Here is a 288,358-nt window from a genome sequence, read left to right on the forward strand (position 1 = left end):
ACTAAATGGCAAGAGCAGTTGTATTTGGTGTCGCACCTCAAAAAAAAGTTCACAGACTTCTGACTCGGTTTTAATAAACACTCAAAACTGATGTCTCAGACCTGAAGATATCATGACTTTCAAATCTTGTCAAGCTCCAAAAAGCTTACCTCACAGCTTGTTGTGTTGTCTGTTGTCGTTATAGCACTTACAAGTGATTTGGTGTTATAGGAAACGGTCAGAAGAAGGCGTAACAGACTCATATACAGCGGTGCGTTCTCACAATATCACAATAAAGTATTATGTAATACACACAATACAGTATTTATTGCCCCACATCCCTGTTGCAAAAAATGCATCAATAATCAGCATCTATATTGTACTGATGCTATTTCATTTAAAATGATTTTACTTCGCTCCAACAAATTACAGATGATATACTGTATGCTGGCAACTGGTCTCATTATTCATTCGCAAATGTTTTGAGGAGTTGCAGCATGTTGCCACGAGGGGTCAATGTGACCACATTGAACAATAATTCATGATCGTCTCCTGTTCATGATGGTTATTTTCTGTTTAGATTGAGACTTTTTTTTTAGCCTTTTTTAGACCTTCTCTGTCCAGAAGTTATTTAAAGGATCAAATTTAGGTAAAGAGAAGATTAAATAGTGAATGGGAGGCATCCATTGAAACACTTGTCTCTGGTGTAGATATATAATATGAAAACACACTTATGAAATATATAAATCAGAGATTGTATCAACATGTAGGGGCAAAGTAATCCCAACATTTTATGATGTAATACACTTTTGCAAATATATTGGAATGATTGTGCTGGTTTTGATTATATTGTATATGTGCTACTGTATTTATTGGTGATGTAAGTATTATTCTAATGAGGAAAAAATAGAGTCTGTACAGTTCTTTGATCCCATAATCATTTCTTTATTCACAGCACTCATAAATCTGCATTTCTACAAGCATCATTAATATATATATGGCCTATCACACATAATGACAATCAGCATGTATTCGTATTTAGCCACAGGAGACCACAGATCACAATAACGGCTGGAGAAAATCCCAGAATGAATATACAAATAAAGGATGAATCAGATAAAATACATATGGAAAAAGAGGAAAGTGAGGCAATAATGAAAGATATAAGGACAAAGAAAATTTAAAAGCACTTTTATGAGACACGTTAGTGTTAAATGTTTAAAAATGTCAGGGGAAAAAATAAAACAAAAGTATCTGAATGATTATGATGCTGATTATGATGAGACAATGTGTTTTGGTCATTTGAACGAACTGAACCTTTGATTTCTGTTGCCTGTAAGACAAAGTCGAGGGTGAACCGCTCGTGACACAAATGGGATGGATGACATTGCGGAAGGGCTATTCCTGTATCCTGACCCCTCCCCTTCACAACAGCACACAGGGAGTCAGGAAAAGCGTCTTCATCAACAAGACCGGAGTCAACAGGCGGATCAGAAAGCACCCGAGGTCCGACACCCCGCCGCACGGATGGCCCAGGCGAATATCTCGGTCACGGAGAGCCAGTTCAGGTGTCCCGTGTGCCTGGACATCCTCAAGGACCCGGTGTCCACCCCCTGCGGACACACCTACTGCATGTCGTGCATCAACAACTACTGGGACCAGGCGGATTCGGGCCAGTTCAGCTGCCCCCAGTGCCGGGAGACGTTCAGCCCTCGGCCGGTGCTGCGGAGGAACACGGTGCTCGCCGAGGTCGTCGACAAACTCAAGCTGAGCGAAACGCTCACTGCGCCCGAGCTTTACCTCGGGGGGGTCGGGGACGTGCCGTGCGACTTCTGCCCGGTGGAGAGCAAGCTGAGGGCGGTCAAGTCGTGCCTGGTTTGTTTGGCGTCTTTCTGCGAGCTCCACGTCCTGCCGCACCGGGACGTCGGCACGCTGCGGCGGCACAAGCTGGTGGCCGCGGTGGAGTGTCTGGCGGAGCGGCTGTGCGCGCAGCACCGCCTGGGTCTGGAGCCCGCGGGGGGCGGCTCCGAGGCGGAGGCCACGGTGGAGTGGAGCGGGGACTGCCTGCTGTGCGAGGCGGACCAGGAGGAAGTGCACAATGTGGACGCCCAGAGAGCCAGGAGACAGGTGCAGAGACACAGTTCAGGTTTTGTAATGTAGGGCTGATCGTGTCGGTTCCCAAAGTCTGTCCACTGTCATCGACGCGCAAAATATCTGATCCATAACATGTTCATTTAGAGGATCCCCAGCGACCAGAATAAAGATCTTTAGACGAGATTCTCAAATGTTTGGTCTGTGGAGTCCGTCCAGATACACTGTGTCCCAACAAACCTGCAGTATGTATCATTTATGTGTTGATCCATGTGCATCATCCCAAACTCTTATTTGGGTCGATGCACATGTACATTCAGACTGGACTGACTCATATTCGCCTGTTTCTTCATATGGTTTGAAAAGTTAATCGTGCTGAACCAAAGAAGTTGTTTCAGATTTGTTTTGATCCTGACAAAGTTCGGTCCAGCTGATGAGCTGCTCCTGAGTCAGTTTGACGTTTGTTTACAAGCCCTATAGTTCATGTTTAGTGACCGGGCAGTGTGCATCTGTAATAAACTTTATTTGTAACTGTCGTTTGGATTGAGGAGAACATACTGGAGGATGGATAGTCTCACCCTGACAGACTGACGGCAGCACACTGAGCTGGTTTCATTGTGTCTTTTGTTGTATAACTTGCAACAAAAAGACATTTTTTACATCAACAATCATGAAGTTAATCTTTAACATTCCAGATGGTGCATGCATTATTTTTTGATAATAATTAACTTCCAATATAACTAATAGATACGTAATTTGATAAAACACCTGTGTGCATTACTAAACCACCACAGCTCTCACCTATAATGGGAAACCATTAATCCAAGAGTGTAAATATCAACAGATGTTAGTGCAGTTCTGCAAACAATCAGTGCAGATTATACTAAACACACACCACGTGCATGAAGAATAAATGGCTGACTGTCTCTCTCTGTCTTAACGTCTAATGATCGCCTCTCTGTCTGTCAGGTCCAGCTCCAGGAGTCTCAGAGGGTGATTCAGGAGAGGGCGCGAAGTGGAGAGAGAGAGCTGGAGGAGCTTCAGCAAAGCTTGGAGTCCCTCAAGGTGAGACACAGAGAGAGAGAGAAAGAGAGAGATGAGCACTCTTCTTCTTTGCTAAGCAAGTTTTTGATAGCATACAGGAAGATGTGAGTCCCAAGTGTCAAAACCAGTGCAATCAATTAAAATATTTAATCGCGATTAATCTCATGACTGTTATAGTTAACTCGCAATAAATTAATCGCACATTTTTATCTATTCTAAATGTCCCTTGAATTATCATTTTAATGCTCTTATCAACATGGAAACGTGGATCGGCTTGCTTTGTGCAAATGTTTTTTTATTGAAAACAACAACGTGTAGTGTTTTATTTCACACTAACATTCTCACTTTGAGCAGTCATTCACATTTGAATGAAGCAAAATTTCACACAATTTAACAGTCAATAAACAGATGACAAAAAATAAATACTTGGTTACAAAAAAGCCCCTCAACAACCCTTTTTAAAGGGTCAAAGTGCACATTATCGCTATTATCGATAAACTAGGACTCAGGCTATAGTGCAGTTAAACCATGGCTTAAACTTTCCTTTCTTAAGTTTCCTTTGAACATAATAGCATCCATATGCCTCTGTAGAAAGCCATCCATTGTCGCCTGGTGTTGACAAGGAGGCGGCGGAGAATTCGCATTCGCCGTGTGTTTGGCCATCAGGTGGTATTTCAGACTGGATGTGCTCACACCGACATTACACACAGATAATCTTTGGTCTTGTCAGTCGACCCATCTGGCAATTTTTTGAAACTAAACTTTTCATTCAGAATCTTGTTCGCATCCATTTCGGCGTTTCGCGCTTGACATCCACACAAACCGGTAGCCTACTCTTTTACAGCTAGCGAGCAGGCAAGACACCAAAGACGTGCGTGGGGCGTGCCCATTGTTTTGTTTCCAGTTTACAATCGGATCCTGTAGTCTTCCTAACGTTACTAGCAGTGGCCACAGCTTATAAAAAACTATAAGTTCACTAGGTCACAAAGAGCGTTAATCGCGCGATAAAAGAAATGATGGTGTTAAAATTGATTTGCGTTAACGCGTTAATAACGCGATATTTTTGACAGCACCAGTCAAAACACCTGGAAGCTTCAATAAGAGTGAGATTAAAGAAGTGAATCTTGAATCTTAAAGGCATGAGCAGTTGTTGCATGGTGGATATTTATAGTCGGGTTATTCCACAGTGTTGGTCCATAATAAAAGGAGGCAGCCTGTCCAAACTTTTTGTCTCAACCGATGATACATTTAATGCTGTAGTGTGTGTTGAGCTAATGCAGCGGTTAGAGGTTTTGCATCAATATGTGCTCTGGCTTTTGCAGTATTTCTCAGATGAAAAGCTGCAGTCAGTCTGCGCACTAAGGTTCAGATCATTGTCTGTGAGGACACCTGCCTCACATTTATTCTGCTCTGCCAGAGTCCACTTTGAATTTTGTGTCTTTTACAATCAGCAGCAGCTCTTCATTTAGTGTCACATAGTTATTACACATCTAATCTGTAATATATTTTTAAGGCCTTCTGTCAAACAAATTTGGATGCAGTGTTTTCCATTTAGTGTCGCCGCTCTGGTGCATTAAATCAAGCACTCTTTACCCACAAGTCTGACAATTAGTTCATTTCATGCATACTGTGATTAAGCATTTCCTTCTTCCTGAACATAATGTTTATTTCTAGTAAATCGTGGTGATGTTTTGTCAAAGTTTGCATATTTTGAATGAAAGATTTGCACATTTCAATCAATCTTTTGTAATTACATCAGTCATTTATGCAGCAATTTCTTAGGTTGATTAAGTACAGAATGAGATTGAAGACAGTTTCCTCTCCAACTGCAGCACAGTTTTAAAATCCCAGGTGTGGATTAATAATTCTGATCAATGACTGTGATCTTAACAGTAAGCAAAGTAATTCATGCCAGTCATGCAGACAGTAGTGTGTCATGGTACAGTATGTGCTATGTAAAGCACATGAGATAGAGTTACATAAATAGACTTGACTTAACTGACCAGGCACAATACACACACACACACACACACACACACACACACACACACACACACACACACACACACCCTCCCCTGTAACATCAGGCTCACACACTCGCTTCCCTCTATCTCTCTCACACACAAACGCTCGCCTCACAGGAGCTGTTGTATCAGTTTCCACTGCAAAGCTAATTTCAGTTCCAGTTTCTATGCCGCTCCTTCAGCCTTCCGGGAAAGCCTTTTCGTCAGCCTCCCCCTGAGCATCGTCTCCATCCGTGGCTCCTCCATCTTATTGGAAAACCACAGCATTAGCTCACTAAAACATGAGAGTGGAAGCAGGCTTTTATCAGATGCCGGATGTCAGTTTGGCGTCTTGTCAGATGGCAGAGGTTACATGATGATGTGGATAACCTGCACGGAGGCTTTCTTTGTTGGTTTTCGCTGCATAGAGACAACAGAAACAGAAATTAAGTTAGAGTTACGATGAAATGACAACTTTTCTCACTTAATCTGATGTCCCTGTTTGTAGGTGATGGAGTGGGACATAAAGCATCATCCTAAACCGTAAAGCAATGAGATGATAAGACAAAGTTGAGAAACATGAGTTGATTCGAGGGCTAGAAACGCTCATGTTTTTTGTTTTTTTTTCATGTGTGCTTTGGCAGATGAGGTTGCTTCGTTCCGCTCTTTAGGCGCTCTGTCTGTGTTTGTGTTTCAGGTGTCAGCGTCGGCTGTTTTGGAGGACAGTGAAGCTCTGTTTGCAGACATGGCACTGCGCCTGGAGAAAACCAAGGCAGAGGTGAGGAGCAGCGGTATCAGCTGTAATGTTACCAGGAGTTGTTGCAGCTGGAGTGAGGGTATAAATAGCAGCATTCCTCTTAGAAAGCAGTGCAGTAGTAGTACCGGTAGTAGTAGATTTAGCAGTTGAAGTCAGTTGTCTCAGTAGCTGTAAAAGTAGCACAAGTAATAAACTTCAACACATCTAAAGGGGGTTCGTGGGAGCTGTAGTTGTTAAATGCTAACAATGCTAACAAAAGAGCCATCCTTACATCTCTGGTAAAATATCTTGAGCAAGTCAGACTGGCAGCACTCAGCAACTGAAATCCATATATAGTGACAGAAATGTACAGCACTTTGACCGCAGCACAGTAAAACTCTGCTCTGAAAGGAATCAGTGAACGTCACCCCTCTTTTTGGATTACAACATCTGCTTGTCGTGTCGCAGGTCCGAGCGAGGCTGGAGGCGAAGGAGCGGGCGGTGGTCGGGAGGGCCGAGCGAGACATAGAGACGCTGGAGAAAGACCTGGAGGAGCTGAGGAGGAGAGACGAGGAGATCAGTCAGCTCCTGCAAAGTGAGGACAACGCCCATTTCTTACAGGTGAGGAAGGAGGAAGAGGGAGGGTGTGAGCGGTGCCACCGATGTAGCTGTTTACATTTAGCTCATAATAGTAGGATTTTGAATGCAGGACTTTCACTGGCAAAGGCTTACAAAGTGCTTACATTATGTTATCAGTGCTTCTACATAAGTAAAGGATCTCAATACTTCCATCATTACACATTAGCAACTCATGTATCTGATATTCTCCCCATCTAATGCATCCTGGAGACCATCAGAGCTCACCAGAGTGCTCGCTTAAAACGCCCAGAGAGATGAGTTTGTCGGTGAATGATGGCAGAGGAAGGATGGATGAGGGGAGAATGAGTCAGCAGTGAGCAGTGGAAAAAGACAGCACACGCTTAAGTGCTATTTTCAAATTCAATTGTACAAGGAATTAAGGGAGCAGGGGAGGGCGGCCCGTAGATGCTGCGCCAGGCTGTATTTTCCACTCTCTCTCTTTATCAACCCAGGCGGCTCCTCTGCTATGCGTCCCTCTCTCCGCCGGTCGGCACTCCAGAGCCCTCAGCCTGCCCACAGAGGCCTTCAGCGGCGCCAGGAGAGCGCTGTGCCACCTCCGCAGCCACATGGAGGAGGTCTGCAGGGAGGAGGTGGACAAGATTAGCCGTGCAGGTACAGCAGACGACCCCCAGGCAGGAGTCACGACGGATGACGTGATATGCTAATATGCTAAACAAACACGCAGACACCAACTCATGCTGTGTTTACGTTTCTCTTCCAGTTAATGAGAATTACGTGTCTGGCGGAGATTGTGTAAAAGGTAAGCATAAGAAACACGATACACACACACACACACACACACACACACCCTGTGTGACAGTGTCAGGTCTGAGGTGACCCATTTTTACCAGGCTGCAGGTTTTGACATGACACTTAACACTGCGAGGGACAGCTGGACGTCTTAATTATTCACGCCGAAGAGGACGGGACGATGTCTGATACGACGCGCCGTGGCTCGTGTCCAGCTCCGCTCCGCTCTGATCGGTTCAGTTTAGTTCAATCGGAAGCAATCGCATTCTGTGCAGCCGTTTAAACTTAAATTAGTGTTTCAGTGATGGCCACAGAAACGCTGCTGGAGATCCTGCGTTAGCTATTTACAATAAATGGTGATGTAGCTTAACAAGGCTAGAACTGAAAACATCTGTGTATGAAAACTGTCCGCAGCTCCGCCTGTGGATTTTCCTGACTAACTGAGATATTGCTGCGTTGCTTTGTTTTGTTGTTGTTGATATTGTTGAGCTTTAAAAAACATATCAAATACCATATCCATTGTATTGGGGAGGTGGCAGAAATCTCAGTGCAGAGAACTCCAAACCGCAGCCAACAGTATCTGCAGGGCAGCTGGGGGGTAAGTGGATAAAATAAATTAAACTGACCCTTTAACTCACACACAGCTGATTTTGGCTTCATTAACAGCTGGCTAATTTCGCCAATGCGTCACCTTTATGGGAATAGTTTGGCATTTTGGGAAACACTTTAGATTGATGCCACTCTCATATCTATCGTTCAGTACGAAGCTGGAGCTTTATGGCTAAGCTAAGCTAACTGTTCCCAGGTCCCCAGCTTCATATTGAACAGACAGATGTTAGAGCCACATGCAGTTGCGGAGTGGGACTTATTTCACACCCCCGTGGTTCAGAAAGTAAAAGCCTTTTAGACAGATGGAAATCAAATTTCAAATGAAAATTTTAAAATTCTTAAACTTAAAATTCTACACGTGGTGTCTTTAGTATCTGGTGCTAATGCTGCATGCACACATGCTTTGGTAAGGTTTGCTCATTAACAAGGTGGTGTTACTAACTCGAAAATGAATCTGATTTATTGGATTTCTGGCCTCGTTATCCTTCAGGCTCTTCCCTCTGTGTGGGTGTTACTCTGCTCGTTCCCTCCTCTTTTGCCTGTCATAAATATTTTGTACGTATTTGTGTCATTTCTTTTTAATTCACATCTTGTCTTTCATGTGAAAAACAGTATTAAATAGCAGTTTCTCTTTGTGTCTTTTTCCCTTGTGTCCCTTGTCAGCGGTGCCGGTGTCGTTCCCGCTGTCCTCTTTGTCCCTGCAGCCGGCTGATCAGAGGATGAGGGCAGTTTTCCTCAGGTGTAAGTACCGTGTCTCTCCTCCGCAGACTCTCCACCTCTTCATAAATGTTTTTTCTTTCTCCTTCCCTTCCTCTCTTCATCGCTCCTCCTCTTGTCCTTTTCCATCCTTTTCTCTTCTTGCTTCTCTTTCAGCAGATAATAAGAGTCCTGCTGTGAAATGTGAGAGCCCAGTCTGGGTCCTCATCAATGATGGATGGCAATCATACTGTATTTATGACATCCAGGTCCGTCATTAAGACTAGTGTCGTGTCCCAGCAGAGACAAGCCAGCTGACAGGATGACAGGGCACCATCACCTTGTCAGGCATTAATAATTCATTCGGTCAGAGGAGGATTAAGGCCATATGTGTCGTTTATCTGACCTGTGCCAAAATGTTAACCTAAACGCTTGGAGATGGAATGTCTTTGAGGTCGGGAACTGATGCAACTTCACTGATTTCAGCCAAGTCGAGCAAAAACAACCTTAAGTAGACTGATTACACTTCTGTCTTTAGGTTTAATTGAATGTATGTGGTCATAAAATAAAGTGAGGGATCTCCAAAGTCATTAGGATTCATCTGCTGGGAAACATGAAATTTTACAGTATCCATCCAATAGTTGTGGAGATCCTTCAGTCTGGACCAAAGTGGTGGATTTACAGACAGACCAGCATCACTATCCCTGGAGCCATGGCACAAGTGTGGCTATAAATGATAAAAAAAAATCTATTATTTCTTTTCTTTTGTAACCATTGACATATCTAATTTACAGTTATTCAAAACAAAAGCAGGACATTTTCAAATCTGAGCTGCTGGAACCAGTGACTATGCTAAATATTTGCTTCCTAAATGACCACCGGTTAGTTAGAAAAAGCTGATTATTAGAGTTATTAAAGCTGATTGTGTCAATAATCCCAGGTGCTTCTCCAGGCGCGAGCTCAATGACCAGCTACTCAAAACGAATGTCCTTCCCGGGATGATGAAGAGTGTCTATTCCATGTACTGCAGCAACAAAACATTTTTACATTTCAGGAGTCGGGACACTGGTTGCATCAGTTTCTGCAGATCAGAGCAAAGGTTTTGGTTGCTGGCAGCACTCCAGTAATCTCCGCATGGCTGCTTCTCCAGTCTGGATGTTCACTGTCAGTGTCTCATACAGACTGTCATGGTCGTATTGCATGGGGCTGTAAAAATCTCACTTCCTGTCTCTTTCTTTCTTCTTTCGGTAGTTTCATGTCGTCTGTCCTTGGACCCTGATACAGCCCACCCGACTCTGGTTCTCCTCGAGGGGCCTCAGGGAGCCCACTGTGGCGAAGAACCCCAATCCTACCCCCCTCATCCACAACGCTTTGATTCTGTGGCCCAGGTCCTGTGCAGGGAAGGACAATTTGGTGGCGCCAGCTACTGGGAGGTGGAGTGGAGGGGTGGAGGATGGGTTGACATTGGCGTCACCTATCGAGGTATTGGACGCAAAGGTGGCGGAAAACCCTGCCTGCTCGGGCGCAATGAGAACTCCTGGCGGTTGAGGTGTACGCACGCTGGATACGCCGCCTGGCACGACAACCGCAAGACCACGGTGGCTGCACCGCCCTGCCCCAGAATCGGCGTGTTCTTGGAACGCCAGAAAGGAGCGTTGTCCTTCTACAGCGTGTCGGACACGGTGGTGCTCCTGCACACCTTCCGCTGCCCGTTCTCTCAGCCGCTGTACCCGGCCTTCCGCCTGGACCTGGACTCCACCCTGCTCATCTGCCCTCATGAGGGAGGCAATGGAAACCCAGCCTAATCTCGCCCCCCTCCTCATCCAGGACCCTTCATTTCATCACTGCAGGAAAGGGCTGTTCACTCCGCTCATGAGTATGGTCATTAAAAAATGAAGAGGCTGCTGGTGGAAGAACATCAGGAAGAAGCATCACAGTCAGGAACACTTTTGCTTCTCCAGACGTCTTTTTGCTCTCCCTCTTTGAGCGTCTCATTTTTTTTCTTTTGCATCGTTCCAAAAAATCTCTTTGATTGTAAATACCTGTTTGGATCACTGTCAGGCTGAGCCACAAAGCACATTTGCATTTTTAACAGCGTGCATTATGACTTGTCATAGCAGGAAAAGCACCAGTGTTGCTAATAACACTAACAAAGGCTCTGTTCTGTTGAAGTGTGACAGTACCAGGACGCTGAAACTGAAACCGCCATCGCTCATTTTCTTATTTTCACCTGTGCTCTTCCTGCTGTAACAAGTCAACATGTCTGCTTTGAAACAGGCACATTCAACAAAGATCTTCAGAGCAAAGAGGTGCTGTGATGGATAGAAACATCTGAAAACCGTCCGCTCTTTTATGCTTGAAATCTTTTTTTTAAATATGCTAATCAACAAGAAAAGTATGTATGGGACAATATTTTTTAGCCTGAATCGACTATACAAAGACACTAAAAAGTATTCGCCCCGATTTGTGTTCGACATTGTTTTCTTTGTACTAAAAATGATTTTTAAGTACATTTATGGCATTTTTTTGTACATTGTTCGAGTATCAGAGGGTGGATTTTTTTTATTTGACTCTCGACAACAGGCTAAACATTTAGTACCTGCGACTACTTGAATGCCCACAGCAAGAGATGTTTCTGTATCAGCCTCACTGCCATGTGACATGAGAAACCTCATTCAGATTTTCTTAATGAAAATTTGACCTGCAACAGTGACCTCAGCTTCAGGTTCAGACGCATTAAAGGCCATATTGTAGCAAATGATTTTTTTGAGGCTGTTTGAGGTCATTTGGGTGAGTTTTTTTGTGTCTTTAAAGTAGAATACTGTAAATTAAAGGAATAGTTCGCCAGCAGCTGGTTAGCTTAGCTTGTCTGAGACTTGTTTCCAGTCTCTTTGCTAAGCTATGCTAACCAGCCGCCTGTGGATGCTTTGTATTTACTGTTCGCAGAAAAGCAAAGCTGAATTCCCAAATGTCAAACTGTTCCTTCAAGGCCACATTCACATCGCAGGTCTTCATTCTCCATTTCCAGTTTCTGTCTTTTCCATATCATCATATCATAATATCTGTGTCAGTATATACGTGAATAATATTCAGTAACAATATGTGATTGCATATTTTAAAGTGATGCTTTAAGGGACGCATATACACACATCATCATTTCCATGGTTATCTCCACTTAATATGCTAATACTGTGTCAGGCCACCGTAACCTGGCAGTTGGTGGCCTGTGGTGAACGACTTCAAATATACTTACTGTCATGGCAACCCTGGTTAATTATGTTCATCAGAGAAACGTGCTTTGCATGCTTCCAAATCTAATCCTATTATTATCTCATATCCAGTATCCATATTTAATCAACTCTGGTCTCATTATTACCTCATATCCATTCAGTCAAGGTTAAAATTTGAAAAAATGTCACTTGCTGCAATTTTAAATGGATCACGTTGATGAGAGACATGCCAGATGGGTGTTAAATACGAGGAAACCTATCCGAACAAGGTTTAACCAAGACCACCACTGTTTCCCCTTCAATTGTAGCATTAGGAGCGAGAACGATCCACTTGCAGCGCTGATTGTAACGCGTAATTTGAGATGCGAGTGACCTCTCCTTCCATCTGAGTGGATGCCATACTGTAGCTGCAGGTTTTCTCGGATTATGACGTTGTTTTTCAATGCCTCATCGAAGTTTCGGTTCTGAATGGTGCTATTCCAGAGGATGGTGATCACTTGACCGAGCACTGTGTGAGGCCTTTAAACCAATCACATATTTTAATTCCAAAGACACAACAAAATCACACAAGGGAATCTAATTCAGAACATTTTTTGAGGGCATGTTCAAAAGTAGTCTAAAAAAATCAAGATAAGAGCTTCATTAGTAAGAAAACGTATTACATATATTACCAACTGAAAACCTAACGGGTATTACATATATGCTACACAATACATTAGAAGTTATGATTCCACACAAGCATCTCTGGAAATTAAATTTTTTGAATTTGCCAACCTGATCTTATCAGTCCAAAGTGAGAAACATGTTTTTGCCATGAAGTGCATTATTCCACAAGCTGTAACATGAAGTGAACTGTCCATGCTGGTCTGTAAACTTTTAACTTGTAGCATTTCCTCCACCTGTTTCCTCACTGCACTTCAATTACTGTTCTTTAATGTGACTGTAAAATATGGTGTAATTGTCTGAGTGTTGCTTTTTCCAAGTTGAGTTCATTCCACCTTGACTCAAAATAAATGGATCCATAGAGGTCTGAATTGACAGTCTGAGGCTGTTTTGTGCTGTGAACTGGAAATATTGATGCATGCTAACAGGAATTTAGAGAAGAGTTGTTCCCACGGCTAAATCCTACCTTTGTCACGCACTAAGCTGGAGTCATGGTAGTGTAGAATGTACACAACAATAACTTGTCATTTAATGATTCCCCTTCTTATAAAAATGCATTAACTTGCACCCAAACTTGCATCCTCCTCTCTATGGTGTCCCACAGGGCTCTAGTTTCAGCCCCATTTTATTCTCGCTATATACATATATATACACATCCCATCGACATGCAGATAGTACTCCATTATGATGTCTTTTAAACCCCAATGACCTCAATAGTTTTGGGGAAAACAAGGTGACTCCCCTGCTGGGACCTGAACTGTGGACGCTGCAGTCATGTGACATGCACCTCAATCATTAAGCTAACAGTGCCCTCAGAAGGGAGTGAGGGTGGAGGTAAGTGGAGCATGTGCTAGCTGATTCATCACTTGCCATGAAAATAGCTGATAACAGATTTTGTAATTAGTAATTTAAGTCTTTTATCACATCCTGCTGCTAAATGGTGGGTGCTGTTTCACAGTTGTGAGGATTGTCTGCTTTTATCTGCTTTATAAGTGCTTTATAATAAGTATGGTGGGGGTTTTTTTTTACAGTAGGTAAAGCAAAACAAGAACTTGATGTCACCAATTAACTGGTCAATCATTTAATAAATTAAAACAATAGATCACCTGTCTGCCTGCAGTGTCTGGTTTTACCCTCTTGCCGCCTGAGAGTCTAAACTGAGGGCCTTCATTCACAAATATTTCGGAAGCCTCGTCACGTGACTCCGCGGAATATAAACAGATGTCATATGATTTTCAGTCTGTTTTCCAACATGGCAGCCGGGTTTCGGCAGCTGGCTGTCGCTTTCGTGTTCGTTGTTAGTGGCGTTTTAAGTTTTCCTCTGGGCCAGGAAACCAAACAGGCTGGAGCCTGCGGATACGAGGTCAGTCGCGTGTCCATTTCCGCTGTTTTAAGCGCGTATTTTAGATTTTATGAGACTGTTTTAGGTGCTAAAACAGCAGCAGACAACTTCAGCTGACGACTTTCCACTTTCAGTTTCACTCATCCGCTTTTTTGCCTTTTCTGTGTGTTTGAGGAATGAGGTTACACTGAGAATATAAACTTAATGCCTCTTTATATTCCTTAATATTATGTCTTCACTGACTCGCGCTCCCTGTCCTTGTAGTGACGTTAGTCCAGTAGCTGTAGATGTGTCCTCAGTGTTTATTTGTGTGTGTGTGCAGTCATGTCACGAGACCAAGCCCAACATGCTGAACGTCCACCTGGTCCCTCACACACATGATGATGTCGGCTGGCTCAAGACCGTTGACCAGTACTTCTATGGAGGTCAGTCTGACACACACACACACACACACACACACACACACACACACACACACACACACACACACACACACACACACACCAATGTTGAAATGTAACTAAGTACATCTACTCAGGTACTCCACTTATGCATAAAGCTGAGGTACATGTATGTTATTTGGGTATTTCAATTGTCATCTACTTTGTATCTATACTCCACCACATCTAAGAGGTGAATATTGTACTTTTTACTCCACTACACTTGTCTGACAGCTTTAGTTACTATAGTAACAATTCATACCCCTCCTGTCCAATGAAAACCATGTATCTCCAAATGAGGTGATTTTGAATTGAGTCTTTCTAATAAACTGAAGTATGAAGTGGCCGTTTATGGATGCTACTTCTTCAGATAAATAAGAATAGATAAACAGAATATGACGCGTTGCTGTCGATTTAACTAACCAACAGTGAACAAAGTGGTTCAGATCAGCTCAACCTAAAACATTTACAGCAGTAAAATGCAACATACACATTAATGCAGCAGTGATGTGAATCCACAAACGTCAGATATTGCAGTAAAACAAGACTGTTTTACTGCATAAGGAGTACTTTTACCTTTGATACTTTTTGCATACATCAATACACACACACACACACACACACACACACACACACACACACACACACACACACACACACACACACACACACACACACACACAATCCTGTTTCCATCCATCATTTCTGGGGGCATTACATAGACTTACTGTCCTAAAATGTCATGATTCACGTTATAGTGACTTGTGTTTTGTATGGGTGGCAAGTCCCCACAGTGCGACTGTGTGAGCAGATTTATGTCCTCACAGCATGAGTAACACACGTCCACACAGATACACACACATTTGCTTCCCTCTTTTTTGTTTTTTTAAAGAAAGAGGAAGCAAAATTTTAACAATTTATGTCCCCGGATGGATAAACAGCATGTTGGAAATGTTCCCTTCAGCCCCCTCATCGCCATTTTATGTCCCATCATACGCCTTCTGTCAGTGGTCTTCACCAGCAAACACTGTAATAACAGTTTTACAGTTTCAGTGTGATTCAGTGACTCGCCTCAGCGTCACATGTCTTATTTTTATAGTGAGAGCGACCGCGTGTTCAGCAGTTGACCGTCCTCTGTTCTTGACCTGTGTGTGCTTGTGTAAGCAGAGATCACCTGCGCTGTAGGTGACCAGATAGCGTGTCCTGGGTGTGTGTGTGGGGGTGTTTTGCAATATGTTACTGAGGTGTAAACACATGGTTCTGAGTTTTAAGGCTAGAATAATAGAAAATGTTGCAGTGAAAGCATCTGCACATTTTTCCTTACAGCTTCCTGAAGTTGCAATTCCTACTTTACAAAATAATGTCCCATCTGCATCTGTGTGTAGATCGGAACGACATCCAGCACGCGGGGGTGCAGTACATCCTGGACTCCGTGGTGGACCAGCTGCTGAAGAATCCGGACAGGAGGTTCATCTATGTGGAGACGGCGTTCTTCTACCGTTGGTGGAAACAGCAGAGCGCCAGCACGCAGCAGATAGTCAAACAGCTGGTTAATGAAGGTAGATGAAGTGACGCTGTGTTTTCAAACTGGAAGGGTTTCATTTCATAACTTAACACTCCTCCACTTCCACCTTCCCCCAGGCCGTCTGGAGTTTGTGAACGGCGGCTGGTGTATGAGTGACGAGGCCACCACCCATTACAGCGCCGTCATCGACCAGATGACCATGGGCCTGAGGTTCCTCAATGAGACGTTTGGGCCTTGTGGTCGGCCCCGTGTCGCCTGGCACATCGACCCCTTCGGCCACGCCCGCGAACACGCCTCCATGTTTGCGCAGGTAGCTCATCTTAAAGGAATAGTCCAAGATTTTGGGAAATACTCGTCACAGTGTTGCCTAGCGTTAGATGAGAAGTTGTAGTTTTCCAGGTTTTTATCTTTTTGGTGGAATGAGTCCTGTTGTCATGTGTGGTGCCAGGGAAACTTAATTAACCCAGATACAGCGAGTTAATTAATGAGCTTTAAAGGTGCTGATTTGCAGGTTTTATTACCTTCGGACTGAGCAAGTCTAGCTGTGTCCCCTGCTGGCTGCTGATTCCTCGTCGTTGTACAGACCAGAGGGTGATATCAGTTTTCTCATGTAACTCTCAGTGGAAAGCAAATAAGCGCATGTCTTAAAAATTCCTTAAAGACATACAGTATGCTGCGGATTGTATTGCCGTAGCCGTCGTTGTCAGTTCATAACTTCAAGCGCTCAGCGGTCCCGTTAAACCTCCGTGTCTGAACTTTAGACAAACTGCTTCCTGTGTGTTTTCTTCCAGATGGGGTATGATGGCTTCTTCTTTGGTCGTCTGGACTACCAGGACCGAGCTCGCAGGATGAAGGAGAAGGAGCAGGAGCTTCTGTGGAGGGCCTCTGACAGCCTCGCACCCCCCATGGCTGACCTCTTCACCGGTAACCATACTCTACTTCTCTCCTTCATCTATTCTTTAAATGGGCAGTTGATTCGAATTCTAAATGATAACTAATTACACTCAACAGGTATCCTTCCCAATGGGTACAACCCCCCTGAAGGCTTCTGCTGGGACCAACTCTGTGATGACCCACCAATCAGAGACGACCCTGACCTGGAGGACTATAACGTTGACGATGTGGTGAGGCGCTTCCTCGCCATCGCTAACAGTCAGGTAAGACGCACAGGCACACTCGGATGTGGAAGTGTGCCAAAAAAAGACCGTTGTCCTATATTTGTTACCTCTTCGTCACATTAATTCTCCTCCTCTCTTTCCTCTCTCAGGCAAGGGTGTATAAGACCAACCACATTATCATGACCATGGGCTCAGACTTCCAGTATGAGAATGCTAACCTGTGGTACAAGAACCTGGACAAGCTCATCCACTACGTCAACGGCCAGCAGGCGAATGGCAGCAAAGTCAACGTGCTTTATTCTACCCCGTCCTGTTACCTGCAGGAGCTGCACAGAGCAAACCTCACCTGGTAGTATGAATTTTAGATCAACTTGTTGGGCTAACAATGTCAGACTTTCACCCACAATGATGGCATGATGAGCTGTCTCATCCTCTTCTTTTCAACCCAGGGCTTTGAAGACGGATGATTTCTTCCCTTATGCAGACGACGCTCATGATTTCTGGACCGGCTACTTTACCAGCCGACCAGCGCTGAAGCGTTACGAGAGGATCAGCAACAGCAACCTGCAGGTACTCGAAGTTGACAGCATGAAGTATCACATTCGGGATGTGATCTTAACCAAAATGTCACCAACAAGACATCCCAGACTGTCTAACCTTAGCATGTTAGCATGAGAGGACAATAATTTATTATCACATCTAGCTAACTGTTATGGTGACACACATTGACATGCTAAATTTTATTGTGTCAGCAAATTCACATGGATTTTGTGCAGTTAGCATGATGATATGCTAACCTGCAGCATGTACACTGACATGCTGACATATGTACTATACCGTCTTTAGCATGTTAGCATGCTATGTTGGCATTAATCTTCAAGTGTAATAAATGAGTTCTGTCAGGTTTTGTTTTTTCAGTCTGATTTTCAAAAGATTTCCCCTTCATTTTGACTTTGTAAAGGCACCAGTCAGCAGGATGCATCCTCTGCGACCACAGATACTGTACGAAATGTACTAAATTCTACACTACTCCGTCTGACTCTTGTGAAAAAGTCTGCAAAGTTTTGTAACTGTGTTTTTCGCAGACATGTAACCAGCTGGAGGTACTTGGTGGCCCAGTCTCCAGGAACGGACCCTTTGGACAGGGCGACAGCGAGACCATGAGTGAGATTTGTTTTTTTCTTAAAACTAGTTAGACATCACTGGTGGCATCTGGCTGACATCATTGTCTTTCCCTCCCATTTACACCTCAGTGAGAAAAGATTCAAGACAAATCATTTATGGCTGAATAACTCACCACATATACTCACCTCAAAGTCACAGTGGTCTGAGTATTAAGAAATCTGACTGGCAGACGTTTGTTTGTGCTCTCGTTGTCAGAGAAGTCCATGGCGGTGGCTCAGCACCATGACGCAGTGTCGGGCACAGAGAAGCAACACGTAGCAAACGACTACGCCAGGAGGCTAGCTAACGGCTGGCAACATTGTCAGGTATGTCGAGCTTCACACAGCACTGTCTTGCTCAAAATAATCCCGTATTCAACCCCGATTCCAAGTTGGGACACTGTATAAAACATAAAGAAAACAGTACATTTTTTGAAAACAGTACGAAGACAGTATGTTGAATTATTTACCTCATCAACTACATAGATTTTTGTAAATATATATATATATTTTGTTTCTCTCTCAGGTTTTGGTCAGTAACAGTCTGGCCGCTCTGAGCGGCTCGTCTGCTGATCGGATCTACTGCGACAACCTTAACATCAGTGTGTGTCCTCTGACTGAGTTCAGCAAAAAGGTGACACACACACAAATTAACTCTTAATGAAGCATTAAACCCCTCAAAATTGTTCCGCTGGTTCCACAGCATCACTGTGTTTGGCTCCTCACAGTACAACATTAACACACATATACACATTTACACTGATGCAAACAGATATTTTACATTTCTTTCTGCGTCTTCCATTAAAGCTTTGTAAATAAATACATGAAGCAGCGTTGTTCTCATCTTCCTCTCTCAGTTCTCCGTCAATGTGTACAACCCCCTCGCCCGCCCCGTCACTTGGCCGGTCAGGCTGCCGGTGAATGGAACAGCATACGCCGTGTCAGATGCTAACGGCAAATCTGTGGACTGCCAGGTCAGTGTAAATGGCAAATGGACTGTAGAGCGCTTTTCTGGTCTGACAAGCACTCGAAGCGCTCTGCACCCTTTTACACACATTCATACTGTTAGGCCACCTGCTCATTACAAGCTTTTAACCATTCACACACACTCACACGCCGATGGCACTGCATCAGGAGCAATGTGGAGTTCAGTATCTTGGCCTCCTGAGCCACAGCCAGATCAGTAATGATCACTGTTTGTACTAAAGCGTAAAGCATCTGGCACTTTTTACAGCTGGAAATACAGAATAAAGAAACCAGTTCCTCTGTGCGTCTGTTCCAGGTGGTTCCAGTGTCCGCAGCCACCCGGGACGTGAGGAGAAGCCGAGGCTTCGCCGTCAACGAGCTGGTGTTCCAGGTGCAGGCTCCTCCTCTGGGCTTCACCACCTACTCTGTGTCCCTGCGTCAGGACGGGCCTCCACCTGCCTCCACACAGCACCGCACACCCACAGCCATCCAGAACAAGGTCTTTACCACGGCATTTTCATCCACTGCACCATGGGAAATAAGCGCATAATGCTTTACAGGCAGGAGTGGATCAGATGATTTAGAAATTATTGCGCTGATGAGTTTCCCTTAAAGAAAGAAGTTTATGTCTTTTCTCGGCTTTATAAGCACGACAAAGTGTTTTTGTATTGTGTGTCCACCTTCTCCAGTTCTTACAAGTGACCTTTGACCCCGACACCGGCCTCCTGAGCAGCCTGAGCAACCTGGAGACCAAACAGACCATCAAACTGACGCAGAATTTCTACTGGTTAGTGCCTCTCTGACAGAAATCCACACACCTGCAGGTGACTGATCGTTTCTCCAAGGACAACAGACTTTGGCTCGGCAGCAGACTGTTGCGTGTTTGTTCCAGGTACAACGCCAGTGACGGTAACAACGCGAGGAGTAACCAGCCGTCAGGTGCATACATCTTCAGACCTAACTCCTCCACGCCTTTCATCATCAGCAAAACCGCCAAGACGGAGAGCATTCAGGTAGCATATACACATATTCCTTTATTTAAATCACAAGCCTGAAATCCTTTAAATGTGGGTTTTTATAGACAGTCATTTATCAATAACTGGCTGCTGGTCACATCTGTTTGTAACGAGCCTTGAAAAAAATGCTTTTTTGGCACTCAGTGGTAGTCTTTAGATTTGTTTTTTTTTTTTTTTGACAATAAAATAATTGAAACATTTCACAGTGCAGATATAATAATGATTATTCGTTTATGTTTTATCTTCCCTCCAGACGCCTGCTGTGCAGGAGGTGAGGCAGTGGTTTGCTCCCTGGGTGTCTCAGGTGGTTCGTCTCTACGCTGACAGCAGAGCTCTGGAGCTGGAGTGGACGGTCGGGCCGCTGCCCATTGAGTGAGTGTTTATCACGTATACAGTGAAGCAGTATGTCAGTCTGCGTTTATGTCGGCACGTGTAAATAGAAGTTGTGGTATATCAATTTTTTATTATTTTTTTATTTTTATTTTTTCACTTCATCCCTCACTCCCTCTTTTTGTCCGTCAGTGACGACCTAGGGAAAGAGGTGATCACTCGTCTGGACACCAGCATCAAAACCTCTCAGTACTTCTACACCGATTCCAACGGCAGAGAGGTGCTGCAGAGGAAGTAAGATTTCTTTTTAAATGTCGACGTTAAATTGAGACTGCTCTAGAATAGATTGTCTACCGAGATTGTCAGATTTGTAGTTTAAAGCGACTACAGGGAACTTTCCTTTTGTGTTGATTTGGCGACCCCTGTGGACAAACACGGTAGTGTTTTGTTTTTTTGTCCTTAAGGACAGATTTCCGGCCAACTTGGCATCTTAATCAGTCGGAGCCCATCGCTGGAAACTACTACCCCATCAACTCCCGTGCCTTCATCAAGGTGTGTGTGCCTGTAACTTTTCCTAAAATAATCCACCATTTAGGAGAAGAAGCGACTACTTTTTAGTAAAGAAACAGAATCAGAGTTTTTAACGATGATATTCATGACAGTGTCAATGACAATGGCAGGTTCATCAGTTTATTTAATTTCTGCTTTTCTTGTCACTCCTCATCACCTTACTAACTACTCAGAGTGTGTGTGTGTGTGTGTGTGTGTGTGTGTGTGTGTGTGTGTGTGTGTGTGTGTGTGTGTGTGTGTGTGTGTGTGTGTGTGTGTGTGTTTTTAAGGATGATGAGGACCAGCTCACTGTGGTGACGGATCGCTCTCAAGGAGGCGGCAGCATCCAGAGCGGCTCTCTGGAGATCATGGTGAGACACATACATCCTTAAACCTTGTTTGTTAACCTGGATCAGACCCAACAACCAGGCCGACACACACGCACACACACACAAACAGTCAGTCTCTCCCTCTCATCTCCACCCTCCTCCCCATCAGCTCCACCGCCGGCTGTTGTACGATGACGTTCGCGGCGTTGGCGAGCCTCTCAACGAGTCATCTCACATCTTCCCAGAAGGGCTGGTGGTCCGAGGCCGCCTCCTGCTCTCCCTCGACCGCCCGAGCAGCGCGGCTGACGCACACCGCCCCCTGGCCCAGGAAGTGGTACTGCAGCCGCTGCTGACGTTCACTGATGGAGATCTGCACCCAAACACTCAGCTGGAGGTGAGTGCAGAGGAGCAGTACAACAAATAGACTGCAATACAGATCACAATTTTTTTTAAATATTATGTATATTAGGATTTTTATTAGTGTTTTTTAGACCTCTGTGACACAAATGGTGCAGACAAGCATGACATGAAATGCTAAAAATTAAGAATGAGAAAAAGACCATCTGGCCTGAACGACTGAGCTTACAGCACGTCTGTGGTCTTCTGTGTCTGTGTGTCTGTCTGTAGTTCTCCGGGCTGCAGGCTGCGCTGCCCCCTGCTGTCCACCTGCTCACACTGACACAGTGGGACAAAGACCTGGTGCTGCTGAGACTGGAGCATCAGTTCCAGAGCTGGGAGAGCAAAGTGTACTCACAGCCCGTCACCGTCAACCTGCAGGTCAGACAGTCAGAAGAAAGATTAATGCTGCTTTTATTTTTCTGTTTAAAGCCATTAAAAACATTACAAGATTATTTCGCTTCTTTATGTTTTATGAACCTTTCATAGACACATTTATTGCTTAAATAAAATAAAAGAAAGTACTAAAGTAAATATAACGAAACATAAGTCATTACTCATTTAAAACTGCTAATTCTAACCCCCCCCTCCATCTGTACAGAAGCTGTTTTCCACTCTGGAGGTTCTGGGCGTGTCTGAACTGAACCTGTCAGCCAATCAGTGGAGAGACGAGATGACACGCTTTCATTGGACACCACAGACAGGTACAGGACACCTACATGTGTCATTAACATCACTGCAGTTCCTGATTTGAATCTAAATGAATTTAATACTATTTATTCCTATATGGCTCCTTTCTATTGATTATTATTTATATTTCTTATGCTGTTCTGGCATTTGCATTGAAACTTAAGTATCAGCAATTGTATTTACAAATGTAAAACAATACTCAGCCCTGCTGTTGAGTAGAATAAATGAAAACTTAATTATTCCAGTGTGCTGAGACCATCAGCAGCTGAAAGTATATCGTTTGTCGTAAAGATGTATTTAGAGGAAAAGCTTTTGAATTCAAAAGGGTTTAAGCTTTTGGTGGCACCAGAGGAAGAAAGGTCAGATAGGGTCCCTATAAAACACCAGCATCACGTATAATAACAGTAAATTTTGTGGCAGTCTTGCCCGTAGTTGTTCAGAAACCTCGAGCCCTCGCCCCGACCTTTGCTGTTAGACAAGGAAAAGAGAAATCAATTGACAATCACCGAGAATGAACACCAGGCGGCCAACTGTTGGTGAGTCTGTCTCATCTGTCAGCTCTCTGGCAGGAAGCTGCTGCTGCTGCTGGTGAGCTGCCAGTCACTGATGGACCACTTGGCTGGTGGTTGAGGTTCCAGCTCAGGTTGAACGGTAGACTGAAGAAAGGAGGGCGAATGCTGAACTCCACAGATGCTTTTTAATTCTACCAGGGTGCTAATCACTGCTCCATTACAGTCAACTTAACTGTAAAGACTATTTCCCTGCAGGGACTAATCAAGCAGGCAGTGTAACATAATGAGCCATAAATGCATTGTTATGGTTCAGAGCTTTAATACTAAACTGCAGGGTGTTTCGTGGCTCAACAAGACTGTAAGAGGAGGGAGAACAAGTTTTTCTCATCTTCTATTGCCTTAAGTAAGTTTACCCTGTATGCTTTGTGAGGGGTCTGCCTTTGACCTTTTTACTGCTGGTTTGTTAAAAGCAAAATGAAGCCAGTCTATGGTCTGTTAAAGGACCAGTATGTAGGATTTAGGGATTAGGATTTAATATAATAGTCATTAGTATGTTTTTAATGAGCGTCCGGTATCTTTGAGTGAGCTCCTTTATATATTTATTTCTCTGCCATTTTTTTTACAGTAGCCCAGAATGGACAAACCAAACACTGACTCTAGAGAGCATCTTTCAAGAATATGAAATGTTCTCTTACATGCTCGTGAAGTGAGGGGTATTCAGGTGGTTGCAGTTTCTAGCCTCACCACTAGATGGTACTAAATCCAACACGCTGGATCTTTTTTTTATTTTACCTACTTGTGTATTTTTACACTCATTTCTCAGATGAGAGGCCCCTGCTGAAGAAGTTCGAAGACCCCTCCACCTGGGAGGTGACCTTGAGGCCAATGGAGATCCGAACCTTCCTGCTCAGAGTCAGCCTCAGATAGCCAATTACACGTTTTTCCGTTTTTTTTTACAAGAAGTTACAGATGAAGTAGTGATTCCCTTGGCCTCTGGCTTGTGTTTGATTCAATCAGGCGAGGACAATTTCTACATGTTACTAAATGCATGGACACTTGAAAAAGGATTAAAAGGGTTCATGTTTCGGGCTCGAGTTTGAGTGTGAATGCAGGGGTACGCTGCTCGCCACACGAGATCAAATCAACCCTGTGGCTGCACCAAGACGTATCTTAAGAGGATACCCAGTTTGATTTGTTAATTGCTTGTAACCAGGAAAACAAGTCTTCCTCACTTATGTCCAAACAGAAGAAAAAGATTTTTTATTTGCCACTTTGTGACACCAACGTTTCTCCTTTGAGACAAACACTATTTTCAGGATTTGCTGAAGCTGCCTGTTGCACCGCAGACCCATCAATCCGTCCGCTGGGACATTTTCAGCCCGACCACTGACTTTTTCAGATTTTTAGCTGATTGTTTTTTCTGCACATGCACTTCATACATCACACACACATACGCCCTCAGACCTTTTCTCTCTACAAACAGGTGCCATCTTGTACTGACTGCCTGAAGTGTGCAACCTTTCTACTTCTGCCAATGTGTGTGTATATAGTGTTAAAGTGATTTTATACTGATCATGAAGCAGCTGACAATAAAGTATTATTCTCACTTTGTGTTAACCTGCACTTTAATGTTACAGCTACATATCCACACACACACACACACACACACACACACTCTCATCAAGTCACACTAACATCCCACTGGTTTACAAATGATGACTAACACTCAGCCAAAGCATGTAGACCAAAGAAAACAGAGTAATGTCAGCGTGGGGACTTTATTGGACTGAAACAACACAGATTAAAAAAAAAAATACAAAAAAAAGCATAAAACTGATAATGTTCTGCATGTGCAGTTCCTAAGTATTTGTCCCAGTCCAAATACAACCTGACTGCAGCACATGGGTCTGTGTCAAGGCTGCCATTTAAGTCCAGAAATAAAATAATTAAAAAAAAAAAAAAATTAGGAGAAGACAGGATCAATCCATTTTCTCATTCATCTGCTCCGGGTCGTGGGAGTAGCAGCATTTGTCGCCATAGGTGCATGTTCCCTAAAAAAAAAAAAAAAAAAAAGACAATAATATAAATGAGAAACGTCAGAGAGGCTGATGTGATATTAGTCTAAAGGGAAGTTTTGGCTGCAGCCTGTGAAAGCACTCAGCTCCTCTGGCAGAAAACCAGCAGAGAGCGGCTGATGGAGACGTCTTTCATTTCCCACCCAGGACACGACGCCTTTACAAGCGTAATTAGTATTGAAGTAACTGTCTCCCTTAACTTCTGGGAGACTTCTGTTGCCAGCATTATCATTAAGAACATGATGAGCTGAAACGATCCTCGGCTGCAGGAAACTGCTGGAATAAAAACCAGGTTAATAATCATCTGTCTTGTTTCTGCTGTGCTGTGCTTGACGATGAAATGTCAGAGCATTCTTAAACGTGCTCATTTATCTGTTTTGGTCTCCAGCAGCTCCACCAAAACTACCTGCTAAATGCTCCACTATGTATGCTTTAGGACGTATTTTGCAATATTACAATGCTGACGAGAGCAGAGAAACTGAAACAAAACCACAAAGCTGCCCCCGTAAAGCCAAACTGATGAGCTGAAAAACCCTAAAACGCTTAATTGAGCTCCTCTGCATGTTCATCACTATGAGCAATATGACCCATTGTTCGTGATTCATGCAGCTTAAAAGTCATTACGACTTGCATTATTTTAGGCCTTTAAAGGAGTTTAGAAGCAAATCAGTAAAGGACTTCGGTGTCATTAGCGTTAAGACGGCATGTCTTCAGGCATCAGCACAGTTATATCCTCCAGCACAAACGTGACAGGATCATTTCAGATATACAGCCGCAGACAAATGTGTCTTCAGCTGCTGTTTTAGGAAAACAAATGGATCCGGATGGTCTTTTCTGCGAGAAAACAGCTTTTCTCAGACGGTTGCTATTTCCAAGATAAGAGCCGTCGTCACACGGGAAGGGATGTGTCTAATATTTAGCAGGAGCTGCTGTGAATAAACAACGACTTCTGCCAACAGGAGCCTCATCAGGAGAAAACCAAAGGGAAAAAAGACATCCAGGTGCCTTCCAGACTTTTTGGCTGACAGGTAATGTTTAGTGAGTGCAGTAATGAGCAATTAGCTTTAACTTAACCGCGAGTCTACGCGTTCGAGATGTGCGACTCCTCCGTATGACAAATAACTGAGTCATGCATGACGATGAGGCTGATCCCAGCACAGCTTACAGGCTCCGTCCTGCCTGGATCTGAACTGACCTGCCTGAACTTCTTGCAGGGGAAGTCCTTAAGCTGGGAAGAGTCTGTGATCTGGTTCTTTCTCTTGTTCTGGCACTTCTTCCTTTTGTCCTGCAGGTCAGTAGAAATACCACCTCTGAAGCAGACAAAGAGAGAGAAAGCAGAGAATGAAGTGGAGAAGGGGAGGAAGGAGATTGAAAGGGAAGAAAAGGTAGAAAAGACAAATAAGGGAAGGGAGGGAGGAGATAAGGACAGAGAAGCAGGGATACGAGGAGCAAATCAAAGTGGAAGGAGAATAACACTGGCTGTGTGTGTGTGTGTGTGTGTGTGTGTGTGTGTGTGTCCTGGGAGCATGGAGGCTGTGTTAGTTACCCGGCTTTGGCACGAGCTTTGGGTCCCCAGAACATGTGAGGATTCTCCTGAAACCGGGTCAGGTGGCGTTTACGGGACTGGGGGTTGGCGTCCTCCCTCACGGTGAAACAGGCTTCTAGACTACAAACACACACACACACACACACACACACACACACACACACACACACACACACACACACACACACACACACACACACACACACACACACACACACACACACACACACACACACACACACACACACACACACACACACACACACACACGAGCAAAAAGATGTTTACAAAGGGAATTCTCGGAGTCTCTGCGCTTAATAATACAATAGTGTCTCAGTAAGTATCGATCATTTGATTGGTTGGAGTAGGACGTGGTCTCACCTGGGCTCAGTGGAGAGGATCTTGAAGGCGGGGCTAGTCTCTGACAGCTTCTCCCTCTTCACAGGATTGGCCTTCTCCTGTGTGAAAACAGTGCACGATGTGATCCAGGAGACCAGTTTCAAGGGATTCTGGGAATTCTAGCATGCCATCAGCATCTGACTTGTGCAAATACAAGACTGGGAGGTTCAGTTTTATGGAATCTTTTTGGCGAATCAGTAATGTTTACCCAGCAGCGCATGATGTCCCAGAGGGCTGCAGGAGGGGCGTCCGTCTTAATGGCGTTCTTACAGGCGTGAGAGAGGGAGACTCTGTGACCAGCGTGAAGGAGAGCAGACCTGCAGAGAGAGATTATTTTACAAATGTTTCTTAAAGGCAAGACAGAGCTGCTCTGAGGGGAGAAAACACACTTTCTGTGATGTCAACATTAAACATTAAGTAAAAGAGTGAAGCCTGGAAAAACAAATCTATAGAACAAGTTCTGTGCATGTGAACCTCAGCTATTCATAAAAGGACCTATAGTTTCATTACAACACTGTGTGCTGGACTGAGTGTGTGTTTACCTAAACTGGAGCAGAGGTGGAGTATTGCTGTGTATCGTGCTGCTCAGACTGTCCACAGTGTAATAAAGAGGAACGTCTTCCAGCTCCTGAAACAAACAGCACATCGACATCATACATTCAGTGTGTTTTCCACATGTGTGTGTAGTTACCTGATGCCACCGACCGCACCCACATCACAATACCACACAGCGATAACAAGCCCTGAAAGGAGAGCCTATATACATGAATACCTCAGTCACCATGCTGAGCATGCCCTCAATGCGTTTGGACGTCCCAAACCGGGACGGGTTCCCCGACACAGCAGACAAAACCCTCTGGACAAATGCCAAGTCGTGGATGGGCTCTGCCCACAGAGGACCACCCAGCTGCACAGAGGACAGACACAGGCTTCAGCTGGAGCGTGTAAGTGTGTTTGCACAGTAACAACTACATAAAGACAAGCAGAGCTTTAGACGCTGGTGACACCTGAGAATAAAAGGCATCCAGTGTAAAAAAATATGAAATTAGATGTAAATGCTGAGAATAAATTTAGACACTCACTACGTTTACATGCAGTCAAGTAACCCTTTCATAACCGGAATATCAGCAATAACCCGGTTGCGCACGGCCATGTAAACACCAATAACCCTTTTGAAAAAACGGAATATTTTCATATTCCGGCTTTTAAAAACCTGAATATCGTTAGCCTAATAGCATAATTGCCTAAGTCATATTTTAAGGTTTTTGGGCGATAAGGCAGGATGAAGCAGCAGTGTCAGGAGAGTAGAGTTAGGCAGATATCTCAATTTGGCCAAAAAATGACTTAGGCAATTATGCTATGAGGCTAACGATATGACCCCTGGGTTGCTCCTTTTCTAACCCCAATATCTGGTCATGTACACGCCTATCGGAATATCCCCATCGAACGGAACATTAATTTGTGTTCTGCGCATGTTCTATTCGCAAGGAATCTTGGTCTTTTGAGTTCAGGTAGCATGGATATGGATGGCACAGCTCCGGCTCCATTTCCTGTTTCTTCACGTTCTCGCCTTCCATGAATGAAGAAAGTGAGACAGAACAGTGTCAAGCACTGGTGGCGGGTCAGCACCAGCCCCGGTCTGTTCGTTATCCACTGTGCTGCTGTTGTTGTTTTTGGTTACAGGAAGAAGAAGCTGAAATGACGCGCAATGCGTCATGATGTTCTCCGTGCGTCGACACGTTGTCCGGTCGTCGCTGTTTTGATCAGGATATCCCAATTGATTACCCCTGTTTGCTCACACATGTAAACAGGTTATTCCGAATGTTTCAGAAACCGGAATATTGACCATAACCTGAATACTGACTGCATGTAAACGTAGTGACTGAAGCTTCATCATGTAAAATAAGAACCATGAAAATCAACAATAAAAGCAAACACAGGCAAGTTCTATGTGCAGAACTGATGATGATGATGGTGATGATGATGATGATGATGATGATGATGTCTAACCTGATGTCTCTGTCCACAGTGCTCACACTCTGATCCGACTGGGGGTCCAGTGGCAGGAGAATACTTCATACTGAAATCACAGCAGGTTCATCTTTACTACACACACGCGCGCTTATGTTCGTGCGCTCTGCTGGCGAGCGCGTTCACATTTTCATTTCCCATGAACAGTTGCACAGTGTGGACTGTCTTACTGCTTTCCGTTGCTGGTTCTCCTGCCCATCCTCTGCAAGTGGAAGGAGCCGCAGCCGACACAGTTGTAGACCAGAGCCTGTTTGCTGCAACACAAGAAACCGAATACAAGCTTTAAACACTGTTTGTGTGTTTAACCACAGAAGTAACCAGTTCAGTGTGTGTGTGTGTGTGTGTGTGTGTGTAAGTGGAGCTGTTCATGTGGATATAGGCATGTTAAGAGTACATCTAAGCTATAAATACACTTTCCTTTGGCTTCATATTCTCTTCAACATCAAAACATGATCAACATTCAATTTCCAGATGTGTCAATATTTCTAATACTTTTCATTTCCTTTTTTTTTTTATCTCGCCGAGTTCTATTGTTGCCATTATTTTTAGCATTTGTCGCTGCAGTGACCCACTTTCAGTTCATCCAGCTTTCATCATATATCAGCTTTTATTAGAAGACAGCACAGTATATACTATACAGCTGACGTTGGATGCTTACATACACCTGAGCCAAATACATTTAAAGTAGCTTTTCACAACATTTCAAGCAATGTCTCCTGTCTTTAGTCAGTGACATGCCAGATTAATAGTTCAGAGGATGACTTTTGTTTCATCACATGCCCGGTGGGTCAGTAGTTTACATACTCGTAGTATCTGGTAGCATTACCTTCAAAAGGTTTAACTTGGCTCAGATGTTTCAGGTTGCCTTCCACAAGCGTCTCTACATAAGCTGCAGTCCTCCGGACAGAACTGCTGTGTCTGAGTCAGGTCTGTAGGCCTTCTTGCTCGCACACGCTTTCTCAATTCTGCCCTCAAATTCTCTACTGGATTGAGGTCAGGGCTTTGTGACGGACTATCCAATACCGCCACTTTGTTCTCCTTAAGCCATTTTGCCACAGCTTTGGACGTTGGCTCACTGTCCACTTGGAGGACCCATTTAGGAACAAGCTTTAACTTCCTGACTGACGTTGATGTTGCTTCTATAGATCTATATATCTACTGCCACCCCGGTGCTTCAGGGTGGGGATGGCGTTTACTCGGCTTGCAAGCCCCCCCCCCCAAACGTTTCCCATGTGCAGTTCCCAACCAAAGTCTGGCGTTTTTATGGCGGTTTTGTAGCAGCGGCTTCTTCTTTGCGAAGCAGCCATCAGGTCGATGTAGGACTCGTTTTGCTGTGGATGTGGATACTTCTGTTCCTCTTTCCCCTTGAGTACTTTTGTTTGTACAGATGAACAAGGTTCCTTCAGGTGAACCAGACTTGTGGAGGTCCACAAACATTTTTTTTCTTTTTCAGATCTAGGCTGATTTCTTACGATTTTCCGATGATGTCAAGCAAAGACGCGCTGAGTTTGAAGATAGGCCTTAAAATACATCCACGGGTACGCCTCCAACTCATTCAAATGACATCAGTCAGCCAATCAGAAGCTTCTAAAGCCATGACATGATTTTCTGGCGTTTCCAAACTGTTTAAAGGCACAGTCAACTTGCCGTATGTAAACTTCTGTTCCGCTGGAATTGTGATTAGAAGAGATCTATTGAAAGAAAATACTTCTGTGATGCACGAAGTAGATGTCCTAACCAACTTGCCAAAACTATAGTTCGCTGACATAAAATCTGTGCAGTGGTTAAAAAGTAGTGTGGGTAAACTGTGCGTGCGTGCGTGCGTGCGTGCGTGCGTGCGTGCGTGCGTGCGTGCGTGCGTGCGTGCGTGTGCGAGCACCTGGCCGAGTTTTTGACTGTGGCCTGTCCCGTGAAGACACGGACAAAGACCCTGATGTAGAAGTCGACGCTGATGGACAGCAGGGGCTGGATGTATCGCTGGTACACCCCGGCCCTCTGGTCCAAACTGTGGAGGATGATACGAAGAGCCTGCAGGGGAAAAAGGAAGAGAGAATCACATGAAAGTAATTAATCACACAGACAAAAACCATGTTGAGTATTTGTGTCATCAGCCTGAAACTATCTCATTTTTTATTCATGTAGCGATTATCACCAACACCTTTAGTATCAGCTGACATGAAACTTTTACTTGTGAAGAAAAGCCATGCAGACCTTTTTAATCTGGTACAAATAAAGGTCTTTATACGTGTGTTTACAAGTTACTGTCACTGCATATTTCCTCCTTCCAGCTATGACGGTACGTTCTCAACAAGAACGAAAACAAAAATGCTGTTTCACATTAAAAGTGTTCACCTGCTGAAACCACAGGGTGGCTTTTACTGTGAAGGAGTTGCAGGAAACTATGCATGTGGCACCGCAGCTGGCGCCAGCCTCAGATAGAAATGACCGGTTGTTTTTGCGATTTTCTGATCATAAGTTTTAAATATTTGAGAGAGTAATGGAACCAGAGGGTGCAGCCACAGTGAGCTGCAGCGGGAAACTGCACACCTCCCACTCCTCATCAAGGTGAACCACTCGACGGTGCCCTGCTGCTCGTGCTGCGCACAGTGTGAAATCAGACCAGGGCTGCTCGTTGCATGATGTAAAAGGGGCGAGTCTTTATGAAAACCGCTAGTTTGTTTGGCTGCAATGCAAACAGATACAGCAGTTGTATTTCTGACAAAGTAGCTGCTGAATTGTGGGAAAATAAAGCACACCTACTGTTACCGCCAAGTCAACCAGGCCCGACTTTTATTACATGATTTTAACTTTAAAGACGCCAGGAGCAACACAGTGTCATCATCAGTTTGGAAGATTTTCTTCCTTGTGTTTCTGTCCTTGTGAATATATCAGTACAAGTGCAGACACACACACACACTACACGCACACACAAAACTCCAGTTCATCAACTTGGAGCCTCAGGCCAGAATCCATTACATGTTTCTGTTGGAGCCGAGCGCTTACTGTGTTACTCAGGATCAAGACCATGTGAGCGCCAACACGGTGACATGTCTGTGCATGCAGTCGATGTGCATTTTGTATGTGTGTGTGTGTGTGTGTGTGTGTGTGTGTGTGTGTGTGTGTGTGTGTTTGTATGAGTGTGTGTATGCCCTCACCATCTCGTGACAGTATTTGGCTTTGATGGAGACTGAGCCGTATTTGCTGTAGCAGGTCTCTCCACTGTTTCCTGCCATGACTGCCATGTCTGTACATGTTATACACAGCAGACCTGAGAGAGAGAGAGAGAGAGAGAGAGAGAGAGAGAGAGAGAGAGAGAGAGAGAGAGAGAGAGAGAGAGAGAGAGAGAGAGAGCAAGTGAGTCAGCAAAGGTGACAAAAGAGAAAGAAATACAAAAGAGTTAAAGATACAGTAAAGTAACTGTTGGTCTTTGGTTTAACCTCCAGGCTGCCTCACATGGGTGGAGATTTTTCAAATCAGGTCAGTCTCCTATTGGCTGTCAAGTCTAAACGTGGCTCATTGTTCCGCCCTATAAAGCAGATTCACTGTGAGGCTCAGATGGGATAAAACCAAACAAGACTTATTTCACAAACAACATCTGACATACCTCTGATCCAGCTGTCAAGCTGATTTTATGCCATTATTTTGAAATGTCGTGAAAAATAAAATGCGATTTGGGTGCATTTCCTTCGCAGGGTGAAAGCGAATGAAAGTGTCTGAATGATAACCCAATCCATGAGAGACAAGGTGAGGAAAACACTTTCAGTGATGGCTTATTATTGAGCAGAGCAGCGTTATTTGAAACATGCTTTCATCTGAGAAAGAAAAGCAATGCAACTGATATTTTTTTAATCCATCACAGCCGCCAAGACGAGACAGCAGGCCCAACATCTGTGGACGCCACAGAGGTCGAATCTTACACGTGGGATCTTTTTTTTTACTGGCATCAGTAAACTGCACAGGAGCAAACTCCCATCTATCAACTCAGCTGTTCAGAGATCATTTTTTAATAATTTCTACCACAGAACCAATCTGCTGATGGGGAGTCCTTGGACCGAGCACAAAACGCCATCTTTAAACTCAGCCATCACCAACACTCTGATTCAGGCTGTGCATAGTAAAAACAGTTCATCCTGTGCAGCTACAGCGAAGCTCGGCCATTTCTGCACACACTTCATTTCCGATGATTGTGATGAAATGTGATCTGACATCAGCTGTCCAAATTCACAAAATGATGATTAGAAAAATGCTTGGATGGAAACACTGGAAATACTGCGAAACAGTGGTTTGCTATCAAGCTAAATCATACTCAAGGCAGCCCCAGAGGACGCAGAATGAAAAGCAGAGGAGGCAGAGAAAGCAGTCAGGGGATGAGTGACAGACCGAACTACCGACCTCCCTCACTGACGGCCTGCACAGCGGCATCCAAGAAGCAAGCAGGGCTACCGTAGGGGTCCAGATCGATCACATCATAGCGGTCCTTCTTCCCTCGCATCTCATACATCAGCATACTGGAGACGAATAAGAAAGAAAGGAGTGAAAAGAAACATTAGACAACACCACATCCATGACCAATGAAAGAAAAGAGAGAAAATATTCTAAAAATGGAGCAGGGAGGGATGGAGGACACAGAGGAGAGGAGAAAGAAAGACGAGTCGAAGCAAGTTAAAGAAGAAGAGCAGATGAGTTCAGAGAAGAAAGCGGAGAAGCGACTGAAGAGGATAGAAGAAGAGAGGCATGAAGACAAGCAAGCCAAGGAGAAGAGAGGAGCGCAACGTGACTGAGAGGAAAGGGCCGAAAGAGTTCACAAAAGAAGAAAAGCAAAGAGACAGGAATGGAGGAGATGAGAAGAGGAGCAGAGGAATGAATAGAACAAGAGGTCGAAGGTGAAGCCTGGAGAGGAATGAAGATGAGAGAAGCGCTGGATAAATACAAGGGGAGGAGGAACGAACGGACAGCAAATCAGTGAAGCAGATGAATAACAGGGGCAGAGGCAGACCAGCAGCAAACAGGCATATCCCTGAACGTGCTGAGTAATCATACTTGGCATCCCTGCAGCTGGCCTGGAGCAGGTGGCTGACTCCGTTGTACTGGGCATTCCTGGCGATCAGCGCCGCGGCCTTGGCGGAGAAGTCGTTGGCGGTGATGCTCCGCAGGCCCGGGACCTCCAGAGCGAAACGCACCGAGCGCAGACCAGACGCCGCCAGACCCTCCAGCACGCGTAGGCCACTCTGAGACGGAGGGTCGAGGAAACAACCTTAAAGCTGCGTGAAGTGATTGTTTTTTTTGGCCACTTGGGGGCAGCAGAAACAAGCATGTTCACTCCTTCTTGCTCTGTTTTGGTCTCAACTAACTCGTGAAAAATGAAGTGGCTCCTTAGTGACTGAAAGCTCCATAATATTCACTGGGTAGTCAATAATTTTGTTAGTCTGCCGTTTGGTACTGACACCACTAGTTTGTTGGAAGTTTTTTTTTTTTACTGAAAACTGCTGCCTGCTTCATCTGGATGACAGCGCTGAGAGTGAAGCAATACACTAACGTTATGCGCTGTAATGCTAAACCAAAGAGCTGAGAGCTGAGGAGTGAAAGGAGCGACTCCTTTCACATATGTTGCCATTTGATTCACATTATATTTACAAAAATATTAATAATATAGAAGCTATGCAGTTGTAGTTACACATTAGAAGCTGCAGATATTCCACTAAGCAACTCATTTTTCCATCTAATCACTGGCAGGATGTCTCATCTTTGACTAGAATTGCCAGACGGCTCGACGTCTTCCGCACCTCGTCAGTAAACAATAGGCTAAAGCTCGGGTCTTTACTGACATCTCATGTTCTTATTTCAACATGATGAAATCCTTCAAACTTTCAAAAACTGATCTAATTACCTCTCTCTACCACTTGGGGCCAGCAGAGTGTGAAATTACCTGCTGCAGCATTAACATAAGTCATTTGATGGAGGCCTTATCCAAACAGCTTTACGCTGGCATCAGTGTGTATATTTTTAGGATGGGAAACCCCACGGGGACCCAAACCACCGACCCTGACGGTGTTAGTACTTTGCTCTAAGCTACAGAACCACACTCAGGGCCTCAGAGCATGTGTCAAAAAAGAGCATTTCCCACTTTTTCTGCCTTGATCTATCGGTCATTCTTTATGTTTGTTCTCTCTCCCTGGTGATTTTAACCTTTTGACTTCTTACTAGTGTTTGCTGTGTCATATTGTGCCAGTATGTTGTACTGGGAAAATGTACACATTGCGCCTTAGTGACTGTACCATCTATTTTTTAAGAGTAACTACACGAAGAAAAAAATTACAGCAGAATTGGAGAAAAAGAAATATGTATTTATAGCAAGTGAATAAATGAACATCAGACAAAATTGTATTTAAACTGGATAAGTTGCCCACTTTGTGTATTTCTTAACAGATAATTTCTGTTAATAACCTCATGGGGAATTCTTGCGGGAGGATAACTGAAGTAATAAAATCTGCGACTTCACAATTACACGGTAAAATCAGTCCCACGCACCTCACATTTCTCCCCCACTGCTGCCGTTACAGGTGGCTCCTCTGCTCCGTTTGTCTCCTCCGTCTGTGCATCGGCCTCGTTTGTCTCCTCTGACAGAGAGACCACCACCCTCTCTTTCTCTCCAGGCACCACCAGCTTCACCCCGCGCTGAGCCAGCAGATCTCTGGCAAATTCTGTGATCACAGCACATCTGGAAAGGAAGAATTATTGCTTATATACAGTATAAACATGTGCTTTATATATCATGAAGGGGTAAATAACAGAGCTTACTAAATATTCATGACTACTGGCTGGCCCAAAATCAAAAGGAGAAATGCTGTTTAATAATGAGGGGAAAATAACTCCCTGGATTAAATCTGAGGTTGATTCATGCCTTTATTATGAGACTTTTTATGTTATTAAAGCGATACTATGGAATTTTTGCACCATTGCTCATTTAAATACACTCAGAGATTTTGCCACGTTAGACTTAAGATGATCGGGTGTGACCAGTAGCTCATGGTGGCTAATGCCAGCTAACGTTCAGACACTTTGGATTTACAGAATACTGCTGAGCAACTGGCATCTCTACCTCTGCTGCTGTTGATTGATGATCGGCTCAAACATATCTTCACTGCACTGAATCATCATATTGAATTAATCTGAGGAGCCTGTGGTGTGAAGTATTTATGCGTCTTCGGGGAAAAGGCCAAAGCAGCCAGTATTTATGCTTACGTCAAATCTCTGTTAAACTCCTGGACTGGGTTGTAAAACACCTCATTAGCACTGGGAAACAAGATGGCCGCCTTGCCCTCCTTGACCACCGTCTCCCCTGGTAACAGTCCCGCAGGAAGCGTCTTCTCCTTGTCAGCTGCTGTGTCAGCGGGTGCCAGGCTCGTACCTTCTGTGGGTGTGGGAGGAGGTTTGGTGGTGGGACTCTCAGGGTCCTGTGCAGGTTTCAGGGGCTCCATGGATTGGGGTCTCCCGCTGGCGGCAGCAGCGCCGCCCAGGATCCACCGAAACGTCTGTCTTGCAGAATGGGTGCACAACCGATGCAGATGATGGGAGGTGATGAAGGTGATGAGGCGAGGTGTCCCGACCAACATCAAGGTACAACCTCTGTAACAGGACAAATAACATGTTTGAATGCGGCAAAATGAACTCAGTCTGATATTTTGCAGCTGAAGAAAAAACATGTCACTACTGGTGGACAAACAGCATGATGACCACCCCGTATGTAAGCTTCCTCACAGGTATATTTGGCATTTCTGCACTGCAATTTGAACATGAGGCTACTTATAAGACGACACATGCACCAACAAGGACAGACTGACTGTGGCTGACTGAACATCGCATAATCTGAGTGGCCTCTTCAGTTTAACAGGACAGCAATTGAAGATGATGTTCAGCATGGGTTCATGTGTTGATTGCTTTTTCAAATTGACCCAATGGACATTTTAATTCATGCATGAAATAATCACATTTAAAACTGACCATTACCATCGCTCCTGACCCCCAGGTGTCATTTTTAAGTTGCGTTAAACAGTCCAAAGCCCTAAATTACTTTAATAACACCGAGAAGAGCAGGAAATCCGCACATTGGAGAAGCTGGAACCAGTGAATCCACTGTAAGACTAGTAATAAAGTAAGACCTTTATAAATGAGCTTCAGCTCTACTTTCAGTAGCTTTAGCTTTGTGCCTTTCAGTAAAACACTGATCTTACGTGTTAACGCCCATTACTGGAAACTGTAGCAGGGCTGCAACTGAGAATACCCATCAGAAATTTCAAGGTCTCAATATCATGACTTCAAATTGCTTAATTTGCAAACAGCAGCGCAAAATATTAAAATATTCAGTTTAGAAAACGGAGAAAATCCGCAAGTCCTCTCATAGGAGAGATAATATTTGGCATTTACCTTCAGTGCCCTTTAGCTTCCTGCCTTTCAATACAACAGTTATTTGTCATGTCTATACGGCTGCCATTACAGCTGTGGAGTGAAAATGTTTGTTAATTTGGCTAAACCGGTTAAATGAACGCAAACTTCCGCTATTAAACAAGCCAGAGCATGATGCATAATATTACTGCATACCAGCAGTTGTTAGCTGGTTTGCTAGCTTAGCTAAACCTTGAAAACTTCGTATTTACCTGTGACAACCCCTTCAGGCGGACACCGCTTACCTGATTTGTCAGGGGTTTGACTGTGTGAGCGATACAGGTGGTCGTGCGGTCACTGTTTCCTCGCTGCTAAAGTGTAAACTCGGTTTAACGTTCTCTGTCACGTTAGCACATGGAGGCAGCCATGTTTGGAGCGTCTCTACGGAAACCCGCGCGGCCCAGAAAGCGCAGCGACGGCGCTGTCCGCCCCTCCGGCAGAGACGAGTAATGTCAGGGAAACGGTGTAATGTAAGGACAAGAGGGAGAGGGTCGATCAGTCAGCCGCTGCACACAGTGGCCTACTTTCCCCCGCAGTGAACATGTGAGGAGGCTGGAAAACACATCAGTCTGCTTTCATGAATAATCTAATTTAATCTCACCGTGCCTGAAGTTAGCGATGCATTCTGATGAAAAGGCTAAACATAGCCTATGGATTAACCAAAATATCCCAGACCTATGATGTGAGGAGATAAAAACTGCCTTGGAGAAAAGAAGGTCAGTGCAGGTCAGTGCTGAGCTGCTTACGTGAACAGTAAAGTGAATTCAGGTCGTTATGACATGATGAGTGTAAAGCTGCATATCAAATAAAACAGATTGCGTTTCTTACAGTTTCCATTTTAGATTGAGTGCTGTCATACACAGACGAAGTGTATAGAAAAGAGGACTCTGCCGTTATTTGATATTAATTCTATTCCCTAATGTGGAAAAATAAACAAAGATTTAGGATATTTTCATGTTACTCTGCATTTTTTGGCTTTTGGTTTGTCATCAAACAGCAGCTACATTTTATTATCACTGCAGTGAGCGAGGCTGGATTACCAGAGCAGCAGAGCACACAGAAGCTGCAGGTTTACTGTGTTTTACTGGTTTGTCAAATGCGCTTCACCATAAGCACATTATCACATTATCCTGTTTCATTACCTGTTCTTAAAGCCACATCTGGAAGAGAGCCAATGAGTCCAATTCATTGATTCATTATTGCAGAGTTCACATTCTTAATATTTTTAATCAAATTACTTAACAGCAAATCTGGGCTCAGGTAGTATTTCAGCATTGGAAAACTGTGCACATTGCACACAACAAATGGGGTCTCAGGGCCCCACTGTCAGTGCGATCTTATGCCAGTGATGTAAAGAAACTAAGTACAGTAGATTTACTCATGTATTGTGCTTAGGTACTTTATGCTTTACTTTATTATATTCATTTTATGCAACTTTCTACATCTATTCCTTCTATTTAATACACAAGTATTATATACAGCCTTCTTCATGCTGAACAATGCGATGTAGTTTTAGTTGCTAATTTGCACATTCATATTTTACACATAAAACACATTATCATCTTTAAAAACTATGATGTATTGTTAGCTATTAAAGTACCCTCAAGTAAACTATGTCAGACAATTTTTAAAAGTTCAAATTAGCTTTAACTTGATCTGATACATTAAAATGATGCTGACAATAAATAGCAATGAAGCTAACTCAACAGCAAAACTTGCCTTCAAAGTTTTACTTTTGGTATTTCAACATTTTGCTTATTATGACTAATTCTGTCCTTCACAGGCCTCCTTATGTACAATGAAACTCAACAGCAATTCTAAACTTAGAAATCAACTTAGAAACCAATATTTGTAGGCTCAGTGTGTTTAATTCAGGCCAGCCAAATGATCCTAATGTTCATTCCTGAAACAGCATTTGGACTTTCATGTTAAAAAATAATTGAATATTTATCTGAATAAAATAAAATAAAATAAAATCCGAAAAAAATGAAAATAATTTAAAGGAGAGACATTTTATTGTGGAAAAAAATATTTGACGGTGGTGGTGTTAGTGTTGGGGGTGGATTCATGACTTTCAGTATTCAGTATTTGTAAAATCCTAGCTGCAGCTCTGCTTGTAATTGAATGTTTTCACACCTCCACTCCCCCACCACTGCCTCACAAATGGGCCTGTGTCTGTGATAAATGCATGACCTACATTGACATGCAGTATACGTTCAAACATTTCACACTTGCTGTCATATCATCCGCCATCAGCCGTTTATTTTGCGATTTGCCCGAGTTCTTATAAAATAGGACATGGATGACTGTGGATGAGGGGAAAAATTGCCTCTACTGTACGCACACGAGCCTGAACATCTGGATGGGGGCGCTGTGACAATAAATGCCCAGAGAGCGTGGCGCTATACATCTGACACAGGAGAATTATAGAGTTAATAGTATTTGGCATGACAGGGAGAGAGAGCGGGGAGCGCAGTGCCGTGCCTGAATGCAGTCTCATCCTGTTTAGTATTCACTGTGCGCAGCGCCTGGAGGCCCCGGAGGGCTCACCTGCCCGGAGTCTAGACGCACTATCACACACATCAAGACAGCGGGATCGAACCGGCGGCCCCCTGCGCGGTGTCCGTCAGGAGAGACTCGGTTCCACCACCCAAGGGAGAAGACACTCCGGTGAGTGAGTGGGTTGAGTGGGTGGACTGGTGGGTGGGGCTCAGACAGTCGGGTCGGCTGGGGACGCTGCCTGTCTACCTGCCTGCAGCGGCGCGTCGGCTCAAACCTGCGATCCGTTACTCCTTCAAATGTAATCCCATTACTTCTGAGACCTGTTTTTGCTATTTTACTCGTTCCATTAGATTTCCCCGCCAAAAAGATCAGGTGTAGCCTCTCACAGGCTAGATCCAAAACAAAAAATAATACGGGATAGTATGAAATGAAATGAAAATACATGCAATACAAATTCAAAAGGACAAAAACAGGCCAAACAGCATTGCTTTTGGCAATCTCGCCATTATTTTGACTGGATAAAAATCGCAGTATTTCCACGTGTATTAGAGTCAACTTTTCTGTCATTACTCATCCAAATGATTGTGCGTGTGCCAAGTTATTTTTAGTGATGCTGAGGAAAACAAATTAAATGCGGAGGTGAGCCTATAGTTTGCCTCCAGCCATACTATTTAAGGGCTTTGGTGACAAAAGTAAGGATTTAAGAAGGTCTGTTATGATAACCACGCAGGTAAACTCACCTTTTAGTTCGGCTTACATTATGACACTGACAAAGATTCATTTGGTCTGACTGTGTCACCGCGCATGTGCATCACTGCATTGTTTAAATTAAAAAAAAAAAATAGTTTTAAAGGTTTGAGAATAACCATGATAAATTACATTTAGACTATATGGATGAGAAGCAGTCCAGTTCTCCCACCTAATTTAACACAGACACTGTTGTTATCTGAGATTACAGTACATGAGGTGTTAATTCGTTGCAGAACCGGCGAAAGTGACGAGCCTCCTCACGAGGGTCCTTCTACCTGTCTGTCTAGTCGATCGGCAGCTCTGCGATCCGTCTGCAAACCCTGGGAGAGTTAAAAAAAAAAAAGAAAAAAAGAAAAATCCAAAAAAATCCCCGCTCTTCTCCCCTGCGTCCCCCTCCTCGATAGCTCTGCGCTCCTCTCCTCGCCTGCATGTGTGGGTGCGTGCGTGCCCCCCGCGCGCGCACGTGTAAGTATGTACGTGTATGCATGAATTGTGTGCGTGCTCCGGCTGCTGGTTCACAGCATACAGTCACAATGAATGGCTGCCTGTAGCGAGGCGGAGGGAGACACTAGACTGCTTATTCCGCGCTGGTCCTCCATTGAAACACTTTCCAGCGGAATACAGCCGAGGGGGTGAGTTGAGCGCGGCGGGTCACCGAGGACAACGGTTCGAGCTCGGCCGGCGAGACGGGTCGGTCAGTTGTCCCGAGCCCCGAGTCCCGAACTGTATGTGTGTGCGTGGGGGTGCCTTCTTCATTTCGGATGGGTGAATTTGGATGGTGGGGTGGTGTATGGTCTGCGGCGGTGCGCTAAAGTGGGGGTTAAGCTATTGTTGTTTTTTTTTTTTTAGGGGATGGGGTGGTAAAGTTGTGCTAGCTACTATGGGGGATGGGCTCATGGGGACAGACCAAACTTTAACCACTTCACCGGCTTCACTCACTCGTCGCCGCGGGCTGTCCCCCCTTTCCCTCGGTGAGTGACTTGATGAGTCCTCCGCTCCTCTTTCTCCCGCATTCCTGAACTTTCTGAAAAAGTACTTGGTGTTTGGGGAGGGGGTGCAGTCTTTCTTCTTAAGACGCTGCGTTTGAAAACCGCAGGCAGTCGTTGATTCGCCCAGTATCATGGTGTCCTGTCGGTAAACGGGTTAAGATTTTACAGCCAACCCCCTACTTTCCTTTCCCCTCCTCTCCTCTCTCCTCTCGCCATGCCGGATCCATCCGTCTGTCTCGCCCACAGTTGCAGCGCATTTGTGTCCCGGGATGACCTGTTGATGTCGGCTAAAGATGGAGTGCCTGTATCGCCCTCCGCTGTAGACCCCTTTCTCCTCTGGTATAAAAAAAACCGTTAAAACAGAAAGATTCCGCCAAGTGAACGTGGCCCGTGTGGCTTCTGGAGTTCCGCTTTTGGTGGAGATTTAATAAATAATTTATTCGCTGTGATATATCATAAGCGACATTTTGGAGGGGAACAACGCGTGTCTGTCCCGTATCGGTAGCTGCCGTTCGGCCTGAGGAGGAGGAGGAGGAGGAGGGAGCTCGGTCTAAACGGACATCACACCGTGCTGGCACGGAAAGAGGGGAGACGGGGAAAGCGCTGAACTGCTGAATATTTTATCCCCTCGACTATTTTTGTGGCAGATTTCGTGTCCCCGGTTCCTCGGACGGTAAACGTGTGTGCGCCGGGGGGAGTTGAAACCGGGGTTGGCATACAAAATAAAGAAGAGGAGCTCTCTTTTTGTCCCCTTTTCCGCTTGCTCCCTCCCTCCGCTGAACGCACGCACACACCGGCCCGGGCCAGCCGAGGACTCCCAAATCCTACCGGGCATCGAGGCTGGCACACGGCGGGGCACCGAGAGCTCTCTGCCCGGTCTGACTGCCCTGCTGCCCCGCTGACGGCGGGCTCTTTCTCTCTTGAGGCGTTTACCGGCGAGACGTCGACTCGGCTAGACTTTCATGTGAGATTAATTGATGTATAATTGATGTGTATAAATAACATTTCGGTTTTGAAGTTTCAGCTCTAGTGGTGCTCAAGGGAGGCTACACTATAGCCACATTTTGGTGCCTTTCTACCCACGAGTGTGAATGCAAATAGAGCGTTTTCAGCCTGAGATGTCTGTAAACTAAAGGCCATACAAGGCTGGGTTTTTTTTACATGTGATTTGAAGGCATGTTGGCGAATTAAATGTATAGGTGAAGTGTTTTACTCATGCCAGTGTTAGCCTTAGCATAGCTTGCTACTTGCTAACAGGCCACCTTTAACCTCCCTAAACCAGGAAACTGAATATGATTAGACAGTGACTGATGTTGATATGTCAGGCTTTAGTTGAGATTGAGTTAAATAGTTGCTTGGATTGATTGTATGCCAGCAAGATGACTGCAGTGATCAAGTTACTTTTTTTTTTTTTTTTTTTTGGTCTTTGGGTGTTAGCTGGAGCATGTGGTTAGTGTGGATAAAGTAAACCAGAGTTTGTGACACTGGAGATTAATTGTAGAAGTTGTAGAGGACACACACTCAGACGCACACACACAGTTTAGCATGAAGTCAGAGCATATAATGGGGCACGTGGGGACTGCAGGGCAAGGGTCAAGTGGTGTGAATTAACTCCCCTTGATGTTTCCTGGAAGTTGTTGTGACCTCTCTGACCTGCGAGGAGGAAAAGGTGGCTGGTAGGATGTCCTTGGATGACGTCTCAATGCTCCACAGTGCGTTTGAGTCAGATCAGGGAAGCAGTTCACTCCTTTGAAAGAGAAAGTGTGCTTTTAGGCTACCACAATACACAGTTTCACAAATGCTTGTGCCTGCATGCGCATGTCAGCATCGCCTTTGCATTTTCCCTGCTGCTACTTTATGTTTCTACCTTTAATTGAGGGAAGATCTTCATCACACAAATGCTTTGTCTTAGTAACCGCCTGCTTATTATTCATATGATTGCACATATTTACACCTGGAAACAACCACGGGCATCCACTATATGCCGCTTGGAAGCTCCACCGGGACACCTGTCGGTTCAGTTGTTCGCGCAAGGCCACAGGAAGTGCACATGTGAGGCAGCAGTCAGTGTACATCACACATTTTTAGTACTTTGAGTTTTCCCAACCAGTCCCACGCGCAAAACCAACAACTTTTAATCTTAACCGTGCAGCTCTATCAGCACACTTAGGTACCGTAACCTCTTTTGATTAGCCAGAAAACCCACATTACCATTAAGATCATGATTTACTAATTAAAGTGGGAGTAATGTATGTAAACAAATCCTGGATAAGATCCAGAAATATCACTCTGATCAATAAAGATGAATAATAATCATGTTAATGTAATGCATATTGATTTCTTTCAAGGCATGATAATGTCAAGGCACAATGGCCAGCAAGCGCTGATTTGGTTATGTCAGTTGATTATAATGAAATAAGTAGTAGAGAGCGAAAGTGTAATTTATACACTCAGGCGCTAATAGTTTTGTTGTTGTTTTGATATTATGGGAAAGTTATTCAGATCAAATTGCACAGAACGCTCCCAATCCAATAAGCAGTCTGCAATCTTAATTGTTTTTGTCCAGAATATGGCAGCCCAATTAATTCAGCATAATAATATTATAATGGCAGTTTACACAATTAATACACATATTAATATTGCTTGCTGGCTGTTTAAAAACACCAGAGATGCTGATAATCAATGTTGTTGTTTTAACCATAACTGTGAAGGCGCTAATAGGATTTTCATCTCGGAACATTTGAAAATAAAATGAAAACACTTTCGATGAAATGTGCAGCACAGGGGTTGTAAATAGTCATGCTTCACTCTTTCTCTTAGCCCACTGCCCTACATACTATGCCCATATCTATCAAAATTAATTAGTTGCCGTAAACATGAAAATTAATTATGATGAAATGCTGATGGCCCTCTGTTCTCAGAGCTGCCCTTATGTGGGCGTTAGGCGGTTGCTCAGGACTGCCTGTAGTGCACTTCTTTCAACTAGGAAAGGTTTGCCGAGCGTGGATGCTGCAGCTCCCCGCTTCACATTCACGCCCGGAAGTTTCCCTTTACAACCACCATCTTTCTTTTTCTTTTTTTTTTTTTAATAGAAATTGTTTGGATTTTTTTCTTCCTTTTTATTAGACAGCGCAAGCAGACAGGAAACAGGCGAGTATGACATGCAAGACATGAATCAAACCAGCAATGTTGCGAAGGGCACACGGTAACCATTTGGCTGCCATTGTGCTCCATGCAACCGCTATCTTTTATTATTGGCTAAGGAGCAGCTGCACTGAAGGAGAATAATTTTTCCCATGTGCCACCCCTGCCCAACGTGTTAGTGATTAAATGCTTTTTAGTGTAAATTTTCACTTGAAGATCCTGCTCAGGAACATGTGGATGGTAGCTGTTGGAGGAGCGGAGAGCCATCCCCTCTGGGGTTTTCCTTTTGCCAGTGATTGGTGCAGGGATTTGAACTTGCACATTCGTAGATGTAGATGATGGACACATTTTTGTCCTGCGGCCATATCCAATATCAGTTTCAGTAGGCTTTGTTGGCGAAGTTTTTTTTTTATATATTATGTGAAGACAATTGAGCTGTGTGGGCTTTGTTTACATTTTCCAGCAGTGGAGGCAAGCATCCTATTCAAGCTAAAATTCGAGTTGGTTGTTGGCTGGTGCAGACTGTCATGAGTCCCTCGTGTAGTAAAAGCAGGCTGAAGGCGGCTGCCTCTAACAGTGTGGCCCAGAGTGAGAAGTTGTCCAATTTCTCCGAGTGACATTCACAAAAGCCAATCAGTGAGGTTTAACGAAACTAACACCCTGCAATGCTCAGCTTGTCAGCGCTGTTTTCAGTCCTCTCATGTTAAGTTGCTTTGCAGTTTCCTATGAAGGGATAAATTTCGGCGCCTGTAATCCCTGATCACTCTGCATTTACTTTGCTAAGGCTGAACACCCACATATAGTGCTGAGCGGTACAGCAGTATTTATTACTCAGCATTTGTCATTGCGCCTTTTTTTGCTTTTTTTTGTGTGTATGGCTTGTTATACGCTATTTTGTTGCTGCGCATATCAATTACGACATCAGATTTCCTCCATGTTGGTTTGTGAAAATTGAGATTGGAGTGGAAACTTGCAGTTGTATTCGGATTTGCTGTTGTCATGCAGTCCGGTGTGATGGATGGATGGTTTTACACCTTTTTTAGGTGAGCTGTTTTTTCTAAATGCTCCAGCAGCGCCCACACTTAAAACAAAGGGGGCGCACGTGTGTTATTCAAGAACCAATTAACAGTTTTTTGCTTGAGCGATTACACATATGCAGTTATTTTATCTGTAGTTGATGTAGATCAGGGCTGGCCAAAGTGGAGCCTGCGAGCCAAAGTAGGCCCACTGTGAGGGTTCATTTGGCCCTTTTAGATGTTTCTATTGATTAAGAAAAGCAAAAAAAATAAATAAAAAAATTTAATAGCTGTGTTATTTTTCATTAGGTAAAAATGCTCTTATGAATATGTACGATACTGAATTATTAATTAATTTTCTTAATCTGAGCATGGCGGAGAGAGTGACTGTGCAGGAAATCAGTCAGTTAAGGGAATTTGGGATCATAGGTGTTTGCTTTTGGCCCGTGGCCCCCCCATTAAGTTTCAGTTTTGTCCCTTCAAGGGAAAAGTCAGGGCACTCCTGATGTAAATGAATATTAATACTGTGGTGCACAGCGCTGAAATCATTAGTTGATTAATTTATTATTCATTGCACTGTCATGAAATGACAAGACTATGTTTTGCAAACATAATGACGAAGTTGAATTAGTCCGTTAACTGATAATCAGGGATGCAATTCTTAATCAGTTGTTTAAAGTAATTTATTGAATATGTCAAAAAATTTGTAGGCTCCACTCTAGCTGCTCCATTACGAGGATTTTTCTTTCTACCTCATATAATTACAAACTTTTAATGGTTGTGAAGGCAAAACAAGCACTTGGAACGTGACAGCGTGGGCTCTTGGAACATGCATTGGGCATTGTGTGTAGCATAAGCAATCAGTCATAAAATAATAGATGTACTACTTGATAATGGAAGTCATCAGCTGCAGCCTGAGTGGTGCTGCAGTGAGGGAACTTTCTGTGTGTGCAGCAGCTGATGATTGTGTCTTTTTCTGCAGAGCAGAGCTTGAAGGATGAACAATCTTTAACACGTTTACTGAGGAATAGTTTGACAAATGCTGGTTTATATATATTTTGCATACGACCTCTTAGCGGCGCGTTCACAGTCTCCCATGGACCACGGCTCGATGAACGTTTTCTAATTATCATGAAGTTTGAAGAGTTTCCGTTCAGTCGAGCAGATGGCAAAGAGTCAGTCAGCTTGAAACGTGGAGTTTGTGCTGACCTTCCCTCTCTGTGACCTTTTGCTCTTTGGCTGCTGCATCAATGTATGTTCTCCCCAGCAGTCACAGAGAGCTGGAGGTCGAGGAACTGCTGTTCTTGTTTCACATTTGACCATAATTGTATATACTGTAATTTTCTGTTGTGAATCTATTCTGTGCACACGACACCTATTGCATGTACTCGGAGAGGGATGCCTCCTCTGATGCTTCTTCCATGTTTTTGGGGGGGTTTTTCCTCATTCGAATCGAGGGTCGAAGACAGAGAGTGTTTTGTGCTGTACAGATTATAAAGCCCCTTGAGGGAAATTATGATTTGTGATATTGGGCTGTATAAATTAAATTGAACAGACTTGATTTGCTCTTTGGGCTGCTAGGTCTCGCCTGCAAGTCTTCCTCCCAGCGGAGGAACAAGGCTAATCACGATCATATTGTTTCCTGCTGGTGGTTTGTTTTGGGTTGTAGCCAGGCCAGGAGCTCAACATCATCTCCTCAGAACCAGCTACTGTCCACATACTTGTGTGTAGCCACAAAGGTTGTACACCATTAGTCACTTAGAGGTCATGATCTTATATTGAAATGTATTTGTTCAGTGGACCAATGACTCACCTTTTTGTTCTCATCTGAGTACTTCTCTGTATGTATTGTGCCTTTATAAACAAAAATAAAGGGTCCACTCAGAAGCGATGCCCTCAATCTTAAGCAAAAATTGACTTTAGAGATAGATTCCCTGTTTATTTTATTGTCCCAAGTTTGACAGTTCCTCCACTTTGATCACAGGCTCCTTTGTTGGATGGTGACGAAGACGAGTGAAGTAGATGAGTTATGTAAGCGAGTGTGTTTTGACTGAGGAGGAGCGTGGAGAAAATAACAAAGTAGGCCAAAAACCACCAAACAGTTTATTAACTGTGAATTAGATGTAATGAAACAAGGTTAAAAAAAGAGAAAGATAGCTTATATAACCATCGCTGGTGGCCCAAAAGTCTCTTTCATTTGAAAGATAGAGTTTTGAATTAAAGTTGTTTACCAAATAGTTAATTCATTAATCATCATACACTTTACTAACCCTCTTTCTTTATTTTAAGTCTCTTTCCTCCCTCGTCATTTATTTCTTGTTTGCCGTTTGCACATCTTGTCGTCCTGCTTTGCTCTCGTCTCATCACTCCTTTATTTATTCTGCCCCTCTGTCCCGCTGCCTCATCTCGGCCTCTCTTCCTCGTCACTTCTCTGCTTTCTCTCCCTTTGGCCATTCCTCACACTCCTCCTCACCTTCCCCGCGATCATCTACGTCCCCACCATCCCTTCATCTGTACCCCCACCCACCCTGATATCTCCGTCTTCTGTCCTACATCTCATCCACTGACGTAAATCCTGTTCCATCTCCTCTAACCTCTGCCTTTCTGTTTTCTGCAGACCCTGTGGTGCTGGGCAGAGCGTTATGGCTCAGACGCTGCAGATGGCGATCCCTAACTTTGGCAACAACATCTTGGAGTGTCTGAATGAGCAGCGGCTGCAGGGCCTCTACTGTGATGTCTCCGTGGTCGTCAAGGGACACGCCTTCAAGGTCCCAAACTGTTTTTTTTTTTTTTTTTAAACGTTACCTGTTCAAGGAATGACAGCTGATAGTCAGAGTTGTGTAAAAGTTCACATGGGGGCTGCGCAGTGGGACCATAGTCCTCTGTAATTGATGACTTAACAGCTGCACTGGAGTAATTAGCGGCTAAGGGATTTGCCTGAAGAACTACATTTTTTCTGGGACGTTGACCTGTTGTTCGTCTTACCTGCCAAGTGAGCTCATAGACAAACAAGATACAGGAGTGGCCAAAGTATAATTGGATTCAAAACTGTAAAAGAAAGCCAAGTTTACATTATTTCAGGTCAGTTTTTGCTGATATGTCTCTTGCCAGACCGAGCAGTTTCTGTTTTTCGGTTTAAATTTTTTCAGTTTTTCAGTGGCCCTGTAATACTGGTCGTGAGTGCTGCTGTAAGGCGTAATTAGTTCCTCGGTCGGGGGTATTGCCAAGATTTTGGTCAAAATCAATAGGCAAGACAGGAAAATATGGCCCAGGTCAAAAACTGCCAGACTGCTGCTTTAAATAATTTCTAATAGATTTTCTGAGCTCCCTCTGGCCACCTCTCTCACCCGGGGAATAAATCTTTGGCTTTGCAACTGTTCAATACAATTTGTAAGGCCACAATTAGAAACTTGGCTTTCTTTCAGAAGTTGCTGCAAACGTAATGGGAAATGACTCTTTTACAGTTAGATGGTTTTGGAAAACAAATGTTCTTTTTTTCCAATTGCAGTTCAAAATAGATTTCACCGACGGTAACTGTAAACATGGCTGAGATGCAGCCGGTCGTCTACTTCATTCGTGTCATTTGGGTTCTCTGCATCCTTACAGAAGAAGAAGAAGAAGAAGACATCCTTTATTAGTCACACACACAACATGCAGAGTTAGGGAGGGAAACGGCACACGCCATGCTTCTTGAGAAATTCTTCTCCGCATTTGACCCACCCTTGGTCAGTCCTTCCTCCGCGGCAGACCAGGAGCGGTGGGCTACCAGCCGACCGGCGCCCAGGGACCCAGTTTCTTTTGCCACCATTGGTCAGGTGGTGATCTTTTTGCATGTTTTTAGTAGGGTTTTTTTTTTTCTTTTTAAGGAGGAAACCCCAGGTGAACACAGGGAGACTGCACTCACAAGCAAGCTCAAACCAGATCAGCCACTTTTTGGATATAAATCATGATATGCACATTGCACAGATTTCAGTATATTTTTGACTTACCTTTCTCTGCTGTTTACCCCTCAGGCCCACCGTGCGGTGCTAGCAGCCAGCAGCTCCTACTTCCGGGATCTGTTCAACGCCGGCGGGAAGAGCTCGGTGGTGGAGCTCCCCCCGGCCGTGCAGCCGCAGAGCTTCCAGCAGATCCTGGCCTTCTGCTACACGGGACGCCTCAGCATGAACGTTGGAGACCAGTTCCTGCTCATGTACACCGCTGGCTTCCTCCAGATCCAGCAGATCATGGAGAAAGGCACAGAGTTTTTCCTCAAGGTAAACTGCCAATGAAGCATTCATAAGCAATGATTCAGTTGTTCTTTAAAGTTGAGTGCAGGTGTTTTTCTATAGCCTTTTTTAAGAGCTGCCACCGTATGTGTGTGTGTGCGCACGTGTATGAGAGAGGCATTAGGCGTGATGTTGTCATGGGGTTGTCTACGGTTGTAGACACGTTCTTGTGACAAAAGAATAATTGAAACATCGTACTGACACTACAGGATCCCTCTATAGTAGCAGATGATCTGATTAGATTTGAGTGCCTTGCTGCATAAATCTGCATATTAATGAGTAGAAACTGATTTCCTTTTAAAGTACCCCTTAACACCTCCAGACACAGAGTTAATATGGCAATAGATACGTGTTACGTGATGTATGTTAAGAGAAATTGCAGTGTTTGCTACTGCAGGATGTGTTAAATGGCTTGCTGGGCTTGAAATGCAGGTTGTCAGACATGGTGGTGTTTTGTAGAGTTTGGCAACTCCACAGGCCACTTTGGCAAGCTCCCAAGGAATATTGTGAACTTATGTTTGATACTAACCAGAATTACCACCTCCCGGTTGTATGCCACTGAGCAATTTCCAGTGAGAAACACGCTGTCTTCAGTTAGAGACTGTTTGTACAGAGGAGTACAAAGGACTGATAGAGAGCTTCATCACATGGTGCAACGACAATCACCCGAAGCTCAATATCAGCAGAACCAATGAGCCTGCTGTATGTCTGTTAGTGTCTAAGTTCATTGAGAGAGACAATAAACAGAGTCAAATTCCCTTCATGTGCTCACATGCTTGGCCAATAAATCCGATTCAGAGCACAAAGTTGTTGTCAGTGTTGGCAACATGACCTGAAATGATGCAATAATGACCGGATAAGTGTTTTTGCAGAACATTATGATGTCACCTTTGGCCTGTCGGATAAAAAAAAAAAAAATGTCACATCATCATTTTATCCCAAGTGGGAATTGAGACATTGCATTCACACACCTAGAACCAGTAACCATAATGCCCGATCACGGCTATCGCTGGCAAGGAAATGTCCAAAAGAAGGAATGCTTGTCCTCTATATTACCTGACAAAAAGCAGATGTGATTTGCAAACTTTTCCGATACCGTATTTGAGCAAAATGAACTGGATCAAAGGATTCTTGATATACTGTAGCTTTTATTGGTTCAGCTACAGAATGTCAGGAAATGATCAGAAACACACAAGCTCCCAGAGCCAGAGGGTTTTGTTTGGATCAGCAGTCTGAAACTGATCATAAAAGTAAATGAGATTATGAAAATGACCAGATACTTGACGCCAGGTTTTGGTTTTCCATACATGATGCATTTCAGTTGATACTCAGCCCTGATAAAGATGGGGGACATTTTTAACCTGTGCTAACATGAAATAGTGGCACGATATATGTGTGTGTGTGTGTGTGTGTGTGTGTGTGTGTGTGTGTGTGTGTGTGTGTGTGTGTGTGTGTGTGTGTGTGTGTGTGTGTGTGTGTGTAATCACGGGTAATGATATCAATGAAATGAAACTTATCTTTCTTTGTGTCACCACACCTCCAGGTCTCATCTCCAAGCTGTGATTCCCAGGGTCTCCACACCGAGGAGACCCCAAGCTCTGAGCCCCAGAGCCCCGTCACTCAAACGGTGGGAGGCGGCACAGTTGGCGTTGTTGCCACGGCTGCAGGAAGACCCAGCTCTTGTCTCACGCCCCTGCCCCTGGTGTCCAAGGTGAAGACGGAACAGACAGCCTCCACACCTCAGCCCACCCCGCAGCCGCAGCAGGTAGGCAGCCTCCGACGACCTCAAAACAAGCAAAGTGTCGCATTGATGAGGAAATTAACCGCGGCAAGGCGTTTTCTGTTGGTGAATTGTCTGAAGTGGTCTGAAAGCATAATGAACCATCATTCTGCGTCATTTCAAACAAGGCATGGTGAGTAGGTGGATCTTTGAGTTTGAGATTTGAAAAGGCTTTGATAGGCTTTCAAGGAAAGCTCACTCCCAGTAGCCAGTCGCTTGTTGTAACGGCCCCTGAAAAGCTTTTTTTTTTAAATAAAAAAAACACCATATATGCATATTTTTTGACAAATCATACTCTGAAGGTTGTTTCTGAAATAAATCATAAGGAGTTCTGAAAGTTTTTCAGGCGGAGACATCACTTATTGTCGAGGTCAGAGGTCGTCATTGAAATTGAATGCAGTCAACCACTTAATGAGCGTCAAAGAGCCGTAATATTGAGAGACGAGTGCGGTTTGTTTCATCATGTTACCATCCATATTAATTAGTTGTGGGTGATAAAGGAGCCCAAAGTGTAGTAAACGGTTTGTCTCACATCATTTACCGTCATATGACAGCAACTTAATACGCGTACTTTATCGTGTTTTCTTTTTGATTCCTCTCACTTACTTTTCAATCGATATGAAATTATACAAAGGATGGACGATTGGAAGTCTTTACAAATAATCTGCCGAGTCATTCTAGTTAAAATACAGGTAAAAGAGAAAGTGGATTGTAATTTAATTAGAAGAAAGCGTCTGCTCAAAAGTGGTCAGGCGCTAATCTGCATAGCAGTGTGTTTGCTACAGTCATGGCTTTCCGCAGAGGGAGGGGCCGCACTGGGGGAGCAGTGTGATCTTCACATATAGTTTGGCATTTAGACAGTCACGTAACGCAAATACGCATCAGATGTACAGATTTGTCTGTAGATGGCTGAGTCGTTGAAACCTGTCGCCAGATTTGTCTGATTAAGCTTGAAATGTTGGTAAAACATGATCAAGGCAGCGTGTTGGTGACACCGATCTGTGTGCTTTTCTGCACAGTCAGCATTTGAGACTGTATTTTTGATTTGCTCTCAGTTACAGATTTGTAGAACAGAATCATTTAAGATGTCGCTGGAAATGTCAGCAACTAGTGAAGTGTATGGATTTATTTGCCAAAGACTAATGGAGCTAACGTTTGGCACTTAGCGGTGAGCATTGAGCCTCAGTCCTCTTTTGGTGTTTACTGGTACATGACTATAGCGACGAGCTGTTAGATACTAAAAGTTGGCCATTGAAGGTCTGTTCTTTTTTGTTTAATTAAAATTTAATTCATTAAATAGATTTTGGTGTACTTGATGAAGGTTCTTGTTAGTTTTTTGTTAATTATCTCGTTTCTCTCTCCCTCAGCAGGAGGGCTCTCCTTACTCGGTGGTCTGCACCCCTGTGGCCAAGCGGCTGTGGGAGGGGGGCAACCGTGACGGAGGAGGAGGGTCTGGAGGGGGCGGGGGAGGTGGGATGAGGAAGGCTGCACGCTACTCTTCCTCCTCCTCGTCCTCCTCCTCCTCCAACAACACTACCCAGGACGCCTCCGGGCGCGGACTTGCAGCCAACGCGGCCATGGTGGGCGGCGGCGCCACTTCAGTGGGAGCCGCCGGACTCAACAGTAACCACAACAACAACAACAACAACAACGGCGGGACCCCTGAAGGCACCAGCCCGGGCACACTGAGCATGTACACCAGCGACTCTCCAATTAGTTACCACGACGACGAGGAAGAGGACGATATAGCGGATGACAGCGCCGAAGAGCAGTACAGACAGATCTGCAACATGTACACCATGTACAGCATGCTGAACGCTGGAGCAGCAGGTAAGCTCCGACAGCGCGAGTTCATTTCAAGGTCCCCGCGTTTTCATGTAACTCTCCAGCTTCTGCCTTCTGATCTGCATCTCCTGCTATAGTGTGTTTATAAGCAACAGTCGCACAAGGTTTGTTTATCCGAACTTCTCCGGAGTGGAGGATGTTGAGGAGAATGAAATGTTCTCAACATTGAAACCGCTGAAAAGTTGTAGGTCCCGCCTTGAGCTTATGAATTGTTTATAGTTTATTTAATCAAAAAGGACTCTCAGACGGTTGTTTGAATTACAAAGCCGAAACACTGACAGTTAAACAAACTGGAGTTTGTTCAAAATACATGAGAAGTGTGCATAATTACCCTGTAAGTCTGAGGTCCAGGTTTGTTCAGGTCCTCCTCTGGAGCCACACGAATCTCCAGTGAACTGAATCATCTGAGGCTTTGGTATCAAGTGCACTTACGTTCTGTAATTCTGGCTGGCTAAAGTATGAATAAAAGCACTTTTGGAGGATGATGATTTTAATGCATGAATGGAGTCAAACAAGCAGCCAATGGAAAGTGGAGTGCGATCGCCTCTGTCACAGTCCTCTCAACACACACTTTGGAGTGAATTATCTTGCTTTATATCATGGTTAAAATTAGCTCGGAGAGGGGTTTTTTTGGTTGAATGTTTTGAGAAAAACAACATGAAACAAAGTCAACAGGGCTTTGGGTTAAGGGACTGTGGGTTCCATCTTTTTACAGCACTTAAACCATTTCGCTTCTGCGTATTAACAGACGAAATCAATTTGGCATCAGCATGAATTCATAACAATAATTCCATTTTGTTCTGAAGTGCAATATGTGTGCCTTTAAATGTTAATGTGCACATATGCATAGCATATGAGGAAAGAGCTGATGGCTGATATTCCCTCCTCAGTGGTTGGGGAGCGGGTGGAGGCTCTTCCGGACTTGGCCCCAGACTCAGGCGGCGGGCGGGGCGGCAGAGGGGCGCGATCCCGGCAGGACCTGGCGTCGCTGCCCGCCGAGCTCATCAGCCAGATCGGGAACCGCTGCCACCCGAAGCTGTACGAGGAGGGCGACCCGGCGGAGAAGCTGGAGCTGGTGAGCGGCACGTCCGTTTTCATCTCCCGCGCTCAGCTCATGAACTGCCACGTCAGCGCCGGCACCCGCCACAAAGTGCTGCTCAGACGCCTGCTGGCTGCATTCTTTGACAGGTGAGTGTTCGACAGGTTTCACCTGCAAAGATGGACACTGTATTGTACAAGCTGCAGTGAATGATAGACTGCAGACTAAAAGTCAGTCCGCTTTTGGCATGGACTCAATTTTTCCTATCGATCGACTCAGGTTTGGAAATTTGGATTTTGTGTGTGTCAGTATTCATCACAGCAGGCCTTAAAACGGCTGCCTACGACTTCTTTATGTGTCTCATATCTCTTGTTTTCTTTGTTTTTCTTCAGGAGCACTCTGGCTAACAGCTGTGGAACTGGCATCCGCTCTTCAACCAACGACCCCAGTCGTAAACCCCTGGACAACAGAGTGCTGCACGCCGTCAAATGTGAGTCACACACACACACACACACACACACACACACACACACACACATTGTGTTTTTGATACTGTGAGCTATCTCCTGGAGCTGCTAATCTTCCCATTACAGCTTTGAAATGTCCATTTACGATTCTTTTTCTTCCTTTTCGCCTTTGGCGTATGATCTGTTTCTTTCTTCAGCTTCCTGTCTCTCCCTTCCTCATCTCTTGCCTTTTCTTGCAGTTTACTGCCAGAACTTTGCACCGAGCTTCAAGGAGAGCGAGATGAACGCCATAGCGGCCGACATGTGCACCAACGCCCGCCGCGTCGTCCGCAAGAGCTGGATCCCCAAGCTTAAACTGCTGATGGCTGACAGCGACGCCTACTCCGCCTTCCTGGCCGACAGTGTGAAGATGGAGGCGGATGCGCTGGGGGCGGAGCAAGGCTTTGATCCCGCCTCCCTGGAGGCCGTGGCGGCAGCAGCGACGGCGGCTGGCAACAATAACGAAGTGGGAGGTGGAGCCACGCCAGCAGACACCCTCCAGGCGGCGGGAGGAGACGGCAGCACTTTGTTTTGAGTGAGTGAACGGACAGATAGATGAATGGACAGATGGACAGATGATGAGGGAGGGATGGCATTTCTCTGGGGCGATGAGTAGAGAACGTTGGCCACTGTGGTCGTGATGGTAGTTGTCGCTCTTCTCCTAGCCGCCACGTGTTTGGGGATCTGTTTCTTCTTTTCCGCCTCTTTCGGTCACTTCCTTCCTACGTTTGTCCACGTTTCTGTCTCTTTCTCAGCGGCCCAGAATGCCTCTCTTCGGGTTGTTCCTCCTTCCTTTTCTGATTGAAAGGTAGCAGAGGGATGAGGTTGACTAATAGCCCCCCCCACCACCACCACCACCACCTCTTCATTCCTCTGCAACCTTTCAGCACCTGATTGTTACAGCCTTTATTTTTTATGTTTTTAAAAGTGTGTACTGTCACTACGGCCCTATTCGTACCATAATCAATCACAGACATTCCCTGGGGAGGGGCGGGGGGCGGGGGGTGGGACGGGAGGGTAGTCCTGTTTGGAGAAAGAGACGCTTCCTTCCCCAAACTCCGGTAACACTGTTTTGATATTGAATGTATGCACGGAGAAGCATCCAGACCGCAGTGTTGTAAGTCATTGGAGGTGGACTGAGCTTGTACAGAGCCCTGTTTTTTATTTGTTTGTTTGTTTTTGTTTTGCTTTATTTCGTCTGGATTGCCAGATGAAAGCTTCTCTGAAAGCACGGGGTTGATGAGGTCAGGGGTTGAAATGAATATTAATATGTATATTGGCATGGTTTATGATCTCCCTGACCCAGCCGACCCTGTTGTTTAATCCCTGCTGGGCATGCTGGGAAACTGACCGACCGACTCGTAGAGAAACGCTGGTGAGGTCTGACTGATAGTGAGGTGGCAAATGGGAAAAAATAAGGTTTGCTTGGCTTAAAACCTTTACCCCCCAACCTCCCCCACTTTTTGACCCTACGGTGTAAAAAAAAAAAAAAAATCAGTTTTACTTTTTCGCGTTTAAATTCTTAATTTTTCCTTTTTGTGTGTGATTTTTGCCAAGCCTCCCGAGGAAGAGGAAACTTGTTACTGACGACTGTCAAAGAGTTTGCGTGTGATAAATGCACTGTGTTATTTCCTGCGGTATGAGTACAATCGAACTACGTTTTTGTACGTATCAGAAAGAGAAGAGGGGTGGTTTTATTTAAAAAAAAACAATGCAAAAAAAAAAAAGGAGAAAAATACAAGTTTCAATCCAATTTATATATCTGTCTATCACCCGTTTTTTTTAAAAACTGACGGAAAGTCAAGAAAACGAGTCTCTGCCTTTGAGCTTAGGAACGATCTGTGTGTGTGTGTGACTGTGCGTGTGTGAAGATACAGCAGTGGCGTTCTTTTGTTTTCAGCTCGCGTTTAAATTGTTTCCCTACAAATATTCGCAGCCATGCCACTTAGCAGCACAAGTTTCCTCGGGCTCTGCTGCCTGGATGCGTGCTCGCCTGGCATGGACAAAGGTGCTAATTCAGGCATTGGTACATTGCAAGGAATACAGCTCTGTGGGCATGTGTAGGTGTGTGTTTGTACGGCCGCACGGTTTGTGTGTGCGCTGCAGCAGAGACGAGAGCGGGAGGCCAGACGGTGTGTTTTCACACACGCTTGGTCGATTCATTCACCCATCACTGCGGTGAGCACACATACACGCTAATACGCATTTGGGCGCTGTCAGCCGCATCAGCTACAGTACACCAGAGCAACGCAGGAATTAAAGGGGAATTACAGCAAAGCAGACGTGAGGCTGCTGCTCAGCACATGTAAGAATCCACCTTAAGTTTGTTTTTGGGTTTAATGAGCGCACAGTCGATGTGGTGGAAAAGGTAGACTTCGACTGCACTGGCTGGAAGTTGGTTTGTCGGTAAAGTTGTTGGCTTTATGTGAGGTAGAGTTACACAAAGAAAGCTGCTAAATAATGGAAATCACAGAAGAATGTTGGCATAGAAACAACCCTGAAAGTCATATTGCAGTCATATCGGCCTTTTATACTTGTGTGGCTGAATGGGAGCTTTCAGAAAAAAGAATACAGAAGAAGAAATTTCTTCCCTTTAGAAAAATTGACCTCCACAAGCAGCTAAATACACTCATCAGCTAAAGCGCGGAGAAGGCTTTTTCCCTCTTGTTCAGTTTAGGCTGAATGCAGGGGCTCCAATTGAACTTTCTGATCCAGTGCCACTGATATTGTAGTGTCAGTTTGACCTCCCTCTCGCGGTTTTTATCATAAAATCAATCCCAGACAATCAATATAAAGTCAATCTTTCTTATGAAAGACCTGACACCTGTGTCTTTTCAGCACCGGGGAACGAGAGGCCTGCAGCTAACTGTAAATGCACGTACTCGCTTTCATGCGTTAAACCGATCTGATCAATGCCAAAACCATGCGCAGCCCATGAGCTTATATCTCAGAGTACAACACAGCAGGGGAAGTTAGGAATAGCTTCTCACTGTATTCAACATAATCTGCGGCAGGTTCAAATTTACAATCCCTTTTTTTTAAGGTTAATATTAATTTTAAGTACGTCCGGGCCACAGAGGGTGGTTTATTGCCTCACACCAAAGTGTCAAGAAATCAGAGTTACAGGACTGCACACGCCATGCAAGTGAAATTCTCTCTCCGCGTTTAACCCATCCTTGGTCCGTCTTCCTCCGCGGCAGACCAGGAGCGGTGGGCTGCCAACCGACCGCCACCCGGGGATCGCTTCGTCACCATTGGTCAGGTGGTGATCTTCTTGCATGTTTTTAGTGGGGGTATATTTTATGGAGGATACCCCAAGTGAACACGGGGAGAGCATGCAAACTAACTAACCACACAGAAAGGCCCCTTTCCTCAAGCAGCAGGCACCGAAGGCACCCACAGCGAGAATCGAACCCGGGACCTTCTCGCTGTGATGCCACCGTGCCACTGTGCCACAGACCAGAGCAGTGCAAGGCCAGCTCAAGATGGCGACTGTTGTAAATGACAAATTTAAGATTTAATCTCATTTAAAAACAGTTTTCAAAGTTTTGTGCTGGGACATTCATAATGGTAGAAATTAGTCTTGATGTCAGCCATATCGGTTATGTTACAGCTGATAGGTCAGTTGATTTGTTTTAGGTAAATTAAGATGCTAATAGTAATCCATCATAACTTAATTACCTTAGTTTATTAAGAAATCGATAACATACCAACAGCTGCTTTGGTTTTAAGCAAGGACATTAACAAAGGGTTGAACTTTATTGGAAAGTTTGCTCCTTTCTTGGTTCCTGCTCTTTTGTGCGATGGAAACATTCATGTGTTTTGGTGAAAGAGAATATGAAGTGGCACTGGGTGATGGAAAGTTTCACAGGAGCCCTGCGTGCTGAGTTTTGTGTGTGACAGCATTTTGGCAAAAATGATCAGATTAGAAACAGACTTTGTTCCTGGAATCTGTCAAAGGCAGACCCTTATTCTGCATCCTGATATGATGATATTATGGCGACTCACCTCCAGATTACAGCTTTGCTACGTAGGCCAGGGAACACCAGCCAAATTCATTCTGCCTCGGGTGTGTTGTCCTGAAGTCCATCTGTTTGCTTTGCTCGATTTGGCTAAAACTGTGATAACTGCTGGTCACGCCGAGTGTGTTTGCTCAGCAGATTCTCCGAGAAAACCCTTTAAATGAAACGTGTGGGGGGTCAGCAGTTTGCCTTCAGTGCCAAAGGTGCCATTGTGGTTTCAAAGGGAACGCGTTGAGTGTTTCATTTCAAAGATAATCCAGCTGTTACCTCCGCATTTATAGCATATAATTCCCCCTGTGTTTATGTGCCATTTCCTGTGTGTTCAATTTGAATATCTGCCTGGATTAGCAAACCAAATTTATTGATGCATCAGGCACCCACAGCTATGAAGCTGTGTTTTTTAAGTGTGATAATCTTGAGGGCGAACACTTTAAAACCAAGTCAAAAAAAAGTTGTTTTTCAGTGCGTATTTGGCCTGTTTTGGTGTTTTTTCCTCTAAACGAGAAGAGACCTCCAGCACCTTATTGCCAGTGTGGCGTCAGACATGGGCAGAGGCCGCTGTGGTGAACTGTTTAATGTCACTGTCACAGCTTTATGTTGATGTTTGGATCAGCGCGCACACACACACGCACACGCACACAGACAGACCTTCAAAGTGAAGGGTCCGTCGTTAAAACGTCTCTTAGGCGAAACACAGAAACAGCGCTGCACGTCGAAACACCCCGGAGAAGAACCAAAAACAGCCTTTGAGGCGTCATCGAACCTGTCTTGAACTGAACCAGTTTTGTAGACCAGTGTTATAAAAAAAAAAGTCTGCTTTTTACAGCCTGGCTTTTGAGGAAAGATGTTTACGTGACTGTTAGTTTTTTTTTATATATTTACATGTATATCAAGTTTTTTATTATTTCTTTTAAACACGGCTATCAGTCAAAGAACCCTTGGTCCTGAGACGAGCGCCAAAAGGTCCTACAGTCAGGAGGTGGAAGGTAACTGGGGGTGTCCTCTTTTTTTTTTTTTCTTTTTTTTTTTTATATATATACTCCCCAACCTGCCCCACCCTCTATTCTGGAGCACATGGTACGATCCATGGAGACTTAACCAAGTTCTGTAAACTGAGGACAGAGACGAGGAGAAGCAAGAGATAAAGAAAAAAGTGACAGGGACTGGGGTCGTGCAGAGAGGAGGGGGGAGACAGAGGAGACAGTTTGCACATTTCTGTTTTGTTTTCCTTTTTAAAAAAATCTTTTTATTCCAATGCTTTGTTTAAAACCGCCGCCTTAAACGAGAAAAACATTCAGAGGGAGATAGAGAGGGAAGAAGAGGACAGTCTGCCTCCCTAGAGAGGAGGGATGAGTGGGGGGTGGAGGGGGGGAGTGGAGGATGGCTGGGACGCTCGGATGATTTGGTGTGAATGCATGCATGCACACTGGTGTGTGTTTCTGTGGGTGTGTGTAGTTAGTTGCAGGGTGGGTTTGGGAGCTGTTTGTAAAGGCTTTGTGTGTGTTCATCTGTGGGCGAAAATAATGCGTGGGTGTGTTTTTAATGTTTGTGTGTGCGTGTGCGTGCGTGTGCATATTAATGTATGTATGCAGTTTTTTTTTTTTCCTTCCCGCTCGCTTCCCTCCATCTCCATTTATGGCATGTTAATGTCTGCCTCCTCACTCGAAAGAGCCTTTGACTGTGTGTGTGGATGTGTGTTGCGTGTGTGTGTAATGCGCATGCCTATGCCAGGCTGGGTCTGCGTCTCGATCTATGTGCTGCATACGTGTGTGTCTGGCTTCATGTGGCGACTGCGCATGTCTGTCACTGTGTGTGGGTGGTTTGGGTGCTCAGCTCTGCAAGGTCTGTATATGTATGTGTGTATGTCTGTGTGTGTGTGCGTGAGTGTGTGAGTGCGAGTGGGTGGGTGGTTTGTGCGCAGAGGTTGAGATGAGTGGCTGTTTGTTTTTGTCTGCCTCCTCTGCCTTACACACACACACACACACACACACACACACACACACACATCTGCAGAGTCACATATCTATATCCACAGCACACTCCATATATCGGTGCCATATCAGAGCTGCAGCCATGTTGCACCTCTCGGCTGCTGCTCCCGGATTTTTCCAAAAATCACTTCAGTGTAAAACAGACGAAGCGGATCATCAGCACTTTTATCGCCTCTTCTTTTCAAATTTTTGTCCTCCAGTTTCCCTCCCTAAATATCCCATCGCTGCCTGGTTAAACGCCCCGCACTCTTGATGGGACAGCAGCAGCCAGGACGCACACACAGCCCCCCCCCACCCCACCCCCCACCCCCCGTCTCTTCATTTCTCTCCTCAGTTCTCCTTTTCCTCTCTCCCTCTCTGTCCTCGCCTGCCTCTCTGTTTTCTATTTTCTTTGTTTACATCTCTTCTGCCCTGCCTCCTCTTTATATATACATTTCTCTCTGTCCCTCGCTGTCCCCGTATGTCTCTCTCCCTCTCTCTCTCTCCATCACACACACACAGTAAAGAGCTAAATAGTGTCGGTCCCTTGTTGCTTCATTACGTAAACCATCATTTTCCATCCACCGCTGCTTCATTTCTGTGCCGACTCCATTTTCTTTATAGAATGCAAATCCCTGCCAAACTCTCACCCGTATATCTGTATCCCTGTGTGTGTGTGTGTGTGTGTGTGTGTGTGTGTGTGACTGTGAGTGTTTGCTGTCTGCAACAACAACAGATGGGGCTTCCAAATATGTTGCTGTGTGTGTGTGTGTGTGTGTGTGTGTGTGTGTGTGTGTGTGTGTGTGTGTGTGTGTGTGTGTGTGTGTGTGTGTGTGTGTGTGTGTGTGTGTGTGTGTGTGTGTGTGTGTGTGTGTGTGTGTGTGTGTGTGTGTGTGTGTGTGTGTGTGTGTGTGTGTGTGTGTGTGCATACATGTGAGCTATTTGAATGCAAATAAGTGGGTGTAGGTACATCTGACCAAGCACATCAGTGCTTGGTGTGTGTGGGTGTGTGTGCGTGTGTGTGCGTGCGTGTGTGCTGCCCGCCCCTCCTCTCATGGGACACTGTGGTCCAGTTGTGATTTTTTTGTTGCACCTTTAATAATCAGACTATAGCTGAGGAAGGTCTGGCTGTCCCTGCACTCCCCTGGCAGCTACGATGGACCGATCAGAACGTCCACGCGAGAGACGCAGCCAATCACGATGCAAATATCAACCATACTGTTGGACCAAGTGACCAAGTGGGGTTAAAAAATAATTACAATCATCCTAGACTTGAGCAGAGAGGGGAGGAGGAGGAGGAGGAGGAGGAGGAGGAGGAGGCGGAGGTGGTGGTGCTGTTCTTCCTGAGGAGGAGATGTTTGTTAAGAATCTCCCAGGACAGATGAGGCATTGCGGCAGTCTGCCGTCACATGAGCGAAGCCACAATCCAGACAAAGAGAAAAGAGTGAGAGGAGGAGAGGAGGCTAATGACAGAGGGGGGGAGGAGGGGGAGGAGGAGGAGGTGATCGTCTCTCTCTGGCCCTGTGCCACCAAGATAAATACCTGGGTTCTTGTTTATTTATGTAGCGTGGCATTTCGCAGAGGGGTGGGGTCGTGGGCTGAATGAATAAACGGTAGACTTGTCTAAATCCCTCAAAACGACTCCGGCAAGGCGAGCACCCACTTACTGGACGATGACAGGGATCCAGACATCGAATGAAAGCTTCCAGAACTTTAGTTAAGGTTTGTCCAGAGAACAAGGAAAAACAAGCTTTGATCTCTTTCTCCCCACAAAGTTCAAATTGCACTAAATATCTGTACAAGGGTGGAGAAAATGTCCTTTATGTCCAGAAACTCATTTGGCTGAATGTTTTGCCCCGTTGTCCCTTTGAAGCACTGCGATATGATAATGTGAAGACATTTTTTGCTGCCACCGTCGAGGTGATTCTGGCCTCATCGGCAGTCAGTTTGCCCGGCTTTTGTCAGCGTGTGTTACGTTGAACAGCAGGCAAATCTTCATGCCAGCAAAGACGATGGATTTCTGAATGCGTTGTGTGGATATACGTCATATTCAGCAGCTCAGCGGTTCCCAACCTGTCGTGCTCGTGACCACCGACTCGCCACAACATTTAGATACACAATCACAAGTTGCTTGTTCACTCGAACCATAATGTTCTCTATTGTTTCATTTGAATACTAACAGTAATTAAATAATTTGATTAGTTTATAAAAAAAATTAATTGGATTGTGCTAATTGAAAATGGCTGGATCCAGCGTTTGTTGTCGTTCCACATGTAAATATTTACCTGTTTTTTTCTATGATAATAAACTGAATATCATCAGGTTTTTGGTTTTTGGACCACAGAATTGTGGTGGCATTTTATATACCAAACAATTTGTCGAGGAAGTATGAAAATAAGCAGTAGAGTCAGTTAATATCCCAAATTTTTACCCCTTAAATCCATCTCACAGTCACATGTAGGGGGAGCCACAGGTTGGAAACCGCTGTCGTGTCAGACCCCCGTGTTGTTTAGCTGTCTAAACGTGGGCTTTAATCTTCTAACACAGGCAGGAAATCAAGATTGAGGTTGAAAGTTTTGTACGTTTGAAACGTAACTTTTGTCCCTGTGCAAGATTTTTGAAAAGAAAAGAATGCAGAAGTCATGATTAAAGAGAGTCAAGTCAGATCCAACGAGCTTCTTGTCCAAGTTTCCGCCGTCTGCCGGTGCTTGGCCTGCTCTCCTGGGGCCTCGGGTTGTCGGCTGGGTGCACGGGGGGCTCCGAGCGGTTTTAACATCCAGAGTTTTGAAGATGAATTTTAGAGAAATTCGGCGTACTTCAAACGAGCGCAGCAAAAGGGATATTTCCTTTTAATATCTGTGTCTGTTTAGTTTCCTCTTTGATTAGGAGGAAGCGTTAGGAGCCGGTAGCGGAGTGCTACTGAGGAAGGAGAGAGAGGTTTTCCTAAAGAAGTGTTGGAACACTCCTCTGCCCTGCAAAGAGCAAAGCTGAACCATGAAAATGAGCAGTGCCCAGAACCGCGGGCTGTATATCAAAGTATCTTTTTTATGAAATATAAACCCCAACTGTGACCTCTGACCTGTCAGGTCACGGGTCGCGGCTTGTTGCCTCTTTGTAGGGCAGCTATATCTGAGCACAGTTTTACGTCTAAAGGTTGAGCGGGGCCAGAGCGGGCGTTTTTACGAAGCGATACAAGTGTGGTCGCGTTTCTAAAAGAGCTTTGTACACATTTCAGAAACTTTCTTTGCGTTTTAAACATTTCCGTTTCATTTTCTGTTGCTACCGTATTTTTGTTTTCTACATTTGAGCTAGTGTACTGTAGTCCTCGAGTTGTTTTAAGACAGATGCTACTAATAATTCAACATTAACACCTGTACGTAGAGTTGCCAAGTTGTGTAAAAAAAAAAAAAAAAAAAGAAAAGACAAAAGGAGAAAGTGGGGACATGGTTAGCTGTAAAATAGTTTAGAGAAAGAGAACCACATATTTTTGCATTGCGATTGTTGTATGACTGAGGTGCTGCGGGCGGGAGGGTTGAGGGTTGGGCTTTTAATGCTGGACCAGATGTTTGGTTTTCACTGTACTGCAGCTGTTGTCGGGGCAGCATCAGGCACTGCAGAGAGCAGACGGACGGACCGACTGATAGACGGATGGACAGTCGAGGCAAACAAAACAATGCTGGGCTCACATCATTTTAAGGCTACTAGTCTGAATGTCTGTTTAGAAAAATCTCTTCATGGATAAAATCTTACTCTCCATCGTCTTGTGATGATATAAAGACACGTCTTAGCTGAGCTTGCATAAACTTCCATTCAATATTGACCCAAAGTAAGTTTACTTGACCTGGTTTCCGAACCAGCTTTTCCACAAAGAATAAGCTACTGCTGCTTGAATGTGTTTTTTCTATAGACGCCACCTGGTGGCTAAATGCAGCTACTGCGGCGCAGAGACGGGGGGGGCCTCAGCGCCCGCTGAAACTGCCGGCGCCACCAGAGGGCGCAATCCCAAGAAGCAGTGATCCTACACAAGCTACGATTGTAATGAAAGAGTCTCGATCACTGTATTCATCCGAGCACCTTAACAGCAGACCGCCGGAGGCTCTGCTGCTCATTTTACAAATCTGACACAAGACACAAACCCGCCAAAATGTCCACCGCATGTGGGCCGAGATGCCAAATAAAGTTGTCAGCAGATTGAAAGTTGCTGGCGGGACTTCCAAAAGAAAAGAGCTCTGCAGCTGTTTTCGCGCTTCGACTCGTCCATCCACAACTTTGTCCGTCCTTCGCTCCTGATGTCCGTCTCGGCTGCCGGTCCACAGAGAGGAACCAAAGTGACGAGGTGAGAGTGGAATAATCTTTAAAAAAAAAAAAAAAGCACCTTTGGGCGAGTGCTCAACTGTCCCGGAGAGCCAAAGCCCTCTGCACCTTTCTGAGCACGCTCACTGTGTCACTTCCTGTCTGTGGTTTGGATGCAGGTGTCAGGAGTGGGAATCTTGTTGATTTGGGGGGTGGGGTGGGGATTGAGATGTAATGTGAGGGTTCTTTTTGTAAGTTCCTTATTTTTGTTGTTTTTATCTTTTTGTACTATTATTCCCTTTTTTATTTCGTATGTTTTCTCTTCTCTCTCTTTATGACATTTGTTGTTTACTGTAAAAAATGATGATGTTGATGTGCCCATCGACCTGTCTCCCCCCACGTGGAAAGTGGGAGCATAGACTGTGCAAACTCTCCTCTGAATGGGGGTGGGGAGAGTTCAGGTGGGGAGGGGTAACTGGTGAAGTTTAGACAGGGTTCCCGCACAGATCTGGACATTTGGATGAAGAAAACTGATCATTTCTCGGTCTTTTTAGAAGAATCCCAGAATAATCACGGAGAGCAGTGAGCTCACTCAGCAAGCGTCTGATGGATGGTTCAAACAAGCACATATTATTCAGCATGACAATAAGTCAGAAATAAATAATAATCAATGATAATCAGGCAGATGTTCATGTCTAGTTTCAAAATCAATGAAGGAAACAAAGACGGACGACTTTGATGTCCTTTAAACTATGGACTCCATCAGGCGGCTTGCGAGGCTCGTGCTGTCACATGTTTTGCATGGAAAGTTGTGTGATCTGGTTGAAGGTTGTATTGGCCCTTTTCTTAAAGATTGAATCCAGTAAAAATGTAAAGGAAAAATCCACCCTCAAACACTCAAACACTGGTGTTAGAAATCATGTATTCAACAGTGAACATCGAGTCCTGCTGTCTCCCTTAAAGCTGCATTAGCTTCCAATTAGCATCCAACACTGCAAACAGAGAAATATTATTCACTTGGTCTCATGGGCACTTGATGACTATCAGTCAGTATTCACTCCTTACAGCTCTGTTTTGGTCTCCACCAACTCTTCACCAGCTAATCACTCACTTTGTCTGCTGTTGGATGCCGGACAGACGGCATACAGCGAGTTTAAGTTAGCTTTTTCAATAGATGACGCCGGCTAAAGAGTCAAACCAGTTGAGCTGCTGGCTGTAAACAACCAAAACGCTTAGCTGAAAGATGCCAAAATGCAGAATGTAGAAATGAAGCAAAGACTTCTTCCTGAATCCACCACAGAAGAAGCAAAGACCAACAACTATATGAACTGTAGCCTCCCTAAACCAGACTGCAAGGCAGCCACACGTTGGAAATGCATTCAGAAGGTGATTGAGAGGTGAATACACAGTGAGACTTGATGGCAGACTAACGTTTAGAAGCCGAGGGTGGGTTTTTCCTGTGTAGGGACCCTGCTGAAAATCTGGAGGAATGTCGCAAGTTGTGTCGTTAAATGTGTAAAAACTGGCTAAACTTGAGAACAGAGGAGCGAGGAAAGCGGATGCGGGACTTTTTAAGAATCAAGATTGTGATCCCGAGGTGTATCCTCGCCGTTCATCACTCCCTCTCCATCCCTTCCTCTCCCCTCCAGCGCCTTCCTCCTCATCTTCCTCAGCGCTGCGGCCTGACCTCATCGACCCTCGCCCGATCTTTTCCTCTCGCGCTCCTCAAGCTCCGCGAGTCTCTTTTCCTGCTGTGTGCAGGTCTGTAGTCTTCTATCCAGAAACATTTACTCCGCTCTTTCCCAAATCCCCACACACCAGAGACAACACTCACACACACATATATATATATATATATATACTGTATATGTATAAATGAATACAAAACGGTCAAACCTCTGAGATACAGAAGCTCACACACACACACCTGCAGACTCTCAGGATGTGTTGCAGGACGTGTGTGTGCGTGTCTTCGTGTCACTGATGCAGTTTTAAAAAAAGTACCAGTTTACCTCGGGAGCTCTCAGCCATAGCAGACCTTAATCCCCACAGATATCTCAGCGCTGCGAGCAGCTTCTGAACTGCTGTGGCTGCCGTTACAAAGCAGGTACATTTTTGTTTTTCAGGAACAAACCCGAGAGCCTCAGCAGAGCGCACTCGGACCATTTGAATGCATACAGCGCAGGGTTTTTACAGAAACGGGACACAAGTCGAGAGTCCATGTCAACACAGTCTTACCTCAGAATCATACTACAGAACAGGGGGGGCCGGGCTTATCTATGATCACAGCAGCCGTGAATGACTATTTTTTATTCCTTCTCTTCCTTGTCTCTGGTGTTGTTGGGTGAAAATACTCTGCAGAACTCTTTCTTTTTCTCGTTTTTCCACTATAAATATATAAATATATAAACTGTACATTATGACATAGAAGCACTATCGAAGTTTGATTGTTAGATGTGCACTCGCAGCATGAGGTATTATTCTTTATTATTCTTCATAACCCAGAAAAATGAAAAAGTGAAACAAGAGCTTTTGGAAGTAAACAACAAAGGATTAAAAAAAAGTAAAAACAATGCAGTAGCGTCTACTGATGTCAAAGAAAATACCCAACCTCGCCCTGCCACACACACACGAGCCCCCCAGACCTTTACCTCGGCCCTGCCGTGTTACCCTGCCCCCCCCCAACCCCCATCCAACCGACGGCCCTGACGCCCCCTCGCGCCACCCCCCGCCCTGCCCTGTGTACATGCCAGTGTTTCCCCCATGTGTTCCAAGTGCCAATAACTTTGTGAATTCCTAACTGTGACCCAGTAATAAAGATAATTGCACATTAACTACTGTAAAGAGAAAAAGAAACCAGACTGATTAAAAATGAGGAAAAAATCTGAATATCTTAATAAAAGGTTTTTAACAAACAGGATTGACCTTACGACTGTGTCGGGTCCTTATTTGCCTTTTCTGAGGTCATCCAGAACGCCCTCCAGTGTGAGTGGATCATGTTTTAGCTGATAGTTTAACACCTTTAAAGTGACAGGAACGGTGGCCATTATAGAACAATGACATTGAATTTCCTAACATGCTAATATACAAATACCCTGCTCAGAGGGTATTTTAATGCTAAGAAAATTAACATAAATGGAGCCGAAGAATAAACGTAAGCAGCATAAAGCTAAACCCAGTCTTATTTTATGCTACTAAATTGGCAGTGGCCCTAGAATTTGCATTTACCGCCAGTCATTTGTTTAAAGCCAAAAAGGGGCGGGGCATGCTATGCTAGCAGCTCAGTGACGCTGTACATAGTCACAGCAGTGCTTTGAGCTAAATGCTAAGCCCGGTATGCTAACATGCTTACGATGTCGTAGCCAAAATGCTGATGTTAAGCATGTGTAATGTTAACCATTTTCACCATCTTAGTTTAGCATGTTAGCATGCTAACATTTGCTAACAATACAAAGTCCAGCTGAGGTTGATGGGAGTGGGTCACTTGTTCAGCAGGTATTTGATAATAAACCAGCCTACTGAACATATTTTAATTTTGACTGGATAGTGGTGTTTGATGGAAAGTCAAGTGGACCACAAATGTGAACCTCATGGTGGCGCTAGAGGAAAGGTCAGAGGATCACCAAGCCAAGTACGACTCATCCTCTGGGGACCATGGAGCTCCTGCTCAGGTATGATGCATTTTCCACTTATGTTAAAACCGGTGCAATGTTTATTTGTTACACGTTAAAACAGAGTTAACAGTTAAGTAAAAAACAGTCACAAAGCCAGAAAATGTGTCACTGACTCAGTCTTCCTCTTAGTGTTTTCTTAGTACTATGTCTAATCAATTCTCCTTTTCCTTTCCGAGAGAATGACTGTGCTGTTTCCTTCAAAGCCACATGATTTCGCTTTAAAGGGCCCAGCTGGTGGTTTTCTGGAAACATCCACTCAAGAACTATTTCTGCTTTTTCAGCTACGTTTGAGATCAATCATGCAAAGTTAAACTATCATGTTTAGATAATGTGATTAAATGATTAAAAAAACAGATCTTGGTGGATAATTAGTACCAGTGTTTCTTTTCCGGTCTGATGATCTTCAGCAAAAGCCAAAGTGAATCTGGTGAGAAAATTCAGCGTGAGCGATTCTGATTCAGCTGCTGAACAGCAGCATTTTGTTAGAAGAATCTGCTGAATTCACATGATCAGTTAGCAACATCAGTGTTTACTCACCGTTTGTATTTCTGGGTGGCATTTTCCTGACAGTGTAGCTTGTAAACGTCTCTCTACTTTCAAAATCCAGATGTCAGAGTTTCCTTGAATGCACCCAAAAAGACTCGTTTTGAGAAATATTTGCACGTGTTGCCGCTAATAGACCACCTGACTCAGATCTGAAAGCTTAATTTCATACTGTGTTAAAATGAACCCAAAGGAAAAACAGAATATTTCAAAACCCTTGATTGGCTTTTTAAAATGTCCAGAAATAAATATGAACTGTCACCAAGGCAAAGACATTACTGTTTTCAGGAGTTTTTCTAAGGTGGCTCTCCGTGACTAAACCCCCGAGATGGGAGGCCGACCTGTACAGGTAAGAGCAGCCATTACTGTGTATTTTTGGACTGTGTGTTGGTGGAAAACTTCTGAAACAGGTTTTAGAGGACAGCGTGACACTACAACTCTAAAATACAGAATTATGACACCTGAATCTGAGAGCAGATCATCATGTGAAATGCTGTTAAAATGTCCTGGCTGGTGGCTGTTAAATTCAAAAACAGGCTGCTTTAGTGTCCTCATGCACTGAAACACCTTAAGTTTCAGGTCAAAGTCCATGCTGTGTGACAGGGCTGCAGCTTAGTTCATATTTGTTATTACTGATTATTGCCTTTTTAGTCTATGAAATATCATAAATTAAAAAAATACCCACCATCAGTTCTTCAAATTGCTCGTTTTATTCAACAAACAGCCCAAAATCTAAATATATCCAACTAAAATGACTGCATGTGAAACAGTGGAACGCAACATTTGACAAGCTGGATGCAGCCGTTGTTCATTAATTAATTGTCAGTCCATCAGTTAATCGATAAATCTGTAGCATAGAAGTTCAAATTCCGGGCGAAGAGTGAGAATTAGTCGGAATCTGAACGACAGCCGATGCATCGGTGCGACTCTGTCTTTCGGACCTCCGGCTGCTGCCTGCTCATTTTCACGGCTCCTCACGGTTCGTGAAGCCACCAGGGGCTCGCGCTCGGCTCATTACAGCTAAAGTAAATGTAATTTCACATGATGCTTCCGCTCTCAGAATAGTATGTGACGATGTTTCCATTTTGAGGAGCGCCTCTCGATTAAAACTCACTCCTGGAACGTGCAATTTGGTGAAAGCTTTTAGCTAAAGTACAAATCACAGAGCTGAACTCACAGCGGGGGATCCGAGCCGCTGTACAGGCCTGAACATAGATTTATTTATGCTTAAAAACCTCTTTTGGATAAATTTTTTAAAAACACACACGATTAAAAAATAACCACAGCCGCTTCATGTCAAACAAAGTTTAATGAAACTTAAAACCTCACTGAACAATTTCAGAAGCCAGTCAGAAAACACTCATAGTCAGTTCACTTTGTGGAGATGAAATGTTTTGTTTTTGTCGAAGCAGCTGCTGCCACGCAACCTTCATTCTTCGTGTAGTGTGTGGAAGTAAATGCTTGAACTATGCACCACAGCAGAGCAGCGAAATGAAACGCAGTCCGTCATGTGGCGTCAGGAACACTGCAGACACATGCTGTTTGGTATTAAAGGAAACAATGGCAGCCAGTGACGAATACAACTGTGCACATTCAGATCCAAAGTTAATTCATGTCCCGTTCAAGTCCCCCAAAAATAAGTTTGGTTACATTCAAAAGAAAAACGGCCCACCAAACGCTGCTGGTGGCTGCTTTAACAGAATAAAACAAATTCCTGTCATTGGCACTTTAAGTTAGTTTTTAACCAATCAGAGGTCAGTTCTTCATATCCATCTTAAATACAGAGGAGCTGCTTCATTTTACCACAACTGACACAAAATGATGATGAGGCCTTTTTTTTTTTTTTGTTGAAGTAGCGAGTCATGATGAAGGCAGGTGAAGCTGAGTCACAATAAATTTTAGAGTCTGAGATTATATCTGACTGACAATATGTTTAATATCACCGGACGTCGCTTCCTCTCACTGCCTTGATGTGGAACAATCAGCCTATCTCCATTTTGGACAAAACAAAGACTAGAAAGCCTCACAGAGTCCTTCTTTAAACCCAGATCTGGAAACACGCCAGAAAAGACTGAGCTCGCTGTAATGCTCTTGCATACAGATGTGGTGTAACAGTATCGTGTTGTAAAATCAGACGCAGTCAAATCCAAACAGAACAGCTTCAAAAAAAAAAAAAAAAGGTTTTACTGTTTTACGGTAACTTCAAACCTCTGGAGTGTGAGCGACAGGAGCAGAAAACACACGAGTGCTTCAGTTATGCTTGCAGCCATTTTCCAAGTATTCTCTTAATTTTCCCCATTGAGGAACTTATGGAATGAGGGCTTGAATACGTAAAAGCACATGTGAACTACTGAGAGAATAAGATGAACAGAGCTCTGGCAGGGAGGAAACTCGGTGCAGAGCGACGTCCCTGAACCCCGCCTGCATTCAAGCCTGGGCATCTGACCCCTGACTCCTTTGGTACAAACAAAGGGGAAATACTTCAGGAGAAATCTCATGTGACCCCCCCACTTAAATTTAAAATTTTCTATGCAACTGAGTGACGAAAGCAAAAGAAATCTGCATCACAGCAGATGGATTAAAAAATAAGATTGAATCTGGATAAAGCCTTTGTACAGAAATCACGTCCGTTCACACCAAATTTAAAGCGTAATAGTACATTTATACAGCAGTGCAACACACCCTAGCGTGGGCAGTGTTACCTGACATGACACAAAGAAATAACATGACCCACAGCCTCCAGCAGAGGGAGCTGTCAGCCTAAATCTGGGCTGTGTGCTGAGACATCTTGCCCAGCAACTGTTCTTCCTCTCATTAGCTAAAGCTTTTCAATAAAACAGGCAAACCCATTCGCTCTGAGCCAAGGCTGTCTCTCATCACCCAGTGAGACTAACACAGCTTCAGCCAATCGCGTGCTCGACCGCCTGCAGGGGCGCGAAGGCGGCTGGCTGCAGACCTCACTTCACCTCACAGAGACAGATCACAATCAGGGCAGGATATAAAGCGTTTTGTCCGCTGGCCATCGAGCCGGGAAGCCGTGCCTTTCTGACAGAGTGGGCAGCGGAGCAAAAAGCAGCGTCTGGTATCGGGGATGGGCGGCCTCGTGTCAGGCTTACGATGAGTCTGCATGTTTGTTTGTTTTGGCCACAGACAGCACAGCAGCTGATTTCAGAGGTGACTAACGCATCAGAGCCAGGAAGGAAGGGTTAATCAGTGAAATCAGCTGCTGTCCTGCTGCTCATTCTCCTGGTTTCACTGATGACTTGGTGTTACATTCCCACCCTGACTCACATGTAGGCACAGAAACATACTGCACATTTCACCATATAAAAATAGATTTAAGGCAACACTGAAAACCCCTGCCAACCCCCCCTCCCCCCCATCTCCTCCCTCCCATGCTGCTCCTGTAAGATTAAAACACAAATAACTGCATGTTTCTTGATTTTACAGTTAATAAATCCAGATTTATCAATGTCCCAAAACTACTTTTTGGCTGTTGAATCAGCTTTCATCAGCAAACTGAAATGAATACGCTGCAGTAGCTGTTCTCAGTCACTGGCCCTTCACTCCTTCTATAAAACACTTTTTTGGACCGTTTCCTCTCAAAACAGGTCAAGTTCGTGGTTCATCGCAGAGTGCAGCGTCATTCAAAAGTTATTCATGATGATGGAAACTGAAGTATACAAACGCTTCCTGCTTCCTAATGTTACTGCCACTGAGCAGTTAATGGGTGTGAATTTCAAACCCTGATGTACACGAGGGTAACTCAACTTTTTGCTGATCAGTGTTTTTAACCTGACAGCAGCAGCAGCCTCCAGTCCCAACCCTCCCATTCAGTACCGTTATTTCCAAAAACAAGCAAAATTCACCAGTATGAAATACTTAATACCGCTGGGGTTTCTCCGAGTGTTGAGCTCCTCCGCTGACGGACGCCAGCGGGGGTTTGTTTCTTCCACTTGAATCGTTAAAAGCAGAGGGGAGAAGAATTTCATCCTGACTTCTCTCTGCAGGCCACCGGTTGCTCCTCAGCGTGAAGAAAGGGAGGGGAAGGAGGAGAGACGCGTCCCTCGTCCTGTATCTGTCCACCTGTCCATAGTCGGGAGGTCACTTCTATCAGAGCGCGAAGAAGAGGATGAGGACCACGATCATGATGGCGACCAGCACGCCGATGGCACACCACTGTCTGCGACCTGAAGAACACACACGTCTTTAGACTCAGGCTGAGACTGACTTCCGTTGTTTTTCTTGCCGGCACTGACTACGATTACATGCACACTAATACTCTGAATTAAGTCTCATTCTGAGTGGAGCATTTTCCGATAAAGATATGTGGGATACGCTGATATTATTCAGATTTCAGGAGTATTCTTTGGACGCGGGCACAGCACAGTCTACGACACGCAGCCTCCTTCCTGTTTACAGTCAGCTCTGCTTGTTGTCTAGCCAACAGTTTTCAAGGCTGGGGTAAAGGTGCAGGCGCTACGAAAAGCCCACATTTCTTTCCAGAAGGAGAAACAAACCTACTTTAAAACATTATGAAAGACTTGTATATATGCACGGCTGCACGTGAACAGGAATATTAGAAAACTCATTTTCATTATCCACATAAGACTGCTTAGTAGGAATACTGTATTTTAGTGCAAAAACCGGAACATGTTGTGCATGTTAGCAGTCGCTTTCACTATCAGCTGTTTTCAGCCGGCTATGACATGTGACCACACAGATCTTTGAAAGTATTTAAGGAATTGTTCAACATTTTGGGAAAGGCACCTATTTGCCTTCCTGTGATCCTTTGCTGGTTTTCGAATGTTTCGAAAGAGCCGAGCTAGCTCTTGCCCCTTGCTTTGTGTCAAGCTAAGCTAACCAGCTGCTGGCTCGAGCTGCATGTTTAGCGCACACACGAGAGTAGCGTCAACGTTTTCACTTAATAGCAAAAAGTGGAAGTGTCTTATTTCATACAAATAAAATGTCCGACATCTTGTGATTGCAGACGTGTTGCGTTTCATTACACATTTTGGATTTTCTGTGTAATTATACTGTGAAATTCTGCACTCAATGTTCAGCTGACGCTTGTGCGATTGTAAAGATTTCAATAAAACAATTTGCATCGACACTTTTAAGAGCTTTTATCGACGTGTTTGGGTTGCAAGCAGCTGGCTGCTAGTGAATAAACATTACAAGCAGCAGTGGGTGCAAAAATGTACCTCTGTGCGTGTGTGTACACTTACTGCTGGTCATGTGAGACACCTTCTCCAGCTTCTTTAGAACCGAGTCCATGCGGGACGATGTCTGATCCATCTCGTCTCCAAAATCCCCCAACATGCTGAGCAACAAGAGGAGCACACGGTCACTTCAACCACACGAAGCACCACAAAAACTTGAGGACACATCAGTCAGATCACCAAGTCAGATTCCACGTTCTCCAAACTTTTTTAGCCACTAAAACCGTTTATTAAGATCAAGCCACAGTGTCCTTGGCCATGATGAGGGGAAGAATGAACCGTGGGCTGGGCGTCTGAGTGATGAAGAAAACAATACTGCACTTCTGAAGGATTGCTGACACCCTTGGAGGCCACAGCGTTTTTGCATCCCACAATAGTAAAGTGTGAGTTGAGAGAGACTTGCTGACATTTTTGCTGCCACATGCGCAGTTTGTCCTCAGGGTGGAGCTAGAGTTCACTGAAACTGAACTGCTTTAAAGACGGTGAGGTCTGCAGGCAGCGACGCTGAGAAAATGAACATTCATTTTGGTGTGAATCTGCTGGGACATACTGGGATTTAACTGATGGTGGCCATATAGTTTGTGTATGTTGTTAACTGTGTTTCTTATTATGATGATTTCCTGCATTTCCCAGAATTCCTTCTGGCAATGGCAAAGACTGTCCTGCTTTCAGTGAATGTGGCCTGTGTGACACGGGCTGATAAGATGCACTTTGATGGTTGTTTTCCTTATCAATTTATCTGCCACTTACTTTCTTGAATAATCAAATTATCACTTTTTAATCACAAATTATCAAATTTTCACAACCACAATTTCCTGAAGCCAAAAGCGACGTCTTCAAACTGCTTGTTTTGTCCGACTAACGGTCCAAGCTGAAGATAGTCAGTTTACGGTCATGTGAGATAGCGAAAGCATCAAATCCTAACAAATGAAAGGCTGAACACCAGAAAAAATGATCAACTGAATGACTAATTGAATAGAAACAGTTCCCTTTACTGTCTCGTGACTAATCGATGAGTCGACCGATTGTTCCAGTTCTGTGGCACCAAAACCTGAACGAAGCGCGTTTACTGTTGATGTTTCAGGTCACTGACAACAAAAGACACATAGTCCGTCACACGGGCTGAAACTAGAATGAGAAAATAAAAGGTGACTTCACACTTCTTAAAGGTCAGAGAGAAGAAGAGGATTCAGTTTCAGCTGTCTGTCTCTCGCTGTGCAGCTTGATGCTGGTGTGTGTGTGATTACTCACACAGCCTGCTCGTCCAGCTCGTCCCCGATGCGTCCCGACATGTCTTTGAGGACTCTGATGCTGCCTGACACCAACTCCAGCTGCTCGTCCTGCTCCTGCATGATCAGCTACACACACGTACACATTAAGTTACTCTTCTTCCTCACGTTCTGTTTATTTCCCAGCTGAACATGCGTGTAATTCGTCTGTTTTTGCATTGCTGACACAACAAAGCTGTAATGTGCCTAAACGAGTGCCTCCCACATGTGCTGTTGGGTGAGCTGATGAAACCCCACGAGAGCAGAAAGACGCTGCTCTTCGATCATTAAATCAAAGGTGCGAAGGAGCGCGCGCCGTTTTCCATTCACGTCCTCCTAAAACCGCAACCCGACACAGGATGCGTGAAGAAATTCAGCACCACAGGAAATCGAAACCACCAGCTCATCCTCCGACACTGAAAATAACCTTTACGCACTGATTTAATCCTCTCTCGTTTCACTCACAGCGTGACGCTTTGTAAAGCAGATCTGGACTACCTCATCTTTCTAAATGGGCTGCAGCAGGGATACTACGCTCCGCGCTCATTTATTATTCTCGTCATGTGATCCTTTGATTCGATCTGTCTCCTCCTCTGTTAACGTAACCTAATGAAAACAACAATCACAGTGTTTTCAAGCTTCGGCCTGACGGTTCGGATGTTCTCATATTGTTTCTATGAAATCTCATATGCGTAACTGCAAATAAAGTCACATTATCGTGTGAAACAAATCCTTATTTGCTGCCGCATGACTTAAATAAAGGAGAGAATATAAAGCCTTCCTCCTTTTCACTGCTTTGTTCGCCTCTTCCTGTCACCTTTACCCCTTAATCAAACCCTACTTTATTCTCTTCTACCTGCTGTTGTTCCTGTTGCTCCTCGATGTATCTGGAGTTTGCAGACACCATGTGAGCCTCCAGTCCCGTTGACCTGTTCTGGCCTGAGGACGTCAGCAAAGCCTGGACAAAGACACACACAAGACACGGGGAAAGAGTGTGTATATTGTATTCTAGTAGCTGCAAAAGTCGGCCTGTAGCTGGAACTATGTGACTTCTGACAGTTTGCTGGAGCGTTACAGCTGCTACTGGCTGCGACACTCGGCAAATCACAAGCTGCTGCAAGAGTTTGTTTTCTGCATCAGATGGAAATGTGTCAGAGCGACCTGTCAACATATCAGCTGAAGCGTGAAAAAGTTAAATTGAGAGATGCCTGAATCAGGCAAGCTGTGAAAAACTATGAGCTGACGTAAAACAACAAATAAAAGTTCTTGAAAACACGGACGACGGGCGGCACTTCAGCAGACTTCTGTAAATGACTGGTGACTACAGTTACTCTGTCAAGTTACAACGAAAAGTATGTGTACGTGCTAACATTAGCATGCTAACACACTGGCATTACTGTACAATGCAAATATAACAAAAGTAAAAGTGTCTGATCGAAGTATGGCCAAGTGTGACAGCATAATGCTGCTCTTGAGATGTCCTAAAATGGCCACCGTACAGACCCTTTTGATTACGTTGTCTCTACAGTTTTCATCCATCAGCCTCACGGGAACCCTGGACCTGTCTCGTTCATGTGCGTGGGGAACCAACAGGAAGCCAGCTGGCTCAGTCAGCATCAGTTTCCCAACATGCACGCTGTCTGGGGGCTGGAGACTCGACAGTTTGCTCTATGGGCCCGAAAAGGAATGAACTGGAATGAATGTGGCACCATCTTCAAACCCAGTATCCAGTCCTGCCACTAAGCTAGGCTACTGTTTGCCATGCTAATACGAAACCATCTGATAAGTAACGTGTGGAAACATTTCCAATTTGACCCCAAAAACTTGGTGATCATGAACTAAAGAAAGGCTTTGGCTGACCGGTGCAGGATTAGGCTTTGAGGATTGTGTTCGAAATAATTCGAACTTCACGACTGTGTTTGTATGGAGACCACATTAAGCAACAAAGCTTTCGAGAAGTCTGGACTTTCCTGAGGTTAGGGGGATGCCCGATCCAGATTTGAACCAGAGATATCGCTGTTATGTCTTTAGTGTCTTCAACGCCATTTTGATAATGGTGCCATAAACATTATATTGGCCAACATTGCAGATGACGTACTTGTGTTATTAATTTAGACCAAAGTCCAAGATGCACAAGAGGTTGTTCACGCTAGCTTTTGAACCTGGAAACCTGTGAGAGTTGCAGAACTCAGACCAAATAACACATAATTGATTACATATTAGCCATAAAGTGTATGTATTGTGTATGTACTCAGTATGTGTGCAAACATCCACAAACCTCTCTGTTCTTCTTCTCTGCCTGAGCCACAGAAGAAGGGCTGGACAGCTGAACCTTCATCTCCTGCACACACACACGCAAAGAAAACCATTTACAACTCACACTCCACAATGTTTCACAATGGTAGCAAGAATCACTTTAAAGGCCCGGCTCGGTGCAGACGGCTTCATTAATGAGATTTTCTGCCGCTGTTCCAGAATAGCCGGCTGGCAAATCAAAATGTCAGAGGGTCTTTTGTTCCCTCTCAGTAACGCTCTTTTCTTCGGCTCCGATGACTCAGTCCTCTTCAGGTCTATTTAAGGATGGTACCTTTGCCTGCAAGACTCGTGTTGGAAAGTGACTCATACTTTCCATCGTGCCAACAACGTGGACATTGAATGAATTCAGCCAAAACAGCGGCGGCGCAGGTAAACAAGCTGACAGGTATTGATCGATAATCAAACATACGTCTCTAGTGAAAACACAGTGAAAACACATAAGTTACGCTGTTCTTCAGTTGTGCGAGCTGCTGCTGTGACTGATGTTTGACTTTGTCTGACCTGCACAGTCTGTGCGCTATATTAGAAACACTTATGTCACCGAAACACAACAGAGACAACGCTTGTATAACTGTCTCTCTTCCAACGTGACCCCTCATAACCACTGGTGACATCTTTCAAGAAAAAAAACATACACACTCTGCACGGAGATAAAACTCACACAGCGGTGAAATGTCAGATGATCGGACAGCAGTTAATTGCTTTAGTTTGTATTTTTCTCACGCAGCATCAACACATTACGACTATGTTTTGCACACAATAGCTGTCGTCCTCGTCCAACATGGAGGAAACCCCACCACTCACAACATCGCTCCCTCAGTCACGATTCCTCATTTAATATACTCAGTTTACACTTCAGTGTGCATCGAATAGATTCCTGCAGCTGTTAGTTTTCACATCTATAAAAGAAAAATCAGACAGCATGTCAACTGATATTTGCTATATTTAACTTAAACTAATAAGCTATAAACATATTTTTGTAAGGATGCCTTAAAGTTGTTTAGTAAAAGGATTTGGACCATGATTAGATTAGATTAAATTAGATTAGCCTTATTTGTCCCCTTAGGAGAAATCGGTCTTGATGCAGCGTCCCACACGTTCAATCAAACTACAGGAAACACGCAGCATCGCCCCCGGATCGATAAACACCTACAGGGCATCGCTCTGAGCGCTACCATTTCACTATGACAGAATACATCTGTGCTTTCCGCTGGACCAACTATCGAACGGCTGCGCTGTTTCTCCATCGGCCAAACGAATCTTTGACATTTCTGTGCTACACTGTTTATCTGCAGACATCAATAAATTAATAACATCAATCCACCTGATTCATCAGTCTTCACTTCATCATATACCTGAAAAGGCATCTACTTCACAAATGTTCATGTAACACAATGATACACAAAGAACAAGCAAAGACTTTAACTTTGACATCCCAAGATGGCAAAAACAACGTGCCAGAAAAAACAGGTAAAAACAACTCAGATCTGTTTACCTGGACAGATTTCCTGGTTCGCTCCACGAAGTCTCTCCTCTCCTGAAGTTCATTGTCACCCAGTTTGAACTTCCCCGGGTTCGACTCCACAATATCTGAGCCAGTTAAGGACCCAACAGACACGCCAACCCGTCTGATGACCTTCCATGCAGTTACTGTTAAAACTGCAGAACTCCAAGACCTTTTAATGCATTCATTACCAACAGCTAATACCACTGAAGAAGACAAACATGTTTGAAAAGGAAAATATTCACAAAGAGTAGAGAAAGTTTATCAGGAAATTGTCACGGTGACTCTGAATTTCCCCACAATGCAATCTGATTCGTCTCTTTATCTGTCATTTAGTCACAGGGAAAGAGCATTTTAATGTTGTCTTCTTACACAATCTAATACATGTCCAGTTGAAAGATGTCACAGCAGAATATATAAAATAAACTAATATGTGTTATAAACACGGCAACAATAATTTAACAAAACTCTGGTGAACTGTCTTAAACTATTAACGTTAAAGCCAATTTCATGTCTCTCCTGTCCCACAAATGCAGCATCCTCTGATTTACAGCATAATAACCACAGTCATGAGTCTGGATAAGTGGAAAGATAAAGGGAGCAGAGGGAGACACAAAGCATCTGTTTGTTTTAAAAATACTGACAGTCATGTGAAGATACGGGCTGTGAGGATGAGGGCAAGAGAGTTTTCTTGTTTAGAGGATACTGATGGTCTCACTGAGGTCCTCCAGGTCCCAGTCTATGGCTCTTAGACAGTTCCTCAGTTCATTGGTACTCCAATCCAGTTCGTCGCGACTTACCTGAAAGCACAGAAACCAGCAGACTCTTTCTAACTACAGATATGGTGTAAATATTCTACACAACCTCCATGCCAGCAGATTTCAGGCACAATTTTGTTTTCACAATTTCGTGCTTGCAAATAGAATTACCACCACGCTGGTGTATTCAGTCAAGCAGCAGCTGACGTCCATGTCTGTCCCGATTAACGGACTGAAGACTTTGAGGGAATTTAATAATAAAAGTATTCAGTGTATTTTTGCTGAAATTGAAGTTATTAAATTACTGACACAAATGAATCCAGTGAATAATTTCCAGTGAGAAACGTGCTGTCTTCACTTAGAGACTATTTGTTCAGAGGAGTACAGAGGACTGATGGAGAGCTTCATCACATGGTGTGATGATGAGCTCAGTCTCCGCAGAACCATTGAGCGTGTGTGCGCTTCAAATATGGATGTTGCTGCAAAGAATCGACAAACCGTAAAAGGTGGACGCCCAACATTAGCGCCACTGATTCACTTTCTGTGCTTTCCTGTACTTGCAATGATGGATTCTTTACATAGGTTTTAGCAAAGATTACATTTTAAAAACTGATTTTAAAATAATGCTAGTATTTCCAGTCTTTTTGTACACCCAACAGTTTATCAAACGGATCGTTAAAGGAAATCAACAAAGACTTGTTTCAATTACTATGAGCACGTACTGTATAACGAGCAAATAAAAGATCTACACCACTTCCACAATGAATACATCACATTAGGAAAGCACAGCAAACAAATAGCACACAAGCAAATTAAGAAATACATTAATTAAGTTTTTTTTCAGAAAAAATGAGCAAATACAGAAATGCCGCATGTTGCACAGCCAATCTGTGTGTTACTGCGTTGAACCAGCTGGAAAAAGAAATCTTCCTCTGAGACAATTAAGTCTAAAGTCAACAGAACAAAACAAATGAGTTACAACAAAATATACATCTTGAAGGACATTACAAACTGATGAACACGCTAATAATTAGTATCAGGGAAATGCGTCACATATAACAAATATCCTTAAGATTATAATAATTATACAATCAGATTTTAATTTTCAAAAACTAAAATAAAGACTACTCTGACGAGCTGTGTTCATCAGTTTTAAAGTGTCCCCCACAAATCTTTGTTGTGTTGTGTCCAATTTCCAACGCTTCTGTATTTGCAGCGTGTTTATTTGTGCCACCTGTGTGCTGTTAAATTGGTGAATAGGTGCGTGTCATTTATTTGCAGTGTAAGTTTGATGTGTGTGCTGAACTGTCTTGACCACCTGGGCTTTAGATCCTACTCTCTGGTTTGGGGTGTGTTAATGTGTCTTCAGTCAGTCAGGATTGTGTGTCCGCCTACATGACTCTGAGGGGCTCGTAGTTTCAGGACAGTGATTTCTGTATTGACACTGTCGACATGGAGGACTGCTCACCTGTGTCCCATCCTGCAACAGTTCCTCCCATCTATGAAACAGGCCACGAGCACGAGTCAGGGCCTTCTGCACCTCCCTGATCACACACAAACAAACAAACAAACACACACACACACACACACACACACACACACACACACACACACACACACACACACACACACACACACACACACACACACAATCATCATCATCATCGTCAACAGCAGCAGCAGCACAGAATCTGAAAGCTAGCTGTCTTCGCCTTTGAGACACCTGGTTGTTTCCCAGCTAACACGTTACGCCCCTCGTTTAACCAAAACAAACACAGATTTCACATCCTTCTCTAACTTCGCAGCGCCTTGCAAACTGCCTGACAGCAGAGTCCCAAAGCTGCCCAGGTGTTTACCATGAAAGGCAGACGAAACAAACACCAATGTCAGAGATTACTCAGTGCGGAACCGACTCTTGTTAGACTGAACAAACACGAACACACTGATTAGCTCAGCGCAGCTGGTAACGATGTGGCTAGTTAGCTACAGCTAGCCTTCTAGCTAACTTCGCTAATGAAACTTTGTCCTTGAGTAAAACACCAACACACTGGCGAGTTCAGCTTTCAGCGTGTACTTTCTTGAATTAGTTTGAGATAACGCCGAGTTTTATGTGTTATTTTGTTAATTTCTTACCCTTTCACAACGAAAAATGGGTCCTCTATCGACATGATGCTTACTTCCGCTTCACTATTTGCGCATGCGCATGACTCAATCGGTCTCCAATGACAGTTGGAAGTTTGTGTCGCCTGTGCTTATTCAGACGTTTCAATTAAACACGGTTATGGTTATTTATGGCACTCACGTGTACCAAAACCATCCACTGTATTGTTTAGCAGTGCACAATTTATTTCACATCCCAGCTTGTACATTTTGGAAAAAAACAAAACAAAACAAAACATAACTCCTTCGTCAGTAGTAAAGATATTTCTGTTTGATCCCGGGTTGAAGCTTGTTAAAGTGAAGGTTTCAGCATGACAAAAGACGGAGGAAAATTTGGCTGGAAGTTGGAGGAATGGACTTGTTAGAGAGCAGTTACCGCCACACATCTGTATAAAATTAGTTGCCGTGGTAACTCCTATGCAATGGCCGCCTGCGTTGGCAGTAAATTACAGGATTTTATATACAAGCAGAAAGCAATGAACTGTACTTAACTCTTTGTATACACGTTGCATGAAATTTTCCAAAGCAAAAAAAATAAATAAATGAATACAATTTGTGACCGAGCCCTCCTAGATGCCCCTATGGTAGATAGAAAACATGATGAAATGTCCTCCGCAGAGACCCAGTGTGCAAGAAAACATGATGGATCGTCCTCTGGGGAGACCGTCCAGAGGACAAAACGCCATGCAGTGTCATATGATGCTCGACAAGGTATTACAAAGGCCTAATCTAGCAGTTATACTTTAAATATGAGTCACATTACAAAACAATTTCAATCTCAACCAGGGTTTGGAATTATTGTGATGCATTCAAGGACCGTGAATGCATCACGACTTTCTGCTGGGCACCCTCAGAGCAGACATAGCCTACAAACTCCTTCACAGTTCAAACTTGATCCTTTTGTCAATCAAAGGAAATGGAAATCTGACAGAGGCTGGTGCATCTTCTAGATGACACACAGCTCCCATTAAAAATTAACTAGTCAATGATCCACATGAATGGACAAAGTGGATCAATGTTAAAAAAAAAAAAAAAAAAAAAAAGTGTGCTCAGCAAATCCTCCAGCAGTGTTTGTTCTGCTTCCTGTCACACCCATTTGTCTGTATTCCTGTGGGCTTTTTCTCTCAATCCCACCCTGTCCTGTCCAACTCCTTCCTTCCTGTCTTCATCCTGTTTCCTCCCCTCTTCTCCTCCCTCACTACACTCCCTCCCTCACTCCCTTCCTGTCCTGTGAAAATTCACAGCCATTTTCGTGGAATCGTCACTCTTAACACACACACGCACACACACACACACACACACACACACACACACACACGCACACACACACACACACACACACACACACACACACACACACACACACACACACACACACACACACACACACTTGTGTGAAAGGTACTATACAAATAAAGTTTATTATTATTACTTTTTGACACCAATTTTTGCTTGTTTCCTCAGTCAGATGAGATCAGGTCAAGACGTCCAGGAGCCCTGAAAGCCTCACATTCACTCTGCCTGTTGGTTTGTGGTCATTTGATTAGAATAAAAACACCTTGTGAATATGCACTATTTAATCACAATATTATCTTATATCATAAGATATTAAGGCAGCATTATCTTTGTACTTCAGTTGTTATTGTACCTACATGGTACACAATTCTTATCAAGTTTTGTTGAATCAAAGTGCCACAAACTAATCTGACAAAGGGCAAACTGGACTCAGGCGATATTCTATCGTAACAGTATCTCTGGCAACATGTAGTTTTGATAAAACTACCATCTGCTGTTTGTACAAGACGGGCATGTGAAGTTGACATGCAACAGTATCCCAGTTTCTACTGGACTATTCCAGCATGTCCAGGTTTCTCAAAACAAGGACTTATCCAGGTTCCTGAAACAAGAATGAAAAATACAGATACATGAAGAATATACAGTACAAATAACTGACCATAAGTGGAATACTATGTCAAACATGTAAACACACTCACACATTCCGCAGCCAATCCAAACAGATGCCTCACAGAGCAAAACGGAGTGTAAAAGACAAGCAGACGCTGCCAATCGTCCCAGCAAATGATCTCTGCATCAAATACACTGATGTCTCAAACTGAATGCGGCGACTGTAGCCCGTGACAGACAGCTCTCTGAAAATACGGAGGGGGGTTACACAGCTTCAAAGCATTCATTATCCAAGAGTGTAGTTCATCATCTATTGAAAAAGTGTCTCACTCTGTCACTTTGCATTGCATATGCAGCACAGATGTTTCTGCACCGTCGTCAGGATGAAAAATAATGAATTAAATATTGATTTTTTTGAGTCTATACAGGCCACCATGAACTCTAAAAGTCCTTATTAACTATTAGACCAAGGCCATGGAAAAGTCTTGATTCTGATTGGCTGGAAGGTGCAACTACACATTTGACACACGTTTGCATGCAGTTCTAAATGAATGCACCAGTATTTATACAGACATGTGGAAACAGAGTGCAGGCTGGTCATCTAATGGATCCCATTCATTCCAGTCATGGAATGCAAACAAACAGTGGGACATGATAACAAATAGGTCAAGTCAATTTTATTGATATAGTCCAAAATCTCAAATCTGCCTTAAAGCACTGCAGTCGACCAGCAAACGGCAGCCTTTATTTATTCAGCATCCATAGATACTTGACGACAGAAAACATTAAGGCATTTTTTTTAAAACTCCAAATCTATTTTTATGACTCACAAAGTTATTTTCCACTTGCTGCATTTGATTTATCTGTACCGCTCGTCTACTGTCCAGCTCAGCGGAATGCAGATCTGCCTCAGTGGAAAGTTCGAGTCATTTTAAAGCACAGTGATGTAGCAGGAAAATCTCTGCTGGAACCAAACAAAGTCTGAAATGAACCGAGTCGCTCTGGCATAACAAAAGCAACTGGCTGAGAGACATCAAGCAGGAAGAAACAGTCAGAGAAATGCTGAATCTATAAATAGACACCCTGACCCATTCCCTTACGATGCCTTCAAGTGCTCTTCGTAAGGATGACCTACTTTCACCTTTGGCAGCCGGCAATGTGACTTTCTGCAAAGAATTCAAGAGAATAATGAAATGTAGGTTGTTGTAAAAGTAGTTGCTTTTTGTTTTGCTGCTTTTTTAGTGCAGACGTTCGTTAAGCTGCTGTGCAGAAGGAAGAGGACACACGTCACGATATTCACTGATAGTGAGTGACGCCAGGATGCAACTAAAAACCATAACAAACATCAGACTGTGCGTCAAACATCTGCAGCACAATTAAACAGGCCCTGCCACATTACCACCACTTGTCTACACACACGCTCGAGTGTCATCGAAAATGTTTTAAATACTACAACAAACCCTTTAAAATCTTAAAGCCTGTTAAATTGTACAAAGTTAAAACTGACAGCTGTCTTTTAAAATGGTGTTGAAAAGCATTTTTCCTGTGATTCCAGGCACCCACTGGTTTCCAGTTATGTCTATAGCATGTGATTATCTATTAGCAGACTTTGGAAACTTGCTTCAGTTGTGTAATCCATTTTTAGTGAATGTCAAATCTGCATTTTTTTTTGTCAGAGTTTAATTATCAGAAAGGTAATATGACAACTGTCTCAGCAAATGTAGGCTAATTTATACACAGAGCGACATCATCAGTCATTTGGAGTTTTCTGCTGATTATTCTCTTGATTAATTGATTCATAATTTGGTCTCTAAAATACCAGAAATAGTGGGAAATGGCCATTATACAACACTGACTCCAAAAATGTTGAAGTCTGTGTAAAACAGATAAAAATGGATTCACTCATTTACAAATGAACTGTATTCACTGACACTAGTTTTACAAAGTCTGCCTGAGCCCATGTAGTAATATCATTTTTACAGGTTTATGAGAGGTTGATGAGAGCAGTGAGACTGGACCAAAGCAGTGAAGTTGTGCGCTGTAAAAGCAAACCAATGCGCTGAAAGAAACTAAAACGCTCTGCAGCGCTGCAGTCAGGTGATCATTTTCTGTGTGCTTATCACTGAGCTACAGCATTCACATCACACATGGTAATCTGATCCATTGACAATGTAGAAATATTGATTAGAGCAGCTTTAAACTGCAGAACAATCATGTAATATTGAAAACAAATAACTGCGTTTACTGTGATTGATCACACATCTCGAGCAAATCTGAAGAATCTGTTGGTTTTCAACCTTATAGAAATGAATGGAAACCAATGGCCACCTGCAACTGTGAGAGAAAAAAGAAAAATCTAAAAATGCACAGCCCGCACTGAAGAAAGACGTGTGATTTGTAGCTTAGAAGCTAAAACTTGCAAACACACTAGTAACGTCCTTAAAAATCAAAACACACTTCCAAACAACACAGTAGTAACGTCCACAGGCTGCCAGAAGCCGTTAATAAAACTCTTCATTTTAACCATTATGCAAGCTTAATTGTGGCAACAGTCTCCATGCTTTCTGCCCCTGAAAGTTCATATTTTGGCAACTAGGTCATTTCCCAGTCCTACCAACCAGTGTTTATACTGTAGAGGGAAATACTGCAGGGCTTTGAAAAGGCAGGCCCCACCCTATGGTCTGCACACACACACACACACACACACACACACACACACACACACTTCACCGCCCATTTGGCCTCAGGCAGATGCAGTGTGAGTATAATCACACATAACAGTGTCACCATAGCGACCGGTCGGGTACAGACCTGAAGTGAAGTCATGTTTGGTTGTTTTCTTTGCTTAAGAAGCGCTGGGCTTATAGAACCACATCCACTGTGAGTCTGAACGGCGAGCTGGGTTTAGTGACTTTGGTCTAAAAGTTGCAATGCATACTTGCAGCAGTGGATAAAGTGTAGACTGTGACTGTGGACATGAGGGTTCAGCATGAACTCCCCTTTGTATCCTTTCAAGTAGCATGTATGGTTTGACTGTGTGCTCTCTCACAGCCAAAATGACATTTTTGATAAAAGCTTGAGTATCTGAAATTCGTTGTCAGATAAAACCAAATCCATTATTAAATGGATTTGGCCATTTAATAAACATATTTTTGTGAGAATTGAATGCATTGCAATTCAACTTTATGTATTAAAACATGCAATTAAGGGTAAGACTTCCTTAAAGTGTCCTATATCATACACTCACTTGCCACTTTTTTAGATACAACACTGATTCCAAAAAGCTGCACTGGATCACATTTTTAGATGCTGTAAGATTTTAAGATTTTGGGCAGGAGGTAACTTTTTTTTGCTCAACACAATTGTCATTGTATACATAGATTTTTTTTAATGTTTACACACCACTGAAGACTGCCGCTGACAGATGAGTTGTTACATCTTGGCATAATTGCTGTTAAGACATTTGGTACCCATTATAGTGTTAGTGTCTCTGCTGCCATGTTCACGTCATGTGGGGAGGAAGAGTAGCGATGGGAAAGGTTTCCATGGACACAGTTTGCATGTTTTTACAGCATCAGACAACTTGGGGTGGTGACTGCCAGTGTTACTGATAACAAGTGTAATTAGCACTCTGAATGAACGGCTGTCCAGCACTGAAGTGCAGTTTTTTGATTTTAACACAAAGTCAGATATGTCTGAATTTTGCGGAGATGAGGAATTCATGTCTCATGTTCCCACTTTGACATTGTCACGAGTAAAAAGAAATACAGATGTGGTTCTTTCCAACCTTCCATGTGTTGCATAGGTGATGTGCATATTGGTGCATAGATGTAGCTGACAAAGAGATAAAGGTAAGTAGGGGGAATCTATTCTATTTTTATTTTGCCTTTTAACATCTTGCCCAGGACAACAGAGGAAAATTTGGCTGAACTATTAGTTGTTGTCTTTTTTTTAATGAACAATGAGCATCAAGGAACACTGTTCGTGTTAAGAAAAAAAAGCTTAAATCAGTAGCAGATAAATCCATGCTTGCACTGGACCAGTGCGCAAAAATGGAAGAATGTACAAAACTAATTGCGCAATCATTATTTTCATGATTGTGCTTCTATTCTTAATGCAGTCACGATAATTTGTATTTCAAATATTTCAAACTATTAAAAGACAGATGTATGGCTGCAGAATGTGTCGCTTCTTTGGGCGTTAACGTAAGAAGTTTATATTTCCAACAGCACATGAACGCATCATCACGGTGCTCGGGGCTGACAGCCTCCTGCCGTTTGACCTCAGCCGAGCCGCTGCTCAGAATGTACACCGGTGACAGCTCCATATATGGCGCAGAGATGACGCCATCACCGCTGTGCCCGGGTGCACGCGTGGGGGAGGGGGGGCTGCGGTTGCGCGTTCGCGTCATGGCTTTTCCACTGTGCGCGTCCCCACGGGGCTTTACTACCGGATGGACCATATATGGAGGCTGAGAGTGCGAGTGAGTGACGTGTGTGTGTGTGTGTGTGTGTGTGTGTGTGTGTGTGTGTGTGTGTGTGTGTGTGTGTGTGTGAGAGAGAGAGAGAGAGAGAGAGAGAGAGAGAGAGAGAGCAGAAACTCCCGAGGAATTAGAGACACGTCTCTTTCTCCCACGTAAATTCTTCGAACTGCACGCTGCGTTTTTTACCAGAATGTAAACACTGACTGACGTGACCTCACTCTTACTGAACTTTCTGTACTTTTTTCTCCTTCTAATATTTAAAATCGACAAGACTTCCTCAAACGCTGCGCAGCAAATCAGCCCAACGCTTCCTCTTCCTCTCCGAAATGTGGAGTCATTTTATAGAATCTTTCAAATGAAACGTATCCCGATAAAATAAAATTTATCATCCTAAAGACTCATTAGAAAATTGTGAATAGGATCATTATTTTGTGGTAAATTAAATGCTGGAACTTGACTTCATCTCAACAGGTTATCTCTATAAATACAAACACTTTTGATTGTTTTAGTTCAGCTAATAACAGCACGTGTAGCCACACATGCATTTTCCGTGAAACAACATCTCTGACAGAATAAAATGTTCTATAAATAATGTTTTGCCTGCTTGCTTGCTTATACTAATCTTGATTTTAGTTTAATTTCACGGTATTAAGATAAAAAAAAGACATTTGCAGTAATTTGTGCAGAATGTAAGACGTTTGTTGAAACACATTTAAGCCATATAACGAAAAAAAATAAAACATCTTCCTTTACATTTATAAGGAAGCAAACAAAAAGGTTGAAACTGAGGGAGATGCAATGATAAAATGAAACCTTTGGGTGGCGAATCTACTAAATTAGACATTTATCAAATGATCTTCGGCAGAGATAAATGATTTGCAGCAGAGAGAAATGTAAGAGATCAGCTGTGAGAAAAACCGGTAGACGGAACAGATGGTGTGTGTGTGTGTGTGTGTGTGTGTGTGTGTGTGTGTGTGTGTGTGTGTGTGTGTGTGTGTGTGTGTGTGTGTGTGTGTGTTCGTTGCAGCTACAGCAGGTGTGGGCGGCGCCTGTTTGTCACTTACTGAGGAATGAAGTCCACGTTACGTCAAAGAGGAAATAAAACGCCACCCTGCTACTCGCACACTCTCATTTCTCAGAGTTCAACAACTGGTGAACGTCGGAGGAAAGATCACAAAAGATTACAAACTAGAAACCAAAGTCTAACTCGGGACAGATAAAGCTCGTCTGCCTGTTGAGCCTTTGGTGGAAGTGCCAAAATAACCGTGCGTAATTACGCATTAACAACACACACAATGAGTGCCACAACCGCCATGGAAGTCAACGCCGAAGCCAGACGGATCCTGGCCGTGTCGATAAGCAAGCTGTACGCCTCCAGGACCCAGAGGGGCGGACTGAGACTACACCGGAGCCTCCTGCTCTCCATGGTCATGAGGTCTGCCCGGGACATCTATCACTCCTCCCGGGAGAGCGAGGGGCCAAGCGGCGCGCAGGCAGCACCGGAGGAACCGATGGACACTAGCTCCAACCCGGGAGAACAAACCGGGCTGCCCGAGCCTGCCCAGCCGGAGCCCCAGCCGGCACTGAACTCAGCCGAGCCGGCCTCCGAGGAGCCGGACAGCGCGGATGAAGAGAGTGATAGTGACATCACTGAGGACAAAGAGAACCTGAGCCCGGCGAGGCAGTCCAGGAAACGCCGGGGCAAGGCGTCGGCGGCGCCTGACTTCCTTCCCAGCAAGAGGGCGAGGCTGGAGCCCGGGGAGGAGAGGTATGCGGCCCCGCTGGGCAGCTGTCGCGCCGGTGCCGGGGAGTCCCTGACCGCCTTGTCTCTAAATCGGGTTATACCTGCCTTCTGAACAGATGGAGGGAGAAAATAGCCTCCAATGGGACTTTGGAGTGATTCTCAACTCCTCGTTAACCTATAAGGGCGGTTTGATCCCTGGGTGCACCAAGGAGCTGACCTACATCGGCGGTCCCGGGACAAAGGGATTATGGCCATGGTGCGAGCTCTCCGGTCGATCAGAGCGTGCCTGCCGGGCTGGTAAAGCCCCCACAGAGATCACCGAGCAGGGAAGAGAAGCTGAACCGGGCCGGAGGGGCTGGAAAGTTTGAGGAAGAAACCGAAGGGGAACTGGCTGCGTTGCTTTTTGTTTCCCGGTGATTCACCTTCAGCAAAATGAGTCCAAACAAGTGACTGCTGCTGACTCAAAGTGTGTGTATGTGTGAATCAGCAGAGAGTGATCTGAGTCAGTCAGAGAAGAAGTGAAGTGGTAAATGACTGACCACAGAGCAACACACACACACACACACACACACACACGCACACACACACAGACACAGGACTTCAGGGAATTTCCTGCCTTTGTGGTGGGTTATCAGACTCAAACACTGAAAGAGGAAGGACAGTTGAGGCAGACTCGCTGCCGCACACACGTTCAACTGCTGCTGTGGACTTTGATAAATCGATACTACTGCTTGGGGACTGTCCTGCATACTGTGTTCACATGGTGCTTTGAAAGAAAAAACAAAAAAAACAGGCTGTCCTTAACATGGTGTTGGAAGCCCAGTTATCGAAAACTCTGTGTTTTTGTGTCACTGAAATGTTCTTGTTCACGTCTGACCTGTGAAGAAATGACCTTACCTCACATTCTAAGCTGCTTTTTTATTTGTCTGAACGAATAAATGGTGTAAATATTTGTAATAAACATGTTGAAATGAACCTCAGGTGCCTTGCTCCCTTTGTTCTGAAGTGATTTAAGGTTTAGGTGATGTTTAGAGTTGCTGAGCTGCACACACATCCTCCTTACCGCCTCCGCACTCGCATCTTATTTCAAAATTAAAGGGAAATTAGTCTGTATGAGGCCACAGTTCACAGGGTCAATCCTTTGTTACAGGGAGGCGGTTGGTACAGCCCAGCGCCAGTCTGGCTCGCTGCTGTTAATCTCATGCTTACAGTAAGACACACACACGCATTCAAACAAACAAACACGCACACGAACAGCTTCCAGGGTCGTACCATTTCCCGTGGATTATGACAGAATTCTGAATCACATCCTTCCTTCCCAACATGACCTGACACCGATTCAAGGAAGGATAATAAAGGAGTTACGCAACGTCACCACAGCAGGGGCCAAACACAGCTGCTGAATAAAACAGAGAGCAGCAGGTAGTGTTTATAGCCCGCGGGCCTCTTCATCAGCAGCCACGTCGCTGGGAGGTAGCTACACCCTGAAACTCCAGCATGGTGGAGATCTGGTTGTACTGGTTGCTCATGGTTTCACCCAGTCACCATCATCATCCTCGCTTCTTTCCAACTTCATGAAGCGGCATCTGAGTCAAGAGGAGGAAGAAGGAGTAAAAAATGGAAGATGATGATGATGATTTCAGCCTAATAAGATCTAAAATGGATTCAGAATCAGAATCAGAATCAGCATTCCTTTATTGATCCCCGAGGGGAAATTGTTTTTTGTACAGTGCTCCACACAAAACAGAATTACAGATTAGAATAAAAAAGAGACAAAGAACAAGAAGGAATAATATATATATAAAGGCAATATTAAGAAACAGAATATTAATACTAAAGATATATGTAAATAAGAAATATACAACACAAAATATGCAACACAATGAAATGTACAGTAATAAAATAAGTAATATACTGATATTGCTTTTATTATATATTACTTATTATTATATTCTATTGTTTCCTTAAAGGATGATTTGCGATGATGTAGTTTTGATCATCGCTTCTGTTTCTAATAACATTGAACTCACCAAACTAACAGCTGGGAACTGTGAAGATGTCTCATAAGGCAAGAAATGAGTGATCACACAACCAGCCGGGTCGTAAACAAGCCCGGTCAAGTTTGGTTACACGTCGCAAAAGAAAGTGAATTGTCCTTTAATGTGATGTATTTCCTGTTGACAAGACCAGGCGGTGAGGAGTCAGTGGGTCAACAGGTATGAGGAGGAAGGGCGATTTGGTTTGACAGTTTTACAGCATGAGGTCACCAGTGAAAATGAGCAAAGTTCCTTTCAGTTCAGTGATCATGTGACATTTTCTAGGTTTTGCAGACCACAAGTGCTACGAAACACGAGGAGGAGGATGAAGAGGAGCGCAGAAAAAGTCGGCGATGACGACACAAGAAGGAGATAAGAAGCAAACGCTTCATTCTTTATGCTGGAAATACGAGTTTGGCAATACAATCTCAACTCAAGGTCCTTACTGGCCATCGCGGACAAGAAGCCCTACAGAAAGATAACAAGCAGCGAGCTTGTGTGTCAACAGAGCGTCTCCATGGCGAAGGCCGTCCAATGATCAGACTGTGATACAGCTGACATCACTGGAAAAAGCTACGTCAGTGGACCTTGAGTTGGGGTTGTTTCGTGAAGTCATCGTCATCCTTGTGTTTGAACTAACCGACCTTTAATCATTTGGAGTTGACTTCATTGATGTGTTTTGTTTCTAGTTTTGTGTCCGATGCTTCTGGAATTTTGCAAACATCAACATGCAACACACCAGTATCTTCATCATCGCGAGGCCAAGATGATGTGTTCAAGTGTCTTCTTTGTTTGAGCATCATCTACAGGGATGTGCGACAAAGACAGGCAGGAACCAGAGTGTTTGTCATTTTCTCTGCTGTTTTGATTTCAGCTCTAGCTCGTCATCATCACCATCAAATTTTCTCCTCCTCCTACTAATAATCTTCATCTTTTCCTACCACTTTGTCATCCTTTGTACGCTCCCTCGTCTGAGAAAGTCAACACGTGATGCTTCATGACAAGGCAACAACAAAGTCATTTTTTCTTTTTACTCTCAGATTCTTCACGGGGGATTCCGGCCGCCACGCCGGGAACCACCGACACAAACCGCTTCATGTTTTCATTATGACTCGTTCATGAACGCTGTTTTCGTGCATCAGGGGCTCAGCAGCTGCATTATCACACTGCGAGTGTTAATGCCATCTAATATCCACACGGCATATGAATGTACACATGAACCCCCAGATGGGAGTTTTATCACAGTGACCCTGATCTGTCCGTACGTCATTAGCTTAGCATGAAAAAATCTGGGTCATATGGGGGGTGATGCTTTCATTTTGAAATTCTTCGCTATAAATCCTTCTTTACGCAGCAATAATTATTCAGATAGAGAGGATTGCTGACTGTAACAGTGTTTATCATTTTGCAAAACAAAGACTTAAGTCACGCACTGTTCTTTGAAAGGCATCATAATTGGTTTTGATAACAAAGACAAAGCCCCGATATGCAAATTAGTCAGTGAAATGACATATTAGGTGTAACATTTCACTGTGGGTTTGATGGTTGGAGAGGAGGAGGTGAGAAAAGATGTGAGAACTGAGACAAAACAGGATTTGAAGTTGCCACAGGAAGCTGAATGAGAAGGAGGCGTGGTCTCCTCAGGCATAATAACTCCATTTTGAGCTTTGTTTTGCCAATATGTCACATTAATCAGACGCGTCTTTCACTGCTGAGCAGCTGAGAGTTTGAGCAGAGGCGGGAAAGTGAGTTTTGAATGGCAGAAATCTCTCCTTCACTGAGTCATCAGCATCGATCACCAGCTTTCTCATATTCAGGTCATTCTGTGGTGTGAAGATGTAAAAATCTTAAGCGCCGTCCTGTTCAAACGGCACCCTGTTTTGTTTTCAGTGCTTCTGTGAACCTCAGGTGTGTCACGTTAACGCTCTCCACGGTTTGGATCGATCACATCCACGACCACTCAGAGGAGATTCAAAGCGACGCTTCAGTGGCTGTTTGTCTGAGACCTGCAAGCTGCCCACAGACGGGCACAAAATGTTCCACACAGCCACTTAAACAAGAATACAAATGTCCTTGGGCAGAACATGCGCTCGAATCAAACCCCACGACAAACAGCTTTTTGAGAGAGACTCGCTCCGGCTCCAGTATGCTACACATGAAACAGCATTTGCAGCTCACATTTGCATCAAAGTGCACGCTCGTGCTTTTACTGTTATGTTGAAAAAGGCGTTAATGGAGCCAGAGGCGCGCATCTTCCTTTCAAGGACACTGATGGTGTGATTGTTTTGTTCTTTTCATTTCAGTGTTCTGCAGCCTTATTAAGAAAATCTGCCGCACAACGTGGTCTCTATTTAACAGCAGCAAGGCAGCAAGTCGGACACGATGTCAAGCACCACCGATTCTCTGTTCTGTGTAACTGTCTGCTCCTTGTCACTCGGTGTGTGAACGGACTGTTAGAGAGAGAATGCAGCTATTACTGCTTTGCTGCGACTGTCCTTGTACTATTGTATGCAAGAATGATGTTTTTAGCTATTTTGACCTTTACACGGCCAAGACTAAGACGGCCACACTGTGAGGCTGTACTTATCGAGGCAGCGGTGCTTTGAGCTATTGTGCTCACAGTGACAACGCTAACATGTTGATGTAAAGGGTAAAAATGGTGATATTCTATATTCTTACGTATTGTTAAAAGACTAAAACTGAAAATCTTCATCTCTCACCACTCTCATCTGAAGGCGTATATCTAAAATCGAGGTATAAATGTATAGTTTAATGCCCTATTTCCTAAGACAGCTGGGTGTTTTTTTGCAACTGTAATTCAATCAGCAGTAAATGAGTGTATTTGTTATTTTCGCTTTTTTCAGGCTTTAGTGAGTATTTTCTGCAGCATGACGGTGAATGTGGGCCTATGTGGTTCATGGTAATGAAGGTCACACAGTGCAACAATGTGGCCCATTGATGTGTTTTTAATAGTTTCAGGACGACAATGGAGCTCTTCAGCACAGGGGAAGAAGATATATCAGGTTCTGGATACACACATAATATGCGTTTGTAAAATCAGTTGGTCTTTTGATTGGATTTTTTTGGCAATAAGAAAAATATTCACCAGCCTTGTAACATACCTCTAACATTTCCTGCTTCACACACCTGTTATTCTCAATAAAAATATCCCGTTGCCACAGCAGCTGAGCAAACCGCAGACGATGGATTCCCTGGACCAATCCTGCACTGTGGCGGCCATATATGTGAAAGTCTGATTAAGATGCAGAGTGCAGAGGCCAGACAGTCACAGTGACGTGGAGCTCTAACAGCTCGGAGCTAAAAAAAGAACAGCCCAGGAAATGTCTTCACACAGGATGCATGCATGCATCGACCGGCGCGCTCCTGCCTGTGATGGCAGGAGATACACGGTGACCAATCAGAGCGAGGGAGCCATGTGCAGATGTGTGGGGGCTGAGACGGGGTGTTTGATGATGTATCTCATGGAGTATACCTCTATTTTGATGACGCTCTTGTGGTTTGGTTACATTTGTGGGTGACACATTATCATGAATACTGGTAAGGGGTTGATCTATCTATCTATCTATCTATCTATCTATCTATCTATCTATCTATCTATCTATCTATCTATCTATCTATCTATCTATCTATCTATCTATCTATCTATCTATCTATCTAAGCATAATTTGAAATACTGTAATCTACTATAAATCTTAATATATGAATGGAATAATCATTTTCACCGCAGCCACAAATGCACAATTTAGAAAGAAAGTTGGAAAATTTCAAATTTCTGTCAAATATAACCACATTTTAAATATTCTGCTGCTTATTTTAGGATAAATAAGGGAGAGATGGGAAATAGCAGATGAAAGGACAGTTCTGTGAGGATGAGGAGGAGATTACTACTGTTCAAATGAATGCAGGAAACAAACAGATGTCATGTTCCCTCATGTTTTCTACATGGTTTCCCTCCGTTTCAGGTGCGATTCAATCAAGTCATCTCACTCATGCCTCTTCTTCTGCAGTGGTTTAATGGCACCTGGCAACTGGACAATCAGCCCCGCCGGCTGTTTATCTCGATGCACCCGACCCCTAACATTCACATAATGGCAATGGATGGATGCTAATACACTAATATACTAATCTTGCCTACATTTGAATGGACCTGGCTTGTGATGGGAGATCTTGAAGCAATGGCAGGACAGCCATCATTTGTGACGACGGATGAGTGCTGAAATATTAGTTTTTCTCAGTCGCTTTGGTACATTTCTCGAATCATCCTCGACATTTGCGAAACAATAAGTGCATTTCTCAAAACAAGTCGTACAAATAGCAAAACACCATGGATTACCTGCAAAAGGCAGTTACCCGCTCAAAATCCTTAGTTCATCTCTCAAAAGTAAATATCTGTGTCAATGAACATGTCAGTGCCGTCAGAATGACGAGTCATTCTGTCAGTGTGTACAGATAAGACAGTCAAATTGCTTAGTCATGCTGTCAGTATAACAGTGCACTCTGGAGGGACGTTCTGATGTAAACTATGGCTAAAGTTTGATGACAATTATTGTAAATTGTGAGTTACACCTCAGTGTATGTGGGAGATTGATTGGACAAGATTCATATTTACGATTTTACTGTTTGCACTGTCATTTGTAGACAGACCATGTCATTGTGATACAGAAAGGAGAAGACAGCACTGCATAGCGCAAAGAAAAAAACTAAAAAACAAAAGTAGAAATGTGAACATAGGACAATCTCCTGTACATGCAGTGCTGTAGGAATTACAGTGCAGTCTTCCTATACGTCCTGACGTTCCACAAATTTCCCTCCATTAAAGAAAGTCAAGATTCACCTGGGTGCAATTTACCAATTCAGGACAGATTTAGAAAAGAAGTCTAATGGAAATAGAAATATGCTTGACATATTATGACAACTCGTTCAACCATTTTACATGTAAAGACTGAACAGGAGGATGAACTAATGCCTAAATGTTGTCGGGGGTGAGACTATTCAGCAGAGACCATTATAATGCATTTTGATCAACATGACATAAGCAATTGATAATGTAGGAAACAGCTGAAGAAACTGCCTTTTTGATGTGCACAAGTGACACAATGTTGTGAAGACTGAACAAATTGTTTTGAGAATTTCAATTCTGATCTGAGAAATGTACCAAAGTGACTGAGAGTTGTTGGGATGAGTAAAAACTAAAAGATCCTCCAAAAATACCGCCATACACCCCCCTCATAATTTTCATGTAGTCCCTAAGTGATGGGCATAAATGTACTGACTGTAATACATGTGATTATCATTTTACATATTAATTCAAGGGCTGCACAGTGGCGCAGCAGGTAGTGCACGTGCCTCACAGCAACAAGGTTGCTGGTTCGATTCCCGGGTCAGGCCTTTCTGTGTGAAGTTTGCATGTTCTTCCCGTGCATGCGTGGGTTCTCTCCAGGCGCTCCGGCTTCCTCCCACAGACACAAACATGCTCATTAGGTTAATTGGTGACTGTAAAATTGCCCCTAGGTGTGAGTGTGAATGCGATCGACTGGCGACCGGCCTCTCGCCCGTTGACGGCTGGGATAGGCTCCAGCACCCCCCGCAACCGTGGTGGGATGCTGGATACGTGGTGTAGAAAATGGATGGATGGATGGATATTAATTTAAGGACTAAAAATCTCTGACAAAAACTAAATACAGGAACTTCAAATGGAAAAAGCTCAGAATCAATATTAACCTGCAGCAAACCACATGGATCAAAATGAAACGTGTGTTTCTGTGAACGTCTGTTGAAATTTGGTTAGAAAGTGGCTTCAATGTTTCTTTGGGAAGGAAGAGGAAATAATGTGTTGCATAAATGTATATGTGTGTATATGTGTGTGTATGCGTGTGTAATCGTTTGAGGATCACATGTCAAGAGGCTGTGAGCACATGACCTCATGCCTCTCACGGCGCCAATTGTGCAACTGAGATGTTTCACCACAGCAGAGGACTGACTAACTGTGAATGTGAAAGAGTAACGAGAATGCCTGCCTGTGTGTTTGTGGGGGCGTGTGTGTGTATCTCTGTGTATGTGTGTGTGTGTGTCTGGCAGCAGCAGCAGAGCTGGCAGAGACAGGAAGTGATGCGTTGATGCAGGCGGGCGACAGAATGTGTAGGAGGAGTCTATTTTAAGACTCAGCTGCAGGAGAACAGAGCACTCCAATACATCTGGCCTTGTGTGTGTGTATGTGTGCGCGCGTGTGTGTGTGTGCCTGCTGCAGCAGGCAGGCTAATGGCCAGAGGCGATGTTGTTAGTGTTTTTAAATGTACATAAAGCCCACAGATGGTTGCATCTTTTCACAAAAATCAAATCAGAATGTAATCCTCCTTGTATTTTAAGGCTATTTAAGTGTCAGGTGGATGCCACCCAGAGCGTGTGTGTGTGTGTGGAGATGGCAGACAGACAGGCAGACAGACGAGTGGACGGACAGACAGACAGACAGACAGACAGACAGACAGACAGACAGACAGACAGACAGACAGACAGACAGACAGACAGACAGACAGACAGACAGACAGACAGAGAGGAGGAAGGACAGATGTGAGGGCTGCAGGAAGAGCAGCAGGCGTTCAAAGAGAGGAAGGGAAAAAATAGAAGGATGCAATAAAACGTGACTACAAGGGTGGGGGTGGGGGTGGGGGTGGGGGTGGGGTGGGGGGGCGGGGGGTGGGACACAGCAAATGTTTGTGTGTGTGTGTGTGTGTGTGTGTGAGTTCCACAGCCCACATCAGTGACGTAGAGCCAGACGTAGACAGAGAGGACGAGGAGGAGGAGGAGGAGAAGGAAGGCAGTCTCAGGACGCTCAGTGAGGGGGCGTTTGATTTCCACATGTTTTAAATTCTTAAACAGAGAGAGAGAGAAGCAGCCGGCGCGCTTTGCAAAGTGGGCTCACCTGCGATGAGTCGGCTTCCTCTGAGGGTCTTCATCTGTCTGTGGGGTCCAGCTGACTCATTCACGACAGGTCGGACTGAGGGAGAAACAAGTGTTTCTCAAAGACGACAACAAAGCGACCCCTGCCTGCGTCCATCTCCACTCTGACGAACAGTCCCCTAAAGGAAATCAAGCATCCCTCAGATTTTTAGGATATCTGAAATGCTTTTGCTTCCAAGATCAGGAACCAGTTTTAAAGATGCCAGTTTCAAAAAAGCAACTCCAAGGCCTCATCGTGGTGGATAGAAGTCGTTAGGCCACTGCTGTTAAATTATTCTAGACTCCAAATAATTCATATCACACGTTTTTCTTCTCTTAATTTGATATAAACACTCTTTCTCAGATTTTATTAGAAAATGTTTGCACTCATTTGGCTGGTATTTTTATGGAGAATAACACAAAATAAAACTATTTATAATCCATTAAATTTACAGTTGCAGTCAATAAGTGTGTTATTTTTCATTACATTTAATGGAATAATCCACCAAAAAGAGAGGACTTAATCCTGTCAACCATAATTAGTGAAACTGTATTATATTGTACTTGTGTCACACTCGATCACATTTAACAGCAGAATGTATGAATCTATTGCATGAAATTGCCATTAATTGAGTTTTCCTTTGATCACATTAGTGTAACATAATCCTGTTATATGTGACTGGCTGCTCTTTGCCACTGATGTGTGAATTAACTGTTGCGACTATACTGAATAACAGATGCTGATAAAATAATACTGTCATTGTTCTTGCTGTGTGTCAGGAAGCTGTCTAAGCTGTCAGAAATAAAATCTGTATTTTATGTAGTGATGGGAGAAGTCCTGCAATGGAAACTATTCTCAAGTCAAAGTCCAAACAGTATTTGAATGTTGTAGGCGATGCAGGTGCTGCTGCTGAGCGCCTCATATCCTGCTCATTAATCTGTACAAATGAATCATATTTTGTGATTTTATTATGAAATCACACGGCTGGATTCACCTGTCAGGAAGCCACAGGGCAAAACTGTGCCGTTGACCTCCACGTCGCCTCCAACCGTTTGTACTTTGTACATCACCAAAGCTGTTTCCTGCTGACTAACGCAGCCTCTGAAATGTGATGGGAACAAGTAGAAATCTGCACAAAATGGAAATACTGTCTCAAAGTGTACTTGTAGTTGAATCAGTACTAACTTGCCACCAGTAGAATTCTGGGTACTTGCAGGAGAAGGCTGCTGATGTTTTATAGTGTTTTACTGTCAACAAATCCGGTGAAAAATCTAGACCAACACCATCCTGATACTTCAATTAAAAGCTACTGCAACTGTCGTATCCTTATAACTTGGTCTGTCCTTCTGTTTAATTAGCTGCTGATATCCCAGCTCATAGTAGCAGTAGTAGTAATATACCTTACTGTATTAGAAATTTAAGTATAGAAAATTCATTACAAATACACCTGCACTTTTTGCACTTAATCTAAAGTATGTTTGACATATACTTTTAAAAATGTACTTCCAAGTTCTACTTTGATGTATTAAAAATGGATATACTAATTCTGCAGTACTTAAAGTAGTATTTCAAAGTTCTTATTAAAAAGTGTACTTCATTGTAAGTGTTATAAATCGTACTAATGTACAAAATTACAAATACATTTAATAGTAATAAAGTGTACTTATGAAAAGTATACGTATGTTCAAGTCATTTGTAATACACTATTTGCATGCTTGTACTTTCATTTCACTTGACTGAGTATATTTAAGTATGTTTCAAACACATTAGTGATGCAGTACAATTGTACTGCATGTGTGTTTTGAACGCTCATGAGTCATGACTTGAATCAGGACACTGGTGTACTTCAGTTCACTTAAAGTTTGTAAAAGTTATGCCAATTTAGCAACTACTTACACTTCAAGTATACTCAAGCAATACTCAAATGGTACTCAAAGGACTACTTGAGCATGCTGAAGTATACTTGAAGGCACAAATGTAGCACCAAGTGTCCTTAGTACGTTCTCCAGTAAGCATAATTTGATATTCTTTCTTCCAGGATATGACATAAAAATCAAAATATCAAACAGAGTATTTATTATCCTTCGACTGTTTGACTGCTGATACTGAAATTAATGTGTAAGAATGTAAACCCTCATAAAGAGACTTAACTTAATTGCACTGCATCTAACAAACCTCTTGTGATTAGCATTGTTTTTCTGCTCCGGCTGTGACTGATTAAAAGTGACATGTGTTTGCAGAGTATTGTGTTGATCTCATCCACCTGACCTCTCCTGTGGACCTTAGTTTGACATTTTGGGAAATGCGCTGATTTGCTTTCATACCAAGAGTTAGAGAAAAAACACTCATGTCTGTCGATCCAACATGAAGCAGGTGCCAGGAGACAGTTAGCTTAGCTTAGCATAAAAACTGGAAACATCAGTTTTTATGCTAAGCTACAAAAAAGCTACAAAAAAAACACCTCTAAATCTCACTTAAAAACAGGTTATATCTTGTTTGATCTGCACACAAAGCGAACAAATAAAGTTGTCTTGTCATCACGTTGATTTCAGTCTTCTCATCTATCTCCAGTTTTGCACCTGGAATTGGACCATGAAAGTGTCGCGACTGGATGCAGGATCAATGAAGCAGACGGGAGGATGGGTAGAATGCATTCTCTCTGGTTTATTCAGGTTCTTTAGGAAGAGTTCTGTTTGAAATTACAAAATGCACTGGTAGAAACAGCAGAGATAGACAGAGAAAGAAACAGAGGGAGAGAAAGAGATGGTCAGAGAAAGAGAGAAAGAGAGAGGGAGAGAGAAAGAAGGGATTTCATAGCCGGAATAAACGGGAATAACATCACCAGATTCAGGTTCAGGCAGCTCTTTACTCTCAAAGGGATTGTTTTTCATCAAGGAAAAGTTTTGTGTTCCTTCTCCCCCTTTTTAAAATCATTTTTTCTTTTTTTTGTAATGTTAGTTAAAGTGTTATCTATCCTTGTTCCCCCACGGTTTCCCCCCGTGAAATAACTGGCAAATATAACAAACAAACATTCTTTGATTTCATCACCAAAGTCATTTCCATTATTATTATTTTTTTTTAATCAGGATGATTTTTTTTTTTTTTTTTTTTCATTTTTGTCCTTTTTTTGGTCAGGTTTTTTGGAATTTTTTGTTTTTAAAAATAGAAGAAAAAAGAAACACATTGCTCTTAAAAACATCTATCTATATATATTTTTACATATATATACTTTTTTCTTTATATTTATTTTTTTTAATTCCTGAAGTTGACTTGTTACCCCACATAGTGGCATGCACATTGCACATGCAAATCTGTAATTAAATACTTCTCTTTTATCTTTAATTGCCATGTATGTTTATTTTTTCTCTTTTTTTCCCCAACTTGCTGAGTGAATCCTGTATGGTTTTCTACTGTGGCACTGGTTCGGTTTCTACTGGGTCGAGTGTCCGATGGTCTGCGTGGTGATGAGATGGATGGTTGGCCGTTGCTTCAGAGAGGTTCCCCACTGAATCTCTGTGCCAACAAACCTTTTATCCCTCTGGTATTTAGACACTTGGACGTGATATTTAACCCTTTGTAGCCAGTTTTTATCATTGGATGGTAGCAGACTCAGCATTATTTTTTCCTGGGGGAGAGCTTTGTTGAACTTTATGTTCCCAACACGTATATCTATCTATATCTATCCTGCAAAGGAATATAAAGGTGATATTGAGATATTACTAAATCCAAAGTGAAAATCAAGTAGGTTTTAAGTGGAAACCAGTGTGAATACCAGAGAAGAAGAAATGTCCCCCATCTTTGGTTGAAGTTTACAGGATTGGAATCAATTCCAGTTGACAGCTTAATCTTTACATCTGTCAAACGATAGGCGAGCAGACTTTTGTCCAGTGAAGGAGCTACTGGTTCATTTTGGCCTGTTCAAACCTAAAACAATCAAGTACAAAAAAACCCCCACGTCAATAAAATGTGTCACTGTCCCCTGTTTGGCTGAAGGACCCCAATCATGAGAATCGTCAACACTGTGCTACAAAGGGTTAAAAGATTCTGCTTATTTCTCCGATCATCTGGCACCTTGAGATATTTTTTTTGGGGGGAGGTCGCCCTCCAGTGTCCGGGATGCTAACGTCGAGACACGAGGACGGATCCTCTAGAAGCAACATGTCTCCACTGAACTGATGGTGATGGAAACAAATGGAGAGAGAAACTGAGAGAGAGAGAGATGGATGGGAACAGAGAGAGGGACCTTGAGGGTTGCTACGGCGACAGCAGGAGACAAATCTGTCTCTGAGGAATCACTTTACTGTAAATCAGCACAGAGACGTTCGGGGCCCAGCAAGTGTCAGGAATGAAAGTTTTGATAAAATGGACAAAATTCAAGGTCATTCCTCGTATTAAGAAGTCCTGCCTTCAAACTGATGTAGCACGGAGCACCCAGAGTGTTAGCATCAGGCTAGCACCTGCGCTTCAGTGCAGAGGCAGAGGTGTGTCCAGGAGGGGGCCCTGGGCACCCCTGCAATCAGACTGGCCTCCCAAAGTGCCACCCCATTATCCTAAAGTATGATTGGCTATCTGCCCAGTCAGAGAGTCAGAGTCAAAACATTGTTTTGTTTTTTTGAGGATTTAAAGAATAAAGTTTGGAATGTTTAAAGTGCATTTGCACAGTGCCAACTGTAACGTTAGCAATGGAAGAAGATATGAAAAATGGTAAATTAATGCTATTCCGACATCTGGACACGCTACTGTATAGAGCTGCACACAAATTACTGAACATATTCAATAACATATTTCGTGTGTTAGTAAATGAGTCAAATCACACAAATTTGTGATGCTACGTTGTTTCAGTGCTCCGTGTTCACTCTGTCCAGCACCAAAGAGCAAAAAAAGTCAGCAACTGGCTTGTGAACATGTAGTGCAGCCAAAGAACCAGATATTTTCTTCAGAGTTGGCGCAGACCAAATCAGAGCTAAAAGGAGCGTGAATAATGGACTTAATTCATCGTGTGGACACAAACACGACACAAATTAATGCTAATGTTGCTCTGTGCTAACCATTAGCTAACACTTCATCCATAAGCATAAGGTGATCATATATCAGGGTTTTTTTTAAGTAATTTGTGAGTAAAAATGAATGAATTGTGGATTCATGTGCAGAATTCATCAAGAAATTCACCCTGAAAACCTGCTGGACTCCATAAAGAACCGAGGACAGAGACATACAGCACAACACACACTGTGCAGACAGCCGTTCAGACAAAACACACCCACACATGCACCACGCATGAACTCATTCAACCCATGTGGCACACAGATGTACAGTACACCTTTCATAATGAGTCATAATGGAGAAAGCTCAATCCCACCACCCTGTGTTTAGGAATGGTACTACAGCAGGAATGAAAGAGAAAGAAAGATGAACTCAATGTGAAGATGCTGAGAAGGAAGAAGAATGAAAGCCAAAACTAGTGAACATCAAAACACAATGAGTTTTTCAGAAAGTTTATGGATTATATACACAAGAATTACAGAGCCAAAATATACAATAGATGGCATGGGAGAGGTGACAGAAATGACATGATTATCTACTGACCCTCCTCCACCCTCCACCTCCACCCTCACCCGTCCAGGCTCTAAATGATCCCAGAGGAAGGACAGAAGTGGGTGGGTGGGGGGGGGGGGGGGGGATGAGGATGGTGATGAGGACTTTAAAATCTTAGGTGTGTGCACTGCGATTGTCTCAGAGGGAGAAATCATCGTGTCCTGTACAGTGTAAGGCACTGAGGATTACCTACTGTAGCTGATGGTGTCAGGACATGTGCACACACACACGCACACACACACACACACACACACACACACGATAATACACTGACATGCAAGTTCACTCACTTACAGTACCATCTTCCTCTTACGCACACAAACAGTGCTGAAACTATGAGCTATTAATTGATTAACTGACTGACAGAAAATAACAAAATAACTAAATTGATAATCGATTGTTAAGTCAAATGGACAACTTAAATATTGTGACCAAAAAAGCCAAACGTTCTCTGATTCCAGGAGGATTTATGATTTTTCTTTGACTGATATCAATGGAAATTAAATATGTTTGGATTTTTGATTACTCAGCATAAATTTATAAAAGATTCATTGGATTCTTTGGCCCTCAGACCTTCTGAAGCTTATTGTTATTTACTTAGGGGACGCTGCACATGAATGAACATTAATGTAGTGTCATAGTAATACAGCAACATAGACCTTCTCTGCAGCATTTTCATTACTTGTAATTTGTCGTCCCCTGCACTTTACTCACTTGTACTTTTCTTATTTTGTTCATTTCTTTCCAGTTTGACTTATTTTACATCACAAAAATACTGTTTATACTGACAATCTTGGATATTAAAACTCCTTTGGGAAGAATTAAGCTCTATCTCATCTTCTCTTAAACAGATATTTTAAGACCATCTCTGTAAATGTGCAGCGCCTAATTTGCCCCCACAGTCCTAAAACAACTAAAACTATTAAAACAATGTGAAAACAATTTTCTTGATTAATCATAAAAGTAAACTGGCAGATTGCCTGATAAAGAAAATAATCAGTTTCAGCTCTAAACACACCGTCACACACGTACACTCTCACACACACGCAGACACACACAGTAAATGTCTCCCTGTCGCAGCAGTAGCCCCGCCCCCCTCAAAGTGGGACCAAGCGTGGGCGGAATGACGGTGACAAAATGGCTTCTGAGCATGAGGATGAGCCCGAAAAGTGGTCCAGTGCCATTGTGAAATTGTGTGTTAACACCACTACGACCTCTGCTGCTGCCGCCCCCCCTCCCCAAAACGCCACCCAAACAGGACCCCTGCATCGTTAAAATCTCTCTCATCGCCTTTTGACCCTCCCGCCCCTCCCTCCCCGCCTCGCTCTTGACCCCCTACACACACACGCATGCACACAACTAGTGCTGTACAAAGGGGAGACCACGGCGTGGCTTCAGCTACATAAGCACAACTTTTGGCAGCACTACTGTACATTAAAACCCACCGCGTAGTTTTTTTAAAGAGCCCTTTTTCGTGTTTTAGTCGACACGTTGCCTCACGACTGACCCACTGACACAATTTCACAGCCGACTGAGTGGATGGGTTGGTGCGTTTGTTAGTTTTCCCTTCGTCCCATAACGAAGAAGAAAATAAAAAAATGATTAGTCAGAGGTTCAGACCGATGGGAGACAGAAGCCGGAGGTGAAGACGCAGGAAGCAGGCGTGGCGAGAAGCGATGACTGAGCGAAAACCTTGCAATCCCCCCAACTCCGTTCAAAAAAGTCAGCGAAACAACAACGAAAAGAGGCAAAGATCAGATGTTCACTTGTTTTTTTTTCCCTAAGAATGAGATTTGCTCTCGGAAAAGCACACACACACACACACACACACACACACACACACACACACACACACACACACACACACACAACATGCTTTCACACAAGGGCAGTGTTGTGTGTCGGCCATTTTGGATCCGCTGTTACAATTCTGGACAAGCGAGTGGTGTCGTGGAGCCAAAATGAAGGTGTTTTTTTCCCCTGCCTGTCTGTCAACACGCTTGGCGTCGAGCGTTGGTGCATCTGCAGGCTGATGGGGGGGTGAGGAGTCAGAGTGTGTGATGTGGGTTCGTGGAGGGGGTGTGTGTGTGTGTGTCAGCATTACAGCGTCTGATGCCATGCCAGGTAAAACCATACAACAACTCAATCCGAGGCCTGCTTGTTTTGTAGCTGACTCTTCCCTACGTGGTCTAACTATCTAGCTACCTAACTCTAGAGGGACCTGAGAAGTAAGCAAACCGCTTTGCACCTCTGTAAACCTCTCACTACACCGCCTGAAACTGGACCCACGACACATCTGGGATGGACACAAAATGCCTAACAGGGAGGTGAAGCCAAGAGGGCTAGCTTGCTAGCAGCATCCGGTATGTCATCGATGAATCTTTTAAAGTCAAAACCCACGAAGCTCTGATTGGATCTGTGTGGATTTCCTTTGATTTTTGGCAACTTTTACTGCTTGAATGGGAGTTTTAAGCGATGAAGCCCACACCGGATGTGATATTGATTTGGCTACTTCAAGTCTAGCCTCTTGGTTATTTCCCCACCGTGGCCCAGTCTCTAAATAACCGCTCTCCCTGTTTCTATGCTAGCATGGGAGCCGGTGGGACTCGACTTTTAAGGCGTAGTGTGGTTGATCTCAACTACTACAGAGGCTGAGGGAGGGGGGCAGATGGGAGAGGCTAGGGGCGAGGAAACTGGGGGGGGGGGGGGGGGGGGGGGTGTGACTCTGATACAGAAGGCACTGTGGCTCTGTAGGGGGTATTTGGGAAGCGTCCCCACATGCCGTAACCTCTCTTAATGGGAGGTGAGGGCAGAGGGGTTTCAGGTTTGTGCCCCTCGACTCCCGCCAAACAAATAAACAATCGACAGAAACAACCCCCCCCCCCCCAATCTCCATCTTCACTACGCTACGCTCAACTATGAGGCCTGGAGGCAACACGTTTCGGGAGAGGAGAGAAAGATGGCGAGGGGAAATCATCTGGAGGAGGGGAGGGAAAAAGACAGCGACGTGAAAGAAAGGGGTTTCGCTGTGGGTGCGATGTCAAGTGACGTGTGCAAACTTGGTGTCGATCTTCACATTTTCTCAGATCCACGTGTTCCTGTTTCGTTAATCTGTTTTACAGTACCACAGCGTTGCAGTTTCTCCTCCGAAATAATACTATGAGGATGCTCATGAGGTCTGCATAGAGTCAAAACACGTGGACTGGGGTTTGTTTTCTGGCTTCTGCAGCTGCGAAGAAAACAGTGCGCGTTTTCAAGAGTAGCTAGATCGTCGACCGTGTCATAAGCATGAACGGTATGCAAAATAAATAATTATCTGAAACTCTAATTATACTCTGTCTGTTATCTATAACTACATCTACTGTATTATATCTAGATTTATATGTAGTTTATCATCTATATTTATCTATACTTTATCATCTTGTCCTAGAGTTATTGAATATTCAATAATTGTTGTCCCTCATAACAATAAGGATGAAGTTATTATTCCTAAGTGTCTCTGTCCTGTGATGCCTTTAGTGTCTTCAGTGTCGCTCTGTGGCATGCTGAAAGAACAGATGTCAAAGCAAATGGACAGAAAAAGAAAAAGATGAGGAGAGAGAGAGAGAGAGAGAGGTTGGTGGATACTGAAGCGGGTTTTGGCAGAGGAGGTTTCAGCTTTGCTACAACCTCGTGTGATTGGATTGGTGATTTGGTGACTGTTCTCTGGTTATCCAGACCTGAGAGAAGGGGCTGGAGGGGAGGTCAGCATTGGCACAGACAGGCAGACAGAAGGATGGGCCGACAAACGGACAGATATGGCGTCTCCGAGGCTACATCCACGTTTCCTGATGAGGACTGGACTCCATCTGGGCCTATATATCTTACAAAGATACAAGAGGCAGGTATAAGCGGAGGTTTCAGTCCAGGTCTAGAAACCAGGATGTGGCCTGGAGGCTGTCCTTTGGAGGGGGAAGGCAGGGAGGATGTGCGCTGATAACTGCCCCCTGGTGGCAAAGAAAGAGAACAACACCACCTAATACTGACACCAACACTGTACCACCAATACTGTGCTGTCACTGCCGGCAACCGATCTCAATACAAAACTACAGAGCCCGACAGAGGGAAAAGATTTAAATTCATAGTTTTTTTGGCTGCAGGTGGAAGAATTCAACCACCGTAGAACTTTGACTTCAGTAATACAGGGTTGTCTGAAACCTCTGCAGTGTAAAAGGCAGACAGACTCTTCCACATGCTCAATGATCTGGTCTACCCGTGCCTCTGAGCATGAATTCTTGATCTTTGGGTTGGCTTGAAAAGAGTACTGACCCGATGAATCCTTGCAGGACCTCTACCTCCACCATTCTGAAGAGAGAGTGTATCTTAAGAGTTGCGTTACAACACGCAACGCTGCTAAGTGAATGTTCCCAAGCCGTCATTGCCCCGAAACGTTGCAGGAAGGCATCAGGAACCCGGTAAACGTCATTGAACGGGGGGGATAAAAACAGAACGGATGTAAACAAAATGGACATAGCATACTTAAATTCCAAGTAACATGACAACAAATCTACAGCAACAATTCTATCAGTCAATCGATCAATCATCAGTATCATCACCATCATTGTCATCGTCATTTTGCATTGACATTGATATCATTATTCATAAGACTATCATCATTAACAATAATAAATCAAGTGTGGTAGAAGTCCGCTTCTCTCCACTCTTTCTCCCTCTTGTTTCTCAAGCGCAACAGGAAACTACAAAGTGATCCTGCAGCGTTTCCTGTCTTTTAATAGGTTGTAGAAATGCAGCTTTTGAACCTCGTCGGCACAAAACTGAGACAAACGAAACAGCCGACTGTCAAAACCTGTTTTTGGGTGAAAAGTCAACGGAAATTACATTTGAGATGTAAGAGAGAGAGAGAGAGAAAGAGAGAGAGAGAGAGAGTCTGAAAGAAGAGAACTTCTTTTGTAAACCTAAATGCAAAGTTTCCTATAAAGCCCCCAGGTCCCACCCACACCAGTTAAGATTTCCTCTCTAGTATGTATTTAATCAATCATGCAGGTTTCCATCAAATTTTGGACTCCGTAAAAGATCAAAGGAGGCTGAGCGAATGCAACAGAAGAACCAAGCTCCAATGTCCGAAGAAGAACAAGAAGGAGAAGTAATCGATAGAAGAAATACTGAAGAAATTAGTCTTTTTCCCCATCCCTCCTTTCCTCTCCTCCGCCCCATTCAACCGTGTGATGTCATTTCCTGTCAGGTCATCCCTCGCCTTGCGCTGGGTCGTGTAACTGAGAGGAAGGGGCTTGACGAAGTGTCCTACTCCCTTCTCAAGTTACCTGAGCTCACCCCCACCCCATGGAGCAACTGAAAGGTGCCCCGCCCCCCTCCACTGCCGCCACCGCCAGACAGGAAGTGATGTCACACCAGTTCCGTCAGCATTAAGTGAGTCTTTAACAGTAAACAGAGATGATAAAACTCATCAAATATCAGCCAGCACTGTGATTGGCTGGTTTTTGCAGTATAGGCGGAGCTTCCTGGTTCTGTCCCTTGGAAAGGAAAAAGGTTAAAGATAAAGTGGTTGTTCTCCCTTTTTTTCTTTTCATTGTTTGTCATGTAAAGTTTCATTTTGTTCTTCATTGTTCAAGTTTGATTTTCTGGAGGCATAGCTTGGCATGTAAGGGTTAGGGGGTCCTGGCTTTTTGTTAATTTATTTTTCTTTAAACATATCAGTTCAAGGAGCAGAGTCCAAGCGGTGGACTCTGTGTCCCAGCTCATTTTCAGGCTTTTACATTAGCACACTGGCCAGCAACAGATAGCGCACATCTGATGAGACTAACCAACCACACGACAGTCAGGGAGAAGTGCTCTTAGGCCTTGTAAAACGTGATCATTCATGGCCATTTTACATGCTCCTCTGTTGCTTTTCTGTTCCCACGCCTCCCTCTTCCTCCTGCAGCCTGGCCTTGCTGGTCAAGCAGTGAATTCTGTAGTGTAGTTCTGAGGCCGAGAGAGGCAGAGGCAAACCTGCCCTGGTTGGTCTCTTTTTCAATTCATCCATGTGCTGCTCTGTCACTGATTTCAGTCTTACACAAAATTTGTAAAAGGCTATTTGCAGCACCTTCACCCCCACCCCCACGGCCCTTTCACTACCTCTGCTTTATTAAAAGTCTACATATCCAAGGCCAGAGCACCGGAGGCTGCTATTCTTCTTCTCCTCTCCTGCCCTTATATCCCTCGCTCCCTGTGGTTGCTAGCACCAGTCATCCTCGTCCGTCTCACTATAAGGTTCATGCAGGCCCTTGCGGGGGCCTCGGGCATGGGGGGGACGGTGGTGCGGGTGGGGGGGCACTCCAGGTGGCCCCCGCCGGTGTGGAGAAGGTGAGGATGAGCGGTAGCCATTGGGAACCCTACGAGGATGCGGGTGCGGGGGCGGAGGGGGCCCGTGGCGGGCAGTCCTAGGTGAGCGTGGGTGTGGGTGTGGATTTCCCCCATGTGGGTGTGGGTTGCCATGAGAGAGGCTTTGCTCGTAGGCAGGGGGCTCATGGTGCCGCTCATACTCGTAGTCGCGCTCGTAGAAGGGCCCGTCGCCCTCCAGGCTGTCCCCAGGCGGAGGCCCGCTCCAGCGGCCTCGGTGAGGGGACCTAGGTGAGCCGTGGAGGGGTGAGCGCGGGGACTGGTGCCTCGGAGAGCGTGGTGAACCGTGCCGGGATGAGGAGCCCCCGTGGTGAGGAGAAGCGTGGCGTGACGGGGGCCGGTGGTGGTAACCCCTGTCGTGGTCTGGTGGGGAGAAGTGTCTGGGGGAGGGTGAGCGCAGGCGGCCCGGAACTGGGGGACCGTAGCTGGGCTTTCGGACAGCGGGGGAGTAGGTGACATGTGGACGGGGGACAGCAGGGGTCTGGGGCAGCTGGCGACGGCCTCTCCGCGGAGTGCTGGTCCCCGAGGTGGAGGGGACTGGGCTGCCGCTCACCGAACTACTGCCCTACAGCAAAATGTAAACAAGGAAAATCAAAACGCACCACAACAACAACAACAACAGAGACCAGAATAGAGCAGAGCGGTGGTGAATCGATAGACAGACAGACAGACAGACATATAGATAGATAGATAGATAGATAGATAGATAGATAGATAGATAGATAGATAGATAGATAGATAGATAGATAGATAGATAGATAGATAGATAGATAGATAGATAGATAGATAGATAGAGATAACACCATTGAAAATCATTCAAAAACATAGTGATGAGGCAAAAAATTGACACCAAGAAGCCACATGTCACATCGAAGAAAAATGGACAGAGAGAGAAACAGTGATAAAGAAAAAAGCGTAACACAAAGAAGAGAGATTGAAGTCCATAAGTAGGTGTACGACGTTGTGTGAACTCTTACTGGATAAACGAACAGTTTGCGGTGGGTGCAAAAAGCAAGAGCTTAGGATCACTTCATAAGTTTTTTAATAAAAAAAGAGATATACTAGGATTCAAGCAATAAAAATCGAGATCTACTCTAACAGAAACACAGCTCATTGGTTCTGCACTGAAGTATCTATAATGACAGTACAGAACATCCTCAAGGCTATTAAGGCTTTTATCCAACCTGTATTGAGTAAAAAGCTTTACCTAGAGCTTTTTACACATATGGAAATTAACAGGAAAGACGAGGAGAGAAAAAGTTGGAGTACTGGGAAACTGTCCTGAATATTTCCCTCGGAATTAATCTCGGTGTCTTTGGAGCCCACCTGTCTGTGTCCTCGTCCATCAGGCCCCTCGCTGGGTGAGCGGGACCAGTGGCGGTCGTGGGGATGCCTGTGGGGGTAGTCATGGCGGTCAGGGCCATAACGCTCCTTGTCCATGGAGCTGTGGTGGTGATGATGGTGATGGTGGTGACGACGGTCCTTGGTCCGGCCGCGGTCCCGCTCGCGCTCCTTGGGCGGAAGGTCGCCTGACTGCGTGGTGGTGCTGAGGTCTGTGCCCAGGCCTAGCAAGGAGATGTCTCAGTTTACATTTGGAAATAGATCATTATCTGTCAGCATGTCAGTTACCCGAGGTGACAACACACACATTAAGATCACAACATGTCTCACAAGTTATTGTACTTGGTAGAAGATTTTCATTTGGCAGAGGCAAGTCAAAAGTGATTTTAACGAAAAGAAGTTAAAAAAAATTAAAGTACCAGCTTTAAAACGAAATAAAAATGAAATGCCTATCCATGCAAAAATCCACTCTACCTGTGCACTGAAATGTAGAGCAAAGAAAACGAATTTAAAACACCATCACCAGGACCGAGTCCAGGAAGGAGAGGAGAGTCTCCTCTATCAGATTAGAGAGCCCTCCAATTATAAAGGGGATTTAGTTTAACCGTGCCCGCCTTGTTGCATTAGTTTTACAGCTGAAGCTGGCAATTTGCACTCGCAATTAGTGATGAAGTGGGCTATCTGCTTGCACAATGGTCTTTTCAAGGACTTCTTTGTGCCAAGACTTGACTCACATAAAATTTAGTGACTATGATGACATCTCTGCTCTCTTTGCTCCATCAATGCACACATACTCCTACTGCTACTAAGCTCATACGCTTCCATTACAGACACTACAGCACTGTTACATCATCATTACATGTCTGCAGAAGGCCTGCTGAGTCCTTTCTTTTCTTTAAGGGCTAGCATCTCTTGACAGTCAAATGCTTTCTATTGAAGGCTTCGGGAAAGAACTTAACAGGAACTTGCGCTGCAGACATGGCTCATGGGAAAACATTAGAAACAAACTAAAATGCTTGCACAAAAATATTTGCTGTGTCTGAAATTCCACACTAACACGCTGTTTAGTACACTAAAACATTGTGTGTCTTGAAAATTTTGTATGAAACCAACGTTATGTGATGTGCATAGCATTACGGGGGAAATATTACAGTATGCAAGCATTGGACACTACGTCGGCAGAAATATCCCACAATGCAATGCAGTAGCGATGACAACAGCAGCAGCATGAAGGACAAGGACAGCCGCCGAGGCAGTTTTACGTGTAAGTAAAGTTTAATTTAGCTAGACTTGATATCTTTTTACGCGCCTCCAACCAGCAATGAGGCTCTCATGAAGTGACATGACAGGTGCTGATGTTAAATGCTAACATTTAGCATTTTAAGAGTGAGTGTGCATGCTCTCAGTGTTAATACTAGTACAGCTGAGCCATGCTACGTATGTTATAAATTTAAAACATGTGACATTAACATGCCACATACTAATACAAAATCTAGCATGCTAACACGCTACCACTAATGTAGAATGTTTAGCATTAGCAGGGCGTAGTTTGAGTGTTGCATCATGTCATTTGACGTGCTAATTTTAACACTAGCACGTAAACATGTGCACAGCTAGCAAGCACAGTTAGTTTTTAAAGGATCATGTCAGGGATGAAAGTGCTGAACAGCTCTAAGTTTTGATGTTCATAGCAATCCATAAAATACTGTAGTTGTTCCAACTGCCCTATAGCTACACCACGTATCTGGTCAATAGCTACGCCAATAACGGCTGCTGGTCTTGCAGCAGGGTTCAGTTAACTGAACCCTGGAGATACATTATGGCATTGAGAGCTGTCGACTTTTTGACGTGCAGAGGTCAGAGGTCAGGTAGCTATGAGTGACTCACCCGTGTCTGCATCGGTGTATCTGGTCAGGGAGCGCTGTGAGGCACGGTGACTCCTGTCCCGGTGTCTGCGTCCTCCTCCGTGTCTCCCCTCCTCAGACACCACCCTCTCCAGGGAGTAGTCGTCCAGCCTCACGCCCCGGCCCGTGCGCCCGTGGACCAGGCTGGAGGTGGAGCGACGCATTGGACTGGTGTCCGTGATGGTCTGAGAGGACGGAGGACAGAGCAGAGGAGGAAATACGGAAAGAGAGGGAGAACATAAGGTAGGAGAGGATGTGGTAAGGTGAGGAGAAAAGAGATTAAAAAAAATAGAGGGGGAGAGAGAAAGAAGGAGAAAAGTAGTGAGATTTAATGAATCCTGACTGGAGCTCATCCTCAGCTGTGAGAAGGACGACACTGTCAACACTTAATAAGCTGATTGTAGTGAGTGTATGACACGACTACAGACCTGCACATGGTGGAGTGTCTATCAGACTGTGCATGTATGTGTGTATAATTATGTCCCTATTGCATGACAATATCTGACATGGGTCAAACACCAGTGCCAAGTTAGTCTTGATTTAGGAGGGTGACGGTAAACCCCACCAGCATGTTGTTTCGATACTATGAACACTTTGACTCTTGTGTTGTCCTGTGTGGCAACCTGCACCCATCTGATCTGAAACAACACACTAAAATGACCTGGGACGACTATCTGACCCATCTTGAATCTTATCACATTATCGGCGTCCATCTAGCTTGATCTTTAGCACCTGAAAGCCCCAACCTACTAAGCCTTTGACAAGCACATTTAATACCATGCTTCTTCACTAAAACATGGAAGAACGAAACAGACAGAAAGATAAACAGGGAACTGACAGGAAGAGAAGGAAGGGGCAGAGAGACAGAGAGCAAGCATGAGGGAAGGCCATAGAAACCATGCCTCACATGCACAAGGCAGAGGAACCTTCTGGACTTCTCCAAATGGCAGCCACATTTCATTCAGATCACACTCCGGTTGGAAAGTCACTTTTTTTTTTCCTCCTCCATTTCAAAGATGAACATCACATGTTTGACGCTGGTTGGAAGAGTGCTGACTGGACAAACACCTGGGCATCACTGTTGCTTTTCAGTTTTTCTTTTGGAAATATTGAAATTAATGATTAAAAAAAAAAGAAAAGAATGCCAATGTAAAAAATAAAGTTACATGAACTTCAACAGCAGACAAAACTTTTATTCACAACTGGATGCCAAAGAAGCAAAACCAACAATAAGCATATACTGCTGCATTACTGCTCCTATAGAAGCTTTTAATAGCTGATAGAAGAATTAAATGTCTGATTTGGAGAGACGCATCTGGCTTCATGTTAACTCATACATAATACTGTTTCATTAAAATCCACTTTCTACTTGAACGCATTGAGATATTTGTAGTCGTCATCACAAAAATGCCACATTTATAGAATATACTGTTGTCCAAAGACTGCTTCTCTTGGTGATTTCAGTCAGTTTCCCGGACATGAATGAAATATGGTCGCCAGGTGGACAAGGTAAACCACAGCGCCTGGTCAAAATGCTCTGCAAGAAACCAACAGGAAAATCCAGCAGGATTGATTACTGTGGAAAATGTAAATGTAAATGTTTGCTGTTTTCTTGGTGACATCTGAGCAGAGAGGTACTCACTGTCGCGTCTTCCTGTCCTGTACTGTGTATGTGTACGTATAGAAAGTCTACTGCACAGAAGTCGTGTCCTTGCTCAAATATTATCCATTTTTATCGTGTTTGTTGTCATGTTTTTGCAACAAGACTCTTCAGATATCATGTCAGGTAAACAGCAAATCATATAAAGAAACTGGCTCCAGTCAAAGTCTCTATAATGTACTCTGGAACCAGCCCTGTGTGGTTTTCTTGCTGGGGTCAATATCAGGCTTTTTCGACCAGGACAGGACCCTGCTGACACTCTGAACACCCCAGAAAGCTTCACATCACCATGATGATAAAGCACACATCAGTCTGCAGGCAGCAGGCCGGACAAAGGCTCAGACGAACACGAGACGATTCGCGATCTCGAGAGGAGCCGCGCCACACGCAGACAGCAGTCTGAACACTGTCTGAGCAGCTTGACTCAAGCCATGCATGCCCACTGGGTAGCCGGCAGCACAGGACTACACGTGCGCACACTCTCAATATGCTTACACACACACACACACACACACTTGAAAAGGATGTTACTTTCCACATTTTCTCCTTTGGGATGACACATTATGACGTCATTATCAGTGCTTGCTGCAAGCCTCCCTGATCCACGTGTTGCAGCTACAGATGTAAGAACATTTCACGTCACTAAATTTGGTCTGAATAATCAATGACTAAGATTTTTCTCTTAAAAAAAGTAAATACAGTTAATTTTTTTTTTCAGAATGCTCCTGTCTGTTGTCTTTTGCATTGTTTGGGCACTAGAGAGAACAATGCTAACACGTTTTAGCGTCAGTCGTCACGCTTGCTGCTGAGCTCACTGTTGTTACAATGTTTTCAGTCTGCTGTGTGAGCCCCACATAGCATTTCAGCCTATTTCTTCCATTTTATTTAAAAATAAAATGTATTGCATAGCTAATCCAAATGAACTGTTGGCTGAATTCATTTTTGCATTAAAACTCCCAATTGTAAGAAATCATGCAGTGACATCATTCAGCTTAAGACAGAAGTGCTAAACATGACACAGCTGCTTTGTGAGCGCCACACTCTGACTGTGCTCAACTCCACCTTTCAGCAACACTTTCCCTCATTAATACACCTCCTCCATCACATCCACAGCAAGACTCGGCTCTGCCACGTCATGCATGACTAACGACATGCCGGCACGCCGCCAATCCCCGTGTACAGGCCAACAGCTGCATCAGGCCAGTCCATGCTTTCATCATACTCTGTTGACCCGGTCTGCAGCAATGCAACAGACTAAAACACACATGTAACACACACAGAGGAGCGCACACACGCACACGCGCGCGCTGTATACAAGCAGAACTCGAGGGAACTCGTCACAGAGAACAAACAATGGAGAGCAGAGTGACCTCAACATGAGCAGACACGGGAGAGAGAAAGAAAGAGGGAAAAAGAAAGAAAGCGAGAGACTCTAAGAAAAGCTGACAGGGCAGATAGAAGAAGGGACATGTGATCAAAGCAGATCTGAATAGTGACAATTAGGTCACAGTTGATTTGAAGAGCGTGGAGTACCAGGTGGGTGGGATTCACTGCATCAACACAACTCCGATGGTGTCTCCTTTAAGTTAGACAAAAGACTGACTTCTAAGACTAAACAGACTAAACAAACCATGAAAAGAATTGTGCAATACGTGCGACAAGACACCCTCGTACATGTCATGTACATGTCAACAGCACTCCTGCGATTGCCATTTCAGCCTCTAAAATCAGATCTGCTGTTGATTTCCGCTTAAACTGGGTCTTTGTTTACCGAGCACATTAAATGCGAGAAAGAACGGAGTGTGAGCTGCTGCATGCAGGCGCTCTGTGTGCATCGCTCGTGTGTGCTGTGCATGTACACGGGAAAAGAGGACTAAAGAGAGAAAAACCTGAGCTCACTGGAATGATCACTGAAGGTGTGTGCATTTTACAGACAGAGAACCGACTGACGGGTGCGGAAATTCATTCAACCCCTCAAGACTGGGCTGCATTTATGTTACTGAATAGTGTCTGAGAACCTAATTATTACTACCTGACCTGTCCTTCTGCAGGTAAAACCACCCATATGGCATCTCATGTGGGGTAAAACAACCAGCAAACTACATTTTGGTGCAGATCCAGTTTGAAAAATGATAGAGAGACGAAAGAATCGAGAGGGAACGGGAGAGAGAGAGAGAGAGAGAGAGAGAGAGAGAGAGAGAGAGAGAGAGAGATAGATAGAGGTAGAGATTTACATACACTGAGGTTATTTCCACGAGGCCTGTGTCTCCTCCGCTGCAGAGCAGGCAAACACAGAGATGATACGTAGAGCAGAGCAGTGTAGCACACACACACACACATAAACACACACGCACGCACGCGCACAGAGCATGGGCCCGACATAGCATAGCCGCCAGGACCGAAAGAGAGAAAGAGACAGAAAGAAATAGACAAACAAAGAGAAAGAAGGAATGGGAAACGATGACAGAGATATGAGGAGGGAAGGGAGGGTGATGAGAGTGTATTGAGGAGACGATAGAAAGAGAGATGTAGGACATGTATATAAGGGAAGGAGACGATGAAAGGTACAAAGAAAAAGAGTAACAAGGTGAAAAGGAGGAAAAAACAAACAAAAATAAGTGATTAAAGGGAGGACAGAGAGAGGACAGCGAGAGGACCCAGTTCATTTAAAGAAGGCCAGTGCATAACAGCGAGGTGGGTGAGCCAGTGAGCGAGAGAGGACAGAGGACAATATAAGATGCATGTGAAAACACACACACACACACACACACACACACACACACACACACACACACACACACACACACACACACACACACACACACACACACACACGCACACGCACAAACACAAACACACACACACTTACCGAAACAGCATGAGCTCTCTGTAAGGCAGAGCAGTGTTAGAAGGCAGTAAGTAACAGTGTACGGATACACACACATATATACACTGTACACACACACATACACGCACACTTTCTACACTCCCACAGCAGTCTACCTTTATGTATGTTGAGTTGCTGTCCAATTGTATTAACAGATCTAATTATTTCAAAGCATCACCTAATTATAGTCTAACTAAGACTTGTACTGTACGTTCCAGCACTATTAGCAGAGTAATTAGTTAAATATAAGGAGCATTAAAGAGAGCTGATCGCTCGTTCTCCATTTGAAAAGACAAGCATGCAAAGAGTGCATTCATAGCTAAACTTGTTGTGCTGGCAGCACACTGCATTTAAAATGAACCAATAAGTGCAGTGCACAGTACATTATAGAGCCTAAATAACATCATAATATTCAATAATCCCTTGCACATCGTTAACTGTCCACACTAACAAGAGCTACAGATTTTACACTCACTTGTCAACCGCACCCATCTTATAAACTAGAAACTTGAAACGCTAAGACAAATTGTCGTACCTACTCTGCTCCCTTCACACACCTCAGTCACATTCCTCTTAAACGCTCTGCGACCTCATCCTCTAAATGTTCATACAGAAACACTCCATGGAGTAACCAGCATACCAAAGTGAGAGCAACGTGACTGGATGCAGTGACGTGTCGGAGTATGGCGATGCTCGGGTGCATGGACGTGTGAGTGCGTGTGCAACTGCAGCCAGAGGCTTCGCTTGTTCGACGTGGAAATATGAACGGAGGTTTGAACGCAATGTATCTTTAAAACGGGATCGTGAAAAGTGTGCAAGTTTATTACTGGACAAGACATAAAGTGAGCACAAACCCAACACAGGGACTGATCTGTGAGCAGAGTTTTCTCACTATTATGAATTTGAACTGAGAACAGATTGACATCCAGCAGACAGTGGACAGGCGATGTCTCCACGCATCGATAAATGAGTTTATCACTGTAGCGCAGATATAATAACCAGTGAGGACAGAAATTTACTAGACCAGATTTCAAAGTCGCTGTGCAAGAAATCAGGATTTCACACTCAAAATTCAGTTTGCAAGCGTCTGTCCCTCCCTGATTTAAAAAAAATGTTCTATTCTAAGCTTGCAGTTGATAAATATCTGCAAAAAGGTTAAAATCTAAGCACAGAATCATCCACAGTAATGCTTAGACACCCCTCTCTGTCTCACACACATCCAAGAAGTGTCAGTTTCGGTGATGCAGCTGCTGAGATCATTGTAGCTTAAAATGATTTCCAAACAAAAAGAACTGACAACCTGCAGCTTATGCACCTGCCCTCCACGTGGTTGTATTGTTCGAAATGATTTTTATGCTGCAGCGATGCTTGTGCGTCATCAGTGTGTTTCTCATTTTCATTGTTGAAGAGAGACATTAACTCTGGCCACAGTTTACACAGGACAGACACACCAAGGATTTAATGGAAATGGAACAGGGAACAGGATGTGCTTTGAGCAGATATTCTACACCGATGGCTCTTCTAGATATATATTTGTATACATATCTAGAACACTTATCCAGCCCTCCGACCAATTTTGCTTGCTGCTCCAATGTTAGCATGCACCTTGGCCGTACTGCTCAGCGGCGGGTCGGCTGCTGGATGAGTGGAGGGTTGTAGTGAGGGAGGAGGGGGTGGAGGGATGGCGGCAGGACGGGAAGACAAACGGGGAGACCAGACAGACGGAGGTGAATTTACAAAAGTCTCACTGCTTCTTTGCATCCTGTCAAACATTTTGTAGGAAGTGAACCATGTTTCCCACATTTTATCAAACATGTTAAAAGAAATTTGGACTAAATATTAAAGTTGAATAAAAATGATTCTCTTCTCTGTTTCGATGCAAGGAGAGACTTTCTGAATTCACTTCAGCTGTCCTCGCCGCTAACAGCCATAGTAACAGAGAATGTTGATGGCGATGATGGTGCGGATGGTGGGATGAAGGTGCTCACTTGGTTGTCTGCCGAGAGGCGGGGCATGGAGAGGGTCCGCCCATGCCCTTCCATTGGGTGATAGGGCTCAGTGTCGGAGTACCCGTCCCGCCCCATCTCCCTCATCTCTACCGTCTGTAAAACACAACGAGAGGGGGCGTGACCACTGTCTGCTGAGGGAGGGGACGCTGACAGCTCATCGACTAATCGAGGGAAGCGCTGACTGAGGTGGGAAGGACATGAAATAAATTCACTGAAAATTTATCATGTTGCTTTTTTATTATTTATGCAACGTGTTGTTGCATAAACTTACTGTTGGAACCTTTGCTGAAGCATTCAGAAGAGGTGGGTATTGATCAGTTTTTTAATCCCATAGCCTAACACTCAATTACTCGGATTAATGAATATTACTGATCTGAATCTGACTTCTGCATAAACGCTCATTCTGGACTGTGGGACAAAACCACTGGGACTTTTCTGGGATAAACCCAAGGATCCAAATCTTGGGCAGGAAAATATCTCAAAAGCTCTTTCCAAAGAGTTCATGGGACAATTCCAAATCCATTCACATCTTAGTATATTAGTCATGGCATTAAAGAGAGAGATGAGGGGCTGGGGAGTGGGGACGTCCCAACAGACAAGTGAAAGTAAGGAGGCAGTGAGGAGGAGAAGGTGTACATCACAAAACACATCCACCACCTCCAAGCCAGTGACTCAAGAGGAGGTCGAAGAGTGACCAGAAAAAAAAAAAAGAATAGGAAGATGAAGAATAAGAGAATACGGGAGATGAGAGCTTCGAGCAGGAAGATGAAGAAAGAGACATATTTGCAAAAAGAGTTCAAAGGACAGAGAGGCTCCACAGTGCTGCACGCTGGAGTCAGAGCAGCAACATCCAGCATTCAGAGAGCGGAAAGATTTCGACTCCGAACTAATTTATGAGAGGCTGCTAAGAAAGTGGATGATTGAGTGGATTATACGACTAATAGCTTTTAATCTTTGCACAACAAGGACACCCGAGGTGGAGCTCTTAAATTCCTTTTCAGCTGTGTCAAATCACTTCATATCAGAGATAGCACACTGGATTTATGTCTGGCAATGTCTCACATTTTTTGTCATGAAATGCCCTTCCACCTTTTCAGGTTAGATATGAATCAGACAAGATCGCTTGAGATAAAACACTTACCCGAAGAAGAAGAAAATCAGGGGATGGTAGAAAGTCTGCGCTTTTGCATTTAAGTCCTGACTCTTCAGAGAGCTCAGAGGTTTATATTATTCAAAATTCTACTAAAGGATGAGGTGGTTGAAACTCGGCAAAATCCAATCCATAAATAAATATTATGGTAAGAAGTGTCAATAAGTTCCGCAAGAATGAGAATTTAGATGAAAAACTTGCAGTTGTGGATCATTCACAGGCGGAGATTTTTATTGTTTACTAACGCATCAGTAAATTCATATCAGCTTTTGTAACGGTGTCATAAGTGTGATGATTACAGACGTTTTCAGTATAAGCACTGCAGCAGCAGGAATCCTGAGGAATGTGTCTCACCAGCCGCTTTATCTCCTACTAAAAATAAAATACCTGCTGAACACAAGATTTTATTGATTATTGATTATACCCTGCATTCTTCCTACTGGCCAGCAGGGTGCGACTTCACTGGCTGCAAAAACAAGTTGATTGCATGTGAGCTTATGAGAAAATGACCGTACCTCTCACATGACTTGTTACCTCAGTAAAGAGTTTTCTAATGAGTTTATGATCTCAATCGCTAGTTTCAAGTCATCTTTCTAAATTATTGACCCTTTCACACAGTGTTTTCGGTTCATGAAAGTTAATTTTAACGCTTAAGTCACCTACAAATGTCTTCAGTCAGTGTTCGGTCGTACTAAAAGATACTCTAAGGAGTCGGCTGTTCATTTTTTCCAGTAAGTACACTTTGTTTTAAGCCTTTTTTAGCATCCCAATTAATATCAAAATTTACGTGAATTACAGATGTACCTTGCTAATCAAGCTAGCAAGTGCTACCTGAGACCTTAGCTCCACCCTCTCGTCCAAATATGGTCACGTATGGCTCCAAAAAAACCAAGATGGTGATGGCCAAATTGCCAAATTCCAAACAGTAGTCCACAAACCATTGAGTGACGCCACGGTGGCTACGTCCACCTCTTTTACACACTCTATGGCTTAAATCAGTGTGTCGCTATGGTGATAACGTGCATTTGCGCTTATCATACCTGCGGGTTGTGACGGCTGTCGTGAAGATCGTCGGGGTAGGGTCTGTCGGGGCTCCAGTTACCCGTCCTTTGGAACATTTCCTGGGCTTTGGTTGTCACCCACGACTGGCTGTCAGTCATGCCACCCTCGGGAGGTCTGGCACCCACACATGCACATAAGTCAGGCGATTAAAAAACAGCTCTGAACTGAAGAGAATCACAGCTGACGAGCAGTCATACGGTACCTTTGACAAATCATGTAGCTGATTTAATGAAAAAACCTAAACACTGTTTCCTTGAGTATTGTTAAATCTATCGTATTTCATATTTTAATAAAGCCTGCTAAGTCTGTATGATTAGCAGAGCATAAAACGTAACACTTGGCCTTGAGGGTGGTGCCACAAGAAACATGTTGTAAGCTCAATTTAAAAAAAAAAAAGGTTTATTCTCTGTAAAGCAGGCATTTCAGGACATCTGGACCTTTCACCAGTCTTGCCTGCACTTTGTAACCCTGCTCAAAGCTAATGTTAGCTAATTCTAACAGGCTAACTTTAGCATTACGATTGCTAGCATACTACAGTATGTTACTACAGACCAAATGACCATTCCTGAAGACAAAACACTCTTAATTTCTTATGATCCTATCGACTGAGACCACAGAATTTCAAACAGTTCACACATATACATACTTTGTCACGCCCTCATACATGCACAAACACAGGCAGGGACTTTTTCGCTCAATTTTACCCCGATAAATGGTACAAAATCCAATGCTCATACAAAACTGAGGACAACAGAAAGGCAGACACACACACACACTCTGACACACAAGGTAAAAGACATAATTAAACATGGTCAAAGAAACCTGAAGCAAGAAAACATACAGCCTAAATACATCACACAGATGTATGTATTGTGGTGTACTGTATCGTCTGTATGCCATTTTACCTGCAGTTCACTCAAATTTTCACTCTGATGTGAACTTTAAATAAACATTTTCATTTAATTTGAACAAAAAAATCCCCCTGAGCTTGTTTCATTTTACGTGATCCCACCTCTGTTGTCATTGTACACTAGAGTGTCATGTTAAATACCTCCCCCTTTTTTTTTTGCATTGCATCATGTTCAGTTTATTGCCAAATGTTCACAAAGTGACGACTACACAAGAACCTTCAGCTTCAGCTAGTGGACGAGCACCACACAACCCCTCTGCATACAGAACTAAAACAATTAGTATTGTATTACACTCTGCAACTGAGGTCTGGAGGTTGAGCTAGTGCAAATCAGACTTTAAGTAAACTGTGATTATTGTGTGTATGTACAGTGCATATACTACATATCATACCTAGATATACTTTGGAACATGTATGTGTGGGCAGGTATTCATGTCTCCTGCTGTCTCATCTGTTTCAATGCACTCATCTTGTCACTCACATGCTGTTGAGGTTGTCCGGCTGGGTGCTGGGGAGGCCGTTCAGGCCTTGGCCCCCCTGGCCATCCGTGCCCCCTCCTTCAGAGGGCGGCTCCATGCGCTGAAACATTAATGGCGTTCGATTCTGTGTGAGATACACGACATGGCCTGCAGGCTGGCATCAGGCACACTCAGGGGGCAGACACAGGACACAAACACAGGATGCACTCGCAGCATGCACCCACACGGGGGCGCCATCGGCAAGCACATGGCTGTGGGTATCCAAGGTAAAGTTCCCTGCCAGACTACTGATTTGGGATCTGCTAACCACAGTGAATGAAGTGTTAAAGGAAGACTGTGGGGTTGATTATCTGACTTTTTCCTTGACATCAGTTTGGGTTGATGTTCAGGGAGGGAAAGCTGATCACAGATCTGTGTTAGAGGGAAACTTCTACCTTAGGCATTTGAGGTAAGATTGCTCTTAAGTCATTGGTCTTGGACCAGATTACCACATACATGAAACTTATCATCAAACAAGACATTTTACTCAAAAGCAACCATTTGACAATCTGCGTGATCGTTCATCTGCCATTTTTTGAGTAATATGCCATTTTGTAGGATGTAGACGTCTGATCCTGAACTGGCAACTTCTGCTTTCATCAGGTCAGAGGCCAGGCAGGTTTCCTCCCAGGGGATCCTGGGTAATGGAGTCCTCTCAGGAGTGGCTTAAAGGCGATAGTTCATGACTGCTACAGCCTGTGTCATGTCCCTTCACAGCCTGGAAGCTAAGGGCTGAATGCTAAATGAGTGCAGATGGATCTCGGCCTGTTCAGAACAGATAAACGTCCAAGCCTCCTCTGACACATCAGGCTGATCTGCTGGACAGGAAGCTCATCTGGCTACTGATACTGATAGTTTGACAAGTCAAACAGGTCTTAAGAAAGACTGGTTATTTGGCTGGTGAAGGTGGTAATAGAGGCTTTGCAGTTGCTTCCTGAATCTGTAATAACAAATGTATCTATTGTTCTCATAGAGGTGCAGATATCTGCCAAGCAATGATCTGATATGGAAGATTTATTTCCAAATGTGGGTTTATGCAACACTAAACATGTTGCAGCTTCAGAAGAGTTTGCTTAAAGTGGAATTATGCTTCTGCAAAGATGCATTTACATGTCTCTGCAGATCTGTGCAAGGCAGCTACATTTTGCTGTCTTGTGCTCCAAAGAAGATGATCCCTGATCCAACTTCCTGTGGCTAAAATTACATCTCAAATCTGTGCAAGTATAAGAGAGAGCCACACAAAAAAATTAACTTTCCACTGAGTAAGTCAGAACAAGTTATTGCCAACTTGCCAACTGTTATGAGTGTATGATAAAATTCCTGGTCACATAAGCTCAGAAATTCATCGCGACCATTGACGTCAGTTCAATTTGTCTGTTCAGACGTTCGGTTGACAATCAGAAATTCACACCTATCCTTGCTCAAGTGCTGTCGTCCTCCAATTTGGCTGCCATAGGGTACATTACGTCAACTGCAAGCCTTCTATTTCCTCTCTTCAACATGTGACACAAAGGATCAGACGGAGAAGCACAGCATTAAACTGCTGCCTTTTAGAGCCTGACGGTTTGTCTAATCCTGTCCAGTCATCATCCTCTGTGCCATGGAGGCAAATGGCTCAAGTTCGTCTCTGTACGGTCTTGTTTGACACTGGCTAGTTCCAGTGATGCATCCTGAGAAAATTCAAGGTACAAACATTTAGATGGATTATGGCGAAAACATGAACACCAAACACCTAACACAGACACTGGCTTCAATGGAGTGTGTTTCAGCAGTGGTATATGTATCAATGAATGGTTCCAGGATAGACTGATTACATACGGAGCCACCGGTCACAGGAACCTCCACTCAACATCCCACCCACCACCACAGCAGACAAACAGGCAAACAGACACCTTTATGAACACATAGACTGGAGATAATGGGTCTTGGTTAGAGCAACTTGGTGACAATCGACGTGGATTGACCCAACAGTGAGAGCTTGATAAGCCAAGGTCTCATCTCTTCCTGGAGGGATAAAGGGAGCGCATCAGAAGGACAGAGACAGCAGGGAGGACAGGAACGAGGAATTACAGACAGCAGACTGAAGAAACAGGAGAATGACAGACAGCACACAAAGAGGAAAATCGGAGACCCAACAACAAACACTGAAGAGGACAGTTGAGACGGGATGAGGCACGAGCAATGCACAGGAGGAGGAGGAGGAGGAACGAGGGAGGAGGCAGACAAGCACAAGAAATGAAGAGTTAAAGAAAAAATCCACCCTCTGGTTCTATTTCCTTATGCATCTACTACAATTCTGCGATACTGCAACATTTTGTACTTTTTATTAACATATATAGATATATTGGTTACAATTGGTTTCATTACTTTAAATCAGCTATCTAATCTATAAACACTGTCAACGTCTTTTATTCGATACACAACATGATATTGCTGCATTGTATTATGATTGGTCGAGGGTCCTTTTGATGGAGAAATCTGGATATTTGATTCTGAGAGGTGATGTTTTAGAAAGAAATATTCTGCTATAAAACTCCATTGGAGATGAACTGTAAATATCTCAGCATTTATAGCGTTATGTTTGTGTTATGTTTTTCGATGGATTCTCCCTTTAAAATGATGAGACATTAAAAAATCTGAGACCACATTGGAAGAGAGGAAGAATGAAGTGAAATACTGACAGACACACAGACTGGTTAAGGGCCATGTGTACTGCTGATGTTGAGAGAGCCTGTGTGGACCTGTCCATTTAGTCCAATGGGACGGCTGCATTCAGGAACATACCAACACACACTGCTGTTGCAGTTTGAAAGAGAAGAGACTAACATACTCTCCATTCACCAATGCACTCCTTTGCTCCTCAAAAGATGAATCACATCTCAGGAAATATGTCTCTGTAACCATAGACGAGGCTAGCCCCATTCCATGCGCAAATTTGGACTTTTTTGAAACATATGAAATTTATGATCAAGCGCTGAAGCAACTGGATGACTTGCTGGAGTGAACAGGAGGTATTACATGAGTGGAAAGATGTTTGGACAGGTCCACAGCATGGACTGAGAATACAGAGACAGCGGGAGCGAGTGCATCTCAAAGGCATTCATCGACAGGAGGGGTAGAGCACTGGCAGGGAACAAAAGGTAAGGCCATGTGGTATCATCATCATCATCATTGTTCACAACATTGCCAACAATAAAAACCATAGTTGTAAATTGGTAAACCTTTGCAATACCTAATTGCCCTCACCACATTCTAACAGCCCATGGTGAAAAGACAAAGAAAACTTGAAGCAGCTGGCAAGGGGAAGGTTGCTAACGATCTAGATACCTCTGTTCGCAAGCATGGTGAGAGGAAAAAGGCTGGCCAAGGGAGCAACAAGGTGCTGGAAAAAGGACGCAGGTTTTCAGTTGCATGCTAATAAAGGGTTCAGCGCAGGCGGAGAGGGAGGCAGGGAGTTTGGAAGTGTTTTTTTATAGGATTTAAATGTATAAGACATGATTCTTATGCTTTTAAATCCATATTTGGCAGAAGACAGGCAGAATTTAATCCAAGGGCGAGTGGAAGTGGTATCAAAAAAGAGGGCCAAGGGGAGAGAAGAAGAGAGAAGGAAAAGGGAATGAAGGTCTTTCTGCATTAGGGGAATTTCTCTGGGATGGAGTCTACCTGTTCCTCTCGCAGGGCCTGCAGCTTTTTCGTCTTGCTCTGCCGGTAGTATTCCATGATCATCATGGCGGCGTAGATTTTGCCCACCGTCAAGTCTGTGGCTGCTGAAAAAATGACAAGTTACCCTGCAAGATTAGACCCGAGTGGGATGGGACCCTGAGCCGTGGGGGGAATGGGAGTGGGTGACAAAACACATTCAACACAAACCACTGACAGAGAAATTCACAAGAACATGCAGAGTACACCAGCAGATGGGACAACTCTGCTTCGTGCTCGGCTATGGAGGGACAGACCTGAGCTTCAAAATCAAGATGTTTAATAAAATGTTCGGGGCTTGGGCTTGTGTGCACCCTCAGAGTCACAAATCTCATTCTCAATGGGTAATGCACCTTTGAACATATGGCTCATTAATGCCATTGATAATACTGTTTTTATCCTAATCTTGATATATAAAGCTGAGCTCTAAAGCTGAGCTCTAAGAATCTAAAAGGCTCAGGTAGCAAACACTTTAATAACCTAATGACATTATTTACACTTACATGTATAAGATGTCAAGAAAGGAAAAGGGTCTGTTTTTTTGCCGAAGATGTATTTCTGAGCACTCCAAGTGCAGCAAGCACGTTTTACTTATCTCCTCGATAACTGCCAAACTTGAGTACTGCGATAAGGCATTTAAACTGAGCAATATAGCGGGACAAATAACACTTTGTATGACACTCAGTGAAACAGGGACAATTATGCTCTTATATTGTGATTGGTAACCACTGTGTAAACATTCACAGTGAAGCCTCAACTGAAACAGAACTGAGCTCACTCACTGGTGTCCAACAGACAAATACAATATTACAACACTGTACAATCATTAACACAACAAAGGCAAAAGTCTTTTCACAGGCAGATGCTGTACCTACACATTATAACATTCTCTCATTACTTTGCTGTCAACTAACTGTCGAACCTTAATGTTTCAGTTTCAGACATAATACTAAGACTAAGGACTAGGTAGCCACACCACTAAGAAACCCTGTGACACCTCAGCGAAATGATCCCGCGGAAAACAGGAGCTCAATTTTTTTCTAAAAACTCTGGACATGTATCCCCAGAGTTTGGATGGAAAACATTTAAAATCAGAAAAATACTGAGCTTTGTTTTGTGGAGCTAACTCTTTTACTGAATGAGTGGTGCCCTTTTCAAAGTGGTATAGCTACAAGTCGGATATTAATGTCTTATAAGATATGACCACCCATATCTTATTTTTTCTTATTATATCACTGGGCATTAAGACATGACAGTGCATATCTTAAACCTTATAAGCTGCCATGCGTTTAGCCAAACAACTTGCAGGTATGCTAAACATGCATCATTATACTAGTCTGTATTCATGTTAGCATTAAAATAGCTTAAATAATCCTCTACACATATTTACGTGAAAACAGTCATTCATTGCAATCATTTCAATGAACTGGTTAGCCTAGATCTATTTAAGTAGTTTATTTGCCGCTCAGTTCTTCCTGTAGTGAAAAGACTTCTATAGAGGATCTTCTATAGCAGGCACCCCCTGATACCAGGACTAACTGAATGGGTGGAAAGATCAGCAGTGCAGATGTGTGTGACTGTGTTCATTCTCATGTGTTCTACGTGTCTGTGTCCACATGTGTCCTGGTGTGCCTACAATACATGTATGGCACAGTGGGATGCATATCTGTAAACACAAATAATGCAGGGACAACTTGAGCCAATTAGTAACTAGATGCATCGTCCATCTAAATTTGAAAGCCACAATCTGACCATTCGTGGAATAATCTCTTTGCTTAGCAACAATTGGAGACTGGCATGTTGCTGTTAGCCTCATCCCTCAAGTATTTTTGTTTATTGTCTGTCTGCATTTTTTTTTGATCTAAATAAACTAAAAGTGACAGAAGGCTTAGTACGCAATTGGCGAAACAAGAGGACGGGGAGCCTGGCTGCCAACTAAGTGTCCTGCGATGCTGGGCGGGGACGAGGGATGCACCTGCAGGAAGCATGCTGAGCTTGCTGGGGTTCAGGTGGGAATGTTGGTAACCAAGGCCATCAGCGCATGTTGTGGCCTGTTAGTACCTCGTACAGCCTTAAGACATTGTGACAATTAATTTTCCTCCGCCTAAAAAACAAATTGCTGTGTTGATTGGTGGACAGACAGTGAGGGGTCATTTCTTTTTTGCTACAATAGCGCATCTACTGTTAGCTTGGGGTATTGAGCAATGAGTTTCTGAGTTAGCAATAGATAATAAATCCCCTGCAGACCATGAAGCTCGATAATCAGTTTTAGTGAAATCTGTTAAGTAGTAATATGTATCGATGTATGTGTATATGTGTGCAGTATGTGTGTTTTTGCTGTGGTGGCCTGATCAGGAGATGCGAAGCAGTGAATGAAACTGGCTGGTGGAAGCTGTCCTCTTGGTGAGTTGGTGATCGGACACACATATACCACTATGCTCACTTTTCCTGCAACTTACCCTTGTGTGGTGTAACAAGCAGGTCCAGTGTCTTCTGTGATAAGTTTGGCCAAATAGCCATCATCTCCTTTCTGAGCTCTGCGTCCATCTGGTGCTTGTCTGCACCGCCTGGGTGGCGCAGTGACCCAGAGTGCCCACACACATACACATCAAACATTTGTACACACAGACAGCACACAGGCATACACCATACATATGCAAACACCCCACAGGCATGAACACAAGGCAAAGAAGGTACAGACCCAAAGGTAGGCCAAAAAATGTATTTAGCCATTCACACGTGTACACATTCACCCAAAACAAGAAAGTATTTTGTTAGTGTCAGACTTGGTGGAGTTTTGTCGCATTTGCTACAGTAATCTAAAGTTGCTGAAGAGAAACAGACAGAAATTGAGAGGTGAAAAGTCATATTTGTGAATTACCCAGGAATACCCAAGACTGTCAGACAGGAAGGTAACTGAGATGAACAGTAAATGGATTAGAGTACTTTAGGGCCATACCCTTGGCAATCTTTATATCCAGTGCTGTCCTGATCAGAGCCATGAGGGTGGAGTTAAAATGCACCGTGTTGTCATCAGCAACTGGTAGATCCATACGCAGCAGCCTCTGTGGAGAGCCAGTCAGGATGAGAGCATGAGAAAGGTACGTGTCCTTGCTAAAGTGTGGTGTGCCTGAACCTCCAGGAAGGGGACGGGGTGGGGGATTGGGGGCGGGGTTGAGAGAGCTCCATAGACAACAGCCAATTAGAGTTGGACTGAATTCGTCCAGGTTTCATTTCATGTCCTTTGAGATGGATTAGATTTGAGGCAAGGATGACTAGGTGTCACTATATCTCTTTCAGATACGGATAGGATTTATTGAAGTCAGTAAATTTCAAGTTGAGGCAAGTCCTCTGATAAATGTGTGTTATATCAAGTGGCTGTTGAGCGTCATGTGTTAAGTCTGCTGCACATTTTATTAGTGCATACATTTCCAATCCAAGAGCATTTGCTTTGGACGGAAACTTGATCAGGTAAGTCGCTGTGTCTCCTGTTTTTCCAATGATACTCTATGAGACAGCACAGCTATCCAATGAGGGCCATCTGCTGCTAAGCAACTGTGAGAGCCGAGAACCACAAGGAAGAACAATCGGAGCCTAAATGGCCTCCGACCCAACCTGTGCCCATGTTCCCTAAATGTGTGAATGCGATGGTGCATTTACACATCTCTGTTGTTACACACATATAGATATATATATATAACAGTACACATACATCAACCCCCGCCCCCACCTGAAACCCACTCCAACCCCAACAACCCTACCCACCCACTTACACACAATTATTTGCACAGACTGCAATTAAGAGCGCTTAATTGGAGTCCTTTGGAGACAAAATAGGTTGACTGGAGAACAATAACAGTATCACTGGAGTAATTCAGTATTTCAGGAGACTGCTGTTGTTTTTTATTTAACTAAGGCATCTTCTATAGAGCTCCCCCTACCTGTAAGGAGGTTCCCTGTCTTTACATGTCTATACCAGGTAAAACCAATGGAGAAACCTGCGGATAGAACGAAACAAGCTGGTCCAGCTGGGGCCGCTTGCCGTTCTTATCCAAGCCAGTTGGCATCCATCAGATTTACCTACGAACATGAGCGTTGGGCACTAAAGATGGCAAGCACGGCAGTACGATGGCGGTGGGGTTGTGTACGTGCTCGTGTTCCTGAGTGTGTGCGAGTGTCGGGCATGCCCAAAGCCATGTGTGCGGCAGGCGGAGGGCATCGGCCAACATCCACAGCGCTCGGCAGGCAGCAGGCAGACAGGCAGGCTCAATGTCGCCCATAGCCATGCGACAGAGAGTGCGAGGATTGCATGCAACACCACACAACACCCCCCTAGAAAACTCTCACAAAGTCGGACACGCAGCATGCAACATGCCTTAACTTCACTCCCATTATCTAAGCCCCAACTTTTCCCGCCTACCACCCCTCCCCAACTTCCCTCAAAAACCCACTTTCACAATACAAGCAGCCGTGCATCCGCGCAAAGAGAGTATCCTCAATCCAACTGGATTGATCCTACTGATTGACTGATTCATTTCATAGCTTTATTTTCGCTCTGTACATTTTTACATAAATGGTTCCCCTATCTAAAGTCAAATTGGACAGCGATTTCATATCAAGTCAAGATCTCTCTCAATGCCAAACGGGTGCAGTGTCTTAAGGGGTTGTCAGAGTTAGAGAGGATTAGAGTTGTGGCATTCCCTGAAAGAAGAAAAAAAATAATAAAGAAGATCAAAAAGAGATGATTGACGTTTCTGTTTTGTTTTGGACCAACCAGACTTTATAGTAGTAGTACTGTAAGGTAAGGTGAGGGGAGGGGGGTCTATCAAAGGGGACACATGGTAGGGACAGCAGTTAGTGGAGTTAAACTAGACGGCTCTAAGCCTGGTCATGAGATGTAGTTACAGATAAAAAGGGAAGGGCGAGAATGGAGGAGGGAAAGGAGGATCGTGAAAACACTGAAAGAGTAAAAGAGGAATCAAGAGAACGTGGGTCAATTGGAATTAACAGAGAGAAGAACAGTGTGTGTGTGTGGGTGTGGGGGTGTGTGTGTGTGCAGATAGCAAGGAAAGAGAAGAAAGAGGCTGAAAATTACAGAACAAGACAATAGATAAAGACGAGGACTAAAAACAACACTGACATAAGTTTCCTGAGAAGAGGTCAGTTCAAAACCAAGGTGTTGTAACGATACACATTTATCAAAACTACTTTTTTCCAGTAAGGGTGAGGCCTAGTGTCCACCAAAGGGGAGATCAAAAGCTTTGGATTAACAGTGATCAGTGTCAAAGTGGTTCAAGATGTCTAACCTTTGCCTCTCTGCTCTGACAAAAAACCAGGAGGACTGTCTGATCTCAAAAATGTCCTTTATAATGGACCTTTTCCTGTGAAACTGTGTCAATGAATACTGGAAGGCTTTGATGGCTGAAGTATGTGATGGGGACCACTGCCAATACAGGTTGACATTCTGAAGAAAAAGAAGAAGAAAGGACAGAGAAGACAGGCAAGGTAGAGACAGAGTGGGTTCGATGGACAGAGGGATGTCATGAAGGAATGAAGGAGGATGCCGATTGCTGACAGACAAGTGGAAGTAGAGGTGTAAGGACAGAAGGATGGCAGAGAGAGAAAGTGGACAGGTAGGAAAAAAGAGAGAACAAAAATGAAAAAAAAAGAAGCATCAGACAAAACAGTGAAGAGGAGCAAAAGGAGGAGAAAAGAAGAAAGAGAAAAGGGACAGGGGTGAGCGGAGTGCTGACACCCAGACTGAAGAAAGGTTTAGCACAGTGGAGAGCTTGTATTACTTGATTGAATTCATCCTGTTCACTCACCAAACATAATGAGCAGCAGGCTTATGTACAGGTGCCAGTCGAAGGAATATTTTCACTTTGTATTTTTGTCTTTATGCAGGAAACGTCACGAGCAAGTTAGCAAAGTTATGAGAGACAATTCCATCTAAATAAGAGTCTGTAACAAACCTCAGTACTTCTTTGGTATCTGTCCATAGAATATGAGTATTTAGGTATTGAAGGTGGCATTAGATGTCCAGTCTGATTGTCTGATCAGATAATTCCTGATTCAAATAAAAATATAATATAATTCTGGTAATAATAGTTCCAATTAAAAAAGCTTTTCTGGGTGCAATGATGTTATCTTAGGCAGATTAGCTTTACAGCTCATGCACACACTTCACACTGTTAAATGGCAGTGACAGGATGTTGCTACTTTTCAGATCGTCTTGGCACCACAAACATCATCTGCAAGATTATGGGAACACTTCGCTGAAGCACCAAATCATTTTTTCAGCACTATGTCTGGATGTCAATAAGAGGGAGAAAGACAGAGAAGATAGACAGAGTGTGACTCCACGGAGGATGAGAGAAAGAGTGGACAACAAGACAGACAGCGGGATGCTGAAATACTCGACCCGAATCTTTACCCTGGTGGTCTGAGGCACCAAGAGAAGCCAAAGACTTTGAAGTTTGCTTGGGTGTAAAAAAAAAAAAAATCTTGAAAAAAGACAAAGAAAACTAGAAGGGCCAGAACTTTTCCTACTCATTTTATTGTGCATTGTTATCATTTGTATGTGTACAGTTTGCATGTGTGTGGTAATGTGGGTGTGTGCACTATAGTGCCATCCACAGGAATAAGAGACGCAGAGGACTGAAGACAGACACCCTTGCCGGTCCTTCTGTACCCGCATCGTAAGCAAATAGTTGCACTGTGTGAATACAACCCTGGTGAAATCCTTCGTTTGTACGCTGGCCTCTACACTACAGATTTTTACATGAACTTTTTATGAAACAATACTGTGTATTTTTCATGTTTTAATTACCACAATTACCACAGTAATTACCACAAGCAACTGGTTGTCCTGGGGTCCTTGTCATCAGGATGTTATTTTTAAAAAATCGTGCAAATAATCATACCTTTAACACATAATGAGAAAATGTGGCCAGATAATATTTTTCATTTATACAATTTCTATTATATTTTTGCCTAAAATCTTTTGTTCATCTCTTAAAAGCATCAGTTTAACAAAACACTCTAAAATCAGGGGTATTATGCAAGCTTATTTAAGATACAGTAAAATATACAAACATCAATTTAAAGACTATCAAAGGAACTTTTCTTAGAGTCTAAGTTCCTTTATTTGTTATGGAAAAGGGCAGATTCTTTGTCAGATCTGTGGTCTATGTCTGCCTGGTCTGTGGGTGTGTTCCTGGGTGTGCATGCGTCCGTGCAGGTTGCAGAAGGACTAGCAAAGCCTCCTCCGTTCCCTTACTCCTGCGGCCTGACGGGAGGGAATAAAAGAAAGAGGATTGACTACCACTCCACTATCACTTCACTTCACTGCACGACAGAAGCCCATCCCTCCATCCCCGCGGTCGGAGAGAGAGAAGAGAGGACAGCGCCACTACCACCACAACCACCACTAACAGACAATGAGGAGAACACCGCTGGGAGGAGGCACAGAGGGAAGGAGGGAGGTGGAGAGGAGGAGAAGGAGGAAGGGGACTGGGAGGTTTCAGCAGAGGAGAGAGAAGAGGCTCTCCTCCCCAGCGATGGGGAGGTTTAAGGACGGAGATGGGAGGGGAAAAAGTAGGGAAGAAAGGAATGATGGGAGAAGGGAGGGACAGAAGGAGGTGGTGGTTGAGGGGGGTGGAGGGGTAAGGTGGGGGGCGAGTCTACCTTATAGGCGACCCGGGCGGGACACCTCTTCCCGAGGCCTAGCGGCGGACACATGTGTCTTAGCATCTGATACATGTCTGTGTAACTGATCCGGCCGCTGGGGTGGCCACAAACACAAACACACACACACACACATGCGCGCACACACACATACGCACGCACACACATCACATGCATTCAGACATCCATGCGCCAACACACGCACACACACACACACACACGACAGACAGAACAAACGTAGACGGACGACGTGAAAACAAAAAAAGGAAAACAATGAGGGGCAGGGGCAGAGGGAGGACGAAGGGGGGGGGACGTACAGAGGTGTGTTTGGAGGAGGAGACATGAGGAGAAAAAAGAGAGAAACCAATAAAGGAAAGGAAGAGGGAGGGAAACAAATACACAGAGGTTATTGTTTTGATCGCTGTGGATATGTGGTTGCTGTGGTGAGAGACAGAGAGAAAGAGGAGAAAGAGAGAGAACGAGGGGGTGTGTTACGAGGCTTCTAGTCTGGTATATCATAAAGTTACGGGAGAGGAGAGGAGGGAGAAAGGTTGGGGAAGCAGGGGAGGGTTGGAGGAGGAGGAGGAGGTGTTATTTAGTTTAGTTAGTTGTTGTTGAGATACCGTTCTATGCGAGGTGAAAAGGGGATTTGGGATTATTTTGATCGTTGCCCTCTTTCGCCGCTCGGATAGAACTGGCAGCGGGGCTTCTAGCAGGCAAAGAAAAGCGCCGCTGCAGAGATCGGAGTGAGTCACAATGACAAGTCAATGCAGTCCGTTACTGAGGCTGCGTGTCCACCAGGAAGCTCTGCGCCACAGCTGCGCCCCCAGATGTTCATGGGAGCCCCCCCCCCCCCCGATGAAGACAGGAAGGGTTTTGACAGTCCAACAGTGCTAAAAGCTAGCTCTTGGCTTTTAGGAGGTCTGCTCACCCTCATCACAAAAATATGTTTCATCACTGACCTCTTGTGGTATCCGGCTATGCAGTTTGGTTTTATGTGTATAGGATTTGAAATGTATGACTTTGATGATTTCTGCCTTCACCTCAATTACAACGGAGGTGAATGGAATTTAGTTTATGGTGCCCACTGCATTGAAACAGTGTCCCCGTTACTAAGGCTAATCAATAAACCTCACTGTGAACAGAATCAGTGCGACCATGTACTACTGCTAAAGCCACAGAAGGGCCTCGAGCTGTTTATATATATATAAATACTACTATATAAATATACATGGTATACTGTGACATTTACCAGAAAGGTGCTTTAGCTCCTCACAAGCATAGCAAACGTGGGTACTGATACAGACCAAAGTCTCCAAATCTCTGCACATTCAACTCAAACTAGGCGCATAGCGAGATATCACGAGGGGTAAGATGTCAAATATGTCTTTTTTTTATGATCTGGGTGAACTGACCCTTTAACCTTTGCTTACATTGAAGCCAAAGACAGCAGCAGCTTAACTGATCCCAAGAGCATCTGTCGACACAGGAAGCTATCAAGGTACCTGGTGGACACAAGACCGTTTTATGTCCAGAGTCCCTGCCCCAAACCACACACACACCCTGCCCCTTTCCTTCTTTCCCCATACACCAGAGCCACAAACAGAGCAGGTTTGGCCATATTATTACTGTATTTAAGGTAACAGTGAGTATAAGCTGTTACCATAAGGCCCATTACATTCTCCACTCAAGATGTGCCAACACAAGCATGTGGGATACACGAGCTCTCTGCTTACATACTGTTTGCATCGCACAGGGGAAGGACTGGAGTATTTACCGCAGAAATGGTCATAGAGAACGAATATGTGTGGTTTTATTGTACACAAAAGAGTATCTTAAAAAGACACTGTAAGCTACAGCAGATCCCTGTGAGCTGAGAATGCAAGAAGACATATTCTATACTTGATTTTGTTTGTTTGTACAGAAAATAACCTTCACTGGTGTTTGCATGCTTTAATATCTTGATTTTGCTGCAATTTTGTGCTTAAAATATTTTTTTGTGCAAGGGACACTGTATACATTGCCCCTTGCATTGTTGTGTGGATTTTTAATGAAGAGCTTGTAACAGGCCTAGCAGTCATTCAGGTAACTTGAACCCTTAAAGCCACTATATGTAGGACAAAATCAGCCATCACAATAAAGTTCTACAATCGCATAAAATATCTACACAAAGTGGCTTTAAGTTTTTTAATCAAATATCACAGACTAATGCTCAGCACAGTGGTTCACAAACATGTGCCATGAAGGCACAAGAATCTGCAGGTTTTCGTTCCAATCAACCACAACAGCAGCTGGTATCAGCTGGATCACGTTCATCAGCAGATTCGCTGTGCGAGCGACGTAATCAAAGCCTGCAGACTCCTGAGCCTCGACGGCACGAGGCTGGAAAACGCTGGCCGCGCTAATCGCTACGAAGGTTAGCGTGGTGACTATTCAGACCAAGCCCTCTCTGCATATGTCTCTGTACTACAGTAACCCTACCTCACCCAAACCCAAACCCAAACCCCAACTCAAACAAGAACAATGCACATCGCTCGACCATTTTCTGCCCAGGCGAAATTAGACAGCAAGCAGAAATAAAAGACAATGGCTGACTGGAGTCTAGACTCTAGTGTTTACGTACATAATACTGAAGTAAAAGTGAACACATCCGTATCATTTTCCCAGCGTTCAGTCAGAAGACAATAGCGAGTGCAGTGCACCACCTCATGCGTCACACACCACTACTGGTGTGTGTGTGTGTGTGTGAGTGTGTACAAGAGTGTGTGTGTGCATTTCTGCATTGTCCCAAACATTCTCATTGTCATGTCAGAATGCATATACAACAGAAACCCCCCCCCAAAAAATGATTCAATGGTGAAATGGGATTAAAACAACTGAATAATGCAAACCCAAAAAATCAAACCAAATGAAATACAAAGTTGAAGTAGGAAAGAACTTGTTTTAAAAGTGATAAAGAGCGACATTCATTCCAGTCTCTTAAAGGCGAGCAGGTTGCGTTTAAGTTTGTGCTTTAGGGGTTTGGTCCAAACCTTGCAGGCCACCCTATGGGGGCATTTCTTGCCAAGGCCGAGGGGAGGGGAGATAACTCGCAATAAACTGTACATATCCTTATAATGTATGCGCCCGCTGCAAGAAAAATACAAGGAGGGGAGGTTAGGTGAGGGAACACACAGAATACAGAGAGAGAAAGAAATAGAGAGAGTGGAGAAAGAAAGTAGAGATAAGATGAGAAAGAAGAGCAAAGCGAGACAGAAGAGGAGAGAGCATTTATTTACACTGAGAAATAGAGGTGTACTCTCCAGCATGCCCACACACTCATTACAGAGGGGAGAAGAGGAAGAGGAGAGGGTTACATTCATCGCAGCTGTGCACAAACTGTGCAATTTGAGAAAAAAGGCAGAAAAGTTAAGAAAGACAGGGAGAAAGCTGGATAAGTCTTTGCTCAGACGGGCCAGCTTTAACTGAGCCACTGCTAACATCATGTATGATGCGGATCGTCACTTGATGTGGATCCTGTTTCATCGTAACACTCCTTGGATGAGACACCAGTCTTTGCTCCGTTTGGAGATGGGAAAGAAAGTCAGGGGTTAAGAGTAACTTTACATTCAGCACAAGAATGTTGGCCTAATGTTTGCTAGATTGGTTTTATGTCACACATCAGCACTTTGTGTCTTCTTTAAACAATACAGTTTGCATGTCTGTGTATTTGCTTCTTCTCGTGTGCATTTCTGCCTTTGTATTTTGTATGATCTCTACAGCATGTGTGTATGAGTGTGCGCGTGTGGGTGTGTGTGTGTGATTCACTCACCAGGCGGCAGGGTCGTACTCGGCCCATATCCTTACGTACTCGTCCAGGTGATGCGGCCCCAGGATAGAAGAGTCTCTGGTTAAGTACTCAAAGTTGTCCATGATGACGGCCACAAACAGATTCAGCATCTGGAATTTAATAAGGTTTAATAATCAAACACTGACAAAAATCAGGGATCATGGATTTCAGATGGAAGACTGATGTTAGTTTGGGCTTGGAGAATAGTTTCTGTGATATTATTGAGAAACATCTGGTATTATTGACTTCCGGTTTTCATGTACGGCCATTGGTTGTGATGTAACAACCTACAAAAATGGGCCGTTTTCAAGCAAAGAGCAATTCACATTTTGATGAACTGAACTGGTTAACGTGACATTCTGTGTGTTCTCATCTCACCAGGAAAGAGCAGAGGAAGATGAAGGAGACAAAGTAGGTGTAGGCGAAGGTGCTGCCACATTCGGGTCCTGTGTTCCCTGAAGCCGGGTCACATTCCTTACCACCCAGGCAAGCCAACATGATCTCATGCCACGCCTCGCCCGTAGCGCTCCTGCATGAGGGGAAACACGCAAACACGAAAGAGTGAGCACACACCCTAAGACATCTGAAAATGTTCAACCTGCAGTCACGTTGGCAGTGAATGTTGAGTGTGTGATGAAATGAAAAGCAGTACCCCTGTGGGTGAGCAGGGGTGTGTGAGGACATTTTGATATATTTGTGAAAGAGAAGCTGAAAGAATCACCTGAAGAGCAGCATGAGGGCCATGATGAAGGTCCTGAAGTTATTGTGCTCGTTGATGGCGCCCTCTCGCTCCTCGTCTAGGGACAGATTCCCAAACAACTGCACGCATGAACCGAGGGAAAAGAAGAAGAAGAAGAAGAAGAAGAAGAAGAAGAAGAAGAAGAAGAAGAAGAAGAAAAGAAACCATTAATGTAGATTTACTGCTCTGATGTAATGTTGAAACAATGCAATGACAACAGCAGCTGCAGTACTAATTCAAAATGTTAATCTACATGTGATTATTTATCAGCACATTTACTCAATCACTGTAATTACATGTCATTTTGACGCAGTATTTGTGCCTTTATATTTACGCTGATCTACTGCTTCCTGTATTTCAGAAGTCAATATTATACTTTTACTTCACTGCATGTAGTTAAATACGAAATATTACACTTTCCTCCTCTGGTAGCTACATTTTGAAAATGTTGCACACACATTGATACATCAGTACAGTCACAATAATCCAGCTTTACAATATAAAATCTATCACAGACAGGAGCAGTTGTTCTTCTACAAGAAGTACTGCTAGTTTGGATATTGTCAGGACATTTTGGTCATAATACTTCTGTACTGTTAATAGCATTTTTAATTGCTGAATACTGGACTTTTATCTGTTATGGAGTATTTTCATATTGTAGTATGGTTTGTTTTTTTAGTAAAGGATGTAAATATTTCTTCCGTCTTTGGATTATATATACCGTAATTTCCGGACTATTGAGCGCACCTGAATATAAGCCGCACCAACTAAATTTAGAAAGAAAAAAAGATGTGTACATATATAGGCCGCACTTGTCTATGAGCCGCAGATGCCCACATTGTAACATGAGATATTTACACAGAAAAATGGTACACAGTAAGATTTTTTTTAAATTTTCAATTACTGTAAATTAATGTTTTTTCCAAACAGTGTCTGTAACACAGCAGTAAAATGACAGCAAACATGCAGTAACACGGCAGTAAAATGACTGTAAAAGTGCAGTAACACAGCTGGTTAAAAAACATAACCAGCCTAGCAGCCGTAGCCTGTTAGCCTACCAGAAAACACAATCAAACTAGCGTCTTCCTCGGTGGATTATCTCTTCCACCCGTCTATCTTGCTCTTGCGTTTCCTGCTAGACCGCCCCCTGGAGGCCGTTAGCCCGTGAAAATCTATGGGTTAGCCGCTTCGCTGTTTAAGCCGCAGGGTTCAAAGCGTGTGAAAAAAGTAGCGGCTTATAGTCCGGAAATTGCAGTGCTGTTCACACATCGTTATACATCAGCCGTGCAACTAGCCCGAAACATCGCGTAGCAATCCAAACACATCAAATTCACATGGGCAGATAGGTAGTACTCACCTGCATGCCAATGATGGCATAGATGAAGAAGAGCATGGCAATGAGCAGGCACACATATGGCAGAGCCTAGGAGAGAAGATGAAGAGAGAGGAAGTATTTGTAAGAGCTATCACATTATTCTGACATGAACATGATGTGTGCATCTGGAAATATGCGAATACTTTGAAGGACTGGACGAAGGTCCACAGCAGGATGCGGATGGTCTCTCCCTGCCTGAGCAGCTTGATGAGACGAGCTGCTCTGAACAGCCTCAGGAAGCTCAAGTTGATGAAGTTATTCTACAGCACAGAGGGAGAACACAGTCAGCCTCACCAAACACACGACACCTGCACAACCTCCCTCTACCAAACGCAAAAGCCCAAAAACAACAGCGGAAGAAAGAGAGGCCAAAGAGAGAGGGGAAGGAATCAAAACCCAACAAAACATAACCAACTGCAAACATAACGGCTCTGTGTAGATACAAGTACAAATGAGAGAAAGACAGAGAAAAAAGGTCAAAAGGCAAAGAAAAGACAAAAAGAAGGAAAAAAGAGAGGAAATAAGGAAAATCATAATCCAAAGAGTCTAAAGGTCATCATCCAATCTGGTACAGCAGAACGCTTTTTTATTTTTAAGAGAACCAAATGCACTGATCTCTGGGGGGCAAGCAGGCCACACAAGATGGAGCACAGAGCACTGTGCCTGTCAACCACACACACACACACACACACACACACACACACACACACACACACACACACACACACACACACACACACACACACACACACACACACACACACACACACACACACACACACACACTGGCCCAAAGAGCGTGGCTAAGGGTTATCTGTGACACTTTTTCTTCAGTCCAAATCTGATCTCATCTCAGCAGCCATGGTGTATCTGAGGTGGATAAACCTGGTGCATTTTCACACGTGGGTTGAAGCTTGGCTATTTTTTTTTTTTTAATGTCTGGAGAGTTATGGAGTTAAGATCAGAAAACTGGTTTCAGATCGACCACAAAACAGTGTTCGCTTTGAGCATGCACTACTGCTGTTCCTAAATGTTATCCATTTACAACGTTGCATTAACGTCGTATCTCATGGGGTGCGACGTGAATCTTTGTGAAGAAATCTGGACAAATTGCTGCTGGATTGCCACGAGTGACATACCTCCTGGCTGGTCCTGATAGTTGTTGCATGGTTTTGCGACTAAAGCACCAGCACAAAAAACATGAAGGAGAGTATATACTATCCTTGACGTTTGCTAGTCTTGCTAAACGCTCAGCTGGTGTGACAAATAGTGTTGTTGGGAATACCTGCTGTAAAATCTATCGATGGTCTGTGTGTGAAAACAATCCTGCAGTAACGACTCCCCGTGCTAGAGGACTGACGAAACAAACCTGAGTACAAGCTATCTACGCCATGTGTGAAAATGCCCTTAAACAATAAGACGCTATGGTCTCGGCATGGCCTCAGCCCAATTAATTGCGGATTTCTGTTGGTGTTTCTTCACAGTGTCACAGAGAGAATAATGTAATGTGCAATGGCCAGACTCCCTGGTGAGGCCCTGGCATTGTGTGGTTGACAGGCAAGGCAGGAAGAGGAGCATGAGGAGGGAGAGGAGGGGGAGGGAGAAGGAGGGAGTAGCGAGCAGCCTCAGTGCAGGCATGGTTTGGCATGGCAGCATACTTTTTGAGGAAAGAACTGGCCTACATGCAGACCAGCAGGGGCCAGTGGGGCCGAGCATAACGTTAACTGATTCACACATTCACTTATTGAGTTGCATGAAGAGTTCGAGATTTTTTTTGTTTTTTTCCAATTTGCATCAGATTGTGATAGAAGATCAACACGACCAAATACTTGCTGCTAATTTATCACGAGAGCACAAATATGCAAACCTTCCTACTGTTGCAAAGGCTATGAATAGAATATAAAATATTCTTAACTTGTTTAATTAAATGTGATCTGTGAGGCGACGGGCACTAACTCACAAAGATGCAGTGGGTAAATGGCAACATCATCAAACTACACACTGAACCAGATTCAGCCTACTGAATAAAAACTGTCCCCAGCAGCCTGTATAACAGGTTAGCAGCTAAAATTTGCATTTCAAATTCTTCAATCTAGCTGGAAAATTAAGTAACATGTTGGAGATATTTGGGATGAATTAAGTGCTGTTACCAGGAAGCTTTTTCTTGACAAATATTTTCAAAAGTTTTGTCGTAAAGTTACATAAAAATATGTTACATTAATAATTAATTCTCTATGTCATCACATACAAAGAGTTTTAAAGGTCATCATCCAGGAAGCGCATGCACTGGGGTCAAGGGTTAAGACTGGTCAAGGGGCAGCAGGTGACTGAGGGTCAGGAATGGGTCAGGGGTACGCATGACCAATGAGGATGCAGCAGAAAGCTTTGAGAGATAAATTACAAACCAACCAGATTCTACATGTGCGAAGATGTAGAAAGATGAATGGGGAGGGAGGTGTTTTTTTGTTTTTTTTGTGGTAAGTTGTAGTACATTGTGAGTGGGTGAGAGACATTTTTTTTGGGGGGGGGGGGGTTGGTCGTGTGTTTTATTGGGCAGGGGCATGGGGCGAAACGCACACCATCACCATCATTATCATCATCATCATCATCACAGCACCACCACCACATGTCATGGCGCAGCACGGATGGAGAACACGATGAAGGATTTCATAGTGCATTTTGATTGGATGGATTTTATCAGAGGAGGAGGGAGTGGGAGGGGCGTAGGGAGCCAACAAAGTAGAGAGGTTTAAAGAAAGCATGTAAAGAGATAGAAGAGGAAGACAGAATCATTACGGGTATCATTAAAAAGGCACTGAAACACAACTTCAAGTCAACAACAACAGCAACAACAACAGGTATGAGCGATTTGAGATACAGGGCGTTCAGCCCCTCCTGATGCCGGCTCTATTATGCTGCAAAGTCTTCACGCTGACACATTCATTCTGTCATTTTGATTCCCTGATTTCTGTCTGTATCAGTCCATCCTCAGTTTTTGTTATATGTTGGATTCATAGAGTTTGTTTGGAAGTCAGTTGCGAACTGCTTTTCCTGTACTTACATGACGGAGACTGAGACTGTGGAACTATGTGGTTCCCTTAAGTCAGAAACAATTTAAAGTCTAGAGACCAAAGGCTTGGCTCAGCTTCGTTCTTATGTGCACAGCCTTCTTTTCTTCTCATTTAATTTGTTCCCTGTCTTTCTGCTGTCAGTCAGTAGAGAAACTGCTCTTAGGAGGTTGATTTTTCTTCAGTTTCGCCAGTTTGGTTAACCTAAACTAAACAGTCCACAGGGTGATTATGCAACCAAGCAACCTGTCAGTGTCAACATCTGAATACCAGCCAATGCCAACGCTAGATTGCACTTGATGAGTGAGCTTGTGCAAAGATCAGATGTGCTCTAACTGCAGGTTAGTCGCTACAAGCCGACAGAGAATCAATCAGATGTCTGAAATGATCAGCTCACTGTTTACAACAGTGCTGGTGTCAATTAATGTCTGTTCAGACAGCTGAGATGCAAATTTAGCACCTCCAGTGCGGCCAGAGGATGTCTTTAATGGTCTGAAAACACAGTTGTTTTGCAGTAATTATAACACTTACTGCTAATAAAGTCAGAGTGAATGAGACTCCAAAGAGAGATTTTGAAGGCACAATCCAAATCGCTGTTTGGTGTCAGGTCAAAAATACAGAGCAGCCGGACAACAGAGAGGGGCTGAAATTGCTTTTGAATTCCACAGTTACTGAGCCTGATAATGGCATTAAGCTCATATGTACAATACAGGACACAGACATGCTGATCGGCATACAAACAAAATCACAGTTAACAGTGAGATTAACATGAATGTTCTGACACACAACAGTTAATTTAAAGGCAAAATCTCTGATTAATTGCGATTTGATCCCAAACATCAGAGTCCACATGTCTTCTCCAGTTACACACGGGCTGTAATCTGAATGTAGACTTTCTAATCATTTGCTGTCACCAATCCAGGACCGGCCAATCAAATGTGTGACAGGTTTCAGTCCAAAAAACATCGAACATATTTATTCATCTTCCTATTTCTACACGGATTTTAGAATGAAACCTGCCATAGATTGATGAACAGACGGCATACAGACACACAGACCTCTGGGTATTTGCAAGGTTAATGTTGGCCCCTCTGTTAATCTCTTCAGCATCAGAAATCAATCTGTCTGCTCCACTTACAGTCTGACAGACAGATTAAATTCAGCAGATGTAATACAAGGAAAGAAAAATGTACAACAGCTGTGTTTGTTAAGAGTTTGGGAAATGTACCTATTTGCTTTCTTCAAGAGATGAATTAAATAATCAATACCACCCTCATGTCTGTACGGTAAATATGACTGCTACTGTACTATTGCAGCTGTGAGCAAAGCTTAGCATAAAGAGTGGAAACAGGGGAAAACTCTTGACCTGGCTTTGTTTAAAAGTGACAAAATCCACCTACCAGCAACTCTAAAGCTCACTAATTACCACATTATATCTTGTATGTTTAATCCAAAGCGTAAAAACAACATGTTGCAGCTTGTGCGGGACTCTTTCTCGACCAGGAGCAATGACGTCCTACAGTCTTGTTCTCAGGCAGCCAGCGAAGACTTCAGGAAGTTGCTGTTCAAGGTCTGGATGGATTCTGTTCATTTTGGACAGAGCCAGGCAAACCATTTCCCTGTTCTGCGTGTTCATGCTTTCATTAAGGCGTGTGAGGTGGTATTGCAGCATTTTGAAGGTTGAAAAGCAAAAAGAACCACACAGTGGTTCACTGTATGACTCCAGTAGTATGGTGTTCAAGTTTAGCGCATCAATTACATCAGGAGACTCATCTAAATAAATCTAAAATGTAGATTTACTAAGAACAGACAAAGGAAAGCAAAAGAAAACCAAGATCTACCTAGTCTAGACATTGACAACGAGGCTGATTTCCCCCACTGAGTCCACTGAACCAGTTCCATGTGACAAATCATCAGCTTATGTTCAGCTGAAGCCAACAAGTGTCATCTCGTTAACAGTTAACAGCACTCACCCCTAGTTCTGTCACTAATATGTCAGTGATGCTTCCAAGGACGGAGACAAAATCAAAGATGTTCCAGGCATCTCTGAAGTAATTCTGCCGGGAGAGAGAGAAGAGCGAGAGACGTTAACCCAATGAGAGGACAGAGACAGTAACAACAGCCAATGGCATCCTCTCAGATCTGCAGCCAGGAGGCAGCAAGGGACGCGCCCCTGGCCAATGGTGGTGTTGTTACCGCGGAGACAGGCTGGGAGGAGGCTGGTAGCGTGACTGCTGTGCAACGCGGTGTGCTCTGGGATTTTCAGGGACAGGAAGAACATGCTCTAGATCTGTCTACCGAAATAACCGGCTTTATAAATGAATAATAGGATGAAACACTGAAGCATATAGACTGGGTCAACCTAGATAAGGAATACGTGCATGTGCGTGTATATATGTGTGTAGGTGCTGCGTGTTTGTGGAGGTGCTTTTCAGTCTTACCAGAGGGCCAAAAGCAATGATCTTGAGAACTGATTCCATGAAGAAGAAGGTGGTGAACACAATGTTGAGGTTCTTCAGGACGTCATCGTATGTTTCTGAGGCACCGTCAAACTAGAGACACACACACAAAAAAGAGGATGAGAACTGTACATGTGTGTAAAGTGCAGACTACGTCAACACCCTTTTAGTGACAGAACTTACATAAAAAAAAAACTTGCTATATTGAGATATAAAAGTTACATGATGATTGAGGGAATTAGTTATACATACAGCCTTTTTTAATAATTATAGAAACTTTGTATGATGAGAACGGTTTGGAAAATTTAGTATGTGGCTACCTGTTCAAGAGATCAATCTTTAATTTAAACATACATTAATCAGTTTTTGTCATAACTCCACAAGCTAAGACAGACATCACATATTACATATAGCCTTTTTAAGCTATTATGGCTAAAGCGTTAGCAATCTATTCACAGGCCCAGTTGTCACAAAACAACTTTACAATTCATTTAAAATGTGGAACTAATGTGTTTCTGATGACCAGATGAATGCAAATCCAATATTAAGTCTCTTTTTAGCTCTGTTTTGGTCTCCACCAAATGCTTCATAATGTTCAGCAGCTCGAGAGGGTAGTGTACAGTGTGCTTATATGAATGCTTTTGCTGAAAACAGGCTCAACGAGAGTGAACTAAAGTAGCAAATTTGCGAGCGATAAAGCCAAAACAATGAGCTCAAAGACACAAAACTGTTCTGTGAATCTGCGTTTGTGTAAATGCTTGTACCTTCATCATGAGGACGATGGTGTTGAGCGCAATTAGAGCCATGATGCTGTACTCGAAGGGCGGAGACACCACAAACTGCCACATGCGATACTGGAAGCTCAGTTTATTCTTTGGCATGTGGCGAGTCAGAGGCCTGGCGTTGATGGCAAAATCTATACAAGCTCTCTGTAAAGGAAAGGAAAGGACAGGACAGGAAAGAAGTGTTACAGTTAGTTTTGTCTTTTAACTCTTTAAGACGCTTTCAAAATAAATCCTAAACATCTGAAAAATCAGAAACCTCTCCTCACCTCATTCTTTTCTAAGCTATAGTCCTCCATCATCTTATCCCCCTGTTCCTGGAAGGTGATGATGATGAGAGCCACAAAGATGTTTACGAAGAAGAAGGGGAAGACAACGAAGTACACCACGTAAAAGATGGACATTTCCATCCTGTAACCTGGGCTAGGGCCCTGATTCTCATAGGTGGAGTCCACTGAGTGCTTTAACACCCTGTGACGGGAAGAGAGAATTGAAATAAAAAATGAAAATGAGTTATAGGTTCAAGGAAGTTCGTGGTCACATCAACTTTAACGTATGCATTAGTATTCTATGTGTTTTTATGTGACTATTTAATAATGAGAAATTCCACTAAAAGTGATGTGTTAATCTGTGTTAATTGTCTAATGCTGTGTCATGCAATATATAAAAATTCCCCATTAAGGTTAACTATTGACAGGAAATATGTCATTAATCCACAGCCTGCTTGTTTCAGCTTCACATTTATGGCTTACAGTTTAAAACCCATTCAATTACAACATGTAGGTAGACACATTTAGACAGCTCCAGTAACGACAAGTTGTGGGTAGGGTCTCGAATTGGAGCACCTATTATGTTAAGAGCTGTGTGTGTGAGTTTGTCTTAACTGGGAACAAAAGCCAATCGGAAAACTGCTGATTTTTAGGCCAGTGGCTGGGGTTAGTCTGCATGTATGTCTGTGTAAAAGTGACTGACATCTGTATGTGTGTGCGTGTGTGCTTGTGTGTCTGTGTGTGTGTGTGTGTGTGTGTGTGTGTGTGTGTGTGTGTGTGTGCGGCACTCACTGCGGCCACCCCTCTCCAGTGGAGACAGTGAAGAGGGTGAGCAGGGCCCAAGCCACGTTGTCGTAGTGGAAATCGTACTTCTTCCACTCCCGCTTCTGTGCTTTAACCTCCTCTCTATCATACACCAAGTACTCGCCCCTGAAGGAACACACGCAGGGTTCATTACGAAAACACAACAACGGCGTCAGTAAGTAAAAACACCCACAAACGGATGTGCAGAAAAGCACCAGGATTACCACATGTCCAGCATCTCTATCATCTATCCCGGAGAGTGACTGGTTCTCATTGAACTCTATTCAGTAACAGCAAACACCTCTAGGTGGCAGTATCTGCACAACTGACACAACTGGGACTTGGTGATTTTTTTTTCTCATTAACTAAAGTTCAAATACACACAATCATTTTCCATATGGCACATCAATGTATCTCACAGTATCCGTGAGACTAAATGAGCACCAGTTTGGTACTTTGAGAGTACTTTGCCAAAAGACAGTACTGTGTGTAGCATAAGTACAAAGAATACAGAATTTTTTTTGTATGTTTTGTATTATACACTGTGCGTTTGTCTCTCTGAACCGACCTGCAGTCACGCTCAAACTCTTTCGATTCGTCCGTGCAGTAAAAAAATCGGCCTTTGAAAAGCTGCACAGCCACCACCGCGAAGATGAACATGAAGAGCATGTAGACGATCAAGATGTTCAGCACGTTCTTCAGAGAGTTGACCACACAGTCAAACACAGCCTGCGAGGCAGAGATGGAGATGTTAACGAACACGTGTTCAAAGGATGACTCACCAGCGTGACCACACAGAGAAGGCAACGGTGAGATAACCTTCGACTTCTTATATCACAAAATACTAAATCCTGAAGTATTCTCATAGCATTCATGCAACCCTCAATGATCTTCATCCTGATAGTGATCAATGAGTATTTGGAACACGTACGTATGTAAATCATTCCATTCTGTTTTTGTCCTGTTTTTTTAGCATCATGGTTGTGTAACAAAAGCCATGAAAATAAAAGTGTGAGATATCCTGCAAGCTGTGTCGCACTTCAGGGGCTGCAGCTTTTAAGGAACTGAATGAAACACAGAGGACTGTAAGAGATACACGTGTCGTGTCCTGGAAATTCTTGCAAAAGAAGTCTTTATTTCTGTGCCCAATTCATGTCAGCCTTTGAAATGAGGCTGGCCTTGTTTACCTGATTGTAGAAAACAAAACCTCATGAATGCAGCCCCTGAACAGAGATGCACCAACAGATCTGCTGAGCTCCCACCTTTAACTTGGGGAGGCGTTTGATGGTCTTCAGAGGACGCAGCACCCTCAGCACACGAAGGGACTTGATGGTACTGATGTCTTTGCCCTTGCTGCTCCCCCTAGAGTTCGGCCAAAGAACAACAGCGTCAGAGGAGAGAGCAGAACGGAGGAATGAAGAGATGGAACAATCATAAAGGGCTCTTACTGCACCCTCAGCTATTATCATCAGCTGTTTTTAAACAGGGGGTGAGTTGATGATGATGGGTAAGTCCTCAAAGTTGAATTTATCTGAAGTGAAAGCAACGCATATGACACTTGCAGGACTCTCGCATGAAGAAACATTACATTAGTGTGGACAATCAAAGCTCTCAGAGTCTCTTCTTCTGCAGAAAATAGAAACTTTGAAGTGCACGTCAAACATGAAACCGATGGGAGGGAATGCGATCAGTCGCCCGACCGTTTGGTTTCATGGACATCAAGAAGAAGCAGCATCATCATTTACTATAATCTTCACCATTATACGACAGACATTCACTCATTCCATATCAACAGGCAGCTCCCGGCAGAGTGCCCAGCCAAACCTCTTTCTTTCTTTTTCAGTGAAACGCTGTTAGGTTCTTCGGAAGAAATGGGAGTTCTAGATGTGGACACATGAAGTGTGAACTTTAAGTAGTACATGGCTAGGATTATGTTGATATAATCCTGAATTTGGAAACACTAAATGAACAGATTCTCACAGGTTTCACATAGCTTCCTTTCATTGAATCCTCATTTTCGAAAATGTCTTTGTGTCTTTCCTTTGTCAGGACTGCAACCTGAATCGAAGGAGACAAGTACAGGAAACGGAGGCTATGCGAGACTCTTGGGACATGTGATGTCGCTTGCAGAACACGACATCACATGTCATAACACAAACAAACACGTTTCATCAATAGCGAGCCATGAGAGCGACCGGAGGACACGATTTAGGGCCAAAAGACAAACTCCCTCGTTCGTGTGTTTTAATGCGCTTGCTTCCTCCCCAAAACCCATAACGGAACATTCGGCTCATGATTTGTACGCCCATAAACCAATATCAGTGAGGAAAAATAGGGGTGTCAAGGGAGTAAATAGCCGAGTTGATCTTTACTGTAAGTGGATGGGCCATTTTCAAAAACACAAGGCAAGAGGCGCCTGGACGCCTGCCAAGCCTGAGCAGAGGAGAGGTCGTCCATCAAGGCTCGATCTTTAACTATGAACTCAGTTCCCGTGGCAGAAAACGTAAGACAATTCAATTCAAGGCTGATTGATTGAGTCTGAGTCTTGGAAGTTCTACATGTATGCGCATGGGGGTTTGTGTGTGTGTGTGTGTGTGTGTGTGTCTGTGTCTGTGTGTGCGCGAGAGTGAGACTCAATCAATAATCAATAGGCCTTCCTGCTTTGAAGTTGAGTAGGACTGAGGCCGCTCTATCTGAGCAGCTTGAGAGTATTAGAGTAAAGCCCAGGAAGGCCATAGGTGTTAACAATTAAAAACATCCCTACTCACACAGACGAGAACTCCCACATGCACGCACACACTGGCATAATAATAAAGGCTATGGCTCTTGGAGTCTCCTGACTGATCTGTGTGTGCATAGTGCACTGTTTCATACAGTCAATTCTGTTTAAAATATGTTTGACTGACATGTGGTGTTGCTGTTCCTGTGGTACTGAAAGGTGGCTGTCCTTCACTGAGCACAACAGCTGTGGAAAGCTTGGATTCACGTCTGCAACGGATGCCAACACTGGAGGCTTTCATGGTGGAAAAAAGTCCACAGACACCTCTCAAACCGCTCCAGCTCCATTACACTGTCTGCTGTTCATGCATAGATTCAGCATGTCCAAATACACTGTATCATGTCCCTTTGTTCTTATACAACCCTGATACACCAAAATATGGCAAAATACACATCGTATGTCTCAGTACTCATGCATGAAGTGCACGCTCCTCCTTCATTTCGGTGACACCTGTGTGTCCGGACAGCAGGTGTGCAGATGGCTCTGGCCAAGAAACACAAAGCTGAATTTGGTTGAACGACTAATGCATCATCATGAGGCAGCACGCTGTTTTGCTGGCCAATCAAATATGTACAAGTGTACATTTTAGTGCAGTATTTTACAGTCTTTACAACCTCACAGTTCTCATTCTCAGCTCATTATTTAGAGACATAAGCTTGCCTGAACGCTAATTTTCATTGGCAGTAATGGGGGAATACCATTAACCTTGATATTATAATAATAATATGAATCCATCTGCAGTTTATTTGCATCTGATAAGTCTTCAAACTCACACACATTACGTTAACTGAACATCCTGGACTGCATTTCATCTTCTTGCTGGTACGTGTGAAAACCACCATAGGCACCTGCTCAGAAGCTTGACAGCATCACGGGATGCAAGCAGTATCGCAGCCTTATTTTGCTGAAAATTAGTGAACGTACTGAGTTTAAGAACAGATGGTTTTTGTAATCCTTTGGATGATATAAATCCAAGCTGACCACAGCTCTGGCCTGTGTGAAGGACTAAACGAAAGACGTCTTCACAGCCACCTTTAAAGCCTGCAGGGCATGACTGTTTGATAACCAAGACAGACTGTGTGGACAAGCACTTTGATGCCACTGCTCAGAAAATATAACGTACTGTGGAAACCATCCCTTTAAATCAAACGCATCAACAAAACTATTTTTGTTTTTGGATGGTTTTCTGTGAAGAATAAGACAAAGTACGATACGGCGAGAATGGGTTTGGACGACCAGAAGAACAAAGAAAGAAAGAGTGAGAAGCCAATTTGATCCGGTGGTGGAGAGCAGGGGACAGACCGGAGGAGGAGGAGGAGGAGGAGGAGGAGGACAGAGGAAGAACTTTACCGGGTGGTGCTCCTGTGGAGTTTCACCGAAGGTGGAGACAGCGAGAGTCAGTGACAGCGAGAGAAAGAAAGACAGAGACAGAAGAAGAGGAAGAAGAGGAGGAAGGGAAGGAAGGAGGGAAAAACACATAGAGAGACAGACAGACACACAGAGACAAACATTGATAGAAAGAGACCGACAAAGACACACACAAGACAAGAGAGAGGGGTTTGGTAGAAACAGGAAAAAATACATCCATATGAGAGACAGACAGAGAAGGAAGGACAGCAAGATGGCCATATCAGCTTAAAAAGCCCACCCACTTCCACACCTACAGTATACACACTCAGCTACACACATCACTCCCTCTTATTCAACCCCCTCCCACACCCATCTTTTGTCTCCATGACAACTGGATGGGATGTCTATATACCTGTTTTCTAAATTTGTTAGTAGGTAAGGTTGAGCTCTCAGTTGGATTATTTTCTACTGCCCTGTTACATTAATTTATTTCTGCCAGACCCCAGAAATCGCTAAAGAAACAGTCTTAGCTGTGATTAATGTAACCTGGAAACAGGATTCTTCACATTTTATCCCAGTTCAGTAAATCATCTGAAATCACCTGAACTGATCACTGTGCCTCATTCCTTCCCCTTGCATTACAATATTTAAGGATCAGAACTGCACTTAACAATCATCTTTGTAAAACCTCCAAATAATAATTCTATAATAAGAGCACTTAAGTGAATCGGGCCCCTGGCCGAGACTCTGGATGTTCAAACCCTCCTTCCCTCCCGGCTGTCTTCTGCTGCGGCCTGCTGTGCTACCAGCTCTATGAGGAATTACCTTCACGGTTGGAAGAGGAAACTCGATTGCTGCATCCATTTACACCGATTCTTATCTTATCACACCATAATGATCAATTAGACCAGGCCTGCAGCTCAAATTGCCCTCATTAGATCTGCAATCATCTAGTGGGGATTTTATCAAAGCTCTTTTGCATGCACATCTGCACAGGGGAAGAAAAAGGCTGGTTCCAGGTTTTCTTGACATGTCAGAGCACATAGGCACACACTCAGGACATCCATCATGAGTAGAGACTCAAGAAACCAGGACTTGTGTGTATTGTTCCATACACACACACCATCAATGGAAAGAAAAGGCATTCTCACAGAGTACTGCGACTGCATGCAGTTCTCAGTCAGTGTTTCATTCTGCATTTATTTGGTGAATGAAAGGTGCCAGAAGCGCAACTGTTGTGTTTAAAACCCATAAAAACATGAAGCCATTGCACTCTGACCATGCTAAAACTCCTCTCCGTACAATGGTTCTGTGATGGACCTGCTTTAAAACAACGTCATGCGTCAAAGTGACATTTTATAGGCATGTGTTATGCCTTCGCCCCTTAAGCAAAACAGTACTGTAGCTCAGCCCTGGAGCAGATGGTGGGAGTGAGGAGGCAAAGGAGGAGAGATGGTGAAGGAGAGAGGGTGAGGAGAATAGGCGAACGTGAGTGCGCTAATGGTGGTAGAGCATCCTAAAAGGGAACGGAAAGGCAATTAAGAGAGTGAGAGGGTGAGGGACGGTACGAGAGGTGATAAGGGAAGGTGACCAGTGAAGGAGGGGAGGAGGCATCTTATTTCAGCAGGGAGTCATGCTGTGGAGGGGCAGCAGTGGAGTGATTTTCAACCGGTTTTGTTTTTGTTGCTCTCTGCAGGTGCTGCTTGGCCAACCCAACTGCCAGAATGAATATTGGCGTTGTACGTTTCTGTAAATGCATATGTTGAAATTCTAAGTTTCCTTATGTCCAAACTTTCTGTTTCTTTGTTCTTTAAGTCCTCATTAGGTATAGGCACGTAAACCACTTGGTTAGGCTCAAGAACAGATCATGTTGTGGCTTGAAAAACCCAGCCGAAACCACAGTGGAACAGTAATCTGCTGCTCAGTGGTCGTCTGGCCCAGCTGTCAGACCACCATCCCCTCGCCTCCTTCTGGGAAGCCCAGCTTATATATATGTGCCTGTCATCTGAACTATGTCACTTAAACTCCTACTGTAGAAACACTGACATTATAAATGTGAAATTTTGCATATCTGTGATTTGCAGAAATGTACAATGCCACCATTTTACTCTGGTAACTGGTCTGGCTTGGCTTTTTAGCCGAAGTGATTTTTAACTTTGACTGAACAATTTGACTTTTTGCTGCGTATTGATGGAGTTCATGATCCCGTCCACCATCATTAAATATTTGTCTTTCTGAGAACCAGTGGTTGATGCTCCTATGATGCACTTAATTTGCGATTCCGCTGTATGTGAAACTGTCTGATCACGTTTCGATTAAACTTTTTTTAATGTTTGTACTGGATGATTATTTATTCTTGTTCCTAGTTATTGATACTAGTAGTTGGTAGATCTGATTCTATATGGACAGTGATAGTGGAAGTTCACCACTCTTGAACTCAGAAATGTTCAACCAAAGTGTTTTATCACTTTAAATTCGTAGCACCCGCGTATTGAAAGCTGTGCATTTAAAAAAAAACTTCTATGTGCACCTTCCCCATCCTGCTTGATTTACCTTCGCTGTTGTTGATTTCCTTGCTCTCACTGTATTCAGACTGTGAGTAACCACATTGCTTATTTACACGTAGGACATACACCAATGGCCGTACATGCTGCGGTTGGATAAAGCTATAGGTGCTGACAGCTTTTCTGATTATCAAGGAAACATGTCAACCACTGTTAGCACTAGCTGAGGATTCTTGTTGCTGGCAGTGTGAACACACAGTGACAATGACATTCAAGACTCTAACTTGTATTTGCTGTTTAAAGGGGAGACGATGTGTGTTCAGACTCAGTGCAAAGTGAAGTCATTAACACCATTGGCTGTGGTGTGGTGTGAGATGTCTTTTTATATGAGATGGAAGTGAATTGTTTTTCAAAGCATTGTGGGAGGTGGCAAAAGAGATTATCCTGCAATGTGAGAAAACAAAGAGGTGGAAAGCTGAAAATGATTTAATTTGGCCAGTGCTCAAATTGCACAAGGGCTGCCTCGGTCCACAATGACAAGCAAGAAGTGGCAGGGATGGTGCTGCACAAATTTTAACACTTCCATAAGTTTTCATAGTACCACTGGACAGATTTTAGCTGTCCCTTGTGAGCAACATATGCACCTCAGACTGAGACTGATCACAAATTTATAAGGAGTCCCAGATTTTTCTGTGATTTTCCAATAATTTTTTTTCTCCTTGTCTCTGCACATTTAAGTGAAGCCAATCAATTCTGGGAAAAGTGTGTTTTTCTTCTCTAGGTAAAGGGTATGGATAGTCAATATTCAATATTTTTCTTATTACAAAAAAAAAGAAGAAAAAAATCTAATTAAAAGACCAAATCAGCAATGAATTGCACTAACATGTTCCCTCATTACAAAGAAGGCACTTTGTAGGCACTTGATTCAGACGAGGAAGTAGTCCCAAAAAATGAAATACAGAGTTGATCTCACAAACACTGTCCTGCTGCTGTACAGTAAAAGCTCACTTGTTCAATGAAAGTATATTAATTTGCATCAAATGCACTGTTTCCTCCTGCTTGAGTAAGCAGCGTCCAGCTTGTTTTACAAATTACTTTGCTAAAACAAAACACAATATTTGTTTTAGTCTTTTCATGAAATTTGTTGACATTAAGAAAAAGTACACCAAAATAATTTCAACTTGCACATCTTGACTCCCACGCCACCTCAAGCAAATCTGCTTCCATTAGTGTCACTTATACATTTCCATTCATTTATTACGCAATGACACCACCTCTAGAAGTTGCTTTGCATTCAATCCGAACACACTTTGACAGTAGCTCTAAGAGTCATATTTAATCGGATCACAGCCTTTGCCTGTGACTGACTCTGAACATCATTCACGTAGTTCTGAGTGATGCCGTCTGTTGCATCACAGGTTGTGTTCAGGTTCATGCAGTCACCAAGGCAGACATGCACTGAGCATCCACAGAGCTGAGGAGGATGCACACATAAGCTTCTTTCTCCCTCATTCACACTTTTGTTTTTTTTTGCACAAAAACACATATTCAGCCCCTCCAGTTGCAAATATCATACATATTTAATAGATATGTATTTATCTATATATCACCTCAGCATAAAAACAAATCATTCCACCACCACACCCTGCCCGGCATGCCTCCCTCCTTCCCTCTCACGTTCAGTCTGACTTCCCCATGCAGAGGAAGATGTGTCAAATACCTGAGATTCCGGGTACGTTAACATGGTCAGAACGACGGGTGAGTATGTGTGTTTGTGTTGGAGTGTGTGTGGATAAAAGAGGGAGAGGGGGACGAGGCGGTGAGCCCTGGTGGAGTTCCTCCCTGTGGCGAACAGATAGCCTGGGCACTTAAAGGGTTAAAGGTGTCTGGGGTGCCCTCACCCCCACGGACTGACCGACAGGAAACTTCAGCCCGAAGGATGGGGGGAGGATGAAAAGGAGGGATGCCAGAGTGTGGTTGGGTTGGAGGCAGGATGTTGGCTTTAATGGTTGTTGGAGAAGTGGGGTTGAAAGATATGCGTGAGATGGACTTTGGAGGAACAGCACGATGAATTAGAGATTATAGGGGCTATTTTCAGACAAGGGTGGAGGCTGGGGTTGGGTGGGGATAACAGCAAGCTGGGAGCAATGAGTGACACTTGTTCCTAACATACAGCACACAAATTTAGCATGCTAACAAGCTAAACTAAGACTATGGACCTGCAATCGCTTATACAACATACCTGCAAAAATTAATATGTTCACCTAGTCATTGTGAGCAAGTTAGCATGCTCGAGTTAGCATGTAGCTCAGAGCACTGTTGTAGCTTAGTACAGCCTCATCGTGCCTCCAGCTTGGCTGGTGACCTTTAGTCTTACATTTTTCTGAAGGATCCTTCAGTTTTATGAAGATAAGGGGTGTCTGGCAGGTACAATTGGACTGACCATGAGGTATAAATTTTGCATGAACAGCTTGGATGTGGGGTAAGTTCACAAAACGTGATTTTTGAAGCAAGTACAACTACGATTTCAGATTATTGAAGTGTAAAGGTGGTTTGGAAAGGTTTAATAAGAGCACAGCAAGGGATTCAATATTTCCTTGTTCTCGTACTCTCTTTGCTGTATGTTAGGAATAAGAAATGAGTTGGGGGGTGAGGTTAGGAAAATGGGTAAGCACGCAAAAATAACAATAGACATGAGGAGGGGCTCTTATGAAGGAGGGGCTTGAAAGGTATCTGGAGGGTATGTGAGGGGATCAGCAGGAACCAAAGCTGTGGAGGGCCTGGAGGGAGTGTTGGTAAGTAAAGGTTTGAAGGATCAAAGTCAGGGCTTTAGATGCAAGAAAAGAGGAAGGGATGACTCACGGCCTGGTTGGTGGAAATATCAGAGCGGCATGGATTGGCAAATAGGGGACACAAGGGAACAGGAGCAAGGAAGATTGGGAAAGAAAATGTTGAGAAGGAGCAGGTGATGCTTTATATTTTATAAGTTCAGACAGAAAAGGGGAATGATGTTTGGAGTGGTTTTTGAGGTGATTATTTCAGGCAAGGTTTAGGGTTTGTGGGGTGAAAGGTGGGTTAAGAGTGTGTAGCTACACTCTAAAAACAAATTTCACTTCAAGACTTTTATGGTTCCTCTTTTGAAACTACAGAAGAATTATCCAAAATTTATGATGTTTGCAAAACTTCTGTGATAATCATTCCGAAGGAGTACCTCAGGGAGGTTTCCCAAAGATTGCTGCATCAAGGAAAAGCAAAATGTTAAGAGGAGCCCTTTTCCTTTTTAGAGTGTAGGTCAGAGGTTGGTGATGATCATCCAGAACATTAGGAAAGGACTTTAGTTAAGGATCATGGGTGGTTGTCCAGATGAAGGTGGCGATGAAACGTAGAGAAAGACCTGCTGATTCGATACCACTTGTGATGATGACGAATGAAGAAATAGAGATGTAAATGGAGGAAGGGTAGACTGCAGGAGGGAGATAAACAGACAATGACAAGACTACAGACATAAGTTTGAGGAAGAAAGAGAAGACCAAAACAGTCAGAAAACAAAGAAAAGAACAAGGAGAGAGAAGGTAGAAAGGGACAAAGATAACAGGGAAAAGAGATGAGAAAACAGGAGAGTTGAAAGGAAGGAGATAAAGAGAAAAAGGCAGATTAAAGGAGAAACAAGGCCAGAGTGAGAGGAAGACAGAAAGAGTAGATAAAAAAGACACTGACAGGTGCTGATGAGTTCTTAAGTACAGCAGGCTGAGAAAATAGAGAGAGATCAGCATTGCCTGGTGTATCGGACGCACAAGGCTTGGCGACAAGGGTCTTTCTGTGGATGGTGTGTGTGTGTGTGGTTGGGGGTGATGAAGATGATGAAGAGGAGGGTGGGGGGGACACTTACGTGAAGGCGAAGGCCACCAGAGCACCACTAACCACTATAAAGTCCAGAATGTTCCACAAGTCGCGGAAGTAGGAGCCCTGGTGGAGAAACAAGCCCAGCACCACCATCTGGAAGACATGGAGCAAACTCAGTACAACACACAAATACATACACAGACACACATTTAGTAGCTGAAACAACACACTCATACACAAGACAGTGCATTTACAAGGGCACAAACACAGTACACACAACCGTATTAAGACAGAATTTGAACAAAATAGAAAAAGAAGTAAGAAATAAACACCATCACACAAAGGCAAATACAATTTCAATTCACACTTTCTCTCTCACACACACACAGAGTGATACTTTGTTACCTTGATCAACATTTCAAACGTGAAGACGCCTGTGAAAACGTAGTCAAAATAGCGCAGCACCTGCAGAGCAACACAACACCATGAGATACAATGATCACAACAGAAACAGAGAGAGGCCAAAAGATGAATCAGTGGGGACGAAAAAGAAGAAACAGCAGAAGAGAAAAAAACACATCCTAATCCTAATTCTAATCTTAATCCTGTTTTTGTTTCCTATTTTCAGACATCAGTCATTTCACAGTGTCTATTTGTCATATCCAATTTTGCTTTTCAGTGTCTCGCTCTGATTGATATTAGAAGAGAATAAGGATTATTTACCTTTTTTTTGTTTTTAACCTACCTACCTACAGTCCCTAATCATCTCTTATGATCACTGACTGCTACAACACACAAGTGCTTCTGCATTGTTTGGAAGATGGCTACTTTTGACGAAAAGGACAGTCACAGTGCCATTTTACCACATTAGTAAGTGGAATTAAGTACACTCAGAAAACCTGCATTCCTGTGTTGTGCTGATGTAGGGCCAATTGTAGTTCAACTGACTCTGGAGATCAATAAACCATATTCAGACAGCGGCCACTGTCCTCTGATGTCAAGATCAGGGTTTGAAGCTCAAATGGTGTTATCAAAAGGATAATGGCAGAGGGGCCATAGAAACATTATTCAAGAAAACAACATATTTTACAACCCAGTGGCTAACGTTTGACAAAAGCTAATGTTAGCATGTTGTCTAACGGTAATGGGTTATTAAGCATGTTGTTTTACCTTGTAATATGTTTAAGCTTAAATACATCCAGTGCATTTTACTATTTCAGGATTAATTTATATCTTTCCTATCGTATCACTTCACGCTAATGAACGCTAATGTTAGCTCGGAAGCGGTTGAATGTTAACATTAGCCGATGTTGTTGTTCCTTAAAAAATGTTTAAGGTTGATTACACACACTGGGTTTTACTTACCTATAAATGTGTCCAAGATGTGTGCTGATATTTCAGAATCAATGTACACTTTTTCCATCCTATCATGTAACACTTTCAAACAGTTATGTTAGCTAGGTAGTGGTTGAATGCTAACATTAGCTACTCTCTAACAGTAGCTAATGGGTTATCAAATATGTTGTTTTACCTTGAAATATGGCCAGATGTCCATCTGGATTTTCACTATCCATTGTCTTTTCAGTTGCTCATCATTTGTCAGATTCCCTACGTTTATACCACTCGCAAACTATGACATTAGCCTTTTGATAAAAGCATTTGAGCGTCCCATCTAGAGCGTGACATGAAAAGGAAATGGCTGCCATGTGAATGTCATCGCAGAGAAGCATCCTGCACTCAACCTTATTCCAAAACATTTTTCTTGCAAAGGTTGCTCAGAGGTTGACCCAAAACAGCTGGTTTTCATATATCATCCAGCATGATGCCAAAGACCTGCCAAATGATGCCATCTGTGATGCTATTTAAAAAATAAAAATAAAAGAACACTGAAAATTACACATTACACAAATTACACAAAAAACATGTTCCAATATCGTCTATAAGTGGTGCTGTTACCTAAAACTTAATACTTTGTCTGTATAATTGGCAGTTTCAGCACACACTTTTATTGTAAAGATGATATCTTGAACACTTTTGAATATGCTGGTGTACAACTATACCAGGATCCTTTCCAGCCTTGGTGCAAGACTATCATCATCATTGTTATTAACTCCTTCGCAAGCATAATCCTAACCTAAACAAATGTTACTTAATTTTGCTTTAACTCTGCAGTCATGAAAATTAGCCACCGTGTCTTCATTTTGTCTTCATTTTCACATCTTTATATCCTTGGGAAACATGTTTCTAAAAGGATGTAGCCACATACATATTCACAGCAGGACAGAAAGACACAAACACACACAGTGCATGATGTCTCACATTATTTCGTGGTGAGTCAGGCCAGACAGGGTCCTCTGCAGCGAGGGCGATGCTGCTCATAGCGATGACAGACAGGATGCTGAACTCAAAATACTTCAGAGTCAGGATGTAGTGACAGCACTTCCGAAACCTGGTGCAAACACACGGACGCATACACATGTTGACACAAAAAAGCACACAAAACAAACTGTTTAAACATTTCTAGGCCCAGAGAGGAAAAAAACGTTCATATTCAACAACTTCTGTGTCCTCAAAAAGGACATAGTACAGTGTTTTATGACAGTGTTTGACCAAGGATTTACACACGCAAACACACACACAAATACTCACGGGTTGGTTGTGGACATTATGAAGCAGGAGCTGTATGGGGGCATGGGTTTGGGGCCGTCTTCATCTCCTTCCTCGTCCTCCTCCTTCTTCTCCTCACTCTTCTTCTGGTCGGTGTTGGCGTTCTTGTTCACTGAGCAAAACAAAGAGGGAAGACAGAGGAGGGGGAATGGACAGACAGAAAGAAAGAGGTCAGCTTCAACATAGCGAGACAGTAAACACGTTACACATCCGTTTCAGGCACTGTTTAAAGAATGACACTGAATTTACACCAGTGACAGCCATATATGTCAGGGTTTCAATGGAGACAGGCCTTGATCTCAAATGGCCAAACCTCTGCCTAAAATGGTGTAGGTCTAGAGAGATTTCAGCCAATTCTCTATGATGTCAGCTGACTTTCATAGTCTATATACCTGTTTACACCCTCATTTACACATGACTGATGCCCTGGATGCTCACCTTGCAGGATGGCATTTGTGGAGGGGTAGGGGTAGACAGGTGGCATGTCTATCTTTGTGTACTCGGGTTTGGCCATGCTGGTCAGGATCAGGCTGTCCATGCTGTGGAGCAGGGTGTGGGTGTCGGCATCGCGACAATTCAGCAGATTGTTGACGTGGTCAGGATGGTCGGGATGATCTGGTGGGAGGGTGTAAGGGTGCTCGTGGGCACTGGCCAGCTTGCTGTTGTTGCGGAAATTGTCCAGGTCCTCGTTGTACTGCTGTATGGGTCGTGTTGTGGAGAGGCTGGGACAGGTGCTGTGGTGCTCCCTGACGAAGGAGGTGAGGAAGGAAGAAGGGGTGGAGATGAAGGAGGAATCAGAGACAGAAGGAATAGAAAAAAGGATAGGACAGTAGGTATTTGCTGTATTTTCTAGTGTTATGTTTTGGCCAGCATGTAAATACTGCCCCCTCAACATTGTGTGCTGGCATAGTGTAGCCTGTTGTTATTTGTAGCAGAGCAGTGTCACATTGTTTTTGTTACTGTCATCTGTCTACATCTGACTGTCTAGCCTACATCACAGTAATTACTGAAGCAAGCTCAATACAAGTCATTTTATGACAACCATCACCTCTGTGGTATTCAAATTAAATTTGGGCATCCAACTGTACCATACATGTAGCCTGATCCCAGCAGAAGATTTAGGTGCAACCAGTTTGTGATGAGCTACCAGCTGAGCTGCCAATCACACATACTGCTAAAGAGTCTTAGTCTGGAAAGTTACTGAAAGAGAAAGACTGTCAGGTCGCTTCCTGACTTCTTGGACAGAGACAAACTTAACTGGCTTTTAATTCTTGTCAGGTTGTAATTTGAGACATTCATTCGGAGAAAATAAACCCTTCCTTCACTCACTTTCTGGTGCGATGCCCTCTGCTCCTCTCCTGGTTGCCATGGCGATGCCGTCTGATTTTCCGTCCCTCCCCTTCCACGCCTTTCTCCCCCTCTCCTTCCGTCCCCCTGGATCTATGTCTCCTGCCTTCCTCCCCCTCCTTGGCTGCCCTGCGGTGCTGTCTGGACCTCCTGTGTTCATTGTTCCCCTCTCCCCCCTCACTATGGTGGGGAGACACACTGTGAGTCTCCCTGCCTTCCCTGTTCCTGTGTCTGTGACCGCGGTGGCTCCTGTGGCTGTGCCTGTCCTCCCCCTGCTGGCCGTCCACGTTGCCCAAAGACGTGCAACTGAAGCCGTGCTCCATGCGGGTCTGGCCTATCCCCCCACTGTCTGGAACAATGGCTTTCTGATGATGGTGGTGGTGGTGATAGTGGGCGGCTCTGCGGTAGTGGTCGATGTCTTGGCGCCGGTACTCCTGGTCCAGAGGCAGCTCACCAGGTTGGGTCTTGTTGGTGTTGTTGTTGCGGTTGTCCTGCGGGTTGACCACCAGCGGTCGATCCAGGTGGGTCTTCATATCACCACGTCCTTTCCGTGGGTAAGACACCTGGGTTGGGGTAATGAGGCAGCAGATTGGATGAGTGGGTGCTGCTAAAAAGTTAGATATATTTAAAAGGATTCCACCCAAAGTACAAAAAGACTTATTTTCCTACTTAGCCCAAATGTTTTCAAGCCATGCAAGATGGTTTTGGTTTGACTTGTTCAAGTTTTGAGGTGATGACCTCTTAAGCTTCTGCTGAGACCCCAGCGGAATTGAAGGAAATTTAATTTGTGGTGCTTAATTTAAGACCAATTTAAGAGTTCACGGTGTCTTCTGTGCATTATCTACAAATGAAAAGCCACTGACTTCCACTCTAAAGGGGTGGCAGCAAAAATTTCAGACTTGGCGCCTGAGCACATAAAACTGAACTTATTTGCACGGCTTGGATAAAATGACCTTGTAAGGCTAGATCACAGCCATAACTTTAATCATAACTTGAAACTTTTATATAATATAAAAATGTTCAAGCATTCATATCTGGAATAGATTCTTTCTTTGATTGGTTGAAAATGTTGTAATGCTTTCTCTGCATTTAAAAATATGAGACGGAGCCATAGGGCTATAGATTTGGATGTTTCTTGTAAGCAATTTTTGCCATAATTTACCCTAAAGTAAATTCATTCACAGTCATTTAGTAACTGTCACATGTACTGGATATACAGCTGTTGTTGTTGTTTTGTTTTTAAATAAAGGAAACAACTCTTATTTCCTCATTGACTTTCATGGATATTTGTATCTGTAACGGTCTTCAAGAAGCAGAGGCTCATCAAACTCAAAATACATCATAGTTGCATTTACATGGTTTTAAGTTGCAGTAGCAGTTTGCTTCAAAGCTGGCACAAAGGACGCAAAATAGACCAGCTGTGATCTTCATTCAGGCCGTTTATACCCAATTTAAATCTCAGTTTTCCCAGAATATTTCCAGAATTTGCAGCACTTGTACAATCCCCCTGCCCCGGTCCCTTCCCTGAGCCACAGACATACACGGTTCGGCAAACAGTCCACTATATTTGGCTCCACATGAACAATTTGAAATCAAAATTGTCATGAATCTGTCCAGAACCACAAAATAGCAAACAGATCCAGCTGTGAGCACAGTTTGCCGAGCCATATTCAGTCGACTCCTGATCATCTTTTAAAAAAAATCTTTTCTGAAGTGCATTACTCTTCAGCCCGCTCCAGTTTTGAGTCCGCTGCCATCTTTGGGTACAGCTCTGGATTTCTCTGCATGCCCCACTTTAATAATGCATTGCTCCCAAGCACGCAGCTTCAAGCCGTCCCATATAGCAGCGGCTAGCGCAATAACACAGACTTAAAGGGACATTACACCCTGGAATCAAAACATCCGTGAAGTGCAGCATGACCCAGAACACACAGTGATAAAAAGCAGGTCAGGCTTTGTGTTAGTCCAGACTTTCCACAATATACCAAAACACATAGCATACAGATGGGGCGACATTTAATGTAATTAAAGATTAATTTAGCACCAGGCTGGAATGCAGTGTTGTACTATGCTAAATCATCAATGGTAATGTCACTACAAGTCAACATCACTGCAGCACTGTGAGAAGTCGGAGATCAGCAACAAGACTTCCAGCTGATGTTAAATAACCGTGTTGAAAAGTTTTTCCTTATGATTCACAAAAACATAGCAAAGCTGTGATAACATGGCAGGCAGCCAGGTTTTAGTATCTGAACAATCTCTTTAAACAAAAGCAGAGAAATGCCAATCAATGATGGGTTGCCTGCCATATTGACCAGGAGCTTTGTCACAGAGAAACTTCAATGTAACTGTCAAGCTCAAATGTTCCTGATCGAAAATGGATGTTTAGGCAAACTTTGTGAAGGATGATGGACGGGGAGGATGAACTTCATCTCAGGATTCATCTACATCTAAACTTCAGGAAAACACAGAAAAAAGTCCATGCTGTCCTTAAAATGTTGGAGCATGCAACACACTGGGGATTTATCTTTTTGGGGAAAGATGCTTCGGTTATTTTTGATGTCATTTTACACAATTATGTGTTGATATTTAATATCAGATGTTCTGATCATCCAAGATGTGTTCATTCGCTGGTGAAGTGAAATGATTTAGAGTGACGCAGTGACTCAGGTCTCGAGCTCCGACTGAACATGGGTGATAATGTCCCTTTAAGTGGCATCACATCACTCTGCACACATTACAACAAATATTAACCATATATATCAGGAGTAGACTGCATATATATGTGTATATGTGTGTCTCCTGTCAGGGAGGGGCTCACCTCCTCTCCCTCCCCCCCCACCTTCCAGTCCTCCTGCTCAAGCTCGTTGTAGAGCGCTTCGCGGCTCGTCATCAGGTTCTGTCGGCGGATCTCGCTCGTTCTCTGCTCCCACACTGACTTGTTGCCCTTGATGTGGTTCTTCTGCTGCTCTTTCCTGTCGGGAGGTGTGAGTGAAGGGGCCATTGGAGGGAGGGGGGATAGCGGTGATGGTGAAGAGGGTAAGGAAGACAGGAGAAAGAGGGGAGAGAATTATAGATTTTTGGATGGACCTGTATGATTCCTGTGGGAAATTAACAGTAAGTACAGTACACCTTAAAAAGGAGAAGAGAGAACTTGAGTATAACAATGAATAAAGCAAATGAGGCAATAAAAGAATACTCAAGATGCAATTTCAATTTCATTTTATATTTGAGGACTATGAATTAACATGTTCTCTTTGAAAACAGCAGTGCCAGCTCTTGTGTTTCACAGTAACTTTAAGACAGTGTTGCATTTTGGGTTGTTTGTATCCGTTATGTTGTTAGCCTACTGCGTTTCTATCATGCCTTAAGAGGGCTGGACACAGCGCCCCCACTCAGCTCTGCAGTCCTTGTTCCTGCAAACATGGTCAATTATTCCTCTATTATGAATTTTTAAACAACTGAGCGTGACGTCATACAAATGTAAAGACTGTGGGCCTATGGGGAGAAACACTGATGAGCAGCAAAACATGGAAGCAAACCACGAAGTGAGAAAACTTTTGACTTCTGTGATGGGAGGGCAACTATCGGTCAAGTGATTGGGGGCCTGCTAGAACTCTGCTAGAGTTAGCCCACCCTGAAAGTGTCCAATAAACCCAGTTTAACCCCCTGTTGGTTCATGCATAATGGAGGAGATCAAATCAGAAAGAGCACACACTGGTGCAAAGCATCTTTTGACATCTTAAGCACAGACTGGGGAGTCTGTCAAGGAGACAAGAGGACATACACCATCTCAGAGTGGTTTAGATGATGTCAAGTCCAAAAAATAATGTGACAACGGGAAATGTTAACCAATGTTTTACTGTGAGCAAGAACACAGTGAAGGATTGTCACCATGTTGTGTGACTGTGTCAGAGCTGTTCATCTAAAAGGCTTTAAGAAAACACAGTTGAATCAAAGCGTTTTTTCTTCAGCTGATTCCAAACAAAGACATACATGTGTGAAATGTGTGGAAACATGAACAGAAATGCAAAATCCCTGAGCTGTGATCCAGGTTGATTTACTCGTGTTGTGCTCTGTGAATGAAAGGAAGCGTCTGAGCTAATTTCCAGGCTTTAAAACACACATTTAAATTCCACAACGAGAACTCATCCACACCCATTTTACAGTAAATGACTGACAACTTAGTGTCTAATTGACAAGTATAACTGCAACACAAAGCCACCAGCTTCTAGTCACACCATCAAAAGCTCAAGCATAGAGTCCGGCGACTTCTAAAGGAGCAGCAGGGTTTTTGTGAGCATCATTTTGATGTGTCCTATTGTCAGCGATTCTGCTGCCAGGAGCAGATTTTACAGACTGCCCGCCTCTCGCTCTTCTTCACTTCACAAAGCCCCGAATCTGTTCCTTTCACTCTCAGAACAATCGCTTAATCATGTTTTAGAGGATGAGAACGGAGAGTGTGATGGTGGGTGTTTGTGCGTGTGAGTGTGTGCATCACGTGTACATGAATGCCTGCCAATCACAAATAGCCAATTTGAGAGAGAAACAGCGATTTGTCTGTGTGTGCAGTTTTACAAAAAGACTGAGGAAGAGAGACTTTTGTTCAGAAGAGTGTGTGCCTGTGTGCACGTGTATGTGCATGAAATTATTCTGTTTAGCTGTGTATGCAGGTGCATGTATGGATTTGTGTGTACAGTGTGTCAGTGAGTGTGTGTGTACTCACGCAGCAATAGACAGATTGGCTGCTGATAGCGGGCTGACCTCTGCCACTTCCTTAGCCTTCTGCATGGCTGTCTTCTGATTGGCTGCTTCCTCTTGTTCCTCCTCATCCTGTTGGAGAAGAAGCGAATCATCTCAGTCACTTGATCTTAGTTTAAACAGGCCAAAGGATATTTTGTACTCAATCAAATATAGCTAATTAAGTTTTTGGATGCAATTTGTGGTTATTATCTATCTTTCTGGTATTTTCAGCGTTTTCCACATCCAGGATCTGCAACTATAAGTTAAAAGAAAAACTCATCGTTTTTTTCTAAAGTTACACTATGTTTCCTTTTTACTTATTTTTCTTTAAAAAAGAAAAAGCAGCATGTATTTTTTCTGGTTTGATCCTGCACCTTGGTGAGCTCCTGGGCGTTGGCCAGATTGTCCACAGCGATGGCCAAGAAGACGTTAAGCAGAGTGTCTGTGGTGGCAGAAGTCAAGGAGAAATATAGATGCCAGGACAACTCGAGAGGAAGCTGACGGGATAAAGATAGAGCGCAGAGGGAAAGAGAGATGCAGGAAAGTTGTACAAGCTCATGCATATGGGAAAAAAAATCAGCATATGTGTTTAGTATATTTACTAGTGCTGTCAAAAATATTGTGTTATTAACGCGTTAACGCAAATAAATTTTAACGGCGTAATTTTTTCTATCGTGCGATTAACGCTCTTTGTGACCTAGTGAACTTGTAGTTTTTTCTAAGCTGTGGCCACTGCTATTAACGTTACAAAAACTACAGGATCTGATTGTAAACGGGAAACAAACAATAGGCACGCCCCACGCACGTGTTTGGTCTTGCCTGCTCGCTAGCTGTTAAAAAAAAAAAAGGCTACCACTTTGTGTGGATGTCCAGCGCGAAACACCGAATTAAATTGAATGCGAACAAGACTCTGAATGTAAGGTTCAGTTTCAAAAAATTGCCAGGTGGGTCGACTGACAAGAACAAACTTACTGCAGCCATAGCCAAGTAATGTTCATTCTCTCTGGAGAGAAACAAGAGGCTAAGTTGATAAAAAAAAAACAAAAAACATTTGCACAAAGCAAGCCTATCCACTTTTCCATGTCAATAAGAGTATTAAAATGATAATTAATGGGACATTTAGAATAGATAAAATGTGCGATTAATTTGCGATTAATCGCAAGTTAACTATGACATTCATGCGATTAATCGCGATTAAATATTTTAACCGATTGACAGCACTAATATTTACACATGAATATTGTACATTTGTATATATGTATATGTGAGCGTCAAGGGAGGATACAGTTGCCAAAGAGTGTGAGGACAATGAAGAAGATGGAGAAGACCATCCCTTTGTCGTTCACTCCTCCCTGGGACTCGATGCCATCGTACATCACCATGTTCCAGTCCTCTCCTGTCAGGATCTGCACAGAGGCAACAAGCACTCAGACAGATTGTCTTACTAAAAAGATGGCCAAGGATCGAATCTTACTGACCTAACGGAAAACTACATGAACCTTTATCTGTGTGTGTGTGTTAAAGTAAATCCTTGTTATGCAATATGGTGCACAATACCACTGATGTTTGTGCAACGAATGATGCATAAAGACAAAAATAAATCATAATATATTGAAAAAATATTGAAATAAAAGGAACTAAATGCATCTGGGGTGATGAAGCAGCCAAAATTTGTCATTTTAAAATATCCAAATAAGCCCAGAGACACCTCTCACACACTGATGCATGATCACCAACATACTGTTCACACACACACGCACACACAGAGCTGGTCTCTGAGTCACTCAGCGAAAATAAAGCAACACAAATGGCTCTTCACAAAAGCTGCCTGTCTATCTGAGTAGAGAGGACACAGAAACATGGAGACTGCAGTCAGAACTGAACAAGTCATCTGACAAACTGATGACATGACAACAATGGACGTCATTAAATTCCACTCTCGAAAAGGGCTTCAGCCGTCCTGAACGTGCACATGAGTGTGTGTGAGTGTGCTCACAGTCCTGTTTGGAAACAGCAGTAAATATAATACCGCTCACTGGTATCTACTTTGCAAAGGGGCAGGTTTTTCAAAGCACACTGTAGAATTTATTTAGCGAAATGCACCAAGTCTTATTCACATAAACAGACAAGGAAATTGACTTTTATGGGAGAGCTCAGATTTAATTTACTTGTTTATTTTTTAATGCAGAATGATGATGTAAAAGCTTCTCTTTCCTACCTGAAACACTGTCATGATCGCTGCTGCAAATGTGTCAAAGTTAGTCGGAGGGGTTCCATCTTCAAAGTTGAATCTGGGAAAAAGCAAAATATGAAGATAAAAATGAAATACCATGACAAGCACGTCCACAAAGAGCCAGAAGCATGAAGTGAAGACAGAGACGTGAGCTCGTTTTTAGGTTTGTGATACTGACTGTCCTCCAAACAGCTGCATCCCCAACAAGGCAAAGACCACAATGAAGAGGAAGAGGAGGAAGAGCAAACTGATGATGGACTTCATGGAGTTTAGCAGAGAAACCACCAGGTTTCGAAGAGGAGCCCAGTACCTGAGGAGGAAGAGAAGGAGGAGATTAATGAAAGAGAGGGCAAAAATAGGTAAGAGGAAAGAAAGAGATGAAGGAAACACAAAGAAAAAGAAATGAAAGGAGGGAAGAGGAGAGGACAGAGGGCAGGGATAGAGGAGAGGAAGATGACAGAAAAATGTGATTTTCATACTTCTCTGCAATAAAAAGAGCAATAAAACTCTAAATCGTGCTGAATTTTCTAAACAATGCCCAATGCATTGAAATACTAGCTCATCTTCAAATCATAAAACATATTTTATGAGGGATTCCTGTTAGTATTCACTTTTTCCCCTCATTATTTCAGACTTTCGCCACAGTAAAGGTTAATTTATAGTCGGCTATAATGTTGATTAGCCCCATCCTCTCTTATAAGTAGATCCAGAGTAACAACAACAACAACTTGTTGTCTAACTGAATGGAGAATTGAGCCTTAAATGCTGGTATCAGCCCCCTGAAATATACAGATACATGATTTCATTAAGTAACCCCACTGAGGGGGAAGGACAGAGCAATGTGTGTGAAGCAAATCCAACTAAAATCCCCCCTGAAGGGAGCGTCAAAGAGCCAAAACCCATCATCATCCTCACTATCATCATTGTCTCCTTTGTGTACGAGTGAGCTGATGGACATGCATCCATACTGTATGTTAGTGTGTGTGTGTGTGCGTGTGTGTGAGAGAGAAATGGACTCACTTGGTGACTTTGAAGATGCGGAGCAGTCGCAGAGCTCGCAGCACACTGATCCCAAAGGATGTTCCTGGTTTGATGGTGGCCCACACCACCTCGAAGATACTGCCCACGATAACCTGCACATCAGAAAAGAAAAGCTTTATTGCCAGGTACGATTTTACACGTACGAGGAATTTGCTTTGGTGAGGTTGGTGCATCTATTAGAAAGAAGCTATTAAAAAAGTAAAAATATAACAGTAAGTAAAAAATATAATAATATAAATATAAATAGAAATATAAATAGAAATAGAATATATATGTATACACACACACACACACACATACACACACACACACATATATATACACACACACACATATATATATACATACACACACACAATCTGTTGTGAGACATTAAAGAGCTAAAACAGGAACAAAACTACATATAAGCTAAATTAGCAAAGTATTTTGTCGATACAAAAAGGGAATTTTATATACAAGCAAAACAAGCTCCCCATTTTACCAGCTTGTAGCCAGATCCTAAGAAGACGATTTGAATCCAACTCTGTTCAGAGACGCTTCAAACTTCCAGATCAAGACAGCTTTGACAGCAGCAGCTGATGCATGAGAGCGTCCTGCAGCCACCTCTTACATGGCGTCACTCTACAATGTACTGTATGTCAGCGTGTGCCGTAATATGAAGTAAGCCGCCAATAAGCCTCTGCAGCTACGCTAGCATGACAAATGAATGTGCAGTTATTGCACATGTATCAAAGACAAATGCGACGCTGAATCGGCTCATTGTTCATTTGTCGCATGGCAACATGGGAAAAATCTATTTCTCAAATCTGTTGGTTTTAAATGGAGTGTTGGATTTGTCATCAAAACCTGATACTTACGAGCATAATTTGCTTTTTCACTCAGTTGCAGTGTGTGTGTGTGTGTGTGCGTGTGTGTGTGTGTGTGTGTGTGTGTGTGTGTGTGTGTGTGTGTGTGTGTGTGAGAGTGCGTGAGTGTGTGTGTGTGTGCGTGTGTGTGTGTGTGTGTGTGTGTGTGTGTGTGTGTGTGTGTGTGTGTGTGTGTGTGTGTGTGTGTGTGTGTGCGTGTGCGTGTGTGTGTGAGAGTGTGTGAGTGTGTGAATGTGTGTGCACTCACCACACAGTCAAAGCAGTTGAATGAGGAGTGGAAGTAGGGCTGGATGCCCAGACCATACATCTTGATCAGCATCTCAGACATGAACAAAGCGAGGAAGATAAACTCTGCATAGACTGGAGGGAGGAAGGAGGAAGAGATGGACAGAAGGGAGAGAGGGGAGGGCAGGAAAGAGGAGACAGAGGCAGAGAGCGGGTTAAATAGGGGACGGAAGACGGTAAAAATGACAGAGGGTGAGGTCACGGAGAGAGATGAAGAGTGGATTGAAAAAAGGAGAGAAGTGAGGAAAAAAGACAGAACGTGAAGGAAGAAGAGGAAAACAAAAGAGAAAGAAGGGAAAGAGAGAGATGAGTGGAAGTCAATAGTGGTGCGAGTCCAGCGGTGTATGACAGTCTGGTGATGAATGGACTCCATCAGCCGCTACAGCTTCATATGCTAATGACACTGGACACCGGCCAGGGCCAACGAGCTGACTCGACCCAGAGCCTCGTGTGTGTGTGTGTGTGTGTGTGTGTGTGTGTGTGTGTGTGTATGTGTGTGTGTGTGTGTGTGTGTGTGTGTGTGTGTGTGTGTGTGTGTGTGTGTGTGTGTGTGTGTGTGTGTCCACACATGTCAACAGCAAGCCTGCATCTAGATTAAAGATAAAGAATGTGTGAAATATATCAAAGAATATCACTGATGCAGGTGAGACAAAGTTCACATTAAATTTACTGGATTTTATTTAAAGGGCATTCAAAGTAACAATAGCTGTTCCTCATACTTGAAGCCTTTAGTGTATTTTGTTGCAGGGGTCATATTATCAAGCTGCGATCACCAGCTATCGACAGAATGAAACAAAAAAATCTTCTTCCAAAGGACGATGTAGGAGAAGGTGATGATGGACCAGATCCTAGTTAGTAGATACAACATGTTTCTGCTATTTAAAAGAGTTAAAATTGTAAATGCGCTGTTTGCATGTGTGGGAAGAAACAGCCGACTTGAAGTGTAAAAAGATGATTCAGGTTGGGACGCGGTGTGCGTGCACAGCAGCGGTGATTAACCTGAAAGGTCTTCTGAGACGCAACTGAAGAAATAACCTTCAGATGTAGACGTGGAGATGATTGGTAACATAAAGGTACGGTCATATCTGCCTTCAGTCCAACAAAACTGAGCCAAAGTTAGGATGTGATGTCACAGGTCTGAATCGCAGTCTTGAATCTGTCGGTCACATTGGCTTTAACAGAAGTAAGAGAGACAGAGCACATAGAGACTGGTGTGTTTGCTTGACCACAGCTTAGATTAAGATCTGATCATCCATCCATCCATTTTCTATGCCGCTTATCCCTTTCGGGGTTGCGGGGGTGCTGGAGTCTATCCCAGCTGTCAGCGGGCGAGAGGCGGGTACACCCTGGACCGGTCGCCAGTCGATCGCAGGGCACTAACACACAACCATTCACACTCACACTCACACCTAGGGGCAATTTTACAGTCACCAATTAACCTAATGAGCATGTTTTTGGTCTGTGGGAGGAAGCCAGAGCGCAGAAAGGCCTGACCCGGGGATCGAACCGGCAACCTTCTTGCTGTGAGGCACGCGCACTACCTGCTGCGCAACCGTGCAGCCCAAGATCTGATCAACTTTTTTCTATTCAAAAGATAAACCTGTATATTGTCTATTTATATATTGCTTGAAACTCCCTCTGTACTCTTAGAAATAACTGCCATACTCAAAATGTACAAAGCTCTATTGGAAGATTTATTTCTAATACTCTTCAATACCACAAAATCATTAAATTAAATCCCACCTCACACTCTGATATTCATGCAACCATTGGCTGTTGAATGAACGGTGTTCCTACATTGTTGCAGCCTTACAGGTTGTGCCTGACCAGAGAGCAACTTTTAGGGTGCGAAGAACAACAAGCTAAAAACCAAAACTTGAGCCACGTCCCACATGTCGAAAACTACGCAAAGCTTTTGAATTTCTCAGAGGATTCCTGTAAAAGTTCCTGTAGCTGGGGGTGCAGTGCAGTCTGGAGTGTGTGCGGATGTGCACTGAGTGCTCCATGTGTGTATTTACTCACAGAGGAAGTCGGAGAGCAGCTCAGGCTGGTTGTAATGCACCGCAGCCACACACATGGTGTTGAGGCCCACCAGGCAGAGCACCGTCCAATAGAAAGCCTGTGTCTTCACTATCTTGCGGATGAAGAATCGCATTCGTCGCTCCTTCTTGCTGTAATTGGAGCCCTCCTTACCGCTCTTTATACTGGAGCGGGCGAAACCTGGGGGGAGGCAGGGAGACATGACAGTCCATAGTTGAGTTTGACTGATTAAATTTTTTTTCCTCTTCTTTTTATAGACCCATCACCACTCCCACTTTAGAGGACATCAGGCTCTTCATTAACATAAGATGACATGAGTCTTTTTTAGCTCTTTTACATCCTCCACCCTCCCATCAGCTCATAATTTCTGCTCTTTTGCCCGCCGGCAGCAGGAAGTGTCACCTCAACATTTATCCTTTAACTGGCCTCGTGATGTAGAAGTTATGGCACTTCCCTAAATTACAATTCTGACCTGAGACAACCAAAAGACGTTGCATTTTGTTGTTCCTCGCTGCAGAAGTCCTTACATTCAATAGTGCTGCAGTTTGCCTGGAAAAGAACAGAAACTTCCCACCTGAACACATGACCTGGAGTAAACACTCCGGAGCTGAAATGACTGGTGTGGAGGATGCTTTGAAAAACCTTTTCATCCTCACACATCCATCCCTCTGTTTTTCTTACCTACTGCATCTCCCATGTTGTCCTCTCCCTCCTCAGGGTTCAGCAGCTCTGTCTTGTTGTTTTTGGTTTTGATGGTTGGCCTACGCCTCGAACCTAGCATGAGAAATAAAGATTGTTCCTTCATCTGTCTGTCTCTCAAATGTTACCGTCTTACCCTTCCCACAGTCTGTCACTTGTAGGTGTATTGTGCGAAATCTCACATTTACACATTTGACTGAGCAATTCCGAAGTTGCTTAGTCATATATTGTCAAACATAACAGTAGCTTAAAGATGTTTTAGCAGCACAGCGTCTGGCTTCCTTATTTCTCCTCGAGGAAGAAAAACTGAATACATGCATCACAGTATATTTGTACAAATCTTCTCATGAAACCAGCTCGGTGTGGACTCTGTCTTTATACAATTTAAAAAGACAGAAGGTCAGTTACCATCAAAGTTCCCTGTGGCGTCGTCCTCAGCCAAAATCACCTCCTCTGCACAAGAAAAGGAGAAAGGAAGAAGTTACCACACTGCATCAGGATTTAGTTGGTTTTCCCACATGCATTATGTCTACACATGGGAGCGAGCAGTGTGTGTCAGTGTGTACCAGTGGCTGAGTGTGTTAGTCAGTGTGCACTGACCTGCTTTGCAGATCCACTCCAGGTATCCGTTGAGCTCTCTCTCAATCTGCTGCTGTCGCCTCAGCTTGAGGAACTCGCTCCTGTTCTCTACTCGCTCTCTCTCTTTGGCAAATTCACTGTGGACACAGTTGTCATTTTTTTTTTCTATTTCAATACAAGATCTAACTTCTGCAAAGCACACAGGAGTCTACAGAAAAAAGAACGAGGAGGACATTTTAACCAAGCGAGAGTGACTGTCCGCAGACACACAGGAGACCATACCCTGAGAGTACACCCAGCACCAGGTTGAGCATGAAGAAGGAGCCGATGATGATGAGGGGGATGTAGTACATCCAGTTCCAGGCACTGCCCTCCACATCATTACTCTGCAAGAGCAAAACAGAGCGAGACACAGACAGATGTGTTTTTAATGATAATCTGATATATAACAATGTGCATGTTCTGTTATTCTGCTTAGCACTGATGGAAAAGGCCAAACAAATCTTCCACTTTTAACCCACCTTAGCTCTTATTATGAAAAGATCCTCGACTGTGTCTGTTCTAATATTATATCTCCACCAGATACTGACAACATTTCTGAATCCAGCTTCGGCGAGGGTTGACTCCGTCAGTGTTTTAGCTCTAAATAGTCCCTGTACCAAGTTAAAGGAGCCCTGTGAAGCTTTCTTTAAACAAACTCCTGCTTACATTAAGTGTTTCTCACCAAAACACATTATATGCATCCTAGAGTTTCCTTTTTTTAATAAATTAAACTGTGCATTATTTACATCCATGTTTTCTTGCAAGCAGTCTTCTTCTTTGCTGCACATGACAGTGTTTGTTGGCACCTTACCACCACCACCGTGCAGCAGAACAGCATGAAACCATCAACACAACATGACTTGTGCTGCCCACATTCTTGCCCAATTACTTGCGTGCCCACACCTAAAAACACTGCTCCACTTGCACTGCTACTGGAGGAAATCCACATCCACACAATACCTTTAAGAGTCATCTGTTCCTCTAAATGATTTACACAGTCTTTCACTATGTAATTGTGTCAGTTTTAAGTGGTTGCAGCACACCTTTGATGTGACTTCTGAAACATAGACTGTTATTTGTGAGTTGGTTTGAATTTTGGTCTCAGCTGTAACTCAAGAGATCTCAACTTTAATCAAACTACTATAATGCAGCTGACTAACTGAAGGAACAAAGATGGACTGGAGGATGTTAACAACTTTCTCTGCGCTGCACGCGAACCAAGGAGGGCTGAAGTATGTATGTTATGCTGCCTCGGGAGTGACCCATTTTCTTAAACTTCACTTGAACTAAACTTTAAAGCCTGAAAGCCTGACCTGGATGCAGAGACGCTACATTTGCGTGCAGAAACAAGACACACGCCATGTGCGGTGTTACGTTGCACAAATGGCTTTCACAAACACTCATGGCACTGAGATGTCTAGTGAGCAAATTAAAGGCAACAAAACTGATGGACGCTGTGTAATGCCTAAATGGAAGTATCAGCTGACTATTGTCTGCTTTCGGACCACTGTGTGCATTTGTTAGGTTTTATACTGCATGGCACAGCGCAAGCAGCCCGTTCTCTATTAAACTTTCATTGGTTTCCTCCTGACTGCCTGTGTGAAAGTGGAAGTCAGCCTCCATCCATCAGAAAAGATGTTAAATATAGAGCGAGACGGACCAGAATAGAGAGTAGAAGAGAAGGAGGCGGAGAGAGAAGGAGAGCGACTCCGAAGGCAAGAAAAGGACAGATGAGAAGATGGATAAAGGAAGCCAGACGGAGAATGATAAAGAGAGTGGGGGATGGAAAATGGCTTTTGGATAAATAAATGGTGTTTTGAATCAAATCTCAAACTACTTTATGCCTCATTTGGTTGAATGAAATTCAAACCAGCCACGAACCTCCACACCCACCCGCCCCCACGAGTCCTTCGGTGTGCTAAAAAACGTACAGTACAAACCTAATACAGAGCGCAGAGTACAGATGGAACATCACTTCTATCATAACTGTGAGAAAGGTGACAAGATTTGTGGGCTATGAGGGTAAATACTCTATTGGCATAGAAAACATAAATACGACCAATATCTACAATATGTATGGAATTTTTGTGAGTAAAAAATTATGCGCAAGGCTGTGTTCAGACCAACAATAACACTGCTTAAAAAACACAGCTGTCTCATTCATTTCAATGAGACTACTGCGTTGGCACAGTGTGGGGTCCTGATGCTGAGGGATGAAAAAACAGGGTCAAAACTGACTCAAATTTTGCTCAAAGACATCATCTAGCAGTGCATGGTGGTCAATTAAATATATGTGAGTGCACACTTGCATACTTTGAAACTTGAATGGTGTAAGGGGGAAGACCTACTAAACCACCCACAGTGTAATGCAAATTTAACACCCATTTATTGTTTATGGGACTGGAAATGAGAAGTATTTTGGGTGAACTGGCAATGTGGAATTGACACAAGAGAAGGCAGGAATGAAAAATGAAAAATGTTTGCAATTAAATGTTAAGTTTGGCTCACTGGACGGGCTAACTTACGTAGTAGAGCATGTCTGTCCATCCCTCCATGGTGATGCACTGGAAGACGGTGAGCACGGCGAACAGGATGTTGTCGAACTGGGTGATGCCATAGTTTGGTCCAAGCCAGCCACCTCTACACACCGTGCCGTTAGGACACAACCTGGACGGCAGCTGTTCGCCACATGGTAATTCATCCACTACCTCTCCTGATCAAAGAGAGACAGAAAAAGAGAATGAGTTGATTTTGGATCAGAAAGCAAACTTTTAACAATCGTGCGTTACCTATCCAAGAAGCTGTTAGTGTAGACAAACTCACTACCTTTCTTACAGTGGACATTTTGACTCATTCAACAGAGGTGCAATCAATGACATTAATAAAGGCTGCATTTCACACACATGTGTCAGTCCCATGGCCCTGGTATTGTGCATGGGGGGGCTCAATAGGCTATTTATATAGCAGGCATTTGATGATACAGAAGGAGGAAAAGCACAAGTGGTACTAATAACATTAATGATCGCTGTGTAGCCCAGTTAGTGTGAAAGTGCGCCAGCATGAACAGCTAATATTATTAGCTACACCTGTGCTTTTCCTGACAAGTCAAAAGGTCTGCGGCTAAAAAGGCTTTTTGGACTTTAATGTACAACAAAGGCAAACTGTAACAACCAATTTGCAAATGAATAAAGTAACCAGAAATAACTCAGAGATAGCCTGAAGACTTTGAGCTTTAACCAGATGATTTCTTTTAAACCAATATTTGGGCACATGGCTCTTACTTTATTTTACGTCCATGTGGCAGATGGCAACAATTTCACATTGTCATCTTTTTCTTACGTGTGACTTCATCGAAGCAGGTAGTGTGGAATTTTCCCATGTAGAACTCCAAGCCAATGATGGCGAACATGAGGATGGCCACGAACAACAGCAGGCCAATCTGCAGCAGGGGAATCATAGCCTTCATAATGGACTTGAGTACCACCTGCAGGCCTGGAGGACACAGTGCACAAAAACAATCAACAATGCATCTGGTTTGACTGGTCTGATCCTACAAACCAAGAAAGAAAGGTGATCAATGTGAATATTTGCTGCTGTTACTCTGGTTTTATAAAAACACGTGTTATAATTTGTCAAATTTGCCAAATTGTGGATGAAAATGCAGTAGGTAGTAAACAGTAGTATCAAACTATTTACAATATATGATGGAGGATGCAATTACTGTAGCTAAAGCATACATGGCAGTGTGGACACACTTACTAGGAATCCCAGACACTAGTTTCAGTGGTCGTAGCACTCTGACGGCTCGTAGTGTCCTCAGGTCAAGCTGAGATCCCACTGACGACAAAATGCTGCAGAAACAGCAAAAGAGAGGCAGATGGAGACATCAGTACAAACATCAGTTTAACTGGTTATGTCAAAATCATCTACTTTGCTAAAACATGCTTGTCGGCCTGTGTTGTTCGATTTACAGCAGCAACATTATTGCCTAACTCACTTCTTCAACGCAAAATACCAAGACTACTGACACATCACTGACATTGGCATGTTTAGTCTGTTGAGCAAAATAAATGAATGTGTTCACGGCAACATTGCTTAAAGCAGGTAACCTTGTATAGTTCATTTCGAGACTCACACCTGAAAAAAACACCTACTGGGATATGGACTGTATATGAGAAAAAACAAAACTATCCACAGAGAATCAACTGAGCCCAATAGATCCATGTAGCACCAGCCAGTTAACTAGGGTGAGTGTTTAGCTGATGACAAGATATACTTTGAGACTTTTTAGATACTTACTGGAGTTAAAAAGGAGAAACATAAAGATTGGCATGTCTAATATAAGATGATAAAAAAAGCTTTCCATGGACAGTGTTTTAGACAAAATATTTTTTACTGTATACCTGAATTTTATGAGTTGTTTGTTTGTTGCAGGCACTGAAGGTATCTTCTGTTGTGATCTTAAAAAATGGTTTGCATCAATCAAATCACAGGAATCTTAGTTTTCCAACAATGTATGGCATGAGCATAAACTTAAACGTAACAGTTGTGTACATAGATGGATGGACTCAACACGCCAAAGACCCACAGGCGGGTCACTGGAGTCTTAAGGGGAAATGTCCAGCAGAATGTGCAATCAGCCTTTTTCATATCTTTTCAGAACTTTGTAAAAAATTCTTAAACCTAAAATACATTTTCAATTTCTTATAAAAGAGGCGTACTCTGCTGCCTGGCAAACTGCACTTTTAGGCTTCTGCACGTGTTTGCTGAATACCTATTGGTTTAGAAAATCTGCCCCTCAGAATAGACGGCTGCCCCTTAAATCAAACATCCCTCATAGTCCTATAGGATTTGTGGATTCAAACCATGAAAAGTGAGAAAGCAGGAGAAGGCACAATTTGACAGCTTATAGCAAAGTTATATAACAGTAAGACTTAAAGGAAATCCAGAAAAATGACCAAGAAACAGATTCTTGGAAAAAAAAGTGTTATTTTTGTTCTATCCTCTGTCGTCTTCAGCCCCACACCCCTCGTCAATCTCTCTCCAGGTTGGTTGCTAATTCCAGTAAGAGGTCATTTATTAACAGACACGGTGCCGGCAGCCAAGCCCCTCATTCCCTCAATGGCTTTTTAACTGCCACAGCTAAAGGCCATGCTACAGACCTGAAAAAAATGGGCCTCAGCAAAATAAGCAAACAGTCTCAGGTCCAGTGAAGATCCAACAGGACACACATAAAGATTATAGTCTAATATAGTCTCTATGTGAATGAGAGCACACAACAGGGTGCATCTACATATGAGCTACAGGTGGAGCTTAATTTTAAAATCTACTTTTGTTCATATGTAATCTAAATCGTGTTTTTGTTACACAACATGGTGCACAACATTTCCTGCACATTTTGTGTGTAGAAGCTGATATTACATCGATTTTGTTCACATCCTAATTTTTTCCTCATGTATTGCGAACACTCTTGCCCACTGTAGCTGGGATAGGCTCCAGCCCCCCGCAACCCCGAAAGGGATAGGCGGTATAGATGATGGATGGATGTATTGCGAACACTAACCATGTTTTTGCATTTCTAATATTAACTTACCATTAAAGCTTCAGACACATTTTCACTTTCAGAAAGTTGGATCTGTGCACGGGTGAGTGGACGGATGACACGAAAGAGCAAAGGGTCTGTTTTGATATCTTGAATCTAAATTCTGATGTTTTCTGCCTTCCCGCCTCTCTGTTATCATTTTCTCTCTTTGCTCTCTGTTTATTTTTGCCCCATTTCGCTGCTTCTCTTTTCTCCTATACATCTCATTCGAAAGCGAATGTAGAGCTTCAATATTCATCCGTGCGAGACGCCAACCATCCGCTTCTGCCAGACAACCCAAACCTCCAGGATGCAGTCACCCCTGGCAACGGCTGAACCTGCTCACAGTGTACTGAGGTGGCCAGTAGAGGGAGCAGCTACTGTGTTACTGGTTGTGATGGGATGGAGGGGGAGGGGTATAGAGGGGTGTTAGGAGAGAGGGAAACAGTGGAACAACATGTTGAGTGCAGAGGAGAAACAGGTAAGAGGTAAATGGAAGGAGAGGAAGAAAATAAGTGAGAAGCAGAAAAGCAAAAAAATGGCAAGAGAAATAGAAAATAAATAAGGGCGTGGAATGAATTCTAACTATTATGAATACATATCTTCTGATTTTAGAAATGTAATATTATCACAGTCTTTGCTTCTGGCTTGTGAGGCACCAAAATTGAATGAGAGACAAAAAGCATTAATCAAAGGTGCACTTCCAAATTCATAATCTTGAAATGCCCCATTTTTACCACACCATCAATTAGCCAAACTCTTAAAGATAAGGCAATAAAAGCTGTCAAACCATAAAGGAAATGATGATTTTAAGTCAGTGTTGGAGAAAAACTTAAGAAACTTTCCATACAAGGGAAAAGAAAAGATTTGGCTAATTATGGCAGCCACGTCAATTTTAAACACATATGTCAAATCCATTGTTCTTGCTGAATAATAAGCAGAATGAGACAGAAATGGACAGGCTAAAGTATGTGGATTAAAGAAACACTCATGAGGCTGATGACTCAGCTCGCTTCATTAATGTTAGCGTTCTTCTGTTGATTAGGCTGCAATAGATACAAACTGCCTTTTTCCAACTACTTGTACTCATGTTAGGCTTTAACTATGTTTTTAGTGAAGTCTGGCATTCAAAATGTTTACTAGCTTTTTCTGCTAATGCTAACTGATGGTGCAGCGGGCACAGTTGAACCCGGGTCGCATCAGAAGATGCATACTTGTATCTCAAGCTATTAGCGTTTGTGATAAACAGTAAAGTATTTGTCGCCGTCATGAGAGAAAAGCACCTGTGCTTTTCAAGTTTTCAGTTAAAATGCTAATTATTGCTTTGAACTGCCTCCCACGATTAAACTCTTTTCGCTGTCATTTAGCTGCTGTTCAACATTTACACTGTTTGACCAACACTTAATAAATCATTCCTGTAAATGACAGAGATTCTATAAACACATATGGGAGATCTGTTAGACTATTAGACACTTGAGATGAGAGTCCCTGAAGGAACAGAGACCGAGAGGGAAGAGATGGGACATCCCTGGAGAGACAGAGTGAGAGAAAGAGTGAGCAGGTTGAAAGAGAGTGATAGTCCTGTGTGTCAAACGTGTGAGATTCAACTGCTGAGAGAGAGAAACCCTGAGAGAGGCAGACAGAAAGAGAGAGAGAGAGAGAGAGAGAGAGAGAGAGAGAGAGAGAGAGAGAGAGAGAGAGAGAGAGAGAGACTCCAGGGAGAAAGAGAGGGAGAGTTTCATCTGCGGAGGGAGATGAAGGTGTTTGGACAGTGATGACAGAGGCTCTCACTGCTGGGAAACACCTAACAATCAACCTGTAAAGTGCACACACACACACACACACACACACACACACACACACACACACACACACACACACACACACACACACACACACACACACACACACACACACACACACACAATTTAAAGAGTGCTAACAGTGTGTTCACTTTTCCTGTGCTGTAACTGAACTCTTGTTTCTTGAATTCTGTGTTGCACATCGAGCAGTAATGCACGGTGATGCGTCTGAATACTTCAAAATAATGGACAAGGATGTCAAACAGTGAGTCACTCGTTGTGTCCATCATGTTCTATATCAGGACATATCATACAATATTATACCCCTTATCCTTTGACCACACATTGTCCAATCTGTGGGAGGCATATAAAGAAAAATGATATGAAAATTTACATGTAATATATGAATTAATTAATAAGGCAACTTTTTGGTAATCAGGGTAATTTTGAAGGAAAGACCCAAAATAAAAATAAGAGCATGCAACTTGAAACCTGTGGAAATGTGGGGTCTTTCAAAGCAATTTGGTAGCTTCACAATGTTATTAAAACAGTTATTAAATAGAACATGAAGCATATAGCATATACTATATAGCATAAAACCTACATGTAATTAATCCTGCTATAATATTAATGATTAGGCCTACTCCACCCTCTGTTTCTCCCAGTCTTACTGTTTATTTATTCATTTTGTTGTAGACAATATGCCCCTTAAATCTCCAAATTTCTCCCACTTCACTGTTGAAGAAGATCAGCTCAGTCGAAAACCACCAGACAGATGTACAAACGCTGAGGTTTGTGATGTCCTTTCGTCTTGGTCTCCACAGAGGGACACATGCATGATGATGATGATGAGGAGGATGATGATGATTGATGGCCCCGGTGCTGAACGTCTCGGAGGTCACTCGCCACCTTCCCTTTTGCCTGGTCTCTCCCCGCTCATGGCATTGCCATGGCAACCGGCGATTCCTCTCTTCGCCGAGTCTCCACGGTTACCGACCTGCTCTCATTCATAAGCGTTGCCAGGGCAACGCAGCCCCGGCTCATTGATGGAATCTCGGTGCTGCCGCAGCAACGGGGATGGGAAGTGGGTCTCCTAACAATTGATTTTCAGCCCCTTCAAACCCCACCACCCACACACACACACACACACACACACACACACCCACGCACACACACACACCACACACACACACACACACACACACACACACACACACACACACACACACACACACACACACACCCACACACCCACACATGTTATCCTTACCTACCCCCTCACATCATTTCTAACAGCAGCTCCTGTGCAGCTGCAAGCATACAGTATGTGCACACAAGCGTAACATCCCTTGCAAGCAGATACACACACACCCACTGACCAAACAAGTGCAAGTGCATCCGTTCACAGCATACAAACACGTACACTCACATCAAATACATGTGTATGTTCTCATAATGCACACATACGCACAGTGTAGGATATGATGACAGTGACGAATGCAGCACAGCCCAGGTAGTATGGATGACCCACTTTCTCTGTCCCTGCTGGTGTGTTGAACACTGAAATATTTGTGTCTGTCAATATGTACACAGACACATCACAAATCCAACACACAGGACACCTCCAAACAATAGAACCAGATATACACAAAGCGTCTGATTCCAACCTGTTCTTATTCCCAGAATGTCAAAAACCGAGGCTTTGTCATGCCCCTCGGCGTCTCATACAGACACACACGGTTCCCTTTAATGTCTGCATGAGACTCAAGGCTTTCAACTAACTCCAGTGTAAACTCATCTGCAGCAATATCAGATGCACAGAGCAACTGCGTCCAACACCTTTTCATACTAGCGATGCTCAACTCCAATGGACTGTGATTGGTCACATCGGTCTAACTGTTAATAACATTTAACTATTTATTGAATAGAGCTGAAATGCAGGCATCACTTCCATATACTGAACTAACCCTACCCTAACGTTCCACTTAGACTTAACTAATTACTCAGAAGAAGACAAGATCACAAAACCCATTTTTTACCATGTTTACAATGACTTCCTGTGTTTTGTTGATTTTAAAATTTTACTTTAAAGGTTACATTTCTGGCATATATGAATTAATATTTACTGATAATGAAACTTAAAACATACATGATTTCATAAGCACACACACACACACTGCAGTGTGTATGTGCCTGTATGAGTGTGTTGTATGTGTGATATCACAGTGTGCCTTCTTTGGCAAAAATAGTAAAACTACACACTCACAACATGCAAGAGACTGGGACAAGTTCCAGTGAGTGACATGTGCATGAGCTGTATGTGCTGTATGGGTATATTTGTGTGCATTATGTGTGTGTGTGTGTGTGTGTGTGTGTGTGTGTGTGTGTGTGTGTGTGTGTGTGTGTGTGTGTGTGCACATGGTTTATGTGTGTATTGGGTGGAAATAGTGTGGGAGTGCCATGTGTCATCACAGTGTGAGCTCCTGTCCCTTTAGTGTCTCCCACTGAGCCCTAACCCCCCCCCCCCCCCCCCCACACACACACATTACACACACACACACACTCACACACACACACACACACACACATACACGATGGACAATGTCCCAGTGTGACACAGCACACACAGCAAAGGAATTTGAACAATATGTTCATAAAAGAAATAAACAAATGGCATCTAGTTTCATCATCGCCATTATGATCAGTGTTATTCAGATGTCAGTAACTGAGGCGTCATAAATCAATGTGAATGACAGGTTCCCTCAGCCGTCAGTTGACACGTATTGACTCCTGGTCTGTTAGTTTCTTAAAATTTTATTTTTTGAACCTGTTAAAAGTATGTCAGAGTCATGAGCTGAAAACAGTAGAGTATAAGTTGTGTGCACCCATCTATGTCACGATGAAGAAAAAGTTCAACAACATCTAAATGCTGTCCCTTAATGTTATTTTCCAAATGTCCTTCAGAATTTTTGGGACATTTTGGACCCTTTAAGACGAACCAATGTCTAGTTCTGACTCCTCTGTCATCAGTTGCATTTGTCTACCTGTTCGGACCAATTAAACTTATTTTCTTACTTGTTTTATTTCAGTATTCTATCAGCAAGACAACATTGTTTGTCTGTGCCCCCCCCAAACCGTCACACAGTTAAAAATAAATCAGCTTTGTGATGTGATGATGCTCTAAGTGAGCTTTGGTTAGGTTTGGGCACAAAAACGACTTTGAGGACCTTCGTTGTCATGCTCACAATAATAAACGTCAGTCTCTAAAAAACAGAAGATTCTCCTTTGATTCCATTTTGGTTTCGAACGGGTTTCGAACGGGTCTGTGGAGCAAAACTGTAGGCTACATTCTGGCCTTTCTAAAAGTATTTAAGTACCGGACAGTAATAGTTTACTTTCTGCCCTTTCTACAAATGTTTGCGGCGCAGCGTGGATACAGTCAGGGCAGTAAACCCTTCACAGGAAAAATCAAGGAGAGAAAACAAAATGATTTTGCTCTCCAATCCTCTCACAGCAGCCCTGCTCTCCCTCTGTCCATAGTTACGGAACATTAAGCAGCACTTTACGACTGTTATGTCACCGCTCACCCCCGATCTCCAACACCAAGGTGGTACAACCCAATCACTTTCCCTGATTGGGAGAGCCCACTTGCTAAATGCACAGGGGTGTCAGGAGAGAAATGGGTGTTGGACTGGAGGTATTTATTGTAATGGCTCCATCACCTCAGGGGTTGGGAATCAGACCCCTCCCTCTTACTTCATCAAAGACACAGTTTTACTTTCCATCCAAACATCCCTTTCATTTCATTGCTCTCTGCCTTTTTTCAGTCCTCTCTCCGTCTCCTGGTTGCTGAAGCTTTCATTGGCAGAGGCAGGATGGAAGCACTCTCATTCTGACCACATTCTCCATCCTCATCCCCCCTTCCTCTTCCTTTCCTTCTCTTCATTTTCTCGCTCGCGCATTATTGCTGATCTCAGCAGAGTACTAACACTCAGCTGATGGACTCTTCCTCTACCTCCACCCTCAACCAAACGCCCTCATTTTCCCTTCATTCCGTTCTTTCTCCACCTTTCCTTCCCTCTCTCCCTCTCTCTGTGCCTTCTTTTAATTCAACTTCATATATGATCAGGTGGAGGAAGGATGGGGAGAAGTGACGGTGGAACAGTCTCACCCTTCCTTCTCTCTCCTCTGTGTCTTCACTCCATCCATCCACCCTTCTGTCTTGTAATCACATATATGTTTTATTAACCTTTATTTATCTGGGGGAAGGTTTGCTGAGTGCATACTTTTGTGCAAACACCCTCTTGTCAGTGGAGGGTTTCACGGCACCTTGAACGGTGAATTTAAACAAGTCATGTGGAAAGTGTCATTTTTTAAACTGTGGAGCGATCAGTGGAAAGTATCTTTTTTATGAAAAGAAGAATTTGTTATTGAATTTGCTGTCATTTACCACCTGTCAAAAAGTGCATGTGGTAAAAGCGAAAGCAGAGCGAAAGCAGTTCGATCTGCTTTTACTTTGTACGGGTGGATGTTCCCATCTACTGTACGAGTTCAAACCAGTAACCTAATTCTCTGGTAATGTGGCCATTTGTCAGTCTTGGTCCATCTTTCTATCTATCCTTGTCCCTTAATTATATCAATACTCATCTTTTCCCTCTCTCCTGTTCACCAACGTCATTCTTTCCTGTGTCTATAATCCTCTTCCAGTTTTTCCATTCACCTCTCTCCCTTGTTCTCTCTCTTTCTGCCGGGCCGCCTGATTGGCCCACCTGTCCCTCCGTCTCCTGCCAGCATGACTCTTGGACCTCACAAGGGCAGGACGTCTGGACTTTGCGTCCTTGTTTGTGTGCATCTTTTCTTTCAGTGTGTTGGTGGGTGCGTGCATGCAACATGTCATGTGGTTGAATGTTTGTGCGTTATGTATGTGTGGTTTTCTGCCTTCTCTAATCAACCTCGCTGTGAGCTCCAGCAGATAGTCGGCTAAACCAAAAGGTTCTGGTACATCATGTAAGTGACTTGTTGGTGAAGAAACTATCTGGCAGTTAGAGAGCCAGATGCTTTTCTCATTAGCGGTGGAGACCAAAAAGTATATGAATATTCAACTTAGATTCATCAGGTGGTTACTCCAATCAGCAATAAATTGATTTGTGTATCAGTGGTGAAATGATCGCTACCCAGACCAGACCCCAAAAAATGGCTGTGCAAGCCATCTGTGCAAGCAGCTTATTACGATCCATATTCATTTTCATTAAGTGGCAACCTCTAGTGGCCCCAATAATTATTAGCAAAGAAGGAAGTCAGGCGATGTAGCATAAAGCATAAAGTTGTGTCAAACAAACACAGGACTTTAACTGCGGGGATTTACGGGTCGAAAATGTGGTTTTTCATGCAGTGCAGGAGACCATTGTTAGTATCTGGTGTGAAGCTAAAAGTCAGCGTTGACTTGTCCAAACTTACATCACATGTTTAGCGTCGTGTGAATTTACTTTCATACATCACTTAAGTTTGTACGTAACTTAAGTTACATGACAATCATAGTTATTTTAAGCCAAACCATAATTGTTTCCTAAACCTAACTGAGTAGTTTTGGTGCCTAAACATAATTAAACTGTGACAAAATTAAATTAGTTACTAGATGTAACTTCAGCTCTATGACTATGTGCATCTGATGCTGGTACTCTCTAATGGTCATAAAAAAGATTTTGGAAGCCACTGGTGGTCTGGTCTGTTCTGTTGCGTAGGTATGAGGACGTGTTGCTCAAACACAAAAGATTTAAACCCGTGTACAGATTTCTGTCGACCAAATAAAAATGTTTGCAATATGTTTACAACGCAAACAGTTCAACCATGGGTATGGCCGCCACATGGGGTGTTGCATCACCCAAAAGGTAAAATGTATTGATGGCCTGAAAGCGCAAACCTTATTGTGGTATCATTTTTTTCCTTCACTGCCAGAGGGGTCAGAGGTCAGAGTCAGATAAAAGCTGCAGAGCTGCCGAGCTGGAGCTGGTAGAGATTAAGTGTCTTGCTAAAGGACACTTCAGCAGCGCAGATGCTTGTCAACATTGTGGGTGTGATGATGAACTGGTGTAATGCCTAACTTTATCACCCTCCTGCCTCCACATTGTGTGTCTGTAGGTGTGTGTTTGTGTCTGTGACTCTATTTCTTTTCACAAGGGTGTGTGGGTGTGCACAAAGCACCACACACTGAAGGAGGCTTTTAGCAAAAATGGTTTTGTTTAAAAGGACATGTCACCAACTTCATTGCATACTTTTTGTTTTGAAACAGCAGGTTGATCCGTCACAATGGAGGGCAGAGGTTTTCCCCCAACCACGAACTGATCTCCTCAACGTAAACCAGACCCACCCAACACCTGACAAACTGCTAGACAATTGTTAATATAGACATTAATTGAGCAGGTCTTCAGAACTTCATGACAAAATATGTAATTTAACCACTTTCTGATTCGCCACCACTTAAGGTTTGTTTCGGTTTAGGCACAAAAACTACTTGTTTAATGTGAAAAGATCATGATTTGGGTGAGAACTACCTTGTTAAGTTTAGGGGACAGTAGCAGTCATGGTTGAAAGAAACCATGAAAGAAAAAAGTTAACTGTTGGGAGGAAACTGAGACTTGACGTCGGCTGATCCAACACCTCAAATGCTTCCCTGTGTCACATTGACGTGCTATAACAATATCTGGCTAATTCCACCTAATTCCATAAGGGTCGTTGTAGGCATTTGAACAAATAACCAGGGGTGTTGTTGTCTTTGTGAGGACAGTCATCTCTCTGAAACTACCCTATGGTTTAAACTGACTACAAACAAACCACAAACTGGGTGTTGATTTAATATTACACTTGTCTTGATTCAGTAACACTTTCTCTGATGCTTGGTCAGGACCCCTTGGAGTCACTTTTTAAGGCACTGGGTATCACATTACTGTCATTTTTCAACATGCACAACTCCGCTTTCAAGTGAGCAATAATAAGTATGCAACGTCTGGTTGGTGATATTCGGTTAGCAGCATCTGTTTAGACTTTCAAAATAAAGCTGGCTGAGAACAAAACTAAACATGTGGTCAGCGTTGTGAAACTGAAAACTACTTGGTAAGGGTTAAGGAAAAGGTCATGGATTGGCTTATAATACGAACATTAATTACATATATTACTTAAGTACATATGTTACATTACTTCATTTAAAAAAGAAATCTACATTCACTTTCGGTTTCACATGGGATATGAACCCTGGTATCCTGGTTAATAGTCCTGTACTTTTCTTGCTCTTTATACTACGTCATTTGACGCGTTGGGAGAGAGACCAGGCTGTAGAGGTCTATCGGACTACCCTTCACGAAAAATGATGCAATTAAATGAAAGGGGTACCTTGTGCCTTACAAAGTGACGTCAAGAGGTCCTCACCAAGCGTCCGAGCTGGGAACGGGCTGAATACAGAAATGAATGCACTTGATAGAGGACACACCGCTAACCTCCAAATTCCTTTATCTATTGCTTTTTAGCTCACTGACTATTATCAAAGGGCTGTTCCGAGAGAACAGCTCTTAGCACACTGATTATTATGAAACATACGGCCGATACAATGCATGTGCAACCAAACACCCTTTACCTCATATGTGTGTTCATATGCAGCAGATAGCCCGCAGAGCACAGAGTTGGAGGGTATAGGAAAACGTATAGGAGAGTGATGAGCCTGTAAATGACTGCAGAGCAATAATGATAATGGAAGTGATGGCAAAGGGACAATTTTCAGCCAGGTACTCTCTCTCTCTCTCTCTCTCTCTCTCTCTCTCTCTCTCTCTCTCTCTCTCTCTCTCTCTCTGTGTGACCTCATTCTTCTCTCCCTCCTGGACTTCATTTCATCGCTCAATGTTCATACAGTATTTTTTCAGAGGAGGTGCTATACTTACTGTAACACCTGCGTGTACCAGTTCTCAATGTTAAATTAAATTTTGATTTGCTGTTGGCGAGTGACCTGATGTTTCATTCCCAGGCTTAATGTGTTTCGTCTTGAGCTACTTTTTAACCGCTTGAGTCGATACAGCCGGATAAACATCTTTATGAGGGCCTGTTTCATTTAATCTGTCGCGTTTCTGACGCAAAACTCAGCTGTGAGTCGTCCCAGCAGTGACTCAGAGGCTCGTGTGTTGAGTTCTGATGTCATTTGGTATCTTTGCCAGATACACTTGTGACTCAGTATGCCATCTTTTTTCCCTGACACGAGGCAAGATGTTTTTCTAAGCCCCTTGGGATTTCTTTGTCTCATGTGTGCAGTTTGTTCATTCTCTCCATGCAGAGACAGAAAAAAAAAAAAAAAAGACAATTTTCAGTCTTTCAGTCTGTATGCATGTAAGCTAAATCCAGTTTAAACAGACAGTAGGCCTGTTTCTGTCCATCTCGGCGCCCTAGGTCAGACATCCACTGTCAAACTTCAGTTTAAATTGCTTCATAGCCAAATAACTGAATGATGTTTGAGGTGAATTCCACTTGGTTCACTTCTGTGTCATCATCAACACGCAGCCTGTCAATGTTTAGGGATATTTACATTGCACATTTCTCTGTCTCCTAATAAATGTAGAAGGAAATAGTGTCCTTAATGTGTATGAAAATATAAATTAAGGAAAAGTATATGTACAATGTACATTATGGACAAATATTACTTAAAAACAATATAACTTTGGCACACAAATTGAGCAAGGGCACTTGTCAACCTGAAGAACCTGATGATTGTTAGAGAAGTCTTTGAGGATTATGAAAATACTTTCAAAACAGCAGTAAGTGTTGTCAAACCACCGGAGTCTCAAAAGATATACTTGTGGTAGAATATTCCTTTAAGAGCATCGGTGTGGTTTTTGCTGCTCATCAGGTCAAAGCGGTAATTAGCTGCACATGTTAATGACCTCAAAGAGCGAGACAGACCCACCGACCCTATATAGTACTTTATACATGTAAAATGAGAGAGGTCTATTTTTGAACGCTGTCTCTGTAAACATCCATTAGAAGAGTCGCGGGGACGTCTATGGTGTCCTCTCATTGACTGACTGGCCCAGAGTCTACCGTAGATGATTAGATTACTGTGTGACGTCACAGCAAAGCATTGAAAATCAATGGACTGTCATCCCTGCATACTAAACACACTAGTCACTGTGTGTGTGTGTTCCCTATCCTCTTCTCCCTTTTCCTGCTCTCTCATTAATTCTTGTCCTCATCAAGTATCTCCATCTCTCTCTCCCATGTGTTTGCCAAAAATGAAGTCAGCACACATACATGCACACTTCACAACACAGTGGCAGAAGCCTTCTCAGTCACGACTCGCGCAGCACAGGCACACACTCTCCCAGAAACCAAGAGAGGAGAGAGGAAGCGAGAAAGAGACAGACTGACACTATTAACACTTTAAATCAAACTAAGAGTCTGAAGCTTTTGTAGCAGGTTCCTGATGCTGCAGTGTTTGTTACATACCACACTACGTTACGTGTTGGACCAGACAGTGATGGTTTACATAGACCTGGAGGTTTATCGGCAGTGCGGCAAAAAAATGTAGTCTGTCCTGAAGGTGGCACTACAGGAAAGGTCACGGGGTCGTTAAAATCGTAGGGGATTATCACATCGGGATCGTGAATGTGCTCTGCAGATTTAATGTGAATGGGCTTTGATCTGTTGGCATCCTCCGTGTAAAATGTAAATGTTGGGAAAAGGGCACCAAAAACAGGAAGAGGAGGCGGTTCATTCTCTGGGGACCGTGAGTACCCACCGCAAAACGGTTGAAATACCACCAATTTTATTGCTAAATAAGGGAATTCTGACCTGCGGTGCACACGGATGCATTAATAGATTCGGCTATAGCGTGGCTGTTGGGCCTGGCTGTCAAACTGTCCCAGTGGCTGACCACAGTACTGCAAGAAAATAAATCCTTCATCCCTGTGGCGGAAAAATCATTTTTCCACTGACTTCCAATAAAAAGGTGATATCTGTAAAACTGCTGGTGGGAAACCTTAAAAGTTAATTGCTTATCATTGTACAAAATGATGATTTTTTATGTCAATTTGGGCCACACAATGTGGAAGCAAACCAGGAAGAGAACAAACAATTTTGGTGTATACATCAGATGAGCAACTTTCACTGAAATGAATGCACGTCCTCTTGGAGTCTAGGATTTGATATATTCAATGGAAGTCAATGGGAAATCTGGCAAAGCAGTGAGTTTTCCTGCATTGCAAAAGAGGTGCAACCAAATCAGGTCTGAACCCTAAAAGGACCTTTGGAGAAGTTTCCAAATATGTACAAGAACACAGCGAGAAAACATAGTAAATATATTCCAGCTTCTTGCAGCCTGTGTTCATACCGGGACCGCATTTGATTTAATATATTCTATATGAATATACATGGACATTTGAAATATGACCGTAATTGTTGATATAAGCCATGCATAGCTAATAGTGTGTGTACACATACAGTATCTAAATACTGAAGTACAGTACGTGTGTGTATGTGTGTGTGTGTGTGTGTGTGCGTGTTATATAGGCTGTGCTGAGTGATTGATCATAGAGAGCAGGGGAAAGCAGGTTACTGCAGCGCTCGCATTCACACACACACACGCACACACACACACAGACACAGACACACACGCACAGCTTCCCTCTTTGAGCGTGCTCCTTTCGGCGTTTGCTCTTTCTCATCTCCCTCTCTCTCCCTTCCCCCCTTCTTCTATCTCCGTCTTTGCCTTCCCTCCTCCTCCCATCGCTCCTCCAAACCTCCCTTAGGTCTCTCTCCGTACCTCACTCTCACCTCCCCCGTCCCTACACCCCTCACTCTCCCTCCTTCCTGTGGTCTTCCTCCTCGAGCTCTACCTCCTCTGTGCTCTCCATCCCTCTCACGCCTTCTTGTATTCCCTCTCTCTCTCTCTCTCTCTCTGTCCTGTTATCCAGAGCCCAGGGGAACGGAGAGACACCATCACGTGTCCTCTTCTTCCACCTCCTCCTCCTTTTTCCTCCCTCTGTTATCTAGCTGCAGTAGTACAGCTCCACTCTACTGCTGCTATGGCAAAGGGAGGTTTCATTTCTCACAGGACTCTATCTATCTATCTATCTATCTATCTATCTATCTATCTATCTATCTATCTATCTATCTATCTATCTATCTATCTATCTATCTATCTATCTATCTATCTATCTACAGTACAAGTCTCTGGAACTCCATCATTTGGTGTTTTTCGACGATGGTGGTGGAAAGTGTTGTCGACCACATTGCTCCAACATTTCCCATATATGTTCGGTTGAGTAAAAACCAGATGCCTATGGAGGCCAATGCATTTTGACTCTCATTATCTTAATTTTGCTTTCTACCTGCAACGTTGCACAATGCTGTGAGAACTGCTGCAAGTGTTGAGGATAGCTAGGAGATATAATAATTCAGGCCTGGTGCCAGGGTGACGTGAGAGGGCTGTTAAAAATTGTGAGGGGGCAATTTTTTCGTAACATGAAATTAATTAACTATGCAATAGCTTACGATAGCGCAGCCCTTACACACACAGAAAACAGTGTCGTCCAATGTTCTGAACCAACAGCGAAGCCATCATCACTTGTATCTCGGCCCATAATTTTGCTGTTTTTGCTATTTTTCTGTAGATACGTAAAGCTGAAAAGACAGGGGGGGTAAATGCCCATTTCACGTTTACAGCTTTTAAGTCTGCCAAAATACTTTTAAGATGACTATTCTAACTATTTTTACTTGTTTTAAAGAGCTTAGTGAAATTTTCCTGTTGTGTTGGCAGATGATTTTGCTTATTTTAAGCAGTATTTTCCCCATTTCATTGCTTTTTTCTTGTTTCTGACACCTGAGTTTTTGCACTGTAGTAAATAAAATGTGTATATCTGGATAAGGAAAAAAAACAATCTACTTCTCACAAAATCACTGCTTGGTGAGTATGACGTGAATGTTGCTGTAGAAATATAAAATATACTGAATTTATTTCACCCACCCCCACTGGTTTTTATTAGGTTTTGACTGGTCTTGCTGGATACAGCGTTCCTTTCCTTCCTGTGAAAGCTGCGTATGCTGGAAAGGTTTTTCAGGTGTCTGCAGGCTGTTCAGTCTAAGCCCAGAGAGCCTGCCCACTCGTGACTTCCTATTGGCTCTGAACACTCATAAATGGCATGAAATCGTTTTCTATTAGAGCTCCTCTAGACTTTCCAAATTTTACTGGACTGTATCGATTAAATTCAGATATAAAGAGTTATTACGATGTATTTCTAATGCTCAGAAATATGTGTTCACCATTTTACTGCTGTTCTTTTGATTGTGTACAAGATAAGGTCATTTTGGGCCAGTGTGCTTCACATGCACAGAGTGCGGCCACTCGCCAACCCCCAGATCCCAGCGCTGTTCCTGGGGCTTGTTTTGTTTGAGACAAAGCTCCTTGTATTCACTCAGAAAACGAAGCTGAACTAGTTTTTTTTTTTTAAGTTTGGATGCAAGAGGGTCCAACTGCAGCACTGGAGAAACTCAATTAAACATTTTTTTTCCCCGAGGTCGGCAATGACCCTTCGAGCTCAACGTTAGGTGAGCTTTTGTATACATTAATTTAAGTGGTGTTAATGTACTTTTATGGAAGCAGCAGGAGTCAACAGGGACCCCCTCAGAGCTCTGTTAGCTCTGTTCTGCACGTGCACTTCTCATGGGAAACTACAGGAACACAGAGGTGGTGAAAACGCTGCTGCATGTGAACACGCTGTTAGCGCTGGCTATATTTCCTGCATGCTTCTATAACACCGTGGTAAGCAGTTAACATCTCGTGAAGATCAGTGAAAATATGAAGGGACTGAAGCCGCACGACGGCGGAGCTAACAAGTCATTTCCTGCTTAAGGGAATTAAAACACACAGATTTCCAGCTTTGTTTGTGCATATTACTCTAATAATGTACATTTAAATGGAAAAGAGAAAGGGGGGGAGAGAGAGAGAGAGAGAGAGAGAGAGAGAGAGAGAGAGAGAGAGAGCTCTGCTGCCACTCTTTCAGCTATCGCCATAACAACAAACCAGCTCCCCCATCTCTCGGAGAAGTGACATTTCACTTTGCCCTGGTTGCTGGTCCCTGCAGTGCTGCTCTGATCCAGCCTGTGTGTGTGTGTGTGTGTGTGTGTGTGTGTGTGTGTGTGTGTGTGTGTGTGTGTGTCCTCATTAAAGGAGGATAGCGTCGGAGGGGGAGTGGTCCTGATCACACACGCACACCTTGTTAAACCAGACCTCTGCTGTGTCTGTGTGAGTGTGTTTGAGATCGGGAAAGAGAGGAAGTCACGTTACCTTAAGATGCATAGACAGACACACACACACACACACACACACACACACACACACACACACACACACACACACACACACACACACACACTCTCTCTCTCAACAATTCAATGTAAAAACAAAGATTTCTTATCTTTATGTTTTTTGTAATATTGTTGATCAATGCTAATAAAACACACTTACTGAATTGAACTGGATTCACTGAAATGACTGGTGCTTGTGTGTGTGTGTGTGTGTGTGTGTGTGTGTGTGTGTGTGTGTGTGGGCATCCTGTATATGTCTGCATTTCAGTCTTTTCACACACACTATATCTTGTTACCATCTCCACCCATCCCCCTTCTCTCGCTCAGGCAGCCATATTTAGATCACACAACAAACACCGACAGTTACACCACCTGCCTGCGCACACACTCAGACTCAAAATTAAGTAGTTATTGAGTAGGTAATACTCATTATTTTCAATATGTGCAGCTTTTCATTACATAAAAACCCAGATTTTTTTAATGGATCTGTTTCACCCAGATTTTATGATCTCATACATTGCATGTTATCTTCTGTTTCCTGCTGCCAGATGTCTCTGTTTGGCACAGGTTAACGCAGACGAGTCCTCTCGTGGAGAAGACAACTCACATTATGCTTTTTGTACGGCAAGTGAAGGAATAAATGGGGAAAAAAAAGGCAAAAAATACGAGCTGCTGGCTGTTTGTGTGAGAGACAGATACTGAATTATTTTAGCATTATTCTTTTTTTATCTGATTGCCACTTGCAGAGAGCTTCTCAATATTATTTATGGTTTATATTTTTTGGCAAATAAAGAATGAAAATAAAAGGCAACAGGTGGATGTGAGAATGTGAGTAACAGAACGGATATTTCATGTTTTCAAGGTAATAAGAAAGAAAGAAATATGCCAAACAGGCAGTTTTAACTTGGAAATACAGGAAATAAGTTTTTGGTTCCCCTTATTAACTCTGATCCTTTATACTCAATGGGTTTAAATGCACTGGTTTAAACTGGAAAGGGCCCTCCATCTCCACTGAAGGATGAAGAGAAACACGTTTGAACCCCTTTCTGTGTCATGGAAAGAGGGACTGTAGCAGAGCAAAAGTTCACTCCTGTACCCGAAATCATTCAGTCAAGAGTCTGAGAGGAAATTTAACGGAAAGCCTCGACCTGATTAGCCCACCTCCCGAGCTGGAGGGGAGCAGGCGGCCATGGAAACACATCCTACACATTCAGCATCCAGAGGGAGGTACACACCAGGCACCATGTGGACAACAATAAGCAAAAACATATGGTGTAAGATCGCTGTCAAAAAGACGTGTCCATAATTAAAGTTTCGTATTTGTAAAGTTAACAATTTGTGTGTCATAAAAGTTGTTTTACACAAAATTCTGCTGTCATATACGTGAGTCTGTGAAATTGGGTCCGGGTTACGATTGTTTTTATATGAGTATGAGTCTAAAAGCTGTGAGTGCAAAGTCTTGAGAATACAACTCATATTTCTACGACTACGAAGTTTTCTCTGTGAATACGAATTCAAGTTTACGGGTACGACTCGAAAAGTGCTGAAATGGCGTCACTGAGGTCACAGTCAAGTCGCAGGGGAAAGTAATCGATCGGCGATTCCTTCAACTGCGCATGCCCCAGACGCAAACATGCAGGGCAACGCCGCCATCCCCGGAGAGACTTCACAGGTAACGTCAATAATAACGTGCTTAGCTGTTATTGATTTCATAAAATCCAAAAACCATTTTATACAATATACATTTCTTGGACTTACATATTTATTGCTTTAGCTCGCAAGCTAAAGATATTTACATGCTGGTGAAGCTAGCTTTGCACTCACAGCTTTTAGATTCATACTAATTTAAAAACAATCGTAACCCGAACCCAATTTCACACACTCACATATATGACAGCAGAATTTTGTGTAAAACAACTTATATGACACACAAATTGTTAACTTTACAAATACGAAACTTTAATTATGGACATGGTGTTTTTGACAGCTATCTTACGCCATAAAAACAGGGAAATAAAACTAAAACGTCAAGTAAAATTAATACGGATGAACTTAAATAACACATACAAAAAAAATAAAATACTACACTTCCTGCAGGAGGAAAAAAAACAACTAGAAAAAATCCAAAATAAAATTGAAATAAAACTAACATTTAGCGTCAAGTTGTAAGAGATGAAACTGTGGACTCACCCGGTGAGCACGACCACGAAATCCATGACGTTCCAGCCGTTCCTCAGGTAGGAGCCCTTATGTAACGCAAAACCCAGAGCCAGGATCTTGATCCCCGACTCAAAGCAGAAGATGGCTATGAAGTAGGGCTCCGTCTCCTCCTGCAGGGGGGGGACGAGGCGGCGGGTTAGAGGAGAGCAGAGGAGGGTTGAAAGAGAGAAAACGGGAGAAGGGATGAAAAGAGGAGTCGGGGGTAGATGAGGCGAGGAGAGAAGGGGGTCAGCGGCAGGCAGACTGTGGGTCATGCTGTGTTCACACAGAGATTTATTGATTAAAAATGTTACTTATTTAAGAAACATTAATTGATTTTATGATAATAATGTCTGTCTGCTGTCAGTTTGCTTAACATGTGACACGAAATTGGCAGTTTTGTGTTGTAAAAGTTCAGCATCAGACTGGATTGTGCCTGCACGTCTCTGCGTTCTGTGCGTCTACTGTGAGTCACTTCTCTCTGCGTTTGCAAGCCTTGTGTATATTTCTATACAGGCACATTCTCCCTCTTGTATACTGATGTGTGTGTGTGTGTGTGTGTGTGTGTGTGTGTGTGTGTGTGTGTGTGTGTGTGTGTTCGGTGTTACCAGTCGTTCAGACAGAGGCGTCTTGTCACCATCAGGAAGATGCTGTTCCAGAGCCAGGACGATGCAGTTTGCAATGATGGTGGTGAGGATCATCCATTCAAACGGAGTGCAGCTGGAGTTAAGGCCAAGATCACACACACACAAACGCACACACACCTCATATACATGGACGTTCATTCGCACTGGAGAGATCAAACAACTGCTGTGAGTTAAGACATCCTGATGGCCAGGTATCAGTCTGACCTGTGACATTTTCCTCTCTCTCTCTCCATATATTCCTTAAGCTCTCTAATGCCAAACAGTCCGATAAAGGTGAATTTGCCTTAAAAAAAATGGCTGCTTCTTCATCCAAGAGTTATGACATTTTCAAAATTACATTAAATGATTTGTCCGGCATTCTTTCAGAACCCAAAAGTCCATTTGATTCTCTTCTATTAAAATCCAAAAGGCAATAGATGGATAGATGAGTTCAGTTACAAATTCATCTCGACAGACACGAAAGATAGAAAATCTGTTGGTCTAATGTGTTTTTCCATCTCTCGTTTTCCTGCAGAGAACATTGTGACTCATCTGTTTGTTTGAAGGTCTTTGTAAATACACTTAACTCTACTTGAACTTTACAGTAGCTGACTTTTGATTTTACGCTGTGCGTGAAACCTCGTTGTCTTTCGCACGCACGCCACTGTTTCATGTGGTGATTCATTCAAGTTTTCAGACTTTCCTAAGAGACGGACGAGCGAACGGGCTCGAGGAAAGGCTGGTCAACGTGAGCCTGGAAATCCAAAGTGCAACGATGACTGACATCATTTAATTTAAACTGGAAACGGTCAGTTTATCAAAGCTTTACGTAGGGGAAAAAAAAAATCCGACACACGCGCACACACACACACACACACACACACACACCTACACACACACACACACACACACGCGCACACACATACACACAGAGGCTGACTCACGGAGGTCGCCTGGTGGAGCAGCCAGCTTTTCACTAAGCTCCATCCAGTCAAGTGCGTTTGTATGTGTTGTGGTGTGTGTGTGTGTGTGTGTGTGTCCATGCCTGAATAATGGCCGCTGGAGGGGCTAAGATGACTGGATACATCCAGACAGATCAAGCCTGTGCCTAATTGGCCAGTCATTATCCTGTTAGCCTGTATGTGTGTGTCTGTCTCCGTGTGTGTGTGTGTGTGTGTGTGTGTGTGTGTGTGTGTGTGTGTGTGTGTGTGTGTCTATTGTCGTGTTTACCAGATGCAACGTTGACATTGACACTATGGCCGGAGGACGGCTTCCGTGCGTGTGTGTGTGTGAGGGATAAGAGACCGCTGCTTGATGTGAGAGGATCAGACAGGTCGGTCTGAAGAGCACACACTAACGAGACGACGCTGAACTACACTGCACACACCGGCTGGCAGACACAACGCACACACCGCTGCGACCTGTGGAAGACGCAGCGGTGGAGACGCATCGTACCTCGATGTCGTTCAGGAGGAAAACTTTAAAGTCAGAACACATATTCAGCCACATTTTTCAGCCGGTCGTCGTCTTCTTCTTTAACATCTGGTGGACACTGCAAAGCCAGCGCATTGCTAACGTGCTGCTGTCCTGCGGGCAGACTCGTTGTGACCAGTGTGCAGTTCTTCGATGTTACTCTGCATGCAGAGGTGGAAATGTTGTTAACCTGCCGTTTTGATCTGATTTAATTCACACTGGTTTTTTTTTCCACTACACATAAGCAGGATATGAACAACTCGCTGGATTTTGCGGTAAATCAATTTACAGTAACCTTATGCAGCCCACAGATACTGTGTGTGTGTGTGTGTGTGTGTGTGTGTGTGTGTGTGTCTTCAGACTACATGCTAGTCTGCTGCACCATCTATTATTCAACAGACACACACTCTGCTGGCCTAACAACCTGCTGAAAGCAGGAGGTAACACTCCTCTGTGTGTGTGTGTGTGTGTGTGTGTGTGTGTGTGTGTGTGTGTGTGTGTGTGTGTGTGTGTGTGTGTGTGTGTGTGTGTGTGTGCGTGAGTGTGTGTGTGGGAGTGTGAGTGCCTCTCTCTCTGGTTTCCTCCCATCTCCTCACCTCCCTGCAGTCTCTCTCGATATCTGTCCAGATCTTTTGCTCTCTCTCTCTCTCGCTCTCTCTCTCTCTCTCTCTCTCTCTCTCTCTCTCTCTCTCTCTCTCTCTCTCTCTCCCCTCTCTGCCCCCCCCCCCTTTTGTCCTCTCTCTGTTTTGTTATTCTTCCTGTTTCTATTTTGTCTTCTGCTTCTCCTGATTTGTCCTTTCTTCCATCACACTTGTTGTCTGGGTTGGACCTGTTTCGTCTTTACTGGACAGAGCAGCTTCAGAGAGACAGGAAAGCAGGGACAGAGACAGGAAGACGTGCAGCAAAGGTCTATGGGTTGGAATAGGACCTTGGCTGCTGCTGAGGACTCAGCCTCTGGAGGTGGGACGCCGGCGTCTTTCTGAATCTTCTTTATTTATAACCCACCTGGCCTCCTCCATTTCTTTCTCCTGCTAACTGCAAACTGTAAGTCCCCCCTTCCTTCTACCTGGACTCCTTTTCTCCTTCCATCCTTCACTTACCTCCTCCAGATTTCACCTTGTGATCTTTTCTGCACACTTTCTGTCTCCCACTTCACCCTCTTCCTTCTTTTTGAAGAGGGGGAGAAGGATTATGAGAATCGGAAGCAATTAGGGAGTAGAATTTTTTGGCAAAGGCATTATTGGTGAGCACTGCAAAAATGTGTGTGTGTTCCTCTCTCGTTAATTAAAATGGCTTTCTGATGGCCAGAAACAGGCCCTGCCCTGCCAAATAAACTGACCTCACATCACGCACGCACGCATGCACGCACAGTCTCTCTCCTCCTTTCATTCTTTATCTCTTCTTTCCACTGCAGGCGGCTACTCAAAGCTAGCAATTAGACACACACACACACACACACACACACACACACACACACACACACACACACACACACACACAAGCATGTATGCAAACACATGAACATATACAAAAGCACGCACACACACACACACACACACACACACACACACACACACACACACACACACACAAGCATGTATGCAAACACATGAACATATACAAAAGCACGCACACACACACACACACACACACACACACACACACACACACACACACACACACACACACACACACAATGCAAGCAGACATTATTACACTAACTAATGCATTGATATATGCAGGTAATGCTTTGGTCCACACATACACACACACAGAAAGGAAATACCCACATCAGCAATACTTTCTTGCTCCATTTCCTATTATTGTGTACACACACACACACACACACACACACACACACACACACACACACACACACTATGATTTTGCCAGCAAGTGTATTAACTTATTACAGAGAGAGAGAGAGAGAGAGAGAGAGAGAGAGAGAGAGAGAGAGAGAGAGAGAGAGAGAGAGAGATGATTGGGATTTGTGCATATGCTCCATTTTTCAGGCAACATTTCAAAATGGCTTCATATCACAAGGAGCAAGTGAGCAAATACATGCAATATTTTGTGATTATGATGCACTGACCTTTTAAGCGTTAAGGCCTTGTAAAAGTAAAACCACACTAACACTGACTCAAACAATCTGCAGTCCCGGGAATTTGCGATGAGCGACGTCCGAGCGGGAACGCTTTGTATGGAAGTTTCCTTTATGTCTTTAAGTGTCCAACAGCCGCACTGCTGTGGTACTGGTCTTGTACTTCTCCGTAAACTTTAATACATTATTACCCAAAATTGTTACCTTATGACTGCTTCCTCTTACTTAATACAACAAACTTTACGCTATCATCCTTTTTCTATGACCTTATTCAGTACACCTTACGCCTGTGCCTGCCTACAGTACATTCCTGCATCCCCATGCCTGTACAATCATAAACAGCACAATTACACCTACATAACATTACACTGAATCATCATCACTCTTATCTGTAAATGCAGTAAAACCTCTGCTGCTGCACCTAAGATCCTGTATGTATAAATCAGATTAATGTAAAGATTTTGCTGGAAAAATGGAAATGAGAAAAATCGTGCCTTGGGACGGTTAGAAGGGCGGGATCGGCTCAGTTGGCTGGCACATATGTTAGCTTGTTAGCTTGAGAGCTACAGTATATCTCAGTGACGTGCGGTCAGGGGAGGCAGTGCTTCACCTGTTAAAATATAATGAAATAAAAAACTTGCTGTGGCTTATAAATTCATTAAGAGGAGGAAATTCGGACTTAAGCTCATGACTGTTCTAGAAATTTGTTTTCTGTATGATTTCAACATTTCAATGGTCAAAATCGCTAAATTTCAATTACGTGTGAGAAGTGCGAGGTGAGGCAGCGATGACCTGTGCTTCACTTCTGACGGCGCTCTGCCACACACACTGACTGACGCAGGCATTTGGCGCATGCCCATTGCTGTTTCTCTTAATATCGGCCATAAACGCGCAGTGAAAATGCTCCAGGTGAGGCAGAAAGTACCGTGCCGCACTGATAGGTGGCAGTGTTGAGCTCCATCGGCGCAATGCACGTCGCTGTGTGCTCTCCTACGCAGAGGGCGATAGTGAGTATATATGGCATTGCCTATTTAGCTAGCCTATTTTAGCCATGGGGAGTGGCACGCAAAGCGTTTCCAAACCTAATAAACACTTGTGAGGTGCATTCACTGGCATCAGAATAAAATGACTTCACGCACTCGCTGCTTCAAAACAGGACCAAGCATCTTAAGCCTTCATACTTTATTATTGTACAGCACTTCCCCAGTTTCTCCATAAGGCATGGTACTTGTACCTGTCAGAAAACTCTCTTTTTAAAATCATTTTCATTCAAATTTCAATATACTTATTCATTTTTCTGCCAGTATTGCCGCTCTAAAAAGTCAACACATAGTAACTTCCCACCTCCACGCCAATACAGCGACCTGTCCCAGCACTCCCAGCTTAACACTGTGTGTGTTTACCCACTGGGGTGAAAAATTTCTTCCACGGCGACATAAATTATCCACCTGTTAAAAGTTCCTCCTCCGTCGATACAATACAAGCCCAAACCTTCACAAAGCTACCCACACCTATTTAAATATGCCTCAGTCTAAGTCATCCCGTGAAAAATGTCCTTGTGTACCCGTTTGCTTGTCTCTCTCTGTGTGTGTATATGCAGGCTGTGTGTGTGTGTGTTCACCCGAGTGTGTTTGTGTGTGTTTTCAGCTGATGAGGCATTTTGGCGTGGCGCTGAGGCTGTGCTTTAGGGGAGCCGAGCCTGATGAGGGGGAGATTTTAAATCACACCAAATGAAGCTTTATCAAATAAATGAAACTGTGTAGCACTCGACTCAGCAAGAGTCAGTTCCTTTATGGGAGTGACGCAAGCGCTCCCTCTCTCTCCCTCTCCCTCCCTCTCTCCCTCCATCCTCCTTCACAAACATGCAGAGCTGAGAAATAGCAGGAAACAGGTATATACGCAGTACAAATCTTAATTCCAATTAGGGTTTAAATGCATTATGTACATTCAAAGTGTGTTGAGACTGAATGCAAAGTGAATATCAGAGCGGACACAAATGCATAAGGTCAGTGTAGAAAGGCAGGTTCAGTGCCAGATGAGGCAAAGACGCAGCCCTGTGTGTTAACTGTCTGCACCCAGTCTAATTATTCTACTTGTGCTGCCATCTACATGCATGTAGCAGATGCTGAATGCTTTAGTGCAATGTTACATCACAGATGGGTGTGGTCACAAGTACAACACCACCACACCTGACTGTAGCCACCTGTGATCTGGGGTGTGGCAAAGTGCAACAGACCAATAGAGATCACAGCAGATACTGTTCGTCCATACGAGATCCGGAGTGGAGTCTCTCTGCTCAAACACTTCAGCGAATGTCCGTGGAAAAGTGCCCAACCTGTTGTTAGACTCTCTATAGCTGCTTATTTTGCACAAAACAATATTTTTGCCAAAGAATCCAAGCAGTGATGAGCATTGTTCTGACAGAGCTGACCCCATTTATTAATGGGGTTGGGTGGCACGGTGGCAGTTTGCATGTTCTCCCCATGCTCACCCGGGGTTTCCTCCTTAAATAACCCCCACTTAAAACACCCAAGAAGATCACCACCTGACCAACGGTGATGACAAAGGATGGGTCCCCGTGCGCCGCTGTCGGCTGGCAGCCCACCGCTCCTGGTCTGCTGTGGAGGAACGACCAAGATGGGTCAAATGCGGAGAATTAATTTAACAGCAAGCATGACGTGTTCATGTAGTTTGCATGTAATGTGTGATAAATAAAGTACAGTTTCTTCTTCTTCTTCTTCTTCTTCTTCTTCTTCTTCTTCTTCTTCTAACATGCATAATCTTCAGTAATCAACAGTACGGAACAGCACAGAAGGAGGAGACCGTGGAGCTGGAGGAAGCTGTGGCAGCTAACAGCATGTGCATGAGCGTAATCAGCTCAGTGTCAAACGTCGGGCTGTAATGTCCGTGCTGTACACCGGCATTAATATGATTGGAAGTTTTGGGCCACGCAGCTGCGAGCGAGCCAATGATTGTGATCAGCCAATCAGCCAATCAGCTGATATAAGTGCGACTCCGCTGCTCTGCCTGAACTAACGCAGTGCTTCATTTTTTTTTTATATTTTCATGGTGCATCCTGCAGCTTCTGCAGCTGCACATGCCTAAACTTTCATCTTCTCCTCGCCTTCCTATCTGTTCATCCCTCCCTCTGCCTCCTCCTCCTCTCTGGTCTCTCAGGTTGAATACTCCTCATTCTCTCTCTCTCTTTCAGACCCTAAAATCACTGAGAATCACTCTTTCTTCTCTGCTCTTATTCAGCCATCTTACCGTCTCTCCATCCACTCCTCCTCTACCTCCACTTCCCCTCCTCCTTCCCATCCTGCTCCACTCTTTTCCTCCATGAACCGCTATATATAGACATGTGAAAGATAAAAGGGTGCGTCTCTCTCTCTCTTTCCCCTGACCCCAGCTCTTTTTGATTTGTGGAAGAAGCTTGTTTTTTTTTTTGCCGAATATCTGCTGTGCCTCTTCGCAGGCTGGTAATGAGAACTGCATAGATTCTCTCTCTCTCCCTCTGTAGCGCACGCACACACGCACGCACGCACGCACACACATACACACACGACAGTCCATCACTCTCTCCTTTCTTACTGGGCTGAGCTGAGCCATTGTATCCACCATTTCCAAACTGAATGGAAACCACACACAAACACACCCCGACTGACAATCAAAGTCAAACACACACATGCATGTGTGAGTCCACAAGCAAAGAACACAGAACACACACACACGCACACACGCACACACACGGTAACACTTGCAGCATCTTTCATGATGCAACTCAACGAAAGAGTCGAGTCTCTAGGGTGTGACAGCTGTACACACACACACACACACACACACACACACACACACAGGGGTTTTCAGCCCTTTCGAACTCAATGCCCATTTCTGATTTCCAAGAATGAGAAAAGCAACATAACATTAACAAAAACAGGAGAACAAATAAACTGGGCTTTAAATATGTGTTATTTAGATTTTTTTTAATCCTAATCTAACCATTTGGCAGTACCACTGCCTCTGCAGCCCACTAGATGAGGCCCTCCATTGGGTCTAGATCAAGGCTTCAGCTGGACTTCACCTGGAATCCAGTAGAGAAGAAACTGAAGTCATCCTGGACCAGTTTTCTCCTCTTTAGTTCACTTTCATTCACCGGCAACAAGGACAAAACCAGAAACTAGATTATTTTAGATTAGATTAGATCAGATTGGATTTTACCCATGGGAGTTGGGTCATTTGGGCAGCAGAGAAATGTCGAATATTGTAAAAAAGATAAGACAAATGTATAAAATCAGAAATGACTAAAGTAGGAGAATTGCTGGAGCCTGAGGACCAAGAATGTCACTGCCATTGACGGCTTCACTGTAACTGTGGTGCATGTGACAAACAAAGAACTTGAATACACAGGGATTGAAAAATGAGAAAATGTGAAAATACATATAAGAATGTGAAATGTGTAACAAAAGACACAAGTCTATCAAAAAATTTAAAAATGTCAAAAAAAGTTCACGTGGGATAAAATTAAAAGCTAATTTCCCTTTTTTTGAGTGACATGAAGCTCTGAGCAGTCGCTGATTTTAACTCTGGCAGGTAACTCTGCTCGAGCAGCTTCTTTTGTAGGTCAGCCATCATCTGGAGTCCTGTTCTATTTTAACAATCTCGCTGTCTTCTGAATTATTAAATGCGGTGGCTGGTAAATTTACCGGCTGCAGAGGACAAAAAGTTTCATTTCTTATTTTGACTTTTTTGGTCGACTTGCTTTCTCTCAAATTTGCGATATCCTCAGTCACTTTTCCCATTTCGTGTTCTTGTCACAAAAAAATGGCTTTGAGGCATTTCAGCTTGTCCGCTAAAATCGGGAAGCAGCAACATCGTCGGTGGCAGAGTTGCGGCGGTTTTAACTATGCACCACTGAAGCTGGAGCGTTCGGTTGCAACTGAGTGAAGGTTAAGAAGCTACCAAAAATAAGAAATCAACAACCAGTAATAAAGGTGGAAAACATGACCTCTACTTGATATAATCGTTAATACAACCCTGAAAGAAGTACGCTTCATTTACTGGAATTTTTGAATATCATTGTTGAATCCAACAAATTTTTAAAATCCATCTTCCATCTTTCCTTCAAAATAAAAATCTCAGGCAGCATTTCAAAGCCGTTAGTCTCTAATCCAGCCAAAGGCATCACATCTCAATCTCTCTCTTAATCTTCCCTCCCTCTCTTTCTCATGCTATCCTAAGTTAAGACCTCCTTCTCTTTCCTCTTACTCTTGTGCCAGAAGACACTCTCTACTGTTCTTTTCCATCCTCCCTTCCTTTCCATCCGTTGTTCCCCTTCCTTCTCTCTCACTCCCTCCATCACACAGTCTTAACTCAGCCAGGCGGACGGCTGCAGCATCAGCATCTCCTCACCGGGATGGGAAGAAGTGAGAGGAAGAGTGGAGGGAATTTAATAGAGTGAGTGAAAGACAAATGTAAAGGTAGAAATGAGAAGACGGGATGAGAGAAAAGAAAAGGATGGGATGAAGTTGTAGAAGTGATGGAGGGAGACGAGAAGGGAGGGGAGAAAGGGAGGAAGAGTGCAGAAAAAGAGGAAGAAGGTGATGGGAGGTGGGCAATAAAAGGTAAAGCATCAAGTGAATATGGAAAAAAGGAGGAGTAACGAATGAGCAAAGAAGGAATGATGGATGAAGAGACAGATGTAACAAAGGATATACAGAGGGAAGAGAGAAAGAACGAGGGAGTAATGGACATGAGGAGGAAATAAAGATGAGAGATGCAGGAAGACACTGAGAAAAAGGTTGAAATGGGGATGTAAAGAGGTAGAGATGGAGGGAGCGATGGGGTGGAGGAGAGGAGGGGAGGATGAGGGGACGGAGGGAAGAGGAGATGGAGGGAAAGATAGACAGCGAGAAGGAGGGAGAGGAGGGAGAATTGCAGTATTTTTATCATTCTGAGTGAGTGGGCTCCATAAAAGTAGGTTACTGTCAGCAGACAAGGAGAGGCTCAGACACACACACACACACACACACACACACACACACACACACACACACACACACACACACACACACACGCACGCACACACACGGCTACATGTACCATCTCCATTTTAGTTCTGCTGAAGCAGCTGCAGTGTGCGTGTGCATATATATGCGTGTGCATGCGTGTGTATGTGCGAGAGAGAGCCTTGAGCATGCTCAGTGAGCCACCAGCTAAACTGCTGCTGGTTCCAACATGAAAATACCAAGCGGATCGTCTAAATGGCAGCAGTGGATGTTTCAGCAGGAAAAACGGGAGCAGGGAACATCTCTGCCCTCGAAGGCTTGTGGGGATGCAGCGATCAGACACTCTGGACTTATGAAACAGGTCCCTGCCTGCTACATACTGAACACTGGTTCAGTCTCGCATGGTGTAAAAAGTGGAACGAGACGTGATGCTCATGTAGGGTTGAAGTGTTAATGAATGGAGTTTAGCTGGAGAGTCTAAATGTATTCTTTATTGGATTTTGGTCTATAGAGGTGAAATTGGTTTTAGTTCCAACTCCTCATATGTCTGCTAAACTTTGGTGGATGATAGTACTGAAAAAAAAGCCTTTGCTCTTCTTCTTTCTAAAGGAGTAACACTAAAAAAAATGAGGTATGAGAGCGATTAATAAAACTCATCCCTGCTCAAACTTACTGAATGATTAGACGAGTTGAGATTAAGATGCATATTCATCCTTTCAGCTACAGCTCCAGTTCATGTCTCATGTAAGATTCAAGGTAAAATTAAATTCCTGACCAAATCCACATTGTCACCTCATGCACAAACACTGTACTGATGCACACACATACACACAGTGCATGGGAACATGTTCAGGCCTACAGGTCAACCCGGCAGAGACAAAGTCAATGAGGTGGGATGGAATGTCAATGGAGATGCAGTTGGAGGAATAAGCATCCAACACAGTCTCACACACACACACACACACACACACACACACACACACACACACACACACACACACAAAGGTCTGATGTGTGAAGAGGTGGGCTAACTAACATCCCACAGCGTCCTGCTAGCTCAGCAGCCGTAAAACTGTCAAGAGAACTGATGACCGAGTATTCCGTCTTCTCTCTCTCCCTCTCATACACACACACACACACACACACACACACACACACACACACACACACACACACACACACACAACATTCACCTTAGCCACAAATCTCTGAACATCCCCTCCTCCCCTGTCACTTGCTGAACACACGTACACACACAAATATGCACTTACACATACTCCCACATTTCATGTAAACTCTGCAGAAGATGATGAACTCTGAGGACTTGTGTGCATGTTAACAACAAGAATTCAACTGAGTACATAAAAACCTGAAATTGGAAGGACGCCCACAATCTTTAGCAGCGGTTTCTGATACAAAAGTGTTTGAAGAACCGTAGATGCAGATTTACGGCGAAAGTATTGTAGCGTTGAGTAAAGCATGAGGGGGATTTGATCAGCTCTATCATTAAAGGTACTTTCAGACAGAGAGCAGTTCCCATGGCCTCCATTATTTTAAATGTGAACACACTGACAGCCGTGCCGCCACCGTCAGCAGCAAAGGGGGCGTGGCCACTGCTGTCCGCATTCAGACGTTATGATGGTTGACTAAAGAAACTACAGCGACTACAGGAGTTCAGAGCAATCATAGCTTAGTTTAGTCTCTGTAAGTATTCAAAGCTTAATGAAATGAACTGAAACCAGGTGGCTTAAGGAAACAAGTGGCCACCATCACTGAAACTAACATGGAAGTAACTGTAGTTCCACTCTTGATCACTAGAGGGTGGCTCCTTAAAAACATCAACTTTATTGATATCCATTTAAAATTACCAGACTCTCTCGGGTCTCAATGGGTAACTTCACTTCCTCTAATACACTACATGATATGTCTAAAGTGCATAATTGATTCTCAGGACGTTCAGCCATGGATGTTATCACTTCCCATCTCACTACTTGTCCAGGTTTTACTTTTCAGGATAGCGATGAAAACAGCCCAATCATTCATGGTAATGTAGTCCACAACTTGCATCCAATGAACCCTAACCCTAACCCCTAACCCCTAACCCTAACCCTAACCCTTTCCTCTGTGTCCCATTTCACACCCAGAAAGTTAAAACAGGCTGTCACTCATTGTAAGGCGGGTTTTTGCAGAATCGTCCAATATGGACGTTCTGTTGTTCAGAAACCTATATGGAATCTGACAGACGCAATATCTGTGTTTGCGCATGGATGTCATCTTCAGACCTTCAGGCTGCGCTCTACAGCATGTCTATGTAGCATGTAGAATACGAAGTGAACAATACAGTTAAACCATACAAGCCATTTCCTTTTTTTGGGATCAGGTCAGTTGTTGGATTATAGGAGTCCATATAACCACAGTCAGGGTGGGGATGTGTCGCTCTTTGCTCTGCAGCTTTGGGTGATAAATTGTATTTCTCCAGAACAATCCTGCCTGCAAGCACTTTCACTTGATCCGAAGTCAATCCAGCTACACATGTAAACTGCAGCCTGTTGGAGGATCCATGTGTATCTGATGCGGCGATCAATACGATCCAGTTGCACTCAGCTGTCTGAGGCAGACGGAGGTTACACAACGCGGGTACATGTTACTAGTAGTACTACTACTACTGCTGTTATTAGTTTGATTTCACACATTCCCAGTCACTTTTCTTGTATGCTGCTTTGTTGAATCACACATCCATCACATGATGTCTTTTTCTTTTGCTTCCTCTCCTCCGTAGGTCTTTCTGCCCCTCCTTATTCACTCCACATATTTCCTTAAATACAAGCAAATTGCTGTGATATGCCAGAAGCTTATACTGTATCCTGTATATTGTACTGCCTGCATCTTTGAGCTTGTATATAGATAATGAGTATATGCATTTGTGTGTGTGTGTGTGTGTGTGTGCGCGCGCGCGAGGTGATTGGTTGATAAATGATGAATGTCCAGGAAATGAGGAGTTCAGCAGCGAGGAGAAGCAAACACATGACATCAGCAGCTTCTACATTAGTCACCAAATCACATCTGCAGAACGGAGCACTATCCCATTATTTAGTACACTCACACACAAGCACACGCTCACACACCTGCACACGTACAGTACCTACACACGCAAGCAAGCGTACATATGAAGACACACACTAAAACAGCACATACGTGTACAGCTGGAAACAAACACAGGGAACCATAGCTACAGAGTACTAAATATGTATATGCGTGTGTGTGTGTGTGTGTGTGTGTGTGTGTGTGTGTGTGTGTGTGTTAGGGGGTGTATTGTAAGACAAGGCTGGTTGTGCCCGTGCTGCTGTGGTGACTCATCAACCCAGTGAATCACACAGATATCTGATTTAGAAACAGACTGCATCCACCTGACTGCTGCTTCCACCGGCAAACACACACACGCACAGATATACAACACACACATATATGCACACCTACACAGACACATTTATGCACACTCACAATCAGACGTGTAAAAAATACACCCACAGACACTGAACCACACACACTGATGAAGACAGATATTCGATGTTTACTAGACTGTAATCATCTTTGTTCTACATTTAATATTCAGTACCTTCACACAAATGGTAAAATTTTTGTGGCTTAAAAAACCCCCAACATCTTTATTCCAAGCTTTTAAACAGCGATCATCCAGTTAGAGGACATTCAAACACTAGTGAAACCAAAACTAACGGTCCTCTTATGTTAGTATCCCTTTAAGATCATCACAACTATTTAAAGGCAAGGAGAACAAACTGTACCTATCAGACCTTGGTGTGAAATAACATTTCATTGTACGTTTTACAAGCTGGTGTCAATTAGACAGTGAGGAAGAGCAGGCTGTGACTTATATCTACTATTTAACCTCGTCAGCTGTAACTCTGGTATGTCTCTTTGTACAAGCTCGATTCAAGCTCTGTGTTAAATTCTAGTCAACATCCCTCAGTCTCAGAAGATTCCAGATATCCAAATATCTGAAAATAGGGAGATGTACGTAAAAAGATTTGTGACATATTCATTTAAGGTTACATGTACAGCCAAATAAGATGTATTACTTCCTGTAAAATCCAAAATTTAAAGGTGTCGGTTTTAGTCTCTTTAGGATCATCTTCATCTTCTCTGTGTGGTTGAGTCTTATGGCTCTCGCCAAGCCTTTGTACAAATTACCAGTTCTATCAAGCAAACAAATAAGCATAAGAAGTCACTGAGAGGCTGGTGAAGAAAGTCAAATGTCTGTTTTGAGTTTTTCTGGGGCCTACAGGAGTCAAAAAATCACCTGACGCAACTTTTAGCACCTTAGCCTAAATGTATCCATTATCACTAAGCTTGCTATCTTTGATTAGAAAACAGGGATATGTATCTTTTGCTTCAGCAAAAACTATTCCAGAATAGGTGAAGGTATGCGAACTATAAAGTCAAACTCAAAAATGGAAATTTAAGATTATATTAAAAATATTTAGATGAACATATTCACCATTATCTAGCTGCTTATTAACCTGCATATACATAGCATTTTGGCTCTTAATTAGTCATTGTAAGCACTTCCTACTGTGTTATTCTGGGGGTTAGGATTATTAAGGGCTAGGATTAGATCGTTTAGATCATAACTCATGTGCTATAATTTCCTTACTTACTGTCAATAAGCAGTAATTAGGAGGTTATTGTGTTATTATTATGTTAATGACTTAGGAGTCACAGAATCTACAGAGCTCTAATTTTTGTCACTATAATATCAAACTATTGAAAGATTCCTCATTTGCTGTCTCAGTTTCATTTAGTTTGTGATCTGGTGAACTGTTTGCTTGCGATGGCGCCTGTTTATGTCATCTGGTGGGTGTTCTACTGTGTTTTTATATTGTATTGCTATTGTAAATCCTTTCCGCAAACAAAATCCCTCTGAGGATTTGACCATGTTAAAACTGAGCTGAATTGTGCCTGCAGATAAAGTCGGAGAGCCTTAAAAACCTTTAATAAGGAGACGACAGCCGGTTATTCTGCCTCCTTGTCCTCCTTTAACACTAAATCCGTATTACACTGTGGATAAGTCTGCAGCAGAAAAGAAGCCTAACTTTAGCTCGCTCACTGTCCCCGATGATTTTGAGTTCAGCTTCAAGGGATTTCGCAGCGAACTGATCTCCACGCAAAACCTTTCAATTACCAGGTGAGCTCAAAGTGAGGAATACCTGTCTGCCTCTGTGGAAGCGTTTCAGAGGAGGAGACGCGTGCAGGGATGTGTGGTTCAAATAATTAGCCCAATACCAGAATCCCCTGTCGCCAAATAGTTAATTAAAAGCTCGCCCAGTGTGTCTATATGAGTGTGTGTGTGTCCAGAGGATTAAAGGCTGTAATTATAATTATGTCCTCTCCTCTCTGTCTCTTTTTTCCACCTTCTCCTAACACATACTCTCTTGGTAATTTTACATACACACAGATTTCTCTCCACACACACACACACACACACACACACACACACACTCCCCACTCTGGACCACCATGGTCGAAATCAGCGGCGGTTTTCTTCCAATTCTTCATGCCAGATTCTAAATAGTCACATTAACAGAAGGCGAGGTCTCCCTGTCACTGCAATGAGTCAAGTTTTCTGTCTGCAGCTTGAACTGCTCACGTTCAGAGCTGGCTATCTTAGAAAGACTGAAAAATGGAAAATTTATTATTGGTAGAATAGACAATAAAGACGTGTTGACGATCAATGAGCGTGATGTCAATTTAGCACATAGTGAGGTCTATACTGTGTTTTTGGGGCTGAAATTCAGAGTTGTTATGTGAAAAAATTTTGAATTCTTGGATTTGCTCAAATGTTGAACAAATGTGCCAAAGTGTCTTTTTTCCAAGCTTGATCTGAAAGAAGAAAACAGACTAAATGGCTTCAGAATAATCTATTTTTCAAGCTTATTCCTCTTCTGGGGGAAAAAGTTAATGGAATTATTGAGGAAAACATTTTCTTGAGAAGCATCTGGTTTAAGTTTGAGTGATCAGGAATATATTTAAGTGTTATAGATGAGTGAAATACACAGTTACTGTTAGAGTACACTACTCATACCCCTGATACCGTCACAATACGATAAGCCAGGTTTTGTTTGCTTTGTTTGAATTACTGTCAGGTAAAACACTAACTTTGGGATTTTGATAGAAAACAGTAATGTCCTGTATAGAAAAATGTCTTCGCCCCGTCATGACTTCAGTGTGTAAGAGGTGTCCCCAGTCAGATCTGTCAACCTCTCCATCAGTCTGCTGCACCATCCCGGGCCACTCAGCAGCTCTGTGATTGGAGGAGCCCAGGGAGACTTCCTGACATTGACGTCTCGTCCTCTCTGATTCAAACAGACGACCTTTGACCCTGAGATCTGAGGCCGTATTGACGTCGCGACCCTGGCTAATGTAGCAAGCCTGCTGATAGACTGAGATAAGAGTCTGTGTGCTGACACGGCTGAGACAATCCAGTCCGTTAGACTGATGCTGCGAAGTTCAATTAGGCAGCGCTAACAAAATCCTCACACGGAATATATTTACGTGGAATATAATGAGAGAATAATGGTGACATTAAATAGAGTTGCGGTTTGGAAGACTTCTTAATTTTGTCCAAACACTCTTATGCTGCAGGTTGTCTTGCATTTTTAGTTTGTTGGTGATTTTCAGAACTTTTAGACGCAAAGCAAATAGATTATTTTGGTTCGTGTGATGCAGAATCAAGTGCAGAGTTGGCGTGGTGCAGTTGCAGGTGCAAAGCCCACTTGACACCTATCGCATTCGATATTTGTAAGAGTGTCGAGTGGCCAAACTGTAACTGATAAATCAGGACTTAAGTTACGTGACGTCCTTTGAAAATGACTCTTTGAAATCTACGTTTCGCTAAAAGCAGTAAGCGTCATTGCATTCAAAATTGATCATTTAATCGTGAAACAAAGCACAAAGGAGATTAGCTGTGAGCTGACTGACTGTTGTTTAACTGACATCTTGCTTTGTGTTGAGGCTGGAGAGGGCGAGGTCAGACGGACATTTGTTGGACTGCTCCTTCTCCTCCAGGACGACTGCAGAGGTCAGCAGTCCGGGTCAGGGGGGAGGCGCTGACAAACAGCTGCTGATGCTGACTACACCTCCTCATCCTCCCCCTCTTTTTTCTCTTTCAGGCTCCCTCTCACTTCTGACCAGACAGATAAAATACAGAACAACCCTCATGCCACCAATTCACACAAGTGAATTTAGTCACTATGAGGGGATGTGGGAACAGCTTTTAATCACAGTAGCTTATAGCTGCTATTTAAGACCAGTTTATATTTCTAGTTCTGGTCGACATAAATACTATATTCTTACATTCGTGTTCATGATGATGAGTGCAAAATATTCAGAGACAGCAGATATGCCACCCCAAGATACTAAAACTCACCATTAAATTCAAAATTAATTCATTTTTTTAATGTTTGCATCTCCTGAAGACACCAATTTAATAAGAGTTCAATCAAGCAATCATGTGGTCCATAAAATGTCAATTTCAGTTTTGTCCACAACACAAAGGTTGTGCTTAAGTTTGTTTCAAATTATGAAAGTTGGTTTGTTAATTTTCTGTTGATTGACTGAGTGATTAATCGACTAATTGCTTCAGCTCTGAAAGGCATATTAGGCCGATTCCATGAATAATTAAGGTCTGTAAAAATAATACAATTTCAGGTTTTACAGTTGTGGTCAGAGAGAAACACTGGCCAGTATTCAACTAAAAGCCTAAATTAGCCCTCTGTATTGATAAACCATTCTATTGGTCTAACCCCGTCACACAGCATACAGTCCACCCTGAAAGCCCTCCCTGCCCTTTACCTAATTAAAGTGTCATGTCACTTATCCATCTGTCCCCCTCCCTCGTCCCTCTCCTCTGTCACACCACGACTCTCCTCCTCTCAGTTATCCACTCATCCACCTCAGCATCTTTGCCTCGGGGCCCGCTGACTGACAGCTGTGAGTGACCCCGGGGCCCACCCTCTCGGAGTGACAGGACCAATCCCCTGGCTTGGCCAAGTGACACACTAACGTGGCAGACCTGCCAGGTTGACGGGCAGGCTGCTGATGCTGCAGTGTCCCTCTCAGCTCGACTGGACGCTCGGCTGGCAGAGCGTTTAGTTTGCACACCGCTGACCAAACGGCTGCTCCGAAAGGTTAATGAGAAGAGGGGCTTTTCCTCAGTTTCACCACTTGTGCAGTAAGACATCAGGGCCTCTAACGCTGCAAGGAGATTATATTTAACTGCTTATCTGTGTATTTGTAAGATCTCGGTGTGATATTCAAGCACCATTAAGGGATTCCATTCAAGACATTTTCATGGATTTTACTTCCACTTTTTACGTATCCTAAAAGCACAATAAAATGTTCCCTGCGCCAAACTGCTTCAGCCTTCAATACCAAAAACATTCAAAAGAGTTTAGCTAATTCGAGTGTTAACAAGACCTGTTTTCACTTACAAGTCTCATCTGACCTGAGAGCATTCGACCCTGAATCCCTGCCAGCTGTTCAGTAACCAAATCAAATGACTTTAGAAAGGGATTCATCAGTCCTGTCGCTGCAGACCTGACTCCACCCACTGGTGACGAACTGGAGACGATCAAAGAGATTTTCACCTGACACAAACATGGCGCGTACCATGCGCCTTCTGCCTCGTGACTGTACTGTGTGCATCAGCATGTGTGGCACAGTTCATGGTGAGGAGAAAGACAGAGCACAGGAACGGGGTGACGCTCTGTTGCTGCAACTTCAAAGGGCTCAAGTGTTAAAATCTGCGCAACTCAGCAAGAAAAGTGATTCTGACAATCACCAGTAGATGAAATTAAACCCCGTCGGCTTTTAAACTGCCATCATTGGCTGCATCAACAGCAGTGCGACTTGTGCTTATTTTGATGCACATCCATTAGGACCTTCCATTATTTGTTGACCCTGTAGGGTTGATATGATCTGGTTTTACTTTCAATCCTGGTCATGATAAAATCTTGGTTTTAAAAACCCTCTTCCTACCATAACATAACTTAACCTCTACACACTTGGACTTATTTATTTAACTTAAAATTTGGACGCTGTGACAAAATGAAATGCGGGTGCAGCACAGATAGATTAGTTAGTTTAGGTAATGGGCACACAATCACACTCCTACTCCACTACTTTGCCACAGCAAGGAATGCTGGGTAATGGAAGGAATAGCCTATAGCAGCTGCAGACTCTACTGCAAAACAAAACCAAGCTTCAAATTAGCTTTTGATATACACCCGCTCGCCAAGCTCTCACACACACACACACACACACACACACACACACACACACACACACACACACACACACACAAACAGGAACGCACACACAAGAGCGGCAATCACACCTACACACAGTTGCCCACACGGGCTGTAGTGCAGACACACACGCATTCACATGCCTGCACTTGGCCCTGTTTCTGGGGAGAGGCGCCCTGGGCTGCAGGGGGGAGGAAACCAGCCCAGATCAAACACACACCGAGCCTGTCGCTACTCTTTCATTCCTCCCTCTCTCCCTCCTTTCTCCTCCACTGCATATCCCTCTCTTTCCCTCCGCACATCTCTGTTCCTGCCTCCCTCTCTCTGTCTCTCCCTGCTCCGATCTGCCTTCCACACTGCAGTCGACAGCAGCCAGAGTAAAATGGAGGGGGAGGGAGGTGGTGGAGGAGGGCCGTGAGGAGAGCAAAACAGAAGAGAGCTGAGAGGGGTGTAAGAAGAGGAAGAGATGGAGGAGGAGGAGGAGAAGGGGAGAGCGGATAGTCAGGAAGAGCTGGAGAGGAAAAGAAGAGATAAATGAGGGGAAGATGAGCAGCTGAGAGCATCGATAGCCCTTTTTTTTTGTAATGTTCTCGCTCTCTACGTCTTCTCCTCCTGTCCTTACTCAACCCTACACACCCCTCACATCACAAACACGCACCACTCCTCTCCTTATCCATCTGAAGCCTCGAATAATGTTCTATTGCAGCTCAATTACAATAATTACGATCATTAAGGTGATCATTTCCCGACACCACCATTCATTACTTTGGCAAAATAACTATTAGAAGCAGACTGGCGGGAATGGAGGGGAGGATGGCCCTCGTCTTCCTCGCTGCACCAGAAATGAATTCTCCCAAGTTCTTTAAATCCTGTCAGCATTGTAACTGTAAGGTTGCTGCTTCAAATCCCCCACTGATGGGTTTGTAAGTTTCATTTTGCTTTGGAACAGAGTTGCACTAATTCTGAAACTTGTGTTATTATGGCATCGACAAACAGCCTTTTCATTATCAAACTTCCATTGATCCACCAGCTAAATCACTTAGACATGACGACAATCAAGAGGTCGCTTGTTAAGAAAACAGGCTGTTTCTCTAACATTTAAGCAACGCAAATACATTTCACGCTCGAAGCACTGACTGAAGAAAACGTTGAAAGTTGTTTCACTGCAATGAGCTGTAACCCGGCTACTGAGAGAGAACGCGAAGAGCTCTTTTTGGATTTGGAATAACCACTTCAAGTCACAATGATAGACTGTTCAGCGTCTGCAGTCTTTGGCTGAACTGTGGAGGGCTTCAAAATTATAGAGCTGCTCTGCTGTGACTCCTGAACTGTTGATGACGCCATGCGTCCAGCTTGAAGGACAGGCTGTACTCTGCCCATATGTACGACATGACTGGAACACAGTGGGCAGACTTTTTAGGACATCATGTGCTTTTCTCCTCATTTCATAACACCTTGTCTATCTCCACTACAGACCACCCCGGATGTAAATGGATATAAATAAAATTCACGGTTTGTCCAACGGGAAGCTTTTGCACGTTCCAGCAGGACGCTGTGCTGAATTACCAAAGCAATATCTGAGCATCATTTCTGACAGCTTAACACAGATTTGAGTGTAAATATAAAATGAATGATGCATTCTGACTAAGAAGAAGATGACTAAGACATCTTTTGGACACCTGAGATGCAGACAAGTGAGCAGGAGATGAGACGATCGACAAATATGGAAAGCCACCCACATACAGAAACAATGCCTACTAATAACATCTATTTTCTGATGTGTGAGTTCAGACATTGTGCAGGTGCACCGAAGAAATGCTGAACATTCAGAAAACGCAAGAATGCACAAACTGAGCTGACCACCCCTGGTTTGGAAATGGGTGAGTCTGGAATGAGAAGGCATCTGGTTCATCAGGGCTGAGAAGAAACCATCCAGGTTGGTAAAACGGGGGTGTTGGTTTAGAGAGCCTCAGTCTCCTGTGTGCGAGTGTGTGTGAAACCCCCTCCCCGCGTTGGTATTTAGATATCAATCCTGCCTCAAAGGTTGGTTTCTTCTGTGTCGCTCTGTGTCTGTGTGTGTGTGCGTGTGTGTGTGCGTGTGAGTGTGTGGGTGTGTGCACTTGTGTGTGTAATGAAGCCCAGTTTCATGCGCATGCATGCTGTGAGTGGGGAAAATGTAAATGTGCTTGTGGCATGTTTTTGTGTGTGTGTTTGTATGTTTGCAAGCCTCTGTGTGTGTGTGTGTGTGTGTGTGTGTGTGTGTGTGTGTGTGTGTGTGTGTGTGTGTGTCTGCATCAGTCTGTCCCATTCTCCCCATTCTACTTCTCGCTCACTCTCCATCAATAGAATAAAAAAAAGAGAAAACGCCACCACTGTGCTTTTCAGCAAAAGCATCTCAGTACCACACACACACACACACACACACACACACACACACACACATACACACAGGCTGGCTAAAGGCCAATCAATAATTCACATAGTGCAGATTGAATGTAGATCAGTGACTCAACATGGGGGGGAAACACTATGGCTCTCCACCTCTATCGCTCTCGAATTCTCCTCCTTTCTCCACATCTCTGACTTTTTCTTTCTATCCAGCTCTGTCCTTCTCTCTTCGCTGCTCTCCCCCTTCCTCTACTTTTCTCCACCTCTAACCATCCCAGTTCCAAGTTGATTGTTTTCACCAGTTAAAACTTCACGGGGGCCAAATTACATCAGCTGTAGCTAATAAAATATATACTCTCTAAGTAACTTGACTAAAAGGCCGAAGTGAAACATGGCGGCCGTCGACTTAAAGCCTTCCTCTGCCAAGTTGTTTGTCTTATTTTGTTGTTGTGAGGAGTGAACTGTGTGTTTTTGCAGCTCACAAAACCGATTTCTGCCAAATCAGCCGCCGTTTGAAGCCAGTTTGGTCATCTTGTTTAAATAAACTTTATTGGACTTGTCAGTGGACAGAAGTGATGGATGGTTCTGATCAGTTCATGGTTCTGATCGGTCCACTGATCCCACAGCGCCAGCACAGAGTTCGACCGTGCAGAAAGAGAGATTAAAACACGTGGCGTGAGTTTGCGGTGTCTGCCAATCAAACTCATTGTTTATATCACATCAGTGCTTCGCCCTCGAATCCCTCTTTCTCATCTTGCCTTCACCTCTTCTCCTTTAAACACTCTTTCCTTTCTGCTCTCCACTCTCGTTCTCTTCCTGTCGCTGCCTTTCTCTTTTCTTGCCCTCTTTCTTCCTCTTCTTGATTCATCTCTCCGCTTTGCTCCACCGCATCTCTGCTTTTCTACACTTCTTTATGTGTTTCTTCTTCACCTCTCTCCTAATCCCTCTATCTGAGTCTAATTCTCTCCCACTGTCGGTTTGATCCACTTTCTCCTCTTCATCTTCACCTTTCTTTCGCTTCCTCTCTCCACCTGTCTCTCCCTCCATCCCTCTCGCACTTTAACCATCATATTACATTTTAAGGTCTGTCCGTCTCCATCTTCTAAACCCCTTTGCCTTCTCCACCGCCTCCACAAAAACACTTTCTTCTTGCACTTTCAGAGAAAACACACAGCCTCTCTTGTGAAATTATATCCCAAAACTTAGTTTGAGGTTTTCTTTCTATTAATTTCTCCAGTGATTTTTCCCTGTTATGGTCTCTTCAAACACACACTTGCACATAATATTCACACACACACACACACACACACACACATACAGTGGCGGCAGGCTACACTCAGAGTTGAGGGGAGGACAGTAGGGGCATCACATTTCACCCCAGTGAGATCCAGACAAACACACTCACACATGGGGAACTGGCTGTGAGGATCACGTATCTGGAGTAGAGCTCTGTCAAAACAACCATTACTATGGTGCTTGTCTGTCAGGGTGTTGAAGGGACAGAAAGATGCATCTGCAGTACACATCCACACAGACGGATGGATGCAAGTGTGTGTGTGTTTTCAAAATGAGGGTTGAGAGTTGGTATCAAATCATTCTAAGTCAGAAGGATAAAGTCTCTAAAGTCAGGAGTCACTGATAGTAAAGTTGAAGCTGAGTTGGAAGTCTTTTTGGTTTTGTCTCAAGCGTGCGTGTGTGTGTGTGTGTAAGATATACTGAAAAAGACAGCACAGGTCTTAAAATGTGTTTGAAGAAGTGTCTGTAACATGATGGCGTCAGCAATATCAGTAAGTCAACCATGACTTTCTTTTTACCTCACCAAACTTTTTTAAATGGAAAATGCACTGAGCTTACGTAAACTAAGCGATTTGTTTTAACCTAAACCACGATCCTTCCCTCAAGCTAATCAAGTAGTTTTGGTGCCTAAACCAAAATGTTGCTCAGCGAGCTTAATTTTTCTATATGTGAAACTGGATGTTGCATATTCATCATTGCTAACCTGCTAGAATGAGTACCAGTTCTTTTCACGCCTAGACGAAGCAAAACGTGACAGTGGAACGAGTGGCACCAGATTGTATTATGGTAAATGAGACGCAGGGAGAGAGAGAGAGAGAGAGAGAGAGAGAGAGGGAGAGAGAGAGAGAGAGAGAGAGAGAGAGAGAGAGAGAGAGAGAGAGAGAGATTGCACACTGGAGCGTGAATGTCCCAAATGGTGCTTTTTCTGCCAACCACTGGGCTGCACTGTGTGTGTGTGTGTGTGTGTGTGCGTGCGTGCGTGCGTGTGTGTGTGTGTGTGTGCATGTTGGGATGCAGGCAAGCCCCCTGAGGTAAGTGATCCTGCTGAACAGGTGTTACAGTATCACCTGCCCCCACCCACCCACCCACCCGTGCGCACACACACACACACACACACACACACACACACACACACACACACACACACACACACACACACACACACACACACACACTGGTGGCTTGCCCTCATCCGTCTGGCCTGGAGCAAGCAGATCCGTTCAGATCAGTTATGGCTGACAGTGTGTGTGTGTGTGTGTGTGTGTGTGTGTGTGTGTGTGTGTGTGTGTGTGTGTGTGTGTTGACTTCCTCATATCTGATTATCTGGAACTCATATGCATCACTCCTTCATAGTAACACAACAGCATTTACTGTAAACCTCACACACAAAGTCTCTCACACACGTAAGAGTCGCACACACATGCATGGACGCACGCACGCACGCACGCACGCACATGCATGTAGATCACTGGTTTCAGCTATTACACATCATTAGATTTCACTGTAAATTTAAATCTCTAGATTTTGGACCATTTATGGTTTATGTTTGGACCATTTTGTTCACTCAAATTGTTAATGCAACTGCCATGTTGATAATCTCAGAATCAGATTTAGGCAAAATTGCACATTCCACAATTACCAACTGACCCACTGGCGGTACTCAGTGAGAGGTTATATTCTTCCCCAGAGTGGGCGGGGGCTGCGGCTGGGAGTAGGGGGTCTTTCTTTAATCTCTTCTCTCTCTCTCTCTCTCTCTCTCTCCTGCTGCCAGATACTGTCTACCTCTCTCTGCTTTTCATTCCCTCACATGATACCAGGCAGCATGGCCAGAACCCAGCTGGGAAAGTGTGAAACCCACACAGACAATGAACGCCCAGGACAGATGGTCAGAGAGAGAGAGAGAGAGAGAGAGAGAGAGAGACATACAGCATGTACTGATGCTATCACTTTGGTATTATATGCCGCTTTGACCAAAAAGACGGGTGAATTTCTATCGTGTCAATAAAGCAGATTTGGAGTAAACTAAGTAAAATGCAGAATTGTTGTGTTTCAGCTCATTCCCGGAGCCCCCGCTGGCTTATCTGAGTGACCAGCTAACGTTACTGTACGGCAGCTGCATTTGACAGAGCCACAAAACAGCCTTGGCACCTTAATCAATCGCTTGTTTCTCTGTCATACTGAATCCAAAATGCTTCTACACATTACCCTAACACGGTTGGGTGTCCTGATTCAACATGGCACATGAGTTTTCTTAATTTTGCATGAGTGCAGAAAATAATATCCTACTTTACTGACAACAGGGCAACAGGGCATGCAATGGGATGGACAGATATGCTTATAAAATATGAATTTTGAAATTATTTTTGGAGACTTGGTGGGGCACAATACTATAATCGCATTACCATCCGTGTTTTACGTGCATTGAAATGTCAGATATTCAGAAAATAAAATGAAATATTGCTTAAAAATAAACTAAAATAAAAATGATGCTCGGCTGAGGTGGAAAACTTGGTGCTTCCATAAAAAGAAAATGCGACAAAGTGCAAAGAAAAAACTGTGACTGGCCAAAAAAAATCAGGTATGTGGACCAACTGCAACGTCTCTCACGTTAATACAGGAAACTGGCTGTCTTCTTCTGCAGTGGTTTAGTGGCATCCGGCTGGAGAATCAGCGCCCTCAAATGTCTAACACTGAATGTTTGCAGAACAGTAATGAATGGAAACATATACGAATTCACTTCAGGTGATTTTCCCGAAATTCGGTTAAAATTTGGCTTTCACCTGTCTGTATTATGGACTTGCATCGCATTTTTATTCCATTTTTTCCATTTTATTCACTGCGCTTTGATAAACAATGCTGCCACTACAGTATCTAAATGGAATTAAATTCAGAGTGGCAGAAGAGAAAAGACAAAACGGAAGAAGAGAAGAGAGATGGAGAGAGAAGATGGAGGACAGAACATTTAAAGCAGAGTTGCAGGGGAAAGAGTGCAGCGGAGAAGAGGAGATGAAAGGAGTGTAGAGAGAGAGAGACAGAGAGAGAGAGGGAATGGGGAAGTACAGGCGGAGGGAGGGGAGGGAGGTATAATGAAGTCCTCTGGGCCTCTGGTGGAAGAAGCCACAGCGCCTGCCAGCCAACACAGGCTGGCTCTGTACAGATGGCGGCATGCTGGGATATGCTCAATTCGCTTTCAAATCAGGAAGTGGATGTCCTTTAAATGTGAAAATGTTTTGCAATAAAAATGCCTCATATTAAGCACAAAACAGTCAAGAATCCTGGTTTAATGCTGATGTTTCTGAGGCTGCTTCCACATCCTGGATGTTTGGACAGGACACTTAAATAAACGTGCTTATCGCTTTTTCTGTTTGACCAAGTGAGGACGATGCCAACTCAGATGGCATCAAATAACGGCCTCGAGAGTTCTGAAAATTAGAGTTCCTGTTAACCAAAAGAGATCTATGATGCTGTTAGTTACAAGAACCTGTTAATACTGGAGAAAACGCAGCGATTAACGCTGCAGGTCTGATGCCCAGCAGCTGCTTATGCTGATAAGAATCATAATGCCACTCTGATCACATTTCTTTCATCAACTAACTGATGAAGAAGCTTTTGTATTGAGCGTATTTGTGTTACTGCCGGTCTGAAATACTTATGAATATTCAGCCACCAACTCCAAACCCGTTGCTGAGGTTTGACTGGTTGCACATTGAAATCCTACCCGTTATAAGTGCATCATGCAGTGGGTTGGGTGTAGTCTTGTGTAGCCAGATCGCAGCGCTGTGTCGGCTCTGGAGAAAGGTCTGCCTGCACCCATCATCCTTCTGATACTGGGAGGAAACGCTTCGGCTTTTTTGCATTTCTTTAAACCAATCGCAATCGTCTTGGGTGGCACGAGGTCCACGATGCAGCGACGGTGCAAACTAGCGTCAGGGGATTTTGTTCTGGTGCGACATTTGCACGTGGGGAGGCGGGACCTGCCATTCAAATGGCTAAATCACTGCAGTCCCAGCTCCTAGCTTGTTTAGGTTTGTCCCTTTAGCGACCAGCTTAGGGTAACTGGCCACAGTCTACATCCGATGAGTCAGACCAGATTGGGTGTGACAAAATTTAACATAATCTGCAGAAAAACCAAAACATTTTTGGCAGAACCTTTATCTGGCAACACACAGCAGTCCCTACACTTCCCATAAAGCCTTGTTTTCAAACGTGCTCTGGTCACTGGCTTCAACTGGAGGAAGACTATTAGGTGACATTTGAATATCTTACATCATAATTCAAAGAAAATGCCTCAATTCTCTTTCTTTGTCGACTTTAATATTAGTTGCATTGTCTGTCCTGGCATCAGGAACAAGATCTAAACCAGATTATAGGATATTATACATACTAAAAGGAAGGGACAACAAACCAGTAAATAAAATAAATTGAAATTAATAAATCGTGAAGGATTTGTCTGGTTATACTCTTTTGTTGTCAGTTTTGATTCAAATAATTCAAATCTGATGTAGACATTCAATCTATTGCCATTTCTGTAGCAGAATTTCAGTGACCAACATGTAAACACACATCAGCATGACCACAAACGACACACACACACGACCAACGTGCCTCTCACATCATATGAGCCGTTACATGGCTCGACACCTGCTGATGAACAGCATCAGACGACCTGAGATCAGTCGCTGCTGTTTGCCTTGGTGCTCTCTCAGTCAATATGACGGATGCTTCTTCTGTTTTTATGCCTTCGATATTTGGAACAATCTCCTCCATCAGTTCAATCATAGCTTGAAGAAATGGCTTAAAGCACATTTTTATGGAAGTTTCAAGGATAATCTCTTCCTTCTTCTTTGACCTTACCTGCATCTCAGCTGTCTTTTATTCTTGTAATCGTGGCGTCGTATTAAGTCAAACTCTGGGCGTAAAAGCTCATTTACAGTTAAAGTGGCTGAACTGACTGATGCCCCTTTGCTGACTTAGGGATTCTCACGAGCTCTGTCGTACTGTGCGATCACCTTAAAAGACCCAAAGCGAGGCCCCTCACCCTCTCTGCCTCTCTCACGAAGCAGCCGCAGTCACCGAACGATCCTCTGCATCAGCGCCGCCGACACAAACTGACTGCTGGTTTAAGCAAAGACCTTAAGTAAAGTGCAATAAAATAACATTTTTTTTTTGGTGAAGTCCCTCATCTCCTGATTTCCTACATTTCCCAGAATGCCTGGCAAACGCCTCCAGGGAAGGCTGTTAAACTGAGCTGTTTGCAATGCAGCTAGACAAAGTGATAATGAAGTCGGTCGTGACAGTCAGCATCAAAGAGCTTTTCGAGTCAGGAGAAATCAAGTGTCGCCTTTTCTTTCAAAAAAACACAGCATGTCGTGTGGCTGAACTGTTCTCTGGATTCATGAAGCTGCTGCTCGTGAAGAAAGCTCACTGTGCCTCTTCAAAGGTTCATCCCATTGTGTTTAATAAACAGCCATCTAAAATGGCAGAACATGACACAGTAGGTGCCAAAACCTGATTAAAGGACGACCAACAAAGTGAGCAACTGTCCCCGTGCCTCAGACCTCTAGGGGCTCCCAAAGCCCCAGTGGGCTTGTGGCAGTTTCATTAATTGCACATTTGTTCAGGAATAGACACCATTCAAGCACTAGTTCAGCTGAAAGCACAAACACTTTAAGGCAGGTCCACAGAGTTTTGAAGCCTCGTCTTGTTGAGGGGCCATGCGTGCATCAGAATGTACTTTTAAACTCTTATGTGACTTAGTTGACGTGGCGTTAACCTCAAGTCTGTTACTACATTGTTTTAATCAAAGTAGCACAAACTAAGCTGGGATCAGGTTCTCAATCTAAAAAAGCTCGACCATCCTGGTGGAGCAGTGTCCAAAACAAACCACGTCCCTGCGCAACAACATCCCTGGATCAAGTTGTACCAAAAAAACTACAGCTACAATGATTAGTTGATTAATCAATTAATCAATAATTACTCTTCTGAATGTTATTAGTCCTCTATGATAGTAAACTGATGTATGGGTTGTGGACCAATGGCTGCAGTTAACAAGATATTTGAAAATGTGACCGTCGGCTCTGGAAGCATGTAATGGGCATTTTTCACAATTTGTTGACATTTTACACCAAGCAATTAATCAAACACTTAAGAAAATAATTGGTAGGCTAATCAATAATGAAAATAGTAATTTGTTACAGTCTTAGTGTTCATTTTGCTGCGTGTGCTGTACTTGACAGCTCACAGGAAAAGTGACGGCGCCACTGAGGGACCCGCCTCATACGTGATCCGGAGGGAAGTTCATCCCGCCATGTGCTGTGAAACTCTACTGCAGCCGCTGAAAATACCTTATTGCGACGTCACACCATCTACATCCCTAAAAACTATGGCATCCGGGGTATCCTGGTGGCAAACAGGTTTAAGAAGATAATGGTGTAATTATAACGTGCCCTGCTTCAGCTCTGTTCATCTGATTAAGGCAAAAGGCCCCAAAAGCGCTAAAAACTCCATCACTGAGCGTCAAAATAAGCCAGAGCACAGCGCATTTAGCACGTTTCCATCTTCTAATCAAGGAGATAGTGACTCGAGGCCAGTCCGCATAATTATTCCAGGTTCTAACAGCAGTAGACCGACCTGTCCTGACAATTACAGCTTTTTCCACTGCTGTCCTGCAGGACGAGCCACAGGCCGCCCCTATACGGTCAGTAGTAATTAGAGCGGGAGAGAGTCATTTCCTCTCCCTTCTGGTTGCATGGTGCTTAAGCCTTCATAATGCTGACATCAGCACTCAGCTCTGACTACAACCATAGCCTCAACACACACACACACACACACACACACACACACACACACACACACACACACACACACACACACACACACACACACACACACACACACACAGGTCACTAACAGGTTCGAGCTAAATGCTGTATTCAAGACGCATCTTAATCACCAGCAGCATCAACATGGTTGTGATTGCTGGTGTCATGACAACTGGCATCATCGTCAGCATCATCTTTCATTCCATCAATGGCAGCTCTATCAGATGAGCCTGAGGCCAGCAGGGCTGGACACAGTAGTGAGAGTGAAGTGAAATCATGTATTCTGTTATGTACCAATCAACAGCACACTGCAACACACAGCGCACACATACCACACACCTGAAAAAAAGGACACCATGTAACATCTCACAACGTTAAAAGACACACCGCCACACACTGCAAATCACCACAACGACCACAGCTTCCATCCTGCAGGTGTTGGCTGATTCAACACCAAACCGCTCCACACCACGCTGGGCCACACCTCGCCAACCACTCCAGCAAACGCACCACAACCCAGTACCTTGGCAGTCAGCTCGGCTTCGCTTATGAAAGGATATGGCCATTCGGTGATCTTTTTGGCGTACTTCCTCACCACGTTGTCTTCGCTGAAGAGGAAGAGGGAGCGGTTGACCGTTAGGCAGCTCTGCCGGACGGGTATGGGGTTGTACAGGGCCATGGTCCGGGCTCTCTGGGCCATCGACTGCTTGTACATCCGCTGCGCTCCGGGGGGCCCCCCTTGCCTACTGCCGCCGCGGCCGGGCCCCCCTTGTCCGCCGGCACCCCCGCCACCACCGCCACCACCACCTCCTCCTCCTCCTCCATACCTGTTGGGTAGCTCGTCTCCAAAACGCGCCATTCTGCAGACACCAAACGCCAGAGGTTAGGAAGGAGCCGGGGGTGAACCTCAGAGTGACACCTCCACATGCCACCACCCCATCAGCCTCGGCTCCAAACACACATGCAGAATGGAGTTGGGTTCGGTTCCTCCTCTGGCTTATCTCTCTGTCCCTTTCTCCTGCTATCTATCTGTGTCTCCTTCCCAGATCTTCAGCGCCGAGAAGATACCTCCATTTGTGTGTGGAGAGTGAGGGAGGGAGGGAGAGAGGGAGGAGGAGGAGGAGAAGAGGGGAGGGAGAGGAGGGGAGAGGGAAAGCGCACGGTGTCTCTGATCGTGTGTTTGGAATATGAATGGGAAACAGCGAAGTGTTTATGTAATTTCTGGCAAATCAGTTCTCTGACAGGAAAAAAAAAAAACACGACTGGTTTTATTGGAGGGTGAGAAAAGTGTCAGAAATTTTAGATCTTGTCAGAGCATCAGCGTTTTCTCTCCGTCGAAAAAGGAAGGCATCCTGTTTTTCTTTTTTTTTGGTTGGGAAAAACCTCTCCAAGAGTGAGCCGGTTCTTGCATCTCAATAGGCAAACGGATCGATCACCTTAAATACATGCGATAAGGATGCATAGCTGTGCGTTTACATAAATATTGCAATCATCTCCACGAAGTGCTGGAGACTGCGTCTTTTTCGCTCTCAACAGTCTAGTGCATCTTGACAGGATCTGCAGTTGTCTTTTTTCCCCCCTCCCCAGGTCCCCCCTTTTTTTTTTACTGCGAGATAAAAATAGAAATAGATAAGAGTAAAATCTTCAATAATTCATTTATTCTTGTGCCATATATCCGCAATGTTTGATGTGGCACGGCAGATATCCCCGCTGCCACCTCTCACTGCCACCACGCCACTCGGGTTACACGCAAACGCCAACCGAGGGGGGCTTCCCCAAAATCCGAGCCTGGTGACATTTGTTGATATTTGGTGATGGACGGTGCGGCATCCCCCCTCCTCCTCCTCCTCCTCCCCCTCCTCCTCCTCACCAAGGCGTCGGTCACTGATTTTGGGCGTGATTGCGCGCACTTGGAGACGAAAATACACCGGTCCTCAATCTACCAATTTATATCTTCCCCCCGAAAAATAAAACGAGGTGATGAAGTTAAAAGAAAAAAATAATGTCCACAACAATCATCTATAATCCAGGTTTTGCGGAACATGAATCCCGGACGAGTAGGATCCGGAGGAGCAGAAAAAGACCACTGGGGGAGGCAGCATCATCACCATCATCAATACTTGCTCGGAAAATACGACGGCGGCGGTGCGTTGTAGCAGCGGCTCGCATCTTCTCCTCCGCCACCGGGCAGAAACCTTGCACCATCCCCGCCCAGCAGCATCGCCCCCGAGACTCCCCGAACCAGAGAGAGGTGGCCAGCCCCGCAGAGCTACAGCAAGTCCAGTGTCTCTTCTCTCTCTCTAGCTCTCTCTCCCTATCCCTCCCCCTCTCTGTTTTTTTTTTTTTTTCCTCCCTCGACCCCCCAGGGGGACGTGAACCAACGCGCAGTCGGTCCGGAGGCTGTATATTCCCGTGGAGATCAGCCTTGGAAACGAAAAAACCCAACGAGCGAAGCGCCTCTCGGGCTCTCCTGCGTTCAGTCAGCCGCTGGGGTTGAGCCGCGCGCTGAGCATCTGATCAGTCTACGGGAACCGAGCGCCGCGCGCAGATCCGTGGCCAAGCCTAGCAGCGCACGACGCACAGCGCCTCCCCGGAGCCTCCCCCACTCCAACCCACTCCCCATAACGCACGACGGAGATGCATGGGCGTCAGTTGGGTATGGCAAGGTGCGGCAGCTCGCCTTACCTACAGCCCGAGCGACTCTCATCCTGTAAGTGTTATAAAGAATAAACAGCAGCCAAAGAACGTAAAATCCAAAAGCTCTCTTGACTAGCATTACCTGTGAGCTGATTTGGCGATATACCTCCACTACTTTTTCATGCCTTCACTTATTCATTTGCAGATTTTAAAATGATAGTAGACGCGAGATCTGGACCTCCCATCGCTCATGGGTTCAGTGGATTGAGGCCCCTTGAGGAGATGCCGCTCACGGCTTTCTCTCATGGTGGCCAAGTGTCAAAAGCACCAACAGCACAGTCCAATTCGCCCCGATCACTGTTTACTCAAACCCACCAGGCCAAGCAGAAGGCTTTGCCATGAGCGGGGTGGGTGGAGGGAGGGAGGGAGGAGGTGGTGCTGGGAATATACAAGGAAATGTAAGTGAGTGTGGATTACTGCATGGGTAGGACAATGATTCAGGGCCCACTTTTGGGGATCCCTCCCAGCAAAAGCAGAGCTGGGTTATTTGAGTTTCTCTTGGAGAGCGTCTACAGCTGATTATTTTCCACCAGGAGTTCCATTGTCCCTTCTTTCATGCCCCATCTGACAGTATAGACAGTTATGTAATCCTGTACCAAGCCAAATCTAACAATCTAATTCCACTCAAAAGGGATTCCTTGGGAGAGCATAAGAAAAAGTGCCTCGTGCTTTGCTTGACCATTTGATTTTGAGCTTATTGTTGACTTCCGAAAAGGTTTTATAGGTCAGTTTTTTTTTTTTTTGTAGAATTGCTGCCAATAAACTAAGTTGGACCAACATTTCATCTGCACAGCCAGCAGGAGAGTTGGGAGAGTTTTGGAGTGCCGCACTGTTATTTTATACGTACTGTTATTTTTAGGACAATTTAAAAGAGGTTTTATCTCCCTTCATTCCTCCCTTCTCCTCCAAGCCGTCTGTCATTCTGGCCCTGGCATCTGAGTCGTCTTTGATGCAATTCAGCAAGCTGTTTGCCTGGGCTAAACCGACCAAGCTGTCACCTCTCCAGAACAGGAAAACGAAGGTGGCAGCGGAGATGGAAGGGACTGGGGGGGGGGGGAGTCACACAGACAGAGGCCAGAGGATCCATTTCAAACTGATTCTTTAAGATATTTTTATTCATAGTTATATAATTAAAATGGGAACAAGTGAGTTAAAGGATATTAAAAAACACCAGCTTTGGTCACTTTCGTGCTTTGGCGCTGTCCTTGGTCCTGAAACAACTCCTGACACATCTCCAAGGCCCTTCGGTGCTGTCCAGAGTGCTGAAACAAGAGTACAAAGCTCTGCACACCACCTGCATGCCTTTGGAAGAGAGTACCTTCAATTGGTTAGTTGCTGTACCCCCGGCCATCTGTTAAATGCTGCGAAGTGTTTGCGAGTTCTGCTCACTGTTTGTCTCCTCTGTCAACTACTTTGGCAGGTAACCGCCCGTCATTTGGAGGTCTGATTCTGTTCGAAAAACCAGTTGGTGGGATATTCAAAGTGGGCCATATGGTGGGTTTTGGGATGGATCTGAAGGCAAACTGTAGACTATGTGCAAGTCAACAAAGTCTCACAAAACTTCATGAAAGGGGATAACCTGGTGGTGTGCAATGTATCGCAGTACTGTGGCTATTTTCTCCCCCTGTGTTTCCTTCTCGTCAAAGTCAGGGTCAAATGAAATAGGTTAGCTTTTTCAAACTGCACTGTATGTAATCTCAAGATCACTTTCTGTCTCACAGAAAGGAGTGTGACAGTGGACGTAATTTTATTTCTACACAACAAATCTAAGGCTCAGCATCTGCATTTTTTTTTAAAAATGAAGGAGTCTTGAACCCTAACCCCATCCCTGTGGTCACCGGAAAAACACAAAACATATCTTGGTCATAAATAAAGTGATTCACATGAATCCCATTTACGCTGTCGAATCCGTTATTTTGGATTTTTCCTTGTTGGCCTGAAACATAGCAGTTTCTGAGGACAGGAGATGAGCTGTTTTTGCAGTAATCTGTCACTTCCAAGCTCTGACCGGGCTCTGCTGCTACCCCGAGGTCACACGCTGTGTATGACCCACCTGCTGTCGTGGTCTCAGAGCGACGCTATTATTTACAAGATGCCTTTTCAATGTCACAACGTGTGCGCATCACTGGATTCGCTCGTCATCTGATTCCCGTAGACTAGTGGCGACTAACGGGCACGATAAAAGCCCGTTCCCGCTGACAGTATGGCAGAGAGAGAGAAAGTGAGTGTCGGGAAGAGGAGGGTGGTGGTGGTGGTGGTGGGGAGATGGTGAGGTGGGGGTGGTGCTGTTGCTGGTGGACAAGCCTGCCCGTGATCTGTGCGATCACGGGAAACCACGCGGTGGTCGGATGCCAGAGATGACAGGCTGCCCCCGTCACTTATTGATAATGAGGACGGATGGACACGTTTCGCTCTCTCCTTCCTTTTCTCTCTCTCTCTCTCTCTCTCACTGGCATCCCTCTGTTATCGCTGCTGCTGCTGCTGCATGCCCATGCAGATTTCCCAGGCTCTCTCCCTGCGAGTGTGTGTGTGGGTGTGTGTGTGTGTGTGTGTGTGTGTGTGTGCTACTGCTGCTGCTGAGGGAGTCGTGCTGAGGCCCTGATGCGCAGCATTGTCATTCAGGGAGCGTTCACACAGGCAACCCCCGCAGGAAGCCCTGGCACCTCCCCCTTGAAACGACACCCCCCCCCAACACACACACACACTCCTTACCCCCTCCTCCTCACCCCCTCCCTTTCTGCTCTCTGATCTCTCTCAGCAGGCCAAAGCTTCAGAGCTGTCTGAGAGGTGGAGAACGAGAGCAGAGAGAGAGACAACACAGCAGGATTAGGGCGAATTCACGCTCAATGTAAAAAAAATTGAAATAGACATTATGATTCACTTAGAACTGGTAATGTCAATTTAAAGAGTTTTATTTCAAAGTTAGATTTACTTTTGAGCAGAAATATTGGCAATTTCTCCACACAGAGTACTTCAGAAAATAATTGTGTTTTCTAACTGATAGGAAACTTAAAGCGACAGTAAACACCATTCATGATTGCACTGATTTGAACTTGAGGACGAAGCGGTTTCCTCAAACGCAGCCTCGGATTTTCCTCTAACCGGTGGGGATTCTGATAGATTCGGTTCCACAGAAAAGATCTCCTCCATCTTTTTCTGAAGTGGAGCTGAGTGCCAGGTGGCTGCTGCCAGCAGCTCGTTCTCCTCATCGACTGCTGCGGCTGCCGTTTGTCAAATGGCACTTTTATTTTTACTCCCTAATGGCTGCGACTTCCAATAAATGCAGCTGAAATTTAAGTAAGTAAAATGTGAAGTACACGTGAAAAAATACAATTGCTTGAATGGATTTAAAGCTTGAATGTCCGAACAGAAGAACTGAAATGATAATCCAGAAGTTGTGTGGAGCTGCAGACAGGGGGTATTGATTCTCAGTGGGATTAACTACACATTCGTATCATAGGGAGTGATTTGTTTCATTGTTCACATCTTTTAAAAGGAGATATTTATCCGACTATCTCAGATGTTGAATGCTTTGGAAAGTGTCGCTTCAGTCTTCACATCATCATCACATTATTGATCATCATGATGCTTTTGTCTCTCTGGACCTCCATCGAGAGTATTAAACAATTCTTACCGCTCTGCGAGAAATAGCAGAAATATTTCTTATGGAGCTTTTAATTAATAAAGAGTGCGGAGTCCATCATGCTTAAGCCTCGGAGACGTCTCAGTGTTTAACAGAAAGCATGTGTTAACACATTGAGGATGGGGATTATGAAAGCAGCAAAGGTCTCCCAGAATGATGCTGCAAAGCTGAATTGTGGGAAGTGTAGCATCCAGTGTTACTGGAGCTTGAGCCACACAAGACACTTGATTTAAATCCATCTCTCACAGTCTCCCAACTTTATGGAATATTAAATTGTAATACTTATATAAAAACACAAATCACGTATAGCAGGAGCTAGCATATATGTTTTGTGACAAACAGTAAACACCAAACTGTTCCCTGTGCAAATTAAAACAATCACGTTTTAAACACTGATGTGTATCGTTATACACATCAATATGACCAAATATATATGACCAAATGAACAAATATACTATGCTAGCTTTTGTCGTATTACCTACAAGTGACATCCTGGTTTTCCTCCCTTGCAGGCACCCAATTTAAGTTGGAAAGGAAGAGTTGGGTCATCAAGAGGTTGTAGAAAGTTGGCCTTGTTTCAGATATCGTCTACTACACAGCTGAGATTCTCTTAATCAAGACAGCGAATCTCTAATGACACCAGCTGTAGGAGAATATTGTGGTTCTTAATGCATCGCTTTGAGAAAACAAGGGTGTGCTGGTGATGGGGAAAAAACAAAGAAAGAAAAAAGAAACAGGCTGCGTGATCAGCACATCCCTGCCCTGGATACAGAAAGGTTTGAAAAATGAAGGAACATTTCTGGAAAAAAAAAAGGAACACAAAGCGACACTGCTGAATCCAACAGGGCTCCTTCAGACAAAAGAAGTGGAGGAGTAGAAAACAAATGGACCTGAAGGTGTAAAAAGTATTATTATTATTAGAACTGCAATTTACTCCAACGGACCCAATGTCACCGCTACTTCAGCTGCTGCAAGTATTACCCACTACTATTACTGCTGCTGCTAGGAACACTGCTGCTGCCACTGCTGGACACAAGATAGGCCTGCAGCTGCACTGCAAAACCGTTAACATATGCTTTAGTTTAACAAAGTTTCATGCAACCCTAAATGCATTTTGAAACAGGCTGCCGACAGACAAAGCACAGAGAAATATTGCTCTCATCCAGCTCTATTGATGGCAGTAATACCTGTACACTACAACAGTTACTAAGCTATAACTCAACAACACAAGCTGTGGTCACTTAAAAATCAAATCTCTTTCTTCATGCAACTGTGCAGTGAGTGAAGCGAAATTAATATTTCTGCTCTGTAACACAAATCCTCTCATCACACCCACCCACACAGAAAGCTTTAAAGTTACAAGCAAACTGAAAGTACTTTGTCTTCGCTCAAAACATTTATTTCCTGTTACAATGGTGTCAGTTTCTTGTACCTGTTATATTTGTGTGCTGTATGGTGATATGTGTGTTATACTCGTGTATGGCACAGTGATATGTGTGTGTTGTATTTGTGTATGGTATGGTGAATTAACAAGGTTAAAAAAACATCCAGTCATGATAAGTTAACATGTTTAAACAGCCATGATTGCTGCAATGCCATAAGGACCAAGACTGTTTTAAATGCTGCTTTAGTGCTCACGACTAACACGCAACTTCATGTTAATTCCGCAAGTGAAATGGTTTCATGCATTCTTCTTGGCGTCACTTTAGTTCGAGACTTGAGCCTGGCAATATATTTGGAACAAACTCAAATTTGGTGTGTTCCCACCAAACTGCCGCAAAATGTGACACTTCCTGCGAAAATATGCTCACGGTGATCCGAATCAGAATCAGAATCAGAATGAGAAATCCTTTATTGACCCCCGAGGGGAAATTGTTTTTGTTGCAGCGCTCCTTACGAGGATAGAATTAGAATAAAATTAGAAAAGAAGAAAAGAGAAAGAACTATATATATATAAAAAAGAACTATAAAAAACAAGATACTTATATTGAGAAAAAAAAATACACACACACACACACACATATATATATACACACATACACACACACACACACACACATATATATATATATATATAAACAAGATATACCACAAAATATACAACAGAATATAAAACGATATTTTATATATATATATATATATATATATATATATATATATACACACACACACACACACACACACATACATACATATATATACACACACACACACACACACACACACACACACACACACACATATATATATACTGAGAAAAAACAAACACTGAGCACTGAGCAGCATAAAGCTAACATGCAAGCATTTTAATGAATGTTTGAAGACAAGCTCTTACGCTTATAGGTTCGGATTTATCTACAGCAGGTATATCATTAGACATGGAAGGCACACCTTAAATTATATGTTTAAATCCTCTACTGGAAGATGGTGACAGAAAAACTAGCTGAAGAAGAGAACAAGTTGGGTGTTGTGTTAATTTGTATGTGTGTTTAATGTGTGCCTATGTCCTAAGCTGTCAGACTAGGAGGAAGTCTGTAAAGTGGGTGGGAGTTATTAGTAAGACCAATACTATGATCACATGACCGATGGTGAACTATGTGATGGTGTCTTGATGAGCAGGGACTGAGCTGACTGATCGTGACAGCCTGCAGCCGCAGGAGTCTGCGTCCTGGTTACAAATCTGACATTTTATCGTTGAGAACACAACACACACACACACACTTGCACACACGCGCGCGCACACATACACACACACGGCTTCAAAAAGCAGTGTGGCTGCGTTGCACTGGACTCCGTGTGGTGGATGAGAACAGGCAGGATTTATGTAACATTTGGTCACATGATGCTTCTTTGTGTGTGCGCGTGTGCACGTGTGTGTGTGCTGGGTATATTCAGAAAACTCTGCTCTCAGTGCTCATGATCATTACATGAAGTGTGTGTGTGCATGTGTGTGTGCCAGAGGGAAAGAATAGCGGCGGTGCTGTGGGGGGGTTATGCAGACAGGCAGAGATATAGCAAGCTGATGTAGCGTCCAAGCTAATTAGAGGATTGCTCTTTTTTTGGCTCCTTCTCACGCCGACTCAACCTGTATTAATTGATTGGCTGGTTAATGGAAGTGGAGAGGAGGAACACGGGAGGGAGGAAGAGGAGGAGGAGGAGGAGGAAGAAGAGGAGTGTGCTGGTCTCAGCTAATGGGCCCGGCTCTGCTGTGTGGAGTAAGCATTCTAGCCAAAGAATCAGCACTATGGGATGGATAGAAAGAAAGAGAGGAGGGATGGAGGGAGAGGAGAGAACAGCAGAATGAAAAGCAAGATCAGAGACGGAGAGAAACTTGTAACGTGGAAAAAGACTACATGAGTAAAATGGACAAAAGGCTGAATGAAAAGTAGAAAAAGACAACATCATCTGCCTGTAAACACCACAGCAAAGGGGCCAGGAAGGCATCAAAGGTCATTGACCAGGAGTCAGTGGAGGGCAAAAGAATGATGAAGAGGGGCATTCACACCTCACACAAGAGACATTTTGATCCACCTGATACTGTATGCATCCATCCACAGATGGAGACATTGTGATGGAGGAGAAAGCTCTACTAACTGAAAAGTGGAGAAGTGGATCTTAAGCTTTTTTGGGGGAGGGGGAGAGGGGTACTATTTCTAAGGTCAAGAATGACTTTTATACAATGTCAGTTCTTGAAAATGATATCAGTGCTAACAGCTTTTACAGTACAGTACAGTACCGCCGCAGTGAGTCAACAGTTTGTGATGCCAAAAATGTCAGCCATCCAAGTAGATGCCAGAAGTGAAGGCTGGGATATCGTCCAAACTAGTTTATTCAATGTGTCTCTGACCACGTATGAAGAGAGTGCTTCTGAACGGCAGAGTGAAAGGCCGGCCTTCATAGAGAGGCCAGGATAATCATTCAGATGGGGATCTTTGCTCAGAGGCATTCACAGTGGCTGTGGGGGGAGGTAAAGCGGGTCCTGATCGATAGCGGTTCGATCCCCAGCTCCTCCTGCCCACATGTTGAAGTGGCCATTGGCAAGACGCTGACCCCGATGCACGGCCGCCCCACCGCCATCCGAATGGGTGAATGAGAGGCTAAGTGGAAAACGCTTTGTCCGTACAAAAGAGCTACAACACGACCATCATGTTGCTCTCGTGTGACGAATGAAAACACAGAGCTTGAGAGGGGAGTTAAAAAAAAGTATACGGATACTTAACTTTGAGCATCACTACAGAGACCACAGACTCATTTATTATTATATTTCCTCCTGTTTTCTGATGATCCCATGAGAATCAGGCAAATCCATCAGGCAAAAGTTAGCAAATAGCGAATGAGTTTAGGTGTCCAATACTTTGAAGAGGAGAGCAGAAAAGGATCAGAAGTGCCAAAATGTGCCCGATATGATGATGCTTTAATCATAGAACTCGGTCCAAAACTCCTAAGTGCTTACATTTTGTGTTACTGCTCTATGCGGAAAGCTGATTTATTGAGTAACGAAAAAGCTCAAACTTACACAAAAGCTTACAACTGAGCAGCCAGCTTTTGTATATTACTACACCTCACATGCTGACATTATACAGTTTTCACTAAAAGATGCAATAACAGTCTATATCAAACTATTCCATTATCAGAAATAGTTATGCAGACAGACAAGCATTATTTCACTCAGGAGCAAAAATTCAGAGTAGTGTGAAGCTTTCTTGCCTAAAATCACCAGTAAATACAAATAAAACCCCTTACAGGACAATCCATGATCCCAAATCTTCTGGGAGAAAACCCAGAATGCTCATCTCACTGCAGCACAATATGTGGCAACCTGCCAGAGTCTGAGGGACAGCCAACGGAAAGGCAAGTCAAGCACGTCAAGCCCATATGTCTCAGGATGTCTAATACCCACCGAGGGGCTGTAATAGCCATCCAGCTGGATAAATGTTAAATTTACAGGAGAATCAACTCAAATAAGACTGGTAAGTATGCTCTGTTTGGTTAACCCTTTCACTGTGGCCATGGTGTTATTTCTAGAGAGGTCATTTTAAAATAGTCATGTTAAAAATGACTCTGGAGCCAGAAAAGAGGTGTGCTGGAGAATGAGCTGATGGCATAGAGCGATCTGCGTCCAGAAACATTTAGAAAAACATAAAAGACAAGAAAATTCGAAACAGAAAATGAACATTTTTCCTAAAAAATCCTCTGATGGTGCCATTTTAACAGACCTGCAGTTTGACGTCAGTCTTCCTAAAGCTCTTCATGCTATTATTATTGTCACTATGCTTGCTTTAGATGATGTGTAGCTAAAGGAAACATCACGATTAGTCATTTCAAAGAGGCTGCGGTGTGGGAACCGCTGCCCCTGACTGTGAGTGAATTATGACTCCCAACACTCTGGACTGATTAAAGAGCAGCCGGGACGACGCTAAGATCAACAGTTTTCTTCCATGAATGCATCTTTTGTTCGAAATAAGCTCTGCGTTTGGGTGAAATGGAAATTTTTGTATTTTTTTTAAGTGTTAAGTATTCCATTAGGGAGCAGACGAGAGAAGAGCTTTGCTGCAAAGCTCGTTGAATATTTCTAAAAGAAAACTAAAATCTCTTCACTTTAACCTTTAACTGATCACCTGATACAGGTGTGAAACTTTTTCTTTTCAACTGCTGTATTTTACTTGATTTAATGCAATCTATGCAATATATTTTTACCTATATTATTATTCTGTGGTTTTATGCATTGTCTATTTTTATTTATCTTATTCTATCTTACTTTTGCGACCATTATCATGTGGGTTTTATTCTCCATCTTATTTTACATCCATTTTTTATCAGTTTTTCTGTCCATTCTGTCTCTTCTACGTCAAGCGCTCACCTGATGCATGCGATTTCTGCAATTCCTGCATCAAACGTGCCATGCAAATAAAGTTTCTTATAATTATTGCACTGTAGATATGATGATGAAGGGCTGCGAGGAGAAGGAAGGAGCAGGATGAAAAGGTAGATGGATGAAATTGGATAACCAAAGCGGGTCAGCTGAGCGTCCAGCTTGAATTAAGCATCTTAACACTGACTAATCGTCCACATTGACACCATCCAGTCCGAGAGATTCTACTACACAACGAGGTAGTTGAGATTTATCTTTAAAAACATGAACAATAATAAATAGATCAGGCTGCCTTATCAATATATTCCACGACATTATCTGGATGTTCAGATGCTCTACCCTGAAACCAGCCATCAGCTTCTTCCTGTGTCCCAGTTCCAGTGTTTCTCAGACATGTAATTAGTTTCCAAACACTCCTGATAATGTGTCACTGCGTAACCGTGTGTGATGAATACGTTAAACCAATTAAACAATTAACAGCAGACTCATGGCCGCAGATGCAGCGTTCCTCCTGTGATGAAGTAGGACAGCGTAATGATGATTCCAGCAGTATTTGGTGCAATTTTTCTTGCCTTGACATCAAAGTGTACCCGTAGCTCTGTGTGAGTCCCAGTTTGCCCAGCACAGAAGTGTGCTGGGCAAATTTAAGAGGCTGCTGTCAGAGGAGGGTCTGTGGAGCCCCAACCCGTTTTTCTGAAACCAAGGAGGCCACATACAAGGAGTAATCACGTCATCACTGGCTAACTCGCAGCATTTTTGAGGCTGAAGAATTAGCACATTATTTTTAATTCCTGGAAAAAACAATCCTTTTGCACATTTTTTAGAGGCAAAAAAGCTTCAAATCACTGCAAATACAGTAGACATTTACCTCCCGAGGAGCGTGTTGTGTGTTTTTTTTCTTATTCTGGCTAATTAGACTTGCTCAGGTTGAATTTATGCTGGATTCACCAAACTTCATGAACTAATGAGAATGATCAAGGTGTTTCTCTCAATGGGACAAACCAATAGGATGGCCAGACAGGCGTCAATCAAGCACAGTCTGCGCGTGCCCACACAATCCTAAAACAAGGATCTGATCAGGGAACGTAAACCGTGTGGGTCGTCCACGGGTGTGTGGGCCTGTGTGCACACTACTACTGCGTGCACACTTGGTCAAATTTAAACCGGGATGAGCACGCAGCAGAGTCATAACTTCTGAAGGAAAAGTGGGAGACTGCGCCTACCTGCGCCCAGCAGCCTGTGTCATCCACCTCCCAGCCCTGCCAGGCCTGAAGGTTCTGTGGCCTTTCTCTGCATTGTTCACATTTCTACAGGAAGTCTGGGGGCGGCTGGAGAAAAGGCCAGAGACGCCCGACCGACCTTGCTCGTGACTTAAGATGAAGAGGAGGACTACAACATATTCAAACTGACTTTTTTTCAGCTCCTTTTCTCAATTTTTGGACTTCTTGAAGTTATGTGTGTTGCCCAAAACTTAAGTCATAATTATTCCGGAGCTGTTACGAGTCTTAATGCCTTGCTACCTGAGGAAGTCACCCGCAAAGGACAATTCATAAAAACTTTAAAAAGAATTGAATTAAACCTTGTTTCCATGACCCTCAGACTGTCACATCCCCACGCCTCTTCAATATTACCATATTGAAAAGTGGGAAAACTTGAGCAATGAGCAAACACCAGCAACCCAAGAACCATGGACGATTCTGTGAACTCTCTTGAACAACAACAACATTCAAATCTTCACCAATCTTCCATCTTGCCTTTTTAAACATGTCAAACTTTGACAACATTCAAGTTTTTGATCAACTGAACATGATGATTTCAGGGGTTTTAGGACAGACATTTTATAGAAAATCAGCTCTCATATATCATCGTAATTTGTACAGTGCAAATTGGTGACAAAGACCCAAGAGTGGATGCACAAAACCAGGGTCTACCAGTGTTCAATTACTTGTGCCTATGTCTCAAACGCTCCATCGTCTTGCCAGCATAGCAAAGAGCATGATGAACAAGGACTGAGGTTCAATTCCCAGCGAGGGTCTGTTCAGAAAAAGCTCGACCAGGTGGGCTGGAGAGTTATGTGAGCATATTTTTGGTACTGTGTGTTGGACTGAACCTTCGTCTCCCCAGGTGGTTTCCCTGCCTGCCACCAAATGCATGGTGGGACTGGTAACAGAAAAAAAAAAGGTAAGAAAAAAATAAATTAATGGTTGTTACAGGCGCTGTCAGCAAAGCCTGGAAGAGACTAAAGCTAAAAATAAATACAGCACTGCCAAAAAGCACACATGCACTGTTTTAATACTTTTCCTGAATTCTGAGTTAAGAGTGAAGAGGAAAGACGTGAGGACGGAGAGGATGACGGAAGGTAAAGATGGAGAGTTAAAAATGGGGTGAGGAAGAGAGACGGGCAAAAAGGAAAGATGACAGTAAGAGGAAAAAAGTAAAGAGGAAGAAGATGAGAGAAGAGGGAGCAGAAAGGATGAAAGGAAAAAAGGAAAAAGGAAGAATAAGAAAAGTTGGGGGTGCGAGGGGACGAGTTACCGAAAGAGGACGGATACATAAGATGAGGAGCAAAAAATGTGGAGAAAAGCTGCAGCGAGGAAGGTAAAGGGAAGGTACGGTGAAGGAGGAGAGACGCAGAGGAGGCAGGAAATAAGGTCAGATAGGAAGTGAGAGAAGAGAGATAGCGAAATGACAAAAAGGAGACGAGGGGAGGAGAGGAGCGGGCGAGCGATTGAAAGGGAAAGATAAGGACGGGGAGGAAGGTGAAAAGGAGGAGAAACAGGGACAGAGAGGGAGATAGTGAGAGAGCGAGGAGGAGGAGGAGGAGAGAGATGAAGGAGGGAGGGAGGGCGACGGAACGGCCTGTTCTGTTTCCTCTGAACACCTCCTCAGTGTATATACAGTGTGTGTATGCTCACTGTGCTGTGTGAACGTGTTACGTTCTCCATATCGGAGGTGTGACTGCAGGTGTGTGTAATTGTGTGCGTGTGTGTCACTTTTAGCCTTTCAGTACTGTGTGTATGTGTGTGTTCAACGTCTGTGACCCTGAATCCCCCCCCAGTGCACACGAGACCCCCAGATTTCTGTCATTTTCAAGCTTACAGACTTCAGGCCCAACTGACGCTCACTCAAGTGTGTGTGTGTGTGTGTGTGTGTGTGTGTGTGTGTGTACTGTAAGTAGATCAGCACACAGAGGTAAACCAGGCAGTGATAAAGCGACTGGATAAATCTGCTATCACATCTGTTTCTCGTTCCCTTCTCGTCCCTCCCTCCTTCCTCGTCTCTCTCTCTTCCCCTCGTCTCACACCTCTTCATCCTCCCTTTCTTCCCCCCTTTATTCCTTCCATCCTCCCTTGTTTCTCTTTCACTCCTTCTTTTGCTCTCTTGTCGACTCTTCCTTTCCTCTTTAACCTCCTTCTCTCCTCTTCACACTCTCCCATCTCATCTCATTCCATTTCTTGCTCCTTCCTTTCCTCCTCATCTCTCCCTTCTTCCCTCTCTTACACCTCCACCTGTATCTTCTCTGATCCGTAGTCTCACATCGCACTGAACTCCCTTCCTCCTCACCTCTCTCCTCCTTAAACATTCAACTCCATCAACGGTTGCCTCTCACCTGATCTCACCTCTCTCTGTCTGCCTTTTGTTTTAGGCTCACGTTCACTCTCCTTCCACGTCGTCACACCTCCTTTTTCCAGTTTCATTTCTATTTCTCTGCTCCTCCATCATCCCTCTTGCTCCCTCTTTACTCCTTTTTCTATTTTTTACATTTAAGTTACATCACTTTACAAATCAGCAACTATGGTCGGTATGAAAGTATCCTGAGAGTTGAATTAATGAAAGTATGTTGAGCTTTTCTTAAACTGTCTGTATGGTCACTGGATCAGTTTGGTAAAAGTCATTTTTGGAAGCAGTGTGGTGCGTTTGCTGTGATTTGACAACTACAGATTTAAGAGGAGGTCCAGTATATTGTTGCAGTTAATGGATGTCTCATACTAAACTTCTGATTTTGTTTTGTGGGTCTAAAATTAAACATTCAGTGGCTGCATGAATTATTATCTCTTTGTGTTTTTGTGTTTTGCATGGTTTGATCTTTGCCACAGCAATGCATCTGACCCAGCGTTTAAGATTTGGAGCTGTGTTTTTAGCTCTTTTTCATCTTAAACATTTTCAGAAACAGATAAAGAAACTAAAGGAAGGTTTGAAATGGGACATAAACTGTGTTGTCAGCTGCAGGGATTGTTTCTTAAGTGCTTATGAAGGAAATCGTAAGAATAACTTTTTTTGAGAACTGGCAACAAGTCCTTATACCTAAAAATAAAAACAATCTTTCATCAGTGCTTTTCAAAAGGACTGACACCAAGAGACCTCACTGCACTGCAGAACACAAGGAAAAAAAGGAAAAGATATTCACCAACACATTAAAAAAAATAGCTGCAAATACAAAAAACACAGAGTACAGAAGCACTACAGGTTGTATAAAACATAACAGAACTGATGAATGAGAATGTCATTAACTTGCAAAAGGTGGTTCACGGTGTTAAAATGACATGTTTAGCTCATTTCTGAAGACCAAGCCTCCATCCGGAAACATTCATCACATATCAAGCGGCTTCTACGAGGAAATGACACACTGGCAGCTCAAAACATTTCAAAGTTTTACAGGTTATGTTCATGCCTTAGAGCACCAGTAAAATTTGATCTACGTTGGGGGTGAAGAGGATGAAACATCACTGGTAGTGCTCAATTATTTGGGAGACAATTTGGATTGTACAGCCTCAAAGTGGGAAACAGTGTGCTGCAGTCATAATTCATTTTACGTAAGAAGACAGGTGGATTTTTACATAAAAATCTGCTGAGTGCAGCTTTAATGGGCTTAAAAGCCATTTAAAGTTTAAACTCATTTACTAAGTCAATATATCACACAAGTATAATGCGAGTGTGCGTGCTGTAAATGTCCCCAGTGCAAAGGTTTCATTGAGAAAAAGCTGAGGCATGAAGGGTGAGGCGGCGCCCTCACTAAACGGGAGTGGCTGGCAGCCGGCCAATCGCAGAGAGCGGGTGACCCTGAGTGACAGCCGGAGAGAGAGGCAGAGGGAGAAAGAGTGTAAAGAGCTCTTAAAAAAAACAGACCGTCATCTACCACAAATGATGCAGTCACCCTTCAACCAATCAGGAGGGAGCACTCCCTTGTTCGCTCATTCATTATTCCCGTCATAAAACACTCTCGTTCGCTCCACAGGGAGCCGTAAACTGAGATTTCGGACACTTACGACTCCTCATAGCTTTGCATCATCACCGGCAGGCCTTGTGGTCATTCATCACAGGCATCACTCATTTATTCAAACATGTAAAATGACCGACTGTGGCTGCGTTCTTCGTGATACGTGACCTCTTGTGGTGCGTGAATAATGAGTCATTTCTCTGAGAAGTGAAGGCAGAAGAGGTGTGATGTGTAGTGCTATAAAAGCCCTTATAGGGAGGAGGTTGGGACGCGAGGCTTCATCACAAGGACTGCACTTTGAAAGATTACACTGCATCCAGCAACGCTCGGAGCACAATGTTCTGCTAACCTGAACCCTGTAGTTTAACTTTTCGAACTTAAAGCAGACCTGACACGGAAAATGAACACCCTGTATTGGCTTCCACAAGGAAAAAATGTATTCATTCAGCTCCACCCATTAACGACTTGTTGGATTGTTAGCAGGAAATAGAGAAAGTGCCTTATGTTGGCCAGTGTGGAACAGTAGCTTCAGCGCCCCCTATAGGCTAATGGGTGTTTGGTTACACAGTGACTTAGTCCATTGTATTAATCTTCACAAAAAGCTAAAGTATAATTGTGTGAACTTGGATTTTTGGATGAACTTTGCCAGTGAGATTTATCATTTTGTCATCATTTTATTATTACTATCATTATTATTTTTTAAAGGAGGCTCAAGAGTCACCTTCTTAGTTTGGCTTTCAATTGATTTCTTATACTCAATATAATTCAGACATGTTTTACCCTAGCACATTGTCTTTTAGTTTTTAGGTCCTTTTATTTTGTTCAATTTTAGGTTTTAGGTCTTTTTATTCTATTATCTTTTAGGTTTTAGCTCCAGTGTTTCCTCATGGAGGGCATCCATGCTGGGAGGGGTGTCTGGTCTGCCCGCCGGGGCGTCGTCCTGGGGACCTCTCGGGCCCGGAGGACTGGGGGGCTCTGCCCTGTTTGTGGAGTCCACCCCGGTCTGCCCAGGTTGGAGGACTGGGGGGCTCTGCACTATGTATGGGGTCCACCCCGGTTTATCTGGGTCGGGGGTCTCTGTTGCAGCAGTGCTCCCTGAGGCCATGGGCCTTCTTCGCAATGTGGATGAGCTCCCCATAGGTGGTTTTCTTTTTCCTCTGCAGGCATGACTGGGGGGTGGGAGGGGGTGGTATTTGCTATGATATTGCTATTTTATGGTTTTATCTTTTGTTAAGCACCTTGTGTTGCATTTTTATGTGTGAAAGGTGCTATACAAATAAAGTTTGATTGATTGATTGATTATTAAATTCAAACTGCTGAATTTCAAACTCGCCAGCTAAGCAACAACATATTCACATGTCGTTTCGTAAGATAATAATCTCTATGAAGGCGGAAACATTGCTTTTCCAAATCTCCACCACTGCCATTATCGCCATGCTGTGCAGCCCAACCCCAAACACACCACCATCCAACAAGGCCTTTTCTCTCCAAACAGAGAAATGGCTGTGTCATTACAGGAAGATAGCTGTGACTAAGACTATTAGCTAATTGATGGGCTGACTGCTGCTGCCGGTCGTCCGGGCTGACACAACAAAACGAGCGCACCCAGCTTCAGAATAACCATCGCAGACTCCAAGACTGTCGAGATTTGTTTGAAAGGTGAAAAAACATCACAAGTTTCTGACTGAGGCTGCAGAACAAAATAGAATAAGTAGCATTTTCTATCATTCATGTTGCACTTTAATTCTGGAAGTACATATAAACTTCCAGCAAAGAGGGGAAAAATCGCTGAAAACGCAATCCTGCTCGCGCAAGCCAGAATGTGAATGGAGTCTATTAGAAATTGTGTAGATGAAGCAGCAGTCAAATACCCCCTCCTGCTGGGCTTCAACCCAAAATCCTCCACCTCAGAGCCCATGGCTTGATTTACAGACCTTCCACTGTGGAAATAGGAATTTGTTGCATAGCACTGTACTCACATCAGATCTGCAGAGGTCTTGTTGAGAAAATCACAAATGCCCCCATCAAACCTGTGATAATCTGTCAGCGTTTCTCCGTCAGCATGGGTGGAGAATGTTGTGGAATGGAACGGGTTAAGTGTTTATTTATAAAGTATGAGGGTGTGTATTAATGCATGAAGTACATGCATTTCCCTCTGCGTGGCTTTGGCAAAGGATATTTGTTTAAACTGCTGCCTTTGTGCACAGTTCATCCCTCAGAGAGAACAAACACACTCCCTGTGGATTTCTCCTCATTAAAATAAAGGACGAATCAATGATTTCTAAACCTTGTATTTATCCAGGAAAGGAATTTGCTGAGCAGTCAGGCTGTTCCTCCAGAAATGCTTTGCAGTCTCCCATTTCTCACATTTATCCCCTCACACATATTTACATCTGAGCTCTTTCCTCGAGCCAACTTTAAATGTGTTTTGCATGTGAGATTTATGTACCTTGGACTGTCGCTGAAAACTTTCTTTGTGGCCAACTTTGTAATATTTAAGTTGTGAAGCGAATGTAGCACTTATTAAATGTCTGTTGAGAATAACAGTAACACCCAAAAACTACAGAAAAGGTGACTCCTGGCATGTTGTCGGCTTCATACAAGGCCCTGCAGGCTGAAGTTGCTGTTCACATTTGTTCCAAAAACACATTATGACACAAGCATGTGATGGTAAGAGTGTGGTGGTGCTGATTGTGTGGATGTGTGTTGGAGCATGACTGATTCATCTGGGCAGTCCTCTACTGACACTCTGTGGTTATGTGTGGAAATGCAGATAAGTCCAGACAACCCATTTCTGTATTACTACTGCACACTGATTACTTTACAAATTCATACTAATGATATAAAATAGCGAGTAATTTATGGTGGATTACTTTAGGTTAGGATTATATTGACTTTAATTATCCCTGAGGCGATATTCTAGCATTTCTAGATATTCCAGTAGTGTGTAAAATAATTAAAATTAGCCCAAACTTTACCTTTAATTAGCTCTTTATGTCTTCCACAGAGTCCACCATGTTGCAACACCATATTTCTACAGCAACCCAGAACAGACAAACCAAACACTGACTGTAAAGGGCAATTTTTGCAAGTTTTTGTAGCCATCGTAAGTTCTCCTACATGCCTAGAAAGGCAGGTGAGGTGAGGGATATTCAGCAGGTTGCAATCTGCAACCTTTCTGCTAGATGTCACAACATCTGACACACTGGTACACTGGTGAAGTAAATGATCTTCCTCCACCACTGCACACTCATTTGTTCTTAAACATCAGAAAAATAAATAATCCAGTGTTTTTACCATCCACAGACGAGAACCTGATGCAACCCCCCAAACTAGACTCTGCTGTTGCTGAAAGTAGTTCTTAAGGGTTTAGACAATTAGTCAAGATCTGCATGTATTTGTGTCTGCTGGCACCTAGTGGTCACACAAGCTACTGCAGCTATTCATTGTTCTTTTTCCAGTTGTCAAACAGAAAATAATCAGAAGTGTGTGCACGAATGTGTGCACCATCACTTTGTTTAAAAAATAAAACATGGGTCAACTGTGCACTCGGCCTTTCCCTTCTTACGCACATGCTGAGTGGCTTTTCTCCTGACTGACGCCTCTCTGTCCTCAATCTCCACCCTCCATCACCGCCTCATTCCTTATCATCAAAGCTCAGTCTATATTTGACCTCCTCCTCCTCATTTCTCTAAGTCCTTCATCCCTACGTCTTGAATTGTTCTGTCTTCGCTTTCGTTCATTTCCTGTGTCCCTTTCCCTCCATCTCTCCTTTTATATCCCATCTCAAAGACTTTAGTCTTTGGTCCAGTTTAAGAGGCCTCTTCTGAAGCAAAAGGACACTGAGGTTTTTTTTTTTTAACCTGGATGTTCATGTTTGTTTCGTGAGGACAAAATATAACGGATGGAATCAGAATGTTTGCAAAATACAGTTTTTTGACTCTCCAAACTGTTTGATAAAGACAAGGAGATCTACCAGTATGTTACTCATGGCAGTCTCTTCCCATTCTGGCTGCAGAATCAGCACTTTCTGAATGAATGAATGCAAAACTGAAAAGATGTAACAGAGCAAAAAGAGCAAAAAGATAAAATAAAATGCTCCCTTAACATTACCACCAAATGAGTTAGGAAGAAACTAATTAATTTTACAGCACAGAAATGACACACTACTTCACTTATACAAGATCTCTGCCAATACAAGCAGCCAAGTTCAAAAAATCATTCACATCAGCACCTCGTGCCACTTGGTTGGTTGTGGAAAAATGGCTGCAAAGCTACAATCTGCTATACAGTCATATAGTGGAGGACTGTCTGAGAGGTGGAGAAGAAAAAACTGAAAACTGAACATGTGGAGGGGCATCAGAAGGTTTTGGTGCATTTATGGTGAAACATTTCCAAAACCTGCTTAATATTACAATAGTTTTGCTAACCACTAATCCTCTGTCATAAAAACACTCAGGGAACTATTTAGTTAAGCATTTAGTGGCTCTTTGTCGAACTTTATCGGGTTTTCTCCACTGGAAAGGCACTCTAGAGGGCGCTGTGTCACGCTTCGTCCACCACAGGGACAACACAACACTACTACAGGAAACTCTTAGTTTTGTTTCGCTTGTTCACAAACCACTCTGAATCATAACTCTGAAAAAGCAGCTCATTTTAAACAGTATGACAGCAAACTGTGGAGGTACAGTAACCATGGTGGAACGATGCATCAACACAAGTTAGAATAATGGGAGGTTTTCCCGTTCTGCCAGCTATCTGTGAATGAGCGCCACCTTGGCCACACCATTCAAAACATCCTTCACACAGCACTGCAGTGGAGCTCCAAACTCCTGAAATTGGTTTTCCGATCCTTAAATCAAGTCCATGGTGTGCGTGTGGGCATGGATCCCACCTGCGTCACAGTGTGTGTCAGCATGACGCACTCAGCCCTGTATCACCTTGCTGTTTCAAACACACACACACCCGCAGAGAGACAAGGAGAGAAGTGTGATTTATATTCTTCAACACATAAAATCAAACACACACCACAGGTGACAAAATCCTTTATCAGCATGAACACAAGAGGGCAGCAGTTTCCCACATGAGGACTCCTGCACCTCCTCTTCGCACTAGGCCTTCCAGTGTGTGTGTGTGTGTGTGTGTGTGTGTGTGTGGGGGTTGGGGGGGGGGGGGGGGGGGGGGGGGGGGGGAGTCTGAGTGGTTGTCAGTCAAAGAACCATCAGATCAAACTGACTGCTTGGTGAGGCGTGTGTGTGCGTGTTGAGGTGGGCAGTTTAAGGTGAAATAAAGGAAAAGAAGTAGGGTGAGTCACTGAGGATTTGGATGAAAGGGATAAATGACAGACAGATGAAGGCTCCTGTAAAGAGCCTAATAATCTGAGACTGTCCTCATCACACAAACAACAACATTTTAAAAACCCCTTTGTTTACATTTTCCAGAGAAGCAGCCCCTCTACTGTGCAAATAACTGTCCTCTCTCAGAAGCAAAGTGTTGTTAAACCAAGGCAAAACCACGCTGGGACAAGGTCACTGAGGATTGTTGGACAAACACCACATGTGACAAGAACCCAGGAGACCAGCAGGAGCAGCTGAAGACGGCGATGTATAATATGTGCACCAAGTGTTTAAATCAAAGGAGAAAAAATGGGAAACGGAAGGATTCAACCTTCAGTTTCAAAGACAGTGAAATTAATTCTTATAGGTCTCTTCTCATGAATCAAAGGTTAGAACTACAAAACTGTAACTCCTGCGGGTTACAGCTCGACAGAGTTTCATTTTAATTAAAACAAATGCAAAGCCTGTCTCTTCGAGATTACGCTTATACACTGCTAATTTGTTTTGCCAGCTACCTTTTGATGGGAGACATAATTGCTTCCTGGATTATGTTCACCAACAACATCTTTTCCAGTTAGTTAGAGTCGGTAAAGTTTGTTAGAAGCATTTTTTGTGTTGAAATTGTCTTTGCATCCAACAGCAATCGATAAATCAAATGTTCCGACAGAAAAAAATGAAAAAGAATCTGGGATCTGTGGCTGTTGCAGGCCTCTAATAATGCCATGAATTTATTTCATTCGTGTTCATTCTACCCATGAACTCACTGGACATCACATAAGCAGACATATTGCTAAAGCTATAGCGAGTCACGCAAGAACATCTTCCAATGCTAACGGGCTAGCTTGATGGCTGCGCGCACTAACAATAGCCAGGTTTGTTGTTTACATTCGTTATGAACATTTTAAGTGTTTTCTTGCATGTGGATGAGACACACAGGATTTTTCTTAACTATTAAAAAGATAACTCCTTAATGCTTGCACTACAACTTATTTTCAATGACATCAAGACAACAATCTCTCCCCAAACTTGACCTTGTGGTGTCAGTGCCAAAACATAATAAAATGTTTAATCATGCTTGGGTTGCCACAAGCTGATATTGCATTGCAAGAGTGGATATGGTAGAGAAAATGGATGCAATCAGCTACTGCTAATCAGAATGCTAATTCTCAGACAGAAAGGTAGACAAGGGAGGGAGAGAAGTGCGAGGACAAAAGAGACAAAGAAGAAATGAAAAGGTAAAGGGGAAAGGAAGGAGGCAAGGGTGGCGAGGGATAAACGAATGAACGGGAGGTCAGAGGAAAGAGTAGATGATACAAGAGGAGAGGGAGCTAAAGAAATAGGAGGAAATGAGAGGGCTGAATGGAAAGGGGAGGTGGAAGGAGAGACGTGCAGGAGGAGGATAAATATTAAAACGAATGATGTGCACTCTCCAGTCAGAAGTGCAGCTGGCAGCAGAGTGGTGTCGCCAAGCCAGCAAAACAAACTGAGTGATGCTGGCACTAATACAACCCAGCAGAAAGACAGTCACTGAGGGACAGACAGAGCCACAGAGAGCAGGGGGCGGACATTTTTCTTTTCCCCTCCTTTATTATAATACATCTCCAACCGACACGCACACGACCCTGTCTCCAGAACATTTAACACCTATGCGGTTTTGCCGAGTTGAGAAAGTGTTCTAGCACAGACGTCAGGAAGGTGGTCGGGGTGGACGGTGGAGGCACAAACAGCAGGAGTCACAGTTATGTAGAGAAACAGGAAATGATGCTCCTCAAAGCTAACATTTTGTTTGTTGAAGACAAAAAAAGGCTGAAATGTTCAACAAGCCAAAATTCAGTGAACCAGTTAAGAGCAATGATAGCTTTCCCAGTACAAGCCCAGCATGCCCAGTGTGAGGCAGAGCCAAGCCTTCAGACTTCACTGTCATTGGATGTTGATTTATTTACTTGTTTACTACCAGACTGCTTGTGATTCTTGCCCTGTCAGACTTCACCGTAGCGTCAGACGTCGCTGTGCTCCCAGATGTCAACAATTAACTCAAAATGATAAAAATCATGGCCAAAGCTATGAAAATAACACAAAAGTTGTAGTAAACTGTTAGAATTTGAGCTCTTGTTTCCCAAAATTAACAGTAAATCAATGCCTGAAACATTCTTTTGTAGGTTTCTTTAATCAAAAAGGCAATTTTCTCATTGTCCAACTACAGCAACCATGTTCTAAAGGCCTGTAAATGTCAGATTTCCTGTTTAACGATTTCTCCTTGTAAGCTGACTGCTGGTGTGCATGTAAATGTCCTGAATGGTCTCAACCATCAGTAAAATGCTTACTGTCAGTCAGATGAAAACAGGAGTCACTTTAACTGTCATCCGCAAAATGATTTTGGCATGACAAACAAACAGAAGCTGTGAACCTTAACTCTCCCTCTCTCTGCTCTCTGAGGACTGCTGGTGGACGCAGGTCTGACCGGCGATGAAGGGGACAAAAACTATTTATGTAATATTTATTATGCGCCTGAAAAAGGAAAAAGAGAAAGTGTCTTTTATCCGATCATCTCGCATAAACACACCCCACACACGTACACAGAGTGGTTTGTGGGTGTGATAGCTTTTGGCGAGAAGTTGTAGCTGTAGCGTGAGGGCACTGCAAACGGCTGCCACCTCCCTCTGAGGAGAACGAGGAGGAGAGAGGCAGACAGGGCAGAAGGATAAACGACGGAGAGAAACGGGGAAAGAAGGTTTTGCTTTGACAATTTCTGTTACTATGCTTTCAAAATTCAGCATGACATAACCTGAAATAGAATGGAAACTCAGCTGTGGAAGCAAAATGTAGTTAAAATTTGCATTACATTTGGATGGAAAGCTCGCCTTAGTTTATTCTGCGTTTTTCTTCTTTCTAAGGTATTTTTCAGCTTCAAAATTTCAACACAATTTTTTAATTTCATTCAAACAGGACAAACTACAGGAAACCAAGACCAGTGGTGAATCTGCGTCCGTTGGGAAATTGGGAGACTCTGTTATGCTTGTTTGCTCATCATTTGTTTTTATCTCATTTTTATTATTATCATCATCAAGTGGGTTTTATTCTCTTTATTTTAGATGAATTTTCTATCCTTATCCTCCTTAAAGCACTTGGTGCATGTGATTTCTTTGTTGAAATGCACTTTGAGTTGCAGTTCTTGTATGAAAGATGATATACAGATGAAGTTTATTATTATCCCTGTATGTATGGTCAAAGTGTGAATTGAACCAACCCAATGTTGCTGCACACGACTTCACAGGGGAAGTAAAAATGTCCAGGAATGTAAGCTTAACATAGAAAAGGAGACGTCATCATTTGCTTTCATATTTGATGTTCCATGCATTCATTTAAGGGTAAAGTAGATTAAAGCAGATTTCCATTTTTTGCAACCAGTTTCTTCTGGGGACACGCCTCAATTCTCCATCACTGAACAGTCAGCATGATAGCATGGCTGCTGGTTTGTATATGGCAGGAGACAGTTGATTTGGTTAGCCATGACTGACGTCAACAACAGTACCGACACCACCACAGGTGTCTTTGCTTACGAAATGACTAAAATCTAAAATCTAAAAACAGCTAAGTTCTCCTGTCCAGTCACTGCAGCAACCACAGTTGACTAGTTTTGTGGAGTTTTTCCACCTGATACACACAAAACATAGTGTTGTACCATGGTCTGGGTGAATACTCGATTGTGATTGGCTGCAGGGTGTCCGTTAAAAAGTGTTGTAGGACACCTATAAAAAAGTTCAGAGAAAAGTCAAATAGCCTGATTGTTCTAAACGACTAACGATTCCAACGATTTTAACGGTAAAAAACAACATTAACGTATTAATAATTGATTTAATATTTATTTCTTTTGTAAGTGACCATGGTATAAGCGGGTTAATGCCCTTTGAGGTGTCCATTATCAGAAATGAATGGACGACGCGAAGTGGAGGGCATTATCCCTTACTTAATTGTTATTGCTATTTTGTTTGTTAACCATGTTGTCATTGGTAAGAAGAGTTTTTAATGAAGTAGATTCATAAAGTGATTCCTCACACTGACAAAATAAATGAATCCTCCAGTTGCAATAATTTCTCCTAGCTGGGGGGCTTTTCATCATTTGAATCTTGCTGTTTTAATGAGGTCTGTCTCACTTCAATGACATCACATGATCCCAAAAACAAACAGTGCCTACAGGCACTTTCACGTCTAGATTGCAATGTCAGCCAGGAAATGGCAGAGGGATGTGATTGGCTTGGCTAATTAAATTTCAATTTGGCTTTCTGTTACTTAATGTACTTCCCATCAAGATATTTCTTCTAACAAATAGGAAATAATGATACAACATAGCAACAATGTAGCACATGGTAAGGTCACGGCATGCAGATCTATTCATTAGCAAACGATAGCAATGTAACAAAAACAGCCCTTGACATAAACCTTCAGTGGAGGTGACTTATGCCTTAAAGGAACACACACAACTTCAATAAAGTCCAACCAAGGACTTCTGGCCTACATATCGCCTCTAGTGCAATGCAAGTCCAACACTTTGTCTCGTTGCGCAGTTTATAAATTGTGCTGCTGATGGAGTTGGCAGCTGTGTAATCCCATTGGCTGTTGTAGCTGGAGACAGAGAAAGTGTGTGCTACTGGACGGCAAGACAGCTGCAGCGATATCCTTTTAACACTGCCTATTTTTGCTCTCATGTTTTCCAAACCACAGGCTTTCTCAGCTTACAATGACCTTTAAGAATGTCACAGCCTAAACACACATCTACAGTAAGTGACTGCAAGAGACAGCGAAGAGGTTAAAGAAATACGAGCATGGCCGGGACAGTGTCTGGTTTGACCTTAAAGTCTGGCTTTAGAAAAATAAAACAGGACAAGGAAGTTGAATGAGATTTGATTCCCACTTCCACAATAACCTACAGTTAACGTGGTCAAGTAAAGTAACACAATCAAAGACATCAATGAATAATTGTTGGTTCAATACTTAAAACAAGAGTGTGAAAAGAAATCTGAAGTTATTAAGTAGCTAAAACTAGCAAAAAGTTCCAGGGATGGCAACATTGGTCTGTTGCTCAATCTGCCACTTTGGTCCAGACTGAAGAACCTCAACAACATTCATGCTCCCCAGTGGATGAAGCCTACAGATCATGACGATACACTGACCTTTCCTCTAGTGACCTGCAGCAGGTCAAGGTTTTCATTTAACCTGCGTAAAACTACTTGACACAAAACTTTTGTGCAGATATTCATGTTAACCAGATGATGTATCCCAGTGATTTTATAATCTAGCACCACCATGATGCTCAAATTGCTAGTTTTAAGTGAAATATCTTTGCAACTCTTATCTTAAGTCTCTCAGAGCCACTAACATGGCTCTACACTCTTATTTTCGTTTAGTCTGAATTCGTTGATAAAATAAACAATGTTTAATATTTTAAAAAATAAAAAAGTGCTTCCATTTTTCTGGTCTGGATAGTCTCCAAGCATGTCCTCACTCCCCAGTCTCCAGTTTATGAGGCAGAGCCTGTCACCCTGATTTACACACACTTGCACTGTACGTGTCCACAGGGTACAGCACAAAACAACATGAACTGTGAACAGAGTGCTGCGGCCGCTTTTTATTTCCTGTTTCAGATGGATTTTTACAGATGGTGAAAACAATGTGCAGTCTTTGCACTGAATTATGAAAGCTCACATCCCTACAGTCACCTTCATGACGCTGCAATTGTCATCATTTCACACTATTACCATCATTTATTACCTTAATATTTTTTATTTGTCTGGTTCCTGCGCTGTTTTAACACTAATTTCCTTTGTGGGGATCTAGTTATCACATTTCATCTCTTCTTAATTAATTAATATGTGCTTTTGTGATTTGACTAATTTCATTATTTTTTGGAATCTCCATGTTCTGCCAATAATGAACTCATTGGGCTGAACTGGTGCCAGAGACAGCGAGACAGGTGGTCCAGCAGAGACTGTAAACATGCTCTCAATCACAGTTAGAGGGTGATAATGGTAGAGGATGGATGAGCTGCTGCAGCCATTGGTCGTGCTGCAGTTTGTGCCATTTGGGTGTGATCAAGTCTTTGGTATGGACTGCCTTAGAGACTGGGGGGGACATTAAAAGGGAGGGAATGACAGGCGGGGGAAGAAGCAGTCAGTTACACAGGACCGGAGGGTAATAAAATCTATCTAACCTATCAGCAATCTTTCCATCAATGGATCTACTGCATGACAGGGTAAGAGGGGTTTTAACCTGTCATGTCGGATAAAAATCAACTTAGCCCCCCAAGGCTTCACTGAAACACCTGGTCTGATCTGCAACTGGGTCAGCAGCTGTCTGCCAGCCTATCCTTCTGCTTGTTGCCTGTCATAAAGAACAAGGCAATATAAGTCACCACCCACTGCCTCTGTTACAAATCTCGGGACTCGACAAGGCTCAAGGACAAGACTTGTGGTCGGAAAGGCCCAGTTTGGTCGGTGGCTGGTAAGAGAGTCAACTCAGGTAACGTTTAGAACAAGTGTTCCCAACCGTCCGTGTGGTGTCAAGGGTGAATAGTCTGCATGTTTCGCTGCAGCCCAACTCACTTTCATTCCACTGATTACTTCCTCTTCTCTGTTTGAAGGTGTGTTAGTCAGTCAAATCAACTGCTGAAGAGTTTGATTGCAAGAAAAACCTGCAGACTCTTGGTGTTCTGTGACTCATGATTGAGAGATGCTGCACAAAGAGTTTATTCCCTTTCTAAGAAATATACGTGGCAACTACAACCCCGATTCCAAAAAATTTGGATCCCGTGTAAAATAGAAATAAAACAGAATGTGGTCATTCGCTAAGCCTTTTTGACATATACAACTGACAACACTACAAAGACAATATATTAATATTTCAATGCAGTGATTTTCTGTAAATATCTGCTTATTCTGAATTTGGTGCAGTAACATGTTTCAAACAAGTTGGGACAGGAGTAACTAAAGACTGGGAAAGATGTGGAACGCTCCAAAAAACACCTGTTTGGATCATTCCACAGGTAAAAAGGCTCATTGGTAAGAGGTGATAGTATCACGACTGGGTATGAAAGGGGCATCCTGGAAAGGCTCAGTCGTTCACAAGCGAGGATGGAGCGAGGTTCACCACTTTGTGAACACATGATTGTATAAAAGACATTACTGCATGGGATCAGGTTTTCTTTGGTTGTACCCAGGTTATAAAAGTCTTGTCACACTGGATGCTAATTTCTATATTAGTGGTATCAATACTGTCAGTTTCAATGGAGTAAATCTAATAAAATTTAAGCCTTGAAACACAACATTGATTTCACTACATGATAGAAACAGAGAAGTAAAAAGACTTCAGACATTTCAGCGTATGAGTCTGCATGACGGGGTTGAGAAAGTCAGAACTGAACTCTAAAATGACTTTTCATGCCTCTCTGGCAACAGTTTCCACAGTACGTGCTTATCAAATCTACAAACGCAGCTTGTGTTGTTAAAGAAAACGTTCTCTCCCCGAGCTGTCTTTCAGAGACATAAAATCCATGAAGACAAAGCTATCGATTTTCTTGGTTGTTTGTATCACTTTCGTACCAGAAGCTCTCGCACCGTTTGGACATGGTGTATTGATCTTGGAATAAATCTTATAGCTTCCGATTCTTAGAGCCAAATAACCATCTGACGAACCCCCGGTTGGAAAGTTTAGCTCTGTTCTCCATCCTTGGACTGAAATAGACATGAAGAACCAGAGAACTTGTACTGAATAGGCCTCCAGAAAAGTGTCGGTTTATCTTATTTTAACAGCATACCACATTATACCCTTTCTGAGCAGTTTCAAATTGTGACCATTTGTCTTTCTTTAATACAGTATTTTGGGAATGTTTCCTGAAACATATAACAAAATATGATGCAAAAGCACAATTCACATGTCAAAGACAGTTTTATAGCTGTCAAATTCCTCTATTTGACATGCAGCCAGTAATACAACGCTCCTTTGCAGCGCTTACTGAGCAAGTTGAAGTCTTTTTCCTTGAAGACTTTGTTTACACCCTGTATTTGATAATTAAGGCTAGGATAAACTGCCACCTAGGACCTAGTAGTCCTAACAAGGTCCCAGATATGATTACCGCAATTAGTGTTGAACAATAGTAATTATGTTTAATGGCTGTTGTTCAGTCTCTAGGTAACCTGAGTCCAGTGTTTGGAAGGGAGCAGATAAGCTCAAGCAGGTTTGCACATATGAGATATAAGGTGTGCAGGATAATGAATAAAGTCTCTATGGGAATAGGTAGTGGGGTTGGGAGGGTGAGTGGCAGATAGAGGGATAGTGGAAAGGTGGATGGAAGCACTTCTTGATGCTCTGACACAAACTGATCATCTGATACCAAGTAGCGCCAGCGTAAATGACACGTCATTTTCAGCTCCATTTTACCACCTTGACGGCAGTTAAAGCTATACTAATCGATATTTTTATTAATAAATTACATTGAATCAAATGAAAACATGCAACCTGAAAGGGGGTCACTTGAAGAGATTTGCCCATTGGGAATTACTACCCAATTCTGCAGCTCTACTGAGCATGTTGGCTTCTCTGAGGTTTGTGCAAGTTAGAATCTATGGCCTCAACCACAGCTCTGAACTATCAGCAGCTCTCACTCACTATGTTTACATGCAGTCAGTATTTGGGTTATGGTCAATATTCCGGTTTCTGAAACATTCGGAATAACCTGTTTACATGCGTGAGCAAATGGGGGTAATCAATTTGGATATCCCGATCAAAACAGCGATGCATGGACAACGTGTCGATGCACGGAGAACATCATGACGCATTGCGTGTCATTTCAGCTTCTTCTTCCTGTATCCAAAAACAACAACAACAACAACAACAACAGCAGCACGGTGGATAATGAACAGCCCGGGGCTGGTAGCAGTCGCCTTCGTTTACGCTTTGGTGCTGACCGCCACCAGTACTTGACACTATTCTGTCTCACTTTCTTCATTCATGGAAGGCGAGAACGTAAAGAAACAGGAAATGGAGCCGGAGCTGTGCCATCCATATCCATGCTACCTGAACTCAAAAGACCAAGATTCCTTGCGAATAGAACATGCGCAGAACACAAATTAATGTTCCGTTCGATGGGGATATTCCGATAGGCGTGTACATGACCAAATATTGGGGTTAGAAAAGGAGCAACCCAGGGGTCATATTCGGGTTTTTAAACACCGGAAAATGAGCACACTCCGGTTTTTCAAAAGGGTTATTAATGTTTACATGGCCGTGCGCAACCGGGTTATTGCTGATATTCCGGTTATGAAAGGGTTACTTGACTGCATGTAAACATAGTCACTGTGCTGTATACTGATAAATCCACGGCGCTGTCCGTGGTGCTGAAGTACAGACTCTTTACCTGTGCCTTTTTCCTCTTCGTCCCACCCTCCCGTGAGTTCTGTCTTGGATCTATAATATTCTCAAAACTATAAACTATAAATACTCCATTGTATATTGTGCTGTAGCCCATATACTATAGACTAGTGTCACATTCATGATCTAAGTAATATGTAGTAACGTGTAATCCCTGAAGAGCGAGAGGATCATAGATGTGCCTCTCACCAACTATGCTCCCATTCCCAAATAATGACTTATCAGTCATCATTAATCAAAACTCAAAGATGAATAAAAACAGAAGCGGAAAAGTCAACTATGGCTTCCAAGGAACATTTTGGTTAAAACCCTACAATCAAAACGTTTAAAATTTGCAGCGGGCGCCACTCACAGCCAACAGAAGCCGAAGATTACGCCTTGTAGAAACCTGATAGGATATTGATCTGTTTAAGTCAGCTCAGTTTTTTATACTGTGTCCATGTCAGATACGCTCAGCAGCAATGAGGTGGAGCTTTGCTGACCGATGAAGTATCAGTACACATGAAAAACAAGAGTTTTCGACATCAACAACATTCGGAATATTGTAGCTGATGGCTATAAAACAAACATACAGCATAATCAAATTATCCAGGAGACTTAGAGATACTGAGTAACGCTGAGTGAGCACAGCCCCCCTCCCTCATAACTCTGTTTTTATCTCAAGTGTAAAAAGTGAGCTGTACTCACTCCCATTGTTTCCTCCTGGCCTGTGGTGTGTTGTGCCGCTTGTGAGCCTGGTGGGCCAGGATGACATCACGGTGGTCCACCAGTCCTCCCCTCCGGCGGATCAGCGGGACTGTGGGGTCATTGCTGTTGGTTACCAAGGATATGGAGCCCCGGCTGGAGCGTACCCCGTAGCCACCGCCTCCACCGATAAAGGGCACTTCTCTGTACTGCTCCACCCGGACGTCATAGACAGCGTGATAGTAGGTGGGGTTGGGGCCCACGCTGCTCCCGCTGATTGGGGGAGGGTGGCAGCGTAGCGGCCGGTGGAGGCCCTGAGACGAGGAGGAACAGGACGAAGTCTGGGGCCACACCACCGAGCCGCCATGGTCCTGATAGAGGGGGGACAGCATGGAGCTGGAGAGAGGAGGACAGGAAAGAAGGGAGGGAGGGGGGAGAGCAGGTGACTAATTAAAAGACCATTCATTACTTAAACTCCAGATAGAGATTGCACTGACAAGATGAACAAAAACATTTGATTTCTTAGTCTCTGAAAACTTGTGATGGTCACTTTTCCTTTAGATAAGCATGAGCACTTGATGCAGCGATGGTCCACCGGTGCAGAGGGGTGAAAGTAGGCAGAACACTACTTATGATTATCACCGTCACAACCAAGTGAAACATCATGAACGCCTTCAAGGTGAGGCTGTCTGAAACTGTGCACCGTTACGGCCAATGTGCGATTCAATGCATGGAGATGACAAAGATGCAAAACAATGAGTGTGTCTATTGATGACTCCTGCCCTCAGACACGACTGGAAAACACGTCATGCGACTTTGTTTCAAGCAGATGGCCGATCAGATTTGATAGAACTGGAAAATGAAATGAGACTGCTGCTCGGTGTTGCTCCACTCTTCTTTATCCCCTCACAGACACAAGATGAATTTCTTTACTTAATCTTAAATGATATTTTTGGTTTGACAGAGTATACATTGGCATCTGTGGAGCAAACCAAGAACTCAGTATTTCATTATATCAGCTGTGCAGTCCACCAGTTACACTCACTGTAATCAAGTAGTTGACTGTATTTTTGGATTATTGGCAGACGTTGTGGAGGAAAACAAACATCAGTGAATATAAAATCAGTGTGATGAATACTCGGCTCGCATGAAACATATTTTCTGTTGAATTTTTTGTGACTGTTGACCGAAGTAACATCAGAGAGAGACTGCAGCCACAATCCTGCAGAGAGAGGGACAGTCAGGAGGGAATCTGTTCAGAGAGCATGTTTCCGAATGGAAAATGGAAGAAAGGATGGAGGGAAGGAAGGAAAGGATGTGGAGGGACTGAGGGCTGAAGGAGGACTGAAGGAACTGAGAAAAGGGAACAGAAGAGAATAACTGAGTGAAAAAGTGAAAAAAGAGGAAACTGATCATGCACTATGTGAATGAAGCTGTTTAATAAGAGGACGAGCTGCTGCTAGAATGACAAACAATACAATATAACAGACAGTTTGCCATTAGCCTCGAAAACCACCTACCACAAAGCTTCAGCAGTGTTTCAAAGAGAGCGTCTTCAGAGGCAGCTTCTCCAGTAGGAAATACTTTCACACTGTTTACTGAACATGTGCTTTAAGATAAGCCACTTCCATCAATACAACCCAGGTATGGACATTATTACTCATGTGGTGACTGAAAGAATTACAGTGCTGTTTTCAGTTTAAAAATAATACATTAAGGGACTTTTATATCTTGTCCAGTATGAATATATTATATTTGTATTGGACGAATGTGCAGCACGCCATTTACATCCCGCGCCACTGTTCAGTGCCACCACAGCCTTTATTTATTTTAGCCAATAAAACACTGTCATTGAAGTTAATCTGGGCATTTGCAGAGTCATCCACTGGGTTGCCGGTGCTGTAATTAAATATCCTCGTTAGCAGGTAAAACAGGGATATAGGCGGGGTTTGCTGGGGATTTAGCAGGAATTAGGAACTCCTTCATGTTTTCTCCTCTTTTAGTTAACTCCCTGTGAACTTCTAGTCTACATCAAGCAAGTGAAAACACACAATAAACTGTCCTGAATGTTGCAGTGAGTGTCTCTCTATTAAATAATATATGCACATTTCCAGCTATACATTTGTCACTTTTTCCCATCTCAGTTCCTCCTAATGATGAACTTGTCAATTCAGCTGCAGTTTTCAATCAGTATTTAGGTGCAGGCATGTTTTGTTTGTTTGTTTGTTTGTTTTTCATGCAGTTCTTTTTGTTGCTTTCTCTCATTTTCTTACATAAGAAATAAACATCAGACGGAGGGTGCATACCGAACAGAAAAAAATGAAATAATGTCTTTTGTCCTTGCTAAAGAAGAAACAAAAAGGTGAAGGATGCATTAATTAACCAGACATTCAATGAAAGTACAGAGGACAAACAACAATGAAAGGTAGAGAGACAGAGGAGGGAAAAGAGGGGTGGCGTGGAAGATAAAGGATAAACAGTCTTAATTAAACGCCTGCAAAGACTAATGACACTAACCTGGCATTTCAAACTTTAATTGCAAAAAATGCTTCTGATAGGTGTGTGCATGTCCATGTGTGTGTATGGGTGTGTGTGTCTGCGTGCAAACATATTGGAAACTGCATTTTTCCCCACCACTTATCTGCTGAGAGTGCATTACGCATTATTTCTCCCTGACATGGTGTAAAGCGAAAACTAATTCACAGAGACAGGCGCACACACACAGATTTACGCTCACACACTGCAGGTACAATGATGAGACATACTGCTATGGTAAGGACTTTGTTGGGTGATTGAGGGTGTGTGTGCGTGTGCGCCGCAGGGCTTGAATAACACAGGTCTGGTTGTATTAGCGGAGGACACACAAACCATGCATAACACAGAGCAAGGGCAAAGCAGAGAGCTAACACGGACGCAGAGGACTCGCAAAGAAGTGGAAAGATTATGAGGGGAGACAGAGAGGTTGATGGAGAGATAAAGAGGAAGGAAGAGGTTGAGTGGGTGAACAGATGAGGGAGAAAGAGAAGGATGGAGCAGAGAGAAAGTGAGAAACAAAAAAAATTGTGCAAGCAGCATTTAGCCCAAAGGCACGAGGTTACGATGGAGAGAGCGGCGGAGATTAGGGGACATGACAGATGAGTGGAAGAGTGAATAATTGCTGAGAAAGAAAGACAGAGTGGAGACATGCGGATGAAGCAAAATCCTTTCTCGCTTTCAGGCATTAGTCTCTCTTTCTCCCCCAGAGATTGACAGCAGAGGGGACAAAGAGGCTTCTGCACATCTGGCTTAGCAGGGAGCTACTACGGCTCTACATGCCGCAGATACACAGAGCAGAGCAGTGAAGCCTCGCGGCCACACACTGGATGTACAACTGTGGATGTCACCCACCCATCTTTAAGGCTATGAGACACTGGGGACCGAGGAGCAACCACCACTGCTAAACGGTGCTTGGAGAAAGAGCTTGAAGGCCGGCGCTGAAACGAACGGGCGGTGTCATCTTTGCAGCAGAGATTAAATCTGATGTCATTCAAACATCAAACATCAAACTGTTGGGGTGTCTTAATAATAAAACCATTGTTCCATTAAAAGCACTATAACTGAATCTGGGTTATTGGCTCGTGTTTGCCTTGACTGACATCTGTCTAAGGCTTCATCTCTCAGCAGTGTTGGCTGCCATTCATCCAAGCTGAGCTTCACTCCACTGGCAAAAGACAGCATGCTTCAAGCACAATCTGTGCTCAACACACAAAGATTATTGGTAATATAGCTGCTCAGTTGGTAATAGGGGAAGGAACCGTCATCACACACTTAACTGAGTAAATTCATTCATCCTGCCGACTCCTGATCCATCACTGACGTCAGAGCCTTTAGTTTCCAACGTGACAGCAATAAAAACAGCAGTGGAGATGAAGAGCCAGACTCAGCTCGCTACACTGAACATGGCTCAGCCTGAATTTGTCACTGCGATAAGTAATTTTTCATGGGATGTTTCCAGTTTTCTGTCCTCTCCATTTAAGCTGGCTAAACATAAAGGTGGTATTAACGCGCGCAGATGCGGAGCTGTTTCTGAAAAGGGGGACCTCAAAGCGGAAGCATAGGTTTGGTGCATTTAAGAGGCACAGAGGAGAGGAATGGGGAGCAATGCCTCAAAGTCGCAGAAGCAGGATTTTGATTGGAAGGTCACTGAAGTGAATCCCTGGGCAGTTCTGGGAAAATCTGAAAGAAAGTGGATGAGTAAACCTTTTCCTACCCCTGAAGCAGTCCTGAGCAGCTACTCGGAGCATAATTTCTCCAAATTTACTGTGAAAAAGACCTTTTCATCAATACAGTGAGGAGTGAGACTTCAGCAGGGGCAGAGCTGACTGGCAAAGTTATTTTGCATGACGAAGCCAAGAGAGGACGTTTTACACGACAGCTGCATTCAAGTGCATGACAGTTCTTTTGCAACACAATAGTCCATGAATATATAACAAAGTGAGTGGAGTGGGGTGAAATGACTTTTATATTCGCTGAAATTAAACACAAACTAAATGCTTCTTATTGCATAAATTTTCTCCTCTTTGTCAGATAACAGCAGCAGTTCCAACAATTTCTGGATAATTTGTAGTCCAAATTCAAGTTAATTACTATGCAAGAGCCCTCAAAGCGATTTAGCAGCTGAATCAACCACACAGCCAACACTGGTGACGCACATGGTGTGGGACAGTGGGGTCAACAATGGTCCAAAATTACCCAAAGGTTGTACACTGGGAAATGAACATAATCTCATCTTTTTCAAAGAGAGATGAGTTTGTCATTGTATCATTAATAGCAGACACGCACCAATTAAGACTGCCTACGTTAGCTAATTACATGTTAGCTGCCATTACAGTCTGATTTTTCCTCACACCATCGCACGTAAATTCCTCTTGAGAAAGGGCTAGAAATATGATAAATAGCTAGCTAATCGGCTATGTTACCTTCATAGCAGTGATGGGAATTCAGGCTCTTTTCAGTGAGTCAGACCATTTGACTCACCTCAGCAATGAGGCTCACTCGGCCTCCAAAGGAAAGAAATCAACTGAGCAGATTTTGAATGTTGGCAGTTTTGCAAAAATTGATAAAGAATCAAAAAAGTGTTCACCAGTGCCGGCCAGTCCCCACAGTCACACAGCCCACTGCAGCCAATGGCAGAGGACTGCCAGGCACATGTACTGCTGTTATTCGGCCATTACATGTAGTTTTTGACGTATTTTACTGAAACTGAAAGGGAGAGGGTGGCGCTTCCAAAGCAGCAGAAATACCAGGAGGACTAGCGCCTCCTCGCATTACATTTGCAATGTGACGAAACGCTAGTAGGAACTTCTGAATAAGCCACAGACTCATCCTGTCACAGGTAACTTAGCTAGCTTGCAAGCTTCGGTCAGCCAGCCTCTTCACTGCAGGCCAATAAGACAAGGAAACACAGCCTCTCCTTTGTTTGTAAAGTGGCCATCGGAAAGCAGCGATTCTTATTTTTAGCTGTGTCATTGACCACAGAGCCACATGAAATGATCAGACGACAAAACTAACTGCAATTGAAATAGAGACGGCTGATGGAAACAGAGGGCAGCGTGACACACTCATTACTGTTCGCTCTCAGCTCCGACGCTCAATGCAGCGAAGTCAGCTAAAGTGCTTTTGAACCAGATGCTGGTACAACCTCCTCTTCTGTCGTCCCGTGTGACAGAGTGCGGCAGCAGCTGACAGCACCGTCAGCAGCCAATCAGGAGAGACGCTCTGCGGTGTGCAAGGATGTTTTTTACTGAACTTTGCCCAGGACGCTTTTTAATCGTTAGACATTGTGGAAATGGAGTGGGAGTTTCATGTGGGGCAGCAGCTGTGTAAGTGCGCTGAACTCTGCTGTAACTGGGTGGAGGCCATAAGTAATAGCTTTGCAGTTCTGTTAGAGCAAGATCAAGTCAGGGCAGAAAAATAACTGGATATCATTTTAGAACCGAATCCTCGTTTCAAGATGGTTCACAGAAATCGAGTCAGTCATTGAGAATGAGTCACAGACCAGGCAGCCTCTTGGTCAGTCGCTCGTTCGGCAGGTGTACGAGCGACGCAGCCTTCCATTTAGCAGCCAAACACAGTTCTTGGTCTCCTGGCGTTCTGACTGTCTGACTGCCGCTGACCTCTTTCTGCCTGTCAACCCCCCCAAACGCTCTGACCTCTCAGGTCACAGCTCTCTGACTGCTGCATCCATCAAGAAGCAGGTGAATGTTAACAAGCTGCACTGTTTCCTCCTCCTCTCACGTCAGCTGCGAGGCTCAAACACAGCCTGAAAAAGTCTCCTAATTCTTTTCCCGCTCCTCACGCTCACAGCTAAACGTGCCTCCAGTCGTACGATTTCACTTTCAAGGTGGACTACGTTGTGAATTTAATTCAGAAAATGTAATGTAACATACTGTACATTTTACTTCATTTAACTGAGGCAATGGCCAGAATTGTGGGTCCCAGTGCAGCTCAGGTGAGTTTGCATTGACTTGGAGTTCAATTAGACAAAAACAGTGGAACCAAATAAATGTGGACAACTTGATTATCTGACATTTTAATTTCCCTCACCAAGATAAAAGGACATCACAAGCAAAGCTCTGGATGTTTGCCATGTTGTCGTACTTTCGGTAACCTCATATTCCATGTAATAGAATACGTAACATATAGTACACACAACCCCCCCGACAGAGTGATACTGCATAAATATCATACGTCGTCTGTCTGTGAGCCTCAGCAGGTGGATAGGTTATGTCATTCATGCTATAAAACGTGCATCTCAAGAAACGTCCCAGATGAGAACGTTGAGGAGTAAATGTACCGAAGCTAAATGAAGTGTGAGAGTGTTTTTCTTGGACCACTGAACTGTGAAAGGAGCGGTGCACATTTATAGAGTGTGTGTTTACGTGTGTGTTATACAGACTTCTTTAACCTTCTTCCTTGATTCTCTAAAGACAAACCATTAGGAATGCCGACCATCAACACCGAGTTTACCGAAAATGCAGTGAGAAGTACATCATATCATAGTTTAGTTCCAATTCAGAGGACGAACCCTATAAGTTGCCATTTTCAGACCAAATACGTCAATGGGGTGTAAGAAGATCACCCCACCACCGTCCTGCTAAAAAGTCAAAAGCTGGTTCCAATTAGCAAATGGAGATCAAGTCATTCTGGCTCTGGAAAACGTCATTAAATTGTAACCTGTCTGAGTGAGTCACCACACTCGCTGTGGACATGAATAAAATCAGCTGGCAACATGCTGAGAGCCATTATTCTGAGAGGGGTGGCCAAAACGATGGGGTGGCAGAGGAGAGTTAGGCATTACGGGAGCTTATAAATCTGAGTTAGTGATGGACGCAGAGAGAGAGAGAGAGAGAGAGAGAGAGAGACAGCCACGACAGAGGCAGACAAAAGAGATGCGGTGGCAAGGTGCCTCTTTTTAGCCAAAATGCAAACACAGGCATACGGCTGCTGTCCGCCTCACTGCTCCTCTGAACCCTGCCAGTGTTTCGCAGTGGAAGTATTTACTTTGGGTTTCACGACACACTGACTCACTCCTGCTTTCATCCCAACTAAGCCAGACCACAGGATGTTGTTTACGCCACTGAGCCTGGAACACCCATAACAACCATGTTTGATTTACGTCATCCTCTGAGTGGGCGGATCTACCTGCAGCACAGACAGCCCGGGGGAAACGGAGGAAAACTCAGCCAGTGAAAGCATAGAGATATAATTAAATTCAATTAAAATCAAAAGCAGTGGTGGAAGAAATATCCCAATTATGCAGTTCAGTAAAAGAAACAGCACAGTGTAAAAGTACTGTACAAGTAAATCTCCTGCATTCAAAGGCGAAGTTAACAGTCAGTAAAAGTGCAGCTGTATGAGCGGCAAAATGTACTTCAAGGAGCAAAAGCAAAAGTACTAATTTTGCAGAGAGCCTCCTTTCAGAGTGATACACAGTATATATTACAGGATTGTTTTTGTTGATGCAATAATGTGTAAGCATTTTTATGTTGTAGTTGGTTGAGATGGAGCCAAGTTTAAATACTTTATATAGCCTACTGATGAGTGGCTCAAACTTAAATAGTACTGCATGATAATTTACAAAATCATCATGTGTTTTGGATGTAAAATTGGGATGAAAAGTACAATATTTGTCTGCAAAACTGAGTAGAAGTACCCTAAGTTGGAAATACTAGGAGTTCGAATACCTCAAAATTGTAAATTGAATACTTGAGTTACGCACGCACAGCATAATGTTAGCTAACAGAAGAAGCTAGCTATTTCGTGCTAATGTTAAATTTGTGAAAAGTTCTATGATGTGGAATTTAGCGCACTTTCCGACAGGTGGCCGTTTGGTGCTCGTTCAGGAAGCAAAGGTACAACACAACATTACAGCTGTGTATCCAAGCATGCTAGCTAGAGAGCTAACATAGGCTGCAGTTCAGAGTCTGTGGCCCATTTCAGTGTTGCCAAAAACTCCACCCGAGGACTGTCAGGAGTGCTGGTGGTGTTCTCAGCCTGTCTGAAAAAATACAGGAAGGTGTGCATTTGTTTAACACTGCATCAGGACTTGTGACCGTCCCCGCCTTCAAACAGCGTGCCTGTAGGGCTTCTCCAGAGATTGCATGTCAGGTAGCAGGTCCACTGGCTGATGGGTAGTGGAAGAGCTGCAGCCCCTGGGCATCCCCAGGGGTGCTGGCTAGAAAGAAAGAGGGACAGTGTAGATACTGTCGTCGTCTCAACTCCGTGACGATCAAGGGTTCGCACCCCCGCCCACTGATGGATGACAGCCTGGATGCCCTCGCCGGCTCGTCCTGGTTTAGCACAGTCGATTTCTCAAATGGCTACAGGCAGGTGAAGTGGCCGAGGAGGAGCGGGAGAAAACAGCCTTCAAGACAGGCAGAGGCCTGTAGCAGTGACAGGCCGCGCCTTTGGGCCCGAGCAATTCTCCACCTTTCATCGCATGATGGAGCCGAACCTCAGGGGCCTGCCACAGCACATCTACACGCTGTGTTTGGTCTCCGCTGCAACGTCAGGGTTTGGATCTTCCTTTTCGAGAGGGCTCCCTGTTGTGTGTTTTATGGGATGTGATGTTCTTTTTAGCTTGTTTTTTGTGCTGCATGGGGGTTTATTTCTATCGTAGGCCCACAGTGAGGTGACGTCTTGTTTTATTCTGTGCTGAGCCCTGTGGTACTGCTGCTGCTTCAGTGTGGAGGGAAGGTGGAGGAAGTTTTTGGATGTTGTGTTTGCTCTTTTAATGGTGAACCAGGAACGTTTCTATTTGGGGGTGCATATGTAAGACTGCCCTGTGCTTATTATTCGTTTTGTGCATATAGGTTGTATGTAATTTCTCTGTCTAGCGCAGAAGCAAAGGCTTCCTCAGCAGTATTTGAGCAAACATGAGGCATTACAAAACAAAACAATATGACAGAAATTTCTCCCTATATCAAATTTCTATCTAATTCCTGATGGACTTTAAAGGCCCTGCTCACAAACGCTGGTGTTTTCACTTACTCTGGCTTATTAAACCTCTCATTAAGTTGACTGTACATTTGACAGGAAGCTGCGTCTAACATAGCGTGATACAAATAGCTGAGCAGCTGAGGCTTCTGCCTCCAACGCTGAAGATGCATTTTCTGTTGGTTTTCAAATCTGAGGGTCATAAATCCTGTATGATGATAGGACAGACAGAGATCAATTAATATTTACATTGATTAACAGCCGTATGTACAGACCAGAGCAAGCTTAGTACATGTTTGTTTTTCTGTAAATTTCCTGTCACTTATTTTATCGCTCAGCGTTCTCATGATTTCATGAGATGGTGAAGGCACTTACGGACACACTGTACAGCTGGATAAATGTAATCAATATCTGCTATAAAGGCAACCAATCTGGGTTTCTTACAGTTGCTCTGCTTGTGCAATCACTAAAGACAGCTCCGCTTCAACTCCACCACGACTACAACTCAGAAAAGGTGCGCGTGCTTCTGAACTCTGTAGCGCTGACTTAATTCAAATGTTGCGACTCGAGCATCATATCCACTTTCTACACTGTCAATCTGTTTATTCTCTCCATGTCTCTTGTTTATCTCTGCTTGTCCCCGTTGTTGGACGTCGTTGACTTTTCATCTTTGGCAACGCCTGCTTATTGTTGGTTTTAGTTTGACAGCTACACGCTCTGACAGCGCCACTGCTTTGTCTCATGCCAATAAGGCTCTATTCAGTGAAGCAAAGCTGGCAAACAGAGGGATGGAAAACACTGAGATGGACTGACGGATGAAGGCATGGAGAGATGGGTAAACTGGGACAGAGGGGGGGTCAGGAGAGAGATGACCCAGAAGCAACAGGAAAGAGTGCAGGTGTGAGATTGCAGTCCGTAAACGCACACACGCACACACACCTGTCAGAATGACTCCAATCCTTTGTACAAGCCTGCTTCCAGCGAAGATTCGATAACATCGAGATCTGATGATGTTACGTTGATGTCAGCTTTGGGCCAGCACGAGCCAGAATAGTAAGGGAGCAGAGAGGGAGCGGAGAGTATTTTTGGCTTCGAGGTGGAGTAACATTTTCAAGAGATCTGTACATAGAGATTTTACGTAACTCACTCATCCAGAAGCAGATGTGACACCATGCTGAATGTGTACAATAATAGCCCGGCTAGAAAACCTCAGTGTCTTCTCATGACCTTGACTCCTTTTGAAGAAGAGACGAAGCATCTCAGAGGCGCTTTTATTCTCCACGAGCAGTGGGAGAGCTGTTTGTTTGTTCACAAGGTGGTCTCAGACATGAAGCGGCGGTTCAATTTGACCCCACCGTGCAGCTCTTTCATCTGAAATATTGAATTTTAGTCATGGGTCAATACCAGCAAGTCTGCAAGTACATAGAATTATTATCGCTCAAGTTTTTCTTCTAGGACTTTCTGTCCAAGCTATTAGGAGATATCAGATCTGTTCTCAGCGTTCTCCAGACCTGCACAGCAGCCCTGAAGAAGTTCAGATGCCCCCCTCTATCCGCCCACCGTGGCTAAGGAGACACAAACCATATGTAACGTCTCAAACGTCATAATGCTGTGATTTGGATACTGGTTACACGGCTGTCATTGCTTTGGTGCTTCTGCTGTCTGGTCCCCTTTCTACAATCACTCCTCCCGTTCATACTGGCTATTAAAAGATCCGCCTACTGCTCTATCATTTTAACGTTAGGTTAAGGCTGCCCTATTCAATATTTTCATATGAACAATGAGTCAAATGACTATGTGTAATGTGAGCGCAGTAGCTTGTGATAGTGGTCAACCCACAGAGGCTTATCACCAAATCCGCGTTCTTTACTTAAAAATGGTTTCGCATCCAGTCCAGAGGCAGATTATTTTCTGCTTTTTTTGTATTTGGATTTCACATTTAAACATTGAGCTGCTCATGAGCAACTTAAGTAGACTTTTATAAGCAGAATGAGATTCATTTTCCTTGATCCACTGGACAAGAAAGTAATAGAGAGCAAAGGTCTCAGTCTTAGTACACTACAGTCAACAAACTGCTGGCCCTCCTCTGTAGGTCCTTTATCAACAGTGACTGAGCAAAGGCAAACAGAGTCATTATTACATTGCGGTGAAGATGCTCCAGGGCCTGTGAGGCTCCGTGTTCTGTGTTTCCGTTCGGTTTGAGCTTCGTCTGTCAGTCACATGTCAAGCCGTAAAATCTCAGACAGCAACCAATCTCGTTTTTGGAGGCCTGATGGGGACGTGCAATTACAGGAAAAGAGGTTCTGCTATCAGACCTAAACCTTTTAACGACTCTGGAATGACCCAAATTAATTTTAATTAAGCGCATTTCAAAGGCTCCTAATTAGGTTTACTCCTACACCGTAAATTTGGATGAGACTGGCCACAAATCAAATCTCCTCCTCACAAATTACAATAGTCGGCTCATTTGAGGCATTAAATGGTCAAGACCTCTTTTGAGTCTGTAGTATCTCAGACACCAGCCGTCCAATGTAAACACATTTTGAAAGGATGCAGAATTTTGTTTCGGGTATTTAGAAAATACACTGTCTGCCTGTAAGGAGCTTCTCTAATTAAATGATACAATTTTAAACTTGAATTTCAAGGATTGATTAACATTGACATTTGTGATGAGTGATCATTTTTGGTGAAATGAATCAAAGATTAAGCAAAGATTATCATAAAATAAAGCATTTTAAAACCTTCTAATGCATTGTCATTGCCCACTTGGCTGCTTTCTGATCATCTGATCAGATTTATCCAATCAACATGGAATATTTGATCAGAAATACCAGATATATAAAGCTAGTTTTGCATGCAGTTTTTATCCAATTGCCCAAACATTTATGTATTCTCATCAAATATAAGTTTCATTGTGCAGAGGGGATGTCAGACTTATTAAAACAAGGCCTGTACTTCATAAGCATAATCATAAATTCACAATTAGCCTAAAATTAGTCTCTTTCATATTCTTCTGCCAAACCATTGATGGAATAAAAATATGCCTGCTCGTCAGAAAGATAACTTGGAGTTAATTTGACAGCGATCAGCGCTTTAAACGCGGTTCGGCCTGGTCCATGAGGAAGTACCTGTCTGTCAGGTGCTCCAGTGCTCCGGGGACTCCAGACCCGCCCACCGGGTCTCCGTTGGCCCCGACCTGCTCACCTGTCGGGCGGAGGCGGCTGGAAACCAGTCGGCGGTGCTGGGAGGACTGGACGGGCGGACACGGAACAATAAAGTATCCACCAGCGGAGGGGAGGAAAACTCCATGTTCACATCCAGAACATCCCGACAAAAGTGATGTCCGCCGGTCACTGAATGTCACTGCGATCAGCTGGATCCGATAATAGTTGGTGGCGCCTCGCTGGAAAGCTGGAGCGCAGTCCGCGCGTCGGTCGGTCCAGTCGCGTTTAAAGGTCCGTTGCTCTTAAAAGGACGTTTCGGTCTGTTCGCTGGCTGCTCCTCACCCTCCACACCGGACTCTCTCTCTCGCTTTCTCTCTGTCCTCTCTCTCCTCATCTGTCCCTCTCTTTCTCCCCCTCCACCTCCTCCTCTGTCTTTAGGTCTCCCTCTGCTCCTCCACTCTCATTCCTCTCCATCTGAAAAGTGTCACCCTCGCACTTCCAGCTCCTCTCTGTCCTCCTCTGTAGTCAGATCAGCTTCATTCAAAGGTTTTTGATTAAATGTATGTAAGATCTGTTACTTTAAGCGCAGAGTTTGAAATGTCTCACATGATTTGCATGGATTGCCAGATAAATATTTGGGTTATATATTATATAATGTTGTCCTGTAATGCTATACTGCTCCTTCCAGGCTGCCAACTGAATTAACATGCATGACTACATGTATTTTTAGTGCAGAATAAAGGTTTTGTGGCAATGTCACTCGAAACAATGCCAGTGAGCCAAGAAATGAAGCCTGGACTTTGCCCGTCTTCTGCTATTCTAAAGTATAACTAATTTCTATTTTATTATTCCGCTGCTCCGTTTTATGCTAAATTTAAATGCCTGATAAAATGTATCTTTCGCACCTATCCCATTTGTTACTATATGGTGTTGTTTTGCTTTTGTTTTGTTTTGTTGTGATTCATGAATCCCCTAATGTTATATTTTTGCACTGTTATACTGAATTTAACATCTGTATTCTTATTATTATCCTCTTTGAGAGTTTGTATTTTCAACAACAACAACAGCAACAACAACTATTGTGTTCTCATTTGGAAAGTCCTGTAACTTCAGAGCCACAGAGTTCAGCATCAAGTTCGGCAGCAAATGTGAAGAACTGGCAAACTCCTTCCTGTAAGCCAACGGCTCAAAGCCACCAAATACACGTACCGATGTGTCAGTTGAAGTTATCCTCAACTTACCCTTCCACCAACCCGCCTGTGGGCCATCGAAGGTAATATTTTTTATCACTCCTCCCGTCTGAACCTATGTTCAAGTTTATACTCTTTATACACCGTTATGAAGATAAGATTGCAGGTGAATTGACTGATGCAAACCATTTGAAGATACAGTCACAACAGGAAGCACAGTAAACGCCAACGGCAGGCAACCATTTTTAAAATGACGCAACATTGAGGCAACTCACCCAAAACACTCCAACAAAAACGGTCTGGTGACATCGACAAAGGTCCAGACGGTCCACAGCAGTAAAGATATTTCATCCAAAACATCAATATAATCCACAAAAAGACGTTTTCTCCTTTCAAATTACATGTGCTCAGTTTTGTATGTCCTCTGTTTTCCCTGTTACAATTTCCTATACAGGCGGGCCAATCACGATCTGCCATTTGAAGCCTAGAACCACAGAAGCCAATAACAGTCCAGTTCAACAGAAGGCCCTCCTTCTCTTGTTAAATTTGAAAATTTAGCCAATTGCAGCCAAGTTTGCAGATTACTGACTTTTGGAGTAGCCAATGAAACAAACCTACACGCCACTCAAGTGAGTACAGCTTCAGTCACCTCAAATCATGTATTTCAGTGCTAATCGGGTTAGGGTTAGGGTGAAGTGATGAATGTAGGAAACGGCCTCAATATAAACCTGTTTAGCCAAAATATAGGTATTAAATATGAATATAGATGGCAATTTGATTAGCATCAGCGAAAACATGAAAATATTCCCTTTCTGTAGTATTGTTATCTGTTTTTATAGAACTTGACCGAGTGTAAGGCTTCATGCTGTGATTCTATTGTTTTTTCTAGCTAATAAATCCCCGATATGGTCATTTGCAAGCATGACTACAAGCATAAAAACAATCACAACAACACAAACAATACAAACAGGATGGCAGACAACTGCCACACTCTCTATAATGTTTACTTTAAACGCATAAACAGGTTTGAGTCTCCAAAATGACCTAAAATAAAGTGAAAACAATAAATTTAAACACAATTGCTTGCCCTGTCTCCCTCGGTTGACGTGACATAAAGAGGACAAACTATTTCCAGACATTAAAAGATATTAAAATATAACAGATATCAAACATAAACATGGTTTCCCATCATAAGGCAGGAGCACTAACAAAGCAGGTGGTATCAATGACCTTGGCACAGACTACGCAGAGGCTACATGCATGGGACACCCCATCAGTCAGTTAGAACTGAAGAAGCCCCTTGGATGACAATGAAGTCCAGCTGGCCTAGATTCAACCCTCCTTGGATAACCATGACCTGGATGACTGAGAATCCTCACACACACTTCCATGACTGAACAGAGGATTGACCAGAGATCATCAGCCTCCGCCGGTAGCGCAGGCTTTCAATTTCATTCAACATTTTCTCTCTGTTTTTGGGTCCATTCCCAGCTGTGTGTCTTTAAGAGCGAAAGAAAGGAGAATCAGAGGGCAATGGAGAAATACTGAGATCATTTTAAGCAACTAGGCTGAAGCAGCAGGACCAACGTCTCAGGTATCTGAAAGAATTCAACATCAAGCATGATGTAGCTGGAAAGTTGACCTCATAACGCTGGTGACGCTTCTGATGCACTCGAACATTTGAACCCGTGCATGTGTTAGCATTTCTGTATGGCTTTTAAGTCTTTGTGCATCATGTTGAGTACGCAACGGTCTCAGGAAGGAGGATGTCCGACTCAGCGCCTTCCACCAGCAGAGCCGGTGTTCACATTCAGTAATAACACCTTGCCCCTGAAAATTAAAGCCCGTAGCCGTAAACACACTTTCCCTCTCTCTCTCTCTCACACACACACACACACACACACACACACACACACACACACACACACACACACACACGTAACAGATTCAAATATTGCAGAGGTGCAACACAGTTTAACCTCATTTGAGGACACAGAAAGCAAGCTCGCTGATACACTGCAGAGACTCACTGGGGATCAGTAAACACGTACACACAAACACACACACTCTCAAATGGCACAGGCAGCAGTGTGGTGCCACACTGCACATCAAATCTCATACAGTGAAGAGTTCATTTTAAATGGTGTCAGAATCACGATGAGGCAGAGAGGGGGACCACCCGCAGGTTAAACTGCAGTGTCAGGTCTGAAGCATCGTGTTTGCTTGTGTCCCATTCCCCTTAATGCAGGGCAGGGTGTGAAGAGTCCACTGAATAGTTGGGTTGTTTATTATGCTTTTACCTTCTAGATTTTCACCCTTGACACTCAGTTAAGTCAGACAGCGAGTCAGTAGGACTGCTGTTCAATAACATCACAATAAAATGCATTCTCTTACTCGGCAAACCCAAAGTCTACACATATACTGTATAATGCATCATATATCTTAAATGCAAGTTGTCACATCAAATATTTCTTCATTTTCAAGTTGACCTGGTTATCCTGAAAAAAGAGAATGTGCATTACATCCATATTTAAAGCTACTGAGAGACTTTAAGATGCAAGTAGCGCAAAAAGTTTTTTCAAAGCCCATTACAAGTTGCCCTTCAGCAAGGCACCTAAACATGCCGAGTAATGTGTTTTACAGCCAGCTTGCAAGGCAGGAATTGAGCCTGAACACTGAAACTTAATTCAACAGAGAAATGTTATCATGGGTTACAATCCACTTAGTGCTGTTTGTGTCTGCTTTACATTCTCCTTGTGATTTGCACAACGCACCAACTCGATGACATGAAATCACTCGGCCGAGGCACGAAGAAAGTGGCACGACAGCACGAAGGTATTCTGTGGACCACGTTTCAGATCTGTGGAAGTCACATCCCAAATGAAGAGCAGGTCATTACAAGTACACTTTTACTTTTTGTGCTTAATTTAAAGCATGTTTTTAAAATGTGTACTTCTAAGTAGATGCCATTAAATCTACTTCAATGTATAAAAAATGAGTACACTAATTCTGCAATACTTAAATGAGTATTTCACAGTACTTTATTGTCTACTTTTACAAAAGTTACAGATACTTTTAATAGTAATTAAGTGTACTTTAGTTCATAAAAAGCATACTATTTACACTTAAAGTGCACTTAAGTGTAATCCAGTGGTACTCGAGGACCTTGAAGGGGACAAAACTGCACAAACTGTATGTAGTACATTGTTCGAAAAGTATAATCTAAGTATAATATTTTTCCACCTAGGCAAAAACAAACTCCAGTGTCTTCCACTACTTTGGTGGCAGGAGTAAGTTTGAGCAGAGGGGGAAACAGAGACGACAACAACATAAGAAGAAGCGAACAATATAATTATCAGGGCCACTGAAATGTTTATGAGAGGGAAAATTATTCTAGTGGAAATCTAACATCTTTCATGAGTAGATGAACTTATTAGTGGAGTTCACAGACATTAGACTCATGGTATTTCCTTACGATTCATTAGAGACCCACTCATTTGTGATGCTGTTGTGCCCTCTAGTGTCAGGCCTCTCCTACGTCTGCTTTCATTGGTCAGATTCAGCCGAGCAGAACATGGAGATTAGATTTAATTAAAATCACGTCCAGCCCGTCACCCACTGAACTTAAGATCTACATTCAGCAAACTGTGACAGTTTTTAATATCCAAATTACGCAGCCCAGCGATCAGCGAGGACGATAACTGCCGACTCGGACAAATTCAATATCCTCCCCTCTGATAGCAATCAACAACAAATGCACCATTATGACTGGGGCAGACAGAATTTAAAAGCCACAGCAATGGGATAAAGGGGGTTGTTAGTGCTCCAAAAAGGAGTGAGTTAGCAGTGTGAGTCAGGACACAATCAGGAGAAAATCCGGTGGAGTTTGCTGAGATGGCTGCAAGCCAAGCAGCCTGAGCAGCCTGGGGAGACATGAGTTATGTACCACTAAATCAGTCTCACATACAGCTGACGCCCCAGCTTCCTGTCTGTCGTCAGCACGCACACACGCACACACACACACACACACACAAGCAGTTAAAGGTGTGCGTCTGAGTGTTGTAGAGAAGAAGGAGGTGTGTGTGTGGTTGATTACTAGATGAGATGCTGTGCGTGTACCTACTACAAAAGACCTGAAAGTACACACTCAATACTCTCATATGGAAGAATTCTGTACAAGAGTCAGTTTTTCTAAGGGTTACCTGTGAGCAACTTGTCTTTCACAGCTGATATTTAAGGCTTAAACTACCTTTGTATAATCTCACAGTTGCTGTGCTGTGAGCGATGTGGACTTCATGCAACATTCATAGATAGATTCCCATGCTTAGTTGTGAACACTCGGTCTCAGAGTTATGAACGATCTTCCGCAGACAAATAAAAGCAGGCAGTTCCTTTCAAACTGTATAACTTTATTTATGAAATCCTCCAACACATCAGCCAAACAGTAAAACGTCAAAGTCTTCATCAACAAACTTAGAAAAGATGAAAAAGAGAAAACACGAGAATGCAGTCAAAGACCATTTGATCTCCCCGTCTTGATGTGGCGTCCTCCTTCCTGTCCACCCCTCCCCGTCATCTGTTTTCCCTCTCTTCATCTCTTTCGATCACATTATCTTCCTTTCTGTCTCTGTTTGTCCTCGATGGCCAGGGGGTCCAATCAGCTGTTTGGTCACCAACTCCAGCATCTGCAATTTACTTCCGTGCTCTTCCGTGATTGGCCTTTGGTTACCATGGCGGCGACATCGGCTGTGGGTTCTGGAGGTAGGACATCACAACTGCTGAGATGGACAGCCTGCAGGCAGCACAGACAATGGGAGGAAACACCACGTCAAATGTGGGATTTTAGCTTTAAAGTCACACCGAAACAGTATCCCTTGATCATCCTGTTACTTTAATATAATGAATTTCCAGTTCAGAATAACACTGCAGTTAAATATTATTCAAAAGTGGAAAGACTATTATGAACAGGGAAATCCAAGTCTGGAGAATTAAAAAAAAAAGCCTTCTTAATACATTGCTGACAGCTAAGCATTTTGGCAAAAGTCTTTATCAAGATGTGGATGAATGACTCTGCTACCTTAGAATTTCTTCCCTGTTCGCATTTCTCGCGGCCCTTGAGCACCTTTGTTTTGAAAATTACTTTTTAACTTAACTGCCAATAAAGCAAAAACACGCTCGAACTGTCTTTTCATTATTCAACGAGATATTTTGCTGACAAGTTGGCATATTAAGAAACATTTCAGCTGAGCACAGGTGTGATTAGGACTGATGCAGTATGAAGAATGGATCCCAGAGCCATGTGAAGCCACTGTGAGCTTAATTAATCCAAACGTGTCAAGTCACGCCAATGCCATGGCTGCCCTCCACAGCTCTTTCATCCTGTATAGGCACTCACCTTAGTTTAATGACACAGGGATACTTACATCATATCTTGGCTATTGACAAATGTCCTTCGATGCACACCAGGCTGGTGCATTAAGTTCATCGTCTGACATTATTTGCTGAGCCAAACATTTTGCGTTACTAAACTATGAGCGCATCAAGCTTGTCTTTTATACAACCTCATCTCGACGATGGACCAGAAGGTTTTACCTCATTGCGAATCTGTCTGTGAGGACTGGACAGCTGCCCTACTGTAGTACTCTTTTATAAGCAAATGGAAATGTACGCCCCTGGAGGTCAGACACTTAAAAGCTTTTGGACATTAGAGTTGGCTCATCTCAAGTCCCAGTGGCAGACAGATGAGAGTCGAACCCACAGCTTTAAGGCTGAACAATTTGAGACTTTAATTTTAACACACAGCACCATCCTTAGCCCTTTTCATGGCTAAGAGCTGCATCAGAGAAAGGGAGCACATCACTAATAGGTGACACAGTAAGGATTCCCACAGTTTGTCCAAATTTAAATTGTGTATTTCTTCAAGAGATTCCACAAAAAGTCAAGAAACTATAATACTGAGTCATGTCCAAGCTCTAGGTTAGACATAACTCAGGCAGGAAGATACAGGCAGGAACAACAGGTAAGGTAAATAGCAGCATGCTGTGCTGTGTGTGTACTGATGTTATGTTGAGGATATAAATATTGAAGTTCACCATATGCCAGTGTAAAAATCATGCACAACGAGGATGCGCACTGCGTAAACTCTGTATGCCTATCTGCACGGTGCTCTATGCTCACATGAAGCTGCTCATCATCTGTTTGGTGTCCTCGGAGCTTCTGGAGTTTGCAAAGCTGATGAAAGAACAGTAAACTGCGATCCAGGCACACCACTTCAGCTGAAACACACGACACGACACAGGGTGCAAAAGGTTAGATGGACAAGCTCGTGGAAGATTAGAAAGACCAAAGCTTTTATCTACATAATGGGAAATCAGATGTTTTCCTAGTTAGTATACATTTCCCAATTTCCCATTTCCAATTCCCAAAAAGGATAACAGCGCTCCAAGGTCAAATCTATTCTGAAGGCAAAAGGCAGCCCTGATACTCCTTCACATATTTTGCACACTCCTAGTATATTGTTAGCACATATTGTTAACAGGAAACCCAGAATCTGGCAGAGCCTTTGCCTAAAATATTCTGAGATATTTTCTAGAAATAATTTAAGTTATTTGTTTTGGTGGAAAACCCCAACACATTTTATACCAATAAGGAAAACTAATTCTTTGTTGACAAAAAGACAATCAAGCTGATCTAGTATTGATCCACTTTTGGACTGGGCTGCCTCATGAGCCTGCGGCTGCCCCCTTGTTTTGTTAATTGTGTCCTTACTGCTGAAAATCAAAAGGCTGCCCTTCATCCTTTCAACTAAAAAGGCGAGTTTACCTTTAATCTTCTAAATGGAACGACTGGGCTGGACCAAGGTCTGCCATTCAGGGGCAACACCCCTTTGGTGTGAACACATGCACACATACACAAAGGACAGGAGAGAGGTGGGAGTCACACAACGTGTGTGTGTGTGGGTCACCTTGAGCATCAGTCCACACATGCTGAAGATCATGCCGAGCAGGTTCATGTAATCAGGCGTGGGGTCCTCCAGTGTGGGATTGGTCTCTGTGCTGGGGGGCTTGTACCTGCAACACCACAAACACATTTCACACAACGCAACGCAACATCTCACTGCACCTATATGTGATTGCTGAATAACTCCTTATTCCAAAATCATGGGCACTGCTCTCTTGCTATAACAGCCTCCATTTTTCTCAGAAGGCCACCAGATATCAGGAACCTAGCTGCAGGGGTTTGCTCCTTTTCAGCCACAGCTGCATTACAGAGCTCCAACACTGATGGACGATGAGGCCTGGCTCACAGTCAGCCTGCCAAGTCAGCCTAAAGATGTTGGATGGAGTTGAGGTCGGGGCCCTGCGCAAGCCCGTTAACTTCCTCCATACCAAACCTGGCTTTGTGTGCACGTTGAAGAATGACAAGGCCTTCACCAAAGTGCTGGAAGAGCACTATTGTCTCAGATTTCTTTTCACTGGAATTAAGACTCGTCCCAACTAAGAGTCCCAGACCAAAGCTACAGGTAAGCATGTAAACAGGGGTGTCCACATAGTTTTGGCCATATAGTTTTGAATCACTTTAATGGTACCAAATTGACTACAGTCGTCATGGTTTCTATAAAGGTGTTAGAAAGTCAAAGGTTGATTTTTATGCCCCTCAAGCTGTGAGACAAGGGCAAATTGCAACACAGATGGAAGAAACAAACCTTTTGCGATAATACAAACTGTTTAGCGGAAGTAACAGCAGACTGAATGTTAAGCAATTATTACTATTTTTTGCGTTTTAGAAGGTGTATAAATCCAGAAGCTAAATCAACTAATCGCTAATCCCTCAGGCTCATGACTGGTTTTAAAGGTTAGCTGGTAAACTCTTAGCTGTTAGCCACCGTTAACCAAGCTAATATGTTCAGCTAATTCCATGAAGAAAGCCTTTTTAGGCATCAAATACTCACCTTAAAATCTTATTTTGTCTCCTCGGATCTGCCATATTGTTGGAAGACATAATTCGTTACAATGCACTCCTGGTGTGCTTTATTATCGAGAAATTTAAACTCCAGTAACAGAAAGACAGCTGATCGGCCTCGCCATCAATGGAGAAGATAGCATATCAATGTCCGGTGAATTTTCAGAATAAAAGCGCAGAATAATCTGCCGCCCCAGACGAAACGTGGGGAGGGTTTCTAAACTTTTATTTTGACAAGAATGCGGGATCCCAGGGTGCATTGCGCATACTAGCAAACATGGTGGGTTAAATGAATGGAATAAACTGTTGAGGACTGCAAACTAAGGATAAAGTTATTATTATTATTATGCTAGTTGCATGAAGAACATCAACAATGCACTCTAGTGAAACCGGACTCTTGTAAAAGGGTTCAAGTGAGTTAACTAAGTAAGTAACACGGGAAAACTGCTGTGAGAAAATTAATTGTGTGAAATTATTAGCGTTAGCTTTTAGCCTACTACATGAAGCTGTCTGTTGTTAAAAGACGCTTCTGTCTAAATAATCTAGTGTTCAAGGCAGTAACCACCAAAATGTATCTCACAAACTTCCGTTCCGTAGCTCCATTACTTTCCTTTTAGAAAGCTAATGGAGTCTTTTATTATCATGTAGCAAAGAAATAGTACTTAACCTAGCATGTAGTTTACACCACAGGTAACTGTAACAAAGGGGAAGTTGTTCGTGCGGCTCACATGTTTTTTATTTTTCCGCACAGGTAATGTCATGGCGTTCCCCCAGCCCAGACCTCAGGCTCCTCAGCTCCCTCAACACCTGCTCAGGACTGTAGACTGTCAGCAAGGAGCTGTCAGGGCTGTTCGCTTCAACGGTGAGACAGAGCCAAAGTATTTCTCATATCACACAGCCTCCAGCAGCCAGAGTGTGAACTCCATGAAACGTCATTAACTTATACCTGCCTCTGTCTCATGTGTGCTTGATCAGCTGATGGGAACTACCTGCTGAGTTGTGGCAGTGACAAATCCCTAAAGCTGTGGAGCGTGAGCCGAGGGACCCTGCTGAAGACATACAGCGGCCATGGATACGAGGTTTTGGATGCTGATGGGTGAGAGAATTGTCTCGGCCTCCTCCACAGCGTGTCATGAAGGTTGATTCAGCAATAAGGGATCAGAATGCACAATAAGTGAGCGTAAGTCCTGACTGCATGCTGAAGAGATCTTCTCGTTGGCTGTTTTAACAGTTCCTACGACAACAGCCAGCTTTGCTCCTGCAGCTCTGATAAGACGGTGATCCTGTGGGACGTCGCTACAGGCCAGGTCACACGCAAACTCAGAGGTCACGCTGGGGTCAGTTCTGCATTGGAGTTCATTTTCATCTTTCACTTTTTTCTCGTTCTTTTGTTTTATTTGTTCCTTTTTTCAATTTTTTGACATATCACTCCAATTTTCTGCTCACAGAAAGTCAACTGTGTCCAGTTCAATGAGGAGGCAACTGTCATCTTGTCTGGTGAGTCAAATTTAAAATGCTTATAATGCACAATCTGTTATTCAGTATACATTGTGTATTTCTGCTGAGAGCGCAGTGTCTATTATGTGAAATATCTCTAAGTTTCGTGGTCTGTATTTATATGAAATTTGCACGCAACTCATCAAAACTGACTCACTCATTCTAATCGTGTTTTAGCATTAACTTAAGTATTTGTGATCTGGGTGTGCGTGTTTGTGTTTTCTCGTCCTCCAGGGTCCATAGATGGGACAGTTCGGTGCTGGGACACCAGGTCCAGAAGATTTGAGCCCATCCAGGTTCTGGATGAGGCTCGGGACAGTGTCAGCAGCCTGAAGGTGGTACAACACGAGCTGCTTACTGGGTCAGCGCAGCAGCTCTTATATCTCCTGCTCTTTCAGACTGTAGCAGTTAGCAAATAAAGAGAACTCATATCCGCTGTGCTAGCTTTCCTTTACTTACCTTTCTACCAGTTAGACAGACATGTGAAAATGTTTGTCTTGTGTTTAGGTCGGTGGACGGCAGAGTGAGGCGCTACGACCTGAGGATGGGACAGCTGCATGTCGACTTCATCAGCAGTTAGTAATCATTTGCATTTCTTTTCACCATTCATAAAAAATAATAACAATAACTGTTACTGATAGTGTTAGTAGTAGTTGTAGAAGTAGTAGTTAAACCAGCAGCAGCAGCAGTAGTGACAGCAAAGAAGTGGCTGTTCGAAACCTTTATTTAAAACCATGGAAATGCAGCATTGACACTGTAAATGCAGAACCCTTTAACTTGTGTACATGTTTGTGTGTTCCAGGTCCCATCACATGTGTGTGTTTCAGTCAGGACGGTCAGTGCACTCTGAGCTCCAGCCTGGATTCAACGGTCAGACTACTGGACAAGAGCACCGGGGAAATGCTGGGAGAGTGAGTTCATTCATTCTTACTAATCAGCTGATCCATAAATGCATATTAGTTTAGACTCATGATGTTGTGGTGTTTATGTTTGTTTGTTTCTTTCTTTCTTTCACTCAGGTATAAAGGGCACAAGATGAAGGGCTATAAGCTGGACTGCTGCCTGTCCAGCAAAGATACCCACGTTCTGAGCTGCTCAGAGGACGGACATGTCTACTGCTGGGACCTGGTGGAAGTAAGTCTCTGGTTACACCAAGTTTCAGGGAAATACAGAGTAACCTCATGTCAGAAACGACTCTAGAAAGTGTTCTGAAAGCATATAAATACAGTGTAATCTTTTCTGACCTCTAGGGATCTTTGTCCTTGAAACTGCTGGTGGGGAAAGCTGTTGTCCAGTCGCTGTCCTTTCACCCCACAGAGACCTGCCTCCTCACAGCCATGGAGGGGCGGGTCCAGGTGTGGGGGGCAGAGCCAGAGGAGACGGAGGAGGCCATGACCACATAGAGGTGGTGAAAGTCCACTCATTTGTCTAACTTTAAAACCTGATAAACTTCATGGTGGCATGACAGCATCTCACTCCCACATTCAGTTTTTGGGTGTGTTAACACAGCGTCGTTCAAGGTTTGGTAAAGGAATAATCAGTACCAAATAATCAGAGGTGAGCTGCACAGACATGCAGCAGCCGTTCATGTACAGCTAGCCTCTTAGCCGGATTATCAGTTTGTGTTCATGTCTATGGCAGATGTACATGATGAAGCCCCCAGGAGCAGGAGCTGGTTCAATGATCTGAATGTGAATCATAAGAGTTCATTAAATGGTCTTGGAGTTGCATTTTTGTACGTGTGCAAAACATGTTTTTTTGTAAAAAAAAAAAAAAAAAAATGAATAAAGGTTTCTTGTATAAATTATAGCTTATGGTGTAAGTTTACACTAATGATACTCCCACCAACGCTGTTTATTTCTGTACAAGTTTATCTTTAATAGGAACTGTACACACAAACGTAGAGACAGGCACATTACAAAATAAGTTAGCACGACAAAGGAATGGCAACAAATAAATAAATAACTTATTTTACATAAATACATTTTTTGAAACTGTAGCTGGACTGTTGACAAATGAAAGTCTGAATTGAGAACTTCACTCAGCTGCGTTTGTCAAACCACAAGGTGCATCTG

At 43.5% G+C, this 288,358-nt stretch overlaps 9 protein-coding genes across 39 annotated transcripts; 5 read left to right on the forward strand and 4 right to left on the reverse strand.

Moving 5' to 3' along the window:
• The first annotated feature begins 1,411 nt into the window (after positions 1-1,411).
• Positions 1,412-12,820, forward strand: LOC139349255 (E3 ubiquitin/ISG15 ligase TRIM25-like). 2 transcript variants are annotated; one of them, XM_070989856.1, is made up of 9 exons: positions 1,412-2,106; positions 3,040-3,135; positions 5,815-5,895; positions 6,322-6,474; positions 6,945-7,104; positions 7,214-7,252; positions 7,775-7,840; positions 8,515-8,592; positions 9,799-12,814. In XM_070989856.1, the coding sequence occupies exons 1-9, from the start codon at positions 1,507-1,509 to the stop codon at positions 10,350-10,352; spliced, it is 1,827 nt and encodes a 608-aa protein (XP_070845957.1). In that variant the 5' UTR covers positions 1,412-1,506; the 3' UTR covers positions 10,353-12,814. The 2 variants fall into 2 exon arrangements, with proteins under 2 accessions (XP_070845957.1, XP_070845967.1); XM_070989866.1 differs by lacking the exon at positions 7,775-7,840 and having other exon boundaries at positions 9,799-12,820.
• Positions 12,821-13,676: 856 nt separating this feature from the next.
• man2b1 (mannosidase, alpha, class 2B, member 1) lies at positions 13,677-24,421 on the forward strand. The gene is made up of 23 exons (XM_070990150.1): positions 13,677-13,803; positions 14,105-14,207; positions 15,608-15,781; positions 15,864-16,057; positions 16,539-16,671; positions 16,759-16,904; positions 17,015-17,214; positions 17,315-17,435; positions 17,951-18,029; positions 18,246-18,355; positions 18,555-18,662; positions 18,886-19,002; positions 19,311-19,493; positions 19,684-19,781; positions 19,887-20,007; positions 20,264-20,382; positions 20,533-20,634; positions 20,805-20,892; positions 21,180-21,260; positions 21,388-21,612; positions 21,846-21,995; positions 22,216-22,318; positions 23,640-24,421. The coding sequence occupies exons 1-23, from the start codon at positions 13,693-13,695 to the stop codon at positions 23,741-23,743; spliced, it is 2,970 nt and encodes a 989-aa protein (XP_070846251.1). The 5' UTR covers positions 13,677-13,692; the 3' UTR covers positions 23,744-24,421.
• Positions 24,422-24,575: 154 nt separating this feature from the next.
• On the reverse strand, positions 24,576-40,995 carry trmt1 (tRNA methyltransferase 1). Of its 4 annotated transcripts, none has more exons than XM_070982701.1 (16): positions 40,837-40,995; positions 36,110-36,493; positions 35,396-35,585; positions 33,908-34,095; positions 33,260-33,375; positions 32,023-32,135; positions 30,747-30,895; positions 29,038-29,121; positions 28,847-28,916; positions 27,609-27,743; positions 27,379-27,464; positions 27,045-27,153; positions 26,819-26,895; positions 26,438-26,557; positions 26,087-26,201; positions 24,576-24,867 (listed from the first exon to the last, which is right to left on the reverse strand). In XM_070982701.1, exons 2-16 carry the CDS (start codon positions 36,478-36,480, stop codon positions 24,796-24,798), a joined length of 1,995 nt encoding a protein of 664 aa, XP_070838802.1. In that variant the 5' UTR covers positions 36,481-36,493; positions 40,837-40,995; the 3' UTR covers positions 24,576-24,795. The 4 variants fall into 4 exon arrangements, with proteins under 4 accessions (XP_070838802.1, XP_070838793.1, XP_070838817.1 ...); XM_070982692.1 differs by lacking the exon at positions 40,837-40,995 and adding an exon at positions 37,555-37,718; XM_070982716.1 differs by lacking the exon at positions 40,837-40,995 and adding an exon at positions 37,555-37,686 and having other exon boundaries at positions 36,276-36,493.
• On the forward strand, positions 39,784-56,848 carry nacc1b (nucleus accumbens associated 1, BEN and BTB (POZ) domain containing b). Of its 4 annotated transcripts, none has more exons than XM_070982755.1 (8): positions 39,784-39,979; positions 48,328-48,478; positions 49,724-49,966; positions 51,522-51,743; positions 53,126-53,588; positions 54,494-54,791; positions 55,035-55,132; positions 55,349-56,848. In XM_070982755.1, the coding sequence occupies exons 2-8, from the start codon at positions 48,353-48,355 to the stop codon at positions 55,681-55,683; spliced, it is 1,785 nt and encodes a 594-aa protein (XP_070838856.1). In that variant the 5' UTR covers positions 39,784-39,979; positions 48,328-48,352; the 3' UTR covers positions 55,684-56,848. The 4 variants fall into 4 exon arrangements, with proteins under 4 accessions (XP_070838856.1, XP_070838830.1, XP_070838839.1 ...); XM_070982729.1 differs by lacking the exon at positions 39,784-39,979 and adding an exon at positions 41,019-41,193; XM_070982738.1 differs by lacking the exon at positions 39,784-39,979 and adding an exon at positions 41,054-41,193 and having other exon boundaries at positions 53,129-53,588.
• Positions 56,849-70,940: 14,092 nt separating this feature from the next.
• On the reverse strand, positions 70,941-82,917 carry stx10 (syntaxin 10). The gene is made up of 9 exons (XM_070988456.1): positions 82,852-82,917; positions 82,187-82,262; positions 80,667-80,760; positions 79,952-80,046; positions 78,419-78,481; positions 76,997-77,098; positions 76,124-76,230; positions 74,879-74,973; positions 70,941-73,840 (listed from the first exon to the last, which is right to left on the reverse strand). The coding sequence occupies exons 1-9, from the start codon at positions 82,884-82,886 to the stop codon at positions 73,764-73,766; spliced, it is 744 nt and encodes a 247-aa protein (XP_070844557.1). The 5' UTR covers positions 82,887-82,917; the 3' UTR covers positions 70,941-73,763.
• Positions 82,918-90,385: 7,468 nt separating this feature from the next.
• ier2b (immediate early response 2b) lies at positions 90,386-91,977 on the forward strand. The gene has a single exon (XM_070981375.1). The coding sequence runs from the start codon at positions 90,562-90,564 to the stop codon at positions 91,120-91,122; it is 561 nt and encodes a 186-aa protein (XP_070837476.1). The 5' UTR covers positions 90,386-90,561; the 3' UTR covers positions 91,123-91,977.
• A 14,692-nt stretch (positions 91,978-106,669) lies between these two features.
• On the reverse strand, positions 106,670-232,704 carry cacna1ab (calcium channel, voltage-dependent, P/Q type, alpha 1A subunit, b). Of its 24 annotated transcripts, none has more exons than XM_070976726.1 (50): positions 230,681-232,704; positions 200,696-200,801; positions 200,079-200,218; positions 180,927-181,018; positions 180,507-180,659; positions 179,693-179,880; positions 177,408-177,511; positions 177,147-177,262; positions 176,955-176,999; positions 176,529-176,621; positions 175,830-176,027; positions 173,770-173,882; positions 172,636-172,748; positions 171,794-171,925; positions 171,601-171,673; positions 170,668-170,788; positions 169,757-169,824; positions 169,366-169,472; positions 167,482-167,614; positions 164,622-165,202; positions 163,731-164,038; positions 163,275-163,404; positions 162,945-163,074; positions 161,031-161,090; positions 160,672-160,778; positions 151,412-151,511; positions 150,718-150,878; positions 150,138-150,275; positions 149,346-149,547; positions 149,059-149,223; positions 148,277-148,387; positions 147,809-147,892; positions 142,911-143,027; positions 142,750-142,815; positions 141,375-141,472; positions 141,032-141,182; positions 140,636-140,763; positions 139,857-139,953; positions 132,098-132,203; positions 131,598-131,705; positions 129,103-129,206; positions 125,403-125,524; positions 123,990-124,125; positions 121,779-121,892; positions 119,773-119,790; positions 119,142-119,177; positions 115,227-115,428; positions 113,325-113,563; positions 107,425-112,563; positions 106,670-107,379 (listed from the first exon to the last, which is right to left on the reverse strand). In XM_070976726.1, the coding sequence occupies exons 1-49, from the start codon at positions 230,977-230,979 to the stop codon at positions 111,835-111,837; spliced, it is 7,242 nt and encodes a 2,413-aa protein (XP_070832827.1). In that variant the 5' UTR covers positions 230,980-232,704; the 3' UTR covers positions 106,670-107,379; positions 107,425-111,834. The 24 variants fall into 24 exon arrangements, with proteins under 24 accessions (XP_070832827.1, XP_070832811.1, XP_070832794.1 ...); XM_070976710.1 differs by lacking the exon at positions 139,857-139,953 and adding an exon at positions 136,825-136,921 and having other exon boundaries at positions 129,103-129,203; positions 167,461-167,614; XM_070976693.1 differs by lacking the exon at positions 139,857-139,953 and adding an exon at positions 136,825-136,921 and having other exon boundaries at positions 167,461-167,614.
• A 48,709-nt stretch (positions 232,705-281,413) lies between these two features.
• Positions 281,414-284,932, reverse strand: wdr83os (WD repeat domain 83 opposite strand). Its single transcript, XM_070980791.1, has 4 exons — positions 284,776-284,932; positions 283,789-283,894; positions 283,002-283,099; positions 281,414-281,616 (listed from the first exon to the last, which is right to left on the reverse strand). The coding sequence occupies exons 1-4, from the start codon at positions 284,823-284,825 to the stop codon at positions 281,550-281,552; spliced, it is 321 nt and encodes a 106-aa protein (XP_070836892.1). The 5' UTR covers positions 284,826-284,932; the 3' UTR covers positions 281,414-281,549.
• Positions 284,933-285,047: 115 nt separating this feature from the next.
• wdr83 (WD repeat domain containing 83) lies at positions 285,048-288,091 on the forward strand. The gene is made up of 10 exons (XM_070982096.1): positions 285,048-285,212; positions 285,538-285,648; positions 285,762-285,882; positions 286,018-286,123; positions 286,235-286,283; positions 286,518-286,644; positions 286,791-286,858; positions 287,086-287,194; positions 287,303-287,417; positions 287,534-288,091. Exons 2-10 carry the CDS (start codon positions 285,546-285,548, stop codon positions 287,684-287,686), a joined length of 951 nt encoding a protein of 316 aa, XP_070838197.1. The 5' UTR covers positions 285,048-285,212; positions 285,538-285,545; the 3' UTR covers positions 287,687-288,091.
• The last annotated feature ends 267 nt before the right edge of the window (positions 288,092-288,358 follow it).

Source organism: Chaetodon trifascialis, chromosome 2 (assembly GCF_039877785.1).
Source record: "Chaetodon trifascialis isolate fChaTrf1 chromosome 2, fChaTrf1.hap1, whole genome shotgun sequence".
NCBI classification, from domain to species: Eukaryota; Metazoa; Chordata; class Actinopteri; order Chaetodontiformes; family Chaetodontidae; genus Chaetodon; species Chaetodon trifascialis.

Coding starts and splice junctions, on each gene's coding strand:
- LOC139349255 (XM_070989856.1), top strand. CDS start 1,507: ATGGCCCAGGCGAATATCTCGGTCACGGAGAGCCAGTTCAGGTGTCCC. Junction 6,475..6,944: donor ACAACGCCCATTTCTTACAG/GTGAGGAAGGAG, acceptor TTATCAACCCAG/GCGGCTCCTCTGCTATGCGT. Junction 7,253..7,774: donor TGGCGGAGATTGTGTAAAAG/GTAAGCATAAGA, acceptor TGTATTGGGGAG/GTGGCAGAAATCTCAGTGCA.
- man2b1 (XM_070990150.1), top strand. CDS start 13,693: ATGGCAGCCGGGTTTCGGCAGCTGGCTGTCGCTTTCGTGTTCGTTGTT. Junction 15,782..15,863: donor CAAACAGCTGGTTAATGAAG/GTAGATGAAGTG, acceptor ACCTTCCCCCAG/GCCGTCTGGAGTTTGTGAAC. Junction 20,893..21,179: donor ACTCCCGTGCCTTCATCAAG/GTGTGTGTGCCT, acceptor TGTGTTTTTAAG/GATGATGAGGACCAGCTCAC.
- trmt1 (XM_070982701.1), bottom strand. CDS start 36,480: ATGTTGGTCGGGACACCTCGCCTCATCACCTTCATCACCTCCCATCAT. Junction 30,896..32,022: donor CCAAATACTGTCACGAGATG/GTGAGGGCATAC, acceptor TTTCCCCTGCAG/GCTCTTCGTATCATCCTCCA. Junction 27,465..27,608: donor TGCTCAGCATGGTGACTGAG/GTATTCATGTAT, acceptor TGTTTGTTTCAG/GAGCTGGAAGACGTTCCTCT.
- nacc1b (XM_070982729.1), top strand. CDS start 41,099: ATGGCTGCCTGTAGCGAGGCGGAGGGAGACACTAGACTGCTTATTCCG. Junction 41,194..48,327: donor AGCGGAATACAGCCGAGGGG/GTGAGTTGAGCG, acceptor TGTTTTCTGCAG/ACCCTGTGGTGCTGGGCAGA. Junction 55,133..55,348: donor AGTGCTGCACGCCGTCAAAT/GTGAGTCACACA, acceptor CTTTTCTTGCAG/TTTACTGCCAGAACTTTGCA.
- stx10 (XM_070988456.1), bottom strand. CDS start 82,886: ATGTCGATAGAGGACCCATTTTTCGTTGTGAAAGG. Junction 77,099..78,418: donor CAGAGAAGAAGAACAGAGAG/GTTTGTGGATGT, acceptor GTCTTTGTCCAG/GCTTTGCTGACGTCCTCAGG. Junction 74,974..76,123: donor GAGCTGGACGAGCAGGCTGT/GTGAGTAATCAC, acceptor CTTGTTGCTCAG/CATGTTGGGGGATTTTGGAG.
- ier2b (XM_070981375.1), top strand. CDS start 90,562: ATGAGTGCCACAACCGCCATGGAAGTCAACGCCGAAGCCAGACGGATC.
- cacna1ab (XM_070976693.1), bottom strand. CDS start 230,979: ATGGCGCGTTTTGGAGACGAGCTACCCAACAGGTATGGAGGAGGAGGA. Junction 148,388..149,058: donor CCATCGTCCTCATGATGAAG/GTACAAGCATTT, acceptor GTGTGTCTCTAG/TTTGACGGTGCCTCAGAAAC. Junction 115,429..119,141: donor CTCGTGGAAATAACCTCAGT/GTATGTAAATCT, acceptor CCGTCCTCTCAG/ACCATCACGGACACCAGTCC.
- wdr83os (XM_070980791.1), bottom strand. CDS start 284,825: ATGTCTTCCAACAATATGGCAGATCCGAGGAGACAAAATAAGATTTTA. Junction 283,895..284,775: donor AGACAAAATAAGATTTTAAG/GTGAGTATTTGA, acceptor GTGGTGTTGCAG/GTACAAGCCCCCCAGCACAG. Junction 281,617..283,001: donor CAGATGATGAGCAGCTTCAT/GTGAGCATAGAG, acceptor TGCTGCCTGCAG/GCTGTCCATCTCAGCAGTTG.
- wdr83 (XM_070982096.1), top strand. CDS start 285,546: ATGGCGTTCCCCCAGCCCAGACCTCAGGCTCCTCAGCTCCCTCAACAC. Junction 286,284..286,517: donor GGCAACTGTCATCTTGTCTG/GTGAGTCAAATT, acceptor CTCGTCCTCCAG/GGTCCATAGATGGGACAGTT. Junction 287,195..287,302: donor ACCGGGGAAATGCTGGGAGA/GTGAGTTCATTC, acceptor TCTTTCACTCAG/GTATAAAGGGCACAAGATGA.